Source organism: Euleptes europaea, chromosome 5 (genome assembly GCF_029931775.1).
Source record: "Euleptes europaea isolate rEulEur1 chromosome 5, rEulEur1.hap1, whole genome shotgun sequence".
In the NCBI taxonomy this organism is placed as follows: domain Eukaryota; kingdom Metazoa; phylum Chordata; class Lepidosauria; order Squamata; family Sphaerodactylidae; genus Euleptes; species Euleptes europaea.
The window spans coordinates 67,863,127-68,151,484 of NC_079316.1; the positions used below are offsets into that span (position 1 = coordinate 67,863,127).

At 41.9% G+C, this 288,358-nt stretch overlaps 1 protein-coding gene across 5 annotated transcripts; it reads right to left on the minus strand.

Moving 5' to 3' along the window:
- Positions 1–48,981: 48,981 nt before the first annotated feature.
- Positions 48,982–214,047, minus strand: FGFR2 (fibroblast growth factor receptor 2). Of its 5 annotated transcripts, none has more exons than XM_056850348.1 (18): positions 214,001–214,047; positions 169,262–169,522; positions 146,286–146,552; positions 144,772–144,846; positions 135,222–135,391; positions 119,694–119,817; positions 91,714–91,904; positions 89,088–89,232; positions 85,534–85,730; positions 77,472–77,623; positions 70,618–70,739; positions 66,899–67,009; positions 65,336–65,526; positions 57,345–57,467; positions 55,919–55,989; positions 54,065–54,202; positions 51,959–52,064; positions 48,982–49,698 (listed from the first exon to the last, which is right to left on the minus strand). In XM_056850348.1, the coding sequence occupies exons 2-18, from the start codon at positions 169,434–169,436 to the stop codon at positions 49,534–49,536; spliced, it is 2,523 nt and encodes an 840-aa protein (XP_056706326.1). In that variant the 5' UTR covers positions 169,437–169,522; positions 214,001–214,047; the 3' UTR covers positions 48,982–49,533. The 5 variants fall into 5 exon arrangements, with proteins under 5 accessions (XP_056706326.1, XP_056706324.1, XP_056706325.1 ...); XM_056850346.1 differs by lacking the exon at positions 214,001–214,047 and adding an exon at positions 177,662–177,758; XM_056850347.1 differs by lacking the exons at positions 89,088–89,232; positions 214,001–214,047 and adding exons at positions 90,721–90,865; positions 177,662–177,758.
- Positions 214,048–288,358: the final 74,311 nt, after the last annotated feature.

Genomic DNA, 288,358 nt, shown 5'->3' on the forward strand with positions numbered 1-288,358 from the left:
AGCTGGTTTGTGTTCCCCTGCACAATAGTTAACACCAACAAAGCCACAATGTAATTACTACCTCTGCATATTTATAAAATCTGCATCTTCATTATGCTCCATTTTGAATCCCTAATACAAGAAAATGGATTAAACATTACTTAAATAATGAAATGCCACCAGATAACTTCCCAAAGTCTTAGTGGCTTAATATTTCACTGAACATTTGACTGTGATGTCCATATGTGATATCCATAAGATTAGGTACTCACCAGTGGATCAGGAAAATCCTTTAACTGGGTACCCCTCAATAGGATTTAGGACCAAGTATGAAATGTAAAAGGAGGTGGTACTGACAGGCAAAATGCAGACCAAATTCAGTTGGTGAACATACAACCAGAAAAGTTTGCATGACACTCTTATGTAACAAAAGTGTTTATTACATAAGAGCATTATATCTGCACTGTCTGATTCATCAGACATTTACTAGACATAGGATAGATGAAGCCATGGTCTGGCCCTCCATAGGACTTTGTAAGTAACAGAAGCCAGAATTCTCCAGAACAAACAAATTAGATTTGTTTTTCATATAAATAATCTAAAACAAGTGCTTTTGAGATTTTTGGGAATGCCAGGTCATTATAGCAAATTAGTTTACAAAAGCCCATAAAAACACGCCTTTGCAGTAGATAGGGTAGCATGTGCAGCTATGCTAGGGTTGCCAACTGAACGGCTGCAGGGAGAACACCGTCGGCACTGGGATACATTGCACCAATGCCTATTATGACACACGAGGGAAAGCTTCAACAGCACCTTGTGTAAAATGACCCAAGCCCTGTATTGGGCGACTGAAGAAGATCACATAAACAGGAGTTTACTGGAATCTTTATTTGGCTTATGTGTCTACCAGAACTACCAGTCGTGACGGATTTGCCTGATTTGCCAGTTGGAATTCTGCTAATTGCGAGTACCAATATCTCGCTTTAGTTTGGCATTAGAACTTTGCCTTTTTGTGCTTGCCAGAATTTGGCTAGTCGCGAGAAATTCGCCTCATTGGCCAGTCTGAACTTTGTGAGTTATGAGCACCAACGTCTCGCTTCAGTTTGGTGTCAGGACTTGTTTAAGTGAGAGGAACAACTTCGCCAAGTTTGTATTTTTGTGTGTTTCTATGTAAACATCTTTACTGATGTGGCACATTGTTTTTGTGGCTTTAGGTTGCAGTTAGGTGCACTTAGCTAACTAGGATTTTGAATTGCACTGTATTGGTAGTATAAATAAGAGTAAAATACATATATAAATGCTGCATTATCAATCTTCATTGTACAAACAAAAAATTATCCCAAATATTGATTGGCCATAGCGGCTGTGATTTTCCTTCATCCTCCAGGTGGTGGCTGGAGATCTCCCGCTATTACAACTGATCTTCCCCTGGAGAAAATGGCTGCTTTGGCAATTGGACTCTATGGCACTGAGGTCCCTCCCCTGTCCAAACCCTGCCCTCCTCAGGCTTCACCCTCAAAATCTCCAGGTATTTCTCAACCCGGAGCAGGCAACCCTAAGCTATGCATATGATCACATAGCACACTGTGTCATTACTGGAGACAATGCAATCAGACTGGAGGGAAGATTGTTACCAAAAGTTACCAGAACTTAATTGTCTGTTTAAACTGAATCCAGAATGATTCACTGTAAGAAAAAAGCAGAGACATTTTTCTTCTGCTGCTCAGAACAGTAGGAGCTGAAAGCCTTTCATAATGAAAAGTATACAGAACGACAACAGCAAAGGCCAACTTTCACGCCTATGTATAAACATAATTGCTCGGTTTGAGGTTTGGAACTTTTGCTTTTCCAAACCTTATATTCTTTCTTTTCAAATAGCTGGCCCCCCTGCCAAAAAGTTACATTTTTTCCCCTCTTTAAAATAAGCAGTGAGGGCAATGGCATATGATGAACAAATTTCATTTCTTCTGTTCAGTTTTTTCCATCTTTAATACAGCCTCCAGCAGGCCAGATGGCACCAGCACAATTGCTAGTAAGTCAATACATCTGGCTACATTCCTGAAATGACAAATCTGATGGATAGAACTCCAGCTCCTATACAAAGCCCCTTTTCAGAATGCTCTCCCTGGTACTTGTCTGCTTTAAGCAAAACCTAATGTGTGAAAACAAAATAAAAATCAAACTCTTTCACCAGCTTATACTAGCGTTTCATTTTCAGCAGTCTCTCTCTCTCTCTCTCTCTCTCTCTCTCTCTCTCTCTCTCTCTCTCTCTCTCTCTCTCTCTCTCTCTCTCTCTCTGTCTCAGCATAGCTTTCTCATGCTGCCCAGCTTCTTCACCTCAGACTGAATATGATGAGAGCTCTCAATTTGGCACCAAGGAGACGAGCACCGCTCTGCACACTCCTTGTAACTAAGAGCTGCTAACAGTGCAAAGCTGGTAATTATAATAAGAGCTTCTTAAGAACGGTATGATTGTGTAGGAAATTGACTGAGAAAAAAAGGCAGCAAAGAGGAATGCAGGGAGGCATTTTACCTCTCAGCCTTGATCTTTCACCAGGTAAATTATGAGTTCCACGTCATAGGTGACCTTGTGACCACTATGGTGAGCCATCTTTCAGTATGTCACGATCTTATTAGGTATAAAAAGCATGCCCATAGAGCAGGGGTGGGGAAGCTTTTTTCTGCCAAGGGCCATTTGGATATTTAGAACATCATTCGCGGGCCATACAAAATTATCAACTTAAAAAGTAGCCTGCTATATTTGGTCAAACATTTAGCCAAGAGGCACGACCGGAGACGGCTCCGAGTGTCTGCCACATAGAGCGACTCGCTTTTGAGCTCTGCTGTCCCCAGCTGGGCCCAAGAGATTCAGGTAGGGCAGCATCCGTCTGAGCTAGAGATCTGCCAGGACCTATGAAGGGCCAGACCAAATGATTTCGCGGGCCTTATATGGCCCCCAGGCCTGACGTTCCCCACCCCTGCCATAGAGGTAAGCAACTGAGAAATCCATGGCTTTGCAACAATAATGACAAAATATTCTTCAGGATTCTCTGCTCCCAAACAGGTAAAAGTCCCAGGGGCTGTGCTACAGGATTCAGTTTTCTTGGCTGACAAAGCCAACCACTGAAAACTTACAGTGTCTTGGTAATATTTGTTTCATTTATGAATGTAGAAAAAGAACACACGTGAATAGTTACTTCTTCAATCCGCTGATTAACAAATCTGCTAATCCTCCACCAAACCCCTCAGAGAATGTTCTGCAGTCCCTGTCACAAGACCATGCTTCGTTTCAGCCAACACCAGCTCGACACTCTCAGTTCGTGCTCTCTCTGCCTCATAATCTGTGTCTAATTTCAAACTATAAAGTGACTGAGGGGTTTTCCCCCCGTTTCTTTTCCTCCTTCCTTGGAGGGGTGTGACTCTCTTCAAGCTCTGATGGTTATTAAATTCCAAAAAGCTGAAGAGAACTCTCCGCTATTAGGAGACCACCTCCTAACCATTAGCTCCCATCCTTGTTAGCTAGCATGTGTTAGGAACCAAAGAAGCATAAATACCTGTACTGCATGCAGATGGGAAGAGAAGATGAAGGAAAGAAAAAGGAGGAAAATAAATTCCTAGGAGCCCTTCTGAGTGTTCCTCCTGGAACTCTTAGAGAAGAAATGGAATTGATGCCCATTGAGTCACACATCAATTCCTGTTGGCAATTTTCAGATATTATTTTAAACTGTTTACGGTGGAGACATGAGCAAGTCTGTTAACAATAGGATGTTTTGAAGGACATTAATTCATAGGGTTGCCATAAGTCGGAAGCAACTTGACGGCACTTAACACAACACACACACATTGGAAAATAGACTTCTTGAAAATTTGGGCGGGAAATTGTTTAAGGATAAACCTGTTTAAGGGGAGTGCCCCAGTGTGAAATCAAAATGCAAGTATTTGGAGTAGACTCTCAAAATTTTTGAAATGAGAATTTGGACCATATGTGAAAACATATTAAAGACCTGCCAAGGGAGTTTTATGTTTCCCAGGACATGGAACAAATTAAGTCCTCATTGTTTTCATCCTACTTGCATCATATTGAAGTATCATATGATGTACCATCTCCAACTCTGCCTAAGGCTTTTTTTACTATTACAGTTGCATATGATGCCTTCCTAATTTCTTGAGAGGTGCTATCACAAAATATATTTACAGAGCTTATAAAGTCAAAAACATATCTCATATTATGCTTTCTAGTGCTCTGTATAAAATAACCCCCAGGACAGAATTTACAGCATTGGACTCTATGAACCACTAGCACAATGAGACTGCATGGATATCCCATGTGCCCCTTCAACAGATACATCACAGGCCATCACAGACCCCTGTGATGCCTCCCCCCCCCCCAAAAAAAAACTGGTTGTCAGGATAGGGGACTGAAGTGGACAAAATACCTTGGATCACTGCAGTGAAAAAAACAAATTGAGCGGAATTACCCCCTCCCTCTTGCACTAGATTTACTGATGCCAATGCTATTAATTTTAAAGTTGCAAGAAAAGCAATATATGTTTTATTGTTATACTATTATGGATTTATGTTTTTTTTTATAATCTGAGATATAATTCCTATATTTATGACCTTGTTAGATTTACAATAAAACTGTCATAGTGTTTGAAAACAACTAACTTGATTTTTTTATTTCCAATTATTGTAATGTTTTCCAGGACGATAAATATAATCTCAAATATCTTCTGTAAAAGAAACTGTCCCTTTCAAAGTGGGGGAAATGCCACAAATTTGCAATGTACCCAAACTGTCAATTTTACCAATTTGTGCCAGAGACATCTGATTTTATAATCCAAGCGTTTGTGCCAAGTTATTTATCTCATAAGAACTAGGAGGTTTAACTATTTAAACATCATACAAATAACAGTTCAGTCCTTAACAGAGGTACACCCTTCTGAATCCATGGGCTCAGAAAGATGTAACTCTGTTCAGGATTGCATCGGATGCCCATTAGGTACATTAGTTTTGGCATCTGCAAAATATTATGAGCAGCTGCTGGAGTATTTAAGGAATGGCAGGCCACCTCTCTGGAGCTCACTATTTATCTAATAAAATACATTGATGTAACAAGTGACAATGAGAGAGCCAGAGTGGTGTAGTGGTTAAGGTGCCAGACTAGGACCTGGGAAATCCAGGTTCAAATCCCCACTTGCACCATGGAAGCTTGTTAGGTGACCTTGGGCCAGTCACACGCTTTCAGCCCTGACCCTGGCTAGTATTTGAATGGGAGACCTCCAAGGAATACCAGGGTTATGACATGGAGACAGGCAATGGCAAACCATCTCCTAACATCTCTTGCCTTGAAAACCCTACAGGGTCACCATAAATCAGCTGTGACTTGACAGCAAAAAAAAGTGATAAGTGCTGCAGAATAATGTATTTAATCAAGACAGTCCAGTCTGATTGATTATGTTGGCCTTAAACTGTATCTGACTCCACTAAGCAGGGGTATCAGAGCATATTACATTACGTGGCCAAAATTGGTGCCAGTTTATAAAGACCACTTGCTGGCTCGTTAAATACCCTATCTATCTGTGAGTTTAATCCACAAATTAGATTGCTTAATACTGGAAGTACCATAACAATTTTCATTGTGAAGTTTTTTAAATTGTACGTAGTTGCATTCATATCACATCTACAATAATTTTTGGTATCACTTGTTGGACTCACCAAAAGCTTCAAAGGAATTAGTGACCCTTAGTTCAGGTTAGGTTTAGCTACAAAAGACAGGACAGCAGTAACACTCTGAATGTACCATGCTTGTAAAAATATTAGATGCTAAAGCACCATTTGAATTTATGGTGTAATGCTCCTTGATTAAGAGGGAATAACCTTCTTTGGCCATAGGACACTGGATTCAAAAACAAAGTTTGCCATTCACACAGTGGATGATATTGATAAAAAGATATCTATATTGCCTGTTACAAGAGGTTCACTGCAGCACCATCAGTCTGTTCCAAAGGCACCATAGTTGGGGAAGATTCAGTTTTTGAGCCAGTTTTTGAGCCATTAATTATGCTGGCATCAACATCTGCAGAACATCCTACTGCAGGGTGACTACACTGTCCTGCAGTTCTGAAAATGGGAACCTCATCAGGAATAGGTATGTTTGAAAAGAAACGAAGCATTCCCCATGGCATATTTTGATAGTGGTACATTTACAAGTGTGCCAGAATTTAACAATCCTTCCATATACTTGCAAATTTTTGACATTCTTCAAAGTTTTGAGAGTCATATATCAACAACTTCTGCTTCATCCCTTTAAATTTCTTGTATGTTTTTAAGCAGAATGAAATAATAAAGCATCCTGCCCAGCACTGGGATGCAGATAAAACAGAATTGCTCCCATGGCCTCATCAGGGCCACCACAATGGCTTACAGAATAAACACATGCCCATCTTAAAAAACATTAAAAACAAAACAAAAGCACATCATTAATACCAAGCTAAAATACATATTATAAAACATTAAAACAATGATTAAAACAGAGGGCAGGAAGGAAGGATCACTGGGGAAATGCTAGACAAAACAAAGAAGTCTTTACAGGCTCATGGAAGGTGGCAACAGAAGAGACAGGCAAGTCTCCCTGGGGAGAGAGTTCCAGAGTTTTGGTGCCACTGAGAATGCCCTCTCCTAGGTTGCCACCAACCTAATCTCAGAAGTTCGGAGCACCTGAAGCAGGACCTTGGAAGCAGGGCTGCCAAGAACCACCATGGGTCCCCATACAAAGATTCCACTTTTGCCACATGACCCTGATCCAAATCATGTGTCTAATTTTGTAATTCTATATTTGTACACACATGCGTTTGTGTACCAATACAGGACACTTTTGCATCTGATGAAGTAGGCTGCATTAGAAGTAAAATAAATCGAGATGCTTTCTGATAGTAGCATGATGGTGGCTTTAGGGGTCCTGCAGGGGACCCAAGAATTTTGTCCCCCCCCCCAGCAGCCCTGCTTGGAAGACAAACATAGCAGTTGGATAGGTTCATAAGGAAGTAGGTGGTTCTTCAGGTATACTGGTTCCAAACCATATACGGCTTTAGAGGTTAATGTCAGCACCTTGAACTGTGGCCAGAAATGGATTGGGAGCCATTGTAGATGGGCCAAGACTGGAACGATATGGTCCCTACAGCCAACAGTACCACAGTAGCCACACCTTTTTTCCCAAAGATTCCTTGGCAAAGAACTAAAAGGGGTAGAATTAAAGAAACCTAAGAATTCTGCCCTCAAAGACATAAAGTTGCCTTATACTGAATAAGACTCTTGGTTCGTCATGGTCAGTGTTGTCTGCTCTAACTGACAGCAGTTGTCCAGAGTTTTAGGCAGAGGTCTTTCATATCACCTGATCCTTTTTACTGGAGATGTTGGGGATTGAATCTAGGACCTTCTGCATGCAAAGCAGATACTTTACCATGGCCACAGCCCCACCGCAGTTTGAAGCCTATCAACTTCAGATGGGTAGCTCTATTTAGGATTGCACTGTAAATCTGCCAGATTTGTTCTCAAATGTTTTTGATGTTGTAATCAAGTTGAAAAATTCTGCAGTGTGGTAAATGTAGTTAAGACTGTAGAAAACATATACTGATGAAATTTCTGTTCCTACTTTTACATACGTGTGGAATCAGAATTCTGTCCGCAGTTGTCATCATGGTTAACATTCGGATGGAAAAGAGGGGCTCAGAGGAATGCTTTTGTTTTTGAATATTCATCTATGTTGAGTTATATGGCAGATTAGAAGTGGAACATGCCAATTGGAATTAATCTTCTAGCAGATTAAATCATCTTTCAGGAGGCAGCTGAATATCACTCAGATAAGGATAACACTCCTTGCTGTGGCCTTAAAGGGAGAGAGGAGAGTTGTTGAAAAGACATTTCAGTCTTGACTGCTTTTAAAAATCTAAGCAAACACTCTGAAAACAGTAATAGTAAGAACTAGCAGCAATGAGCGTGACAGCAAACATACGAGAGAGAGACACAAAGGAATGTTTTCAGACTTACAGAATTTCACTGTCGGTAAATGACCACCCATGAACAAGTTGTATACACCGCTATGTATAGCTCTATACTCTTGGGTCCATTTTGCAAGACATTCTAATGACTGATTACCTTGAAGTGACCATTTACCATATTTACTTGAAACAAAGATGACCCGAAATGCATGACCCCCCCTTTAAAACACACACACACAATTATTGGACATAACTGTAACTTGTATGCAAATGTAAGAGAACTCCTATTTCTTTTTTTTAATGGAATATCTGTGGAAAAAACTAGCCTTGCATTTGAGTAAATACTGTATGGCATCTCGGTGAAACTTTGTTTAATTTTTCCATTAGACTGGATGATAGGAATCAGAACCAGCCCATTCCAGGCTTGCTCTGTGGCAGAGCTGCTTCATGCCCCAGAACCCCACATCTCAAAGGTCTTTTATGGATGGCTGTTTCCCTCGCAGTCACCCCTCTGATGACTTCAGGTCTTTGTTTTGATTATGCATGCATTTTCCAACTGTCAAAGGTCGCCTCGCACTCCCCTTGAATTTACCCACATTTTGTCCGTGTTTTCAGAGACCTGTTTTATCTCGAATTTGAAAACGTAGACAAAACACGGGGAAACACAGGGGGAGAGTGAGGCAACCTCTGACAGTCGGAAACAGCATGCATCACTGAAACAAAGATCCAAAGTCGGCAGAGGGGTGACCACGAGGGAAACAGCCAATCATAAAAGGCCAAAGTTTCTTAAAGCTTCTCTTGAAACCAACATACTTGGAGTCCTATTCCAGCTCCAAGTCAGAATTTACTGTGTTCCTAATGAGGGAAAGAAGCTTGAAATTAAAAAAAAAATGGCTCACAAGACAATTTAAATGAAAATACACAAATATGCAATAAATATACAATATATATATAAATCACATCTCCAAAATATTGTCGAAGGCTTTCACGGTCAGAGTTCATTGGTTCTTGTAGGTTATCCGGGCTGTGTAACCGTGGTCTTGGTATTTTCTTTCCTGACGTTTCGCCAGCAGCTGTGGCAGGCATCTTCAGAGGAGTAACACTGAAGGACAGTGTCTCTCAGTGTCAAGTGTGTAGGAAGAGTAATATATAGTCAGAAAGGGGTTGGGTTTGAGCTGAATCATTGTCCTGCAAAAATTAACAAAGGTAATGTGCTAATCATTGTCCTGTAAATATCCAGATAATGTGCTGATGAGGGTGTGGTATGTTAATATGGAACCATTGTATCCTGAAGAGATCTGTTAATGTGTGAAATCCAAAGCTAATCTGCATGGCTATTGTTGACTGTAGTCAACAATTTACAATTTACAATTTTGTAAATTTCAAAATGAAATGTAATCTGTATCAGAGAGTTAACATAGTACTTGTATCCCATATTAGAAATGGATGTAATTTGGTCATCTATCGAACTGTAAAGCCAGAAAACTCTGTACAAGCTGAAAATAATTCCCATTATTATTATGTAGGATTTAGTTTTGAATATACATGAAAGGATCAGGCTGCACTACGAAGCAGTGGGTTAAAGCAAGATGAAAGGGAGTTACTATAGCTCCAAGGATCTTTTACACTATATTAATTACTTTGGGTATGCATAGTGGCAAACCTGTGAGCCAACAAATGCCCACTTCCAATCATACCAGGTGGCCTTAGGCAAGCAATCATTCTCTACTAAAATATCCTGCTGGATCCAATCAAGGTTCCTTCTCATCCTGATTCTTATTTCTCAGAGGGCCAAACTAGGTAAGACATTGGGAGATTTGTGAATAAATCTGCCAAGCATTTTAGGGGAGTGCATGAAGTCTGAAAAATGTTAAGAGAGGGAAACGTTTACTCTCGCCTTCTGTGAGGCTTCTATACAGATGTGGGGGAGGTATATGTGCTACTTGCCAATTAAAAAAGGCTTCGGAGATCCACTCACAGATTTCCCAGCATCTCTTCTAGTTTGGCCTTATGTTGACGGAAAACCATGCCAATATCAGTAGTCTGCCATGACATGCTTCAGGATACCACAAAATCTATGCTTCTAAAGAGAAGTGTGCATTATGAAGCCATTTCCAAAAGTTCTTTAATGTACTCTGGGGAGCGCATGGAAAGAGTTATAGCCATGGTATGATTAAGCAAATGAATGATTTCCAGGGTGCAAGATGAACTATACATACAACAGTCACAAAAGAATTTAGTTTATGGAAAGAAAACACAGCTTGGATGTAGTGCTTCCAGATTTGCACCCCCATTATGACGGCTATCCTATCAAGACAAAACAGAAAACTGAAAGTTGTTATCTATACAACAGCAAACTGTGGCAGGGATAAATAAAAGTGCTTTTTCAAGGTTCATTAAGCACTAATCAATGCCTAGATTAAGACTAAGGAACCACAAGTCTCAGGCTGTTTGAAAGGGTGTGTTTCATGCTGTTAAGAAATTCAAGACCCAGACAAGGCAGCCCTACATTCTATTTAATTTAACAGATAGGCATCTATTGTACATTTCTTAGAGGACTGGGAGCACACTGTATGCCTTTCTCAAAACTTTAGTGCGCACAGTAAAAAGAGTAAGAAAGAAAACAATCTGACTGAAAGGAACATAGTTTTGGAAAAGTACCAGCTTCCTCCTGCTCTTCTCCCGATCTCCCCCCCCCACCCCGCCCCGGCCAAAAAAACCACCACACTAATTAAAGAGACATTACTACAGAACTGTACTGGAAAGCTGAAAGGATGCAGTTTAGATCTACTCGAGACTTCACAGACTGATAGAACAGTACATTTAACAGTTAATTGACCTCATCCACGAACACTGACTTTTGCTAATAAAGAATAAAGCCTATATTCTATTTATTTCATATGCTTACTCAGAGTTCCCAGTGAGGTTGCCAACCTCCAGGTACTAGCTGGAGATCTCCTATTCCAATTGATCTCCAGCCGATAGAGATCAGTTCCCCTGGAGAAAATGGCCACTTTGGCAACTGGACTCTATGGCATTGAAGTCCGTCCCCTCCCCAAACCCCATCCTTCTCAGGCTCTGCCCCAAAAACCTCCCGCCGTTGGCAAAGAGGGACCTAGCAACCCAGATATGCATTACATTTCTAGTCCACTCCTGGAAGAAATGGTCCGTGTGTGCATTTATGTAGCTCCTTCCCAGGACTGCCAAGAGGGGAGGACTGGGGGGACAAAATTCCCTGGGCCCAAGTCAGCTTGAAGGCTTCTGAAGGCTTCATCCAGCAAATGTGTGTGTGTGTGTGTGTTAAGTGCCGTCAAGTCGCTTCCGACTCATGGCGACTCTATGAATGAAAGTCCTCCAAAATGTCCTATCTTTGACAGCCTTGCTCAGATCTTGCAAATTGAAGGCTGTGGCTTCCTTTATTGAGTCTCTTGTTGGGTCTTCCTCTTTTCCTGCTGCCCTCAACTTTTCCTATCATGACGGTCTTTTCCAGTGACTCTTGTGTCTCATGACGTGACCAAAATACGACAGCCTCAGTTTAGTCATTTTAGCTTCTAGGGTCAGTTCAGGCTTGATTTGATCTATAACCCACTGATTTGTTTTTTGGGCAGTCCACGGAATCCGTAGCACTCTCCTCCAACACCACATTTCAAAGGAATCTATTTTCTTCCTATCAGCTTTCTTCACTGTCCAGCTTTCACACCCATACATAGTAATAGGGAATATGATGGCATGAATTAATCTAGTCTTGGTGGCCAGAGTCACATCCTTACACTTCAGAATCTTTTCTAGCTCCTTCATGGCTGCCCTTCCCAGTCTCAGTCTCCTTCTAATTTCTTGGCTGCAGTCTCCCTTTTGGTTGATGGTGGAGCCAAGGAATAGAAAGTCTTGAACAATTTCAATTTCCTCATTGTCAACCGTAAAGTTGTGTAATTCTCCTGTAATCATTACTTTTGTTTTCTTGATGTTCAGCTGTAGTCCTGCTTTGGCACTTTCTCTTTTAACTTTCAGCAATAGTTGTTTCAAATCTTCACTATTTTCTGCCAATAATGTAGGGTCATCAGCATATCTCAAATTATTAATGTTCCTCCCTCCAATTTTCACTCCACCTTCATCTAAATCTAATCCAGCTTTCCTAATTATATGTTCTGCATATAGATTGAAGAGATAGGGAGATAAAATACATCCTTGTCTGACACCTTTGCCAATTGGAAACCATTCCGTTTCTCCATATTCTGTTCTGAGGCCTCTTGTCCAGAGTACAGGTTGCGCATCAAAACGATCAGATGTAGTGGCACACCCATTTCCTTTAAAACCAGCCATAGCTTTTCATGATCCACACAGTCAAAAGCTTTGCTGTAATCTATGAAACACAAGCTGATTTTCTTCTGAAATTCTCTCGTACGCTCCAGTAACCAGCGTATATTTGCAATATGATCTCTAGTGCCTCTTCCTTTTCTGAAACCAGCTTGAACATCAGGCATTTCTCGTTCCATATATGGTAACAGCCTTTGTTGTAAGATTTTGAGCATCACTTTACTTGCATGAGAAATTAATGCAATGGTCCGATAGTTGTTGCAATCTTTGATGTCTCCTTTCTTGGGAATTGGAATGTAAATGGATTGTTTCCAGTCTGTGGGCCATTGTTTTGTTTTCCATATCTGTTGGCATATTCTTGTCAAGATTTTGATGGACTCCGTTTCTGTGGCTTGGAATAGCTCTATTGATATCCCATCTGCTCCTGGTGATTTGTTTCTCCCTATTGCTCTCAATGCAGCTTTCACTTCACTTTCTAAAACTGTAGGTTCTTCTTCAAAAGATTCTTCTTGGAAAGAATCTTTTATCCTTTCATCTCTTCTGTATAGTTCTTCAGTGTATTGTTCCCACCTTTTCTTTATTTTGTCCTGTTCAGTTAATGTATTTCCATGCTGATCTTTCAGCATGCCTAACCGTGCTTTAAATTTCCCTTTGATTTCTTGGATCTTGTGGAACAGATCTCTTGTTCTTCCTTTTTTGTTGTTCTCTTCTATTTCTTTACAATGGTTATTATAATAGGTCTCTTTGTCTCTACGTGCTAGTCGCTGGAACGTTGCACTTAGACTTTTGATTCTATTTCTGTCACCTTCTACTTTTGCTTCTCGTCTATCTCTGGCAATTTTAAGAGTTTCCTCAGACATCCATCGAGGTTTTTCTTTTCTTTTGGCTACAGGAATAGTCTTTGCACATTCTTCCTTGATAATATCTCTAGTTTCCACCCATAGTTCTTCAGGTTTACATTCACTTGAACTTAGTAATGCAAATCTGTTCCTTACATGGTCTTTAAACTCTTCCGAAATATTGCTTAGATTGTATTTTGGTGCTATGAATGTTTTGGTGTTTTTCAGCAAATCCAGCAAATGCATTTCCATTTATTTTTCTTTTACTGTAGTTCTGGCTGCAGCCACTAGGGGTGCAGGCAAATCTGAGCACAGTAAAAGGCAGTAATTCCATTTGCTAGCCTGGCCTTTCTGCATGGCTGAACAGTCTAGCAGATCATGCAAAGCCCATCAACAAAGCCAGCATTGGAGCAAGACAAGTAAACACAGCTGATGACTGCTACAGTAATTTCCAGAAAGCAGCCTGCTAACAAGGTTGTAGTCTCTAGCAGTCTATCCTTTCCCTCTTCCTTTCCTTGTACCCAGCTCTATAGTTTTGTCTGCCCATCCAGTAGTTAGTCTGCCAAAAAGTAGTTAGTGTGTTGCAGCAAGATAAAACATTTCCTTCTCTTTTCCTTGATTTCGCTCCCCCTTTTCCACACTTTCTCCTTTATTTTACTATCTTTCATGAGCTGATTTTATTTCTCTCTCCCTCCACCTAATTTTTATGTGCCCATCTCCCTTATTTTCAAGTCTTGGTCTCAACTTCTTCTCACCCCTATCCTGCTTGGCAACTTGTGTGTGTGTGTAAAGTGTCGTCAAGTCGCAGCCAACTTATGGCGACCCCTTTTGGGGTTTTCATGGCAACTTACAATGTACTTAATAGTAGTATAGTGTAGTAGTATAGTAGCAAACCTTTGTTAATATTGTGAGCAGAAAGGGGGGAATTAATATTTCCTCATGATCTAACAAAGTAGTAAAAGAGTGTTTCCCCCCCTTCTCCACTCATTACATGCATGGTAATAGAATGCTAATTTGTTTTAGTGGTTATACATGTGGAACAGGTTAGAGCTTTCAGTACAGGCCCTATAACACCTAATCTAATCATGCATCAGGTTTTGTGTGTGTTTTGCTGTGTGTATGTGTTAAAAATGTTATTTTTACAATAAAAACCAGTTGTTAAACATAAGAAAGGCCGTGCTGGATCAGACCAAGGTCCATCAAGTCCAGCAGTCTTTTCACACAGTGGCCAAGCGGGTGCCTTTAGGAAGCCCACAAACAAGACAACTGCAGCAGCATTATCCTGCCTGGGTTCCTCAGCACCTAATGTAATAGGCATGCTCCTCTGATCCTTTTCGTTGGGAGTTTTCCACTGGGATTTGACCTCTGTATACAGGGGGTTGAGGGTCCTGGTTGCCTCTGCCTCTTGCAGGGTATAGTCTTCCCAGCTAATTCCCCCAACCAAGGGGGAAGACAATCTAACTTGGGTAACATCAAGAGCTAGCAATGCAGTGCCAAAGCAATGGAAAAAGGTGTGCATGGTTTGAGGCGAGGAGACTGCTGCACTATGGTAGGAATTGGGTATTCCTTGAGGAGTTTGTGTGTACATGTGTTTAATATGATGGCATAGCTATCATCAGAATAAAGGCCTCTACAGAAGTCTTTTCAGATGTGCTTTTACAGAAGCTTACAGCAGTGAGTTAAACCCTGGATATTCTGTCAGGCATTACTGTCTACAAAATAGTTTACATTTCTAGTTTATATACCGTATCTAGTAATGGTTTATATCATTTGGTTGACTTTTTTTCTTTCTCAACAAATTATGGGGAAAAAATATGTTCCTTGGTTATAATTAGGGGTTCTCAAACACGGGCTATCTTGACTCATTTTCTTTTCATTGGTAGTGAGCAGGGAGCTGGTTTTTCTTTCATCGGTTTTGGTATTCTCTTGCTGCTTGAGCCTGTTCATCAGGTTACTTTAAGCATATTCAAACAGTACGGTACAGAACAGTGAGATCCCTTTGTCCCTATTGCTATTCAGCAATCCACTTCCTTTTGAAAATACAGACTAGGTTTGCCTCAACTACACTTTTTAGATTTTGGATAGCTCCCCACTTTTGCTGCAGAGGTTCAGCCCCTATTCAGGGGAACTCAGGTTAGCTCCAACAGGTGTTAAAACAGGATAGAATGCATAAAGGAAGAAGCATACTAAGCAGGTCACAGGGAATAAAGGAACAGTTTGTTCCATTTTGGAATGTGCCTCACATTTTTTATAAGCAAGAAATCAAGGGTGCCAAAATGACCATCATCTAGTAAGGTTCTTCACAGCCATATACATCCAGCTTCTTGACAGCTTCCCCATTCCATCCTGGTCTCATCCCCAATAACTTTTTATACCCACACATTTCAACAAGCAGTAGCTGCACTGGAGGCTGTTCAAATCATTTTGCTGCCCACACCCAACCTTGCCACCGTTCACCCATACCTGAGGAGCCAGAGTAGCAAACGCTTCCCACCATTTCCCCAGTTCTCAGTGCTGGTGAAACTAAACAGATGGTCAAACTCTCATAAGAGGAAGGAATCTCACAAAAAGTTCAGTAAGCTACTAGAAAAAATGGATACTATGAATACGAAAGCCTTTATTGGCATTAAAAGGAAATCGTACAGTGATGTTTACAGTAAGATACTAGTTATGATGCATACCTATTCTCTCCAGGATCATAGGAGCATGCCTATTATATTAGGTGTTTTGGAACACAGGCAGGACAATGCTGCTGCAGTCGTCTAGTTTGTGGCCTTCCTAGAGGCACTTGTTGGCCACTGTGTGAACAGACTGCGGGACTTGATGGACCTTGGTCTGATCCAGCATGGCCTTTATTATGTTCTTAAGACCTATAAGAACAAGTATGGCTTTCTGATACTGATCTATAGAGAAGTTTGGGGAGAATAGATTAGGAGTATCAGACCTACCAGGTCCCACCAGCAAAGAGTCCTGGTAAACTAGGGGAAAGGGTGGGGATAATGGTAAGGGAGGGAGATTGCTCCCTCCACCCCAATCTACTGCCTGAAGTGACCGTCTTGCCCCATCCCATAGACGAGCCAGTCACGGTCTAAGCAACAGTGAGGGGGTCAGAGAAAGCCTGTGTAATCGGCCTGCTTTATGCTTTCCTGAATCTTGGTCACTGGAGTCCCTCATTCACAACTATAGACATAAAGCATGCCATTTCAGAAGTTTTAAAGACTTCCATTTATTTATAATACAAGGTGTAGCCAGCCTTAGAAATACATCCATCAAATAAAGGCAACACATAACTTTCCCATTACCTAGGTGTGGCCTGAGACTAACACTATACAATTTGGAATAACAAAGAGCTATAACTCAGCTTGCAATCTGGCTCCCATGCCCATTAAAGTACAGTCTAAATATAATTCTGACTGCCTCCCCCAACATTTATAATATACAGTTCAGCTTTACATGTAAGCTCATAAATGCTCTACAGCACATGTCGCTGGCTACCAAGAAAAACCTGAAAAGTGTGTGTGTGTGTGTGTGTGTTCCCTTAAGATAGTATTGTGCTTCAAGATAAGCCAAGAGGAAAACAAAGAGCACTTTATAACTGGCTGGCACAACTGCTTTCTGAGACATCAAGCCTTTGAAATAACACTGGATATTTACAACAAATGTCTTCTTTCCTGATTTATATGAGTATTGCCCTGTGCCTTAGCCAGTTGTTCAGAGAATGGAGTAAATAGGCAAGCAATTCTTTGTAACTAATTCAATGCCAGTTATACCAGGCAAAAAACACCTGACTGAAAACAAAGCTAGTGGTATTAAAATACTAAGTATGTAGCTATTGGTAAGACTATGCACAAAAATAGCACAACTATATGAGAAGATGGCAAGATGGCTGTGACAGTCGCCCAGTTTTTAATTATGATCCCCGTGGTCCAGAGTGGTAAACTGCAGTACTGCAGTCAAAGCTCTACTCACAACCTGAGTTCGATCCCAACAGTTTCAGGTTGGTAAAATGAGTACCCAGCTTACTGGGGGTAAAGTGTAGACAACTGGGGAAGGCAATAGCAAACCATCCCGTAAAACATAGTCTGCCTAGTAAATGTTGTGATGTGACGTCACCCCATGGGTGCTTTTACCTTTAATGGTAGCTAGAGAAGGAAGGAACCACAGTACTGGGAGAGGAGTACTAGACCCTACTTCCTTTGCAAACTCCCAGCCTTACCCTCCAACTGATTGCAGTTGCCTCTGATAGTGGCCACACTGAGTCCAACGTTGATAGATTTTCCAAATGGCAACTTAATTTTATTTATTTATTTACTAACTAACTATATTTATAGTCAACTTTTCTCAGTGAGGCTCCTGGCAGATTACACAGAGTAAATCAACGTGATCAATGAATTGTATAGCATCTATAAACTCAATAGCTCACAGGGTTGCAGAAAAACAAGTAAAAGCATTACACATTTCATTTTCTTAGGTATCTAGATGCAAGAATTAATCTTGTTAGCATCAACCCCAACTTTGATTTTGCCTTGAAAAATCTTTGTTTATAGCCAAAGTCTTAAGCTTCACACAGGCCTCTTGCAAATAAAAGAGGAATAACCTCTTTAGTCTTGTTGTCATTAGTTGTCAAGTTACCTAGTTGTGCATTCAAATATTCATCTTGCCTGTGAATAATGTATTTTTAGGATGTTACATGGCTTCAGGTGTTCAGCAAAAAAACAGGTGCAAATGTAAGTCTAGCTTCCACTTTCTGCATGCTGTAACACCCCAGTTCAAACTTGTATATCTCAACTACAGCAAGGCACATAGAGCCCAAATACACATGGAGCTTGCACATCTTCATGCAAAGGAGAAGGCAATGTTATTATTTATTTTTATTTACATTGTTTATAGACTACCTTTCTCACAGGGACTGAAGGCAGATTACAGATAGTGAGTCAGTATGATCAACAAAATGGGACATTCGGTAACCAATGCCTTAAGATTTTAGAAGTCTGGAACCATCAGAAAGAACTGAAGCATAATGTAAGTATTAACATGACTCTTTAAGTGGTACAGAGATTACATAATAGGATCCTACTTACAATGAGCTATACACAGCAATACAGACCACAGTCTGAATCATTTACCCAAGAAAATTTGTGAATCATTTTGTATAATGCAATCCTATTACTTTAAAGCAGCTGTTCCCAAACGTTTTGAGTCATGGAGCACTTTTCAGGAGAGAAATTTGTCACGGAGCACTAATTTTCACCTAGCACCTATATACTAAACTGAATGGCAGCAGTATTTTTCTTTCCAATCTCTTCACAAAGCGCTAGGAGATGTTTTGCAGAGCATCAAGTGGTCCATGAAGCATAGTTTGGGAACCGCTGCTTTAAAGTATGACCTGTACGCAGTGAAAGAGGGAAACATGATAGAGTGACACATTTGTTTTTTCCCTACAAGTTGCACTTGCTCAGAATCATATACAATGTTAAATATATCATATCTACATGGAAGACCAAAGAAAGCTGTGTGGCTTTTCCAAAATGAATCAGATGGTATAGAAAGGAAGTTGTTGCTTTGCCATCTTAGACAACCACTGGGACTGGAGAAGACTACTTGGTTCAAATAACAAGGATTCTAAAGACTTTTCTTTTATCACGTTATTCTACCATATCTCCCCCACCCACACAAAATTTTGTTCTCTATACTACCCAACATTAATTTGCAAGTCCACATTTAGAATGGACACTCCAGAGTATGAGCTTGTTTGTACACTAACATGGAATAGATCCATTAAGCAACTGTTGCCAAATGCCTCTTAGATGGAGACTTTAGATAGAGCATTAATGGGGAAATGGTGCTCTCAGCCACATTTCTGTCCATTTGAAGTTTGGGAAGATCTACAGCCCCCAGGTTTCCACCTGGCAAGGCAATTCCCCTAACCCCTGGGTTACCTACTTCTCCCTGGGTAGTTCTGCTGCCACCTGCTTAGTCTTTAAAGAGTATCTCCTGCCAAAGTATTAGCACTTCAGCATTCTTTACCATGGCGCTCCTTAAAAGCTCTGCCTCTTTTCCCACTTCACACTCACCAACTACTGTGGGGATTTGCATCTAGAAATCCTTCATTACCTTCTTTTGTGGGACTGGGTAATCTTCCCCTTCAGTCAGCAACACATACTCAAGATGGTATCCATACCTTGGCTTAATCCCTCATGTTAACTGGGCAGAGTTTAAGAGCATGACAGAGTAGAATATAAGGGTGTTTCTTCTCCATGTCTAGAGATCTTGAACACACATGAAGCTGCCTTATACTGAATCAGTCCACCAAAGTCAGTATTTTCTACCCAGACCGGCAGCGGCTCTCCCGGGTGTCAGGCAGAAGTCTTTCACATCACCTATTTGCCTGGAGATGCCGGGGATTGAACTTGGGACCTTCAGCATGCCAAGTAGATGCTCTACCACTGAGCCACAGCACCTCCCCTCTTATAAACTCTTATCTGACCTTCACCTTGTAGGTCATTCCATCTCTTCATTCTCAAAAGGGATATAATCTATCTTTGGCCTTCCACGTTTCTCTGTCCTAGCTGAGGTATTAGCTGGTAACTGTCTTCCTCCTGTCATATACATCTACATATTCATGACACTGAATTGCCCTGTGCCTATGATGCTAATTCATTCCCCTGTAGCTTTCTCATTGCTAGCTGTTAACCTGTAGAAAGGCACTTTGAGCATATAAAGAGTCCAGACCTAATTGTAACATTGATGTGAATCCTGGGGTATAGGGTATTTTTTTCACAATTTCAAATTTTATTGTGCAAAAGATGTGGGAGAGAAGGCCTATGGATTCACAGCCTTCAAGCCAACACTTTTTTCTTGAAGGGAAGTAAAGTGTCTCATACATGTTAGGGATACTGAGAATTTTGCCATGAACATGTTCAACAGTCAAACAGCCACAAAGGTATTTGTTAACATGATAGGCGTCAGGATGTATAGTAAAAATGGATTTAAGGGGAGGTGAGGTTTGAAGTTACAAGTGCCCCACACTGAAGCTGGATCTTCCATACTTACCAAAACCACTTAAGGTCAGCTCATATCTTGATGAACAAGTGCCATGCCGCCAGCCATCACTAACACAGACCCAGCTCACAATTAGGGTTGCCAACCTCCAGGTACTAGCTGGAGATCTCTTGCTATTACAACTGATCTCCAGCCAATAGAGATCATTTCCCAGGGAGAAAATGACCCCTTTGGCAATTGGACTCTATGGCATCGAAGACCCTTCCCTCCCCACACCCCACCCTCCTTAGGCTCCACCCCCAAAATCTCCAGGTATTTCCCAACCCGGAGGTGACAACCCTACTCATAACACAGAGTTCACAATGTCATCTCCCAAGGTTTGGATGGGGTGAAAGATAGAAAGAACTGTAAAATGATACAATAAGGCCAGTAGGCTGTAAATTGTTGATAGAGACCATAGAGCACCACTAAAGCACATCAACAACCATCAATCAGAAACAAACCGAACTGTAAAGGGACTCAGGACTCAAAAAACAAAACCACATGAATGTATTTTTCAAATTGGTTCCTTGTATGCCTCAGTAGAAGTTCCAGAAGGCACCGTAAAGTAACAGTGTCTCTGTATGCAGAGACAGAGAAAATCAAAGTCTGACAGTGTGTGGCCACAGGTAGCTGTCAAGCTACCAACCAGAACTGCTGCATCAAGACAATGAAGCCCAGAAGCAGCCATCAAGGGATTTGGGCCTTGTAAGCATTCTGATGAACATTTGGAAAGAATGTCAAAGTTATTTTAGCACAGACTTCCATTTGGCTGCAAGCTGATTCTGTATAGAGAAGGGATACCTGGATACTGGGGAGAGAAGTTCCATTTCAAAAGTGCTGAGAAGGCACACTGGAAAATAGTTAGATTTCCATCAGTTATGGGATAAAAGTCTCCAGAACTATTTTAAGGGATGAAATGAGAGCGCCCACTTAGAAAAGAAAAGCTTGATTAGAGAGAAACGGCAGGATTTGTTAAAAGGAAGTGTCATGCTTCACTAGGCTACTGGAATTCATGGAAGATTTCCAGCTGCTGCGGGAAGGGACAAGGATATTGTACACTACTACAGTATTTGGCTGCACAGTTTTCATATTTATGTTTCATAAATATGTAGGGAAGAAAATGGGCAAATGGCACAGGAACAAATCATTGACCACCCCAAACAAATCAAGTAAGAGTTTTTGGCTTTAACTTTAACACTGAGGTTGGGATTGTGCAAAAGTAATCCTGGCTCACAGGGCTAATTACATACATAGTCATATGGTGCTTCCACTGGCAGTAGAAGTTGAAAAATTGCTTGTGGGAACATAGTGTTGGAAGTATATGGTTAGTGTGGCAATAAAAACGCCATGTTCTGCAACCTGAAAATCCTGTTTCTGCCATCAGTCTAAATTCTTAATAAGATGGTCTGCATTTGCTTCATTGTACATATTTTCTTGTTATTACAATATCTTTAAGATAGGGATGGGAATGGGAAATGGTATGGGAAGATGGAACGCTGTGTAGGACAAAACATGGTAAGCTGGTAGATATGTAGGTTGAAGGGTTTAGTATAGAGAAGAAGCAGTGGTGGTATTCTCAGTCATAAAGTCCACTAGCTTTCAGCACAAAAAGAAATTGGCTATTCATGCTTACTACAACTCTACCCTGAAATATTTACTTACTTTTATGCTTAACCAACACAAAAAAGGGTAATCTGCAGTAAGCAAGGCAATAGGCCTCATTGTCTGTTCTCTCTGCCTGGAGCAAACAATCTTGCATGCTAAAATCCAAAATGCCAACTCAAATTCAGCTATAGTCAGGTTGGAGACTGGTGATGCCCAACTGCTGTCTATATGGAAACAACAATATTTGCACCCCACCATTCTGGAACAAGACCCCCATATTCATGATGATGATGATTATGGGGATGATGGGGATGGTGATAGTGTGCCATCAAGTCACAACCAGTTCCTGGTGATCCCAGGATCATGGGGTGTTCAAGGCAAGAGAAGAAGAAGAGTTGGTTTTTATACGCCAATTTTCTCTACCTTTTAAGGAGAATCAAACTGGTTTATAATCTCCTTCTCTTCCTCTCCCCACAACAAATACCTTGTGAGGTAGGTGAGGCTGAGAGAGCTCTAAGAGAATGGTGACTAACCCAAGGTCACCCAGCTGGCTTCATGTGGAGGAGTAGGAAACCAACCCAGTTCACCAGGAGTGGGGAATCAAACCTGGTTCTCCAGATTGGAGTCCACCGCTCTTAAACTCAGATGAGCCGAGGTGATTTGCCGTTGCCTTCCTCTGCATAACAACCTTCGTTCTCTCTGGTGGTCTCCCATTCAAGTATTAACTGTGGTCAGCCCTGCTTAATTTCCAAACTTGGACAAGATTGGGCTGGCCATGGCTATTCAGGCTGCCATACACCCTAATAAACAGCATCATTCCTTATGCATTGAAATTCAGTTTTTCCTATCCCTATCTCTGTTTTCTGTTAGGCGAGAGCGTATGAAGGCAGCTGTGACCAGGATCCAGCACATCTCTGGTGCGTAATGGGACTATGCCAAGAAAGCTGCAGCTGGTTCCATGGGGCATGCTGACTTGTCAAAATTCCAATAAATATAAACTGGGGAAGAATCATACACAGATGAGCAGCTAATCACATTCAGATAACTGAAAATAATTCACAGTGGGTAGTCGTGTTAGTCTGTCTGCAGTAGTAGAAAAGAGCAAGAATGTAGTAGCACCTTAAAGACTAACAAAAATATTTTCTGGCAGGGTATGAGCTTTCGTGAGCCACAGCTCACTTCTTCAGCTCCTTTCGTGAGCCACAGCTCACTTCTTCTTCTTTATCTGAAGAAGCGAGCTGTGGCTCACGAAAGCTCATACCCTGCCAGAAAACATTTTTGTTAGTCTTTAAGGTGCTACTACACTCTTGCTCTTTTCTACTACTACAGATAACTGAAAGCAAAAGAGTCACCCTTTCTCCCTCCACAGTACATGTGAGCTCCTTCAGCTTCAATATTGACACAATACAGTATACATTCTGGCAGGTGCTGTTTTGTTAGCAATTAAGTATTAGATAACAGAACACATGTACACAGCTGGATACTGAAACCCAGAATTTCTGAACAGCGTCCCAGTTTCAGGAGTAGGCATGGAGTCAAAACGATCTCTCTCTTGCCAGTGCTAACAAATTTAGATTAAACATACAGATACAGAATTCCTTGCATGATTTATCATCTATGCAATGCTAATATTTGCACCCACACAATCTGAACCTATTTTTTTGGGTACTGAATGAAGTAACATGTCAACTATTTCAGCTGGGCTGAAAAACAGAAAGGGAATTTTTGCCTTTAGAATGATCTGTAATTAATGTAACAACTGGAAAGATTGGTGCTCTGTATGCATAGAATTTGGGAGGACAAAGGAACAAACTAGGGGTTGAAACTAGGGTTTTGAAGGTGATACCGTGTATCGGTCCCTCAAATGCTTAAACTGCAGTCTCAAAACCATTTCCCTGGATGTTCTAGTAGCACTATCATTAACTACTACTTAAATAAATGTCTTCAGGATTTGGCTGATAGGTAGGGTTGCCAGGTCCCTCTTCACTACCAGTGGGAGATTTTTTTGGGGATGAGCCTGTGAGAGCGGGGTTTGGGGAGGGGAAGGACTTCAATGCCATAGAGCCCAACTGCCAAAGCGGCCATTTTCTCCAGGTGAACTGATCTCTATCAATTGGAGATCAGTTGTAACAACAGGAGATCTCCAGCTAATACCTGGAGGTTATGCCAATAACTCACTCTACTGTCAATAGTAATGATGCAAATAAAACAGTAGTAGGCAAAATTGAATAAGACAATAAGCAATGGATAGCAGGCAGCAAAACAGCGAAGGCTGTAACTATATTACAAAGAAATAAATGTACAAATGAAGCTAAGCAACAAGGGTTATAAAGCAAGGAAATAACAATGTCAAGAAAAAAATCAGCTGGAGTTGCTGATAATAAGTGCAAAAAAGTTCATGTAAGGCATAGAGTCATATTTTAGTCAATATCAATGTCAATGTGTCTTCAGGCAACGGAGATACAGATGGTAACGCGGCTTCGGACGTATTCCAGCGTTTTCACTACAAAAGTAGCTTCATCAGCCTGATATAAAGATATATACACACAATAATACAAAATTACAAAAATACAAAAGAACTTCTATGATAAACTACAATATGCATAAACGTGCAACTTACCAAAAGGCTTAATATTACTGTTCCTAGGATTAAAGTGGAGCTCCCTGACGGGCTGCTATCTTGATAAATCTTGTGTGGGAATGACTGTGAAAACATCTAGCTCAAGTAGAAACAGGTGCAGAGCAAAGCATGGCTCTTAAAGGTATATTAAAATGAAACAGGACAAATCAAACTCTGTATTTAATCCGTTTGGGGTAAGGGTATTAAATAAAAAAGAAAAATGAAGTGCATTTCATTTTATAAAAGAATCTTATGAACATCGCTGGCATTGTGAGGGTGGTCCCTATAAACCCAGAGGACAAAGAAGCGCAGGTCATTTTCAGAATGTTTTTTTGCAACAAAATGACTAGTAAGGGGAGCCTCAAAATTCCGTGCCCTAATCCGAGACCTGTGTTCACCTATACGAAGGCGAATTTGTATCATTGTGGAGCCAATATAAAGTAGAGAGCACCCACAAGAGACTGCGTACACGACCCAGCTCGTGGAGCAGTTGGAAAAATGCCTGAGTTGAAAGTGAAAATTAGAAGAAGGGGAATGAAATTCTTTGACAGGTAAGGAAAGGGGACAAACAGAACAACCACTGCATTTGTAATGACCATATACTGAAGGGCGAATGCTCATTCTAATAGGATCAGACCGAACTAAAGTGTCTTTTAAAGAGGCAGTGCGGCGCAAGCCAAATGTGGGCGGCTGGCTGCAACCGGGGATAGTACTCAGTAAATGCCAGTGCTTCCTAATGCTTTGCTGAATAGCATAGGAATGTTGACTGTAGGTCAAAGAACAAAAGATCTTTTGACTGGCATTCTGATGTTGTTTCTTAAATAAATCTTGACGGTCTTTACATTCCACACACTGTCTGGCATTTTTGATAACATGGTATGGGTAACCTCTCTTAATTAATGTCTTTTCCAATTGATTAATGGACTGAGCAAAGTCTTGCTCGCGTGTAGAATTGCGTTTTAGCCTGAGCATTTGACTGAATGGAAGGCTGTTTTTTAAGTGCAGGGGATGATTGGATGTGTAGTGTAAGCCAGCATCTTTGACTAAAGGTTTTTTATAAGATTTGACAGCAAGGGTACGATCATTTTGGATTTTGGTCTGCCCATAAAAGATAAATTTTGTATATAGCTGTGGTTCTGTCTGGGGCTGCAGGTGAAGCAAAACCTTCAGTCCTTGATTTGACTAACCAAAATTGGGCTCACTGCAGTGCTTACTATTGTTTTAAAGGATAAAAGATTGGTTTGTAAAGAACAAATTCTTTTTTCTTTTAATACACTAACAACATTGCAGGAAACTCAGTTTTGATAAGGAAACCTGACGGGGATTGATGTCCATGATCTGAATTGTGGCTGTGCGCACACATCCAATTTACTTCTTACAGACTGAGATTTGTGATCTTTTGACACATCTGTTTTGGCCTACCCAACTGGGCAAGGGAGAATCCAGATCTTAACTGAGCCTCAAATCAAATCAGTGCCAGTCACTACACTTATATCTGAATAGATAAACTTAGAGAACTAAAAAAAAAATCTAGCAGTAGACCTTACACAAAATTAGACATCTCTGTTTTAACACCAGGGCCTTTCTAGGCTGCCCACTGCACTCATTTACTCTAAGATGAAAGATGCATGTGGTTCTAAAGCCAGAGTACTGGATCCAACCACCAAAATACAATATTATTAAACTAAGAATTGTGTAGTGTGGGAAACAGAAGCACAGTGAAAAAACTAGAAAATAAACATAAATGTAATTCACTGTCCTTTGCCAAGATGTAGAAAGCTACTAGAGCAGTGCATAAGCCATTTACCAGATGAATGGTTAATTTATTGCAGTAGCTACTCTCTCACAACATTGGCTCACAAGATTCCCCCAAAGCAGCTTACTTTGTCAACGATGAAGTTCATACAAGCCACAAAGTGCTGAAAGGGGAGGGCATTCCTCAGCTGAAGCACCAGCACAGAAAGACTTCTTTGATCATTACCCATCTTACGTTAGAAGGGGAAAGCACTAGGGTTGCCAGGTCCCTCTTCACCACCAGCAGGAGGTTTTGGGGGCGGAGCCTGAGGAGGGAGGGGTTTGGGGAGAGGAGGGACTTCAATGCCATAGAGTCCAATTGCCAAAGCAGCCATTTTCTCCAGGTGAACTGATCTCTGTCGGCTGGAGATCAGTTGAAATAGCAGGAGAAGTCCAGCTACTACCTGGAGGTTGTATAGAAAGACTCACTGTACTTTTACTATTAGATACTAGAAAAAGAACAGTACAACTCAATATATTCAAACAATGTATTACTTACTACTAAGTGCATAAACTATATACAATAACAAGGTGATTACATACAAAAATTACAATATATACAAAAGATAAAGTCAATACCTCAATAAGCCTTAAGCAATGACATTTGTATCCTAAGCATACTAGCTGTCTCCAAAGAACAACGCGACTGTCCAAATATACTGGGATAGAAATCTTCACATCCACATTGGGAAAGGATGCTGCATAAAGGAAGGAAGCAAGAATGAAGACTGGAGAAAGGAAACGCTATTCCGGATACTTGTAGCACTTTTAACAAAGCATAGCTTCATCAGCCTCAAAATCAAGTAGAAAAAACTTGTAGTGACATATTTGGGAGGTTTATAATCCTTTTAAGTCACCCATATCCACGAGTGAGATATGGAATAAAATATATTAGAAAAAGCCTTTTAGTTTTTAGTTATTAGATTTTTCAAGTTTTTCAGTTTTTTAATTTTTGCTTTTAGCTCCCACTAAAATTGGGTTGCTAATATTCTCAAGACGACTTGCCACTGAGTGGCTGGTTAGGAAAGGCATGTGAGAAGACTGGATTGGCTTCTGACTGGCCCTTAGGGCTCCATGAGAGATGGTAGTAGAGCTACGTTGGAAGAGCTGTCCACTTAAATTGTATGCTGTTTGTTTAGACCGCTGCTTGTATTTTGATATTTTGTAAGGTTCTTTGGGAGGGGAGAAAAAAAGAGTAAAAATGGCTAAACAAAACTCAAAGGGCCAAACTGGAAAGATGTAGGAAAAAGTAAGCAGTTCCCCAACATTTTAAAAAACTGAAAGCAGGGTGTGTGACTTTCATTGGAGGAGGAAGGCTTAACCATATTTTTAATTAAAAAAATCACCTGCCCAGCTGCCTTTCCCCTTACAAGGGGAGTTATACTGGACTGTATATTTTTGATGAGTGGCAAGGAGATATAAATGTCATTTTTATCAATTAAACAGACCACGGGGAAAGGATTAAGTACCTCTCTCCCAACCCCTCCATCGTCCTGATCAAATTTCACGATTTCTGTAGCTGAATATCGGATTTCGAAATACGCCGTTGGAAGACTATTGACACATTGTCCAAACTGTGATGGATATAGGGATAAAAATCACCCAGCAACACAGGAGCCAAGAAAAGCCAAGTGCTCGGCAGCAAACAGTTGGGAAATGGCAGTTGAGAAAGGAGTTAGTTGGAGGGCATTAGCCTGAGAGGAGACAGGGATAAGGACCAGTGTAGTGAATCAAGATTTTTCATTAACTCCATTATAACGGCCAGGAACAGAGTATAAAGTTGTTACTGGGTTACAGCAGGGTTTGATATGTATGTTTGTAATGGTGTAACCTATGAAACAAAGTCTATTCAGACTGCCAGGAAGGTTTCTTGGCATGGACAGTTTATAAACTTTAATCCTGTCTCTCAGTGTTAAATGTTATAATTACCTCAGTTAGTTTTGTACAAAATAAACATTGTTCCTCTTTTATTTTAAAAATCTTGCTTATCTCTCTGTCAAGTGTACTTCTCACATTATCTTCAGTTACAGACTTGGGCCATTGTTATACCCAGGACATTGCAGGACAAATTCCTATTGCAGGACAAATTCCTAGTGGTATTTCCAGTGCAGTGTGGACATGGGAAGGTGACAAATCTTGGGTGGTGCCCTGATAAGGCAAAGTTCTAAAGGTGTGTGTGTGTGTGTGTGTGTGTGTAAAGGGCTGTCAAATCACAGCCCACTTATGGCAACCCCGTAGGGTTCTTAAGGGAAGTGATTCAACAGAGGTGGTTTGCTATTGCCTTCCTCTGCAGCCTTCCTCGGTGGTCTCCCATCCAACGCTGCTTAGCTTCCAAGATCTGAAGAGATCAGGCTAAACTATACCTGAGGAACATCACGCAAATTTTATCCAGCTTGGTTCCAATTTAAGGCTTAGTTTTTTGAATAACTACTTTCATTTCGCCGATATGAGTAGGTCAGCCTCATGCACCAAACGTCTACTGAATGACCTGCGACAACAAAAAAGTATACAGAAATATTTTAACAAAAGAGAATTCATTTAATCCAGCCGTCATGTCCTAGTCATAGTAAAACTTATTTGATGGTTCCAGAAGTTTTTTTCCACTCTTGTTACTGCAGGATATTAACTGCCGTCACAACCACAGAGCAGTTATTTCTATATGGCCCTTATTTCTGAACAGAGTAATTCCTTTTAAAATCCTCTGAATGCATATTTGTATGAAAGAAATCACTGATGGATACCATTTATGCAGTGCAGCTGTGAGGTCAGAAGAGTCATGTATTCTTCCTTTATATGACAACCCCAGTTGTATATTACACTTCTCAGAGATCTGCACAAATGGTATGGGTTTACAAACTGACTTTGGCAGGACTGCTGAGCTCTCTAGACTTGAATCAGATTACTTAAACTTAACTTCACACAAGCCAACAGCCCCCAGAAGAAACATGGTATTAGCCATTATAAACCAACTTGGAAAGTGTGTAATATGTTGTTTGGGGTGTGGTGTATTAGTGAATGTACTACCCAAACTCTGTTTATTGTATAAATCCCATTAATTTGGGTTCAGTTCCAATGTAATGTGTTTCAGTGCATCTCTTGTAGGAGCCAGTCTTGTTTGAATGCTGCTCATAGAGTCATACATAGAGAATTCAGCTTGCAATCTCATGTATTCACTGATCCCTTTGCATCTTGCCCTTCCTCCAAGGAGTTCAGGAAATGTATGTGAATCTTCCCTCCCACAATTCTATCATCATGCAATGGTATGAGATAAATTAGACTGATAAAAAGTGACAGGCCCGAAATCACTGAGTGAATGTCATGCTTGAGTGGTGATTTGAAGCCAGATCTTTTCATTCCTAATCTGACACTAAAATTGTATCATACATATATGTTCTCGGGAGAGCCCCACTAAAATAATTAAATCTTATTTCTGACAACACACCTGGGATTGGGCTATTAGTAGGGTTGCCAGGTCCCTCTTTGCCACTGGCAGGAGGTTTTGGGGGCAGAGTCTGAGGAGGGCGGGGTTTGGGGAGGGGAGAGAATTCAATGCCATAGAGTCCAATTGCCAAAGCAGCCATTTTCTCCAGGTGAACTGATCTCTATCGGCTGGAGATCAATTGGAATAGGAGATCTCCAGCTACTACCTGGAGGTTGGCAACCCTAAGATCAGGACATGCGCCTAGTCATGAAGGTTGGAGCCAGTCACCAGAGGAAATGAATTCAAGATATCTTTGAACATGCCTACAGATACACACAGCCTACTTTGGGTCAAGAGCACTGAGTAAGGTTTATCTGCCAACTTTTTACTGGGAACGTGACCCCTAAATTTGCAAACCTAAGCCTACTTACATGGAGATAAGTCTCACTGAAATTGGTGGGACTTATATTTAAGTGAATATGGTTAGGATTAAGTTGCAAATTCAGTTAAAAATAAAATTGCACAGTGCACATATTTAAACTGTGGGGAAGGGAAGAGATTTCAAGTTTGTTTATTACCTTACAACTGTATAACAGTTTGCCTTTGGCTATAATTTGGGACTGATTTATGCCTCTGGCCTTCTTTAAGTCAGAAAATAGAAACATTTTCCCCCAAATGCAGGGCACGCTTTCAGGTTCAAACTTGTAAAAACATCAAGTCCTAATGAAAATAAAAGATGGTGAAATATGTAGACAGTAAAGCAACCCCTTCAAGGGGATTCTGGAGTACAGTAAGCTGGAACTTGCTTAGTATTTAACAGCATTTCCCCCAAAAAATGGATGTTAAATGAACTGCATACTTGAACAATTTAATATAATGCCCTTATTCTGAACTACAAATGGGACAAATAAACTGTTCTAAAATTCTAGCTGGTACTCAGGCGTTCTAAGGGAATCATAGTCATACTGGAGAGCAAAATTGCAAATACATTTGCTTGCAACAATTATATACTTGGTTTAAAAATCTAGAGACACCTCAGCTAGAGACTGCTGCTCGTTTCCAGACTTATAAAACAAAAGGAAAAAATGTATTAGCCTTAAAGGAGCATTGGAAAAAGGGAAAACTTTTTTGTCAAGTTATAAATACGAAACAGTTCTTACTCAGCTTTGGGTCTACATTGATTTATGTGAAGTAGAAAATACACAATTTTGAAAAACTTTGCTCATCATGAAGATAACATTTGTATGACCCTCTGTTTTTTGGAAATATTAGTATCCTCATTCTAAACATATAACGAAGCTTATTATGACCCATGAATGAGCCAAATACATCCAGCAGACACACAAGTAAGTCCTACTTCTATAGAGAGTTTGTGGTGTAGCGGATACAGTGTGGGACTAGAATCTTGGGAAAACCTGGGTTTGAATCCCCACTTCTCCCATGGAAGCTTGTGGAGTGAACTTGGGCCTGTCCCAAACTGTCAGTCTGGCTTACCTCACTGGGTTGCTGTTGTGAGACAATGGAATAGGGGAGAGTGATGTCAACCCTCCAAAGCATCCATTTTCTCCTGGGGAACTGAGCTCTGTAGTCTGGAGATGCTGTAATTCCAGGGAAACCTGGGTCCCACCTGGAGCTGGCACCCTTAGTTCCACAGCAGTGTGGAATTCATGACTCCCAGCAAATTGGACTACTAAACCATGGTTTAATTGCAGTTTAGAACCCCTGTTTGTCTGGAGGAAAGAAAATCCAATTTGTCTGGGTCCTTGCATTGGAACATCAAGATGAACAGAAGTATGACTGAAGACTTTATATACATGTACACACAGTAAACCTCTGAATACTAGTGCTAGGAGATGACCTCTATGCCTTGCTTATAAGGCCTACAGAACAAATGGTTGGCCACAGTATGAAACAGGATGTAAAACTAGATAGTCTGCTAGTTAGAGCCAGCAGAATTCTTGTGGCTGGCAGCTATATCTCTTGAGTCAACAGTTTGCTTTGCAGGTCATTTGACCCATGCTGACTTCTAGTCTTTAGCTCTGGAACTACTGCCTGGAAATATTTCTGTTAGTTCCAAGAAGGTGCCTCAGCATCTTATAGTGGATTGCTCATAAAATCATAAATGGCAAAAAGGGATATGCTGATATCAGCTCTGTCGCTGAAGTCTATGTTTCCAAGTCTTTGTTCCTACCCCTTCTAAAATGACTCACACAATGATGATTTCACCTCTTCCTGTGGGACCCTGTTCACCACCAAGTAGACCTTACACTTAGGAAATGTTTTTATTAGCAGAATGTGAATTTGGTAACCATGAAGACTGCTTTCTGAGCCCACTATGCTCAACAGGGTTCAAAGTCAAACAAAACATGCCTCTCTGTCCATTGTTTTTCTTTAAAACCTTTTTCTGAGAATGAGCAGTTTGAGAAGTAGCAGCTCAAATAAGAAATCAAGATTTTAGCACATTGCTGCATTTAGTTTTGCTGCCTCAAGTAAAATTGCAAGGATTGCCCAATCCCTTTCACAATAATTGAGAGATGAGGGGTACTATTTTTCATACCAAGCAGGGATTAAGCCCGGACAAGCTTGTACCATAAACAGTGGGAATCCATAACTCCATCAAATTTCCTTCCCTAGGTCAGAAGGGCTGTAGAGTTCACCAGAGGTCTATAGCTTAGGATTTGGCTGGCTATTCTAAATCAATGTGACATTCTATAACTCCTAGTTATCCACATCACTCCCTTCTTGTCATTCTCTCTCTCTCTACTTCTCTTGTTCATTTGGACTAAACCAACTCTCAAAAACCAACTATAATGTCCCATGCTTACCTTGGCTTGTTCTAGGGTTGCCAAGTCCCTCTTCGCTACCAGTGGGAGGTTTTGGGGGCGGAGCATGAGGAGGGCAGGGTTTGGGGAGGGGAGGGACTTCAATGCCATAGAGTCCAATTGCCAAAGCGGCCATTTTCTCCGGGTGAACATCTCTGTTGACTGGAGATCAGTTGTAATAGCAGGAGACCTCCAGCTAATACCTGGAGGTTGAAGAAAAGATCCACAACAGCACTCACAACTATAATAATAAAGTAAGAATTTATAAAGTGAAAAGGGTGCAAAAAAGTGAATATATATTCATAAATACAATAGGGTACAATATGCCACCATAATACCTGGAGGTTGGCAACCCTAGCCTCCAAAAATGCTCTCCCCCCGGAGCCACGGAAAGGCACGAATGTGTTTTTAATGGCTTTATTTGGCTGAATTTTTTCCCGAACTCGGAACTTGGTGCCGAATTCCATGGATCCAAATCGGGGGAGTTCAGACTTCGGCATTTCCTGAATCAAAACGGGCTGAATTTTGCCGAATCCTAATTTTACCGAATTTTTTTTTCAACAGCCCTATGACAGACAAATCACTGCAGGTTCGAGGTCACCAATAGCTTGCCAAAACAGTTGGTCTTTGAGCTAATCAAGATGTTACTTTTCACAGACGTATGCCACATACTGCAGCTGCAAGTCCTGGTGGCAATTCCCGTGAAAAAAGCAGAGATAGGCCCAATTCTGATTGAGACCATGGTGTGTGGGTGGGGGGAGGGGCTTCTGCCTCCCCTCCTCACACCATTTTCAGCAGCTGAGATAGGGTGGCCAGGTTCCACTTTGCCACCCACATGAGGTTTTTGGGGCAGAGCCTGAGGAGGGCAGGGTTTGGGGAGGGGAGGGACTTCAATGCCATAGAGCCCAATGGCCAAAGCGGCCATTTCCTCCAGGTGAACTGATCTCTATCGGCTGGAGATCAGTTATAATAGCAGGAAATATCCAGCTAGTGCCTGGAGGTTGGCAACCCTAAGCTGAGACAACCAGGGTGTTGCTGGGGTGAGCATCATTTACCCTGCCAGGAGGGTAAATGTAAGTGCAAGCATTCAGTGCATACGCATCCTCCTGAGGGAATAAATAATGCCCCCATGGCCCCCAGGTTAGTTTGGCAAATTTGTGTAAAAAGTAACATGTAGTTTGGCTCTTAAGCAGCTCATTACCGTGTAGTGACAACTGCTATTTCTACCATAGCAACAATTCAGCTTCCACTGTGAATCAAGCACTGCTTTCCATGCATATTACCCCCACACACACACACACACTTTTCCCTTACTCCCCTGCAAATTTGGGCACTCTTTATCTATGCCTTTCTTAGCTATATAGTATCCACTGATACAATCTGTATTATAATAGTCCGTATTGTTGCTGAAGGTACTTAGAATCTAATAATAACAAAACCAAGAAAATGGCCCTAAGATTCTGTGTTAACCTCAGTTGTTGCTTAAGCCTTGGTGAAAAAGCCAGCCTATAAATAAAGTGAATAAATAAATAATATGGGACATTTCCCTGATATCTCTGAAATGATGTATTTAAATAATGCAAGAATGTACCTTAGTCAACATCTTACATTTGGCATTATCTCATCTGAACATGCACTATCATGACAGATGAAGTCCTTGCATATAGTTTCATCCATTTGCCTAAACCAGGCCAATTCAACTGAATGATAAATGAGACCCATTTGAGGGAAATTATAAACATGGAAAATTATACATAACCAATTAAACCTGCAAGCTAAAGTTAAATCCATGAGATTCCCAAGGGTCACAAGTGCAAATGATGTGATCTGGGCTTCTGCCTGAATGAAAACATTGAACAGAAAATGTTCTATGTGGGGTCTCAGCTTTCTCTCCATCTCATAACAGCTGCTGAGTCTCCAAAATAACATTTTATCTGTAAGTTTACACACATGGTTAGGAATGTTAAAAAGTCTCTTGTTATGTAAGTGAAAACGTTCCCTGTCAGTACTCCAGTTCATGTAGTCAAATTAGCCATATTTCTGGCCCCAGGGACATAAATTAAGAGCCTACCATCTCCTCTAACATCTTTAATATTCGTAATAATTCAATATACTGTTAAGAATCAGGAATTTGTGTGGCCTTTTGCCCAGATTTCTTTATTGATTAGTAAAACTTAGCATTTCCATATTACTTTTTGAGGTCTTTCTCAGTAATTTATACCATAGTCCTGTAAGCCAGTTCAGTTGCAGGTGGGGAGGTTTAGGGTGAGAAAATAGTGGTTTTATATAAGGCCACCTAAGCCCTTTTCAGCCATTCATCTGCGTAGATGTTCAACTGAATGCAAGGACATGATGGTGGAGCCAGTGGGTACAACTCCTGCTCATTTACATGAATCCAGTGAATGCACAAGGAAAGGTCTGAAGAGGGCTTCAGTATTAAAGGCACAGGTGAGGTTTGCTGAGGGTACCTTTTGGCTCACACACTGTTTTCACATAGGAGGCTTAAAGTGGCTATATGTATAAAGTGTCTGTATATAAAGTGTCTATATATAAAGTGGCTGAGGCCAGCGTGGTATAGTGGTTAAGAGCTGTAGACTTTAATCTGGAGAACCGGGTTGGTTTCCCCACTCCAATGCATGAAGCCAGCTGGGTGACCTTGGGCTGCTCACAGTTCTCTTAGAGCTCTCTCAGCCCCACCTACCTCATAAACTCTTCTTTATGCTCTATAATGAGGATTTATGCTCTATAATGAGGATTGGGCTGAAAGTGGAGGCGGTGTGTCCCCACTGCCAGAATAAGTTTCCTCTTATCACGGAATAAGAGACACTTATGCTGGTGGTTCGGGGCAGTTCTGGTGGTGCCTAGGTGCCGCAGAGCTGCACAGTGCTCCTCCGATGCCTCAGCCTCTCCAGGACCTAAATCCCTGAAGAGAAATGCAGCGCCAGTGTGAGGAGTGTTCCCAGGGGCAGAGCTGCTGGTAGGCTGCTTCCTAAGCCCCTCCAGCCCAGGAACACCCACTCTAGCAACAGCGTTGCTGCGCCAAGTTTTTCTTGGCACAGCATCGTTGTTTTCAGTGGGGCTATTTTCCCCATTTTTGCTTTTTTTATTTTTTAAAAGGCCTTTTTGAGCCTTGCAGTGGCAGGGAAACCTCTTTGGAGGCACCGTGGCAACGCTGCCACTACGCCGTCCCCAGCCGCTGCTAGGCTCAGGAATGAGTTGTTGTAACTCACATCTTCTTTCACATGCATTAAAATTGAATAAGATAAAAATAGGGTGGGCCCATTGCTTCCTAGTGCTCCCTTAGTCAGGATTGACCGGAGCTACTATGCAACAACCTAATTTACCAAGAAATAAGAATTGAAGAAAACAAAATAATACACATGGCTTAGGTATGAATGAGGATCAAATGCATCTACTAATACAGTAGTACCTGTCAGCCTAGGCTGCCATGGTCTCTTTACACAAGCAGACATTATACATTCTAAAACAGCATGTCAAAATTAGCATAGAAAGAAGCATATTCACAATACCTGCTTATTTTATTTGGACATGGTTATTTTATTTGGACATGGCTACAACCCCTAAAAAATTTGCTACCCAATAAAAATGTGGGTGGTCTAAAAAGTGATAAGCTGGGAAGGAAATTACAGTACAATTTCACGGGAAGGATGGTTATCAACTGGGAAATACTTCTCAATTCAGGTTAATGGTTCAGTGTTTACATTAGGGTTATCAACCTCCAGGTACTAGCTAGAGATCTCCTGCTACAACAACTGATCTCCAGCCGATAGAGATCTGTTCCCCTGGAGAAAATGGCCACTTTGGCAATTGGACTCTGTGGCATTGAAGTCCCTCCCCTCCCCAAATCACACCCTCCTCAGGCTGTGCCCCCAAAATCTCCCACCAGTGGCGAAGAGGGACCTGGCAACCCTAGTTTACATACACAAGGACTGTTGTTGGAAAACTCATACCTTATTTCCAGGAACCACAGCCTGCTTGTGACATTCCCATAGAAAGAAACAAAGGGTAGCAAGACTTGGTGGCCTGTCCATCTAAACCAGTGGTTCCCAACCTTTTTTTGACCAGGGACCACTAGGACTTTTTTGTTCGGTGCAGGGACCCCAAGGTTCAAAATAAAAATTCCGAGAATTTGAAAATAAACTTTAATCATAACTGTTAGTTAAACATTAAACTTAGAATAATATTTGAATATATTTTTATAATAGAGAACTTTTAATTGAAAATATTAATTTATTATGGGTTTATAACTTTGTTTCGCGGACCTTAATTTAGTTCTTATGGATCCCTGGGGGTCCACGGACCCCCGGTTGGGAACCAGTGATCTAAACCAACTGTTTGACTAACAGTTTGAAAGACTGACAAACAGATTGACAAACCTTGAAAGTCATGGATGGTGATGTCAAATGTCATAGTTTGCTATCCTGCCCAAACTGGACAGCTGCCTGTTTTGTCAACAGAATACTGTTCAAAATGTGTTTTAGGAATGTCTGCAGCATATACAGATACGTTTCACCAGTTTCAAAGCCATGAATCAGTTAACCTCTACATAGCACCACCTATTATAACACAGCCATCACTTTGCACATGACTCATCTAAATCCATTGTGGGAATGTGGGATTTTGTTGGCCCAATAGTATATGTTATTTCCATTGTTTTTGAGCTACCGTAGGAAACACGAAGTTTGGACCACCCATGCCATTCTTCAGCAGAATGTTTTGCCACTGTAATAAACGATAAATTACAGCATTGTGATATAATCTCCCATTGCATATGTAACTAGTTCTGCCATCTTTCATCTTTCTTGTAAGAGAAATAATTAGTGGCTTTCAAAATTAAGTCATCACTTCATTTAAAACAAAAACATGTTAAACTTGATATATACCCAAAAACTTTCCTTTCTGCTTTCACACTCTTGAAGTTCCTATTTTATCTTTGCTCAGTTTCCATGCTATCTTCAGTAGTAGGGGACATACTACTGTGTTTAGATTTATGTTCTAAACCATACTTTCATTGAGGACTTCAAAAATAGAGTAAGAAAGAAAGGAAATACCGTAACATGGAAGGGAGTCAGGCAGAGCAATCAGGCTGGTAAACCGGGCCTTCCATCCAGGCCTTGGAGCTGGGTAAATAGATAAGTGGAGTGCCTTTATGTGACCAAGAGGATCAGTACATCTCAACTCAGTACATTCAACACAGCAAAAGAGCCATGGCGCCCAGGCAAAAGTTATGGCCCTCCCCACAGGTCATGCTATCCAACACAAAACTGACCACCCTTCTCCATACAGGAAAGAGCCCCATTGTGGATCTGATTGTTCTTCCTCAAAACATACAACTCATAGGGTCCAACATGAAGTTCACGGGACTGTCTTACAGCAGAAAGATCATGATGTTCACCATAAAGTATACTGCTCCGGTCATGGATCCAAGCATTGCCTTCCAGTTATTACCAATATCAGAGTTTACCAGAGTATTTCTGGCTTTCATTTTGCTCAGTCACTGTGCCAGGGTTAAGTTTCCTTTTATTTATTTAGCCCATTTTTACCCCACCCATACTCCAAGGAGCTGAGGGCAGCTTACACAGTTCTCTCCCCTCCTCCATTCTACCTTCACAGCACTGTGAGTTAGGTTGTGTGTGTGTAAAGTGCCTTCAAGTCGCAGCCGACTCATGGTGACCCCTTTTTGGGGTTTTCATGGCAAGAGACTAACAGAGGTGGTTTGCCAGTGCCTTCCTCTGCACAGCAACCCTGGTATTCCTTGGTGGTCTCCCATCCAAATACTAACCAGGGCTGACCCTGCTTAGCTTCTGAGATCTGACGAGATCAGGCTAGCCTGGGCCATCCAGGTCAAGGCGTGAGTTAGGTTAGGCTGAGAAAAAGTTACTGGCCCAAAATCACTCACTGAATTTCATGGGGAGAAGAGATTTGAACCTGGGTCTCCTAAGGAGATGGATGGATGGATGGATGGATGGATGGATGGATGGATGGATGGATGGATGGATGGAGAGAGAGAGGAGGCAGCATGGTATAGCCCAATCTCATCAGATCTCAGAAGCTAAGCAGGGTTGGTTCTTGGAAGGGAGTCCTCCAAGGAAGACTCTGCAGAGGAAGGCAATGACAAAACACCTCTGTTTCTCACTTGCTCTTAAAGCCCCTTGCTGGGGTCACCATAAGTTGGCTGTGACTTGACGGCACTTTACACTCACATGGATTTGTTTACCATTTATATATTGCTTTAAACATTTAAATGTTTCCCCAACACTTGGAAAACTGGGGAAGGATTACGGTACCTGTGTATTCCAGGATGATCTGGGCCTTTGAAATATATGTTTTCCAATTCTGGCCTTGCTGGTAATCATCTGCACATATGACTAATACTTGAGCATGATGACATTAATATATTTAAATAAGTGGCAGAGCTGGTAATATGTAAGGATATGTATGTGAGCTAGATAGATTGCAAATTGGCTAATTTTCTTTAATAAAGCAACCATTTAAGCTATAAAAAGTTATCATTTAAACAGCGAGGCTCTAATCCAACACTCTTAAGCACTTTGTCTAGGCTTGCCAGGTCCCTCTTTGCCACTGGCGGGAGGTTTTTGGGGTGGAGCCTGAGGAGGGCGGGGTTTGGGGAGGGGAGGGACTTCAATGCCATAAAGTCCAATTGCCAAAGCAGCCATTTTCTCCAGGTGAACTGAACTCTATCGGCTGGAGATCAGTTGAAATAGCAGGAGATCTCCTGCTACTACCTCGAGGTTGGCAACCCTAACTGTGTCACACAGGCTCTCCAACTGAATCTGTAACCTACTCTATAAGAAAGGTCACCAAACGATGTAACAAAAATCTCAGCTGTTAACAATGTTCTGCCATAAACCACCTCCTACACTTTGATTTCTAGGAAAGGTTGTTTTTAAAAAATAATAATAAGAAGAAGATCAACCTATTTCAGTATAACAAGCCATTCATCCAAGCTTTAGTGTGACCATGACTGTGTAAATTGAAATTCCTAGATCCTGCACAATGAGGATTGAATGCCAAAATTTCAGAACCGATCTGGGCTCTTTTCCTACCAATTACTCACAGTCTTATCCACCCCTTGTTACTTTGCCTCTATGTGCACTCCACGTCAGCAATAACTGGCCCACCTGCTTCACTTCCAGCCCTCAGCCAAGCAGCTGCTAGGGCTCTTTTCATATGGTGGATGACTAATTAAGGAGGTCAATGCACTGCTTTTGTATGAGGTGAAACCACGACACGTTATTATGGCCAAATGGGCGTAGTGCTTGCGGTATGAGCATGTGATGATGCCCCCCACATACACACAGGTTAAAGCTCTCTCATGCAGAATGATACACCAAACCTCCAGAGAACAAGGGGGAGCTCTCCCTTTACACTCCATGTGTAAAATGCTCCGGTTTAAAAATGTGGCGGGTGCGGACTCCTGCATAGAGTAAGCATCAGGTATGATAAAAGGTCCAATGCTTTTTGAATCAATTGGCTACCAAATCGAGGCTTTCAGCTGCTGTTCTTGGATTTTCCACTTTAGGGAATGAAAAATAAAAACCTCTCACCTCAATCCAACTATGGCATATCTCTTGCTGGATACAGAACTGCGCGTCCAAACAGGTGCGGTGTGCATGAGTGCTCAGCTTGAGCGAGCAGCTGGAACTCCACATGTGTAGCCCTGTAAACTTTGCCAAGGAAGTGAAATAAGTGTCTTGTTAGGAAGCAGTAGCAATGTTTACTGACTGGTATGCTTAAATAACTAGGCAAGGGTCAGCAGCTGCTTCGTGGGCAGAGTTCACAGCAACGAGAGTGGAGCTGGCTTGATGCAGAAACAGGTCCTGAAGCAGTATACAAAAGCACCAAGAGATGCAGTATAGAGAGGTTTGGGGTATACACATGATCTGGACGAGTGATGGGTCCGAGAGACAAAGCCACTAACACAGTAAGGAGCTTAAGCTGAGGATCAAAATCAGTAAACCCATCTTTTAGATGGGTGGGCAGTGAACCTGCAGGATCCAGAAAGGATAGGACCCTGAATGGAACAGGGCCAGGTAATGGAAAGCTAAATAAAACACAAGTCTGGGGATGGTGTAAAGGGTAGGGTTGCCAGGTCCCTCTTCACAACTGGTGGGAGGTTTTTGAGGTGGAGCCTGAAGAAGGTGGGGTTTGGGGAGGGGAGGGACTTCAATGCCATAGAGTCAGATAGCCAAAGCGGCCATTTTCTTCAGGTGAACTGATCTCTTATCAGCTGGAGATCAGTTGTAATAGCAGGAGATCCCCAGCTAGCACCTGGAGGTTGGCAACCCTAGTAAAGGGACAGATGAGATATGGGGACAGGAAGCCAGATCCAAGAATGACACTGCTGCTGGAACAAACATTATCTCAGATAGGCAGTTGTGATGACCAAGTGAATGCATAAAACCCCATTTTAAATGTATCTTTATCTTCTGTTTTTTTCAGGAGCTGTGTTTCCAGAATTTTTGATAAGGTCATTTCCTGGCTATAGGACTGGGGTTCTGCTTTGTGCAGGTTACAATTTTTAAATAAGGCACAAGAGCACTACTGGGTCTTGATGAGCCACTTGCTGGATTGTGTGGAACAACCAATTAGAAGGGTGTTTGAGACGCTACTGTGCTCTGCCTTCCTCTCTACAGCAGGCTTTTGCCATGAGTTGGCTTACCCACCCTCTCTACAGATAAGGTGGGAGTATCTGGTCACCTTTTGAGGGGCAAGCAGGGCCTCCTTCCTATTGTCAGGGAAGGGTGCCCTTGTTTGCCTGCTCCACAGTGTCCTGGGTAATAGTGGTATTCTTTAAATGGGTCTGATTTTTTGACAGGTTAGACCAGAACTGGTTTGGGCAAGTTGGTGAAAGTGGGTGCAGTATGTGGTGGTGGAAAGTGCTGTCATATCACAGCTGACTTATGGCTATTGCATAGGGTTTTCAAGGCAAGAGGCATTCAGAGGTGGCTTGCCATTGCCTGCCTCTGTGTTGCAACTCTGGACTTCCTTGGTGGTGTCCCATCCAAATATTAACCAGGGCCAACCCTGCCAAACTTCCAAGATGTGATGAGATCAGGCTAGCCTAGGCCATCCAGGTCAGGATTGCTACAGTATAGGGAGAGATAATTAGTAAGCACCCAGAGCCATCTAAGGATGCGGGGGGCCTGTTCCCAAATAGCCCATCATTGGCTTGAGTGGCTAGGTGAGCTGGGCAGGGAACACCCATGGTGGTTGAGCAGCACTATCTGAGCCCTTAGTTGGTGGAGTAGGACATGGGCAATGAGGCCTAACCCCTCTCAGCGCACGTTTTATGTGCAGGTGAGGATAAATCAAACCAGCAGTATTGTTTCTAAGTTTGGAGAAAGGGTGGGCTTGCCCAAATTGCTGGCAGTGGCAGCTGCAATAGGCTGCTAGTGAGCATCAACGAGCACCAATTCAGAGATGTTTAGTTGATGTATATTAGCCATTAATACACTAGTTAACCTGTGTACTGGTGTCTCTTGTCCTTATTTGGGTGTACTGGTGCAATTGCAAAGACTGAAAACTATTCTGGAAAACAAATAACGTGTACATTTCTTGCAATGTTACCAAAAGTCCCTAGGCCGACATCAGTTCTTTCAGCAGCCAGATGTTACATATCCCTGTGTTCCTTCAGATGTCAGACAACGTAGTTATCTATTCCTTTGCCTAACCCAGACACACATATGTAAACACATACATTTCCATGGAGGGAATAAGGGAAATGCTGTTGCAATCAAAATAACAAAAGATGTGCTTTGAAAAAAATTAAAAGAACAAAATTGTTTACACATATAGCCATGTGGCTGTGCAGAGCTTGCGAAATACCATTCCCTTGGAATGGATTAACAGAAATCTGTCACTTCCTCAACAGAATATTGCTTCATTCAAAACAAAGAGACAGCATCTAATCAACTCGATTTACTGAAATCTTGTAAAGGTTCCTCTTTACCATTCTTTAAGTTCTTGATACCCATGGGGGGGGGGGGCACCTATAAATTAAGTAACTGCATAGTGATCCTGAGCATTATCTTGAAGTGATCATTATTTTTCATCTGGAATGACTGAAGACCGTAATACAGAAAGTTAAAGCACACCCCCTTCTTAGTCTCCGAAGCCCCACTTTGACCAAACCACCCTGAAGTCTGAAATGAATTCAAGAAGATCTGGAAACCATAGCCAGGCTGATTGATGGCATTTAATTGCATTCTGTGTTTCATAAATGCTGTACCATAAATCTATCAATTGTCACGAAGAAGAGGGTGATTAATAGGGGTAACTGCTCTCTGCTGTTGGAGGTACAAAGAATTCTGAGATCTGAAAGTCTTTGAGAACATATGTCTTTGAGATACTGATGCTATTCGCTGGGGCAAGGAGACTGATAGGGTCAGTGGATTTGGGAGGAGAATGGGTCTCAGTATCAGTGCATATAAAGCAGTAAGAGGTAGACACATTCTCCTGCAGCTAGGCATGAGACTTTCTACTGCCTTTTCAGCAACTGAAACTGCACACATTTAAGTAACATGAACACATGAATATGCATGAAGCTGCCTTATACTGAATCTGACCCTTGGTCCATCAAAGTCAGTATTGTCTTCTCAGACTGGCAACGGCCCTCCAGGTTCTCAGGTAGAGGTCTTTCACATCACCTACTTGCCTAGTCCCTTTAACTGGAGATGCTGGGGATTGAATCTGGGACCTTCTGCATGCCAAGCAGATGCTCTACCACTGAATCTCACAAACAGAACCAACAAGCCCAACAGAATGGGCATCAATTAAGAGAATCCCAAATGAACCATAGTCCAGCCCAACACAATCCATGCCAAACCAACTTAAGCAAGGGGACACTGTTGCAAGCCCAACAAAACCTGTGAAGCTGAAGAAAAACAGGCCTGGGAGCCTGAAAATATTCCCAAATATTTCCAGAACTTTGTGGGACCCAATTATTGGTATTCCAAAAAATCCAGTTATCACTCCAGATACCAGAAATATCTGAAAAAAAGGCATTAATGGCATGATGGCTGTGGATCTGTTTGCACTGACCCCTTCTTTTTAAATGAGGCCTGAGGCAGCACTGGTGGAGCTAAGGGTTAGCAGCCAATGGGGAGGCATGGTGAAGGGCTATATATATATCTAAACCTCGCCCCTTTCAGGCAAGCCTTTGCCATATGCTGCTGACCCATCCACACTGCCTAGGGGTATTCTGGGATTAGCTGGTTGCTGATTCCAGGGCCAAGCAGGAATGTTTGGGATTCCCTTGATCAATCAGGAAACCTTTTTTCACATGTGTCATGATGTCAGTAGAGAAGGCATGCTAGATTAAATAGACCTGGCCTTTGACTGGTTAGGCCATAACTATTTTAGCAGGAGTTGGGCCGGTTGCTCATGTTAGGTAGGGATGATCCGCCAGCACCCTGGGGTATAGGGCATGATGGGAGGGTGAGTCCAGAACAGCCCATCGCAGGCCTTACAGTGGGGCAGTTTGGGAAAGAGAGCCCTTCACGCTGAGCAACACCTTGTCAAACCTGGTAGATGCCTTACAGTACAGGGAGGGAGGTGAGGCTTGGCTCCTCTCAGCATATTGTATGTGCAGGCAAGGATAGACAAAGTCGGCAGAATCGGCTGGCCAAGTTTGAAGCCAGGATGGATCTGGCCAATCAAGGCAACCATTTGCAGGCTGGTTAGTGCAGCCCTCCCTTTAAAATATGTAGCTCTGTGTCCTTGTTTTGGGGTGCCAGGGCAAATTCGTTGTATGGTCAGACTGGAAATATCTGAATGCACTTCCCTACTTTCCACCTCCCCTGCCCCCACTAGAAGATATATAAAGTTACGTGTAGTTTTAGCTGGTATCTATTAAGACTATCCTGTGTTTTAACAAGATCATTTGTATATAAATTTTATTCTTGCTGTAATTAATGCTTCCTTTATATACCTGCTGGTCATGGACTGTAATAATAATGACTGACATATAAAGATGTGCTGGCAAAGTGTGCTATCTCTAATTTATGTCATTGTCCAGGTGAGTTTTCTTGGCTCATTTCAGAATGCTGAGGCCTCAAATCTCTCTCTCTCTCTCTCTCTCTCTCTCTCTCTCAAATCAACAAATTTAGGGGAAAGGGTACAAATTTAGAGGAAAGTAGGCTTTTGCATACTTTAAAACAACTGTGCCTCGATATCTGGAATAGAGTGTCTCTCTGTGTGTGTAAACTGTTGACTTTTAAGGAAGTGTCAAAATGAACGATTTCAACAATCTTTGGTGTGTCTCCATGTCTGTGTGACAACCTTTTTATTTATAGCAGACAGCACTCAAGGCAAAATGGAGTATGACATTGGAGGGCAATTTTAGGATTGCAGTTTTATATGTGCTTAAAGTGGAAGTAAAATCCCACCAAACACAATGAAACCTCTGAGCAAACATGAAAAGGAGCAGGCAGTTGGCTTCCAATACCTTTTCTTGATCTTTTAGCCAAAGCTCAAATTAACAAAGTACCGCAGGATGCTGTTAGCACCCCCCCCAAAAAAACCCTGCCAAATGTTGTTCTTATTTTCACTAAATATAAAAAGATTAATTTACAAATGGAACCACTTTGGTTTGTTTTCCTCTTCTTTTACAACCGTTAAAGATACTGCAGTTCTTATGGAATAAAATCTAATGTTCAGCTGTCAAACTATCTTCAGCTCTCTCCGTGGCAATTTGGAGAGTGCACGCTTTAATACATTCTTATGCTCTCCCTCCTAAAGAATTCAGGGTGGGGGACAGAGGGGTTCCCTTTTTTCCTTGCCACAGTTCTGTGTGGTTTAGGTTGAGAGATGGTGAATGACCCAGTCACCTAGTGAATTTTATGGCTGAGTAAATATTTCAGCCCTGCTCAGCCAATAAATTAACTGACATCAGGCCATACCTTATGTATATAAAATAGCAATAAACGAAGCACTGCTAATAATACTTCCTTTTGTCCACTCTGAATTGATTAACTTCATTGGATGCCCAATTTTTAGTACTAGTGGGAAAGGAGGAAAAAATTCTATCCCCTTCCCCCACATGATGACTGATTTCATAAACTTCTATTATGCCCCATTAGTTTTCTTTGTTTCTAAACTGAAATGCCCAAGACTCTTGCCTTTCCTCACAGGAAACGCATTCAAACCCTTGATCATACTGGCTGCTCTCTCCTGCACTTTTCCCAGCTCTGCAGTATATGTTTAGAAGACAGGAACCAGAACTGTACGCAGCATTCCAAAAGATGCCATACCATAGATCTATATACAGGCATTATAATATTTTTATTTTCAATCCCTTTCCTAATAATCCCCAGCATGGTGTTTGCCTTTGTCACTGCTGTAGAACACTGGGTTGATATTTTTTTATAGACTTATTCGCTACAGCCCCAAGATTTCTGTCACTCTTGGCGTTAGCCAGATCAGACCCAATCAGCATATTTTTAAAGTTAGGGTTTTTGTTTCAATGGGTACTACTTTACACTACCAAAACTGAACTTTATTTGCCATGTTGTTGCTGATTCACTCAATTCAGAGATTCTCTTGGAGGTCTTCACAATCCACATTGGTTTTCACCACCCTGAATAATTTGATATCATCTGCAAACTTGGCTACTACAGTGCTCTTCCCCAATTCCAGATCATTTCTCCATAATTTAAATAATGCTGGTTCAAATAAAATTGAAAAGTATCCCATTGCTCTCTTTCCTTCATTGAGAACCAGCATGGTGTTGTGGTTGGGAGTGGTGGACTCTAATCTGGAGAACCAGGTTTGATTCCCCACTCCTCCACATGAGTGGTGGACTCTAATCTGATGAACCGGGTTGGTTTCCCCACTCCTCCACATGAAGCCAGCTGGGTGACCTTGGGCTAGTCACAGTTCTCTTCGAGCTCTCTCAGGCTCACCTACCTCATAAGTTGTCTCTAGTGGGGAGAGGAAGGGAAGGAGATTGTAAACTGGTTTGATTCTCCTTAAAAGGTAGAGAAAATAGGCATATAAAACGAACTCTTCTTCTTCCCTTCATTGCCAGAATTGTCCATTTATTCCTACTCTGTCATTTAACCAATTTTTAACCCATAAGAGGACTTGTCCTCTTATCGGTTAAAAATTGGTAAAATGACTTGTCCTCTTATCCTCTTAAGCTTAATCAGTAGTCTTTGGTGAATGGCACAGCCAGCAGTACTTGGTGATTTTTGTGCACATTTACTGCCTCATATTTGGCGTAGGAGCATCACAGCAACATGACACTGTTCCAGTCATTTACACTCTATTTGCATATACTTACTCCAGAGCAAGTGTAACAAACAATTGGATAGATGTCACATCCCCAAATGTCCACGGTGCGGAATTTACTTTCCAGTTTCTGCATCTCTGGGCCAACAAAGTCTTGGAAAAGGAAGCACTACTCTAGAGCTACAAAGATTAAACTGTGCCAGAGAAAAATGTCTAGACAAAATATTGTACCTTGGCTACTACCTTTTCTGAAGTGAAAGTGTGGCTCTGGATGGTATGGATTTTTCCATGCATTCTCACTTTTTCTTGCTCAAATAGATTATGCTAAGGGCTACTCCAAAAAGCAGAGGCACTTCCAAGTTTATGCTGTTCTTGTTATTCCTCTAGCCCCTTCTTGATCTCGACCCAAGTGTAGAGGTACAAGTTTAAATATATAGCAAGAAAGTACCTTGCCATTTAACATACAGTTAGTGGTGTCTGCTTTGACAACACGTCATCTGTACAGAGGTTGGAGAGTCTGAATCAATATGTACACTTTTGTCCCTATCCAGCCACACCAAGCCATGAATTTGGATGAACAGACACAGCTCTAGGAAGCGCATGCACAGAGCCCCTTCAAATGTCTGGTTCCAGTGCTAGGAATTAATCACTCAGCCCCAAAAGCTGGACGCAGCAGTACAACATCAGGAATTCCACATGAAGCAACCATTGTGTACGCAAGGTTTCCTGTCCAGCACAGATGCCTGCTTCCGCTCAGGTCAGTCTCTCAAGTGCTACTCCCACTCAAGCCTACAGAAATTGCAGGGGGGGGGGAGTGATGGATTATCCCAAATGTAAACAACCGTCATGCCTTATGTAGGGACTCGCTGAGACAAACCAACAGGGCTGTTTCTGTTTTGAGTCTACAGATGACTCTGTCATGGGGGGGGGAGAGAAAAAAACCCTGCAAAGTATTCCGTAAGACACAAATGATTAAGAAAAATATGATGCATGACATTTATTCTGTAATGTTAACATTAATATCTGTAGAAAGATTTTTATTGTCAGTACAAAAATTAACAATTTTAATACTTTTTAGACCCCCTCCCCCATTTTTTAATGTGTAAAGTCAGTATGAATTGCATTCATATTGCATGGCTACACCAGCTTGAAAGGTGCTTTGAATGTGAGAACATCATGCTTTTTTAATCCGAAAGGCAAGTTACAGAAATGCAGTTAATTTTTTGGTCATAAAACCAATGCTTATGCCTGGAAAAAGCTGAATGGTTTGGAAAGTTGTACTGGATCTAGAATAGAATAAACCCTTTAAAAGACAGTAGGATTCCAATGAGAATTTCTGTTAATTGCCACTGTGAAAATCTTGGCTGTCTCATTAATGACAGTAAAACAACAAATGCTAGAGCTAGGTCAAAATATCTGGAAAGCATTACCGGAAGTTCAATGAAGGTAACAGTTGCTAATTTGATGCATGTACAGAAAGAAATAGATATAGACCTAGTGCATTTTATAAAGCTATAGCACAGTCTTAGGCAAGAATTTTTCTTCTCTTCAGGAGTCAATACAATTTTTTGCTATTAGATGTCTCCCGCTGGGCAACCTCATCAAAATGAATAAGGATTGCAGAGGAAGAGTGCTTTGTGCTTTCTATATTACCGTTTTGCCCTTGAAGAGTTGTAATGCATGACCAAACAGCTATAAAACTGGAGATTCAGGGCGAAAACGCATGGTCGCTTTATCCTCCTTTAATACCTGTTTCAGCCAGGATTCAGTCAGGATTGAACGCATGCGTTTCGCCTAATGTGCGTTCGATCCTGGCTAAAACAGGGATTAAAGGAGGATAAAGCGACCATGCGTTTTCGCCCACAGAGAGCAAAATACTTCCTTGTTAAAGGACACTTGAGATTCCTCCAGAACTTTAAACTGCACTTTTAAAAAACCAGAATTAATCAAAACCTTAATCCCCCAAATTAGTTATATACTGTAAATATTTCTCTCTTTGTTTTAAAAAAGACTCTGACAACTAATAAAGTTTGAGCAATATATCCACTAGTTCTCTGCACTGCCTGCATAGAAATGCCATTTAAATTACAAAATAACACAAACCCTATAAAAGATTAATTGTTTTTGTACATTACCAATTAATTAATAAATTAATGATATACCATTTTCCCTGAAAGTAAAGTGTTTCCCACCTTTGGATAGTGGATTTTTTTTCTTTTTCTTTTTAGAAAAATCTATGTATGAACAGCAATTACATGTAGCTGTTGTGTTGTTGTTTTTAAAGGATACAAATTTGCTTGGTGAAGTGGGACATCCATTTTTTAAATCAATACAAAAAATAATTCATTGTAAATATATAATATATATTTATACATATTTGATTATATTTACATACATCCAGCACCTATATACTGCATTTGTGCTCTGTAAGTGTGTGTCAACATATATTTTCTCCAAATATTACAAAATAAACAAGAAAGGCATGACCCAGTGTTTGCCTCAAGTCCAACTGGTCCATCAAATGTAGAAAAGTGTGTTGCAGCTTCCAGGCCCAAGAACCGACCTAGCAACTTGAGTCCATATGTGGCCCATAAAAAATCCCTTCTTCTGAAAATTGTTTGGCGTTCCAACATACAACATTATTTCCATGTGTTCTGAAAATACTTTGGCCAATATTTTGCTTTGTTTTGGTCCCTACTTTTCATATGTACAAACAAAAATCTTATGTGTCAGAAGAAAGGCTCTCTTTTCACATGATAGGTAGATGGATATCCTTGTTCCCTTATTCCATTTGGGATAAAGAAAGGTTCTTTTCATGTTTTCATGTTTTAACACTGCCGTTTATGTGTTGGTATTTAGGAAGACAAGGTTCATAAGGCATTGGATCAGGAGAAAAAACAGAGTCGTCACCTGAAGAACATGAACTCCTAGTGTCTTGATAACTAGGTGAATACTGTTCCAGTGGTCCACTGAGGTCTAGATATTCCTGTAAGACAGGTCAGAAGAGGTACACTGTAAGACATTTGAAGACAATCCCATTTCCTTTAGAACTGAGCTGTGTTTTATGCTACATATATGTTTCATGGACAAAAAAAATCGACAACTGGTTGCAGACTGAGGCCATTTTGTATTAAGATAAGTCACTCCACAAATGAGTGGTCCTTTGACATCCTTACACAGCTCATAAAACCAGAAGAAGGGGAAGAAAACCAAAAGAAAGCATTTCTGAGGCAGACGTGTCAGTTCCAACAAAATCAACGTCAACCACCCCCGTTGAAACATATCCACTAGCCACATCAAAAGCAAACTTTTTGCTTAACGATGATAAAAATGAAATTTTACCCTCAGAGAACTATTTTTGTCTAGCACATGGAAATGATTAACAGAGGGAATGAACATTCCATTCTGATACCCATTTATTTGTTGAATATTTTGCATTTTATGACAATGACTTTCAATTTTAACAAGTAAAAGAACCTTTAGAATGTATATCTTAGATAGTCTAAAGTATTATGCCATCAGAGTGTATGTCCGATAACTGTTTCCTCCTGCCCTAATATCTGTGGATTACAACCAACCGGGCAATTGCCAATGTCCGTAACAATAAATTACAATTACTGTCTTGTGCAAACCTCATTGAAATCAATGGAAGCTCTGCAAAAGCATGGAAGTATGCCCGGGCAGCTCCTATTCACTGCAATGGACTTGCACAGGAGAGCATCCCCAGACATTTCAATGGAGCCATGAAAAAAAAAAAGACAAGCAGTATCAGGTGAAATGAAATCCAGGGTGAAAGGACTTCTTCTGGAAATAACAGCTTTGGCAAGAGAATAAAGTTTCTTTTCTCCTTGAAACCCTCTTTGTCTTTCAACTTCTGCAAAGCAGCTGTATTCATTTAAATACAATCTCTTCATTTGCTAAACCATGAGTTACTATTCTAAGGGGGGGAATCAATTAGATAAAGCTGGTTTGCACAGATTTCCTGATTACTTAAAAAAAAATCATCATTGTACATGTTTTTGTATGAAGACGGTCAACAAAATGAAAAGGAACACCCCGCATAGCAAAAAGTATCTTACTGTGCATTTTTGATCTAATGTTACTTCCATTTGTAAGAATTTTTTCACGTCTAATCTCTGATCTTTGCATCTACCCAGAAACAATATTAGGCTCTCTATGCATACAGGGTAAAATTGTGGTGCCTTCATCATCAATGGCAAATCTCCCATTGACTTCAAAAGAAGTAATCATTTCCTCAATATAAATTAGCGTGACAGCTTTTAGGAGCAAGACAGAGCAGGAGATTTCTGGCATAAATAGAGGGAGGAAGCTATTAGAACACCCGAAGAAAGGTTGTATCCATGTGATTCAAGACGATCCAACAGATTATGTGTTCATCTGGAAGCCATTCACACCATAACTTAGTGTGATAACCTTTATTTGATTTTCTGTGATAAAATGCAACTACTGGTTTATTGTTAGATTTGGGGTCTTCACTATCAGGGGTTTCTGTAGATAAAAATCTTTCCAGATACATCCTAGTGTACCTCTTCGTTGTTATATACTTGAAAGACAATCTGTGATTGCAGGTACACTTTCAGGACCTGAGCTGGTCTCCAAATGTGACAAATTTTCCAAGTAAAGAAAAAAAAAGACAGCTTATGGAGAAACCACAGTTCAGATTAAATGGAGGTCTCAGAGTCTTATCACGTGACCTCCAAAGACCTTTTCCATACCACAACTGTTAACTAAATTTGGTACTGTAGCTGGACTTATTTTGCATCTTTACATATAAAACAGTGCAGGCTGCACTGTTCTGTTCTACTCTACATATAAGCAAGCAACCAAGCCAAAAATGGAGTTATGTAGGCAGGAGTGGGATTGAGTCTCAATGGCTGAGGTCACTAAGTTCAGAAAACAGGCTAGCTCTCTCACTGTCTCGCTCCCTCCATTGTGGTATCATCAAGTGTATCCCTGTGCTACCTCCAAATAAGAACACTTTTCATTCCTATGGGGAAAGCAGAGTCCTTTGCCTGGACTGTCTCAGTAAGAGCAGAACCTACCCTCCAGAGCCCAGTTTGTACACGATGGTCTTGACACTTCAGGATCCCAGCTAGGATTGCAATGTGCCGCTGCAGAACACGGATCTATAATAAAACCTATAGTTGTATGCTAGCAGTGATATTTCAAAATTTCCTGTTTTCATTAATTACATTTATCACATAAGGAGCAGGTGTTTTACTAACCTCATTAGTTGTGAGAGTGAGGATTCGATCTAAGTCTTCTACAAGCTGCTTGAAAGTTGGTCTCTGCGAAGGCACTGCATGCCAACAATCTCTCATCATCATGTAGCTGTGGAAACCAGCATTTCACTGCGTTAATTAACTCAGTATGTCTATGACATGCAGCTTTTCTATTCAATAATACTTGCACTGCTGTTTAGCTTAAAGTCAGGGTGTGTTCACATGTTATAGTTTGGAACGCTGTACTCTTTATTGTGGACAGGGAAATTTAGGAGACAATGTGCTAATTACCTTCTATGTGCATTTGTAACTTTACAGGTATCAATGCACTATCACCATGTGCAACAAATTTATATTCTACCTTTTTCAAATGAAGCCCAGGAAAGAAATGAAGTAGCGGAATATCAATAGGAACATATCCGATGGTAGCAAATATCGCAATGGTCCCTACAGGAAGCCCTTAACTATTTTCGTGAAAAAAAATTAATGTTTCTCATTGTTGTCTAAATGATGGGTGATTCAATTCTTCATTCTTCTGTGCGAAAGCAGTTTTACTGATTTTGATTTTAACAACAGCCCTGGAACATTAAATGTTTAGAGCAGCAAGGTTACTCTGCTTCTCATATATTCTGGGTTCTGCCATTTCAAAAATCCTTCTTGCTGGCTGAGTGTTGTACCAACTGCACACACTCAGTACAGGAGCAGTAACCCAGAACAGTTTTCTCCTTCATATAACTTTTCCTAATCTTTAAATACATTATATGAAAATGAGATGTTCGTTGCTGGCATAAGATAGTACAAATGCAGTGTGAAACACCAGTTCTTTTAATTGCCGGGAAAGGTGCTCAAATGTACCACATCTGCAAGACATGGGCATGTGGGTTCCACTGCTAGTTATAGAATGAATTTGTGCTCCATGTATGTTTAAACAGTACAAGGAAAACACATTTTTGATAGCTGAGACAGCCACCAGGATCAATGTAAATGCTTAAAAAGACTATAGATTTTCAAACTGTGGACAATTATTTTAAGAAAATATATCTTGCACAACTTGAGATAGATATTGAACAAAAGGCCTGCTGTTAATGGTTCTCTGGCTGGAAGAGATTAAAACAATTCCTTAGAGCAGAGGTCCCCAAGGCAGTGCCCTTGGGCCCCATGGCATCCTCTAATGCTTTTCCTGGCACCCAGTAATTGTTTTAGGCAGGCCTTTTGCCCAGCAGAGTTTCCAGTTCGCCACTGCAGATCTGATTGTTCATGCATGTTTTTTAAAAGTTCCTTTTGCAACAGCTGCCACTGCTGCCCAAGGGTCTTTACTGCATGCTTGGAGATAAGCTGTTCATATGCAAAAACATGTCTTTAAACAATGTGTTCATCTTAAACAGGTATTTAAATGTAAGTTGCTGCATGAGCCCAGGGTATGGTTGGCGGGCATACGATCCAGCACTATGGATGTGTATTGTTTGTTTCATACAGCGACCACTTGAACTATCAAAAATTATATTGTTTAACAATTTAAACACTAACAATCTATCCAGGAATGATCCTGGAATGCAAAGGTAACCCTTTGCCAGTTTCCTAAGTTTTGGAATACATCTAAACATTTACAGCAAGATATAAATGGTAAACAAATCTGTATCATGTCCCGCTCTAATCAGTGTGTGGAAACCCTGGGTATCCTAAGTATGCCTTCTTGAGCTCCATGATGGAAGAAATGCAGGGTACAAATATAAATAAATAAATGGGCCTGGGTACACCATGAATCAGTACTAAAACTAGGCAAAATGTAAACTGATGTCCCTGGGGCTATCCAGTCTGTGAGTGAGTGAACAAGCCCCGTCTCTGTATATCTAAAATGAAATATTAGGGGGTTTTTTATGCCTGTGTTTTCAGCAGGCCCACAGCAGACCGGGCAATTAGTACTGTCCTAAATCTAGCACTTACTGTTGTCCAAAGCTCTCCTTTTTGAAATATGCACCACCACATACATTGACAGATACAATAAAACATGCTTTTATATGAATATGTCGTTGAAATGCATGACAGCTGTCCCTTGAAAACCCACAACATCTTCTGTTATTATATGGTCCAGTAAGAAAGAGTGCTTACAGTTCATTGGTGCAATTGGCAGGCTTGTCCATTCTGTGCCCTTCTTTAAGCAACTTGAAAAGTTCTTCCACTGGAATTCCTGGGTATGGCGACCCTCCTAAAGTGAAGATCTCCCACATTAGCACACCAAATGACCATCTGAGGAAGAAATAAATAAAACTGGCATTTAAAAGGTGACAGAACTGGACTGATGCAGAACAGCATCGTGAAATATCCTTGAATCATTCCAACCACAGCTTCTTGTTACCTGAGCAATGCATCTGTGTGTCTTTAAAAGGCAGACTCTACTAGTCTTACTGCACTTTCTATTGTTTCCAGTTGCAGCTTATGGAAATAAATCATCAAGTTCTTCTGCTTGGGGCAAAGCACCCCAGAGAGTGGCCTACAGTTCTTCTTGTAAAGCTAAGCAGATCAGGCTCTGCAGGCTGCCTGGATGGGAGAATGCCTGATAATCTTATCTGTGCTACTGTGGGCATATTGGAGAATGAACATGGTTTAACAATAAAGATATGAGTTATAACTGCAATCAGTAGGGTTGCTAACTTCCAGGTGCTAGCTGGAGATCTCCTGCTATTACAACTGATCTCCAGCCGATAGAGATCAGTTCACCTGGAGAAAATGGCTGCTTTGGCAATTGGACTCTACGGCATTGAAGTTGCTCCCATCCCCAAACCCCGCCCTCCTCAGGCTCCACCCCAAAAACTTCCCACTGGTGGAGAAGAGGGACCTGGCAACCCTAGCAATCAGGGATGCAAACATGATTAGCAGATGGCAAAACAGATATATGCAGATATATGCAAACAAGTGACAATGCTAACCACATGCACTGTAAGACCCCACAATCCATCCAGCTATTAATAATGGCAAAGGCATTAAGATAAAATGGTGGCCTTCTGACTCCACACAGGCCTTAGAAGATGTTGTCCCAATAAATTATACAAGACAGGATAGACCAGAACTGGCTCTGGATAGACTGTGATCACGAAGGAGGAAAATCTGCATATCAGATACTTGCCCAGGGTGCTGAAAGTGAAGATGAATATTAAGCAACGGGAAACAGGTCACTCACAGTTACCACCTTTTTCCATTGTCAAAGATACTCGTGATTCTGGTAATCCTTACCTCTAAAGTAATGAAGTAAACGATACACTTTGCTAACACATAGTAGAATTTTATGCCTCAAAATGTAGGAACCAGAGGCAGCAGTTTTTAAATGTTGTTCTGTGAAGATGCTCCAAGCTAAACTATTTAGAACAACATTTAGAGGGCTCCATCTGTAAAAAGGTTCAAGGGAAGGAAACTTCCACACTGACAAGAGGAAGTCAGTGTTTTCCTTCTTTCATGTGCTTTGAAGCCAGCCAGATTAGTAACAGAGCACTGGTTTTCAGTCTTCCAGAAAATCCTCACTTTCTAAGGCCACTTTCTACTCTCTATCGTCTAACTAGGAAATAAAACAACAGCCGCAATTTTCAGAAAAGGCAACAGGGGTAAAAAAGAAAAAAAAATCAACCATAACAGTAAGCATTCCCGACCCTAGTTTCTGAGACGAGTCCATGATGCACGAATGGTGAAAGAATCCATTGTTTTATTTGGTCCTGAAGTCTAATACAGTAAGATAAAATGCCTTGCACTTTTGTTAAAGGAATGAAATGTAGGGAAACTTGCTTTAGGTTCCAAACCAGCTCAAATAAAGATGCCTGGCTGGTGCTGAATTAATTTCCCATGAGAGATCAAAGGTTGAGAGAAAAGGTTATCTGAAACCTACTTTAATCTGTTGAATATTTTTCTACTGCATGTCATTCAGGTTCCCTAGAAGAAGCTGTAAATTAATTAAGGGAGATTACAGTTACTTACACATCGCTTTGATGTGTGTAAACTCGGTCAAATAGAGCTTCTGGTGCCATCCACTTTACAGGCAGCCGGCCCTGTACAGGAAAAGAAAAATCAAAACACGGTTATCAAAGGGTCATTATTTATTGGTCAATTTCAAAAGTGAATCTGAAGAAAAAATAGTGATTGTAATTGCTGTATCAAAAATATGATGGTAAAGCAAATGAGTTCTGTACAATATGAGGAAATAATGTTTCCCTTTACTATGTCCCTTAGCTCTTTTAATACAGTTCTGACTCCCATTAACTTACAGAGGATCAGAATTTAAAATCATAAAGCCTTCCCCAGTTGGAAGAAGACTCTCATTGAAAAGGTAAAGGTAGTCCCCTGTGCAAGCACTGGGTCATTCCTGACCCTTGGGGTGATGTCACTGAAAAGGAGGAACTAATTGGGTTCGAACTCATGGCATTTGGGATTGGAAGAATCAGAAGTTGATCAAGTTCAGCTGCTTGTCCCATCCCAAGCACAATGCTCTCAACATCAGCCCTCCTCAGAATCCTGATGCCACAAACCGAGAGCGATAAATGGCTATACCCCAGAAAACTCAAGGTTAGGGAAACTGTAATGTGATAAGCAGCCGTCTGTGAACATGGAAGGATGCCTTTGCCTAGCATTTCCTCAGCCATTCAACAATGCAGTGTCAGCCCTGCACGCCTATGCGGGTTTCTAACTCAGCAGGAGGCAGCATGCTCAGAAATGCAACACTTCTAAATGAGCAAGCAGGGGGTTATAAAATGATGCACCAGAAGCCTCATGTAACAGCCCTTTCTCTATGCTCACTGTGTCAGGCTGTGACACACACAATGCATGAATGTAGCATTAATATCTGCCTTCTCTCCCAGATATTCATTTTTGAACAGTATAAACAGCTGTCCATGGTAAAGGCACAGTGTATAAATATGGAGCATTTGTACTTTAACCAGTGGATTGCCACGTATGTCATAAAGTTTCTACTGACTCCAAACGAAGTTTTGGTAATGCAAGTCCTCAACAAATTAAACTAAAACCAAATGTTAGCAATTACAAAATGGAAGCATTCCACAAAATCATCCATTGATTACAAAGAGGCAAATTTATATTTATATTCAGTATCTAGCTAACTGAAAAAGAATGTGCTACACGTTTCATGGAGACTATAAAAACCAACAGCAAAACCTTATCCTTTAGAAAGAATCATGTAACACGTACTCTCCCAAGCTGTGTAAGCAGATAACCTTCTTTTCCTAGTAAAAAGGGGTTAGGAATCCTTACACACTTGCCTATTATTTTCATTTCTTTGATTAAAAGTTAGGCTGCTGTACAAGAAGTCCATTAGGAATACATTTGCCATACTTAAATGCACCACTGAAAAAAGATACAGGCTTCAGCGATAAGGCTGCCATCCACTTACATTAGTAGTCTTTTTATAATAATCTATATTGTTGATATCTCTGGCCAACCCAAAGTCAGCTATTTTCATGACATTATTTTCGGTAACCAAAACATTCCTTGCTGCTAAATCTCGATGGATGCACTGGAAAAGAGAAAGAATACACCAATTTTCATATGTGAATACCACAAGCCCCACCATCACAGTTCACTCAGGTATATACATGCCAGTGTAACTAAATATAAACATAATTTATGTCTGAATATTTCCAATCCCCTCTGCCTTGGTCATGACTGGCTGGCTCCGATATCACCCCCCACCCTGAAAACCTGCTGTCAAACTGAAGGTCGCCCTGAGTAGAGGCTTCATGAACACATGAAGCTGCCTTATACTGAATCAGACCCTTGGTCCATCTAAGTCAGTATTGTCTACTCAGACCGGCAGCAGCTCTCCAGGGTCTCGGGTAGAGGTCTTTCACATCACCTACTTGCTTAGTTCCTTTAACTGGAGATGCTGGGGATTGAACCTGGGGCCTTCTGCATGCCAAGCAGATGCTCTACCACTGAGCCACAGCCCCTCATTTAAGCCTTTTTCCTCAGTTTGGAAGCTAATTTGCATGGACATCATGCTATGTGCCCCAGATACGAAGGGAGCCCCCAGACTTTGAGGTGCCAGCCTGTCAATAGGCTCTTTCCACCTCTTTTCTACACTGAACTTCTAAATGTGAAAATCAATGGACAGCTCAGCTCGCAAATGCCTGGAGGATGGGGGCAACCCCTTTGTGGGCCCATAAAATTGGACCCCCTTTCCCAAAGTTCACGAAACTTTGGTGTCAGTCTAAGGAGAGTCCCTTGCAGCCATGCTGCAAATTTGGTGACTCTATCTCCAAAAATGCCCCCACAGCTTTGAAAAAAATCCCCATAGGCTACAATGGACCCGAATTTTTCGGTAAACCCGGAAATAAAGCCAAAATACCCCTTTACTGATATGGGTATTCGGCTTATTTCGGGTTTTCTGGAAAAAAAAGCGGGCCCAATAAACCCGAACCTGAAATTTACCCAAAAATATTTTGCACAATGCTATTTGAGAGCTTCCACTTGCTACATGTTCAAAAATTTCCTTTGTCACAAAATAGCAGAGGATGTCTCTGTGAGTACAGACATCTGGTCCACAGCCACCATCTGGAAGAGTGAACTGATTCACATAACCACTGAGCATGATACAGCTACAATAAAAGCTAGCTAAATATCCTGCTTTTGCCTGGTCTCAGCTTAATGACAGCTGTTTGTATGGACCCAGAAATTTCAGCTTTCAGCACACATTAGCAAGTGATTGAAAAAGTGATTTTTAAAAAGAATGATTATGAAATAAAAGCTGAATCCTGCACCTGGGAGCAGACAAACAACCTTAGCCAACAGCTATCATCTGCACAGTGATCATGGGAAGTGATTCTTGGGTACAACAGCACATGAATAGATTTCCCTTGATCCAGCTAGAAACAACTGATGGTTATTCCATTGTAGAAATACACAATTATAGAGATATACAACAGGAAGGGAAAGAAGCACAGGATTATTTGTTCTAATCCCTAGAATGAGGCAGGATATACCTAATATATCTAGAGCCATACGTATATCATATCTCCCAGAAGATAATTTTGGCATTTCAAGGCCTTCTAGGAAGATGATTTCTATAAAAGTCCCTAAGTAGCATATGCCAACAGCTCTCAAACTATTGACATTTTTCTTAAGAACCATCCTAAATTTCCCAGCCATTTAAGCCAGTTGATTTTGCCTCCTGGCCCTAAAACACAACCGTATTGTCTACAGCGGGTAGCAAATAATTAGTTTCCCCCTTCTTTATGAAAGCATTTAAAATCTGAAGATTATGATTAAGTCCTTTCCTCCAATGACCACTAGAGAAATCTCCTGGAAAATGTATTTGAACTCAATGTTATGCTACAACACGAGGCCCTCCTTCAGCTGAATCAAAAGTTTTGTTCATTCAGAGTTGGGCACTGCATTGAATCAAAGCCTGGTACTGAAAGAGTTCCCCCCTCCCAAGTATTTCCGCTCTAAACGCCATTAATATATTTTATCAACTTCTGCTTTCATGTGACATTGGCCTGACAGCCAAGCTAGCACTGGGATTTAAGGTGGCTACATTTCATAGAGGTATTTCTTAAAACACACTCACACACAATCACAAAAGTGCTATCAAGAACAGCAACTTAAATTGCACAGACCCTTTGTTAAATTATTGAAACATTCTCTGTGGCCCTCTTAATTTACATGCTAATTTTTAAAACTGAAGCTTCCTAGAGTTTTTCCTTGCTTTTGGAGGATCTTAATAATGAAATTTCAAAGGGGTCTCCTAATTTAACCTTTCTTCCCTTTACATCAGCACCTTTTTGAAACTGTGCAATTGACCTTTTTTGACTCAGAAAGCAAGTCCTGCCTGTTGACGGATACCATAGCTTGGTTTAAGCATTTCTGTCACAAGTAATAAAAGGCAGAAGGAAAAAAGACAAAGATGTTATGAAACATTCTACTTCTTTGTCCATTTTATTCTCTTTTTCTGGAGCACAAAGCACACTGTGATGTCTGTGCTTTAGATTTAAAGTTGTTATTTATAATGGTATCCAGTTAAGTCTGATCCTAGCTACAATGTTCTTGTCTGACTTTAGGTACATTTATAAACAAACCACAAAATAAAAGATCGATAACAACACCCATACCCAATCTTTATATCTAATTCATGCGTCCAAAGTGAGGATCGAAAAACCAGCACTGTGGGGGCATGTACACAGAGAAGGAATTTTTCTACAACTTTGTGAAACCCCAAGGTAAAAAAATAATGTTTAAAAAACCGCAAAATTTGATGGAAAAAGAGGTTCTTTTCTTACTTGTATGTATGGTAATAAAAAATGTTGTACCTCCCTTCTTTTTCCAGGCTGTATGCTGATAACTCATTTAATACAAAAGGTGTAAAAATATTTTATTGCAAGCTTAAATTGCTTGTTAGAATCTGTCCTGTTTGCATTTTTTTCCATGATACTATATTGAATGTCTTGGTAGCCCGTTTGTTGTTCAGAAAACAAGGCAAACTGATCTTCTCACGGTTCCTGGATGGTAGAAACACCCTGACACTATCATCGCTCTTATTATTTCTGCCCAATAAATAATTGCCTGAGGGAAAATAGCTAGTGAAATGCAAACACTGAGTTATTTGAAGAACCAGAATGTGAAGTCCTACCTGCTATAATCTTTTTTTATTTTTGCTTTTGGTTTCTTTCTCTATGATGACTGCTCTTCCATTTGTATAAACGTCTACCTTCTGACAAGTATTCCATTTTTCTGGTTCAGTTCTTTCTGGGCTGGTAAAGACTAATGGATACAACTTCAATAGCCCTTTCTGGGAAGGAGACCTTATGAACTCCTGTACAATGACACTTTTACTTCTGGGGGTGGTAACTATGAAGACTAGCCAATAAAATTCAGAGGGTCACTGTGTTTTCTCAAGACAGATTCTTTCTTACCGCCCTTACACACAACTAGTACCAAACAAATGTTGCTTGCTGCCAACTGAATGTTATCCCTGGAAATTCTCATTAGCCAGGCTAGTAACTACTTGCAAGAGGACCATCTAATGCCACAGCCACAATTATTGCACTAATAATATGAGAAACAAAATGAGTTGACTTTTATTCTTTACCACTATTTTCCATCTGAAGGTTACATGAATTACCATTGATAGCTGCCTATAATCACAAGACAGGAGTATACAAATTCATTCTACTAAAGCCCCCAAATATGCAGGGATGAACCAACCAACCAAAAAAAAAAAAAAAACATTCTAAGATCTGGCCAGACAAAGAATCAAAATCCTCTCACAATACTCCACTTCACGAATATACACTCATTCCCCCCCCCCAATAGAATTATATAAACTGACCTTATGGTGATTCACAGGAACACATGAAGCTGTCTTATACTGAATTAGACCCTTGGTCCATCCAACTTAATATTGTCTACTCAGACCATCTCCAGGGTCTCAGGCAGAGGTCTTTCACATCATCTACTTGCCTAGTCCTTTTAATTGAACCCAGGATTGAACCTGGGACCTTCTGCATGCCAAGCAGATGCTTTACCAGTGAGCCACAGCCCATCCCTTCATGTACAAGCATTTTCTAATAACAGCATGGATGAGAACATCCGTTAGCTCCACACCTGCAAAATGTCATCCCATTTATCTTCTGCATCCACTGATGTCACCCCATTTATCTTCTGCATCCAATGCTAATTGCAAGGTCTTCTCTACCTCTGTTATTTCTCAACTGTGACAGCAACTTCAGCCCCTACCCTCACCATCACTGTTGGATGCACAGGTTCGTTAGATCCAGAAGTATGTACAAATCCTGGGCCTTGGTTCAGAAGAGGTGAATACCAACAGTTGCTTTCTTGACCATACAAAACCTGTTTAAACACACACAGCCCTTTCCCTCAAACTGTTTCCTGAGAACGGTGCCCCCACAAAGCTTCTGTTAACACAGTTTAGAAAAATCCCATCCCTAACTTTTCCTGGAGAAATGGCACTGGGAGATAGTTACTGTCCAAGGCTGCTTTAAAAAATATAATTCAAGGTATCTGTAAATCCACATAAAGATCTTAAAGGTTGTTTTAAATGTTTTAATTGTTGTTTTTATGCCTTTGTATGTTTTAGCTCTGTTTTAATTGCTTAATGATGTGTTGTTATTTTAGTTTGCTTTAATGGCTTTAAAATGTTATTTTATCATGCATGTTTTAATATGTTAGCCACCTTGGTGGCGCTTGTGAGGACAAAAAGGCAGGATATACATTTTGTGAAATAAAAATAAATAAATAAAATCTTTTGCATTTGCTTAGTTACCCCTTACGTCCAGCACCATTGGTGATAGAGCTGCTTGGTAGCAGATTCTCATCTCTTCCACCAATACTGTGACCAGGTTTATCTGAAAGGCAATTTGCTGTATGTCTGAATCTGCATCTCCATCAACATCTTATCCAGCCTATTAAGTAGAACAGGGTGATGTATTTACAGGACTGGTTAAGAATGCCTTCAATTTTCCTGTGTGATTCTGAAGGCAATGCATAGCTGTGGATGATATGGGTCTCCAAGGAATGAATGTCCAAATTTTGCTGCTTCAGCCAGTTTTCTCACCAACATGTACTCTAAGTGTAGACAAGTGACTAATATGCTCATAGAATATTGCCATTTTTTCCCCTCTACCATTTATCAAAAACTGGCAATCGGCAATTCCCTTCAAACCTCTAGAGATCTGAATGACTCTCTTTTTCATATTCAGTCAGCTAGCTGGATGTTACTGTCTTCATTTAATAAGGCAAGTCTCGAGTTTATATATTTGTTGCCTGCTTGGCTAAACAGCTCTCTCAGCTTACCGAAGTGAATATCTGAACCCATGAATCCCTAAATTCATTTTGTGACATTATTTGCTGAAGGCTGATTTTTCCCCCCAACTTAATTGTAACAGAAACTTTAACAAGCACAATTTTATGTTTTGATTACTCATGAATATATTTCTGACCCAAATTAAATGCAGTGCTTTGGTGGGATTTTTATGAACAAGTCGGCTTGTACAAATGCCGACGATTACTTTTTAAAAGTAATGAAAGCTTTTTAAAAGCTGAAACTGCCATTCAGATTGATTAGCTGAAAACATCAGAGTAGGGGGGTGGGCAATTTGTTCAGCACTAATGGCTACTTGCATTTTTTCGCACCCATATCCAACATAATTTGAAAAATCTATCTATGAACAGGGTGGTTGACAGCTGCACCTTCTTGAAGTGTTTTACAATGCCACGTTAGCAAGGACAGGTTGACTCTGCCCCATGCCTGACATTTATACATGAGTGAAAATGTCCTCTCCAGCTTCCACTACCAGCTAGGCCAACCATTCTTCTTGCTACATTTTTTAACCTACCAAGTTTGAAGCTTTCCTCCAACCTAAGGAACCATCCTCCAATGGTTCTTCTGCCAGAGAAAGGCTTCTTTAAGTTGGACGAAAGCTGTAGACTTTGCCAAAGGGAGTGGTAAGATGCAAACAACCAACAGCAAGTAGTCTAACACCTTGAGACAGTTTCCTAAATCTATGAGGTGAAATTAAGTATAATATTTGGAATAATAAAATTTGCATATGACTTGTTTCTTCTGAGCACTTAATTTTTGACACAGCCATTATGAAGACTTACTTTATTACTACTTACTTTATTACTACTGTCATTTTTACCACTGTTAATAATGGGCTGGTTCTCAGATGGTGCCAGTATGTAAATGCTATCTGTGGATGCAAGTGGGATCATTCTTGTTTGCCACTCCTGACAGTAAGGTATAGCTGCCCTAATTCTGGGGGGAAATCAGGTTCTAATCCCTGCCTAACATGAAAAAAGGGGGTAACAATCATTCTCTCTCAGCCTAAAAGTCCTTTCATAAGAACAGGATCAGACCAGTAGTCCATTTAGCTCAGCATCCTGTCTCAGTTGAGGCTGGCAGCTAGGAGAGGAATACAGTTGGAGAGGATCAGGAAGGATCCTGTGTGTTAGGGAAGTGATCTGAATGTCCTCCCCTAAGGGCAATAGCTCCTAAGTGAGGGGGGTGATTCCTAATCAGTTTTAAGAAAGAAAACTGGAAATTTGTATATTTTGTTCCTGACTCTACAAACAGTAGAAATACTGTTTCAAGGACCTTAAGTCTGCTCGACTAAGAAGTGACTGCCAAGGGTTCTCTATCTCGGTCTTTATCAAAAGTATAAACACCTGTCTAAGAAATACATCAGATACATCCTGATTAAAAAATATCTATTGTTTATAAATATCCGAAATCCCTCATTCCTACTGTTATTGTTTAATCTGCCAAGTATATTTTCTGAAACATCCCAGCAAACCTGACTGTATTGTTTCTCCAAAAGAGACAAATAAACCAGTTTGAGTTTTTATTTCATTAAACCTCTCGTGTCATATTCCAACTTATATAAAGAAAGTTTTTTTGGCGGATCCCTCATTCATCAAAAGTGCGGGACAGGGAAACAACAAGAGACAAATTATAAGTCTTGGGAGGGACAGTGGTGGTTGGTGAGGAAAACAGATAAAACAAAAGAGGAGTTCCATCATAGTCCCCTTCTGTTACCATCTTCTGCCAGCATTCCTGCAGTGATCCCTCCTTCCTAACCAATGTTTTAATTGCTTTTTAATGTTCTGTATGTATTTTAACTCTTTAAGTTGTTTTAATGATGTGTGTGTTTTTGGGGGGTTGATTTCAGTGGTTTTAAAACACATTTTAACATGTATGTGCAGAAAGGTGGGGCATATATTTTGTAAATAAAATAAATAAACTGCACAGAAGTTTGTTATGAGAATAAAATGCTGTCCTAGGCTTCTTGGAGTAAGGGTGAGATAAAAACGTATTTAACATATAGAGGAATGTGCACCAGACTTTAGGTGCTCTAGGCCTTTATCCAGCATTATACAGGCCCAGAGTAGGGCAAGTGCAATTCTACCCCTTCCCCTCATACAAGTTCTACACGATTAGGACTTGAGACAACTGGCCCACTTTTCAGCATGCAATGCACTCCATGAGTTTCTGTTCCAATACAGCAATTTTCTATAATGTTACTCTACCTATAATGCTGTACCTGTAATCAGGAGTCTTCCAATCCACTCAAACAGAAGATCCACACAATCATTCCTTTATGAGCATGAATCTCTCCACTGATGTGAATGCAGAAGCTTACATATGCAGGAGCTCATAGTGCGTATCATACAACTGAGATGTCTTTGGAAGAGAATGCTGATTTTCCTCATCTTACCTTAAAACACTGATTCGTAAATGTGACAAAGAAGTCACACAGCAGCACAAGACTGCCTTGGGCATCTTTTTGATAGCCTGCAAACAATCTCTACACTGAAAAGCAAGAATATTTATTATTATTATTATTATTATTTTGTAGAATGGCTTACTTTTTGTGATGCCAAGTATTCCATGCCTCTCGCCAACTGGTATGTACATGAGACTAAATCTTTAAATGTCATCTGCTCTTCAGGTACCCGGTTAATGTCAAATGAATATTCCATTCCTGGTGGTCGCCGCGCTCTCAGGTACTCTCGCAAATTCCCTTTGGAAGCATATTCCACGAGCACATACAAGGGCCCTTTAAGTAGTCAAATACACACAAGAAGAGGATAAAAATTAGAACACATATGTTCGGTGCCATTTTACCCACAAAATGAGTGGAAGAACCTGCATTTCAGACTCAAGGAAGACACACTCAGTAAGCAATTAATATGCAGAATGAGAGTTCAGTGTATCATCTGAACTCCTTTATGCACACATTCCCATGCAAACAGAGCGTCTGTCTTTCTCCATAGATACCTACTGACCCCCACACCCCCTCAGCAACAACACTTAAGAATATGTAAAGCAAGGTAAATGCCTCCAGTCACATTCTGACCATACTTTTACATTCACGTTATAATTCCTCTCCAATAAGCAGCATATCCTTAACCGCATGGTGAATAACCTTAAGCAATATGGTAACAACAAAGGCAATTATATGAACAAATGCCTTGTGCTTCCTATGCCACCTATGACAAATAATTCTTTTGCAACTCCCACAGCAAGGAACCAGGAAGCTGCACAGAAAGGGCAGCTTGTACATATATGCATGTCATAGTTTCACTGAGGGAGCAGATTAATTTTTCATCCAGATTCTGCCTCCCTAGACAATTTTTAATCCTTCTCATGCCCGGTGTTCAATTACACAAAGGCCATTTATGCAGGGTCAATTTTGAAACTCACTCAAAGCTCTTTTTTTAAATGCGACCTTTAAAATGACTGTTCACGGTCCCGATGCAAAAGGAGAAATTCCACACACACACCCCCACTCGCCTTATCCTTGTTTGCATAGCCATTAGCAATCGCCGGGTGCATAGCTAACATGCAGCTGTGATTTTGCATGTTTCCTTGAGGGGATTCTTCACCACGGCAGAGCAAACACAAAAGGTCACGTTAAAGGGGCTCTTAAGTAAAGCGAAGCAGGTACGCGCCAGCTTCGCAGTCACTTCCTGAACGAGTGAAACGCAAAAAAATATGCGGGGCAATTCAGCCTGGAACGCGCTGCTCATTACCAAGCATAAATGGCCAAAGAGAAACGTAGGATGCATAAAATGAAGGAGAACAAAATGGGGAATTATATTAATCCATTTACATTTGAGAGTGGGCGGAAGTACAGTGTAAATTAGGGGGGATGACACAGAAAAGTATACCAATATGTCCAATACTACATAACAATTCCATACAAGACCCACCTATGCAGACAAAGGAATAAAAATCGCTCTGATCCTAGCTTCTGTAAGACTTTTCCAGTGCAAGACGCTACCCCCTGAAACCTTTTTCAGTACAAATAGGAAATCTCTCCTTTCTGATCCCATTAAAAAAAATTTTTAAACTACCTCTTACAATCTCATTTGCATGTCACTTTCATATATACTACATAATGAAGCTCCATTAATCTCATCCCTTACCATCCTGAGTGCATGCCCCAAGGAGGTTGATAATATTTTTGTGCCTCCCTATCATCTTCATCATCTCCATTTCAGACACCAGGTCAGACAGGTCTTTTTCCGTAGCATCATCTGCAAAAGGGGGAAAAAAACACAACAAGATCTGCTCATAAAAGGTATCGAGTCTACCTGCTCAGTTCACTTTTCTTCAGCAAGCACCGCATTATAGCATTTCCAAATGGCAAAATGAAATTAAAAGACTGATAAATCATGGAAATAGAAGCAGGCTTTGATATCCTGAAGGACTGTTTTCCTGTTAACTTTACTCTCAAGGCCTGCTTCAAAGCGGACTGTTGTTCTTTTATCAGAGATCATTTGTCAGGCCTGATCTGCCCCATGGGAAAAAAGTAATAATGGAAAGCATACATACAGTCACAGCCAATGAGACAGCATATATAGGTTTAATATAAGAAAAATTCTGGTTCCAACATGATGCTGGTCAGTTTTGCATTTAGACATCCTTAGATAAAAGAATCTTAGCTACGAATATGTACTTATATCAAGTACTTCAGTATCCAGGGAAAAAGAAATCTGGTAGGCTAGTAAACATCTCATTCTGCCTAATATCCCAACTATCCATGTTTGGGACAGGTCAACAGTGCTTTTTCCTGCCACTTTCACTGTTGCCTATTGTACACACCATCCCTTTTTAAATTTTATTTATTTTATTTGTTCAATTTATAACTTGCCCTCCCCAGCCAAGACCAGGAAACATCATCAAACATTAACAATAAAAATAATTATTCTAAAATTAAACAATAAAACCCAATTAAAACCGTTAAAAACTCCAGAGGGTGCTTGATTTGGCCCATAATGCCCGGAAAAAGCAGTAGGTTGCCCCCCCCAAACAATATTTAGAGTAACAGAGAACAGGGCGGGGGCATTTGTCCAGTCACCTCAATGCATCCCCTAAGTCAGGGTTCCCCAATGTGGCGCCCATGGGCACCATGATGCCCACCAGCACTTCTCTTTGAACCTGCCGAGCTTTTCAGAAAGTGGGTGTGGCTGTTGTAAGGCAGGGCTTGCTATTGGCTGCCTTCATTCAAATGAATGGATTTTCCACTGGAGGATCACAATCACAATCTTTATTAAAAACAGTCATAGACCAGCACAGCTCTTCACCATTTACCACTAAAACCCTTAGTATTAGGCTTTACCCACACGTTTATACAAATAGTAAAAAAATTATTGTCGAAGGCTTTCACGGTCAGAGTTCATTGGTTCTTGTGGGTTATCCGGGCTGTGTAACCGTGGTCTTGGTATTTTCTTTCCTGACGTTTCGCCAGCAGCTGTGGCAGGCATCTTCAGAGGAGTAACACTGAAGGACAGTGTCTCCTGTCCTTCAGTGTTACTCCTCTGAAGATGCCTGCCACAGCTGCTGGCGAAACGTCAGGAAAGAAAATACCAAGACCACGGTTACACAGCCCGGATAACCCACAAGAACCAGTAAAAAAAATTGTTTGGACTCTTTGCAAACTATATATACTACCCTTTAAAATTATAGATTTTAAAATTAAATTAAATTAAATTAAAATTAAAATTATAGACCTACCAATGTTCTCAGCAGCATCTGACGGATTCTACAGGCCGCTGCACAAAACGTAGCCCACTGGAGGATCAAGAGAACTGGTAAGCACATTGACTAAGGCTAAGCACCTTTGTCAATGTGTGGTTCCATTCAGCCTCTCTTCTTCCCAAGAGGTATGAGGAAAGAGGTGTTCCATTTGGAATCAGAAGCTATTTAGGGTTTCACTCCATCTCTTATGGAAGCCATTTTTTAGGGTAATGCTCACCACCCGCTCTCAAAATTCCAAATGTGCCTGCAGGCTCAAATACATTGGGAACCCCTGCCCTACTTTACTGTGAAACAAAACATCTTTTGTATTTCTCTCTTACCACTTAATTGCTTTTTAAGTTTCCCCTCCAGAGAGGCTCAATGGTGCCTTCTATTTTATACTTCTGTGAGGCAATGAATTTAAAAGGCTGTAACTCTGTTTAGGATTGCAATGTAAATCTCTGAAGTACATTCTGCTTGATTAGTTTATCACTAGCCAGGTAGCATATGTGGAGAAAAGGCAGAAATTGCAGACAGGTTTTCTGTTATTCATGCCTCCTATTCTGAATGCAGGAGGATAAGAGGAGTGGTGCTGGAATTTCTGCAGATGCCACAACAAATCACAATGCAGGTACAAATCAAGGTTTAGAATTCCAACCCACATTTGGTTGGGCAGCCTGCATTCAGACATTATAGTAAACAGGATATTATTGTTTAAATGAGATGTTAAACAAGGAATTATTGTTTATCAACTGTGGTTTATAGTGATAGCTGAATGTACTCGTTAGCAAGAAATGTGCTTGATTTTTTTCTACAGTTTTTCTAGTATTTTTTTAATAAAAATTTTTTATTGTTTTTTCATATATTCGATACAATCAATTAACATTACCTTTCAATCTTTTCTAATTCTCAATTAAGACTAACATATATATAACAATTATCTTCCCCTGCTTTGACTTCCCCTCTTCCTTCTTCTATCTCTAACTTATCTTCGTAATCCTCTTAGCAATTATTTTCTAATTCTTTATAAAAAAAAATTGTAAAACCTTCTAGTTATTAAAAAAGAAAGAAAAATAGAAACAAGAAAATTAACCTAGTCTAAGTTGTAACCTTTAACATTTTGCAGGAGGAAAAGAAGAAGAAGAGGAGGAGGAGTTGGTTTTTATATGCCGACTTTCTCTACCTCTTAAGGAAGAATCAAACTGGCTTACAATCACCTTCCCTTCCCCTCCTCACAACATATGCTTTGTAAGATAGGTGGGGCTGAGAGAGTTCAGAGAGAGCTGTGACTAGCCCAAGGTCACCCAGCTGGCTTCATATGGAAGAGTGGGAAAACCACCTGGTTCGCCAGATTAGCATCCGTCGCTCATATGGAGGAGTGGGGAAATCAAACCCGGTTCTCCAGATTAGAGTCCACTGCTCCAAACCACTGCTCTTAACCACTACACCATACTAGCTGGTATGACCATGTTCATACCTAATTATTACTATGCTGCAAAACAGTCATGCTGAATGATCATTCCCCCCCTCTCCCACAAAAAGCAGTTTTTTACCATCTCTCTAGCACTGTGGCTGTTTTCACGTAGGCAAAACACTACTAAAAAAACCCCAGAATTTGTTTCTAATAACTAGCATTAATCAGATCAAGTACAACCATGTTCCATTAAATGAATCTCTGAAGGCAGAAACTCAACAGTATCCTACTTGTAACACTTGGCTTTTACAAACATGTTTGCATTTTCTTCCCCCACATCCTCTTTTTTCAAAATGTGTCAAAGCAAGACTGGGACGGATTCAACTATTTATTTTCTGATGTAATTGATGCTACAGATGCCTTTGAAGAAGAACGTTTGAAAAACTGGAGCACATAAGTCTCCCCTGTGGATCAAATCATGAGACAAGGAATAAACATTCATACCGAGCCTTTGACTTGCTTGTAAATACCTGCTGCTAAGGATAAATAGGCTGTCAAATGCACTGATTTATACCACAAAACTGCTGAAGGCTGAGGTCAGCTTAGTGAACTTTGGCCTTCTACAGTTAGAGAGTGTAGATGCCACAAAAGAAACATTCTTCACAGAACCTGCCACCTTTCTCAGTCTCCCCCTTTTCCCCAATATATTACCTTTCAGCATTTTCACTGCCACAGTAACGGCTTCTTTCGGTCGGTCTTTGTCAATTTCCACTGCTTCCGCCATGACAACTTGACCAAAGCATCCTTCCCCGAGGGGTTTGCCTAGTGTTAACCTACGGGTGTAAACAGGAGATTAGCACACAGCATCTGACCAGAGGATGAAGCTGGTGAAACTCAAGAGCTGAAAATAAAGGATGTTTCAGCAAAGTGTTTTGATTGGAGCATTGTTCATATGGCAATAAAGAGTATTAGTACATTTCCCAGGTTTGTGCAGATTCCAGTCAATCTTCTAAAGGACAGATTCTGTACTACTTACATTGTAAAATGTACCCTTGCAGCAATTATTGGACAGTTGCATTAATTTCTCACGTGAGTAAAGTGGTGCTCAAAATCTTACAACAAAGAATGTTACTATATATGGGACAAGAAATGCCAGATGTTCAAGCTGGATTCAAAAAAGCAAGAGGCACTAGAGATCATATTGCAAATTTACAGTGGTTACTGGAGTATATAAGGGAATATCAGAAGAAAAATAGCTTGTGTTTCATAGATTACAGCAAAAACCTTTGACTGTGTGGATCATGAAAAGCTGTGGTTGGTTTTAAAAGAAGTTGGTGTGCCACAGCATCTGATTGTTTTGATGCACAACCTGTACCCCAGACAAGACGTTAGGGCAGAATATGGAGAAACAGAATGGTTTCCAAGTGACAAAGGTGCCAGACAAGGATGTATTTTATCTCCCTCTCTCTTCAATCTATATGCAGAACACATCATAAGGAAAGCTGGATTAGATTTAGATGAAGGTGGAGTGAAAATTGGGGGAAGGAACATTAAGAATTTCGGATATTCAGATACCACAATATTGGCAGAAAACAGTTAAGACCTGAAACAACTACTGATGAAAGTTAAACTAGAAAGTGCCAAAGCAGGATTGCAGCTGAACATCAAGGAGAGAAAAATAATGACTACTAAAGAATTACACAAATTTAAGGCTGATGACGAAGAAACTAAAATTCCTTGGCTCCATAATCAACCAAAAGGGAGACTGCAACCAAGAAATCAAAAGGAGATTGAGACTGGCAAGGGCAGCCATGAAGGAGCTAGAAAAGATTCTTAAGTGTAAGAATATATCGCTGGCAACCAAGATCAAGTTAATTCATGCCATAGTATTCCCCATTACTATGTATGGGTGTGGAAGTTGGACAGTGAAGAAAGCTGACAGGAAGAAAGTTAGGCATCCAAATTTGCACACTCTCTCAATACTGATGTCCAAAAACTGCCAAACGTTTTTTTGCTGTTTACTTGTTTGAGGTTGACAGTATACCTTTGCTGTTAGTCATCATTTTTGAAGAGGGTTTATGCAGGTCTCCTATTTTATCTCTATAGGAAATGTGTTATTTATCAGTAGTGAGCGAATATACATAGCTTAAGGCATGTGGAATGGTATAGTATAGCCCAATCTCATCAGAAGCTAGGCAGTGTCAGTACTTGTTTGGGAGGCCATCAAGAAAGACTTTGTCAGGAAGGCAATGGCAAACCACCTTTGCTTAATCGCCCTAATTGGTTGTCATAAGTCGGCTGTGACTTGAGGCCACTTTGCTCACACACAACAGCCTTTATTTATTTATTATTAAATTTATACCCCTCCCTCCCCGGCACCACCGCATTCAGGACGGCTTCCAAAAGATAATGCAATAAGCATAAAACACATAAATCCGACAGCATTTAAAACATATAATAAAAACATAAACCCCCAATTTAACAAAGATGGTGCCCTTGTCTCAATGGCCAACTCCTATGATAGGTCCTTGCTGAGAATGTTTGCCAAGATGTTAATTAGTAGGCTGGTCACCTCCAAGGCCCAACCAGCCTAAGCAAGGAAGACCCAACAGTAGGGGTGGAGGAGAAACAGAAGAAGGAAGGAAAAGAGGAAGGGTAGGAAGGGGAAGGAAGATGGGAAAAGGCCAAGGGGGCAGGTAGACCAACCAAATGATGTACTGTCACTGCCCTCGACCATTGTAATGACAACTTTTCCTGACCTCCTCCCTAAATAAATGAACTGATCTGATTGATCTGATTGATTGACCCCCTCCCCAATAAAATTAGTAACTGATTTGATCTATTGGGGGAAATCCTCAACCAACAGTTTTATAACCAACCAAAATAATGCGCACACACTTGAGAGTTCCCCACAACTCCATCTGTCTGATGTTAAGTATAAAAAAATAGAGGGGGAGAAGAAGAGAAATATATCAAGGCATTTAGAAGGGCACCAAGGTCTGCAGTTTTTAGCTTTCTTAACATGGAGACAAGAAGGAATGTACACTTAATCAGATTACATGGTGCTAGGTACAAATCAGATTTCAAGGTACCCCAGAGAGTCCTGGGTAAAGAAGCAAAAATGAAAACATAAAAACCAGTAGTTTTTAGGACCCCCCCCCCCGCCATGCTATCTGAAACACACATGGACATGAAAATAGGAGAAAAACCTCACAATTCTTATACTAAGGAAGCTGAGGAATAATTTTAGATGATGTATCACTTATCAAGTCATCATAAGGCAAACTGGGTAACATTTCCTAGTGGTGTGAAGACCTGTAACCCCCCCTCCCCAATAGAGTCCCATTCGGAGATCCTGAGAACATTCATCTCAAAATGCATCCAGAATAAAGGATATTGACCCTGTCGGTACAGCTGGAGTTTTTGTTTTCTTGCATATGTTTTGCAGCTGTTGGATTACTTTCATCATTTCACTCGTCCACAGAAGAAGGCAGAAAATACTGCTCCAAAATCTCAGATTAGGAATTATGGGCCATACACAAAGTGTACTGACGCATCTGGTTAAAGAAGAGTACACAGTATTCTCTCCCAGAGAAAATTAAGCATCTTTTGGCAAAGTGCCACAATTAGAAAACAATGATGGGATGAGTTTAAATAGGCTTTTCATTGGGGGAAAAAAAGCTTTCAGTTTAATTGCACTAATGTGAATGTATACATTGGGCAGTTACTGTTGGGTAAAGTGCATGCTACTTTGACAATATACAAAGACCCAAAAAGGGTTGTATGGTTTATGTTGAGATCATGCTGCATTTTCTCTGAAACTCAAATCGAATTTAAGAACTTGGCAGAGAGCAAACATTTGCATTGGAAAATGGTTAATTTATGTGCTCTTGTGCTTCTAGTACGAGCATAACAATCCTGTCATTGTGTGCCTGTGCCCCCCCTCCAATCTAATAAACTGCTCTTAAATAGCCTTCTTTCATTACAAACCCACTCCACCCACATTTATGCCGAATGCTGTTTTTAAATGTTTAATGCCCTAAGATTTTCCGCATTAATTTTTCCCCTAAGGGAATGGGGCTGACAGAATTAAGTATACAGACCCCCACTGTTGACTAGAATCTTGCAGGTGGCAAGTGAAATGTATGGCACCACTTGTCAGCCACATAATTAAGAATATTTCCATAAATGTGCATAAAAGGCATTTTTCTTTTTAAGAAATTGCTTTAAGTTTTATTTTAATAGGACATTTTCTAAAATCCATGTAATGATTTTCTGACACTTAAATTCAGAATTAAAAATTAAATTCCATTTTAATGTGTATCCTATCTTACAGCATGTATATGATTTTACCCGAAATAAAAAACACATTAAGTTCTTATTAGTGATCAAACTTCTAACTTGTATGTGAAAGTAAACATGTCCCCCCTTTTTCTTGACAGCACACCTAGAAAAAAAAAACTAGTCTTCCTGTTGGGTAAATACAGAGTTACATGTGTTTCAGTCTTTTCTTAGTAAAAAGAAAGGCTTTTAAGACTTTCTCAGCCTGTTCACCCAATATAAGGGTAAACCACAATACACTTGCAAACGCATCTCAAAGATCCAAAAACTATTCACACAAAAGGTTAATGCAGTTGGTACAGAATGCTGCAGCCAGAATGTTGACTAGAGTGGGGTTAGGGATGTTGACTAGAGTGGGGTTAGGGTTGCCAACCTCCAGGTACTAGCTGGAGATCTCCTGCTACTACAACTGATCTCCAGCTGATAGAGATCAGTTCACCTGAAGAAAATGGCCGCTTTGGCAATTAGACTCTATGGCATTGAAGTCCTTCCCCTCCCCAAACCATGCCCTCCTCAGGCTCCGCCCCAAAAACCTCCTGCCGGTGGCAAAGAGGAACCTGGCAACCCTAAGTGGGGTCATAGGGATCGTATCACTCCAGTCTAGGATTGCAAGGTCCCTCTTCGTCACTGGCAGGAGGTTTTTGGGGTGGAGCCTGAGGAGGGTGGGGTTTGGGGAGGGGAGGGACTTCAATGCCATAGAGTCCAATTGCCAAAGTGGCCATTTTCTCCATGGGAACTGATCTCTGTTGCCAGGAGATCAGTTGTAATAGCAGGAGATCTCCAGCTAGTACCTGTTGGTTGGCAACCCTACTCCAGTCTTATTCCATCCGCACTGGCTCACAATTTGTTTCTGGGCCCAATTCACAGTGCTAGCATTGACCTTCAAAGCCCTATAGGGCTTGGGGCCTGCATAACTTAAGGAGCACCTTCTCCCATACAAACGTACCCATCCACTGTAGTAATCTTTGGAGGCCTTGCTTCGAGTGCCCCCGCCATCTGAGTAGGGTTGCCAGTCTCCAGGTGGTAGCTGGAGCTCTCCCGCTATTACAACTGATCTCCAAGTGTCCGAGATCAGTTCCCATGGAGAAAATGGCCACTTTGGAAGGAGGTCTCTATGGCATTATACCTCATCGAAGTCTGTCCCCTCCCCAAATCCCACCCTGCTCAGACTCCACCCCCAAAATCTCCAGGTATTTTCCAACCTGTAGCTGGCAACCCTACCTCTGAGGATAACTGGGTGACAACCCAAGAAAGGGCCCTCTTGGTTGTGGTGCAAAAACTTGGGAATTGTCTCCCCAGGGAGATTTATCTGTGTTCCCTTAGCAGTATCTTTCTCCAGTAAGTGAAAACTTTTTTGTTCTCTTTGGCATACCCCTACTAATTGTTATTGGCCTTCTTCCTGGGTTTTTGTGTTATGTGTGTTTATATGTTTTTATTGAATTATTGTATATATCCTTTATTTTAAATGTTTTAAATGCTGAAATATTCTATTGTTTTCATGTTCGCCACCTTGTGGACCCTCTTTGGGTCAAATGGCAGTATAAAAATGTTTTAAATAAAGTAAATAAGTTGAACAATAAATTTCAAAATAGCCTTACATATTAAAATATCTTATATAGCGACTATAAAATTACATTTGCCATCTACACATTGCACAAGACAGTTTATTTTTACCATTTTAGCAGTAGGAAAAACCCTGATCATGTCCCAGAGCCCCTTCTGAACTCTACAAGTCCATCCCATGCACAAATCACCATATGAGTTTTTCAATACTTGGTGCGCGTGTTCCAAAAACCGAACGCAGCACACACTTAAACTGATCTTATTTATTTATTTAAAACATTTGTTAGCCACCTTTCTCCCTTGGCAGCACTTGAAACTGCTTACAATGTAAATAAGACATTATGAAAAACACAAAAAAACTTTTGAAATGGATGCAAATATTTGGACAAATGGAAAAAATATCTGAAACAGATTCGAGTCCCAGCTTAGCCCCAAAAAGGAAAACAGACTCAGATGCTTCAATTCTGAAGATGATGATGAAGAGTTTGTTTTTATATGATGATTTTCTCTACCTTTTAAGGAGAATCAAACCAGCTTATTATCTCCTTCCCTTCTTCTCCCCACAACAGACACCTTGTGAGGTAGGGGAGGCTGAGAGAGCTCTGAGAACTGTGACTAGCTCAAGGTTGTGATCCTCCTCAGAGCAGTAGGCTTATTCTCACAGTGTGCTACAGATTTATATGTGGAAATCTTTCTATGTGAAGATTCTTTGTTTGATGAAGCACGCAGTTGTAGAATGGCGTACCAGTACAAACTGTAGGGTACTCACCACCCATAATCTAAAGTTTCTGATAATGCAACATGCTGCTTTATTAGCTGGGACAAAAACATTTTTACCTGAGGTATCCTGATATATAGGAGGAGATCCCAAGAATACCAATTCTCACCATTAAAAAAATAATAAGAATGTAGCCTTCACTAGCTACTGAGAATATCGGTTTAGTACACTGTGTAGTTAATTGAATGGACGGAATATTGTGTCAGCCAGTTTCTGGGAACATAATTTACCTTGTAACCAGCATGGTGTAGTGGTTAAGAGTGGTGGTTTGGAGCGGTGGATTCTGATCTGGAGAACCGGGTTTGATTCCCCTCTCCTCCACACGAGCGGCGGAAGCGAATCTGGTGAAATGGATTTGTTTCCCCACTCCTACCCATGAAGCCAGCTGGCGGATCTTGGGCTAGTCACACTCTCTCAGCCCCACCCACCTCACAGGGTGTCTGTTGTGGGGAGGGGAAGGTGATTTTAAGCCGGTTTGAGTCTCCCTTAAGTGGTAGAGAAAGTCAGCATATAAAAACAAACTCTTCTTCTTCTTCTTCAACCCTATGCAGACTCACTGCAATATAAACCCCTATAACCACACTGTTAATTTATCTATATGATTTCTCAGCTGAATATAATAATAAAAATGGTTATTTTCAATAACTGACAACAAAATTCAACCTTGAATGTTTGGTTAACTAGCCAAATAAGTAAACATGCAGGAATAAAAGAGATCTTTCAAAAAGCAACTCTCTATAAAACAAGATCAGAGGGATTCTGCATTGCTATCTCCATGTGATTTTCCTTGGCCTAAGTGGAGAACACTGCAACTGAAAGTTAACAAGAAGGAACTGAGGTTTCTTTGTTACCAGAGGCATTCAACTATAAGGAATTCACTTACTTATCTCTGGGGAACTCCCATTTTGGATCTTCTGGCAGTTCATACTCAGAAACCCCTGCCAGCATCGGAGCATCAGCATTGGAGGAGAGACGTGTAGTTATCCTCACCAAAGGTGTGTTGGAGTTCATGGACGAACTAGAGTCTGCAGACACCTGTTTATTAGAAATCAAGATGCAAAGAGAAGATGTAATTTTGGCCCAATTATAACCAACTGGCTATACACAGAAACCAAGCCAGTAAAGTACCAAGCTACTGAAAAGCTAAATGATGCACTGCCGACTAAAGATATAAGATTTCTGGAAATGTTGAAGTCATAAACACATTTACAAACTAGCTTCTAAAATTGTACTATTTGGTAAACTTATGGGATTTAAAAGTATAAATTCCTCACATTTTTACAAGCAAAATTGCACCCTATGCTGCTGAGCTTCATAGCTCAAAAGATCACCAATAGAAAGCAAGCAGCAATCCACAAACAAAAAAGACACTCCTGGAATTTCAACTGATCTCCAAAGCACAGAGATCAGTTCCCTCTGAAAAATGGCAACTATAGAGGGTGGACTCTATGGCGTTATACCCTAAGGTCCTTCCCCTCTCAAAACTGCCCCCTTCCCTCCACCTCCAAAATCTCCACGGATGTTCTGACCAGGAGTTGGCAACCCTACCTATACATGCCTCTCAGGAAACTAACAGCATCCTCTAGGTGCAGAAATGTATTGTGGATTTGAATGTTGCATATGCCTAAAGTATCTATAGGGATAATTCTCTAACACTGTAGACTGTCTTACGTAAAAAAATTCACACTACACATTTTGAGCAGTAAAGGCCAGTTAGCATATTATTAATTCAAAATAAGAAAATATTTCATTGCTTGCCCCCCTCCCATGTTCCCCAAAATCCCCATGTTTCCATTTCAACTACAGAAAATCATAAATGCGGAGTTATAATAAATTTCTTCTTGCTTCTAATTTTTTGCTAATTAATTATACATTAAGATGACAAGGAATTCCCAGCATTAACGCTGGGGACTAGTTTCCCTCAGCCCCTGCTGGAAACAAGGAAAGCACGGGGCTTCATTGGGTTGCTTAATTTGAAGAAGCCAATGAGGAGCTGTGATTTTGCCACTTCTATTGTGGCTATGCCTCCTCCGTGCAGGCTTTTATGATGGCTGCTGACCCGCCCACCGTCCCTGCAGTATCACGGGACTAGCCAGCCGCATTCAGGGCTGAGCAGGAATTTAGGGGGGTTTCCTCTGATTGGCTATTGAAGGATGCTTTTTGCCTGCTTCATGACGTCAGGGTAGAGATGGTTAAATAAGCCTGGTCTTTGGACTGGCTAGGCCATATCTAGTTTGACAGGAATAGGGCAGGCTAATGATAGGTAGGGATGATCAGTAAGCACCCTGAGGTATCAGCAGTGATGAAGGGTGTGTCGAGAACAGCACATCACGGCCTGGGAGGTAGGGTGCAACTGGGAAGGAGTGCCCTCTGTGCTGAGCAACATCTTTTCCAAACCTGGTAGCGGCCATGCAGTGCATCAGGGAAGGGGCTAGGCACCTCTCGGAACATTGTGTGCAGGCAATGTTAAGCAAGGCCAGCAGAAAACACAGGCTGAGTTTGGAGTCTGGATGGGTCTGCCTGATAAAGACAGTCGCTGCCAGGCTGCCTAGCACAGCCTGCCTGTTGAAATGCTAGCATATTTAATGATATGGTGTAGATCTGCATAATTAATTTATTAAACTAGTTCAACCCAATGCTGTTGTCTCATGTTTTCATTGGTAAGGGGGGTGCCTGGGGCAATGCTATAGACCAAAACTTTAAAGATATCTATTATGGAAACTGAATTAATTAGTAACTGTGTTTGCATCAGTCTTATACTCTTAGTCCGCAAATAATTTGTTGAAAAGTTTCTCTCTCTTTTTAAATTTAAGGATAGCCATTCTTCTTTAAGATCACCATTAAACTCATTATGTTCATGAGTACTTACAGGATACTTTCTATAAAGCATTTATTTAAAGTGGTTCAACCAAAATGGTGCTGAGAATGTGTCATTACAAAGAACTTTAATAATTTTCTGCACTACAATGTTATTTCTACAGTATTTTTTTCCAGTTAGCTGGTTTTGAATCCTGAAGATCAAAGAAGGCTATAACACTTCTCTAAAACACAGGTTATGTTCAATCATGGCCAAATTAAAACCTTCCAATAACCTAACTAGAATAACATAAATAGAAAGTTCTCATAGAATATTTGAAAAATAAGAATTTGGTAAGTCCTCCAATTTTTGTGGCTGGTTACAAGAGTTCACCACAACGTAACTGATGATGATTCTGAAATTAATAGGATTTTCCCATCTGCTTTTTCCTTACATATATTGAAATTCCTTGTGGCTCACAGCCTATATTACCTTGCTAGCAGCAGATATGGTAGTTCTGATGACACACATTTCCTCTGTCACTTGACAAGAAGTATTTGAATATCACATGATTGCCTCCCAGCCCAAGCCAAGGCCCCAGCATTATTTCTTTGGGTCTGGTACAAACTTGAAACATCAGATCCCTCCCTGACTCCATCTTATAACACAGTCAACATGAGCCATGGAAGAAAAATGTTCTATTTTATTGCTGAAATGTCATAAACGGATCATATAATGAAAATTGGCTTTCCTCACAGATGCTGTTGGAATTCTCCGCTCATTATGATTCAGAGCCTGCTAATCCACCCTCATCTTTATTTTCCAATTAGCTCTAATGACATTCAAAATCAACCAAGATGCAGATTGTTGATTTGAGTCTGCACTAGATTTCAACAACCCTCACAAGTGAAGACAATTGTGTAGGATTTTTGATTATTAATTCTCATTTCTTCAAAGTTCTATCATTTGTTTTGGTTTGCAGTTGTATTGGGTAATGTATGCTTACACTTTCTGTAAAATTATGGACCAGTAATTGCATTGTATTTACATGAAAAATGCTAAAGGAAAAATTGGGAATACGCTTTACCCAATCCTTTGAGGGGGTGACTGCATTATTTGTTCATAGGACAGTTACATCATCAGCCAAATCCTATTTGCAAATATAACACAAAAGACTATATCTATGAATCAACTCTTCATTAAACCAAAAAAAACTGGGCTATTTATTCCCACATCCAAACTCAAAAGCTAAAAGGGACATTTTGTACCTTGTTATTTAATTGAACAGATAAATATACCTTTACTGCCAAAGCATACACACACACACACACACACATAGTACAGAAAGTGAACAGTTACTCTTAGAAATACAAGAAACTAACATGCTACTTTGACCTTTGACAACCAAATTATCTATCACCACTCTTCTTGGTTGGTTTAAAAAAAACTGTAGAACAAACATCTGTAGAAACTATGAAAATAGCATATTTTTAAAGAATGCTTATATAGTCATTTCCACAAATCAACAAACCTTGAGTAATAGTAAAAAAAGCATTGCAAAAGTTGCCAGCCGACGCCAGAAAGTTACAGATTACATTGTTGAGAGTATTCCTTTATAGGTGTCAAAATGTAAGAAAATGGTCAGCAAATCCAGGAAATGGGAAGTTCTGCATCAAGTCTGAATGCAAGTGCTTGCTTTGCACATTATTTTAAATGTCTTTTAAACCCTTCTCTACAGTGAACTCTGCATTATGCAACTGTTCAACAAATGATGAAAGTGAGGCCGGTTGTTGGCAAAGGAAAAGACAACTGATGAAAGAGGTTTTAACAAACCGACAGTCTGGGAGAACTGCCCTTTGGAAAATGCTGGGTTTATGATGATCCACGGTCTGACTACTGACAGATGTATTGTATACCGACAGCATTTTCTCTGTCATCACTGCATGATCAGGTCATCGTGAGGCTTTCATTCCAGCCACAGGCCAATAATCTTTTTATCCAAGTACTGATACACATCTCCCTTTCCAAACGGGCTTGGCTGAAAAAATCTCTTTAGTAGAGAACAAGACATCCAAAGTTCCAGACATACATGTGTATCTGTGTATGTATGTATATATTTTACAAACACACATTCTCTTCAGTACTCTACATATGCGGATTAGATGAGGCCCTGTTGTACAATTGATTAAAGAATACGTAACAATCCAGACCCTTTGGGATCAAATATCAGGAATCATCCTCTACGTTCTGTCAAACTCCCCAGTTTCCTTTCCATTGAGACTTTTTGCTCTTCTTCTCCTGCTGATCCTGCTACTCCTGATGTTTTTGCTATGATGTCACAGAACATTCATCTTAATGCTGCAAATGAGTTAGTCAGTTCCTCCGGTGTCACTATGTGCCTTGCAAGTCTCTGGCCTCAGAACTGACTGCTTAGAGGCAACTGGGCATTGATTCTGAATTCTAAAATCCATAATTTGTACACAGTTGTCTCAGCCCATGCATGGGCTTTCAAGTGAATCCTGGTAAGAACAAAAGTCCTGGAGTTTTCCCAAGGGCAAACAGTTATTTTCTGTTTAAGATTATGCTATATTTTATGCTTGTATGTCATTGTGTGCACATACTAGTAATCACAAAGAACAATCCTAAACAGGCCTACTCAGAACCCTACTCAAATCTACTCAATGAGATTTAATCCCAGGAAAGTAATCTAAGGATGGCACTGACAGTGGTGAAGGAACATCAAGTTCAGCCTCGGTGCAGCTCACTTCCATGAGACACAACCAGTTTCTCTCTCCTCCTTCCTGTCAAATCACACAGCTTAGATAATTATGCGTCACGAGCAAAAAGCGGACAAACTGCCGAAAGGTGCCAACAGTGGAAAGCAGCAGCCAAACTGACTTTGCAGGAAAATTCTTCTCTGATCCCAAAGATGATGAACAGTCAGATCCTTGGCACAAGCAAAACCCAACCCTGCATATTCCCAAAGAAAGTCTTACTGGAGTCAGCATCCTACCTTCAGCTGTAGCAGTCTCTGAAGCTCTAAGGAAAAAATGCAGAGGTGGGGGGGGGGAATCCAAATAATACTTTATCCATAGCACCAGAGAAATTTTGCAGCCTAGCCGCAAAATCAAGTTCACAACACCTGCAAATTAGCAGGTCATTTGAACAAACCTCCTATGTACAAGAGCTTCAATTATAACACCTTCTTGCTGGACAAAACACTAATTTAGGAGTGGCGACTCAAGGAATAAAGAGCCCTGTGGTGCAGAGTGGTAAACTGCAGTACTGCAGTCCAAGTTTGCTCCTGACGGAAGTTGGTGTCAGGTAGCCGGCTCAAGGTTGACTCAGCCTTCCATCCTTCCGAGGTCAGTAAAATGAGCACCCAGCTTGCTGGAGGTAAACCGTAGACGACTGGGGAAGGCAATGGCAAACCACCCCGTTAACACAGTCTGCCTAGTCAACATCGTGATGGGACATCACCTCAAGTGTCAGTAATGACCTGGTGCTTGCACAGGGGACTACCTTTACTCAAAGAATATGATATCTCATCGAGCTAATGTATAATCTATGTATATGAAAATATGAACTGATACTTGATGATCGGAGTTCTCTTTACTCAGCAAAGTTTCTACTGTTCATGAGATAATTATTTTGGGATACTCAGTAAAAACTTTTTCAAAGCAAGATCTTTTGAACTGAATTTAAAAAAATTACAAAATCCAATTAAAAACTGCATAGGCATGAAAAATAGTGCAGTGTTATTAATGGGAAAGAATCTTGACTTGGTCAAGGTTTTCTACTTTGCACTTTCCCCCTCTTATCACTCTGTTCTGTGTTTTCTGTTTTTGGAAACAAAGGATTAAAATACACCACTAATAATTTTAAAATATTTCAAAACCAAAGAAAAGTCCATCATCAAAGCATCAGCATTTTCAGAAATCATGTGCATACTTATTAGATATATAAATAAGGATTTAATTTTCAAATCTTGTTTGCACTTGATAGTCATACTCTTGAAGGGACTGAACAAATAAAAGCAGTTGCAATCATAAAACAGTATCCAAGTATTGTGCGGCAACATCTATGAAATAACAGTTCTAAATTAAGCCCTTCTTTTCCCCATTCATAAATTTTGAAATAGTGAATGTGAAAATTTTGCTGATTTATTTATTTAAAACATTCATATACCACCTTTCCACCCAAATAGGGTTTCTAAGGTGGCAAACAACAAAGCATTAAAACATTAAAAACATTAAAGGCTCAAGTGGTTCTAACCAAGACTATGTACACTAAATAACTTTGCTTTTATTCGTCTTTTTATTAACTATGAGCCCATTCCTGAAGGGAGGGGGTAGATATGCGGCAGCCAGGAGCAGCACAACTGAGCTGCCTCTTCAAAGGCTTCCAAGCTGCTGCGGATGCAAAAAACAAATTAAAAAAGGGGGGGAATGCCCCACTGCACAAAGCAAGGCTGCAAAGAGGTGGTGTGCATCCCAGGATGAACGGCATTAGGAAGCTGCCCAAAGGCAGCTCCGCCCTTGGGAACGCCCCCCCCCCACACCAATGCGGGCTTTCCCTTCCAGGAAAACCCTGCTGGCATAGCTGCACAGGCGGTGGGGGCTGGTGGCTCCCAGACACCAGCATGTTTACCCCCGCACCAACATAGGTGCCACCTTATTCTGTGATAAGGTGGCAACTATGCCGGTGCAGGGTTATGCCAGCTCCTAAGGAGCTTCAGCCCACCCCCCCTTCAGGAATGGGCTGCCCGACATGAAATGGTAAACATGTAAAGAATATGTAAAGAACTTTAAGGACCCAAGCAGGTTTGTAAAGAAATGATCCATAAGAAAATCATCATTATTTAATCAACTAGTTTGCATTGCATGATTACTCCCCAACATCTTTTCAATGACATATTACAGTTCAATGCTACAACACATATTATTTTTAAAAAAAATATCATTTTGGATGAGCTATTTCCTATGCATGTAACAAACTTATCAGAGTTTCCTTAGAAGAACTCTACTACCACACAGCTAATAAACTCATGCATCAGTAAAGTACTTTAAAGTCTGTTTAGTACTTAGCCTCTGTACAAGTGGTAACTCACAAACCATCTCTTTCCAGATTGCCTCTGTACCATTCAACTAAAATACTTCTGCCTACACAGTTGCTATCAAAGACTAAAACAACTTTCACTATCATTTCTCTATTCAAAGTATAATACTAATACTAAACAAAGGCATGCCCTTTTTAAAGGTAAGGGTAATAGGAAAAGTGACTCCTGGCACAGAATATATTCTACAGTCAATTTTTAGCATAGTTCATAGGATACAAGAAGTTGGTATCAAAATTCACAATGCAAAATTCACAATGCAAAATATAATGCAGTCCTTCTTCAGATTCATAGATATGTTGTTAAGATATAGGTCTGCACAAGAAACCCCTGAAAAAAGATCTGCATGAAGTTGCAGAGAAAATACACAAAGGGAAAACTTCCCTTCCTGTAGCACATACTGCTCTCTATAGATGCTTCAGCAAACAAGATTATTCTTATTCAGGGCCCCTCCCTCCACTCCTAATGCCTGTGGCACCAGTTAATCCCTGTACTTTGTAGCTCACAAAAAGTCACCTGCAAATATGCTGTGTTGCCTATTCTCTTAGAATTCCCAAAGACTACTATCAATTCAGATTAGAAGTTAAAATCTCTTCATCACTTGACAGTTTCAATAGTTTCTAACTCTATCATGAAATAATTCATAACAACCAGTGTTTTATTTCAGTTACCGGCTCATTGGTTTCAGAACTCAGCACAGATTTCCAAAATCTATGCTAGGTCCTGTTTCAATGCCACCCAAATCCCCTCAAATGTGCATTAAGCAGGACCCCTTTGTTATACACTTGTGCATGAGATGAAGAACAGGATACCTCTAAGCTAGTCCAGAAAGCCTCCCTTCACCACTGAGACACTACAGAGTTACTCTGGGCCCAAAATGCTGGGTTTGTGAGTAAGAAAAGTGTGTCCTGAGGGCAAATTCGAACCTTCTTTTTTATCAAACATTGGCTTTCTACCACAGGATCTACTGGCTTGTCTTTTTCAAGGGATGGATAATAATTTTTTTTCAACTCTTTATCTACTTTCTGTTACCTGTCTGCGCAGAGGAATACGCTTAGTCAGCTTGTGAACAGCTGGTTGGCTGCTGAAGTCTGGCTTCTTTGTGGTGGTTCTCATTCGGCACAGGATGACTGTCGCCACCATACAGACAATCAGGAAGACCCCTACACAGTAGATGGCTATTTCCAGGTAGTCTGGGGATGTTGGATATGGCTTGTCTTCTATAGGAGCTACAGTGCAAGTTTGAGGGAGGAACAATCATGCCAGAGAATTAGAATATAGCAAAAAGATCATCAGCACAGCATGTAAAACAACATGGTACCACATCAGACTAAAGAAAATTTTAAACAAACCATGGAAGATAAAGTATGCTGAGGACTTCCACAGCATGGAAATGGTTACAATGAGCCCCGAGGAGGTAAATGGACCATTTCCAAGCCACCTCAATTCAACCTTTTTTTATGAGTTGGCTTAAATTGCCTGTTCTCTCATTGTGCCTTTCTCAATTCTCCTGCACAAAAATCAGTGCAATGTTAATAGCAGATTCTATTGAAACTTTAAAATTAAAGGCTACACATTCAGATTATGCTTGTGATCACATTCTTTTCTTGATCTATTTTTCTTTTTAGCCAACTTTCTTGAGACAGGAAAATGGGCAATAATTCACTCCAGATGCATCAATATTTGTCCGAATCTCCCAATCTTTGGCCTGAAGCAAATGACAGGTTTAGTAAAATAATTTTTCAAGAGCATTGTATTTAACTCTGTGAACCACCTGAACACACAATGAAAGGCAAACAAGCACGGAATTAGCTAGTTGAAAAGCAAAGCTTATAGGACACCAAAGCATAACAAAGTTAAGGCATAAACTAGCCTGGCTTAGGCATCCAAATATTTCTTTATACTAAGAGTTAGACTAAAGCAGTCCTATATTACAAGCATTCACATTCACTAATTAGGCCCAGAGACAAAAGTGCTAAAGTATATTAGATGCTAAATTTTCATTAAGGGACAACAGGAATTGCTTACCTATTAATCTCTTAATTCATTTGAAAACTATAGACTGTGGGTAGAGTCCCATGATGCTTTCTGCTTTGCCTCACTATTTTTTCCCTTGGTTAAGAATCACTTGAAGCTTAGGGTTCTCAGAGGGCACAATAAAATTCAGCTCCTGGGTTGAGCATTAAAGCTTCCTTTGGCAAAATGGCTAAGAAATTTTGCTTGTCTTATTAAAACTTTAGTTTCCTTTGAAATTCCAGTGTTATGCTAGACGTTCCAAACTAATCTCAAATTTCAACCTGAGTAAAACTTCACTGAGGAATTTATCTCTTATGGAAATTCCTTTTATCTGATTTTGCCTGATCAGGAGACTCCAAATTTACCTCAAATTTGCCCTAAAGCTTGGTCACGAACTGGTTAGGTCCCTTCTGTCATGAGGCACCATTTCAAAAGTGTCCCATCCAAAGTGCAAAGGTAATTTCACAGTAAGAAAAAAGTGTCTGTGCGAGCAAAGAAAACTGGTACATCCTTTACTATGTCCATAAACATATACTCTGCTCTCTGGATTATTAACCATGGCTCACAAACGCATGTTCGGTTGTTCAAATGGACTCAGAATGTTCTCCTGGAACAGGAGAAGTGAACTTTGGGGTTCGGAGAAAGCCACACCAGTTCTTTGATGTGGGATCACACAGGATCATAAGAAGGAGGTAAGTGGAACATAGTATTGTCACAATACTATGGCTTGTTTCTTCCATCACGGTAAAAACTATGTTAATCCCTTCCATTCTGAGAATATTTAGAAATTAGTGTTGGAACACTAAAGTTCACAGAGATGGATATACAGACTCATAGGTAAGTCTACTGGTCTACTGGTGGAAGACCCTATTTATTTCTGATCTTGAACATCACCGAGATCATAAATGCCACTGGACAATGACAGTACCTCATTAATTAGTGTTAAACAAGTAGATGAAAACTATTATTATTTTTATAACATAACAATGACATATTGGTTTCTGATTTTTTAATTTAAAATATTATAGTGCTATTGTGACACAAATCACTGCCAAAATTTATTATTCTATCCCCAGCAGTCCAATCCCATGCATGACTACTCAGAAGTCCCACAATGTTCAATGGGAGATTACTTCCAAATCAGTATGCATAGGATTGTAGCTGAAGCCTTTTACCTATTCCAAATCACAACAGCAACAATCAGCATTCTACTGCAAGCAGTGTCAATTGCAATCGGTTCTTATTTCTCATCCTGTGTTAATATATGTTTCATTCAGGCAAACAGATTAAGAAGTGATGCTGAAGCACTTGCAAAAATGGAAACAGCCCTGCAAGCGGAAGCAACGGGAACTTCAAATACAGACTCCCTGTTTAGTGAAGAATATTCCATGGAAATAGGGTTGCCAGCTCCAAGTTGGGAAATACCTGGAGATTTTGGGGGCAGAGCCTGAGGAAGACGGGGTTTGGGGAGGGGAGGGACTTCAATGGGGTATAATGCCATACAGTCCACCTTCTAAAGCAGCCATTGTCTCCAGTTGAACTGATCTCTGTTGCCTGGAGATCAGCTGTGATAGTGGGAGATCTCCAGCCACCACCCGGACATTGGCAACCCTATATGGAAACCTTAAGCATTAATACATTAAGGAGTGTGATAATGTGGGATGTCTCAGCCATTGGGAAGAAATGCCCTAGAAAAATTGAGATCCATTCATGTGGCAGCACAGTATTTAATGAGCAATACAGTTTTGCTATACATACATGCAAGCACGAATTATTTAATACTAAGTTATAATGACCAGAAACTTACAAACTGTGAGCATTTATGTGTGCGTGCACACACAAAATAAAACAAAAACAAAACAAGGCAGTGGCACTACACTGAACAGCAAGCAAGTTTCATTAGTACCAACATTTAAAACGATTTTTTCTGACAGACAAGCATTATCAGGCAATGAAGCGCATTAATGTGTGTTTCTGCTAAAACAGAAACATCACTCTGAGCATGACAAGACATGCTTTGCAGAAAAAGCAAATTAGCTAGCCATTTGCTTAGAGCATGCATTATTTAAAAGGTACACCAAGTTGATTCCAAAGATATGTTAAAAAAAAAAAAGAAACACTGCTTCTGTATTCATGTTTCAGCACAGCAAATTCTCACAGAGACTAAAATTAACCTAGGCAATTTGATTAGGATGAGGTTTTTGATGAAGTGTTACTTTAAAATCACCCTTAAAACTTCTAAACTTCCCAGGGGGGTTTTGAATTCCCTCACAAGGGATACGTTTATGGTTTTTGAGCTTAAGTATCTCACAGGAAAAAACCTTTTATTTCAAATTTATAACGAACATCAAGGCAGGTGAAAAAAACAGTTATGTCTGAAAGCCCCTCCGTTCATCATTTTAAAGCTCCGTTCATCATTTTAAATTTAAAGGGCAGCATTTTGCTTTTTAAAAAAAAAATCACTTGAAGAAGATTAAAAGCCCATTTCTGAGACAGAAGCTGTGCTAATTTGGCAGCAATCAACAATGAAGCAGGGAGGGGAAAAACCACTGAAAGATAGCAGTATATACCTGGCAGAACTGTCAACCATGCAGAGTGAAAGGATATCCCAATAGAATTACCCGCCAAGCATGTATACTCCCCAGCATCCTCAAAAGTTACATTCCGTATATAGAGAACCTCAATCTCTTTGTCCGTGGTGTTAACACCGGCAGCCTAGAAAAAAAGGGAAGCAAGAGAAAAACTAGACATTTTAGGAATTCTTGTGGATGGGAAGTGGGACCACGGAGATCTTGGCACTTCAGAAGGAACAGTGGTGCACAGCCGTGGGGAGATCCCATCCACAAAGCCCTCAACCAAAAGATGATTATGAACAGATCCCAGCTCACCTCAGAGAAGAATGAATCAACACCCTTCACCAAACCTACACTCACCACCTAAGGACGCATGCAATCAGATAACATGGAAAAATTCACCCACAAATGTGTTTTAAAAAAAGTGTTACAGACAGAAAAATAAAAAATACAAGAAAGTACAAAGGAAAATCTGTTTTACTTGCCATTCTAATTAAGAAAAGGGAATTTCAGAAATACATAAGAGATGAAGCTAGAGAAACAAAACTTTATAAAAGAGATGTGCTCATTATACTTGGGGTGAACTGAAACCCCCCAGATTTTTGTATCTACTGAACCTCAGATTTTGTTCATTTCATTAGCACTTGAGGTAACTGTGGACTGCTTCTTCTCGGGTGAACTACTACATGGTTATGCCCAACCATGGCATTCCTAATTTGGTCTACAATGGGTTTCAAATCATATGTTTGGCAATCAAAAGTGTGAAAAATTTTGCCCTCTGATTACTTCCAAACTCTTCATATAGTCAAGAAAGACATTTACTGTTCTTGGTGGCCTGATGAACTGTTACACTAGTCTTTTTTGCGACAGGAGGATGCCGGCAGCATGCCCAGCCAGTGTCTGAGGGCCGCGCTGCCGCCGTAGGGGTGCCGGGGTAAGTGCCCCTACGCTGGTGTCCATGCCAGTTTAGATGGAACAAGTGCCAGACACAGTTGTAGGGGTCATGCCACCTCCGAAGCCCATTTTGCCCCCAACCTCAGGAATGGGCTGTAAGTCTCTCACACTGCTCAAAAGATCCCTGTATAGCTTAGGTAAAGTGCTTATGTAAAGCACCATGAATGTTCAAAATTATATCCTCAGGAGGATGGGTCTAAGGAGATTTTTATTGAGCATGCTACTAGATCTGTAAAAAATCTAGAATATGCTGTCACTGAAATTACACTTACGGTCTGGTTCCTGTCCCAACTAGTGGCTGTAATCCCCATAATAATGACAAATACCATACATGAAGGGTGACAGCAATAGTAAAAAAAGAAAAAAAAAGCTGAGGAAGATTTAGACTGATCAGAATTTTTTCATATTGTACTGAGAACAAATATATGTGAACACAAACGGACAGTTCATAGTAAAAGAGATAGTAGAAAAGATTTAAAAACAGGTTACTAAAAACACACCACACAGGATTTGTGGGAATTTTTCCATGGCTACTGGAGTAACACCAGTTGCATCTCCAAGGGAAGATTACAAATACATCAAGGTCATGGAGTTATCCTAAAAGCTGCCTGCAGAGTCCCAAAGCACCAATTTTTTCCAGCTTCTACATCCAGCTTTCTTTAACAGACGTTGTTACCTTTATCTGGCAGAACTGTAAGCCAGGCAGACTGGTTGGCCTCCCCTATATAATTGGAGACCTTACAAATATATTCTCCAGCATCCGCCTCTGTCACATTGTACAGTTTCAGCACTTCAGCATTGGAACTATTTATCCCCGAATGCTAGAACAGACCAATAACATAGGAGAACAATGTAACTGCTGCCCCAAATGTAAACACCAATACGGTCCCGCCACCAAAACATTTGAAGAAGTCTTCCAATTAGCATCAACATTAGTATAAAAACATGTTATTTTATTTAAAAAGAACAAATGAAGGTTACTTTTTAACAAAATGGGGAAGATTCTAAACAGATGAAACCAAGTGTGTAAAGATCCAAATTCAGTGGATACTTAGGAGCAATGTTTCACCTTACAGGACAACACTGCTTTAGAACAAGCTACTTCTATGTAACAAAACTGGTCAAATAGGAAATTTTAAAAAACTGGCTGTTAACCTTAAAAATCATTGCCCCGTATGAAAGTGGTAAAAAAAACCTGACTTCTTGGTATGTTTGATATAGAAAATCCTGCTCTGCCAATGTCCTTTGGCAGAAAACATGGTCATTGCTGAAGGACCTTTAATGTTTTCCCAGACTCTCAATAACAAAGACCAAGTCAATTTTCTTTGGTTTATTTTGGACACTCATTGCCCAAGAATAAATCTCAAGTGATGTCAAGATAGTGGTGTCGCAATTTTCTTAATAAGCGGCCATGATGTTTGAAAAACAAACAAGCAATTGGTGTGCAAGTAAAAAAGACTTTCTGGAATCCAAAAAGTGGAACTAACTTTTGCTTTTGTTTAGACCAACAACTGTGTGTTCCAGCATATTTATGGGTTGGCACTAATAAAAGCTTCTGGGTCGTTAAAAGAAATTCAATCCCAGTTTCAAAACACTTGGCCTCACTCAACAGCCTTTTTTTCACAATCTAAAAAAGAATTACTCATTATCTGGGAGGGGGGAAGCTTACCTTGAGGACTTTCAGATAGGGTATTCCTTCTGCATCATGCTTACTTCCGTTCTTTTCAATGTGCTTTATCCACTGGATATGAGGCTGAGCATCACTGTAGACTTTGCAGACAAACTCCGCATCATCCCCGACAACAGCCGAGGTATTTGCTGGTAGGCCTGCTTGTAGGATAGGCCTGTGTGGTGATCGTTCTGTCAGGAAGCAAAAATGGAGAGGGGGGGAGAGAGGGGGGGGAAAGAGAGAGAAACATATAAAGATGAAGAACTAGGAATACCTGCCAAGAAAACTGTTAGTGAACATGAGCCAAAAAGCCCTGTAAGCCTGTTGGCTGACTTCACTGAAATCATGCTGTAACCAAAATGTAGAACCCAAAAAAAACACAAAAAAACTAGACTTCAAAGGAGGTGCCTCAATACTACAGTAGAGTGTTGTACAATGACTCTTTCTTTTAAAAAAAATATGATGCAGAGCACCAGATCTTATGGACAGAACATTTAAAGCACAATTCCTTATTATTATTATTATTATTATTATGTTAAGTATGGAAACATTCCTTTTATTCATGAGCACAGAGCTCATCGGGTGTCACCCGTCCCCACTTAATAAGGAGAAAAAATAATTTCTATGCTTCTGGTATTCTTTAATTGATTGCAACTAATGCCAGATCAGATAAAATACAAAGATTGACTACTCGCAAATATTCTGTGAGGAAGTCGGTAAACATGTTCCTAAGGCCATCCATTGCCAACCCCTTTGAATACAAGGCACTACTGCAGTCACTGCTGCATCAACAATAGGCACACAAATTGAGTATATAGTGCAATCGTAAATGAAGCTGCACAATTTAGAAATCAGACCAAAAATAAACAAGGAAAACATCTCAAGAATAAACGGTAGTGCTGCCTATACAATTACTTATCTTTTTTTTTTAATCATAAGAATCAGACTATGAATCAGCAATTAATATATGCTACAAACAGTGAGCAGATGGTGCCAGCTAGGGTTAACAGAACCAGTCTTCTAAGAACAAAACAGACAATATGACATGTCACACAGTTAATAGCCAGTGATAGCCTCTTTGGTCTGTGAAACTTGTCGAATTTTCTTCCATGAGGTCTAAAGAGCAAAAGAGTGCTATAGGTACATTAAACACACACATAAACTGATGTCACTACTGAATGGTCAGACTGCACCGCTGATTTCCATGAGAACCCCAGTAGCACTAAGGACATTTTGCAAAGCTCTGGGGAAAAATGTTTCGTTTAGAGAAAGTCTACATATAAAACAATTAATGCACAGTTTTTCCATCCAGGGGTTTCAAGTTTATAAGTGGAAGCTACCAGTTTGTAAGACCCAATCATTGCAGTGAACCTTTCAATTATTCGGTAAGGCTTACTGTCAAAAAAATTCCAAGAACCAAAGTTACTAAATGAGATGGAGTTAGATACATTTGGTTAATGGCGACTTAAGACTATTACACTTCTTGCTTTGCTTAAGTCCCATGATGCTCCTTGTATTTATATATAAGAATAACATTGAAAGCCACTCTGTCTGTGTATTGCCTACAAAATGTAGGGATATTATAATTTTTTTTTAAAAAAAATGCAAATTTATAAAGGTAAAGGTTCCCTGTGCAAGCACCGGTCATTCCTGACCCATGGGGTGACGTCACATCCCAGCATTTACTAGACAGACTTTGTTTACGGGATGGTTTGCCAGTGCCTTTCCCAGTCATCTTCATTTTACCCCCAGCAAGCTGGGTACTCATTTTACCAACCTCAGAAGGATGGAAGGCTGAGTCAACCTTGAGCCGGCTAACCAAAACCGATTTCCGTCGGGATCGAACTCAGGTCGTGAGCAGAGCAATGCAAATTTACATTAAGATATATTTATAGTGCTGGGAAAAAATATCAAGTTTTCCTATTTTACTAAACTTTCCTATCTCTCTTTGGGTACCAAGAAGAAGAAACAAGCACAATTTCCCTTTAAAGTAACATAATTGGTTTTAAATTGAAGAGGCAAATGAAGAAATGAGGATTAGAAAGGTTCTAATAGAGATTAAACCATCTTAGATTTTATCACAATCCTAACACAAACTGAGGATCTGATTAAGATAGCCCCTCCACCCACACCTACTTCAGCTGCAGATGAGTTAGAAGAGAGTCAACATTGTGCTAGCTAACCCACATTCCACATCACAGTGGAAGAGATTAACACCCCCTAGGAGCTATTGTTAAGTATTTGTCAAAGCTTTAGTTTGCCAAAACTCACAGGAACATTTATCTGATTTAGACTTTTGTTATCCAATACAAAAGGAACTGTTTCATCATCATGAAATGATGTCAGCTGTTCTTCTCCCAAGATGGCTACTTTGGAACACACTGATCTACCTTCTTAGCCAATTGTAATCTGCATTTATTTTAGGCTGCCTCCATCTACATCACTTGATATTGTGCTAGCATAGTGCTACAGCAATAATTTTCAACCAGACTGGAAAACCATAGAGGAAAATCTAGGTGCAACTGACAATGGAATTGTATGCATCGATGTAGATACAGCCGTAGTCATTAATCTGAACTGTTTTGTTGCAGCCTTGCAGTATTAAGGTTTACAGGTGCTTTAAGCCATTTGTTAGAAATGCATTAAGAGCTAATGATTTTCCTTATATGTATTGGAGACTGGGTAGTATTTTGAACTTTTAAAATTGAGATGTTTAATTCCTGTTGCATCTCATTACATGTACGGTGGTGGAAAGTGCCGTAAAGTCACAGCTAACTTCTGGCGACCCCGTAGAGTTTCCAAGGCCAGAGACAGGCCATTTATGCATGGGAGGTTTTGCCTTGGATTTGCTGCTCTCCGGATGAACATTTTTTTCCCTCTTAATTCTCAAAACTCTGCGTGGGGGGCTTACTTTTGAGTTTTGAGAATTCAGATGAGAAAAATGTGCATCTAGAGAGCGGCAAATCCAAGGTAAAACCTCCCATGCATAAATGGCCAAACAGAGGTAGTTTGCCATTGGTTGCCTCTGCATAGCAGCCCTGGACTTCTACGGTGGTCTCCAATCCAAGTACTAGCTGGGGCTGACCCCGCTTAGCTTCCAAGAGCTGATAAGATTGGGCTAGCCTGGGTCATCCAGATCAGGGCCATTACACATGTAGCTCATATTTAAGTTTGTTAAATAACATGATTTTACAGTCCTTTGCATTTATATATAAGAATATAATTTCTTATATATACTGTCCATTTCTCTTAGGAAGTCACAATGGGTAGAACCGAGAAAGAGGAAAGGAAGGTATTTTGATGAGAAATACTTATTCAGTAGTGAACACATTCCGTCCCTTTTTTCTGAAAGGCAAAATTGATTCTGTGTGGCAGGGCCGGATTTCGGGGCTTGCCCAGTGTGCAAGGAGGGGGGTGCCAGCAAGGGCTGGGGAGCGTGGGCATGGGGAGAAGGAATGCTGCCTCAGTATGGGCACAGCTGCCTGCCCATGGACTGCTCTCAGGAGTGAGAAGAGGAGGGGGTGCTGGTGAGGGCATCTGGAAAAGAGCACTGCTGCACCCCAGCTGGAGTGCACGCTGCCTGCCTTCAGCTCAGGTGTGTGTGCTGCCCGGTCGGGCCTAGCAACTGCTCTCCCTCTCTTTCTCTCTCTGTGGGGGTGGCCGCCATGCACCCTACCTGGCACGTTTGTCTCTGCCCCAAGGTCACCAGTACCTGGTTCCAGCTCACACATGTACGCATGGCCCATCCCCTCCCTCCCCACCTGCCCCAGGCATTTCTTCCCCCAGCTCCATGCCAGCTTTGTGGAGGACCTCTTACAGGGGAAAAAGTGATATGTCCTAGAGACTAGGCCTACCTGTTTTTATTGACCTGTTTTTATTGGCTTGACTTGTTTTTATTGAGTTCTGGGTATTGTTTTAGTGGTGGGTTGCCTCAAGCAATTCTTAGACAGGCGGCATACTAAATAAACACATTTCCACACAGCTGCCAGATGGCAAGGGTGTAGACTTAGTACTGTTCCATCTCCTTTTCACAAAAGATGAAAGGACCCAAAAAAAGATTAGATTTACAAAAACAAGTAACATGTCAGGAGACCTACATGTCACTCTAATTAAGCATTTAAGCAAACTTAAGCAAATCCCAAATGGAGTGTGGTCTCTCTTAAACATGCTGGCTTCCAATAAATTATCTTAAAAGCAAAGCATTGAGAGCGTAATAGCAAATAATGATGCCTGCCAAACAATGGAATCTTTCATAAATCCCTATGTATTTGGCATGCTACAAATGCCTACTGGGAATTTATTCATGGACACAGTGCTGGCAGGGTCCTATAAAGTAGCAGCCTTATTTTACTTGCGGCTAAGGAACTCTTGCAATGCTGCTGTTAAATCATTCCTTGGCTATGTGCAGGACTATCTGCCTTAGTTCCACACAAGTGCCATGCAAGCATGGGATTTCCTACTGGGCACAGATGACACACAGAGTCACCACTTAGGGGAGGGGCTGTGGCTCAATGGTAGAGAAACTGCTTGGCATGCACAAGGTCCCAGGTTCAATCCCCAGCATCTCCAGTTAAAGGGACTAAGCAAGTAGGTGATGTGAAAGACCTCTGCCTAAGACCCTGGAGAGCCGCTGCCAGTCTAAGTAGAATACTGACTTTGATGGACCCAGGGTCTGATTCAGTATAAGGCAGCTTCATGTGTTCATGTGTTCTCTTCCATTTTAAATATTAAGCAGGCATGTTGTCCCACAACTATAAAGATATCCTTGAAAGTGTGCAGACTGGTGAAAGATGCCAGCTCTGAGGCTGATTAAGAAGATATGGTAGGGCAAAAAGGTGAACATATTCTCGATTATCTCTGCAGGCACAGAACAGATAAACAAAATAAGCAAATGCATTCCACACTGCTTAACTTGTAGCATATAGAGCTTATGTTTGCGAATTCAAAAAGTATAATTCAAGGGTGAGAGGGTTAAAGTATTGGACTAGGATCTGGGAGTTCTGAGTTCAAATCCCCACTCTGCCATGGAAGTTCAATGGGTTACTTTGGGCCAGCCACTCTCTTTCTCAACATAACTTGACTTCACAGGGGAGGAAGGAGAACAATGATGTAAGCTGCTTTGGGTCCCCATTGGAGAGGAAAGCATGGTACACATATTTAAATAAACAAATAAATGTCTCCTTAACCATTCAAAATATGACTTAAGACAGCTTCCCCTTGAGGAAATACATATGCTCCCAAGGTAGGAAATGCTCATGCATCTATCCTTCCAACACTGAAGATATAAGGCCTGGTCCACCAATGCAGCAGAATGAAAGAATGAAAGGTACAACTTCAGACTGCAGGTAACATATCAAGTTTTTAAATGCCACCCTGAGCAGAAAAACCCTGGAAGAGTAGGGTTGCCAGGTCCCTCTTCGCCACTGGCGGGAGGTTTTTGGGGCAGAGCCTGAGGCAGGCGGGGTTTGGGGAGGGGAGGGACTTCAATGCCATGGAGTCCAATTGCCAAGGAGGCCATTTTCTCCAGTTGTAATAGCAGATCTCCAGCTAGTACTTGGAGGTTGGCAGCCCTATGGAAGAGTCAAACTAGTACAATAGAGAGTAAATTGAACTACAACCTTGCTCCCATTTGGTGATTGTTTTCAGTTTGCAGAGAGCTAGGGTCTTGTTACTGTTTTATTGTTATGTGGAGAACCATCACACACAATCTGAAGTGATACAGTCCACAGAATAACTCATTTTATTGCATACTTGAATTTATTGCATACTGAGGCTTGAAAATGTACTGAATGAACAACCACACCATTTTCTGTGTATTTGCATGTAATAGTAACATCTAAAGCCACTCCATATGTTTTGCCACAATATGCAGGAATGGTATAACTTAAAAATAAAAGAAATTCAAACTGTAACTTAATGTTAATATACATGTTGCCATCTTATAATCCGTACAAAGTTTCCTTGCTTTTACCAAATAAACTCTAATGCCACCTCCCCAATCCCTCTTTGGGCTTAAAAAATAGCAAGCATGATCTCCTTTTAATAAAAACCGTACACCATCTTCCAAAACATATTACAATTACCTTCAGTATAAAATGAAACCATAGAGAATATTATTCTAATTTTTTTTTTTTAGAATAAGTCAGTAGGTCTTATGTTTCATTTATCCACATCAGGGTTTGATTTCCTTCATGACCTTATTCCTTGCCCTTAAACAAGCCAAAAAAGAGAGGTCTGAAAAAGTACGGGGGGTGGGGGAAATCACCACTATGCTCACGCACATAATGTGTTCTGTTTTTTTCATAGAATAGGACTTAACTTTTATCCATGTATGCCAATGATTATTCACATAAAACAAGAGATGTAGAAGGTAAACAGAGGCTAGACTTCTGGTTCTACAATTTTGAAGAAATACAGTCAGTAAAATTTTTATTCTTTTTATAATTTTAAATATTTTTAAAAATACATGTCAGAGAAGCAGTTGGACTTGTTGAGGTACTTCATCTAACAGGAAATCTATTTCAGGAAATATTATTAAAAACAAGATTAATAAAAATGAGATTTCTGCTCACAGTTACATACAGCTACTGTTGTATAGATAGGGTTGCCATCCTCCAGGTACTAGCTGGAGATCTCCTGCTATTACAACTGATCTCCAGCCGATAGAGATCAGTTCCCCTGGAGAAAATGGCCGCTTTGGCAATTGGACTCTATGGCATTGAAGTCCCTCCCTAAACCCCGCCCTCCTCAGTCTCTACCCCAAAAACCTCCCGCCGGTGGTGAAGAGGGACCTGGAAACCCTATGTATAGAGAATCACACTTTCTGCACCACCCCACCTTATAGTGACAGCAGCACATGACAAAGAAGGCCATGGAGTGAAACCAATTTAGCTCACTGGCACATACAGCTGGCACAGCTGCTCTACTTCAAACAGGCTTGAGGGCCTAAGTGTGGTGTACTGGTTGGAGTGTTAAAGTAGAATTGAAGAGACTGTGCAAATCCCCACTCGGCACTGAAGGTTGTGGAGTAACCTCAAAACAGTCCCTTTCAACCAGCCTAACCTATCTCACTCCGTTGTTGTGAGGATAAAATGAGAAAACCAAGTATGGTGCCCTGAGATCCTCTGAAGATGAAAAGGATAAGAGATGCACCAAGTTGCCATCCCACATGCTGTTAATGCATAATGTGGCTTGTCCCATGTTTCTGTCGGGTCCATTAGACATGTTGTATGTTAACATTAGAGTGCGGAAAGGATGCTGTTTTAAGGCAACCAATGAAACATGTAATTTGTCATGAGTGATGATAATCTGGGAGAGGCATGTACAAGCCTGAAAAAATTCTGAACACCTATGTCCTGCTTGCCTTAGAAGCTGATAACTGCAGGGACCTATGAATTGTGTGTGTGTGTGTGTGTATGTACACCCTCCACACACACACACACACACACATAAACACACATATATTCCTTATGTGAATTGCTGTAGGCTAAAATTTGGGTGCTGCCTCCTAGTTATAAGGAATCATGGACTCCTCTGTAGAAGTATGATAATGCTTGAAATGAACCACAAGCGAGGGAAATCTCATATCCTCTCCCAGTGTATCTGTTTTTGCTGCAAATTCACCTCAATTGCTGTCTTTCATTTTGCTCACCATGCAAATTCACCCAGATCTAGTGAGTCCAGAGAGGGAAGACACTGTAGTACTGGAAAATGTTGTCCTATTTCTTCTTTTATTTTTGATGGCAGCTGTTTTTGAAAACAGACTCTTTTCTATTCCTGCTTCTCTACTGCATGGCCCACAGCACAATCCTACGCACAGCTGTACCCTTCTAAGCCCACTGACTTCAATGGACTTCAAATGGTGTGACTCTACTTACGAGCGCACTGCCAGTGTATTAAAATGTGAGATCGGCTGGGTTTTATGGGCCTTCAAATACTCAGATCTCGCCAGTACATTCTGACTAAATATGGTCATTGAGAACATTAAACATTGCATTGTTATGCAGTTATTGCTATATGGGCAAGCAGCGGCAATGATAAAAGGCTCTGATGCATTCCTGAAGAGGAATAAAAGCTCTATTTAAAAAATCCCAAAGAATAAAGCTAAGTCTGAAATACAGAGTACCGCTAATGTACACTAAATATATATATTGGCTTTCTGGAAACCAATTATACCTAGGTTCTGCATCTGAAAACAGTTAAAGTGAATCTTTATTAATTTTTTATTCAAAACTATAAACATTAAAATAAATAAAAAAGCTTCAGAGCTTTCAGTTTCCTAGTGTTATAAATCCATCAGCTTTCAGTAAATTTATTCTCTTATTTACTCCTGCACAATAAGGTCAAACAGGCACTTGGGAAATAAATCTTTACTAATTGAACACTGAAACTTTATAGCTTTCTATTTTAACCATTTACATGGCTTTTTTGCATAAAACATGCCAACATCAGCTCCTGTAATAAGGAGAGTAGCTTTTGTATTCAAAGAGATACTGGGAAATGTAATAAGCAAACTGCTGACATGACTAAAACTACAAAATATTTATAATAATCAAGACTCTATGGCATTTGATTACCTATTGAATCCAATTCCAGATTCAATGGATAAACCAGGAGTCGGGATTTATTATAAAATAAGGCACAACTGTAAATACAGCTGTCAGTGGTATAATCCTGAAGTCTCCGATTAGTGGGGGAAGAAGTTTTATACAAAGGAGGAAGGTATATCAATTCACCTGTGAAATGGTTGTATCATGTCTGTGGATGAGTCTTGCAGTATCCATGATTTATCATCCATTCCTGGGCTAGTGGCTATATAAAACTATATAAAACCATGGGTTGTGTCCTATCATTCTGCTCCAGTCTTCCTTCCAAACAAGGACCCTTGCTCTGGCAAACAGAAGGGGCATGTTCCACAGGAGCAAAGATCCTTGAACCCAAGGAAGTTTCCCTCATGGAATGGAATCAGAGGATACAACCCCATGCATCTAAGCATAGTTTCCACTCATCAATTTTGACTGGGGAATTTCTGTACTTTCTGATAATCTAAGTGCACTGAGGCTGTCTGCTTCCTCACACCATATGAGCGCAGAAAGACTAGACAACTTACGAGAATGAAGCCTTGGATACTCACCGTAGAGGCTCATTCTCTTCTGAGGCGAAGGGCATCCTGATAGATGGGTTGTTTTCCTCTACATCCGGGTAGGCAGGACCTAAACTTAAAACTTCCTGTCTCCCTTGGCGGGAAAACAGCCCACAGGAAGCCAGTTATCATTGTACTAGCTAATTGACAGGAACAAGAACTCCTAGTAGAGAAACTTCGTTAACTTGTAGTAAAACAATCTAATACGCGGAACAAATAACGGTTAACACACAGTAAATATAATGACCAAAGACTGTTTTGGGTCAGCTTACTAGAATATACTGGGTGGGCAGGATGCCCTTCGCCTCAGAAGAGAATGAGCCTCTATGGTGAGTATCCAAGGCTTCATTCTCCACTGAGGCAAGGGCATCCTGATAGATGGGACTTTACCGAGCTCCCTCATGGGTGGGTATTATCCTAATCTACTACGCTTTGAAGAACCCTGCGGCCGAATGCCGCTTGTGCTGAAGACCAGGTATTAATCCTATAGTGCTTCACAAATGTTGATACTGATGACCATGTAGCTGCTCTACATATTTCATCGACTGGGGCTTGTTTATCAAAGGCTGCTGTGGTGGCCGCACTGCGGAGAGAGTGGGCCGTAATTCCCCCTGGAACTGGAGAACCGCAGCTCTGGTAGGACTCTTTGATACACTGTCGTAAGGTGTATCCTATGGCTGCTGCTGACATTCTTTTCCCTTTATTAGGGTTAGAAATCCCTATGAACATGAAATCCGACTGTCTAAAATCAGCTGTTCTGTCTATGAAGATGCGTATCGCCCTTCTTAAATCAAGAGAGTGCCATAGTTTTTCTTTGGCTCCCTTCGGTTTGGGACAAAATGACGGAAGATTGATCTCCTGTGACCTATGAAATCGGGAATTGACCTTAGGCTTAAAGGTTGGGTCAGGCGTCAGCACAACTTTGTCCTTATGGAATACGCACAATCCCTTTCTAATTGACAAGGCTCTAAGTTCAGAAACTCTCCTGGCAGAGGTAATGGCTGTAAGGAAAAGAACCTTCATGCGAAGGAATCGCAGGGATACTGTGCGAAGGGGTTCAAAGAGTGGTAAAGTCAGGGCTTTTAGAACTAGGTTGAGGTTCCACGAGGGGAACCTGTGCTCTATGGGCGGTTGGATTTGGGTCACCCCTTTTAGAAATGCCGAGACGTGTTTGTGCTGGATTATAGTACCTCCATCGCAACGAGGTAACACGGTGGACAAGGCTGCCACCTGCCTCCTTAAGGTAGAGGCTGAGAGACCTAAACGAGTTCCTTCCTGTAAAAATTCCAACACTTTTGGTATACCTGGCTGGAGAGGGTCTACCTTCTTTCTTTTTGCCCACCTAACAAAGGCCTTCCATGAAACATTATACATCCGCCTTGTGGATGGGCGTCTAGCCTCCAAGATTGTATCCACTACTTCCTTGGAGTATCCCTGGCCCAGAAGAGTTAACCTCTCAAGTGCCACGCGGTCAAACAAAACCATTGTGGGTCTGGGTGCACTAGAGGTCCCTGGATTAGCATGTTCGGTGATGTTGGGATCTGCCAAGGTTCCTGACACGACAGGTGTTTCAGACTCACGAACCATGGTCTGCGCGGCCAATATGGAGCTAACAGGATGACCTCGGCTCTCTGCTGAGAAATCTTTCGTAGAACTTTGGGTAGAATGGGAATCGGAGGGAATGTATAAAGCAGTCCCTGTGGCCAAGGACTCAGTAGGGCATCTATTCTTTCCGCCTTTGGATGATAGTACCTTGAATAGAATCTTGGAAGGGGTACCAAATTTGGCGGTAATAAGATGAAATATTTCCTGCTTTAACTCCCATTCTCCTTCGTCGATGCACTGGCGGCTTAGCCAATCCGCCTGCACATTGAGGCTGCCCTTGATGTGTTCTGCGCGTTATCGAAGGAACGTTCGCCTGGGCCCAAACAAATATCGCTGAGGCTTCGCGGTGTAGAACTGGAGATCTGGACCCGCCCTGTTTGTTTATGTATGCCTTTGTCGATGTATTGTCCGTTCTGATCATAATGTGGTGACCTCTGAGTTTGGTGGCAAAACTCAGTAGAGCTAGCTTCACTGCCCTCAATTCCAGGAGATTTATGTGAAAGGAGGCCTCTTGCTGAGACCAGCGCCCCTGAGTCATCAAGCCGTCCAGGGTGGCTCCCCATCCTGTCAGACTCGCGTCTGTGAATATCTGCAGAGGTTCGGCTTGAATGTACTGAGTTGCCTTGCTTAGTGTGGACGGCTTCGACCACCAAAGGAGACTGTGTCTGACCTGAGTGGGAATTGACACTAATTTTGTCTTCTTTTTGGTAATGTCTGATTGATACGGAAGAAGGAATGTCTGCAAAGGACGGGAGTGGAATCTTGCCCATGGCAACACCCCGATGCATGATACCATCAATCCCATAAGTCTCGCTAGAGACATAAGTAAAGTTCTCTTTAGTTTGGCAGTAGAGATGGCCAATGTTACTATCTTGTGTAATCTGTCTTTCGGAAGGGCAATGGTGTCGAGTTTGGAATTGATTCGCACTCCTAGGTGAGTGATAATTTGGGATGGAACTAGGGAACTTTTCTTGAAATTTATCAGGAACCCGTGTTCTTGAAGTACCTGAAGCACCAGATTCGTGTGCATTCTGGACTGTGTTAAATTCGGAGCGCAGATGAGTATATCGTCCAGGTACGGGTGTACCTGGACTCCCCGTTGCCTGAGGACTGCAATCACCGTGATCATGGTCTTCGTAAAGACCCTTGGTGCTGATGTAAGTCCGAACGGGAGCGCTCTGAATTGATAATGATTGCTCCCGTATGCAAATCTGAGGTAACGTCTGTGGTCTGGGTGTATAGGGATATGGAGGTATGCCTCCGTGAGATCCACTGCCGTCATAAAGGTGCCAGGGAGGAGGGACTCCACGATAGACTTCACTGTTTCCATTCGGAAATGTCTGTGGACCATCCTCTTGTTGATGTACTTTAAGTTGAGGATTGCCCTCCAGTCTCCGTTCTTTTTGGGGACGGTAAAGAAAATGGAGTACACTCCCTGACACCTTTGTTGGGCAGGAACCGGTTCTATTGCTCTGATGTGTAACAGGTGATGGATAGCTGTGAGGGTTCTGAGATGTTTCCCCTGTTTTAAGGAGATTGGAGACCGTAAGAAATGGTTGGAAGGATGGGTAGTTAGTTCTAGCTGATATCCCTGATGTAAGATTTTCAAAACCCATTTGTCTGGGTTGGAAAGCGACCATCGATGAACAAACTGCTGTAACCTCCCGCCTACCTGTAGAGGGTTGGTGTCACTGTGGGTTAGATTTTGGAAATCTATCCCCTTTGTCGGCTCTAGCTTGGGGACCCTGGAATCTTTGAAATCTCCCTCCTCTACGAAAGGAGCGAGAGTTGCCCCACGCTCCTCTGGATGGGCCCCATGATCCCCTGCGGTTGTCAGCACGAAATCTAGGTGACACTTTGGAGGAACGAAAGGACGGGTATGAAGCAGGTCGATGATCCTTTCTGACCTGCATTGGCAGTGCTTGTTTTTTGTCCTTAGTTTCAATTAGCATGCTATCCAGCTTTTCGCCGAACAGCCTGCCTTCTTTTATGGGATAGGCCATTAGATTGGTTTTCGCCTTGAAGTCAGCGGGCCAGGCTCTGAGCCATAAAGCCCTCCTGATGGATGTAACAGATGACATTGATCTTGACACAAAGGACATCGTGTCAAGGGATGAGTCCGCCATTATTGAAACCGCACTTAGAACTCTTTCCAAACCACCTATAACCCTCAGGTTATCCTGTGGAACCAATTGCAAAAGCTTCTTAATCCATAAGTATGACGCCCTAGCGAAAATGGACGTAGTGGCACTAGCTTGAATGGCCATTGCTGATGCCTCGTGTGATTTCCTCGCGAGGTAATCAGACTTTCTGTCTAGTTGATCCCTTAGGGATCCTACCCCGTCCTCTGGGACAAGCCCTGGCGACTGTAGGTCCAGTACCGGGGCATCTACTAAGGGAACCTTTAACATAGACATTGCATGTGGGGCAAGTGCATACAACTTTTTTATAGTAGGTGGAACTTGCCTATTGGAAGTGGGGTTGTCCCATTCCTCCCTAACTGCTCTTATAAAGAACTCAGGGAAAGGCACTAAATTAGATTGAGGGCGAGGTCTGGGAAAGCACTCTTTGACTCCCTGTTTTAACTTTGATTTGGGTTCCTCAGGGAGGTTGGTTTCCTCATTTAAATCAAGGGCTAGGATAGCCTTAGCCAAGAGGCCTTGGTAATCCTCCCCTGAAAACAGCCTAGAGTGTTGCTCCACAGGCTGAGATGTCTCCTCCTCGTCTGTATCAAATTCCCCTTCCTCTTTTTCTTCTTCATAGTCCTCAACTGATGAAGTTGTGGACTTGGAAAGGTCTGTCTGAGATTCCCCCTGCTCCACTACGGTAGCTTTCATGGCCGCCTTTGTGGGCCATGAAGGATTTCTTGTGACCCCTGAAGTGCTGGGTCCACAGGTTCCGGCAGAAACATGAGGCTGAGTAGGAGGGGTAGGCAGGTGGCTATCAGGGTGTACCCAAATAGGAGGGGGAAATCTGGCCTGGAATGCTTGAAAGTCCTGCCATTGACGTTGTAGAGCGCAGTTGATTAACTCATCCGCGCTTTCCCAAGAGATAAAATGGCCTCCCGCCGCCGCTTGATTCAAAGGGGGGGGGTTGCCAACTCCCGCCTGGATTGGAACCGTTGCCGCAAAATTACCCGGTCCCGAAGGGAGGGAAGCCGCCGCTGCCGCAACTGGAGAAGACGTCTGAGGTCTGGGAACCGTCCCCGTCTCTCTAGGGGTCGGATCGGGGGTGCTCCGACCGACTTTAAGGCTGGCGTTCGTCTTGGCGCTCCGTTTCCTTCTTTTGCCGCTCGGCTGCAGCGCCGCGGCTTTTCGCGCCTTTTTTGGCTTGGGCTGCGAAGGAGTGGGCTCGCTGGCCTTAGTCTCCTCTGGCCGCTTAATACTCCCTAATGGTCCGCAATCGCGGCCGTTGGGAGAGGCGGGGTTTTTTTGGACCGATTGGACTAATCCCCTTTCATAATCCTTCTCTGAAAGGAGATCGTCCTCCCTCTGTAAAATGACGTCGGCCATTTTGGATTCCCCTGTGCCCTAGATCTCAAGGAACCATGGAGGGAGATACACGAGGAGGGAAAGGGAAGGGGGGGGTTGAGATGAAATATGAGGGAAATTAAAGGACACACTCACGTAGACAAGACCGACTGGACAAACAGCAATATACTCCTAACTACTCCTTATCCTAGGTAAAAGGCACGGAGCTCCGCGATGGTGCCTGCTCTACCCGGCTAGGCAGGACAGAAACTGGCTTCCTGTGGGCTGTTTTCCCGCCAAGGGAGACAGGAAGTTTTAAGTTTAGGTCCTGCCAACCCGGATGTAGAGGAAAACAACCCATCTATCAGGATGCCCTTGCCTCAGTGGAGAATATGTGCTATGTAGAATGGTAAAGTTTTCCAGTTCCATTGCATTTGGTCAATGACAGATGAAACTTGAGGACTAAAGACCTACAAGTCATATGTCAACACTAAACGAATGTCACGTAGTATATGGTAGAGCAAGAGAAGAAGAAACCTCTTCTGAAAGTGTGCCATTGGTAAGAATGGTTTGTACTTTACTGAATACAAGGGACTGCATATGGAGTTCAGAAATAACTAATAACTTCTCTTCTTTCACTCTCTTTTTAAACCATTCACACAAGAAGCATGGCCTTCCACATAATCAGAAGCCCTGAATCTTTGCTCTTCTCCAAATTGCCAGAGAAATAATAAAAATGCTTATCCACACTTCTGTAGTGAAATTCAGGTGTTCAAAATACTTCACATACTTTATGTTAATAATCTTTATAACATCACTGCTGTACAGATCAATGTGATTTATCCTCAAAAAGTAGAGGGAGATAGGATAGAAAACCAGCCTGCCTAAAGCTGTATTGCAAGTTTGTAACTGAGTTGAACTTCAAGTTTGCGGCTGAGGCACTCCTTGTGGCCAGGGAGTTAAATGGCTGAACAGAAGAAACCATGCCAGCTCCAAAATAAATTTATGTTTTGTTTTAAATGTACAAAATCTTGACAGCCATAATTGGGCAAAGGAACTGAAGGCGCACCTGTATCACTAGTGTTGCAAATTTTAAATGTTTCCTCAAAATATCTGTAAAAATTTCAGATACATTAATTTTTCTTTTTTCTTTTTTGATAAAATCGTTGTGATGTAGTCATGCGGATAGCTGGTGTAACTGTATACCAGGAGACTCAGTTGACCCACAGGAGCATCAAATTACTACCATCTATCATCTGATCAACAGCTTGATCAAAAAAGTCGGCTTTAGGTGTGATCGTGGGACAAGGCTGGATTAAAAAAAAAGTTAATTTCCTCTTTGAAAGTTACCTTGGGCCACAGAGGAATTCCAACTCTAGCTGAGCCCTTTGCTTGACTAGGAGGAAGAGGGAAGTGCTGCATGTGGGTTTTCAATTCTGAGACTTTCTAAGGCACAGCTGGTTACAGGACAGGTGTAAACAAAGACATTTCTGGGTCAAAATTTCTTAGAGGAAGGAAAGTTCACACATTTAACTTACCACAAACATATTCATTTAAAGGCAACCAGCGGAAAGGATTAAATAAATTATGTGTTGGCTACAATACCCAGGGGGTGCCAGGGTGGAGTAGTAGTTAAGAGTGGTGGGACTCTAATCTGGTGAACTAGGTTCGATTCCCCACTCCTCCACATGAAGCCTGCTGGTTGACCTTGGGCCAGTCACAATTCTCTCAGAACTCTCTCAGCCCATGCAAAGGAAGGTAATGGCAAACCACCTCCGAACATCTCTTGCCTTGAAAATCCTACGGGGTTGCCATGAGTCAGTTGCGGCTTGATGGCACTTTACACACACAATAGCCACAATTGCAGTCTGTGCTTTCCTGAGGACTTGAACACGCATGAAGCTACCTTATACTGAATCAGACCATCGGTCCATCAACGTCAGTACTGTCTACTCAAGGTCTCAGGTTGAGGTATTTCACATCACCTTCTACCTCATCCTTTTAACTTGAGATGCTGGGGATTGAACCTGGGACCTTCTGCATGCAAAGCAGAGGCTCTTCCTCTGACCACAGCCCCTTCCCATGTTCTTCTATCTCTAACCTCAGCACATGACTGTGCCCCTGGATTGTTATAAGGCTTTTTGTGGCTGTTAGACAACTGATTGTGGGGTATTGGAGAGGTTTATTACTAGCAGTTGGGAGAAATCATTACCTGGAAAAGGATATTTGATGAATACGCTATTCCAGTGCAAATGGGAGCTGGTAGGTATGGGAGTGGGATTTATCATAGATGGCCAGTCTTTAGCGAGGATGCCCGCAGCCTGCCTAACCTCCATAGCATCCCGAGAGTTGATGAAAGAAGGGCCTCTATTTCCTCCACATCTACCCTAATATTGTGCAATATTAGATCAGTAAAGCACAAACAGCACACCTCTATGAGATGTTGCAGGAAGAAGAAACTGACTTGGCTTGCATAACAGAAACATGGTTGGAAGAAAATTACATGGTGTGTCTGCCCCAACTAATACCACCTGGTTACACAGTCCTCTACCAACCCCACACAACTGGCTGAGGAGGAGGCATGGCTATTATCCTCCATGAGACCTGTAACTTCTGCAAACTTCCAGTGCAAACTATCACTGGCATTGATTGTATGCTCCTTACATTAGGGACTAAGGATAGATAAAGCATTTTTCTTGTCTGCTGGCCACCTAGTTCCCCAGTGGACACCCTATATGCGTTGGCAGAGGTACTGTCAGATGCCATGTTGGAGGCTCCTAGACTGATCATTCTGAGGGACTTCAAAATTCACTTTGATGACACTTCATGACGACCAGCCTAGGCTTTTATAGCTTTTTTGGCTGCCTTGAGTCTCTCCCAAATTGTGACTGGCCTAACACATGGAAGAGGTCACACCCTGGACTTAATCCTTGGGGGAAGGTTTGGTTTCAGGGCTGGAGATTCATCCTGAACCATGGTTTGAACACAACTTACTTAAAAGCCAAGGTGAATGTGGTTCCAACACCCCACATGAGAGGGGGCCCAGTTAAAATGGTCTGTCTATGGAGGCTCATGAATCCTACTGGATTCCAGAATGCTCTGGGGATTTTAGGATTCCAAAAATGTGTTCTGTTGAAACATAGCAGCGGAAACACAGAACCTGAAGCTTCTTGAAGCTATTAACAAGGTTGCCCCTCATCGACCTCTCCTGCCTCTGGTTTACCACAGAGCTAGGTGATCTCAAAAGAGTTGGGAGATGTCTAGAATGGCACTGGCAGAGAAATCATACTGAATCTGGCATCTAAAAACAGACTCTTCTTCTTCATCATCTGATGAGATCGGGCTATACCATGCTGCCTTCCCTCCCCAGGTAATAGAGTTGCACTGTACAAAATGGTTCACAAACTTGCTGGGATAAATTATATGGGATTGTGGTCTATACTGCTGTGTACAGCTTACTATAAATAGGATCTTATTTTGTCATTTTTGAACCATTTAATGTGTCATATTAATACTTATGCTATACTTCAGTTCTTTCTGGTGATTCCCCTTCTAAAATCCGGATGCATTGGTTACTGAACATTCTATTTTGTTCGCTGCACCAACTCACTATGTATAATCTGCCTTCAGTCCCTTTGAGAAAGGTAGACTATAAATAATGCAAATAACGAAATAAATAAATAATACAAGAAAACACATATATATTTGTCATTAACACTGTAAACTAATAGTTTTCTAAAATAAGGCACTTCACCTAGGATATGGGGTCCTAAATGCTTCCCCCATAATAAAGTCTGAAAAACTCTTGACTGCACATGTAAAATTTGTAGAAATTCACATGAGGATTGTGGCCTTCAACAGCACTGCAGTACATATTTAAGAATCTTTCAACACCAACTATCTCAATGGGATTTAAAGTATGTGAAACTGGTCTGGACTTCAGTCATTGTCTTCAACAGATGTTGCAGTTCACTTCCTGAAGATTTCTTGAGTTTGAAGCATATGTGAGGACAATGACTATGGACAGGGTAGCAATTCTTTGACTAAATAATTATCAAGCGATGTCTTCGCTATTCAAACTCTATATATTAGCAATCCTATTTATTTACTAGAAATACTGAACGTACAGAATGCCAGTTATTAGGTAAACAATGCCCTGTTAAGATATTGCAGAATAAGATCACTGGGTACTAAACCCACTTGTAAAACATGTGCATTTTAAGATCATTAAGCAATGCTTGGTAAATTCAGCTTCGCAATTATAAGAACAACCGAAGACTTTAGAAACAGTTGAAACATTATACGCACTCATGCAATAAAACATTTACAGCTTCTATCCCTTCTGTTAATCTAAAGCTTTACTCCTCAACATCAAAGTATTCTTATCTAGGACAGTCTCAAAAATGGCAACTTTGTTTAATCTTTCTTTAATCTTTAAAGAAATTGGCCCGGCAAGTTCAACTTGTACCTCTATTTTCATCACTGATTTAATCCTTAGCAGAGTTCAGAAAGCTACATCTTGACTGAACTCTCAAGTATGTTGTATATGGCCGTGAGCCAGCCAGTTCTGCATGGCTGTGGCCCATGCACAATCCTTATGTCTATCAATTAAAAAAAAATCTACTCGGCATCCTCCACCACCACTGAACCCTCGAAACTGATATCCAAGCTATAGAGATAAAAAAGACACAACTCCAAGCCTCACTAGTCATGGCAGATCTAGTTGTTAGTTACAGAGAAAGGGAAATACCCAACATCAAGAAAGGGCAAAAATTTTAACCGTGGGAGAGGCACTTTATTCTGCAGATATCATCATAGACGATTAGCCTATGTCACAAAATTAGCATAAACGAATGGTAAAGGTTTGGTAGGTACTAAGCATGTACACCCAGGCGGTATTAACAATTGCTCAGGGCACTGGGGAACTGATCATCAAATGTCCTTCTTGAAAAGCTCCACTCAGGAGGTAGATAGGCATGTTTTTCAAGAATGGCCACAAGACTACAACACAGTCAAATTTACGTGAGATACACACATGCGAGTTAAATGAAGAAAAGAGGAGAGGTCCCTAGGAGCAAACAAAGTTACTTCATTAGATCACCTCTGGTTAAGATATCAATGTGTAGGGTGAGGGGGGGGAATGAATGCAGATTCCTGCAGTAGCTGGTTCTGGATTTTTGTACAGGTTGAGCATCCCTTGTCTGAAAATCCAATGTCCAAAATCAAAAACTTTTTGAACGCCCACAAAGGGTAATAAAATGGCAGGCTGGTCGCACCAACAGCAGGTTCCCCACGATGCCTCACATGCACAAAATTATTAAAAAATATTGTATAAAATTACCTTTAGGCAATGTGTATAAGGTGTATATAAAACATAAATGAATTTCATGTTTAGACTTGGGTCCCGTCCCCAAGATATCTCATTATGTATATGCAAATATTCCAAAATCTGAAATGATCCAAAATCCAAAACACTTCCGGTCCCAAGCATTTCAGATAAGGGATACTCAACCTGTATCCTCTTTTCTTGTTCTCAACCTTTGTATTCTCCACAAAAAATCTTAAACAAAAATCTTATTCTCCACTGCCTGTGGAACAGGCCATCAAATATATTAACCTGGATATAAGCTAAAAGCAGTGCCTATGCAGCCATTTTGTCCACGACCATATAATGATAATTTAACAAGTGCCTCTTCTGATCATCATAGCTCTAGCTACACCTACATAGCTTTAGCTGCATAGCTCTAGCACAACATCTGCAGTTCCAAGTTCAGCATTTAAATATCAAACCAGTATTACAGCAGTAGTTCTTTAAAAAAAAAGTGTGTCATGGAGTAATCCATGAATATCTCATATATTAGTCATGTGGACAGTGGGTCCCTGCACACCTGATGTTCAGATGGACACAGGGGCATGCAGACTCCACCAAAGTTGCAATCCTAAGCAAACTTTTCTGTGAGTGAGTCCCATTGAATAAAGTGGAACTTACTTCTGAGCAGATTCCTTAAAAGTGTCCTAAGCTGCAGGGATCTGATGTACTGAACAAACCCTTTGCAAATATATTCTCAGTTTGTTGCTTGGTGACATCTGTTTAGTGTGTTACCAAGCCAAGGTCCAGCAAAAACATAATTTAAATTCATTCAATGCAACATAATCAGTAAGCACTGTGAAGTGAGTAATAGTAGGTAAAATCATTAAAATAATATTCCCAAAAAAATTCAGAGCAATAAGTAAATTACAGTTAATTTTACAGCAATCCTCACATTAATCTCCATTCCTTTTTGGGAAGTCTGTATTGGTGCATACAGAACAAGGCATTTCCCAATAAACTCTGTGTACCCAATTTCACCAAACCAGCCTCAAAATACATTCTTTAAAACTGTATGTTTTGCAGCAGTGCAGGAGAGAAACAATGGAATGCCAGAAAGTCAAAAAACTGCAGCAGGCGACATGAATGTTCTTGTTTTAAAACACCCAGTTGTCATCACTGGCTAATGGCCTTAATACCAGTCTGCCCTTTGTGCAAAAAAAAAAAGCAAAAAGCAACCCTTATGCTGCCATCGTGTGTTTTTCATCAGCTTCCCCAGAGCAAGATGCGTCTCTGCTGAAAAGAGCCTGTAATGTCTACCTTGCTAATCTTGGAGTTAACTGATGTGATCCCTTATATGGCAGTTGCAAAAGCCAAAGCTTTAGAACATCTGAGCAAACAAGAAAAAGCTTTGCTTGGGCGAGGGAGATGACAAGAAACATAACAATGAAGAAGTAAGTGAAGCTCACCCTTGGATTTACCTTTTGGATTTAACCCCTTATGGGATTAAAAATGAATAAAAAACAGAGAAGTTCTGGAATGTGAAACGCAAGGCCCAATTTCTCCCAGATGAGGTCGGAAAGTGGAAGCAGAACACTCCAGGCACTGGAAAAGAAAGCAGTGCCGCCAAACCCATCCGAATCGATTGCCTTGCCATGGAACTGCCGCATGAGCTTGCCAACTGCAGTGGAATTAGAATACTGAAATGCCAGATCTGATACCATCGAGGGAATGCAGATGGATTTTGTCAACACCATTGGGGCAGGCAAGTCCCACTGCAGGTAGAAACCATCCTAGGTTTCAGTATACCTCTAATTGTCTGTAACATCCATTCCAGGCTTTACTTACAGTAATTCCTTTTTACCCTGGTACTCTTACAACTTGAAATATGCTGGCTAACAGCAGTACTTTAGAAGCACGGTAATTATGCATCCCCCCCCTTTAAGAATTTAGCTATTAAGAGATCCATGAAGTACAGTAAAGCGTTGTTTCACTGCTACAGGATAAGAACCCTGCAGCATAACACATCAACAGGTTCTAATTAGTAATGGTGGCTGCAAAATAGCTGACCTTCAAATAAAACACAAGATTGTTGCTTACCCCAGAACCCCAAGGTTTCCAGTACCTAAAGAAAGGTCATAAAATTAAAATATACTTTACAGTGTAAAACATTCCCCTCTTCTGGCTTCTAGTCACAGTGTTCACAGAGGCTTTTGCCACACCTGGAAGGTACAGAATTTGGCCCTGGCGTTCCCACAGACTTGCTCAACTAACTGAGTGTATTTGTCCAGCAACCCAAAGGTTGCTGGATTTGAGCACAGTGTGCACGTGTCAAAACTTGGACAGTGACACAGAAGGCCAAGCAAACAGATTAGAGAACAAATGGGCAGGTGAGTGGGGCTACGTGATCCGGAAAGGTGCCCTGTAAATATGACAAGCCAGCATTCAGCCAAGAAGTAACAGCACCAGGATTATTTTTTAAAAGCCTTTGATGAACTATGATACTCAGTTTCCAACAGTAAAGCACACAGCCTCCAGCACTACACGTTTTTTCCCTCAGCTAGTTGTACATGTGGTGACAAAACTCAATGCCAGGTGTAAAGTCCGGAGCCAGGTTTTTCACTGCTTTGAAAGAGATTTCTTCCTTCTCAATTTATCTAAATATCTAAAGGCAAGCACCACGGTGGATTCCTGCCCGCCTCTGCCCCTGTCTCAGCATGCCCTAGCCCTGAAGTGTTCAAGTAAGTATGTCAGGTTTATCCTGGCTCCCGTGAAGAGTTAGTCAACAGCAGCAAAAGTCGTTGCCAGAATGCAAGTTTTGACTTGGCTGTGCTTACATGAATTTAACTCTTTCTAGAAATTAATTGAAGCTCCACTTGAAATATTAATTTGTCCCAGTTGTTGCTATACCTGAATGCAACACTGCAATGGATATTACTTTTCAAAGCTAGAGATGCACTGAGACAAAAAGGCGTAAACATTTATTTGGAAATATAAAATCAATAATTTAATGAATGTATACAACCAAGGTAATGTAAACCAAGTAAGTGAATGGAAGGATGGGAATGTAGGGAAGAATTTAGGATGGGTTCTACTTTTTAATTTAAAAAAAAACACCTCGTTTTGTATGAGCAACTGCTAATTGTTTATCTTTCAAAAATGGAGCACCATGTGGCTAAAAGTGGAGATCAGATTATCCTAAAGTCAATGCAGTATACTGTCTCAATTAAAACATCACAACAAATCATGATTTGAATTTTAGCATGTGGGTGCACAAATGAACAGTGTTTTAGGCTGCAATCCTAACAACACTTTCCTGGGAGTAAGCCCCATTAACTAAAATGGGACTTCCTTCCAAATAGATCTGCTTAGGACTGCTCTCTTCGCCCGAATTATATATATGGAGTGACTAGTAACTCCTGTAAGGCCACTCTGATAATGACACAACAAAAATGTTTTGATCATGCAAAATCTGAACAGCAAGTTTTATGATATAATTTTTGTAGGGACAAGATTCTTTTCCCAGGCAGCAACACTGCTTTTCTCAAGATTCAGATTTGTATTGCCATAATCAACAAAATACAAGCACAGATTACTCAGGACATAAAGGTAGTGCCTGTTAACTTTTAGATTCTCACCTATGTAATGCCCATCATTGCACTGTTTCAAGAAAACATACTGGGGGGAAATAAACTTCAAATTGTATTTGATATTGTAATGTTGAGCTTTGCAATATTTTCTTAACAGTCTGGTGAAAAGAAGAGAAGCTTATATGAGTAAAAGCAATTGATTATCCATGAAATTTCTAATTTACACTAGGAATAAAAAAGGGAAACACAGACAGCAACACTGAAATAACAAGTAAATGAAATGTTTTTTTTAATCTATCCTCAACTGTCATTTTAATGCAGTCTCTGTAAACTGAGCTGTATACCTTGGCAAGGTATACAAAGCAAAACAATACATAAAATATGCAATGAACCGGCAAAAGTAAATAGGAAACAATTGTTTGTCCTTTCTCATAGCATAAAATATATTTATCTGGTTTATTACAAATGATATATATATTTGGTATATAAAATAAACTATATTTATCTGGTATATTACAAATGAGCAAAACCTTAAACAGAAGGGTTTGGGGAGGGGACTGCCTAACATTAAGTTGTTGAACTGGAAACTGTGTCAGACAGCAAAATAACCAAGCTGAAAGAATGGCCAGGCATGTTCATGGAGGCTAGAATATGTGATTCTTTACTCTGACTGGTAGATGCTCTCCAGGCTCCCAGGCAGAGAGTGGTCCTCCTTCCACAACACCTGCCACCAGAAATCCTTTCAACAGGAGACACCAGGGTTTTAAGATGGAACCATCTGCATGCAATGCTTGTACTCTACCACTGAGCCACACTTCTCCCCAGTTTTCTTCAGGCAGCTAGGACTATGTATCATGGAAGCCAGGATACTGGTCTAGATGGATCTCAAGTTTCCATGTTCTACAAATTGGTAACAAATGCCATTACCTGGGATGGCTAATGCTACTTCTGCACTTCCACAGTCATAATGCCACACTGCCACATGACTGACTAGCGGCCCAAGTCCCACTGTGATCAGTATTTAAAGACTACAGTAATGATCTCTTTGCATGAGCATGCCAACAAAGTGGCAAAAACAAGATGCAGTGATCAGGATCCAAAATTGATTTCTAACATTTTAGTTCAAATAAACCAAGACTATCTTTCCTAGAAGTAAGACCCCCTGAAAAACGTTGGTCTTACTTCTGAGTAGACCTGCAAACCACAACAAACAACCAGATGCCATAACTTCAGCACGACCAACAAGACACCGGAGCGTATGAAGAGTAACCAAACTGTATACCTAAGACCATTAATATTTTACTTCAGGTCCACCAGTTTGTGTAGCTCATAGCCAGCTATTCTTGAGTACCACTAAGAGGTTTCTGCTTTTATTCAACCCCCCCGTACACACAAATTTGCAGCAAGCTATTTGATAGTGATGTATTTGCTACATTCACAATTCTAAGCTAACAGCTGAGAATATTTAGAATATGCACTTCAACTGAAACCTCTCACATTCTGCTAGCTATTAGTGTACACATGATGAAAGATTCAGGTTTTGGAAAGTTATTACAGGCAAGTTAATAATGGCTATTCCCAACAAGTATTGTGTCACTATTTGGCAAGTGATTTTCTGGGAAAATTCCAAGATCAGTGACCTCATAAAAGATTTCACTACAGTATACCACATAGTCACATTAGTATAATGCAGTGCCACATTTTAACACCATTCATTACTATTAATATCAAGCAAGTCTGCTCTGATATAAGCTAAATTGTTTTTAAAAGAAAGTACCCCTCTCAGAGACAAGATGGGGAATATTTCAGAGACAAGATGGGGAATATTTTCAACAAATGGTTTAGCCAATAAAATAACAAGAACACCCCCCCCCAAAAAAAAACCCTGAGTGGCTCCCTTCCCCATATCAGTCTATGCCTGTGTATTACTAGCTACTTAACAGCCATCAGTTATGAATAATATCTCTCTTCCCACCACAGGAGAAGATGAAAACCAATAGAAGAGAAGATGAAAACCAATATGCATACTTTTAAAAAAATTTCCCTTAAGTTTGAACTGTAGGAAATGTCAAAACATAGATGCATCCTTCTATCATATGTGGTGGTCATGCAAGAAAGCAAGAAAATATTGGATATACATGATGAAATGCAAAATAAATAAATAAATAAAGTTCACAATGGATCCCAAAAGTATGTTATTATGGGTCACTTGCCCATGCTTCTAGTTGCCCACTGGTTCACTGAGGGCAAATGCTTATAAAAATGGTGTCAAGCTGGCAGCAAGATTTCACTTCCAGCAAATACATGGAAGGAATGTCACATGACCTCGATGTCATGCCAGCAATGTAATATCACTTCCAGTATTCAATGGAAGTGACATCAACTGCCAGCAAAGTACCATTTCTCCCTGTTCCTGCGCCCCCACTGGCTGCCACCCATTACTTAGTATGATAAAGACATTGGTAAGCATCAGGAAGATTTTTACTTGCTCTATTTGATAGGTGTTTATTTTCAGAAGGAAGAGACCCATAAACTAGGTAAATTCTAGGGAAAGCTGCAATTGCAATCAGAGTCAAAATATACATATAAGCCTATACTAATGAAATCTTCTAACTAAGAAGGCTTGAACCCTCTCAGTGTACTTTTTGCAGCACCCACTGATTACTGATTTCTGAATACCCAAACCAGCACCTCCGCAGGAGAACTTAAAAGTAAAGCTATTTTAAGATTCCAGGCTCCCGCCAGGGGTGAGGAATTCCTTCCCCCCACCACCCCCAGGCCCAGCTCCTTGCTGCCAATCAGTTGGCCAGCAGGGGGACTTACCGGCAGTGTAGAGAGGCCTAGGCCATCATAAAAATGGCTTCTACCACAGAATTTTTGCCCAAATACTAAAGTGTTATCATATCACTGGCAACGCGAGGATGTCAATTGTGGTGTGTTCTGGAAGTGACGTCACCGCATCGCTGATGTTGTCACTGCAGTGCCAGCCTATGCCTTTCCCTGTTGCTCTCAAGTTGCAGGAGGGACCTGGCAACCCTGCTATAAAGTGGGAACAGCCCTTCTTGGAATGTAGTTCTTGAGAATGCTCTACATGCTTGCAGCACTCTGTCACATAAAAAGATGAATTAGCTGGCCACCTCTGAAAATCTCTTGCCTTGAAAACTGTATAAGGGATGCCATAAGTCATCTGTGACTTGACGGCAAAAAAAAAAAAAAAAGCTGGCCAGAAAGAGGACTAGCATCTCTTTCATCAACATACTATCTTTCCCTGGATCAAAGATGGCAGTTTTCGACAGAAGGCAACATTCTGATACGCAGTCCTCCAACTGTACTCTAGAAGTGGTTGCAGTCTAAGAAAGCTATACCACATGACAATTATGAATTTGTAGTTCAGCTCTGACTGGTCCTCCCACCTATGTTAATTAGAATGTGAAAACTAGGGAGGATCTCCTTTTGATCTTTACCTTATAATTAAGGCCATTTTAAGTTTCTTCCAACTTTCTACTTCACATTTCAAACCGCAGGTCATTTCTAATTGTCTTGTGGTTCTCAAGAACCCAGAGAACATGACCCATCAGTCTTCCAACTGGGACTGACAAATGTTTAGAATAAAACCACGAAGAAGAGTACTTGGTGCTTTCAAAAGCAAATAAGTCAAATACTAATATACGTCTGCCACCAAAGACATAGTAAAAAGGACCATTTCATGAATAAACCAACACCACCTCCTGAAAAAAACATAACAAATATTACTTCTTTTTAGGGAAGAGACTTGATCCTTTTAAAAGTGCATTTCTGGACCCTCAAGGGTAAAAAAAAAAAAAAAAACCATAGGCCCCATGATGGCAATTTAGCACTCACAAACTACTAATCATGATGGAAAATCTTGGCTTTACTGTTTACTTTTATGATTCTCTCTATGAAAGTAGCAGACAAAGCAATAAATGACATAACTCTCATTACCATTCCATTCATTCATGCAAGTCACTAATATTTTCTGCCAGGAAAAATAAACTGTGTGCAGAATATTCCTGAATGTAAGGCATTGAAAAAGGTTTGAAGAGGAGATTAGGGGTCTTCTGGTAAATATTTGCTCAGGTTACCAAAAAACAGGTAAAAATCTTCACAGTTAAAGTAGAACTGGACATTCTGTGGGGATTTTTTTTAAAAACCCACAAATCTATTCAGATGGTTCAATTCCTGACCTAATTCTTCTTTTCCACAAGCCACTCAAGACCAGAACCATGACCAGCACAAGAGACTAGGAAATGTTCTTTGGAGAAAACGGAATATATTCCCTCTGCTTCCTTCTTTGCTTGATACTGTGGACACACCTACTCCCTGGTGAGTGAACATAATTCAGCTGCGCCCTTTCAGCAGCTGGTCTGTGCAGGATGGAATCATGTGGAACGTAATTTACTACAATTCCTGGCAGCCGTTGGAGCTGCACCTTCAATAAACATTGTTTAAACAAGTGTTCAAACAAAAAATGGTTTAGTCTCCAGGTTGGTTCACCTCAGCTGAATAGAGAGCATGTGAAATAGATCTATCCACAACTCTACAACAAGGTATGCTACCTTAGATCTTATGGCAGCAGTCTCCCCACTGCAATTTATGCCTGCCCAAAGTGTTTGAAAATGGCTAGAAATGATCAAAAGCACTTTTTATTTTGCCAAGGAACTATACTTGAATAAACCATTTTCACTCGGGCAGCCCATTCCTGAAGGAGGGGGCAGTTAGGCAGAGGCCATGAGCGGCAAAGCCGCGCTTTCTCCTCAGAGACTTCCCGGCCGCATAATAACAATATTAAAGGGGAGAAATTGAAAATAATAAATAAAATAAATAGACATTCAGAATTTACTCACCAACGACATCAAGATGGTATGTGTGATTGATCGACCCATGTATATTCTCCACTATACAGGTATAATTTCCCTTGTCTGATGGTACCACGCTCTCCATTATAAGACTCCAGTGCTGATTCCGTACCTATTTGAATTTTAAAAAAAGATTTTGAACAGGTGACATCACAATCTTTATCTGCTGCTCATACATAAAATGGATTTTAGCTCATCAAAGTATATGTGCTATAGTGATTGTGTTAGACTGTGATCTGGGAGACCAGGGTAAAAATCTTAACTCAGCCATGAAACTCACTGGATTACTTTGTACAAGTCATTATCTCTCAATCTAACCTATTTTATAGGGTTGCTATGAGATGAGAACTAGCTATGCCTTTCTGAGTTCCTCAATATATGGAATTTGTAATACTAACTTCCCTCCCATAGGCTAAAAGGCATCCCAGGTACTCAGAAAACCAGGGGTGTGGATAGGGTTTCCATCTGCCTGCCCCCAGTCAGCATTTGCTCACTAGACTTGCCCACTGATGAAGAAGAAGAAGTAGTAGTAGTAGAAGAAGAGTTGGTTTTTATATGCCAACTTTCTCTACCACTTAAGGCAGAATCAAACCAGCTTACAATCACCTTCCCTTCCTCTCCCCACAACAGACACCCTGTGAGGTAGGTGAAGCTCAGAGACTGTGACTGGCCCAAGGTCACCCAGCTGGCTTCATGTGGAGGAGTGGGGAAACAAATCCAGTTCACCAGATTAGCCTTCGCCGCTCATGTGGAGGAGTGGGGAATCAAACCCGGTTCTCCAGGTCAGAGTCCACCGTTCCAAACCACCGCTCTTAACAACTACACCATGCTGACAGTCATGGCAGGAGAAAGTGGGGGGGGGCTGCATCCAAATTCAGAAGTGATGGGCAATGTTCTAGGAATCCTCTGAAATCTCTGTGGTCTCTAAGGTAGAGATTTGCGGGGGTTCCTAGAGAGTTGCCCATAAGTGATATTGCTTCCTGGTTCAGACACAATTCCCTCCTCCCCATTTTCTCCTGCCACAATGATCAGCAGGCCAGGCAGCCTAGGTCTTAACAACTCAGCAAAGTTCCAGTTGCAAAGTGCACACCAGCCAATTATGCAAACTCATGTTCCTTATTAGGGTACTAGCCATAATAACCATTATCATTCTCTAGTTGGATTTCCCTCCTGTTTATCATAACAGCCTCATTAGGCAGAAAGGCACCTGGTCTGTTGAAACTGGGCTGTAATGTTCTGTGTTTGGGCTTTGAACTTTAAAGCATATGAAAGGAGATTTTGTTTTTTCCCCTTTTCATCTCATTTTTTTGGGGGGGGTTACATTTAGGAGGGCAATGATGGCCTCCAGGTCAACTATTTGATATAAGATAATGATCAGCTCCATCAAGAAACCTCAAGTTTGCTTTGTAAGTTCAGTTCGTTATTATGCTCCAGGAAACAGTCACTGAGAAAATCAAAGGTCCACTTGTAACAAGTACTGTTACAGTAGATTCCATTCTTTTCACAGTGGTTCAGGTAAGATTAGTCCAAACTGAGCATGGGATTTAATACAGTAATTTATTAGTCAGCTAGAGAGGTATAGATATACAGAGAGGTGGAAAGGACAAAAGATGCAGTGCAGTCTTGGGGTACACAATATTTATACTTAAACCTTCTATGAAATGTATGCCTTTACAGCCCTCATATTATTTACAGTAATGCTTATCCAAACTCTCTCGATTGAACAGTGGACCGCCAAACCAATGTGGACAATCAACCCAATCAGTATTCATGAAAGGATGAAGTAATTAGGCAGTGGATATTGTGCCACCTGTCAATGGACTTTCAGCCCCTCTGGCAAACTGATAGGTACATTCTACATCTTTACCAAAGCTATTTTTCTACGTTACTGTTACCCATATAATGAAAACTGTGAGCTGTCCAATAGTGGTTTCACGATGCACATGTATACATACAATTTCGTTTTAGTTTCATAGAATAAACCGCTCATGATTATTATTATTTTTAAATGTTTGTTTCAGTAACCAATAGTAACAATTAGTATGATTTATTTAGCATTTACATATTAATGGTAATGTAATTTATCTTGCATTTCTTCACAATCCCTCTGACGCAAGCCCTGTTACCATTTCTGACAAGGAAGTAAAATGGAAGATTACTTCACATATTAGAGAAAGTAAGACTGGTTAATTCATGCTTCCTGCTTTCACTGGAATATATGAGAGATGTACCTATGTGTACCAGTTCCACAGTCATTCCAACTAAAGGAAAAAAGACCAACATATTTAAACGTCCCTTTCTGCTACATACGTATCATTTGAAAAAGTTCTAAAATATAATAATTTTCTCTATAGTAGCCAGAAATTTTCCCCAGGCCCGAGGGAGTAGGGACTTGGATGCAGTTCCAAATACACTGGCTTAAAAAAAAAAAAAGAGTTGGTTTTTATATGCTGACTTTCTTTACCTTTTTAAGGAGAATCAAACTGGTTTATAATCTGCTTCCCTTCCTCTCCCCACAACAGACACCTGGTGAGGCAGGCGGGAGTTTAGAGCGAACAATGACTAGCCCAAGGTCACCCAGCTGGCTTCATGTGGAGGAGTGGGGAAACCAACCTGGTTCACCAGATTAGAGTCCGCCACTCATATGGAGGAGTGGGGAATCAAACTTGGTTCTCCAGATTAGAATCCACCACTCTTAACCACTACATCATGCTGGCTCTCCAATAGTACTATCCTGAATCTCAGCTTTTACAAACCTACTTTCTTATCATTTATCCAGGACAGGGGGAAAGTGCTTTATACGTTCTGTCTTTGTAAGATACTTTTTTTTATAGCTACCCAAATTAAACCAAGTCTTTTTACCCTATCTGGTCTGAAAGAAGAAAAACAGACAGCCGTCTGAGAAGGCAGCCATTCCATTGACTAATGTGGGAAGATAACACTCTCAGTTACATTACACATAGCATGAACATGTGGCTGTTGCCAGTTTGGAAAAAAGAAAACTGCTACACTGACTATTTTCATCCACTGTTCTAAGTGAGATGGATTCTGTAACTACATTTTAGGCCACAATCTAAACCTACTTACATCATCCTAGACAATCACTTTAGGTGTGCAAACCATTTATGACACCATGTCAAAAAAATACATTAATAACGGTTCAAGTTATTCATCTTGTTGACAAAGCAAAGACCTAACAAGATCTATTTTTCTTCTTCCCTGACATGAACACAAGCTGCTGGGAGATTGCTGAATCAAGATGCTAACCAGCTAATCAATCTTGAATTGAGCAAACTCTTTGTAAGTTTGCCTACCAAGGCTTTGATTACCAAGTTTGATTACCAAGGCTGGACAGCTTGTCACTCAGAGCTGACAGCTAGTAATTGCTTAAGAACACAACCCTTCTTTGTTTTTATTAAACTAGTTCCAGGGAGCTCTGCATTACTCAAAACAGAATCCAAATGGTACACAGTCATGCAAGATGCCATCAACATTAGCATGCACTGTTTAGAGGCACCATATTTACTTCAGAAAAAGGACTCTTTATACCAGGTCAACTGATTATGCACTAAAAGGTTTGTGTGTGGGGGGGAGGAAGGACTCTGAAGACAGAAGTTGCAATCCTGCAACCACAGACAGCACAGAATGGCTGAAGACGATATAAAACTTCTCCACCATGCTGCTTCTATGCCTGGCATGCTACAGATCTCAAGAGCCCCTGCAGGGAGAATGGGGGGCAGCTGTTCAAAGATACGGAAAGGCCTTGGCTGAAAGTGAAAGATCTGTTCAAGCCACAGCATAATCAAAATGGAAACAGTGCAACTGGTGCAAAAGCAGTGGGCTCCTAGTTGAGCCGTACATGCATTACTCCATGTCGTTCTACCACTCCTAACAGCTACACCACACTGACCTTTAAAGTATCCCATAGACAATCAAGTGTCTAGCTTATTTTAGATGCATGCAATCTACTTTAGCCAATTCAGGCTGCAATCCTAAGAACATTTTCCTGGAAGCAAGCCCCTCTGAATAAAATGGGGCATACATCTGAGAAGACCTGTTTAGGATTGCTCCCTTGGTCTATCAAAATTTCATAGAATGCTGCATCAAATATGCACTGGTATACCCACTAGGACACTCAAGCTGTTTTAACAAGATTCTTCTTAGGCATTTATGAGAATCCCTTTGCCAAGGATACACTAGAAATAACCCTTGATAGTCATGCATTACAGGATAAACAAGAACAGAAAACACGTACTGGGCTCCAAAACAACAAAAACTACATTTTCAGGTTTAGTCCATGTAGGGGACCTAAATCGACTGCTGGATTCCTATGAACAATGAAAGCACACAAGTAACCTATTTACAAAGCCAATCCTCATATTAGTTCTACAGCATGACTTTTGCCCTGTGCCTGCCAAAGTGGGTTAACAGACAAATGTTGTTTTAATTCAAAGGAAAGCCAAAAAAAAATACTGCTTGGCTTCCTAAGCAGGTTTTGACAAGTTCTGATTACAAACCATCTCAGGACTAGAAATGACAGACAACTGAAAAGGACCGTTTTATAAAAATGGGGACTTCATGAATAGAACTTTTTCTGCTTGTAGACAATATTTACTTTGCCAAATGTTATGACAAATGCCCAGACTGCAAAGGCTTAGATTGATGGTATCATACTTGTCTTTCTCTCTAGGACATCTCCAGACCCAACCATTAGATGACATAAAACCACTCAGAATAATCCAGAAGGGTACTGTTCATGCTATTGTTTGGTCATTGTTTCTTTTAGTACAGTAAGTGCTCAGAAGAACTTTGTTCGCAAGAGAAGCAGAGCGAGAGTTTATGAGAAGCCTTGCCATCTGCCATTTATTAATTCTACTGAACAAATTTACTTCAGCTCTAATTGAAAGTGCTTATCATTTCTCTAGTATCAAACGCCTGATAAGCTATGTAAACATACTGTGCATCTTTCTGATCACTTCATGCAATTAGGATTCAAATAAGGATCCAATAAGCACAGTTCAACATGATCATTAAAAACATGTGAATGATTTACAAGGATTCAATGCGTATCATAAACCACTCAGTTTCTATATAAATATCCTAACGATCATTAGAAGAATCAACTTCAAGTGTAAGCAACAGCATTCATATGCAAAACCAGATCAGTAAAATGAAGAGAAGGGAGCCACATGGGCTTACATTTTCCATAGCGCCCCTTTCTCCTGTTCCCTCCTGCACAAATCCTCTTTTTCCCCCAGTATCCATCATGATGCATTATGTCTTCAATGTGGTTAATACTGTGAACACATGAAGGTGCCTTACACTGAATCAGACCCTTGGTCCATCAAAGTCAGTATTGTCTACTCAGACTGGCAGCGGCTCTCCAGGGTCTCAGGCAGAGGTCTTTCACATCCCCTACTTGCCTGGTCCCTTTAACTGGAGATGCCGGGGATTGAACCTGGGACCTTCTGTATGCCAAGCAGATGCTCTATCACTGAGATACGGCCCTTCCCCAGGGTTTGAAAACGGGCTTTGTTCATGTTACAGAGAAGGCTCATACAATTTGTGCCCAGTATACACTTGGCTTTTCTTTGAACATGCACAGAGTAATTCTTACCATATATTCGATGCATGTACAGCATATTTTACTGCCTTGCCTTCGCATAATCCAGTTATTGTAATCCAGTTTTGGCATTGTTAATGGCATGTCTTACACTTTTTTATTGCATTATTTTCTAATTTGGCAATTGTAAAATTAAAAATAAATTAAAAAAATAAATGGCACAACTGAGCACAATTAGCACACAATCTAAAGCCAACATTTATCCAGGTACTAGTCCCCAGTTTTATTTTTAAAGTGCATTGTGTTGACTCTTTCTTAGAAACAGATGTATGCATGCATACTCAAGTTGTGCATTCATCCACTGTAACATGGGAACAGGGCTACTGTTTTCAAACTCTGGTTTAAAGCTAATCAATCTCAGCCTTTATCTTGCTCAAATATAATACTAAGAACTGGAAGGAAATTTCATGTAATATCCTATATATCCAATCTGACACTAAGGGTTGTAGTTCTTAGTAGAATCTCTATAATTTCCTTTCCACATGGTGGGCAAAGTAAAGACCTGGCCATTGACCCTTTGCCATGTGGCAAGTAAGTACTCTCTTTTAAGTTGTGGGGAACTTTAAAGGAGGACAATAGAAACAGGACCTACTCTCCACACAGAGAGTACAGATGGCCTCATACACATAAAGCTGCCTTATACTGACTGAGACCCTCGGTCCATCAAAGTCAGAACTGTCTACTCTGACTAGCAGTGGATCTCCAGGGTCTCAGGCAGAGGTCTTTCACATTACCTACTACCCGGTCCTTTTAACTGGCAATGCTGGGAATTGAACCTGGGATTTTCTGCATGCCAAGCAGTTGCTCTACCATTGACTCATGGCTGTAGCAGGGCATATCATTCTTCTAAGAATTTAGTCCCATACTTGGCATGCATTTAATATTTCTTTGCACCAAAAAAAAACAAAACACCACAATTTCTTGTCGAAGGCTTTCACGGTCAGAGTTCATTGGTTCTTGTAGGTTATCCGGGCTGTGTAACCGTGGTCTTGGAAGACCACGGTTACACAGCCCGGATAACCTACAAGAACCACAATTTCTGTCCCAGAAACCAATGTGACAGATTGTCGGAAACTGAAATCATGAAGCAAGCCACACAGAAAAGGGGTGGGGGAGTGCTGCTCTTACAGTCTCACTGCTGGCAGATATTTGCTGCCACAGGGCAAGATGAATGGGTACGTGGCCCCTATAGACTTACATCTATAGAATGAAAACTATCACATGTTTACCCAAGCTAAACTTTAGTGTGTAAAAAGGGCTGTGGTAATGTAGCTTATCAAAACACAGCTGTGGAAACAAACACCCTTTAATACTTAAAATAGCAAAAAACCGATAGGACTCAATTTACTTTCTGGGAGGTGAGAAGGAAAGTAAAGAGTCTTGTTCGCTCTTAGTGGCATGCATTATCTTGCAAAAGCCCACACTGAAAAATGACAGAAATTCTTCAAAAGACCCATGGCCATGTGCATGAGGAGGGGGAGTGGGCAGAACTACCAACGAGTCAGCTTGGAAAAGAAAGAAGGGGGCAATGGCCCTTTGAAATATGACCTCTGTGCATATCTTAGAGAACCTAAGAGTTTCCAAATGTTTAAGAAACAGAGTCAGTCACTGCAGAAGAATCAACTCCTGGATTATACTTCCCTATAGCACAGGTATTATTTGTACTTTTTCATCCGGCATACAAACTGAACAGACTGAACACACAAAGGACAAACGTCTAACCGCACAGCTAACTGACTGCAGTAACAAAGACACTGAAGATGGTAAGAGAGACCACAGATGAATCAAGGAATCATCAAGAGTTTTTGCCTTCCTCTAGCTACTATTTCATCAGAAGAAGCCGCCCGCATTTCCAACGACCGAAAGCACAAGGCTGCCTGCATTTGCAAATATCAATATTCCCGTGTAACTCGAGAGGATTTGTATCTTTTAGTGGGCATCTGGATTAGGAATACGTCTGCTAGAAATATTATACCTATAAAAACAGAAGTTCCCTAAAATCAGATTTCCAAATAGGGTTGCCAGGTTCCTCTTCACCACTGGTGGGAAGTTTTTTGGGGTGGAGCCTCAGGAGGGTGGGGTTTGGGGAGGGACCTCAATGACATAGAGTCTAATTGCCAAAGTGGCCATTTTCTCCAGGTGAACTGATCTCTATCAGCTGGAAATCAGTTGTAATAGCAGGAGATCACCAGCTACTACCTGGAGGTTGGCAACCCTATTTCCAAAGCCCACCATATTGGTATACATATTGGTGAACATGATGGAACAGATTAATTCTCCATATAGAATGCTGAATATATCAGCCACCACAAAAGTTTTTTTCCCCCCTGATTTCAAGCATTCTACTAAAGCAAAACCATAATGACAGCGGTAATCCCCCTAAATGTCTAACTGATAAACAAGGCCCATTCAAACTCTTCTGAATAAAAACTGGGCTTGCTGATTATTCTTTATTGCAGGCATCTGCATAGGCCTGATCAGTTCCTGTTGAAGAACAGGAAGAAATCTCACATACAGAAGAATGCCAACAAACATCTGTGTGAATATTTTAACTCTTCCTTCCATTCCATCAAAGACCTTCCCTCTAAGTGGCTGCCCTCAAAGAAATTGATTCAGATGAATTGAAGAGCCATGAGGTGGCAGAACAAGGAATGATACCAATGAACCAAGGGCTCTGAATTCCTCTTGTATTAGAAAGAATATGAAAGAATGATCTCGTGGACTTGCTGTTATTTAGTCCATTTCAGCATCTAACAAAACAGACTGGAAAAAGCTCACACTCTTAAGAGAATGATAATACGAAGACCCTTTATTAATAAGCAGTTACAGAATAATGCTATTCTGAACTTCCCTTTTATGTTCCTGGATTACCTCTGATTTGATCCATGATCTGATTGAATTCATGGATCTGACCTACAAATTGTGGTAGATGAAAACTCAGCTTTGGAGAACCACACAGAGGAAACCTCAGGTGCATACACTGAGGTTACTCTGCAAATGTGTCTCCAGATTACTCATATAGACATACTCCAATGGAAAGAGAACACTATCTTGTGTATGTGTGTGGGTTTTTTTAATAGGTAAATTCCACCATCCCCTTTATTGTATGCTGCTTTTGCAGCTTTGGAAGTGACAGCCTTTAAAAGCAGTTTGTAATATACCATGTTAGGCTTCTATTTTGTTTTTACTTTAAGCTAAAAGCCCTGTTTATCTTTCTGCGGTCTATCTGCTGCTCCTAAAGGAAACAGCACACAGAACTTTCAGAAATATAATCAAAGATACCTTTTCCACACTTTCTTCTTTCTTTGCACAAAATCCTATATTTGTTCTTTGTTTGTTGCCCGCCCTTCACACATCGGTTCTCAAGAGTGAGCTTCTGCTGAGTGGATAAAAAAAATTCTGAACGCACAAACTGCAGTATTTTGTTGCTGGAAAACTGTGGTCCCTTCACACATGTGTGACATCAGTTTTAATGTGATTGCTGCACGGAATATAGTTGTGTAAACATCACACCGCTGTCCCACCCCCCAAATTGCACTGCCTGCTCTATGGCTAGTTTTTTCAAGTGACGCAGCTCCATCAACACTTCCATGCCTGGGTATGTTATGACTCTTCATTTTATTTAACTTTATAAATTTTGCAGTTTGGATGATGTGCTCACTTGTTAAAAAAAAAAATCTCAAGGGAACATCTACATAAAACACCGGTCTATTTCACCTTGGCAGGGGTTGTAAGCTTTGCCTACAGAATTTACTTGTAACCAAGGTGAAAATGGCAGAGTCTAAAGAAGCCCCTTGTCAGTTTCACACATGTAGCCAAAAGGTAAAGGCTGGAACTTTATGTTTAAGATTTCAGCTTTCTGGAGGCTAAGTGTTTCCTTACTGTGTTGCACCATCACAGGTGTACTTTTCTGATCATCATTTTTAAGGAGAGTGACCATCAGTACTTCCCAACCCAGCACCCAGAGAGCCTTGCGCTCAGGGAACAACAACTTGCTGGTGGTCCCCGGCCCACAGAGCGTGCGGCTGTCCTCTACAAGGGCCAGGGCCTTTTCCGCCCTGGCCCCAGCCTGGTGGAACGGTTTATCAAGTAGCATCAGGGCCCTGCGGGACCCAAATGAGTTCAGCAGGGCCTGCAAAACAGAACTGTTCCGCCAGGCCTACATTTGAGGGCAGCCGCAAGGCTTGCCACTGTTACAAACGGCTGGCCTCCCCATCCTCCCCCAACTGGTTTTGGGGTTCACTGGCTGGTCGGGACTGCCCAACAGCTGAAATCACGCCATCTTGTTTTATAATATGTTTTATAATATGAGGTATGAATTTTAAGGTATGTTTTAATATAGATGTTTTAATACAGATTTCAATTGATGTTTTTATATTGTGTTGTGAGCCGCCCTGAGCCGGGGTTCCGGAAATGAGAGTGGGATATAAATAAATAAATAAATAAATAAATAAATAAATAAATAAAGCCTATTAATGTGCTTTTTCAGTTTCTTCTTCCCTCTCTCAGCAATTGGGCCTACAATTTAATTTAAGGAACAGGGAGTGAGCAAACAGACTGTGCCTTCCACCCATTAGTAATCCAAACCCTACTAAGTTTTCTCCTTCCTCCCATTATCATATGTAGAGAGATATATGGTGCTACTTGCAGGACAGTGGAAATGCTCAGTAATACTTGATTATCTTGTTGGAACGAGAACTTGTGATTACAGTACTGAACATTACAGATAACATTCTCAGATAAGGATGGGAGAATAGCTATAATGAGCACAAAGGTGTGTTCATTTTTCCCAGTCACTAAATTAAAATAGTAGTCTATGGACATGACTCCAGCCCCTTCTCACACAGTCAACACCAGTAAGTCACACCTCCTGGTAGCTCTGAAGAACACACAGCCAACATTTTCACCTCTCAGAATTTTACTGATGGTCAAAACACTTTCCAGTTCAAATTTCTTCAGGGAGTTGAAGAGGTCTTCTGGAATATTTTAAGCTCTTTTGGAACCATGACACTTCAGACTTGGGCCCAGTAATGCTGCAGTGGGATGCCTGAAGCATGAGAATTACTTTAGTCTTCTAACTCACTTTACATGGGCTTGGTCAGACCTAGGTAAAGGGTGATGTCAAGTCCCAACGTTTACTAGGCAGACTTTGTTTACGGGGTGGTTTGCCATTGCCTTCCCCAGTCGTCTACACTTTGCCCTCAGCAAAGTTTGTATATGTATGTATGTATGTATGTATGTATGTATGTATTTATTTATTTATTTAAATGTGTGCAGGCTTAACATGTGTTGTAATTAACCACTGATGAAGGCCCAATAGGCCAAAACATGTTTGGTATGTGGTTACAGTTATCAACCCTAGGAAATGCCATTGTGCTATTTTAATGTTTTTAAATATTTTAAACCTTTACATAGCGCTTTTAATAAATATTTTATTTACATAACGGGATTGAACTCAGGTCATGAGCAGAGCTTTGACTGCAGTACTGCAGCCTACCACTCTGAGCCACTTTTTCCCCCTTGAACAGAAGACTCCCATCCTGTCACACAGCCTAATTTTGAAAATATCACCCACTTAAAAAGTGATTAGCAATTGAAACTCAAGTCCAGGGTCTTTCTGTGAATGCAGAACTAGTTGTGTGGTTCTTGGGATTTAACGATTACAGTGTAAATAAATCCACGATGTATAAAGGATTAGAGGAAAATAATCTGGAACCAATATTCTCACAACATAGCTGAAAATGTGTTGCTTTCACTTGTTACCAGATAAATAATTGTGTGTGTGTGTGTGTGTGTGTGTGTGTGTGTAGATAACTTTCTTCTAAAATGTACATGATCCAATAATGGGAGCCTAGGATGCAGTAGAGTGTTTACATGGGTGGAAGGATTTCTACCCAAAAAGCATGACTTCCTTGCCTCTTACTGCAGATTAAAGTACCTCTCAGGATGCTCCCATTACAAGAGGCATTTTACCCTGGAGTTGGGGGAGGGGGTAGAGAGAGAGAGAAAGTTGTGCTCCAAGGGCAAAAATCCTTCCACTATGTTAACATTACATTGGATCCAAGTCAACACCTTTCACGCTCAACATTGCTTTTATTATGTGCCAATACATCGCTACTATTCTCATTCAGCTTTATTTTACCATCTCTCAGACATGAGTACATTGAATGGTAGCCAATTGGTTTATGCTTTTTGGTATTATGAAAGGCGGAAGGTGTTGCCAGGTGCGCCTTCATATTTTATGAGGTAAGCAAATGTAGTTGGAAATGAATACTTTATTAATTAACGTTCATCTGGAACATTTATACACATTTCTCTGGAAAAAGTGACACTTTCTATAGAAAATGTGTCTAGGGAGGAAGAAATAAAAGATTTTAAAGCCGTTCTTCTTTCGCGTTTGCAGCAGGCATAATCTGAGGATTTATTCACATGCTGTGGTACAGACGTATAGCACACACTAGCAAGAAAACCATGGAGGGCAGTAAACAGCTGAAACAAATTGGCCATTGCAGATTTGCAAACTGGTAAGGTATTTGTGCACTTGAACAAATATATGAATTCATATTTTCAGAATTTATATAATGAGGAATAACTTAACAAGGCTTTAGAAAGTCCTTACAGGCAGCTCAGCGGTATTAATGTTACAGCCCTCATGAACACCCCTTGAGGCCAGCTGACTTCTCAAGGGATCTATCAAATAGTCATGGTTAAGTCTTGGTACCAGTGCACACCTGGCTACATCAAATTAGTCAAGGATGACCTGGTTGGTCACGCCACCTATTTCTTTTACAGAACAGGCTTTGTAGCTTTTCCTGCATGAGTACTTCCATACTTTTTAGGTCTTGAGCTACACAGCTTGCTTATAATCTACCTCTCCAGGTCCAAGGAGTCATTTTTGTGATGGGGAATGTGCATGTACCTTGTATTTCTGCCTGCATATATTAAGACAGGGGAAAACTATACACTCTGGAGCCCCGTGGCACAGAGTGGTAAGCTGCAGTACGGAGGTCAAAAGCTCTGCTCACAACCTGAGTTTGATCCTGACGGAAGTCGGTTTCAGCTAGCCACCTCAAGATTGACTCAGCCTTCCATCCTTCCGAGATCGGTAAGATTAGTACCCAGCTTACTGGGGGTGAAGGGAAGCTGACTGGGGAAGGCAATGACAAACCACCCCATAAACAAAGTCTGCCTAGTAAATGTCGGGATGTGACATCACCCCATAGGTCAGTATTGACCCGGTGCTTACAGAGGGGACTACCTTTACCTTTTACCTGGTGAGGGTATAGTACATGAAAAGCCTCCAGAAACCTGATCTGCATGCACTCCTTAACAATGATAACAAATATTTCCTTTGAGTATGCCCTTTCAATACATGGAGATAATATTCACAGGATTACATCTAGTTGTGATTAAAGGCAGCTCCTGTACAGTGATTCAGAAGGAAAAGGTAAGCAAAGAATGATAGTCCACCAAACACAGAAAATTGGGTATAAATAAGAAAAGAACAGGTTAGGAATGGCAAACACATGGTTGGATCCAGACCAACATTTTCTGTGGATGTAGAATTCTACCATGCGGTGTGGTTTTCCCGCCTTCTCCCTTCCACAGCAGTCCAAAATGCCTCCTCAAAAGTACTTGTACCCATGGGGGAAAAAACCTTCTGGATCCAAGCCACAGTAATTCAAAATAAAGCAATCCTCGGGTTCAACTGAGCAAGCCTGACAAGCAAAGCAAGAAAGTGACAATGCAAGTTCTTAGTTTCCCCCTGTTCTTAGACCGAGGGGGAATCTTGAACAATAAAACCATAAAACTTAAAAAAGACCCATCTCTAAAAACACCTTCCTTCGACTCTTCTCTGCAGCCTCCAAAAAACGAGCACAAAATCAGTACACTGAGGGTCAGAGTCCTTTAAGAGGAACTGAATCTTTTGCTCCAAAGTTGCTTGAGAAAATGCAGACCATTTGTTAAAACATGGTATAATCCATTTTAGCCTAAGTTGGTACACGTAAGGACAATGCAAAAGGATATGTACCAAGGAGTCCACTGACTGAAAAGGGCAGGGGCAGACAATGCAAGTTGAAGGAAAAGTCATATTGTGGTAGACAGATGTTGCTCTATATACAGAAAGTCCTCTCTCCTCATCAACAGCGCTACACAACAGAGAACTGTGCTCACCGGACATCTCTTTCTTCCTTATGGTGGGCATAAATATCTGACCTTCCCATGGCTTTGTACATAATTTATTCTCAGCAACAAAAAGAGGTCATTGGCACAGATCCTTTTCATGTGGGAGAGATTTGTAACTGAGAAGTTCTTGTAGGAGAAGTTTCATTTTTGCTTACTGCATTCAGCGCCTTATGTTTTAGCTTAAACAGCTTAAATACCTGAACAAAAACAGAATTAGCAAATTCTGGCTCCTTGTTTGACTTTCTATCTAAGCTTTAATGTTGACTTCATCTTGGCACATAGTTCGCCTCTCTAGATGTCATTTCTAATCAGTAACTCACAATTTAAACTGAAACCACTAATCTGATACTACTTGAAATTCAAGCAAACCATTTTAAGTAATTGCAGTTACTTTCCCTCAAACTTTCCTTCCCGTATCTATTTCACAGACCATAAAATCCATAAAAAATAGTCTTCCTGCTCCTTTAAGTGTACTGCAAAATCACCAGCCATAAGATTTTGTTTTGCTTTGCTCTACCCCACTTCTGAAAATTGGAATATTCCATACTGTCATAGCTCAAAAGACCCGACGGTTAAGTGCACATCTATAAAGAATGTTAATGTAAAGTGCAGTGTTTTGTTTTGCCATAATGTCCTTAAACTCAGCAAGAGCTCTGTTCGCTGAGCTGACCTGCAGTTAAAGCCACCTTACAAACTCAGTAACCAAAAACAAAGTACAGGTAAAAAGCTCCAAAGAAAATGACGATAAACAAAGTCAGTTTAAGCCATTAGGTGTTTCTATCCTTCCTCAAAATTCACGAAGTCAGATACAACTCACAGAGCCAGTATTGTCCGGTAGAGAAGGGGAAATAAGGTAGAAATATTGGTTGTTTAAGGGGGGGGGGAGAGGGTACCATTACTAGGAGATTGAAAAAAAATTCACAGCAATTGCAAAAATGCAAGTCAGTGACATTTTAATAGTTCCATCACTGTTGTGATGAGGGGAAGGACTGTAAAGCATTCTGCGAGGGGGGACAGAGCCCCACTCCCCTGTCAGCCCAATCCCTAGTCTCCCTGTGGTGTCCAAAATAGCAGTCAGAATCAAGAGGAGAGGGAATTCCCAATAGGGTTGCCAACCTCCAGGTACGAGCTGGAGATCTCCTGTATTACAACTGATCTCCAGCCGATAGAGATCAGTTCATCTGGAGAAAATGGCCACTTGGCCAATGGGCCTCTATGGCACTGGAGTCCCTCCCCTTCCCAAACTCCACCCTTCTCAGGCTCTGCCCAAAAAACCTCCTGCCAGTGGTGAAGAGGGACCTGGCAACCCTAATTCCCAAGCACCTTCCTCCTCCTCTCCCTTACAAAGCCTGTAGAGTGGGTTAGCCAGCTGCTCCACATGAGCCCTCTTCTCAGGACAATGGAATAAAAAGCTTTCTGTCTATAATTCCCTAAGCCCAGCAATTCCATTTGACAAACACTACAGCAAGTCAGTGCAGCAAGCCGCTTATGCACACCAGCTGCTTCTGACCTCTTGCAAGGGCTTCTCCCTCTCCTTCAAAAGGGAGCTCCAGTGTGGTGGTGAACTTTCACCCCCGGTGAAGCCAGGGATTTCCCCATTCCCATCGGCATACACAAATAGATAAAACGCTATCTGTCTATAATTCCCTAAGACCAGCAATTCCATTTGACAAATGCTACAGCCAACAACATACGGCGCTTCTTACCTTGTATCCACCAATACGATGTTCTTGCTTAAATTCTTTTCCATTTTTTAGCCACCTCATGGTTGGTGGTGGGTTTCCCGTAGCTGGACAACGGAATTTTACTGTGTTTGCTGCTGGGACTGCATGTAATCGCTTCTCCATTTTTTCAGTTTGTGTCCATTTAGGTGCCCCTGTTTCCAAAAATGAACACAGAGCAACAAAATCATCAATAAACTGAAATAAACTCGGAGTCCAAACCCATCACTTGACATTTACATGAACTGCTTATGAACCAACATGTTTTAGGAGCCCTGATGTTCTACACAATTGATTTATGTTGTCTTTGGCACGTCATATAAGACACCAGAGAACCTTCCAAATATCAGTATGTACTGTGAAACAAAAATCTAGCCTGCTTCAACTGGAATTACTGCTTGTGATCCATGTCTTAAGGCAATTAAGGAAATGTTAACTTATGCAAGAAGGTTTTTTTTAAATTGCTATCTTGCTCTAGCCCTTAGGGTTGGGGTGGGTAGCAATTCATTTAATACAAAAAAAAAACTTATCTCAAAAATAGAGAACATTAGAGCTTATCTGAAACTTATCCCTGCTCTCCTTGTGAACAGGGCTACTGACTCAGATCAGTTTTTATCTTACATTGTAAGCTGACTGAAACTTTGGATGAGGAGGAATAGAAAAATAATAATAAATCAAAATCTCATTTGGATAATAAAAGAGAGTTGCTTGGAGATAGAATGACTGCAAGTGATTTGTGTATTCAACAACTAAGAAAACATTGGGTTGGATTTCCATTAATGGAAGAGGAGACAATTTTCAGTGATTACTCCCTCCCAACGCATACCCCCAGTTTGCCCTTTATGCTGTTACTTAAGGAACCCTGTCTTCCAGGAGCAGCATTTTGGGGTATGGCAGGAAGGGGAAGACAAGAAAGTTCCCTTACACTGATAGAAAACGTTTCCATCACTGGAAATTTTCTCTCAGTCCAACATACCGACTTTGTATATATACAATGACAATTGGAGATATTATCATAAATGGCGACTTGATTCTCCTTTTGCTCCATAACAAAGAAAAATACCGGTCTTCCAACATATAGAGTCTTCTGTGCAGAGGAAGGCACTGGCAAACCACCTCTGTTAGTTTCTTGCCATGAAAACCCCAAAAAAGGTCACCATAAGTCGCCTGTGACTTGACGGCTCTTCACACACACACAATAGATATTATTATTTTCCCCACTGCAGTTTTTTTTAAAAAAAAATTAAAATGGCAACCACAGATCTTCAAAGATGCCATACCAAGAAAAAGTTCTCCAATGGTGCTAAGTACAATCACTTAATTTATTTTAATAGGGGTATCTGTACATTTTCCAGCCCACTCCAACTCAACATCTAAGCTAGTATCACAATCTCTCCTGTGCTGAGATACCACTTCTCGACTATGTGACTCAACAACTGACAGAGATAGCACCAGATCAAAATAAATTCTTTGTCACTGTGGATAGGAGCATTGCAGAGGAACAGTTCCCATTAGGATGCTTAATAAAACACCTTGACACAATCTTGGGGGAAATGGGGTTACCCTGAGACACAACTCTAGAGCCATTTCAGAGCTTACAATTTTCCACTTCCTCATCCACTATTTGTCATTAAAGAAGTGGCAAAATTTCTTTCTAGCCAGCTTATAAACCTTCATTAAATGGATTGTGGGTGGGGAACCAAGGAGAAAAATAATTGACAATAAGCAATAGGATAGAGAGGACAACTGTGAAGGATTAGGTAAGGCAGAAATTGGTGAAAACTTTTGCTTCCATTTATATACAGGATTCCCTCCCACATACACACAGGAATGGATAACTTAGTGTCCCTGTCTTTACACAATAGTTTCCAATAATTCAGATAAATAAAAGGTTTATCCACTGTAACAAAGGGTATACTCATAGTAAGAGAGGCATTATTTTGGCCAGGAAGTGGATAATCCCACAGAAAGTAGTTCTTCCTATCATGTCCTGACCCAAAACCTCTAAGGAAGTTATGTTTGAATCTGGTAAATACAGTAAATTACAACAAACTTTTTAAATATTTAATTTCAATCTTCACACCTTTTTTGTACAGTAGCTTCCATATCCGTGTGTGTGTGTGAAGTACCATCAAATCACAGCTGATTTATGGCAAACCCATAGGGTTTTCAAGGCAAGAGACATACAGAGGTAGTTTGCCATTGCCTGCCTCTGCATGGGCTGAGAGAGTTCTGAGAGAACTGTGACTCTCTTTTTTAAGAGGTCACCCAGCAGGTGTCAGGTAGCCCAGGGGGGAACTGAACCTGGTTCTCCAGATTAGACTCTGCCGCTCTTAACCACTAAACCACGCTGACTAAACCATATATTCATAGCTTGAAAATATCTGTAAACAATATGATATGAGCCTATATAGCTAATGTCGTATGAAACAGAAAATGGTCACTGCATAACCACTTATGACATCATAACATTACTGTGCTTCAAGAAATCAAATCTATAAGTCAACCTATAGAGTCCAGGCTAGCCTGATCTCATCAGACCTCAGAAGCTAAGCAGGGTCAGCCCTGGTTAGTATTTGGATGGGAGACCACCAAGGAATACCAGGGTTGCTATGCAGAGGAAGGCACTGGCAAACCACCTGTTAGTCTCTTGCCTTGAAAACCCCATAAGGGGTTGCCATAAGTCGGCTGCGACTTGATGGCACTTTACACACACACACACAGTGCCCAGAATAATATTAATGAATGTCGACACCAGCCGTTGCAAAATTCACTCTTTACAAAGAATATATGAATATTTCAGGTGTACCAAATATAAGTAGGGTTGCCAATCTCCAGGTACAAGATCAGCTATTACAACTGATCTCCAGCCGATAGAGATCAGTTCACCAGGCGAAAATGGCGGCTTTGGCAATTGGACTCTATGTCATTGAAGTCCCTCCCCCCCCTAAACCCCGCCCTCCTCAGGCTCCACCCCAAAAACCTCCCGCCAGTGGTGAAGAGGGACCTGGCAATAAGCCATAGGAAATAGGGTGCTTTGTAGGGGAAAGTGAAAACAAATTGAAAATGAAAAAATAGTGTGGGCCCAGTCTACTAATCACTAACAGATAATTCAACAGAGATTTCCATGTCTATTCAACATTACGCAACTACTTCTAGACACAAGCCCTTTACTGGAGGTAACAGACTTTTGATTAACTGCACAGTAATAACATGTCCATGTTTAATTCAGTTTGTTCACTTGCCTGTTTAAAATTTAAGGACTAAAATCTGTTTTGCAAAGGCCACATTTAATTATTTTGCAATAGGTTCTTCCTGAAATAAATCACATTTACTATGGACATTTTTAGGGCCAAAGAGGTCCAGAAACATAACCGTTTCTCTCTCAGCTCTGCTTCATTTCCTTTATTACAGCTCCATAATAAACAAGCCCTTCCGTTGGCCAAATTCATGGCAACTCATGAAATAAGTATATGCTCAAGATTCCTAAATCCCACTTCCCCCCTGCATCTCAAAACAAAAATACAGCTGGAGAAGACAAAACAGGCAACTTTAACAAACCTCCCTGCCCAAAGAAAACTGCAAAAAATATGCATTAAAAGAATTCTAAAAATGATACGTGACTATTTTTGTTTCAGCTAGAAGCCTTTATAAACTAACAAGCTAGGAAAATTAATGGATACTTGAGCATGTTGTTGCAAGCAAGATACCTGGCAAGTTATAAATATTTAAAATTAAACTTGTGCAACCAAGATATGGCTTAATTGTCCCAGAAGAACAGGTTTATATTAGAAAGCACTTTAAAAATTATTTGCTAGGAACAGAATTGCAACACTCCATAAAAATCTAGCAAACCAAAACAAAAGCAGTTCAGTCAATGACAACAGCGATTACATTTGCACTCGACCACTAAGCAAAGTAGTTGTATTCTGATCTAACCATGAATTCTCGGCCACAAGAACTTGACTTGCATTGGAACAAGACTAGTGTAAGAGTACATTGATTTACACATGCTCTTGTGTGTACAAGGGACTCAATAATTATGATGTTGTAATATCATTTGAATGTATGAAGCTGCCTTCTGCCAAGTCAGATCATCTAGCTCTGTATTATCTATACCAGACACCAGCTGCTCAGATACTTAAGCAGAGAAAGGTCTTGCCCAGCATCTGCTTAGTGGAGGAGACGGAGATTGAACCTGGAGACTTCTGCATGCAAAGCAAGTACTCTGTCACAGAACCATTGCCTGTCCCCATAAGAGCATGCATGCTTACAGTTATCTGATTACCAACTGCTGGCCTTTCCAATAAATATAGATTGATTGAAATATTTATATCCTACCTTTCTTTCCAAAAGAAAGCTTAAACAACTGACAGAAAATAGGTTTCAACACATCTGGACACAACCATTATGCTTCCTAAGTAGGGTTGCCAGGTCCCTCTTCACTATCGGCGGGAGATTTTTGGGGCGGAGCCTGAGGAGGGCGGGGTTTGGGAGGGGAGGGACTAAAATGCCATAGACTCCAATGGCCAAAGTGGCCATTTTCTCCAGGTGAACTGATCTCTATCGACTGGAGATCAGTTGTAATTGAAGGAGATCTTCTGCTATTACCTGGAGGTTGGCAACCCTATTCCTAAGTCTTCTTCCACAACTGTCAGGATTATGAAGACTGGTATGTTGTAACTTGCTAAAAGTGATTAGCTAGCTCTCACTTCAAATTTCACCTCAGCTGTGGGAGGCCTTATGTAGAACACAACCTCCCAACCTTAGCCTCCATTTACAATATGTGCGCTTACTTAGTCGTTAGACAGATTTCTAAGATAATATGGAACTCCTTCAAAATTCCAAAGTATCGTATACATTCCAGGTACATACAGTGAGGGGGGAAAGTATTTGATCCCCTGCTAAATTTGCCCGTTTGCCCTCTGACGAAGAAATGACCAGTCCATAATTTTAATGGTAGGTTTATTGTAGCTGTGAGAGACAGAATAACAACAGGAAAACCCCCAGAAACCCAGAAGACAAAAGTCAGAGATTGATGTGCATTATAATGAGTGAAATAAGTATTTGATCCCTTTGCAAAAGATGACTTAGTACTTGGTGGCAAAACCCTTGTTGGCAATTACAGAGGTCAGACGTTTCTTGTAGGTGGCCACCAGGTTTGCACACAACTCAGGAGGTATTTTGTCCCACTCCTCTTTGCAGATCCTCTCCAAGTCAGTAAGATTTCGAGGCTGATGTGTAGCTACTCGATCCTTCAGCTCCCTCCACAGATTTTCGATGGGGTTAAGGTCTGGAGACTGGCTAGGCCACTCGAGGACCTTAATGTGCTTCTTCTTGAGCCACTCCTTTGTTGCCTTGGCCATTGTGTTTTGGGGCATGGTCATGCTGGAATACCCATCCTTGACCCATTTTCAATGCCCTGGCTGAGGGAAGGAGGTGCTCACCCAAGATTTGACGATACATGGTCCTGTCCATCGTCCCTTCGATGCAGTGAAGGTGTCCTGTCCCCTTAGCAGAAAAACACCCCCAGAGCATAATATATCCCCCTCCATGTTTGACGGTGGGGATGGTGTTCTTGGGGTTGTAGGCAGCATTCCTCCTCCTCCAAACACGGCAAGTTGAGTTGATGCCAAAGAGCTCAATTTTGGTCTCATCTGACCACAACACTTTCACCCAGTTGTCCTCTGGGTCATTCAGATGTGCCTTGGCAAACTGCAGACAGGTCTGTACATGTGCTGTCTTGAGCAAGGGGACCTTGCGGGCTCTGCAAGATCTCAGTCCTTCACGGCGTAGTGTGTTACCAACTGTTTTCATGGTGACTATGGTCCCAGCTGCCCTGAGATCATTGACAAGTTCCTTCCGTGTAGTTCTGGGCTGCTTCATCACCGTTCTCATGATCATTGCAACTCCACGAGATGAGATCTTGCATGGAGCCCCAGACCGAGGGAGGTTGACAGTTAGGGTTAGGGTTAGGGTTGTCACCTTCTCACCAAGCTGCTTGGCAATAGTCTTGTAGCCCAGTCCAGCCTTGTGCAGGTCTACAGTTTTGCCCCTGACATCCTTGGACAGCTCTTTGGTCTTGGTCATGGTGGCTAGTTTGGAATCTGATGGATTGATTGCTTCTGTCGACAGCAGAACCCTAACCCTAACCCTAACCCTAATCTGGCTGGTTGATAGGGGATCAAATACTTATTTCAGTCATTATAATGCACATCAATCTCTGACTTTTGTCTTCTGGGTTTCTGGGGGTTTTCCTGTTGTTATTCTGTCTCTCACAGCTACAATAAACCTACCATTAAAATTGTGGACTGGTCATTTCTTCGTCAGAGGGCAAATGGGCAAATTTAGCAGGGGATCAAATACTTTTTTCCCTCACTGTAATTATTACCATCGTCAACAATCCAGGAGCTATAAAAGGTGCCTTTTGGCCAGGTGTCACCTGTTATCTCTCTTATATTCTGTGAAAGTTTGAGGCCAGTTAGAGTTGGTGGTTACAAGATGAAGGACTTTTCCAGCTGTGGGGTCAGGGGTCACAATTTGTGGTGTTCTTCAAAATGTTTGTGAAAACCTTCCACTTCTGGAAGATTTAATATGAATGGATGTCTACTTTTAAAACTGTGTTGCTTTTAATAACATTAAAGGCAAGTAGAAATTGAGAGACTGGCTTAATGATGTATCTGTGAAATTTGTCTTTTGTACCTTGGAAGCCACTTTGGGTTCGTGTATGGAGAAAAGTGGGTTAAACATGCCATAAACAAAATAATAAAATACATCAATTTTATTACTGCTTTATTGGTGTTGGTTTTATTTTATTAATTTTGAATCCACCTTTGGTCTATGGTGGATAACAGATGCAAAAATCACAATAGCCTACAACAATAGTACCCAGTCCAGGAAGGAAGATGTTTCAGCGGTCTCAGATTAAAAACTTTCTGACCTGATCTGTTAATGCCTGTTGGACCATATTAAACAAATATTAAGACCTTGTATTTATCTCATTTATATCCGAGTCCGAGGCAACTTTTTACACCTATTTTGCAAATATTTACACAGTTTAATCTGTTTAATCAATGCATCACAGAACAAAAATATGATTATGCCATTCTTGCAAACGGCATTGATATCATATTCACTGAAAACATGACCAAGCCTCCTGGATTAAAGAAGAAGGCAGTGTTATAAGTTATTCAGTACCCATTTTTGTAAATATTGTTATGGTTGAGCATGAAGCACCCATGATAAATTTTCTAGCTGACAGACTGAGGGTACTCAAGACCTGGCCGTGGGCAAACAGTTAAACATGTGTTCCCACTAAATCCATTTTATTGTCAAAGATCTTTATTTTCTGATCTAGTCACCTTTGCACCTCAAAGTAAAAATAAGCACTTCAACAATAGGTGGAAGCAATAAAAAGGCCATACAGGACAGTAATCTAACCTATTGTTTTCTCACAGTTAAGACTCCTCTGTCTGCAGATAAATACTCTCAGGAACTATTATATATGTGGTGTGCTTTAAAAGTATGCTTATTTAATGCATGTATTTTATATACCCACATATATTTGAGATATGTGTCACCCTAAGGTTGAAGTCAATAAAATTTTTGAAAAATGATGTAAAATGAAAATATTCATACATATGCATAAAGATCTTCTTGCATGTGCACATTTGTATACAAATGTATAAACATATAAAACTGCCTCATTTCTGAGGTAATAGGACAAATATTGTCAAGCTCTCTTCTAGGTTTTCATATTATAATTGCAACATTAAGGTCCAGGCAAACATGAAAAGAGTTATCAAAACATGTTTTAAAAAAAACCTAGCACATATAGATGACCATATTATTTCAGCTATGAGGATCCCTACTTCCCATGAATATAAAAATAGATCTAATTTGTAAGTAAAATGAGCCCACCCACAGATCAAAGAAGTCCAAGCTTTGCATCGTTAGGGGCAGAATGGAATAAATAACCATCACAAGATCAAACTTCTGACAACCACCTTTGCAAACAGGTTAACATTATCAGAAAACATCTTCATCCCTCAGAGTATTTATTATTCTTCATCCCTCAGAGTATTTATTATTATTCAATGTGGGAACATGAAAGATTGTAAGCACTTAGGCCAGAGGGTACTTAGTATAATTGAATACTGTAGCTAACTGAAGAGTTTTACACACACACACACACACACACACACACACACAGAGAGAGAGAGAGAGAGAGAGAGAGAGAGAGAGAGAGAGAGAGAGAGAGAGAGAGAGAGAGAGAGAGAGAGAGAGAGAGAGAGAGAGAGAGAGAATTTGCTTTGCTGCTCATCCTCTCTGATCCTGTCAAACATCTCTTTACATGGTGCTCTCATATCTTAAAAGAACCTGCAGAGGCAGCAATGTAGAAGTATTCCTATTCATACAGTCTTAGCTGTTTAACATGGTTCAGATGCTCGACAGCTACCACACAATCCGGGCAACTGCTGAGCACTGAACCAGATCTCTATCTGTTGAACTGTTGTCGGCCCAGAACCAACGGGTTGAAATTAAATCAAGAGTTTTGTCTAGCCATTAGGAAGAATTTTCTAACGGTTAGAGGGGTTCCTCAGTGGAACAGGCTTCCTCGGGAGGTGGTGGGCTCTCTTTCCCTGGAGGTTTTGAAGCAGAGGCTCGATGGACATCTGTCAGCAATGCTGATTCTGTGATCTTAGGCAGATGATGAGAGGGAGGGCATCTTGGCCATCCTCTGATCACTGGAGGTGTGGGGGGGGCATGTAGTTGTGAATTTCCTGCATTGTGCCAGGGGTTGGACTTGATGACCCTGTTGGTCCCTTCCAACTCTACGATCCTATGATTCTATGAACTTGGAGCCAGAGCCTAACACTATATTGGGAGGACAAACAGTAGAAGAATACTACAACAGCATTAATGTAATGGCCCAACTACAGACTTTTGGACATTCCTGAAACACATTTTTTCTTCCTAGGCCCTTTTATTATTATTTTTATCTAAACATCTAGCCTGAAGAATTCCAGGGCATTTTAAAATATCTCTTGCTCCTTTACAATGATAAGGAAATATAGAAACTGAGAACACAAATCACAGAAACTGTAAGCAGCAGTGAAGAGTTCATAATACTGTAGAAGTAGTTTAGTTTTGCTCAATTTCATAATTATCTCTTATATGTTGTCATTATAAGAGGGTGTAAATCAGATCCAGAAATGAAGGAAGAGAAAGTGTCAGTACTGTATTAAGCTTCTAATTTTTTTAAAAAAGGAGAAATACTGAAAAGTTAATTTCAACTAAGATAGAAAGAATAAGCAAGCAGGCAAGGATATAATAGTTTATTTTCATGTTTCAAAGTCATGAAATACACAAAAAAACAGACTGAAGAAAAAAATCTAGTGAAAAGCCACTGCCAGCAGACAGCTCATGCACTGAAACAGCCAAGAAATAAAGTACTTGAGAGCGCAAAAGGTTAGGGGGTGAAATATTTCCGTAAAGATCTTGCCAGGCACCTTCAGCAGTTGTAGTTACTTACTGATTTGGTTGTTGTCATTCACAAAATCCTCAGAGCCATCGGTGTCATCTTCATCATCTCCAGATGAAAGAACATCTGAAGTTTAAAAATTTAACATTGTTCACCTGCTACGTATTGTAAGCAAACAAGACCTATTTTCTTTGCCCTGGATTTTGAAAAAGTGCATCTGGAACAGATTTTCTTTTAAGAGCACAAGCACCGCACACTTTATAGCCGAGTGTTCTCTTAGTGTATCTTATAAAATACACAAGCTGCGATCCAATGAAGCTATGCGCTTGTACAGAGAAGAACCTCACAGGCAGCGGGGAGCTCCTTTGTAGTTTCGGCTTCAACGGAACCCCCAGCTGTGCTCATGATGCTCTCCCGCGCACATATACAGCACGGTTGCATCATGGCCACAGACGTTTCAGAATCAAGTTTTTAATACTGTTTTTAAAAGTTTGCCCTATTTCCCCCCTCAAAAGTAAAGAGAAAAGATTATTTACTAACTTGCGGGGAAAGCATAGGGGAACTGGAGAGCTGGATACAAGATGAAAAATAAACTTTTGGTACAAATATATACTTGGATCAGTCAAAAGTCATGGATAACTGAGGTTCAAATGATGGTTGTTCTATTATTAAGGACATGCGTGCATGTCCAAAGAAACTTGATATTATTGTCGAAGGCTTTCACGGTCAGAGTTCATTGGTTCTTGTAGGTTATCTGGGCTGTGTGACCGTGGTCTTGGTATTTTCTTTCCTGACGTTTCGCCAGCAGCTGTGGCAGGCATCTTCAGAGGAGTAACACTGAAGAGAGACAATGTCCTTCAGTGTTACTCCTCTGAAGATGCCTGCCACAGCTGCTGGCGAAACGTCAGGAAAGAAAATACCAAGACCACGGTTACACAGCCCGGATAACCTACAAGAACCAATGAACTCTGACCGTGAAAGCCTTCGACAAAACTTGATATTGTTTGAACCATCTAATTGTCCATATTCATCCTGTCTGGCTTGCCAACATACAGACATCTAAATACAGCAACACAATTTTCTGTATATTCTCCATAAACACAGGCAGCAAACCTCTGAATACCAATGCTAGGAAGCAAAATCGAGGGGTGACGTTGGCCTCTATGCCTTTGTTGTTGGCCCTCCAGGACAACTGGTTGGCCACTAAGTGAAACAGGCTACTGGACTAGACGGACCACTGGTCTGATCCAGCAGGGCTTTCCTTATGTTCATTTGAAATTCACATTACTGAAATGTTGGAATGTTTTTTGAGCTGTATTTGTGACTGCTGTTTGTAAGTGAACAGATTTCCACTGTATTTGGTACATACAGAAGAGAAGGGCGTGAATGTTACAGACGGTTTCAAAATTCCCACCATGAGCTAGCGTAAATAAATGTTTTAAAATATTTTATATGACAAGAATGCTGTTTTACATATTTGTATACCTAAATAAGAGATAGCATTATGTTTGGAGAAAGATCACAACTATTTGCACACAGTAAAATCTGCATTTTGGCAAACTCACCTGTAACATTTATAATGAAGTAGATGGTATCACTGTCTAAAGTCCTAACAGCAGTGCAAGCATAAAGGCCTGAATCTTTGGGTATGGCATCTTTAATCCGCAAGTATTCCCCAGTCATAAATGTTCGATTGTTGGGCACCAAATGGACCCCATCTTTAGTCCAACTGATCTTGATAGCATCTTTCAGTGGACAATTCAAGTTCAGAAGATCTCCCGGAAGTACAGAATATACATCAGGCTGAGAGATCTGATATTTGGTTGGTGGCTCTGCAGAAGTGGAAAAAAGTGGACACAGAAGAAAGAAGAAGGGGAGAGAAAAAAAATGTCCAACATATGTCAATGAAGACTGTTTGATCCATCGTTATTGTGCAAATTTTACAAAAGATATTTTCAGATCCTCCTGACTAGCTGCCACTTTATCAAATGGAAATGCAAGCAACTGTGATAAAGCAAATTTTAGACTTGGGGTATTTCTGCTCTTGCCAGCTTAAAAGACAAGGGTGAACGTAGACCATAAGGCAAGGCAAAAGCACAAGATATATCAGGCAGCTTTGAATAACAAATCCACAGGTACCAGGAAGGCGAGCTAAGCCACACAGGGGAAGCATGTAGCATGACAGGTTGCTACACGCAAGAGTTCTGGATAACTTTGTAAATGCACTGAATAAAGTAAACTCTTTGGCTTACAAAAATTCAAAAAACAATAAATTAGTTCTTAAGATTGTACTCTTTGCTGGTGATTTAAAGAGTTTGATGCTGAGTGGATGCAAGGAAAGCATGAAAACAGAGCGCAATCAGATTGCCAGTTCTAAAGCATGTATGTAGACCACATAAAAATAATTAAGAACACATTCGATTAAAAGACATACATTTCTTAGATCAGTGTTTGTAATGCATATTTGTTGGGGGAAGGGGAAGCAAGTGTGGGCAAATTACAAAACCACAGGCAAAATAGCACATAATCTTGTAACCCAGCGGTCTCCAACACCAGCCGCCGCCATGTGGCTGGCTCCTCCTCCTGCGCACAACACACTGTATCAGATTTGCAAAGTTGCCTGCAGGCTCAAAAAGGTTGCGTACCCCTGTTCTAACCTTTGTTTCAGGCTGTTGGAAGACTGCAAAAACTAAAAGAGTATACAGACCTTACTAAAATCACAGGCACGGCACGTGCTATTTTGCCCACTTTGGGCAGGAGGCTCCACTTCTAAATCTATATGATAACTTCACATAAAAGACCAGGCTAGTCTGATTGAAACAGATGTCAAAAGCTAAGCAGGGTCAGCCCTGGTTAGTACTTGGATGGGAGACCACCAAGGAATACCAGGGTTCTTATGCAGAGGAAGGCAATGGCAAACCACCTCTGTTAGTCTCTTGCCTACTGGGTTGCCATAAGTTGGCTGCAACTTGACTGCACTTTACATACACAATGAAAGCAATGGAGCTTAAAGAGTCTGAAGCTGTACAGATGAGCATGAATGCAGAAAAGAAGTCACATCCAACCTCACAATCAGGGGCCTATCCTCCATATCTGAACAGCAAAAACAAAATGCTTATTTTTTCACAATAAAAATGTTCCTCTCTCATAGGAACATTCTCATTCAGAAGAAGAAGAGTTGGTTTTATACCCCACTTTTCTCTACCAAAAGTAGTCTCAAAGCGGCTTATAATTACCTTCCGCCCCTCTGCAACAGGCACCTTGTGAGACTGAGAGAGTTCTGAGAGAACTGTAACTGGCCCAAGGTCACCCAGCAGGCTTCGTGTGGAGGAGTAGGGAATCTAATCAGGTTCTTTACAATAGAGTCCGCCACTCATGTGGAGGAGTGGGGAATCAAACCAGGTTTTCCAGATTAGAGTTCACCACTCCTAACCACTACACCACTCTGGCTCTCAGTTGTATTATCCAGGAAAATTCTTCATTTTCACATTAAAAAATGGTAGTTGCCATTTGTAAGTACTCAGATTAACGTCTAAACAAGTTTTATAAAAATAATAACACTTTCCATGTTTAGATTTTAGAACTAGGCTTCAGAACTTTTGAAAGCTGGAAATTCTTTGGTAAGCAAATCTGCTCTGAACTCTAAAAACTTTTTAAAAAAATAAACTTGTTGGGGTAATTATGGATTCCATCAATCTGTTATACAGGTGTTACATGTTGCACCAACAGAAGGTTATTAAGAGGGAAATAAAGCATTCTCCAGATGGAGGAGCTGTTTTCTGCATATATATTTTATATCAATAAATGGTTAAAACTAAGAAATGTAGCGAAAATGCCCAAGATGGTGATTCGTTTTAGCTTTGCTGACACTTTAGAACAGGGGTGGGGAACCTCAGGCCCGGGGGCCGTATGCGGCCCCCGAGGACATTTTTTGTGGCCATCGGGAGCTCCGGGAACCCTGCCGCGGGAACCCTGCTGCGGAGCTCTGTGGGGGGGAGTGCACGGAGACTGGGGCCCGGTTGCTTGGTGCTCCGTGTACCGCCGGGTGGGTGTGTGTGGGCGGGGGAGGTGGGGTGGCTGGGGCCTGGTCGCGCAGGCTGGCATGCGCGGGTGTGTGTGTGGGGGGGGGAGGCTTTCCTCTCTTCCTCTTTTTCTGTCACTCTTTCTCCTTTCTCTCCCTCTCTTCCTCCCTCTTTTTCTGTCTCTTTCTTTGTCTCCCTCCGTCCTTTTTTTTCTTTCCCTCCGTCCTTTTCTTTCTTTCTCCCCCTCTCTCCATTTCTTTCTCCCTTTCTCTCTCTTTCTCCCTCCCTCCCTTTTCCTCTTTCACTGTTTTCCTTCCTCCCTTGCCAATCGACTGTGGGCTGCGCCTTGTTTTCTGGGGCCCACCGCTGGCTGCCCTCCCACCTGGGACTGGGGAATGGGGGCGCCCTGCAGGCCTTCTCTGGGTGGCCTCCCTTGGAGTTGCCAACCTCCAGGTGGTGGCTGGAGACCTGGCAACCCTAGCCTCTCCCCCCCCATGGGAGATCTACACCTGGTATGGCCCCCGAAATATGTTATAAATGTGCAAATGGCCCTTGGCAGGAAAAAGGTTCCCCACCCCTGCTTTAGAACAAGCAAGACTGGTTTACTTTATACTACTATTGACACTATTTTCCATAAGCACTGCAGTTCACCCTATCTAGTGTAGTAAATTTGTTTTATGGAATTTAGTTGGGGCCAGAAATTTATGGGAGTCTTTAAAATACACTTTGATTATTCTTGCGAGGCTAAATTTATGTAGATCACTTTATATAGATAAACTCCATATGGTGTTTAAAAACCCCATCAAAGTTTCTACCAACTATCTGAAGACAGGGTAGAAATATAAGTACAATGCCTCCACTTGTTATTCCAGAAGCACTTGTATGTGAAGGTATGGTTACATTCAGGATACTTCTAAATAAACTCCCCGCCCCCAATGTCCATTGATACAAGAGAAGACAAAAGTCAACTTTAGCCACAGTTGGAAAAGAAATGGTTAATGATCAGGGCATAAACAAAGGATTAAAGTTTCTCATGAATTGTTTTGTGCAAATTAATCTCCTGTCATGGATGATGTCATGATAAAGTCATAAAATATCATGAATTCTTACAACATAATTTTTTGGAAATCAAGAGCTATTTCAGGTAAGCCTTTGTTGAGCCAAACTCAAATCTAGAAGCACTTAAAGACCATCACTTTTTATAATGTTTGCCTATAAACTCTCTCCCAGTGTGGTTTTTGATGGAATGCCCAAAAGCAAACAGAGAGCAGGTGGGATACTGCAGTATTATTCTGTCCAACACTTTTATGTGAAAAGGCCTACAGGTTTAAGCTCTTAGGAATCCCAGCCAACATGAAAACTACACAACTCAACAGAATTAACCCCTTTCCCACTGTGGTACTCTGGGCCAAGCTATTAAAGACCTTTTTACACTGGCACGGGATTTAACACAAAATTATGACTAGTCTCTTTTCCTGGCAGATGTGCATTGAAGAAAAGATAGTCAGTACGTCAGAACACACCCAAAGTTCACAGAAAGACTGGTCAACCATCAAGATAGTCTGAAACCTATTTGCATATGAATGAGAAAAGGACTATGCTTTTCCAAGGGCAATGGCCATGATCCAAGTTGTGCATTACAGCAAGTAAGCCATCTTGGTTACTGGTGCTGGCCAAGGTACTAGACACCTTTCCTTCAGAAAAAAGAGAAACTTGACTTTCAAGTTAAACCTGCCACTAATTACTTAAGAGTGGGCTAGAACATTACAAAGAGGCAGGAAAGCAGTAGAAGGAGTAGTCCCTTCCTCTTATTTCCTCAGTCGATCTAAAACATTCCAAGACAGGCCTATCAAAATGTGATCAAAAGCATTTGATAAGATGTATGTCTATAATGGCTTGCCAAGCTATGAGGAGACTAAATTCTCCTTCTTTCCTAGATTTCTGATTAAGTATTTTAAAATTTATTTTACAAAATTTATACTCCACCTTTCTGTTCTCAAAAGGACAACCATAGTGGCTAACAAATTTAAAACATATATAATCAAATTACATCTTAAAAACCATTAAAACCAACAAAAACGCATCATTAAAAGTTTTAAAACACTTATAACCAGAGCTAAATTATATACAGAAATATAAAAACACCAATTACAATATGGACAGGAACAAGAGATCATGGGAAACTTCAAACAAAACAAAAAAGTCTTCACTTGGTGGTGGGAGATAGCAACAGAAGGAGACAGATGAGTATCCCTGGGGAGAGAGTTCCAGAGCTTTGGTGCCACAACTGAGAAGTCTCCTGGGTTCCCTCCCTCCTAATCTCAGAAGGCTTTGGAAGATGGCCAAGGTACATTCATGATGGAGTCCTTCAGATACTTTGGTCCCAAACCATATATGGCTTTAAAGGTTAACACCAGCACCTTGAATTGTGTATGGAAACAGATTGGGTGCCACTGTAGATGGGCTGGATGAATATGATTCCTTCGACCTACATACATGCCTTGACAGGAAATTGGAGACAACCTACTTACTAAGTAGTTGGATATACACTGTAGTAAGTTGATGCTTCTAAAATGGCCATCTGGATTCACTAACAGTTCACACAATCCAGTATAAAAAGGAAAAGAAGAATCACAATACAATTCAGTTCTACTATCTCAATTCATTGCATTCCCTATCAATAGGAGGAGTTCAAAGTCCTTTCCCACAACAAACACCATTAAAAATCGGACATTTGGAGATGGGGGTATATAGTAATGAGAAGCTGATTCCACTGCCAACAGTATGCAGTGTTATCCCTATGTGAAAACTTAAACAACATGAATAAAAAGTAGCACCACAGACACAAGCCTACTTTCTGGATCAAAAACCTATTTAAGCCATTTGTTTCAGAAATAAAGTTAATCTTATGGCCAAAAAGTATTTATTTCTGTCAGAAAAGTAGCTACTGTTGGCCAAAGAAAGGTTTATCAAGATGTGGTGGGACTTTCCAATGAATGTCAATAACGCTGGAAAGGTTAGCAGAAGTTTAAAAAAATGAGGCCATCTCTTGGTTTCAGTATTATGCAAATTTAAACATTCTGAGTAACAAGTCTTGGGAATTAGGACTGCCAACTGGATTAGGAAATTCTTGGAGATTTGGTGGTGGAACCTGTGGAGAGTGGGGTTTGAGGAGCGTAGGGACCTCAACGGAGTATAATGCCATAGAGCCCACCCTCCAGAATAGCCATTTCCCCCGGGGAAACTGATTTTTGATGTCCGGAGATCAGTTGTAATTCCAGGAGCTGTCCAAGTCCCACCCAGAGGCTGACAACTCTAATCACAACTGACAAAACTGATGTTGTGAACGAGCAAGACAGATCTTTCTACAAACTTCAAAGGGCCCTATGTTAGCAGGAAAATGTGAAATAAAAAAAATTGGGGGGTCTGAAAAACCAAAAATTATAAAAGGAGAGCCTGTAGCTATAAACTAATGATTATCTTAGTGGCTGTTTCTAGGCAACCACAGTATTCCAGGCTGGGTTTCTGTGAGTAAAAAGAGATGAAAATGAAGTTTTTGGTTTTTTGTAACACTTTCACTACTACTGAATATCAGCACCTTTTGGGGGGCTGTCCCAAGTCCTAAGGGGAGAACTGGTGGAAATCAGTGAAAACGTATATATGAGTACTGGCTCACTGCTTTTTGTTTTGTTTTTCCAAAAACACTGCTGGCAGACATGGGATACTTAAAAAAGATCAGGAAAGAGAGGGCAGCCCTGGGGTTAGGTATAGGTTTATATACACCCATGCTAACTCCAAGTTTACAGACAAATATGATAATTTAAAGAAATGGAAATAGTGTAAAGCTGCTAAAATTCGTACAACTGCCTTGTGATATCTTGGATGACCATTTGGTTTTCCACAGCAATCTCAAAGAGATTTGCCCCTTGTATGCTAGAAATCATGAAGAGGCACCCACTATAATATGCCAAAGAAACCACTAGTCTAGACCATATAGGAACATTTTACCACCATCAATTTTTAGATGTTACTTGATAATGAGGTCACTGTTCACAACTATATCATCTGCCAACTGAATTGAACAAAAAAACATACTGTGGCCGGCTTTAACTGTATGTATGCATGTGCATACACGCACATACCCCAAGTGTCTTCATTAAGCTCTAGCATAACCCAGAAAGAGAAGCCACTCCAGCTAACACATGTCTGTGCACAGACATGCACTGCCCAGAGCAGTCATATGCACTGAAGTTGCTCAGGAGTTCTTTAATGTGCTATCGGTGGCTTTTCTCAACCCCATTCCCCAATGTGGTACCCCATGTTTCAGGAAAGTGAGCAAGGCCATTAGGCAGTGGGGCCTGTGGTTGGCAGATGGTTCCCACCTTGAAAGCTGGAGAGACAGGTGAGCTGCAAGACTCCCTGAACTCTGGGCCCCTTGCTAGGGATGGAAGTAACAAACCCATCTTCTATAACAACTCCCTCCCCTTCTCTGCAATGCTTAGGTTTCAATACTATGCACACTTAGCTGAGAGTAATTCCCAATGAACAAAGTGGAACTGACTTTTGAATAAGCATGCATAGGATGACTTTTTTGTCTTCATGAGTCTTGGGTTAAGGGTCTTAAAACATGTTGGGTTCTCAAGCAATCCAGCTCTATCCCAGGTGACGAACAGAAAAGGGAAAGGTGCTTTAGAAATTGGTATGATTGCATTCATAATAAGGGCCCAAAACAAAGTTGACAAAGGTTGAACAGGAGTGAGGAAAGAGAATCCTATGTGTTCCATTGTACTCTGGTAATTCAAAAGTTTACAGTTACATATTTAATGTTAATAGGTATATTTTTAATATTGTTTGTGAGTTTGCTGGTGTGCAGGATTCACCACTCTTTTGGTTGATGCTAGTTTCAAATAGAGAGCCAACATGGTGCAATGGTTAAAGTGTTGGACTTGGGAAACCCAGATTCGAATCCCCACTCTGCCATGGAAACTTGCTGGGTGACCTTGGGCCAGTCACACACTCTCAGCCTCGACCTTGGCTAGTATTTGGATGGGAGACCTTCAAGGAATACCAGGGGCATGACGTGGAGGCAGGCAATGGCAAACCACCTCTGAATGTCTGCTGCTTTGAAAACTCTATGGGGTCGCCATAAATCAACTGTGACTTTGCAATAAAAAAAGTTTCAAATATGGCCCTCCATAAGCCACCGACCAAATACCACTGGCCCAGAGAATCCCTGTTTGTGGTGCCACTGCAGGATGAGTAATGGAGAGAAGTACTACTCTCCCCATGAGCCATCAGTGGTAGTGGCAGCATCATTATGGTTAGGCTTGCCAAGCTTGCTTCCTGGCATACCTTGCCTTTGCCCAACAGTACCTTTGACCATAGCACTTAATGCAGTGGCCATTTGGGGAAGCACACCAACATTGGACCGATGCACTGTATTACTTCCAAAACCAGAAGTGATGCCATTGGATGCTCTAGGACAGAGGTGTCAAAGATACGGCCCACGGGTCCGATATGGCCCGCCAAGGGCTTTTCTCTGGCCTGCGGAGCTGAGGCAGCCGGCCCCCGCTCCCCCTCCCTTTCTGGACTTCCCAGGACCGCAGTGGCCTCAGGAGCCCAGCCATCCACACTCCCCTTTCTCTAGGATTTCCAGAAAGCTCTATGGCTTTACCATAGAGGCTTTGCAAACCCTAGAGCATCCCATGACATCACTTCTGTTTTTTGTTGGAAGTGATGCCAGAACACCAGGGTAAGGCTGGAGCACCAGACCTCTCCCCCAAAATGTTCCTGGCAATCCTAATTATGATCCAAGCAATCCATCTTTCATTAACGCCATCACCACAGCCATCACTACAGTTCCCAGTAGCCATGGCACTGCCGGTGGTGAACTGTGGCAGCCATACTAGAGTACCTACTTTTATTTAATGTCTGAGAGGCAGCAAGGGAAGTGCCAGAGAAGCAGGCACATCAGATGCTAATCTGGCAAATCCCTTGCTGCTGCTATGCAGAGATCTCTCCGAACAGAAAGAAGACAAACATGGGGGCGGGAAGAAGCGACATCATGGCAAGAAAAGAAAAAGGCACACACGCACACACATTCATATGGTGTATCCGTGAACGCTTTGCTAGTTAAAATAATAACAACCAGGGATAATTTTTGTTCTGTATGTGGCATATGATTCAGCAAAAAGGTTTCACTACATAAAAATGCAAACCTAAAAACCATTTTGTGGAGACTTTCTGTATAACTATCAACTTTTCCAGCTGTGCTGATGAATATTCAGTAAGCGCATCGTAAACATCCTTTTGGATGATATGAGTCCGCTCCTGCCAAGGACAGCCCCACAAAACACAGCAAATGTTTTCAAATTTGGGGGGGGGGACTTCAACAGAAGAACAATAAAAAGGAAAGGAATTTGGTACTTTTTGAATGCTTGACAAAATACCAAAATCATATGCTGGAAATGTTAATTATACTCAAGCAGGAAAGTGTGACAAATTCAAGAGTGTTGTTTGAGCAGAGGGGAAAAGAGCCTGGGAACAAAACTATTTCACTACTTGTATTTTAAGGCTGGCATCTAAGCTGAGAGTGAATTTTACACCATTTTATAGTTAGGTCTCTTCAATCTGAAAGCACAAACATAAAATTGTAAATGCTGCTCTGTTATTAATCATATTTTTAAAAGCACATTGAGATTCTGCATGAGGGCAGCTTCACTCTGACTGGCAAACTTTGGAGATTCAATTCTATTTGCATTTTCAGAAGGGAAAGATAATGTGGATCAGCAAGCATATAAAACAGGTTGAAGTTACACTACATCCCCTCACCACACTACACCAGTGAAAATTGGCCCCTTTGTGTCGGAGGGCATCCCTTTCCTGGTCAGACATGGTGTTCTGGTATGGGTGAGTGGTAGGGTTGGCAGGTCCCCGATAAGCAAAGGAAAAGTCATCTCCCACACCATACTGGTTGGCTTTTAAGTTATTCATCATGAGCACACCATACTGGTTGGCTTTTAAGTTATTCATCATGAGCAGCTGGATCTAGTTTGTCTTTAGTTGGTTGAAAGGCTGGTTACCGGTAATTTGAAGTGGGAAATGTAGCTGAAGCAGTCTACAAACCATGAAGTATCTTAAGTTAATGTGGTATTAATTAGTGGCCTATTATTTTAATAGTAAGGAATCAAAGCTTCTTTCAGACAAGAGAGTAGGTGAATCAGCTACCCAGTTAAGAAAATAAGTTTAATAATTAATTAATTTTGGTCCATGGTCACAGAATCATAGAGTTGGAAGGGGCCATATAGACCATCTAGTCCATTTTGGTCACAAAAGCAGTCTTCCAGAACAAAACAGAAATCAGGAGACAATCTTTAGCATTTTCATAAACAGCAATTTCTCATCAGATATCTATAGATCTAATAGCAATGTATCTCATCTGTGGATACCAAAATTCACGGACTGGGACCACACCAAGGCTAAACAGATTCTTCTAGGGTACTCCCCAAGTATGCAGAAAAATCTGAAAATTAAAAAAACAACAAGGGGTTTAAATTCCCCCGAATTAAAAAAAAAAAACCCTGGTGGTCCCTTCCAACTCTATGATTCTATGAAAAAAGCATTGTTGGTGCAAGAGCAGACAACACACTTCCTTTTGAACTGTTGTCGGCCACCACCACTGGGATCCATTCCAGGTCCAGCCGTGGTGGTGGCGGATGCCCGGAATAACTCCAGGCCCAGCCGCAGCAGACGCCTAAAGCAGCTTCGGGACTGGCCATGGTGGTGGCAGATGCCTTGTGCACCTCCAAGCCCCGTCGCCATGGTGGAGATGGGGGGAAGCTGGGGCTGCTATGGGGGGGATGAGATTTCCCGAGTCTTGTGGGCCTCCTACTTGTTTTATTCTATTAAAAATACATAAATTACGCACATATTTTCTTTATAAACCTATTTCCAAATAAAACATTTGTTTTAAGCAAATATTATTATATCTTTGAAATTTAATGAAGTAGTAAAAAGGAAGGAGGTGGAAATATTTCTTATGAAGCTGGAAAACTGGGTCTAGAAAATATTAAGACTGAAGCAATTTAACCGTTTGTTGCCTCATCTGTTACATAACCATAATGTTATTTAGAGTTGTGGTGGTGTTAGCATTTTCATGCTAAATTCAACTTTCCGGGAACTGTAATTTCACCTAAACCAGTCTACTACAAACAAGCAATTATGGGTTTAGAATTGAAACAAAGCTTCATCCAGAATTGACAAAGGCACCTAACTTCTTGAATTCAACATAACATTTGAATCCAAGATTTAAACTGTCCAAAATTTAAAAATCTGGGCTTAGATGCAGAAGTTTCCAGTGACCACCTACTTCCTTATGAACCTAGCTGACCACTGTTGTCATCTTTGGAGGCCCTGATTCAGGCACCCTCTCCTTCTGAGATAAGCGGGTGATGAGCCAGGAGATGACCTTCTCAGTCGTAGCACCAAAACTCTGGAACTATCTCCCCAGGGAGTCATCTGTCCCCTTCTGTTGCCATCTTCTGCCAGCAGGTAATAATTTTTTTGTTTCATTTACAGAGCAATCCTGAAGGGAGGGGATGAACCAGGTCAGGAACCAGTGTGACCCCTGACTTGCAGGGGCTAAACCGGCACAGACACCAGTGCAGGGCCCTTACACCAGAGCCTGAGAGTGGAACAGCAATGCCATGCTTGGGTACCAGCGCTGCCCCCATGGCAGCATTTCCCCAGCGCAAAGGCTCACACCAACATCAAACAGGACAATCCTGGGGGCAGAACTGACTTGAGTCAGTTACTAAAATCCCTTTTGCTCTGGGAACGCCACCTTTAGCCAGAGTAAACTTGCACCAGCAAAATGGCAGGCATAGCCCCGTGAAACTCTACGGAGGAGTTGCATAAGGTTTTTTAAAAATTACATTTTAAATTTGTATTTTCGGGACGGCAAGCCACTCAGGAAGCGGCACGACTGCGCCGTCCCTGGGACCAACCCAAATAACCCCTGCTCAGGATTGCGCTATAAGTGTTCCTTCAATCCTATCTCCTTCCTGACCTTTGTATTAATTTCCTTAAATTTTGTAATTTTTGTTTTTATGTCTTTGCATGTTTTTAGCTCTGGCTTTAATTGCTTTAATGATGTTTTGCTGTTGTAGAGGTTGGTTTTAATGGTTCTAAAATGTGGCTTTATTATGCATGTTTTAATTTGTTAGCCACTTGGGTGGCCCTTGAGAGGCCAGAAAAGAGGGATATAAGTTTTGTAAAATAAAAAATAAAATAAATATACACATCATTCTACCAAATCATGAAAATGAGCCTAAAAGTGTCAGTATTTGCAGAAAATGTATAATTTTAAGTTCTGAAATTTCAAATCTACCTTATTATTACTGGTCTCCCCAACCCTTTCTCCTTCTCTTGTCATTTGTGGGGGCGGGGGGTTCCTGCTATCCAGTTCACAGCAATTACTACTTTCTTAATGCCATCTTGTTTTAAATTGCCATGTTTGTTGTGTTTTAATATTGATATTTTAATGTTTATGATCCTGTTGGTTTTAAAGGTTGTAACCCGCTCTGAGCCCAGTTTGACTGGGAACGAGGGTGGGCTATAAATGCAAATATTAATATAAATAAATAAACTAATTTTGAATAATACTCTACAATGCCAATTACTAGCAATTCCACACAGGACACTTCATAATTTGCCTTTATATATATCTGTTGAATATCATAAGAACATAAGAAAGGCCCTGCTGGATATCCACCAGTTTACTATCGCCAGAGAAAGATCACTTTCAGTCACAGTCCATGAACATTTGATTGTTTCAGTTTAGTTTACTGTGAAAACAACCATTCCTCTAATTATGATTAATTTTAACCCAGACCTGAGCTTGAATTGTCCCTTGGAAAGCTTGTAGGTAAAGGCTTTGAAAGGGGTAATCCATAATTGCACTATTCAGAAACCTAGAACCAGACTGTAAGAATATCAGTAGAAAAAGGGAGAAGTTTAACACCAAGGAGAGGCAAATTAACCATCCCAGTAGGTTTCTCATCAGACATTGTGGGTGAGAGAAGGTCAAGAATGAGCTTGCTATTTATCAAATGTATGTCTAAACTAATTATTCAGTTCAACAATGTTGCCTTTCAACCTGAGTGTGCGGTCAAACCTCCCATCATTAAGGGTTAACTTCATCGGGATTCACTCTATGGCCGGAATGTGGTTTGAGTTGAAAAGCATTTCTTGATACACAACACATATTACAAATGAGGGCTTTCAAAAGCGTGGAACATTAACCATAGATGGTCCAGTTGTCACCGTTACATGGAAGAGTCACCACATCATAATTTCCATGCCTAGGCTAAAGATTTCTTAGAATACAGCCTCATGTACTCTGATCAGTATTTCTCACATCCTAGAAAATTTGTCATTTTCTAAAATGCATGTATAGAAGAAATCTTTCACAGGATAAAGTGACAGGATGCTGAATAATGAACTTTCAATCCACTTCCAATGCATTTTAGCAATTGTTTGCAAGCAGATTGCGTTGGTTCACACAATAAAATTCCGTTGCAAAGTGCACAGAAAGTGGATTGAAAAATACATGATTCGGTGTGTGTGAAAGTGCCCCGTGTAACTCCATGGTATCTAGTACATGTTAAAAAATGAATGACAAAACGTAGGTTCAGTTTACACTGTACAACTTTTCTGGACACAAGGCATGTGTACCAATAAGTACCACGTAAGTGCGATACACTTCACAAATGCACTGTGTTCTCTTTATGTACAATATTTGGCTATATTGCAAACAGAGGGGATTGGGAAAATCCCGCAAATCTAGATAAAGCAACTAAAAACGATGGTACCTATGAACCTCAAACAGTTTCCAGTGCTACAAATATTTTCATGTTTTCAATTATACCAGATCGGTCAATTTTTTACTATGAAGGAAATGATTTTAAGAACTCCCAAAACTCAGGTTTTAGTAAATAAAAGCTGCAGGAGGCACTAAAACATTATAAATCAGAAATTACATAAATGGAATCTGTTGTTCATTTTATGTAATCTCATGCTTTTTGCAATGGGGCATTTCCCCCCTTTTCCGTGTGTGCGTGTGTAAAATGCTTTTATTTTCTCCACGGCAGCTGGGAAGCCTCTGAGGAAAGCCTGCGCTGCTCTCAGCCACCATGGATCTACTCCCTTCTCAGGAATGAGCTGTTAGTCTTTGTGAACACTGTAAACCACCTCTATCCATGGCTCTGGTTTAGAAACTTGGTTTAAAACAGTTAACAAAGACAGCTGCCTTCTGTAAATTCGAAGAAACTTTTATTCAAATCCTGTACAATGTATCTATTTGAGCAATGCGCCAGATTTTGCACCATGTACTACACTTCCTTCTCAGTAGGGGGTAAAAATCTGGATAGAAAAAACGTATACAGTTCCTTCATATTAGCTGATTCTCTGGAACAACCTGGACTACCTGGTCAAACTAATGAGATGACCACAGAAAACAAGAATATGCAATAAGAAATAACGTAATACCTAACACTGCACTAAGGAAGGGAGCTACTTTTGCACCCTGATAATATCGCATCACTTATCTGAACTGTTTCCTAAGGGCAAGATACATATTTCAGCTTTGCAAATCAGTCCCCATCAATTACTAGCCAACAACTTTTACTGGCCTAGGCATACGTCTTTAAGTAACTTGGAAAAAGACGGAAACTGAACTACCGATCAGAAGGCTCCAGTTCAAATTTTATATCTGTTATGAACTAAACTCACTAGATGGCCTTAGGTGAGAGGGGTGCATTTATTTCCAAATAAATTTTAAAAACTAAAAGAAAAAAAAAAAGCCCAGTTGAGTTCATTTGTTTGAACAATGAAAACAGAGTAAAAATTATCAATGGACAACAGCCATTTAATTGTTCACTATTATTCTTCCCTTTTTTCCCTCATTTTTGCCATAAGAACGGTTCGTTTTTATTATATCCATTATTATTCATGCTAGCTTTTGAAACTGTTGAAAACACTGCCTCTCCCTCCCTCCCTTTTCTCCCCGTCTCTTAACAGCAATTTCTGCGCTACTGCTGTAGGACAGCTCCAGCCACCAGCAGTGGTGGCTGGTCAGTGGGTGGAAGTTTCTTCTCTACTCCACCTTTTTTCCCTGTACTTTGGACCCCGTTTTTGCAGTCTCAGAGGAGTGATGCTGCAACGCACTCTACGACTACATTTCTCCAGGTGCTCCAAAAGCACAATAAGGAGGCGGAAAGAAGGGAGGGAGGAGAAAGATCCTCCACGGACTTGTCAGCTAGATGGTGATCAACTTCTGCAGCCAGCCTGGAGTCTTCCTGGCAACAGAAGGAGCAGCCATCTGACACAGTCCAGCAAGTATTATCGGAGGGTGGAGGGTGGAGGAGAAGTGGGCATCCTTCCCGATGGGAGTGGAAACGAATGTAATAATGAAAACCAACACAAACTCAACAAGCTTGCTCTTGTTTAGCCAATCTGCAATAAAGGTTAAAACAATACTCACCTACAAGAGTTGATGGCAGCACTGCAATACAAGTGAAGGGCTTTGAACATTCTGAAATGTGGAATCGGTTATTATTGAAAGAGCAACCTTTTTGTTACGACTCCAAGCGAGGTCCTCCAGGAGATTCTGACCAGCTCTTCCAATCAACCAGGCAAGGGACCGTTAAAAGGGCTGATTAGCTCAAACCTAAGAAATTAGGTTTCTAGTATTCTAATAGTCTGAAGGGCCCACAAAAGCGGTTTGTGAGCTACATGAAGCCTTTTCACAACAGGTCATCAAGATCTGTAAATGATGTATGTAGTGCTTTAAAACAGATTGCACTTACTTAATCTGCACTGCAGCATGCGCCTGGCAACCAAGCTGATATTCCAAGATGCCATTGTGCAAACAAGTTTTTAGTATTGATATAACAAAATAACAGAAGCTGTCCTCATGACTGGGGTCTTATAATTAAAAGACAATCTTTGGACAACTCAAAATTGCTCCCATTAATATTGTCGAAGGCTTTCACGGTCAGAGTTCGTTGGTTCTTGTAAGTTATCCGGGCTGTGTAACCGTGGTCTTGGTATTTTCTTTCCTGACGTTTCGCCAGCAGCTGTGGCAGGCATCTTCAGAGGAGTAACACTGAAGGACAGTATCTCTCAGTGTCAAGTGTGTAGGAAGAGTGATATATAGTCAGAAAGGGGTTGGGTTGAGCTGAATCATTGTCCTGCAAAAAAGTATAAAAGGTAATGTGCTAATCATTGTCCTGTAAGTATCAAGAGAATGTGCTAATGAGGGTGTGGTATGTTAATATGGAACCACTGTATCCTGAAGTGATCTGTTAATGTGTGAAATCCAAAGCTAATCTGCATGACTAACAAAGACTACAGTCAACAACAGCCATGCAGATTAGCTTTGGATTTCACACATTAACAGATCACTTCAGGATACAATGGTTCCATATTAACATACCACACCCTCATTAGCACATTCTCTTGATACTTACAGGACAATGATTAGCACATTACCTTTGATACTTTTTTGCAGAACAATGATTCAGCTCAACCCAACCCCTTTCTGACTATATATTACTCTTCCTACACACTTGACACTGAGAGACACCATCCTTCAGTGTTACTCCTCTGAAGATGCCTGCTGGCGCAACGTCAGGAAAGAAAATACCAAGACCACGGTTACACAGCCCGGATAACATACAAGAACCAATGCTCCCATTAAAATTAAAGCTACACTATAATTAGGCATAGTGGATTTGGAAATATATTTGTTGGACCAACTGACAAGTAATATCTGCACAAAGTACATATTCAGTCACATATTCTATGTGCTAAGCTTTCTGAAGTTTAGGAAGAGGTGCTTCAGAGGAGAGAGAGAACCTTAAATGTCTCCTTCACAGTTCTTCTACCCGTTCCCATGTTTACACTCTAAAACAAATGGATTTCCTTCCAAGTTGAAACCCATGGATGAAATCCTGGTCCCACTTAACTTTACAGGATTTCTGCTTTTGATTTAGCAGAGTGCCACTCTATAACCTCTGCTACACTGCAATGTTTGGTGATTGATTGTTGTGATATGTTTTGGACCTCATAAACATTCTGTGAAGTAAAGTGGGCACCCTCCTACATGCAATAAAATCATAAATGTGAAAAAGTACTTCATTATTATAAGTGGTAGCTGACTAATTATTTTAATTTATTAATCATCTGAAAGCAAAGGGTAATTAAACTGTATTAAGATTCTTCAATACCCAAGTAAAGTTCAACTAAATAATGTACATAAATTATTTGCATGAAAGTGGAACCTGTGTGTGTGTGTGTGTGTGTGTGTGTGTGTGTGTAAAGTGCCATCAAGTCGCAGCCGACTTATGGCGACCCCTTATGGGGTTTTCAAGGCAAGAGACTAACAGAGGTGGTTTGCCAGTGCCTTCCTCTAAGTGGAACCTACAAAGACTCATTTTCCCTTCCCTCACTATTTCCTCTTTCCCTTCCCTGAAAGCCCCCACTGCCTCTCTCCTTTTCTTGCTGCCTTCTCTCCTTCCCACCAAACCTCAAACCTACCTTCATCTGACCCTTTGTCTTCAACTCCCCCTTCCTCCCCCCAGCAGCTTAGGAAAACTATGGCACACTTGTGTGGTGCCAGCCAGTGGGCCAGGCCCACTTGTATGGTAGGGAAACATCAAGAATGCCACTTTCCCTCTCCCCACATTATTTCCCCTTTCCCTCCTTCTGGCAACCCCAATATCCTCTCCTCTTTCCATGCCTCATTCTCACCTCAGTCATTCAACAACCTGTCTTTTATCTGCTTCCCATCTTCACCTTCATTTATTTACCTCATTTATACGCTGCCTTTTCCACAGTAGGGATGAAAGCAGCTTACATTATTCTCCTCTCCTCCTTTTTATCCTTACAACCACCCTGTGTGGTAGGTTAGGCTGAAAGTATGTGACTGGTCCCAAATCATCCAGTGAGCTTCCACAGCGAGATGGGGATTCGAACATGGGTCTCCCAGACCCTACTCTGAAGCTCTAACTGCTACACCACACTGGCTTTCATAGGGTGGCTGCTGTTGAACAGCAGCAAGCTGCCAGGCCTATTTGAGTCATGCAACTTGGGTGGTATCAAGTCACCCAGAGGTTGCTTCCAGGCTTAGTCTTGCCAACTTCCAGGTGGGACCTACAGATTTTCCAGGATTACAACTGAACTCCAGACGACAGAGATCTGCCCCTCTAGAGAAAATGGATGCTTTGGAGGGTGGGCTCTATGGCATTATATTCAACTGACGCCTCTCCCCCCCACCAAATCCTGCCCTTCTCAGTCTCTACCCCAAAATCTCCAGGAATTTCCCAAACTGGAGCTGGCAATCCTAGTCAGGCCTGGTCCCAATAAAACCTCCCTCAAAGGCCAAATTAGGCTTGGGAGGCCCTGTCCCCTCCCCTGCCTTTTACTAAGAGAACCAAGCTTGGAATATTGTGGTAGCCTAGCAACAGCAACTGTGGGAATCTGTTGCTTAAAGCTACAGTCGCCCCTTTTATCATTTTCTGGTTTTTTAAACCCACAATGTGTTTGTTTGTTGTTTAGATTTCACATTTTTCTGCAAATCTGGGGCCCTTTTCTGGTTTGTGGAATGATCTGTTTTGCCCAGAACTCCAATCACTGGATTTAAGTGTCCAAAGATTTGCCAACTTCACTATTAGAATATAAGATAACTCTGCTTAGGACTGCATTGCTATTGTATGAACTGTCATTTTACCTTTCATTTTTGCTGAAATACAAATGCAACAAGATGCTGCTATATACCTTTCCCCCACCTTACTAATGTCACATGAAATCCATCTGTCTTTTCTCCCTCCTGTCCTTTTTTCATCCTTGGATGCTGCTGTGAAATGTACAGAGTTGCCATTTTCAGAAATAGACCCATATTTCTTCTAGCATTCACTTGTGCTCTGGGACCTTTTAGATAATAGAATCTGAGTTGTTAGTGCAGACTTTTACACTCCCAAGCTTTAACCTATGAAGAATCCCTGTTGTTAATACATAAGGTAAGAACAGCACTCTGGAATCCGACACATTCCAAACTAACAAACAAGCAGCATATAAATGCCCCCTCCCTTTATTTTTACAAACTAAAGCAAGTATTTTCTCTGATTGAGTCAACTGAAGATGGACAATAGTATCATTATGTTTCGTGTGTGTATACAATTTAACCCAATGTAAAGGACTCTAAAGATTGATTCTAAGCCTTTGGAAAAGCTCAATTTTTGTATATAAATGAGGAAGCCAAAAATATCAATTATACATTCCAATAACCCGAGGAGAGGCTGGGGGAAAACAAGCCATATTATACTATGATACGCAGAGGCCAAATCCCTAAACAAAGCATCTGGGAGAGGACACGTTTCACGAACATTAAATTGACAAGATTGTTTTGACAGTTCCATTAATATAAATATGTTAGCTCATTGTGTTACAAAATAACAGCAACTATAGGAAGAATGCACCAACCCCCTTACTGCGAGGCGCAGAGGCTGACAGGAGAAAGCAGGGGGCCCAGCATTCTATACGGCATAATAAAATAATTCTTACATCCAATAAATACACTGTAATCAAAAATATCTTCCTAAAATTCCATAAATACTGCAATTGGAGGAAAGTGGGAACTGTGACATCCCTAAATCAATAAGGTTAAGTCAGCATATAAGCTCAAAATTATTATGGCTCTTAGAAACCCTTGTTTGTACAAAGCACATTAGCAACAAAAAGCATTGTCATTTTATATTTTCTTTGGAAGGACAAGCATACAGATTTTCTTTGGATTTCTGCACCACCCCCAATAGTAAACACGCCATGGGATTTTTCTGTCACTTTTAAACAAGGGAAGCTTGCTAAAAAGCAGGAACCAAAAAGAAAAAGGAAGAACATTTTCTGCAAAAGCCCTATTCAACGCCAAGATGGTGGACTCATGTGTCTGACTGAACAGCCCCACTGAAGGTTGCCCTCACCTCCGTCATGTGGGGTCAGCTAGTTAAGTGGAACCCAAGAGAAGCCTCTCTCTGCGTACTCAAGGGATATGAGCAAAAGTTCCCAAATTCTTGGATGCACCTCTCAGTAGTACCAGCAAATCCTTGCATCCCTTGTGCTTTCTCCACAGGAGCCATAGTAGCAATTCTATTTGAGGTTTGCAGGCTTGGCATTCCAGTACAATTTCATGATTTCATAAGCATGAATTTTGGAAGGAGAAGAAGCAGATGTTTTTGGAGGAATGCGATCTAATCTCCAGAAGCAGAAGGAGAGGTAAGGAAATTCCTATTACATTGCTATCTATGAGTCCTTTATATTTCTACCCTACTCTTCCTCCAGGGCAGCATGTACGGTTGTCTCCCTTTATCCTTAAAACAACGCTGTAAGCTAGGCTGTGTTGAGAAACAGTGACTGGCCAAAGGTCATCCATTGAGCTTCATGACAAAGAGGAGATTTGAATACAGGTCTTCCTGGTCCTAGTACAACGCTTTGAGCCCTCAACCAGGCTGGTCAAAACACTGCTTCATCACTAAACAACACAGAAGTCATATTATTTTGTCAAATTAACATACATCAAAATTAAATATATAGCCATTTTGACTTGTGCACTCTTGTTCAACCAATTACAGCCAAAATTAACACACACGTGTGACTAATGAGGATTTTTATTTCAAACAAAAGAAACCATTACAATTTTTAAAAAAACACAATTGATTGTGGAAAAGACCAAGAGTCCAGCAGCACCTTAAAGACTAACAAAATTTCTGGCACGGTATGAGCTTTCATGAGTTACAGCTCACAGCTCTTTTCTACGGCTACTAAGATGGCAACCCATCATGATCTATCGCAATTGATTGTACTCTTGATGCAAAACAGATCCGTTAGTAAAGCCTATTTGTGAAATTCAGGACTTTGGGCAGTAGATTGATAGTTTGGGCATAATTCAATAGATGGTTATTAAAAGCTATGTTTTAGAATTCTTTGCGCCTCAAGAATAGGAGTAACCTCTAGCTTGAGAAACAGATGCCCCAATAGTCTTTATCAGCATTACTGATATTTTATTTAATCATAAGCAAACAAGCAAGAAATAGCTCCCTGGTTCAAAGCATAAATCAAATAAAATATTTGTGGGCTTAAGTTGTCAAACAACTAATTAAGCCGTCCATCTTGCAAAGGTATACACGCCTCTTTAACCAAGCATGTGAGTAAGCTTAATTCGAATTGGAATTGTGTAATCGTGGTTCTGAAAGCGATTACACTCAGAAATCTTTGTAAATATCAATCTTTGGTATTGTATCCACAACCAGTGTTCCTTAGTGACAAAGAATTGTGACTGTGTGGCATTCTAAAGACTAACACAATTATTACAGCATATGCTTTTGTGAGTCACAGCCCACTTGAGCTCCAGCCATAATAAATATTCTAGCATTTAAGGCAGGGATGGGGAACATCAAGCCCGTGGGCCGTTTACAGCCCCCTAGGCCATTTTCGGTGGCCCTCGGGAGCTCCAGGGCCCTGCCACAGAAACAGAGTGCAGCACGGCCCTCCCTCTTGCCGACTGTCAGCTGTTAATCGGCAAGAGTAGGGGGGAGGGAGAAAGACACTTCCCCCAAGGGAAGGCGAAGCGTTCCTGCATGCCAGGGCACAACAGTTTAAACCTCTCTCGCCACTGAGGGAGGGGGGACGAAGAGGAAAAAGACAGCCACTCCTGGCGGTGGAGCATGCGCATGGGAGCCGATCAGGTGGACGACTTTTGTGGACTGGGGGGTGGGGGGGTGGGAAGGCTGAAGCCCGGTCACATGGAGCCGGCTGTGTGTGAAGACTTTTCTCTCTTTTCTTCCTTTTTCTGTCACTCTCTCTCCTATTCTTTCTCTCCTTTTTTTCTGTTTCTTTCTTTCTCCCCCCCTTTCTCTATTTTTCTTTTTTTCCTCCTTTCCTTTTCTTTCTTTCCTTCTTTCTTTCCTTCTTTCCCTGCTTCCTTCCTTCCTTCTGTCTTTCTTTCCTTCATTCTTTCTGTCTTTCCTTCCCTGCAGATCAACCGCAGGCTGCAAGCTGCACCCCCCTGGCACCTTGGTTGCCTGGGCCCACCACTGGCTGCCCTCCCACCTGGGAGGAGGGGGAAGACCTGGGGGAGAAGAGGCACCCTCCAAGCCTTCTCTGCATAGCCTCACCTAGGGTTGCCAACCTCCAGGTGATGGCTGGAAATCTCCTGCTATTACAACTGACCTCCAGCCAATAGAGATCAGTTCCCCTGGAGAAAATGGCCACTTTGGCCATTGGGCTCTATGGCTATGCAGTCTTCCTCCCCAAACCCCACCCTCCTCAGGCTCCACCCCCAAAGCCTCCTGCCAGTGGTGAAGAGGACCTGGCAACCCCAGCTTCTCCCCCCACACACCCACCAGGAGATCTATGCCCAGTATGGCCCCCGAACAATGTTATAAATATGCAAATAGCCCTTGGCAGAAAAAAGGTTCCCCACCCCTGATTTAAGGCACCACAAGGCTCTGTTATTTTGGCTACAGAAAATTAGCATTGCTACCCCCTCTGAAACTGTCCTTGGTAGTTATTACATAGAGTCCATAACCATGTTTGGTAATAACATAAGAAGAGTTCTTCTGGATCAGACCATCTAATCCAGCAACCTGTTTCATACAGCAGCCAACTGGTTGGCCCTAAACAAACACCACAGAAGCCAAGGCCTTTGCCTGATGTTGCTTCCTAGCCCTGGGTATCAGAGGTTTATTGCCTCTGGACATAGAGGTTCCCTTTACTCACTGTGACCATCTATGCTTATGACCTCCACTTGCAGTGAATTCCACAATTTAATTACTTATTGAGTAAAGAAGTATTTCCTCTTATCTGTTCTGTACTTATTGCCTAGCAACTTCATTGGAGCCCCCAAGTTATGGGAGGGGGGAACACCCTATATCCCATTTCTCCAATCCATGCATAATTTTATAAATCTCTATCATTCTCTTTATGAACTACAAGACTCTTCAGCCTTTCCTCATAGGAAAGGTACTCCAACACATTGATGATCTTGGTTGCCTTCTTCTAGACTTTTGCCAGCAATATCATAGCAATTCAGTCAAAATACCATATTTACTTGAAAGGAAGAAGCCCCTGAATGTAAAATGACCCCCTTAATTTTTGTTGTGTTTAACATTTTACTGGCTATAACTGTAACTTGTATGCTAATATAAGATGACCCTCTCCATTTTTTCATAGCATACCTTGGGGGGGGGGACCTAATCTTGCATTTGAGTAAATGCCGTAACTGTATTTTGATGTGTCAACAGCTGTCAACCCTCTACTACCACTGTTAAAACAAAACCACTGGTAATAATGCACATTTCAACAAAAACATTTCCACTCATGGAACGCTGCTGACCACAAAACGCAGGCATCAAACGTTACCTTAAATGATCAAACCCATTTAAAACAGCAAAACCATGACTCACCTTCAGGTTCCGAAGTGGTGTCTTCACCGACTAAGTTGTAAGATGGTCGAGCCAATGAAAATCCAGCCATGGTGATCATCACCAGGCAAAAAAGGCAACATGAATCCCAGTTTACCATCTTCTTAGTGCAAGTCCTTGCTCCTTTTCCATGCCTCCATGTGGACTTTAATCCCATCTGAGCTCCTCTACACAAGCATGGACTGAAAGCAGAGCCTTAAGCCTTAACAAGTACTTGCTTATTCCCAGTAGCTGATGCTTCTCCTGAGGAGACAAGGAATAAAGGTTTTGTGAGTTAGGTGAATAGTTTTACTGCCGGTATTAAATTATTCTCAAACACAGTCCCCAAGTATTCTTAAGAACATAAGAAAAACCATGCTGGATCAGACCAAGGCCCATCAAGTCCTGCAGTCTGTTCATACAGTGGCCAACCAGGTGCCTCTGGGAAGTCCATAAACAAGACGACTACAGCAGCATCCTGCCAGGGTTCCACAGCACCTAATATAATGGGCATGCTTCTCTGATACTAGAGAGAATAGGTACGCATTTTGACTAGTAGCCATGGATAGCCCTATCCTCCAAGAACAAGTCCACTCCCCTCTTAAAGTCTTCCAAGTCGGCAGCCATTGCTATATCCTGGGGCAGGGAGTTCCACAATTTAGCTATTCTTCACTTTCCATCAGCATTCGCAGCTTAGGCAAGCCAAACTCTGTTTCACTTTTTATAGGGCCCAAGACAGGGTAGGTTCCCTGCAGTCATGAACTGAAATAGAGGTGATAGAAACAGTGTACTAGCCAAGAACTGGGATGTTTGCCAGCAAAAAAAAAAAGTTAAGAGAAGCACAAGACAGACCAGGAGGAAATTCATGTAGAAATGGCATTGTGTTTATCTTCTTTTTTTTTTTAAACAAGTGCTTTATTTTATCCACCATGATGGTAGATTGCACACAACTCCAATTTAGTGCACTTTCAAATCATTACCATGACTGAACAAATATCATTAAAGTAAATTTTATCATTGATTCCAATATGCAAGCCAATGTAGTCCTATCTACAGAAGGTGGAATCTTGGAGAGGAGAATTTCCTTGGATTCACTGAAGCAATTAGAAGTGCAGAAATGGCAAACCCGAAAACAGCCGTCCCTCAACTTTACTAATTATTTTATTTATTTATTTAGATGTGTATACCCTGCTTTTCTCCTTAATAGACACTGAAAGTAGTTTACAACATTGCTCTGCAGAGAGCAGAACACCCACTCTGTGACCAAAGTTAGGTCGAGACAGAATAACTGGCTCAAGGTCACCCATTGAATCTTCATGGTAGAGAGGGGATTTGAACCTGAGTCTCCACATCCCACAATGGCTTTCCAGATCTTAGAACTCAAACTTCAAGAAAGGCCATGCTATTTTGCATGTTTGAATCAGTCTACCATATGGCTCTCGGCAGGTCAGTTGGTTCCACTGAGGCTCAATCCACATTTGCAAAACAGAAACCATAATGACCAACTTCCCAGAACTGATGAGAAAAACAATAGCCAGATCTAAAACTGTAAAAGTACTTAGTGTTTTTACTTGAAATGTAAGTGACTGAAGTAACAGTGATAATTAACTACCTACTCAACATTCAAATGCCCACAAACAAGCATTTTTGGCTTCTTACTGAACTTTTTTTTCAAGGAAGTTATACAAGATATTCCAGTTTTTTTCTGAAAGCAAAAGTCAAACATTAGATTCTACCAAACAACTATCAACAATGCAGAACTCTAATCCTGAAACATTAATCAAGCATGAAATGATTCAGACTCCCCACCTCAGGTCCAAATAACCAGTCGAAATGTTAATAGAACACCAATTTTAACAAATAGAGAGATACAGCCGCTCTCAGTTTTAAAAAAGTGAGAATCTAAAGGCGATGAGAGATCACAGCGAGGTTAAATCATTGACAGTTCCTCTCCCCCAGACATCCACAAACATCTCCCGATAGGGTCGCCAACTTCCAGGCAATAGCTGGAGATCTCCTGCTATTACAACTGATCTCTAGCCGATAAACATCAGTTCACCTGGAGAAAAAGGCCACTTTGGTCATTGGACTCTATGGCATTGAAGTACCTCCTCTCCCCAAACCCCACCCTCCTCAGGCTCCGCCCCCAAAACCTCCCGCAAGTGGCGAAGAGGGACCTGGCAACCCTACCTCCAGGATACTATAATGGACATGAACAAGCCAATTTTCCCCTTCTCTTCTCAGTTTGCCTATTTTTTTTAATCTCTTGTAGATGCTTAACTGCCCTCAACATTCTGTGACTCCAGCCAGGCAATGAGTATACTCTGTCATCACTGGCAATTTTGGGTTTTTCCCCTTCATCTTCTAAATTTACAAAGTAATGTTTTTGTCTGCATACATGGAGAGCCACCCAAATATACAAAAATGCCTCCCCGCCTGACTTGCAAGCCGCCTTGTTTCATTGCCCTGCTAAGAAGCATTGGCTGTGAAAAGGAATGACAGACACAATTTGAAGATTTCCATTCTATGCATTCAGCTAGGACATACATCTATTTATACTATATGGTTTCATGCTTTTGGTTTTATGCATTTATTCCATGTTTTTTTCAGTTTTTTTAAAAAAAGACTGTATTTTTCCAAAAACGGGTTTTCTGACGAAACTGTCAACGCTAGCCATAGACGGTGAAAGGAAAATGCAGTGGTGCTAGCCTCGTGGCTAATAAGACAGAAGCAGCAACTACTAAGCACAAAGCAGTATTAATGGGAGTTGTCATGGCTTAGAAACAGACAGATATGTTTTTTCCCAGGCATCTCTTAGGCTTAAGAACTTGTGGATGCCAAACCACACGCTTAAGAGAGCCCTTTTAATCAGAGAAATCTATAGCACGTTTTAAGAAAATAACATACATGTATACATGTGCAAGCCCATCATGTCTCATTAGACAACCTAAAATATGCAAGACCCGGTTGGAGAAGTCAGGCATTGCCAACCATACTACAGGTGGAGTGACCAACAGTCAGACGAGAAGAAGGTAAAATTAGTCCCTGTACTTCCATTTATTTTCACATGCAGCCACAGACTCCATGCATGGCCATTTTCTCAGCTGTGGTCCTCTATTCATAATACATGGTCAATGATATTGGACTATGTCACAGGGTAAGGATTATTTAAATAATAACGTGAATTGTTTGAATAATCCAGATGACCCAGTGCAGTAACACTGCATAAAGTGCTTGACCTCAACCAACGTCTGTCCAGCCCAGCTCAACCAGTAAAGTCATTGTATGATGTTGGGGAAGCCAACATAATATACCTCGCAGAGTTGTGGTGAGGATAAGGGGTGAGACACAAATTTAATAAATAAATGCTGAGACCTGTATTATTATTTACGCCCATATTTTCTCCAACACACCGCTACGAAAATGAATAAAACAGGAGTCTTGTGGCATCTTAAAAACTAACAGGTTTTTATTCTAGCATAAACTTTCCTGAATATGACTGTAGTTCACAACAACGCCACAAGACCTCTGTTTATTTTTGCCACTACAGACTAATATAGACACCACTCTAGTAAAATAAAGGTTCCTTTTTCTCTCTCTGCAGACATCTGACACCCCCAGTAGAAGTTCAGCGCAGTCCCTTCCACACAACCACATTCAATGGAAGAACAGTACTGCTGCTACTCCTTCTTCTTTTAAAAAGAACAACAGTGTTCTGGTAAAACACAGGTCTAAAGAAATGTGTTTTCTAATCCTACTAATGCCTGTTGGCCTGGAGGGGAAGGGACGGACAGGGGACTGCACAAACCAACTCAATAACGATCAATCAGAAAGCTTCTCTGTGCTGTTAAAGAAAGTCCAAATCGAGTCTAAGGTATCGGAGGACAAATAAATCAAATAGCCATCACGTTATAGTCCGCGATAGATCTTAACTCCACTTTGAAGGAGCCAAAACTTCAACGGTCACTATTGGAGGTGAACAAAACCAAAACTCAGCCATTGTCCTTTTGTTTCTTCTGTTCCCCCTGCTGATCCACTGCCTTTTCTTTGTTTAAGAACAGCAATACTCCAATAATATTTCTCTATGTGCCAGTTTAGATGTTAGAGACTATGAGGAAACACATCTGCCTTCTTACAGAGAACTATCCAGTTCCTATCCAGACATTCTCTGCTCAGTCCTGGATGTCAACACACTCAACGTAAACTCCTTCATGGCAGCTGCCACAAGGATACTCCTGAAAAGCACATTGCTCATAGGAAAAGTGGTCTAGAAGTGATACATCATAATTACACACATATTCACTTTACCACAAGCCAATATTCAACTAACAAGATGTTTCATATTCAAAATTTGACGAAAACTGCACAAATGCTGCAATTAGTAAAGTCTAGTTCACTGTGTCCCATCTAGGAGGAGAAAAAAAAATACCTTACTACTTAATCTTTGATTCTATGTATATAAACTTTCATAGCTCATAAGCAACCTAAAACTTTCATGTAAAATCTTTAGCGGTAAGATTTCAGTTCGTTAAAGGTTTCCAATCCCAGCTCTACTTGCACTACCTCCTCTTAATTCAATAATAAATGCAGGAAAATGGCATAATACCTTTAAGAAAGGAACAGTTGAACTATATTACCATAAAAGGACCTAGTAGGTGTAAATCCATGAGGTCTCTTTAAATCAGTTTAGTCTTTGCAACCATATACTGGGCACAGCCAATAACAGAGAATCCACTTGTCTTTAGATAAGTGCTTTTATAACTCTGTGCGCTCTACCAGTGTTAACTATTATATGGACTTCTACAGACTCCATATTCTCCCAAAGATTATACAAGTTATTCATAAACCAGTCTCAGTTGAGGTAAGACCACCAGAATGTGTACGGCTCTCGTGTGGTACAGTGGTTAGAGCACCAGGCTGTGGAAGAGACACAAGTTTAAACCCCCACCCCGCTGTGACGTTCATAGCACACCTCATAGCCAGGGAGGGTAAAATGGAAGACAGGAGAACCGTGCCATTAGCCCTGAGCTCCTTGGAGAAGTGCGAGAAAAAGGCAAAAAGTTTGTGACATCCCTTATTTTAAAAAGGGGTTTCCCTCTGAAGTCAGAGGAAAAGACCTATAGAGTTCCTTCTATAGAAATCGAGGCAGGCAGGACATGCCACCTCTCACGGCACCTGAGCTCAATAAACCACTAAGCCAGCCACTTAAGCTAGCACGAACCACTCTCCTTCTGTGGGTTTTTTTTTTTTGCAGCAGCAGCAGCAGCCAAATTAGAAGCCTTTGAATCAAATGAACGCCCACTACCCCATCCCTAAAAAGAAACATGAGCACTCCCCACTGACCACGAGAGCTTCCCAGCCCTCATCTCAAAGCAGATGGGTCCCTCCAGGAGGGATAAAAAACAACAGCCCCAAATTCCTTAACCTTCTGACTTGTCATAGTCACCGCCCAATGATCTTATAGAGGGACCTCCTACCCGGGGTAATTATGTACCTCTATCTCAATGTTTGGAACACAGCCCCAGCATGCTTTTTGGCCTCGACAATTCTGGCTTCCTGACTACAATAGCATAATCCCTCCCGAAGTCTCCGGCTCCGCGAAAGCCACACATACTGTTTATTTTTCCCCCTTGAAAGAGAACTCTTGTCTCTCTTCTCAGCCCTTACACTGGGGCGGAGTTGTCAGCCGCCCGCGATTGATGGCTCTGCCTTGCCACCCGCTCATCAAGTCAATTTTCACCTCGTCACATACCTGCCCAAATTTTCTCCGCCAAACTGACAAGCCTGGGAAGAGGCGCCCAGGATTGGAAGCCAGACCGAATTCCTTCAAGCTGCAGCTCGACATTTTTTCTTTCTTTTTAAGACATGGGAAAACAAGTAGGACTTGTTCTAGAGGTAATTAAGCTCAATCCTAAATGTTCATTTTAATCTATCTCCATTGTTATTTGGGTGATGTTTATCGCTCCACAGAGAGCTGGCAACGATCCGTATGTCACCCAAATCGATACCCTGACCTGGGTCTCCTGCTAGGCGTTTAGAACACAGCAAAACCCAGGCAAGTATGGATCAATGTCCTCTCCCAGCTTATAGAAAATTAGCTGTATAGCAATTAAGTGACAGTACACTGGATCTGCCCATCAGAAGAGAGCAAAGCCCTCCCCCACACACACCGCCTTTTCACACTGCAATCTTCAAAGGGATCAGCAATTAAACATTAATTCTGGAAGGTTATTCGGGAAAACAGCCTGGCAGCATCAGTAGTTTTGCATTGTTTGAACTTCTTTCATTCATTTTCCCCCCTCAGGTCTAGCCTGTTTTTCCTCCAAGTCTTCTGTGGATCAGAGAGAGAGAAAAAATCTGCATTTTAATTGACATTCCAGAGAGGTACAGGGGCCGCTTATTGCAGTCTATTCAAACCAAACAGGCTTTTCAGATGAAAATGAGTAAAGGCAAGTAGAAGATTTACAGGGATTTGGTACAAAGGAGACAATGAGGTTTGAAATGTTGATGGCGCTTCACACCAACCACATAATGGGCCACTGTTTGAAAGGGCAGTTTTTCTCACTGAAATATATATATATATTTTTTCATGGGGCTTTCTCCTTCTGTGAGGAAGGAAAATTATGAATCACTTCTCCCCCCAAAAGAGGCAGCTTCTAAACAATGCCTCCCCAGATGGAGAACGGCTTGTACTTTTGGTCTGCATTACTTCAACATCACGTTTCCACTAAGCTCCATGTAAATCATTTCTCTCCATATACACAGATTGTTGCAACATTCACTAAAGAATCCCATGTGTTGTTGCTTTTTTTCCTTACTAGGTCCCTTCTGCAGCGCTATAGGTGAAAGAATTTCCACATGCACAGGTTCTGACGTGTTCCACGTTCATAAAGCCTGATCCTCACGCTTCCTGCAACTGAATAAACTAGATCCCCTTCTCCACCCCAAATTTTCCCCCTCTTCAAACAAAAGCCCTTTAATTCCACGCCAATTAAATTGCAGCTCTACAATTTGGGTCCTGTTACAACCATAAAATTCCACAAGGACTTCTCTTTTTTATGGAATACAGCGTGCATCTGATCGTAACTGGAAACATAATCGGGACGGCGGTCACAAGCAGTACTTAGCAACTAAGAAGGAAAAGTTTTGGGGCTCGAAACATGCCCAGAATCACATGCTGTACCCTTCAGGTTGCCCAGTGGTGTGGGGATACTCTGCACATGCTCGAAGGTATAGTGCTTTTCTACTTCCAGTTCCAGAGACTAGCAAAGGAAACACATTTAGGGGAGGCTAAATCTTTCCCTCAAATTAAGCCTTGGTTATAGAGGTTAAGAATGGTTTCACTATACTTGACAGAAGAGTATGGAATGTATATGTGACATTCTAAAGACGCAGAACTTAACATACGTTGTCATAGGGGAGGGGGAGGTTGCAAATCCAAGAACTGCAAAGAAAGAGTGGTAAGACAGTACCATGAACTTTGCCACCTAATTAGGAGGCAAAAACTGGGGGGGGAGGGGGTAACGTTGCTATCCTAAGCACACTCATTCACCTGGAAACCAATGGGACATGGTTCCAAGTAAACGTATTAAGGAGCAGGGTGTTACGTTTTCAGCAATATCAGTTTCCATGAGAAATACCTGACATCATTGCAATCAGAGATCTTGCTCAGAAGGGATGAAATGTGGTTTGCTAGGAGGGTGGCGTGAGAATCTATGGAAGCCTGGAGGAAGGAGAGGAAAAAACTGTTCCAGCGATCCTTCGGAGAGGTACACCTAGGCACTTTCTCACACATGCCAAATAATGCACTTTCAGTCCACTTTCAATGCACTTTAACGATCGTTTGCAAGTGGATGTTGCCAGTTCACACAGTAGAATCCAGCTTCAACGTGCATTGAAAGTGCATTATTCAGCATGTGTGAAAGTGCCCCTAGACTCCATCACTGCAGGCTGATCCAAGACCACGGGTGCCCACTAAATCCATGTGCCACCACATCTGAGCGCCAGCACATCCCAGCTTATCTGACCCATCCATGCCAATGGGGGGGGGGGGAGTAAGTATGAGCTTATTAGGTACTTGTGGCCACATGTCACTTTGAAAAGGCAAGTACCTGACCGCAGAGGGCTGGGCAGAGAACACGGGACGCTCCCCACCCCCCAAATACCTAGGAGGGAAAGCAAAGCAAAGCAAAGGGAAAGTAGCTGGGGGCAGATTTTGATCCTGCAAAGGAGAAGCACAAAGCAATTGCCGGGGCGGGGGGAAGAATCCAGGCAGAGATGGCCGGGAAACTTCCTTCTTGGAGATCTCCGAGCTCCTTTTCAAAAAGTGGGGATTAATCTCTCTTTCCCCCGTCCCCCCCTCCCGCGCGCCTCCCAACGGCAAGCCAAGCCTGGTCCAATTACCTCGTATGAAAAGGCTCCGGGTAAGCGATCTGCCGTCCCCTTGTCGCAGGCGTGTGGACGGGATGAAGCAGAGCGGCCAGAGCAGACTCCCCGACCCCGAAGGACGGCGAGGGGGCAAAAACGTCGGTCTCCTGCTTTATTCCGCATTCGGGCGCTTCGAGAAGTCGGCTGGGACCCCCGGAGCCGGGGGGGAGAAGTCGGCGGCCGCGATCCCCATCTCCGCCATCGCAACGCTTTCTACCCCGCAAAAAAATGGAAAGGCTCTACTGATCAGCCAGCAGGACGGAGACGGGTTTGTTGGAAAGGAGTTTGCAAAAAAAAGGGAACACACGCACAACAAAAAAAAATAAAAATAGACGGAAACCAGCGTGTTACCAGAAACTTTTTCCTGCCCACTTCGCTACGGCAGCTAAGGATCCAGGCTTGGGAGAAGAAAGGGAAGGGGGGAAAAAAACCGCTTCCAAAAACAATGTTTTTTGGGGGAGGGGGGAAAAACAAAAACCGTCGAGCACGAACCAATGCTTGCAGTTAAGTCCCGATCCGGTCCATCCAGAACCCCCGTGGCAAGCGAACTCTAAAGCTTTATCAACTCCACGGACCCTTTCCCTCCCTCTCTCCCCCTCTCCCCCCCCCCGGTCCCTGGTCACGCCCCCGAAGTGGAAACCCGAGCCATTTCCTGGACAGCGCCTCTGCCAATCACAGCCGCGCAGTTCAGCAATAGTTGAACTCCCCGGCGTAGGCGCTTCCCCTCGCGCCCCGCGCAGAGATGCAAGCCGCAGCCTCTCTCCCCTGCAGCCTCGCCAAAGCGCGTTTGGAGGGGGGAAACGCCTCCAAGCGGCACCACAGAACCGGGATGATGGGGGGGGGGATCCACCTTGACCAACAACGGGGAAGGAGCGGGGGGGGGGGAACCCAGCAAGGGAAAGATCCAGCGTTGTGTTATATTGCTGACCGTCACAGCTAGGGTTGCCAACCTCCAGGTACTGGGGGAAGAAAAAGGCACCGCTGTACTAATAATATCAAGGAATTCAGTACAGAGGCAACGTATGCAAAAGTGAAAACAGTATTTATATAGTGATAACTTATACAATTGAAATACAAAATGACTGTACAAAGAGGATGGTATTCCAATAGTTACAAAATTCATAAAATAGTTGAAAATCTCATAAGAGTAAAGCCAGTCTTCGGGGAAGGGGGGGGGGACCCAGCAAGGGAAAGATCCAGCGTTGTGTTATATTGCTGACCGTCACAGCTAGGCCAACCTCCAGGTACTAGCTGGAGATCTCCTGCTATTACAACTGATCTCCAGCCGATAGAGATGAGTTCACCTGGAGAAAATGAACTCTTTGGCCATTGGACTCTATGGCATTGAAGTCCCTCCCCTCCTAGGGTTGCCAACCTCCAGCTAGTAGCAGGAGATCTCCTGGTAATACAACTGATCTCCAGCCGACAGAGATCAGATCACCTGGAGAAAAATGGTCGCTTTGTCAATTGAACTCTATGGCACTGAAGACCCTCCCCAAACCCCGCCCTCCTCAGACTCCGGCCCCAAAATCTCCGGCTGGTGGCGAAGAGGGACCTGGCAACCCTAGTCACAGCCAGGGGCGGTGCCAGTCTTTTTTGCGCCCTAGGCAAGGCTAACTACTTGTACCCCCCATAGCTAATCCATTTTCAAAAACAGATGTCTTGTAGAAAAAATAAAAAACTGAATCCTGATGCATTCGTACAAAACTTTTTATAAGACTTTATAATTAGTTATTTTCCATAGCACTTGTTGTGGTAGGTAAAGGTAAAGGTCCCCTGTGCAAGCACCGGGTCATTCCTGACCCATGGGGTGACATCACATCCCGATGTTTTCTAGGCAGACTGTTTGCGGTGTGGTTTGCCAGTGCCTTCCCCAGTCATCGTCCCTTTACCCCCAACAAGCTGGGTACTCATTTCACCGACCTCAGAAGGATGGAAGGCTGAGTCAACCTTGAGCCGGCTACCTGAAACCAACTTCCGTTGGGATCGAATTCAGGTCGTGAGCAGAGCTTTTGACTGCAGTACTGCAGCTTAACCCTCTGCGCCATGGGGCTCCTCACTTGTTGTGGTACTTATCTTAAAATAAAATTTGCATTTTTTCCAAGAAACTAATCTGTTTAAAACTGTGCCCCTCAGGCCAGTTCTGCGCCCCTCTGAGGTCTGTGCCCTAGGCGACCGCCTCTTTTGCCTTAATGGTTGCACCGGCTCTAGTCACAGCCTTGACTGAGGTTTGGGAACAAGATTGAAACCAAAATCCCAATGGGGAGGGTGCGTCAATTCTCTTGGTTTCAACCGTCAGGAAAGAATTCCGCCTAATCTTTGGCAGCAGAATGAAAGAGGAGCCTGGTGGCACCTTCAAGGCGGACTGCATTTATTCCAGCATACCACCTCTCCCCACCAAAAAAAAAAAAGTTTACATTTGGTGTACAGATTGCTAAGTCTTTTAAGAACTCTTTTTCAGGAAAGTCTTCCCTTCCCACCTACTGGAACTGCTGTCCGCCATCAGATGGCCCACTCATAGTCACATGAACACATGAAGCTGCCTTATATTGAATCAGACCTTTGGTCCATCCAAGTCAGTATTGTCTACTCAGACCGGCAGCGCCTCTCCAGGGTCTCAGGCAGAGGTCTTTCACATCACCTACTTGCCTAGTCCCTTTAACTGGAGATGCCGGGGATTGAACCTGGGACCTTCTGCATGCCAAGCAGAGGCTCTACCACTGACCCACTGCCCCTCCCCTAGTTACTCACTCAAAGGTATTTTCCCCAAGAGTAAATGAACCTATTCTGTGGGTTGCTCTGTACAGTCCCTGAGAGAGGTAACTGTGTTTTGGTAGAGTAATGATCCCTTTGAATAGGATTAGGAATCCCTGCCAGCAACCCTGTGTGTAAATGGTCATTGAAGTGAAGTGTCTCTGAATCTCATAAGGATATATTGTCAAGTATCATTCTTCAAACAGGGAGGTCACAGAGTTAGAGAGAAAGAGATAGACCCAAAACACAGTCTTTTTGATGGCTTATTACCCTGCTCTTTTTTCTTCTTTCCTGTTATGGGAAAGTCTTTCTCAGTTTTGTTAAAATGCTGAGACAGAGTACAAAGGGCAAAATCCAGTGAGAAGTTCTCGTATGAGTTTCCATTCATGGATTGTGCCAAAAACAGAAAAAATATAGGCATCATGCTTCCTAACATGGAGTGGTAATGAATACATATAGAAATGCAAGTTATTGTATTCAAGTCACAGCCCCAAATGATTATATCATACTAAATCATACTAAATTTCACCATCAATGAAATTAAACATAAGGCAATCCATCCAAAAGATGCGTGTGTGTAAAGTGCCGTCAAGTCGCAGCCGATTTATGGCGACCCCTTTTGGGGTTTTCATGGCAAGAGACTAACAGAGGTGGTTTGCCAGTGCCTTCCTCTGCACAGCAACCTTGGTATTACCTTGGTGGTCTCCCATCCAAATACTAACCAGGGCTGACCCTGCTTAGCTTCTGAGATCTGACGAGATCAGGCTAGCCTGGGCCATCCAGGCATGTGTAAACACCCTGAAACCAATGAACTTAAGCAAGCACACCTAAGTCTTACATAGGATTGTGGCCAAGATGTTTCAAAGTGCTACTGGAACCTAGTGCGATACTCCAGATTAAGTCAGTAATTTGAGCATTACCCCACAAAAACTTACACGATCGTTTAAGTTTTCTTTGCATGCATCGATATGGTATGAATTACCTCACATTATTATACCCAAATAATGTATGCATATAGAGCTGGAAAATGTTATGTTTTCTTATTTATCAACACATAATAAGAAATACCTAGGGGAAAGAGCATCTAGTATTTCTGGAGGGGGATTTCATTTTGTGCCATGAACAGAATTTTCATTTTCTGCCCTTTTCAGATTAGCTTGGAGTAGCAATATTTTCTTTTAATGCTTTAAAGTTATTTTACAAATCAATGTTCTATGTTTCACTTTTTAACAGTTGTTATTTTGAATGCAGTCTACATCTTAGAAAAATATTTGCAAAAACAAAGAAAAATCAAAATTTCAATGTAATTAGTATGAAATTGTTATTTTACTGTCGATAATATTTAAATAAAAATAATCTCACTCTTTAAATTATCACTCCTGCCATTTCATTACCTTCACTTATTTTAAACAATGAAAACCAGGTGACATAAATCTCTGCATTTAAGCGTTAATGAACCTTTAGATCTTTACATGAATTTCTGATGAATGGCACTGCAAATATTTCAGGGTTTTAAAAATTTCAATACCTTTATTGGCATACCATCAAGCAGTAGATCAAATAAAACCAACCCTCTTAACATCATTTAACCTCCACCTCTTAACAATTTCATCAAAAAATTTAGCCACAGATTCAATAGTCTCAGAATCTCAGGAGGATAATAACAATTGGATCTTACTATCATCAGCTTGATATACATGATTTGAGAGAAAGGGATCTAAAAGGACAGTACGAATTTCACAATAAAATGGACAATACAAGAGCATATGGTCAATACTTTCTATTTACACATTTACACACCCTGGCAGAGTGTGGGATTTTCTTATATCTCCCATACAGAACAGCAGAAGGGTTTTAAAAATTTCTAATCTTTATGACTCTAGAGAGACGTTTACTGTGCAATCCTATGCAGAGTTACTTTAACCTCAGTCCATTGATTTAGACTGGAGTAATTTTGCATAGGATTGCTCTGTTAAGAGTAGAAAACTACAACCTTAGCAATGGTTGTTAAGGTAAAGATTGGCAGGTAGATTTTAGTATATCTTCATTTAATTAAAGTGCCTCACCTTTTTTGGAATGTTTAATGTGGGCAATTCTGGACTTGTTAATTTAATTTTCTTTGGCATTTTCACACAATGCACTGTGCTAACTGCAAACAAGCAGAGGACATATTTGGCTGGGTTTACTGATGACAATCCATGTGCAGGAACAGGCTTCCACATGTCAATGTAGTGCACAGGACAGGGAAGGTAAAAGGCTACGTCACAGGAAGAGAAGTATGCGCCCTGTGTGTGTGTGTAACATACGCCAAACATCTTCCATTATCTTTTTTAAAATCTCCATTAATCAGCCCTGTTTTGGGTAGCCACAGGCCAGTCAGGAAAAAAAAATTATCTGCATATATGCTTGTAGTACACATAGCAACATTCATTTTGAATAACACATTCACTTTAAAAATGAACAAATGTACATATCACAGACAATATTTATGACAGGTGACGCTGACCCAGCTGATGAGCCCGCAGCAGGCTCACGAGCCCAGATCAGGAGCAGGGGGGTGACTGCCTCGTTTGGCTTGTGAGCCGGACAAGAGCTCTCAAGGGGCCATATGTTTGACACCCCTGAACGGAGACCGAAACAGGTTTAAGTAGTCTTTAATCCAGGCATAAGTTGTTGTGACTCCCGAACTGGGACACTTTGAAAAACAGCAGTATGTTTGCTTACCCAGGATTCTACCAGAGAGCATGAGTCCAAGACAGGGATGCCAGCCTCCAGGTGCAACCTGGGGATCCCCTGAATTACAGCTCATCTGCAGGCTACAGAGATTGGTTCCCCTGGAGACAATGGATGATGTGGAGTTTCGACTCTATGGCATTGTACCCCACTGAGGCCCCTGTCCTTCCGAGGCTCCGTTCCCAAATCTCCAGGAGTTTCCCAACTTGGCATCCCTCCCTCCCATCCCCTGCCAGTGGCTAGGTTTGTCACAAACTGGGACTTGTTTGTGATGGTCAGATGCTATATTTGTGTGTCCCTTTCATATTTATCTTAGGTGGTTTCAGAATTCACTATCTACCCCCTAAAGAACACTATTCAGGTAACATCGTAAGAATCAAGTTGAGGCCTACATGGATACATGCCAGACGTTGTGTGGATACATACCAGACATTCTAAATAACCAAGACATTATGCTGTTTTCAGAGACCTGTTTTATCTTGAATTTGAAAACATGGCAAAACGCAGGGGGAGAGCAAGGCGATCTCTGATGGTCAGCAACAAACATCATGCATAATCAAAACAAATACCCGAAGTCGCCGGCGGAGTGATGGCGAGGGAAACAGCCTTGCATACAAGGCCATAATATGCTGCCTGAATGGAGAAAATGTATTCAAGAAACACATAACCTCTGACAAGACAAAATCTGCAATGTCAGCAATATACTTAGTGTAGTCCAAAATAAAATTATGTATTCATGAGCACATGAAGTTGTATTATACTGAACCAAACCACTGATCTATCATGATCATAACTGTCTAGTCTGACTGGAAGCAGCCTCCAGGGTCTTACACAGAGGTCTTTTTACATCACCTACTATCTGATCCAGCCAGCATGGTGTAGTGGTTAAGAGCGGTGGTTTGGAGCGGTGGAGTCTGATCTGGAGAACCAGGTTTGATTCCCCACTCCTCCACAGGAGCAGCGGAAGCTAATCTGGTGAACTGGATTTGTTTCCCCACTCCGACACATGAAGCCAGCTGGGTTACCGTGGGCAACTTACAGTTCTATTAAGAGCTCTCTCAGCCCCACCTACCTCACAGGGTGTCTGTTGTGGGGAAGGGAAGGGAAGGTGATTGTAAGCCGGTTAGAGTCTCCCTTAAGTGGTAGAGAAAGTCGACATATAAAAACCAACTCTTCTTCTCCTTCTTTTAACTGGAGATGCAATTGAACCTGGAACTTTCTGCATGTAAAGTAGATGCTCTACCACAGAGCCAGAGCCCCTTCCCAAATAAAGAGGTAGCCGCAGATACCATCCGTTTGAAAGCAAAGTAAGCTTCTAATGATGAAAAGGGGGCATTCCCAGGGGCGGGATTGACATTCATCAGCTCTGTGAGCCCTTTTGCCCTGAGAATACCCCCCTTTTGCCGGAGAAAACACCAGCAAAAATGGTAGTGCAGCCCATGGAATTGCATACAGCAATTTAACAGGCTCCATCAAATTTTCCTGTGCACCTTTGTCGTTTCGTCATGCAATGCTTCAGTAATACTTAGTTGAAGGAACCATGTGAGCAGAATGAAGGTTGTGATTCCTCCCCACAAAGACATCACCATCCTAGATGGAAGATGTTTCAGTTGAGAAGAACCACATTACCTGTTCTGCTCACATGGCTCCTACATCCTAATATCTATAGAGCAGAGTACTATGAAGTCACAGGGAAGAAGCTTCCTCACTGCTGTGGTAAATCTAATTGTTTTTATTGAAAGGCGATATCTGTCAACCAAATAGTCAAATAGCTCAGGAATCTATGGTAGACTCATAGAAAAAGAAAAGACAGACCTGCCTGATGTATTGAAAGCTTTGTCTTTGTCTTTAGAAGGAATTAAAAAAAGAGTGTTGTACTTTGGCCAAGAGAAACACAAAAAATAAATATACAGAGCAGGATATATCATAACTTTACCACTAATGTAAATTCGAAGCCTCTTTTTTAAAGGCCCTTTCATAAATATTTTGTAGTCCCTCAAGCGAATCATGAACCTTATGAAATCGGAAGATAAATTTCTAGACAGAATAAAACCATAGGAAATCGTCTTAATATAATTTGAATTGCCACTTGAAAAAAAGCGACTCCTGGAAATAAAGAAAACTGATTAATAAACCAGTATTCTGTACAATCAGTTGATATAAAGGGAATAAAAAATCTTAAACTGCACTGGACGGCCAAACTATTGGGGTGTGTGTGTGTGTTAAGTGCCGTCAAGTCGGTTCCAACTCATAACGACCCTATGAATCAATGTCCTCCAAAATGTCCTATCTTTGACAGCCTTGCTCAGGTCTATTAACTATTGTTAATGCTATTTAAGTACAAATATACATTTTCTATCATGTCTTCATTGTTGATGAATAGAATTTTCAAGAGCAACAAACCCTGCAGTATGGTTGGTTATAGTGCTACCATTATAAAGCAAGCTGAAATGCCTTCTAAATTTACCATACCATCCTAAGCAGAGTTACATCCTTCTAACCCCATTGATTTCAGTGGATTTAGAGGGGTATAACACTGTATAGGATTGCACTGTTAGCGAGGCCTAGAATGTATCTTCTGTCTCTCTATATTTATATTCTCACTGATACCACAATTCTCTTTTCAAATCAGTGCAATTCCATTACTTTTATCCCTTGCAGTCTTCTTCACACAAACTATGGAACAAGTGCTTTTGCCGATTTGCAGCTACTTCTAATTCAGAAATTGACATGTCACCAGCGAGATACAGATTTCACAGCTTCAAGTGTGTCTCTTGTCCATTGAAAACATTGTTAACACATTCTCACATAAATTACTGGTAAGCAGCACAGGAAGCAGCAATACCTTTCTCCCATTCATCAACAACACTGCATACTCCAACAGGGGGGGGGGGAACCAGTCCACTAAAGATGACAAAATAAAGACACCTATTTCTTGTGTCTGGAAGCAGTTTCAGAATTTATTCTTTGGGGCGATGAAAAGACAACAACTTATCAAAAGCTTATTCACTTAAACGTATTCATCTAAAGGAGCCAATTTCCAAGCTTGGCCACAACAACCCTCTCGCTTGGAGAAAAGCAGAAACATGTTTGGCATTTAAAAAACAACAACCAATGCTGTCATCATATTTAGGCTTTAAGTGATCTCAGGGAACCCAGGAAGCTTTTCACACTAGTTAGGATGCAGAATGAAAGAATAATCTCTTTACAGGCTTTTTAAAATTATTATTATTCCCCCTCTTCTTCTGAAAGTGGCTCGAATCTTTTTTGTCAATTCTGCTGCACGTGAATGGTGTGGCTAATAAGCCTATTAATGAGGTTCCACAGTGGAGTGTGAATAGGTAAATAAGCCCCAATCTGTTGAGGTTCAGCAGCAAGGGCAGTAAAGCCATCAAGAGCTAAAGGTGACAGTTTGAACTGAAATAGGAACAACAGCTCCAGGTTTCAAGCAAAAGAAAAGGCAGACAAGGCCTGCATTCAGAAACTTTCTACCCCCAACTGAGCTCCATTATCGTCCTGTTTCTTCCCCCTTTATAAAATGCCTCGAGTAGTCAAAAAAAGCTCTTGAGACGTCCTTTTTCATTCTGGTAATGATACATCAATAGGGAAGAGGGAAAATTAGGACTCCCAATACCCCCCCCTTCGCACCACAGATTTCAAAAGAACAAATAGCACTGCCTCTCAGCATATGAACTAAATGGGGAAAGGATGGGGAGTTGTGGGGGACAGAAAATACAACTTTTTTCCCCGTGTATTCCATCTGTCTTTCTTGCCACTCTGAAATGTGGTTCTGCTACATCAGGACCAGATATTCACTGCCAAATACAGATACTCAAACACATGTAAAACAAAATGCCCAGATCAAGACGCTTTCTGCTTGTGAAGGCTTTACATGCAAAGATGTTGCTTGTTTATGCCATGTGTGAAATACACAGCAACGCATATTCTGATGGGTGCTATTATTTGATCACACAATAATCATTTACCTACATGATTCCATGATATATTGTTTGAATGTGCCTTACCACAGTGAAATCACCATTTATCACATCCTGGAAAACTTTCCAAAAGAAATGGCAAAAGGCAGTTATCACAGCACTGGTGACTTTTCCACATCAAAAATATCTGAATCCTTCATAGCACAGTGGCAAGGTAGGGAACCTTAAATCTAGGAAGCTTTGTTTTGCAGAGATTCATTGAAATCCATTGAGATCCATGGTTTGGGGGTGGGAAGCAGCTGTGAATTTCCTGCACTGGACTAGATGACACTGGTGGTCCCTTCCAACTCTGTGATTCTATGGTGACATGAACAGAGTGATTGGACAGAAAGATAATTTTTGCAGAAAATAAGTCATAGGAGGAAAAAATATCAAGGTAGAGTTTACAGTAATCAGATGACATGTGAACAGGATTTTAATAGCACACAGAACAGGCAACAAAACCATTCCTCAGAGAACTAGCATTACTTGGGGGTGGGGAAGAAGACATTTCAGAAGCAAATAGTTATATAAAAGTTAGCCTAAAGAATGCCATGCTAGGAGACAGGGGAAAACGTAGTCTGTTATGGTGGCAGAGAAATATGCAATGGGAATAGCTGGAACAGAAGCATTAATCCCTATTTCAAGACTCAGTGTGAGACATCCATGAAGCATCCCAAACGAAATGAGGAAAGCTAAGAGAGAGAGGAGAGGATGGAACAATCACACCAGATCCAACCAAGACTGAATGCTCTTCTGCAATGGAGTGGCATAAGCTTCAGAAGTATACCAAAAGTCTGGTATAGTAAGGTACATAGGAACAGAACTACATAAGAAAAGTCATCAGCAGCCATAGGGGTGATCACAATTCAATTTACATTGGCAGTCCTGAACAAGATAAATCAAAAGTGTCAGCACATAGTGGCCTCTTCACTTTGGACTGAAACAAAAGTTTCATCTGTCTTGGTTAATAACAAAGTCCCCTTCTTCAAAATGGGAGTGGTTCACAGCAACAAGACTACTTTCTGAAATGATAACTGGTGGAAATAAATAGGAAGAAAAAGTTTTATTACTGGCATTGATGCTTAGCTCTCCCATATAATTCAGAAAAAGCAACATAGAGTCACATCGGCATACAAGAATGCTAATCTAGCATGATTAAACGCATGAAAGGAATCACGGTAAAGAACCTAACTCCTTGCATTTGATGCTCCTCCGGCTTTGAACAACAAAGGCACATGAAGCAGGCTATGGTTTGTTGGATGTAAATGGCATAGAGACTCTTCCAGGGAGAGAAAGAGTTTATATGATAGGTAGTTCCCAGTCCATGAATGGCTTCAAAGCACTTCAGTTGCACCAAGGAGCTCACAGAACTGGTTGGATAAGTTCATGTCTCCCTATATCAGTATTTACCAATGCCCTCTAGTGGAATGGATACGTCATATTTACTGACATGCTAAAATGCATGAGGTTTATCAGTCTGTGTATAGATAAGCATGACGGACTAAGTGTTAATGTCTATCAGTGACTTTATGTGAGAGGGACATACAGGGAGTGGACGGAGCTTAAGAGAGGAGACTCTGGGCGAAAACGCATGGTCGCTTTATCTTCCTTTAATCCCTGTTTCAGCCAGGATTAAGCCTGGATCAAACGCATGCGTTTCGCCTAATGTGCATTCGATCCTGGCTAAAACAGGGATTAAAGGAGGATAAAGCGACCAGGCGTTTTCGCCCTCTGAGATGCTGGGGAAAAGGGGAGGTTACTCTGGGTTCCAGTGTGATGGGTTGTGCCTAGTGTGACTGAGGGGAAAACAGAAGGGTGACAAAACAGAGAGTTTTGGGAGTAAGGCCCTACTCTAGTCACAGGGGGGGATGAGTAGTCTCTGAGGAAGGAGGTATTCCTGGCCCAAGTATTGTGAGAGAATTACTTTAAGCACTCTGAAGTGCTTAAAGAGAGAAAGGAAGGGAGAAGGGAGAATCTCCATACTTCCTAGTTTTAGGCACCGGAGTGTACACATGAACCTCTGTGCAGGTTCTGGGACTAAACTACCTTAAAGAGTTGGAAACCTGGGTTAAGTAAAATAACATCTGTGCTATACTTGTTGAGCAACTCATAATTTATATAGAAAATGTGTACTTTTCCTTAATACAAGTTTTTCCTCCAATGCCTTTCCCTGGGAAGTATAATAAAATTCTGTTATTTTATTGCTGAACTGAATAAAGCCTCTGGCGTCTCAATTATCTGAGGTAAAACAAAGTAGGAGACATGGGAGAGATTCCCCCCCTCATCACAGTAAGCTTATACAACTACTTCTGAAGCCACCAGGTCTACATTAGAGAACCACAGAACTCATGACAACTGTATGAATTGTTGTCATGAGCTCTGTGGTTCTGTGATGTATATCCGATGGCTACAGAAACTGTCGTGTAAATGTACCCATACGTAGATCGATAAATCGGATAAACTTTGTGAACTGTCAGAAGATAATATTACATTAAACATTTGGAAACTGTAACACATCAGGCTGGAAACAGCAAGAGCCAGAGGGAACTGGACTAAACTCCAGCCACCTCGATACATTTTCAAAGCTTCAACAGTCCTGAGAAATTCTCAGAACGAAGCCAATATAACACCCTGGCAAGTCATAAGATGAGTTCTGATTGTACAATAGATTTCTGGGGCATGCAAAACGCTTGCATCAATTTACATGAATTGTTCTCTTTCCCACTGACTGTTAATGGCAAAATGCCCAGCCCTGAATCCAGGAACAGTATGATAAGATTCATGGGACCAAGAAGGCAACAGTGCATGGTTGGATCTATACCACAGATCCTTATTTTTAAATGCATTAAAAGGTCAAAAAGGATTTTTTGAAAGCAGTTTTGCAATAATTGGGGTGGAATTGAAAGAAAATGGGAAGTTTCTATTAGGCTTTAAATCTCAGCCCTAGTTTTTTGATGACATCTAATATGATCAAGAGCCTATCCAAGCAGTTCATTCATGAAGTCATTCTGAAAAAGAAACTATTTGACTTCTCATTGTCCTCTGTAACACAGTGTTGCCAGATATTCCCTTTATGAAGAAGCATACTTTAGTTAGCTATTTTCCCCATAGATTTTCCTTGCTGAGATTTTCTTAAACTTTTTTTTTACTTCAGCAGGTGCAAGCATAGAACCTTCGTGATGTTTGCAGGTGTGATTTCCAATCAATGACTCTCTTGATTGATAGACTCTTCTCCTTTCTCCATACATCACAGATGCAAATTGCACACATCAGAGTTTTGTTTCATTTGCAGAATATAAATACAACTACCGACATTTCTAGATGCAACCATAAGCATGCCTGTTATGTATAATGATCTCTAGGCATTGTTTTTTTAAGGGAAACACTTTCGACAAAAAAAAAGTATTATGGGAAGTTGCTCTAAGTTATGCATTACAAGCAGAGTCCCGCAAGGAATTGGGGGGCATCTGATTTCCCCTCCCTTGCTATTTCCTCTTTCCCTTCCCTGAAAGCCCCAATAGCATTTCCCCTTTCCCTTCTTCCTTCTCTCCTTCCCAGCCACCGGCCAACCTACCTTTAACCAACCCTCTGTGAAAATTCTGGCCAAGCTGTGAGGTGCCAGTTACAAGGCCAAGTTGTGCAGTGGGGAACCCACAAGGATTTGTGGGGGGGCCTGTATTTCTCTCCCTACATGATTTCTTCTTTCAATCATCCTGGTAGCCCCCATATACTCCCCTTTCCATTTTTCCTTCTCTCCTTCCCACCCACCGAGTAATGTGCCTTTTATTTGTCCCCCATCTTCAGCAATGGTTATCATTTATTTACTTCATTTATACCTGCCTTTTCCCTCCATGGGGACCCAAAGTAGCTCACATAGTTCTCCTCTCCTCCATTTTTTCTTCACAACATCCCAGTAAGGTAGATCAGGCTGAGAATGTGTGACTGGCCCAAGGTTACCCAGGATGCTCCCATGACAGAGTCACCCAGATCCTAGCCTGAAACTCTAACCACTACCCATACTGTCTTTCGTATGGTGGCTGCTGTTGAAAAGTAACAAGCAATAAGGCCTGGGTAAGACACGCAAGTTGGGTGGTAGCAAGTCTCCCAGTGGTTGCTCCCCAGTAAGTCCTCCCTCAAAGGCCAAAACAGCCCTGGAAAGAGCTGTGCCCTTCCCCTGCCTTTCACTGATAGCAACCAAGGCTTGAAGGCTGGCAATATGGTTTTGGTTGCCTAGCAACAGCCACAATGGCCTCTGAGAGGGCACTTGTTTCTTAAACCTACATGTGCTGCTTCTGGAGTTAGAGATTTTTTCTGATACCCAACTAGTTAACTAAGCCAGCCTAGTGACCTCAAGCAACATGAAATATTTTGCTCAGTAAAAACAGGCTTCCTCTTTTTTGCCCCAATCAAAACCAATGTTTTTACAAAACTAAAATACATGTCTAAATATCTTCCTGTTTGTAAATAATATGCAATATTTTAAAATACTGTGTAATTTAAACTCAGTTTTCTCTACAAGAAATGCCAAAGGGATTTAAAAAAAAAAAACACTTGATATGCCTTTATTAGCATTCAAATAAATTAATGTCGCTAAACAAAATTTACTTAAAATATGGAGAAGCAACAAAAAATACTAAACAGCAAACTAGGTCATATGTATTCACCAATGATTTATCTAGGTGTGTGTAGAATAAGAAAAGTCACACTAACAATTTATGCAGAATAAGAAGCTGCAGCAAAGAAAAGAACAATTTCTCACTTGTGAATTATATTCCCTGAAGCCTTACATTCAGCAATCAATTTTCCCACCTACTCAGCATGTAGAAACAAGCTGCCAATTGCATTGTGGAAAACAGAGAAGCTGACGCATCTTAAACAGAAATGGTTGCGATAGGGGGAGGGACAAATTCCCTAAATGACAAATAGCAGAGGAAAAATAAAGATAAAAGCAAAATGGTTGTTTAAGAGTCAAAGACAGCTGGTAGTGAAGGTTTACTGGTTTAAACAACTGCAGCCCATTCTTGTTTATATCTGGAATATAAGCCAGCATGGAGAAGGGCAAGCAGAACCAAACAATGAGGAACTGACTTGTATTTTCAGATAGGCTTACGAGATGTTTACAACTGTGTCTCACAATTAGGAAAAGACCACCCTTTTTTTAGTTCTGTGGGGTGATCCTGTGAGGTCCTGGAGTTAATTATTCTATCAGAGTGGTGAGAGGAAGTGGTTTGCAGCTGTTTCTGATAACTACCCATAGGGATTAACACCCTTAACATATTCTGCTCTCACCCATCCTAAGACACCTGATAAAGGTGGCAGTGAAGAATGGGACACAAAACATAGGCCTTTTTTCTGAACAAAGGAACACTGTTGAATTTAAGGCATGTCTGTATCATCAGCGTAAGATTAGCCCATTTACTTATTTTGAAAGATGCTAAATTTAAAGCTACAACTTCTAAAAGTGGAGCACAGATCTAGACAGGTCAAGGTAATGCTGCTGGCGAGAAGCTACAGAAACTACTAAAAAGATGTCCCTGAAACCAATCGCCCAAAAGTAAATCAATCCATCTTTTTCTAATTCTGTTCTTAATTCACTTTTTTCATCTCATGTCTCTCAGCACTTTCTCTTGTCCAGAATTACTTCCCGAAACTCATTTCAAGCCTTTTAAGGCAGATACTGTGAATCAGTAAAAATGATGGAGATCAAGCGATACAGCAGCCAGCTGATATGACTTCACAATCTAACCAACACAAACAGACCTTGGACTATCAGACATTTTAACAATTCGCATCTTAACATATGCTGATTTGTTTTCACATCTAAAAATGGTTATTAGCATCATCTCATTATGTACCCATATACTATTAAATGCCTGCAGTTATAGAAAGTGGCCAGTAGGAGAAGCTTTGCTATTCTGCTAGGTTTGGTGTCTGACTAGGGGGCAGGCAGCTCTCATTGCTAACAAGTGGCCCCATGATGTAATAGGAAAGGAAAACTGCCCTCTCCACAGAGGCATTCTTAGCCTCATGGAATAGTTGGCCATAGCTAAGTAACAGGCCATCAACGGACCGAACAGCAATAATTGACCAGTCAATTGATCAGCATGTTAACTCTGTAAAATAAAATAAATAAAAGTAAATCGTGCCTCCGGAATTACATAAATATGCAGCCTATGGGAAAGAATTCCTGTACAGTTATACAGATGTCTTGTTATATTGATATTTGCTGCTTTAAAAAAAATTAAATACCAGAACAACAAATCAAAGGTAGAAATCCCCAGAAATTACAGCTACATTGTAGCTTGACAGTTTCAGAGTCATAAGTGGTTCCATGTTCTTCTTTTACAGGCTGTGTGTGTATGTGTGAGGAGTCCTGTGGTGCAGAACCATTTGGAGATCTCCCTCTATTTATTTGTTTATCTAGTTTACAAAATTTATATCCCGTCCTTCTGCCTTCACTAAGGCCACCAGGTAGACTCTACCCCACCCCAGTATATTTAGAGAGCAAGCCTAAACAGGCTTATTCAGTGAGTAAGATTGCCAGCTCCAGGTTGGGAAATACCTGGATATTTTGGGGGGGAGTCTAAGGAGGGTGGAGTTTGGTGAGGGACTTCAATGCCATAGAGTCCAATTTCCAAACTGGCCATTTTCTCCAAGGGAACTGATTTCTATCGCCTGGAGATTACTTGTAATAGCAGGAGACAGGGTTGCCAACTTCCAGGTACTAGCTGGAGATCTCCTGCTATTACAACTGATCTCCAGCTGACAGAGATCAGTTTACCTGAAGAAAATGGTTGCTTTGGCAATTGGACTCTATGGCATTGAAATCCCTCCCCTCCCCAAACCCCGCTCTCCTCAGGCTCCACCCCAAAAACCTCCCGCCAGTGGCGAAGAGGGACCTGGCAACCCTAGCGGGAGATCTCCAGCCACCACCTGGAGGTTAGCAATGCCTATCAGGGGGGCTTACTCTCAGGAAAGTGTGCTGTATTGTTGGTGTTGTTATGTATTGTATGGCTAATTATGAAATTTGAAAATAAAAAGCATACAGTAAAAAAAGAAAGGAAAATATGCTTACGACTGCACTGCTAGTCCTCAACAGCCCATTTGGTTCATTTACAAAAGCCACACTTCCCACAGCCAAGGAAGTCTGGAGAGCCCCCTTTTTTCCTTTTTTTAAGTTTTATTGAAATATGGAGAACACTACAGAATATGTCAAAGTACACAAAGCATACAAAAACACTATATACAAAAAGAAAAAAGTGAAGAGGAAAAAAAGAAAAAGTGAGACACAAAACATTACAGAAACCGACCTCCAACTCTCCTCACACAGAACAGACCACCATGTACCTTATTTCTCTTGCGAATAATTTTGATTTAATCTATTTTTACTTTAATAATTATTTAGCTATTTTCATCTTAGTCTACCATTTAATAAGTTTAGGTTCTAAAACCTAAGGTCATTTTTGATCCCTAAAATATTGATGTATATATACTGACCATACCTTCCAGTCTATATCAAAGTCGGAAACCCAACTGTCTTCAATATATTTACTTAACTTGGCTATCTTGGCCAACTCCATAACTTTCTGATGCCATTCATGCAATGTGGGTACTTCTTTTATTCTCTATGCCCTAGCCTTGTCAGCTCAGCTGCATGGGGGCCAGCTATTTTTTGATAGATATGGTGGTTATTTCTATGCAGGTCTGTTACTCTGTATACCATTTTAAGGCCATCAGGCTATTTGGATTACTGAGGAAACATTGTTTATAAAATGCAGAAGGGGAAAAAAGAGCAACATTTTGGTATGTCCAGAGGATGTGGGAGAGGTTTCTGTGGTTAACCTGTGGGTGATCTGTTTGTTTCCTCTAAATTATTGGTTCTCAGACTGTGATCAGTAGACCACAGGTGGTTTGCCAAGAACTTCCTGATGGTATTGACTCTTCCTCACTCTCTCCCTCTCCACTTCCAAAAGACGAATGGCATTTTCAGATGCTTTTGAGCACTTTGTCAATATTTCTCACTGGCCCATTGGATATGAGGGGAAATGCAAGAATGCACCCAAACCCAGTTTCACAACACTCTGTATATTGTGAATAAAGACCCAATCCACAATACCACTCTTTGTTTGGCTACGTGCCTTCTATTTTACATCTGAATCATTTGTCAAAAGTATGACTACTACAACATTCTTGATATGTGTAGTTTTTTTTAAAAAAAAAATTATTGCTCTGAACAAATTATTCAGGTGACTTACTGTATATGTAATGCAAACAACAGGGAGGGAGTTGGCAAGTACAGATTAGTCATGGATACTTGCCCTTAGTGTTAACCTACACACCCAAGAAAATGATATGGTAGAGTCCATCTTCAACTGTTGCTCCAAGACTATAGTTTTGTCTGCTACAACAGGCTTCCTAAATGTGGAAGTACAGCACATCAGAGTTAAAGACCTAACCTGATATTTTAATTTTTTTGATGAACAATATTGTTCAAATGTAACCCTACCTCCTATATTCTGAACTCCTACAGTTTCAGGAGGGGATTCTACCACATGACAGCCCTAAACTACATTGAACTACGTTACTTTAAGGCATGTCTTATCCCAATGGTCTTCAACCCATGGATTACAGAGTCCCTGCTGCTGTGTCATAAGCCCCTATATAGCTGCCTTTGGCTGCTGTATAGAATACAAGTGTGTCGTGCATCCTGCATCTCTTTCCATGCATGTTGAGGACAGCGGCAGAATAGTGAGGTGAGGTCACTCAGTAGTGGAAAGGATTTCTCCATGGCTCTGATCCTTGCCTTGTTTCTTACTGTGGTATACCTGGTAGTGCCTCTCCTGTCACATAATGCCACAGCAAGAGTCCTTACGGGGACCCCGCTGAGGGCCCATATTCAGCCAGTGCTCCGTCAACTGTACTGGCTCCAGCTGGAAACCAAATCAGGTTCAGATTGCTGGTTTTAACCGTTAAAGCTTTACACAGTCTGGGACCTTCATATCTGCAGGACCACCTCTCCTGGTATGACCCCAGAGAGCACTACGTTCTGCCAGTAACAGCCTCCTGGTGGTCCCCGGCCCAAAGAGTGTCCAGCTGTCCTCAACTAGGGCCAGGGCTTTTTCAGCCATTTCTCTGGCCTGGTGGAACTCCCTTCCCAATGAGATCAGGGCCCTGCGGGATCGTAATAAATTCCACAGCGCCTGTAACGTGAAGTTATTCCACCAGGCTTACAGTTGAGGGCAGCTGTGGTTTTAAATCAGTGCTGGCCTCCCTATTTCCCCCCTCCTTTTTTTACTGTTACCAACTATTATATGGGGCCCTAACTGCCCTTCCAGGCTCTACAGCGGCTTCCATGCTGTAATAATTGAGCGCCGCTTGTCCGTTTTATCTTATCTTGATGTTTTTATGGGGCTGTTAAACTGCACTTTACTTCCATAGTATGATTTTATTGTATTTTATGGTATTTTATCGTATCTAATATTGTGTTGTTAGCCAGGGATTGAGGATGGGAGAAATCACGAAACAAACAAACAAACAAACAAACAAATAAACATGACTGATGTCATATCACTTCCTGTCACATGCTTGCTGTTCTATAGGTCCTGAGTCTGGAAAGATTGAAGACTACTGCCTTAACCCATGTGGTCTTCTTCACAGTGTCCTCAGATCATCTTAGGAAACCCTGCTCCAAGTACCACAGTTAGCAGAAGCAAGAGTAACCCAGCTTGATGGAGTAGGGTTTACTCAGCGGTAGCATCAGTTCTCCTAGAATTCTCTTCCTATGAAGGTCTGTCAGATCCCTTTTCTCCTGGCATTCAGAAACATATGTGCTTATTTGGTAAAAATGTATAGATTTTTTAATGCTAACGCTGCTGAACAGGACTCAGTGAGGACTAATGACATGTGCCCTGTGTAGCTGTTCCTTTTCTGTCCTAATGAAGGCTGTCAATGGATTAAATGTTTGTTTTTTACTGGTGCCTGGGTTTTATTATTAAACAAGAAAATTAATTAACCTAACACATACACATATTGAAAAGCCTCATTGAAGGAGGCTTTATAAGGTTCTTGTGGGGAAAGGACAGCTTTTCTTCAGTGAGAAATAACTTACAATGTTAAGCTGCCTGCTAACTTTGCATTCAGACAGGAAAACTAACCCAGCTTCAAGTTTTCCCAGTTCCCCAATCAATAGGGTTGCCAACCACCAGGTACTAGCTGGAGATCTCCTGCTATTACAACTGATCTCCAGCCGATAGAGATCAGTTCTCCTGGAGAAAATGGCCGCTTTGGCAATTGGACTCTATGGCATTGAAGTCCCTCCCCTTCCAAACCCCACCCTCTTCAGGCTCCGCTCCAAAAACGTCCTGTCAGTGGCAAAGAGGGATCTGGAAACCCTACCAATCAATCGTGGCATGTAGAGAAATGAGTGGCGCATATGTGTAGACTGCACACTTGCGGCAGTTTCCCCAACCCAGATATTTTGCTTGTTGTGTCCTCCCCAATTAATCAGAAGCAGATTTCAATATGTAAGGTTCATAAACCCAGGCAAATTCGAAAACAGTGTTCCAGGTACAGTCTAGTCGTAGTAAAACAGCTCTAGTAAAAATAGCACTATATTGAGTGAGGTCTACCAGAATCTTTCACGAGTATTTTACCGAGTTCAGATTGTGGAGCTAAAGAGAGAACTTGAGCCATAACTAACTGGTCCAGCTTCTGGCCATACTAGAACAACAAGCAAACAAAGGAATAGACTTCTGAACGCTGCACAATATGGATCAAAGCTCTGATTAACTGCATCAATTAACTGATTACAGTTGGTAGCCCTAGTCCCAAATCATTTACTGTATAGCAAGTAGCATGAAGGCATTCAATCTCTTAATTACATTCCAGCAGCTGTATAACAAAGGTCTGTAGTGAGTGGCAGCTTTATCCCGTATCTAGGAAAAGCATTACTGAAACAGTAAGCCAAAAAACACAATCCATGTAATACTTTTATTGAGAGCAACCTAATGACCCATAAGAGAAAGTTTTCAGGTTCCTCAGAACTCTGCATCAGGCCAGATCTTTTAAGCAGTTTGTGTATGGATTGCGTTTTTGGCTTTTTTCCCCTTTTGGACCATCATGGCTATAAACAACTTGACTGATCCAGTATCCATTGATATGGGAGGTTTGAAAATGCTCATAATTGCTTTTAAAAGATACTCTTCAACACTCAGTAGTACACATAAATGCATATGTCAAAGGATTGGCAATCCATTTCACAGAAAGCTATACTTTACACATACATTAGAGAGGTGTCTGCAGCATGGAAAGCCATCACATGGATGGACTTACTTTCCAAGAGACTGGGTATTTTGCTTCAGAGCCAGCTAAATAAGTACAATCCTGTGCATGTTTACACAGAAGAAAAACTCACTGAGTTCAATGAGACTTATTCCCAGGTAAGTGTGTATAATATTGCAGCTTTAGTGTGCAGAGCAAAGGAATTAACTGCAGGCTGGACCATTCTGATTGCTGCCGGTGCCATAAAAATATTCTTGCTTGGCACCAATGAACCACAGCTGGGAAGGATGAATGAGCTGTACATTACAGAGGTTCTGGGTTTGGGGTGCAATACAAAAGCACTAAGGGTAGCCCCACACCAAATTGGAACCGTTATGCCCTGCCTTCCCTGTTTATTCACCCTAGCATAAAGACTCAGGATAGAGTTGTGCTTTAACCTTATCTGAGCTGTCAAAGCCTTTTGTTTGTTTAGCTAACGATGGATGGATGAGGTAACAGGTCAACCCGAATGCCCAAAGAACAGACACTGACCTGCAAGATAAACTCACTCTTTCTTTCTTTGTGGAACAACTGAGCATCCCTGTTTGTAACACAACAATATGAGTAAAGGAAGTTTGTTGAGTTGTGTACTTTGTCTGCAGGATTTTGCAATTATATTCTGGATCCTTAATCAGACCAAACATAGAAGCAACTGTAGCCTCTAGGAAAAATTCCTGCATAACTCAGCTCTGCTGTCACATGCACCTTCGCATGGACACACCTTGTCTTGGCTGGAAGAACACCGATTATCTCTCCAAAGCTTCAAAGATATTGCCAAATCAGACTGAAACCAATATACATCAAGTGTGTAAGTGTGGGAGGGGGAGGATCTGTTAGTGGAGGTTTAGGTACTGATTAGATAAATGTCCTGTCTTTATGAAGCCCAAGGCTGCCCGACTGAAGAATGTGCAATCAAACATCTTGACAAGTGTGATATTTGATTCCATCTGATCCACTGAGGAAAGGGGCCACTTGGGTGGTAAATGATATCAGCCTTCCCAATATCAGGATATAATATCCGCAAGGGAAACCTGCATCTTGCCTGCTAATAAAGCCGAGTGGAAAATAGCAGAATTTGAAAAAGATCTGAACATATGTTACATGCACAGCCCAAGATGCACACTGTATATGGGTCTGTTGCAAATCATATAAATTTGTTAATTGGTGCAGGGAATCTCCAGAACCTAGTAAAAAGGTACCTGCTACTACAGAATAGGTTGCCCATACATTTCTATTACAGATTTGAAGTGCTGAGCAGAGACAGTGGGACTATGCTGTGTAACCAATGTGGTGTAGTGGTTAAGAGTGGTAGACTCTAATCTGGAGAACCGGGTTTGATTCCCCGCTCCTCCACATGAGCGGCGGACTCTATTCTGGTGAACTGGGTTGGTTTCCCCACTCCACGTAAAGCCAGCTGGGTGACCTTGGGCTAGTCACAGTTCTCTCTGAACTCTCTCAGCCCCACCTACGTCACAAGGTGTCTCTTGTGGGAAGAGGAAGGGAAGGAGATTGTATGAGTCTCCTTAAAAGGTAGAGAAAGTCGGCATATAAAGACCAACTACTACTATTACTACTCCTTCTTCTGACATCTTACTTAGGCAACCTATCTGTTAACTGGAATATCAAAGCTACTCAGCAATGATGTTACCTAACTCAGCAATTACCTGTGTCTGTGTGGCAGTTCACACATAACATGTTCATCATCACTTCTTGATTACTCAACACTTGTCTAGCAGTTAGATGTAGGAACTGACTCCACTAAAAACATTGAGCTAGAAGGTATAAGAAAGTTCTGTCTGTGACATCTGATCTTGTGCACACTACCACTTGCAGTCATCCAATGAGCCTATTTTTGTGCATGTCACCCTAAAAGAACATTGCGACCAATTTCTTCTCTATTCCAGCACCTGTTTAGCTGGGACCAGGTCCCAGATGCTCTTTTTTCTTCCTTTGGGGATCTAACCATTCCAGTCATGGAAGGCTGTTACCTAAATTGGTTCATGTCAGGGCATGCACATGTGAGCACATGAATAGAACTAGACATAACTTCTGGGGAATCTTCAGTGTACACACAGTTTCAGGACTGGTTTAATAATAAGTCTCCCAGAGATAAAAGAGGAAGAACAGAACAGATACTTAAGAAGAAAGTTACTTTATTGATTTACCCAAGATGCAGAATAGCAAAGGGAAGTAAAACAATAGCAGTGAGAATGAACTATTCAGTGGCAACAATACAGCAGCAATTATCTTGTGGCAATCCAATGAAATGTTCACTTTTTAAATACTCCTTGTGTTTAAATTTATTACTTTTGTTTTTGATCCAAATTATGTTCCTTCCACCTGGCTAATCCAAGGAAGCCAACCCAGAGAGAAGAGATAAGTTGCCCGTAAAAGGTCCAGGATATGTGAAAGAATAAGCAGAAAAGGGTTTTAAGGATAGGATGGGAAAGAGTCCTGAAACAGGTTAGGGACCAGTGTTGAGAGAGTCAACACTAAGAGCCAGTGCTGGTGTAGTGGTTAAGAGTATCAGACTAGTAGCTGAAAGATGCAGGTTCGAATCCTGACTCTGCCATGGAAGCTCACTGGGCAACCTTGAGCCAGTCACACACTCTCAGCCTAACCTATCACACAGGGTTATTGTGAGGATAAAAATGGAGGAGAGGAGAATGATGTCACCTCCTTTGTGTCCCCATTAAACAAACAGGTTGGGATGCTATGGGAGAAGACCAGCTGGCTCCAGGGCTAAGTGTCCAAGACCAAGGAGGGGTGAAACTAAGAAATGGGAGTATATAGAACAGGGGTGGGGAACCTTTTTCCTGCCAAAGGCCATTTGCACATTTATGACATCATTCAGGGGCCATACCAGGTGTAGATCTCCCGGTGGGGGGGGGAAGAGGCTAGGGTTGCCAGGTCTCCAGCCACCACCTGGAGGTTGGCAACCCCAGGGGAGGCCACACAGAGAATGCCTGCAGGGTGCCCCCACTCCCCCCTCCCAGGCGGAAGGGCAGCCAGCAGTGGGCCCAAGCAACCGAGGTGCCAGGGGGGCGCAGCCCACAGTCAATCGGCAAGGGAGGAAGGAAAACAGAGAAAGAGGAAAAGGGTGGGAGGGAGAAAGGGAGAGAAAGGGAGAAAGAAATGGAGAGAGAGGGAGAAAGAAAGAAAAGGACGGAGGGAGACAAAGAAAAAGACAGAAAAAGAGGGAGAAAGAGAGGGAGAGAAAGGAGAAAGAGTGACAGAAAAAGAGGAAGAAAAGAGAGAAAAGCCTTCCCACAAACACACACACACACACACACACACACACTGGCCCCGCGCGACCGGGCCCCAGCCTCCCCTGCCCACACACACACACCCGGCAGCTCACAGAGCCCCACGCAACCAGGCCCCAGTCTCCATGCCCTCTCCTCCCCAGAGTCCACAAAAGCCCCCCCCCCGAAGACCAATCAGCTCCTGCATACATGCTCTGCCGCCGGGAGCCGCCAGCCTCTTTCCCCCTCCCTCTCGCTGCTCAACAGCCGACAGTCGGCGAGAGGAGGTCCAAAGGGCGCCGCAGCACCACTGTAAGCTGTGGCACCAGGAACACCCTCTGGGAGGGCCACCCTGCGCCCCGCCTCTGCAGCAGGGCCCCGGAGCTCCCAAGGGCCACAAAAAATGTCCTCGGGGGCCGCATATGGCCCCCGGGCCTGAGGTTCCCCACCCCTGATATAGAAAAACATGGTCAGTTTCAGGAAAGGGAGAAGAATTAGAGAAAGGGGAAAAAAACCTACTCTGCCTGCCATGATGAGGAAGTTAAAAGATTTTGGCCAACAGTGATGGAAGAAGATTCAGGAGCAGAACCAACTACAAGCATAGAGGCCTTAAAAAACCCCTTTTTGAATTCCTAAATTTACCAGGCCTCAGATAAAGAAAGCAGTGTCATTGGCTGAAATTGGTGCAGAATAAAGATCCTTGATGGTACTAGAACCAACTTCAGGATACAGCTACTCTTTGGTGCTCTTTGGTGAAATTGGGGTTGAACTGAAATTGGTGGATCTAAGATCCCATCAGTGAAAAGATCAGAAACTGAGCTATCATAGGATAATTCAAACCTATTATGAAAGGTACTTGTGAGGGATCCTCCTAAGTGATGTAATGAGAAGGGGAGTTATGTCCAGTTTGCAAATGATTAACAGTGCTCAGGAGACGGGTAGATGGCCCTTCCTGGGTATTTCATTAGATTTCCAGAGAACCAGATTGTGCAGAAGATTCCAAGAGGGCAGATTATTGTCCTGAAAACATGGGTCATTCCTCATTGCCAGGGTATAAAAAACATAAAAGAACACACAAAATGCCTGAATTAAATTGCCCCTGAACCCTCATGGCAGACAAGCTACTTCCTCTTGAAAGCACCCAGGGAAATACTTGTGTTGATCAAGAGACTCTGACTTGATATCAGAAAGATGGGTTCATTCCAAGGCCAGAGGATCATTGGGTGCAAAAAGACACCTCTCTCTATGACAAAGCTATGGGGACAGCAGCATTGGCAAGGGTCATATGCTTCTGCAATCCACCCTCTTAGCCAGCCACTGGACCAGTGTAGGATTTTACCTGGAACATGTGTACCAATTTCAGTTCAATTTCCTTGTATGCTACCAAGTTATGATGTTACCAACTGGGAAAAACAAAATTTACAACTGGACTTTTGAATAAACAAGTTAATTCAGACTGCTCTCTTCACTCACTTACTAAATATTTACCACCAATGCCCTTTTCACAGCTGCCAGAGCTACTGCCAGCTCTTCCTCTTGTACATGAGGTGAGTCCATGCACTATAGTTTCCTTTGTAGCCATTGCCAAAACATTATAAGTCAAATGAAAATTCTGTTCAATCATCCATGGAGGACATCTATAATGAGTAGCCCCAAATACAATCCAAGTAAGGGAGATTCCCCCATCACTAAGGGAAATGTACTCAGCACAAAACATTTTAATAGACTTACAGGACTGACAGTGCTTCAGTGTTAGTAACTGTTTATGACTGGTTTTCAGAAGAAGAGTTGGGTTTTATACTCTGCTTTTCTCTCCCTGAAGGAGTCTCAAAGTGGCTTACAATCACCTTCTCTGCTACTAATCAAAATGAATACTAGTCATAATGCATACCTATTCTCTACAGCAGTGGTCGGCAAACTCATTAGTCAAAAGAGCCAAATATCAACAGTACAACGATTGAGATTTCTTTTGAGAGCCAAATTTCTTAAACTTAAACTATATAGGTAGGTACACTGTTTATTAACTTAATAAACTTTAATTAAAGTTTTAAGTCTTAAACTATAGGTACACTGAATAAAACTTGATATCTTTTGTGGGGAGAGGAAGGGAAGGTGATTGTAAGCTGGTTTGGTTTTCCTTAAAAGGTAGAGAAAGTCAGCATATAAAAACCAACTCTTCTTCTTGTGTTCACCTGAAATTTATACTCCCCAGTCCTTACTTCCTGATATGAGTGGACTGCTTGTGCTTACTAAGCAGGGTGGAAAAGGCAATTTGTGCATGATCAAAGGCATCTTTTTCTTATTTTCTCATTTAATATTCCTGGACATTTTCTGGGCCTAAGTCCTTGTGAGCCTTATTTGCGATTGTAAGCCGGTTTGATTCTTCCTTAAGTGGCAGAGAATAAAAACCAATTCTTCCCTTCCATTCACCTCCTTTATGCACTCTTTAAAGTGGGGCCCAATCCACACACACCCCCAACCTTTGTGCCCAAGCGAACAGGAGCTACGCTCACACGTGCTAATCCTGCCAGAGGAAGCCCGGCCGCGTCGAGTTCCCCCCCCCCCGCTCCCTGGGCAGAGACGGGCAGCAACCCTCCTCCCCTCTGCCCCTCTCCCATCGCCCCTGAGACTATTTCGCATGCATAACGGTGCTTCCAGGCGGTCAATGCGGGGGGGGGGAGACGGAGACCTCCTCACAAAAGGCAGCCCAGCATGGCCTTTCCTGGCGGCCCGGAGCCCTACGCGCCCCCCTGCCCACGACTCCCACACGCCGCCACCGTCGCTTCTGGCATCGGAGCCAAGAGGGAAGGAGCAGCCAGGAGCAGCCCCCCCCCTCCCCAAGCAGCGCGGCCGTGAGAGCAGCAGCCGGCCCCGGCTTGGTGGGGCTGGACATGTCGCCGGTGCGCCGGCTCTGCTTTGCCACCTGCCCCCGACGACCCCAGCCCGGCCCCTGCTAGGCACAGCGCCCAGGCGCAGCAGAGAGGCGCTGGGCCGGCCCCACTCGCCCTCGCCCAGACCTCCCTCTGCCCCATTTCCTGGCCAGACGCTGCGGCGTGGCCCGGGCTTGAGGAGCAGACTCCCTGGAGCAAGGGGGGCTGCTCCGCACCGGCACACCCTGGGCACATAGGCGAGGGGTAGCGGCCGCCTGCGCCTTTGGCGGGCACGGAAGGCGCCGCCTCGCTACCGCCAGGGAGGGAAGGCCGGGGCCGGCCGGCGAGCGCCTCAGAGCGCCGCCACTGCTGCAGCAAGGGTGTGTCCTTGAGCCCCCACCCCCTCGGTGCTGGTGGGGGGGGAGGTGGAGACCGGCAGGAGGAGGAGGAAGTGGAGGCGGCAGAGAATAGAGGGCCAATGGAGCCCTGAAAGGCTGCAGGAGCTGCAGCGGAGGGGGCTCCGTCCTTTCTCCCCCCCTCCACCGCACCCCACCCCAACCCCGGGCCGGTACCTTGCGGAGTAGACACCCAGCTTCTCGAGCTTCTTGGCGCGGGGCACGGAGTGGAGCTGCGCCTTCTTGCCCGAGATGCGAGCCGAGCCGGGGACCTCCTCCTCCGCTGCACGAGCCGCACTCAAGGGGCCAAAGAGCCGCATGCGGCTCACGAGCCGCGGTTTTGCGACCCCTGCTCTACAGGATCAGATGAGCATGACTATTATATTAGGTGCTGTGGAACACAGGCAGGGCAATGCTGCTGCAGTCGTCTTGTTTGTGGGCTTCCTAGAGGCACCTGGTTGGCCACTTCGTGAACAGATTGCTGGACTTGATGGACCTTGGTCTGATCCAGCAGGGCTTTCCTTATGTTCTTATGGTTTCATGAAGAATTTCTTCCCCAGCTTATATGAAAAGGATTTGAATTTCAAGTGCTCAAAATCAGTTTTAATAAATTTTGAAAACCAAGGTGAAATATTATAGTTAGGCATGAGGTAGTATTAATGTGTTCCATGGAACTTAAGCGAAAGCATTACAATATTACAGTCCCAGTAAGTGATCACCCTGAGGAGTTCTGAACCCCCCTTTTACCCTTTAGAGTTAGACTTGGTCGAAAACATTGTACCTGCAAATGACACAGAAAATTTGAATCCTACATCTCGATACAGAAATGATAGCATTAAACAAAATTCAAAACAGTTGAGCTGTTTTTAAACAGCAGAATATGAACTGAAAGACTTAACAAGGGCCATGCCTTCTTGTCACTGGAACAAAGCCAGTGCTAAAATACAATTAAAAAAAGCTAATCTATCCCATATTTGCCATGGGTAAAATAAATACCTCTGAGATTCCTCTTGGTAGGGAAGCCAGAAGGATCTGTTCACCAGCACATTTCTAAGAAAACTTCCCTGCCTCTCACTCTGATAAAGGCAAATCAAATATTTCTCCCAAATTGGCAGAGCTTTTATGACTATTTATTTTGCATATGTTATAATATACCTATACTTATGCTGAAATAAAAAACGGTAGGACTGAACCAAAATTAGATTTAAATATTTGAGCACTGAATGAAGAACTTGGAATCACTAACTTTAATTGTAAAACCTGTACTGCCATTCAGAACTAAAGTTTGGCGGCTAAAATTCACATTTTGTGACATTAGAATTGTTTGTAAAATTCGAATTTGAGTTTCCTTTCTCATTAAAAAAAAGTCATTTAAGATTTCTGAGAATTTCATTTCAGCATTAACTAACAGTGCCATTCTGAAGCAAAGTTACATCCTACTAAACCAGTTAACTTAGAACCGTGTAACTCATGGTTAAAGTACTCTGCTAAGAATTTCTGCAGATGATTTAAATAATTGACTAAAATTACTTTAATTTCCTCTATTTACATTCCTAAAACCACACACCTCTTTTTCATAAAAAAATTCATGTATTCTCTAAATCCTGATTTTTTCAAAATGCTCCTGTTTAAAAAAAACAACGTGAGGGATATTGTCATAGCCCAGAGCAAACGCAATGACTTGTTTTCACATGCTGAAGTGGCACCCATTAACAGTAAGCTGGGTATGTCCATTATATTGTACTTCTATTCAGTTATTATCTCGTTACAGAATGTTATAATCCATATTAGGAGGGATCACATCAAGGAGGCTGGTTCCGTTGGAGAATAAAACACTTTAAGGATGTCGCAGAGGCGACTGGTCCCTCCTTTATATCAGAAGACAAAATATTAATTTTCATACATATACCCTTTTACAGATCAACGGACATGTCTGTCATGTATTTAGAATTTGATTTTAATCAAAGACATGTTGAGTACCAATTGGGCATACTTGGGAGCAACTGTTTTCATTAGTCAGATGAACAAACTGTGAAAACAAACCAGCCAAGAATCACAAACTACACCTAGTATGCAGAAAGCAATTAATTTGCTCCTTATGTGTAAGGTACTTTAACAAAATTCTTTCACGCATACATACACACACACAAGATATATATAGTCCAATTAAATGTGACAATTTATGGCTCAAGTAGGCATGAAGTCATCACTATCATTCATAATCCCACAGCAACTAACTCACCCATTCCAAATCAACTGTCTTCTTATATTCCTTCTATAGGTATAAATAAGAATGCTAAAAGTATTTGTGTACATAATAGAAAAGAGAACGAAATACATACCATGCTTCATCAAGGCAGTTGCTAGTAAAAGAGATAATCTACCAAAAACATAAGCCAGCAGCTATTACTATGAAAAATTAGAAGGATACGCCAGTTTTAAAAAATCAAGCCAAAAATGTACTGGTTAGTTCATGGAAGTGCAGTGCATATTTTTAATTATTTGCTAGTACTTTGAGCACAGTTCACTTCATGCACAGTGATGTAGCAACAGTGCGCACATAGCAATCCTGTTTGTTTTATGGGGTTATCTGACCTCATAAGCAAATACTAGCAAAACAGCTTAGACAATATCGTTGCTAAAACACACGATTTCCATTTAATTGTACATCAAGCTGCTAGGAAAGAACAGGATCTACCTGGTGCATATCACATGACAGAAGCATCAATTTGGTAAGATCTCTTGGCTGCTTCCAGCAGAGATGGCTGGTGACGCCCATGACTGGGGAAAGCAGCAGTTTACATTTCCTTCATTTTTGCCTTTTGCTCCCTTCAGAACTGCCCTCTCTGTGGCCCCACTAACTCCTCTGTCCCAAGACTATTCCTTACTATTACTTTAGCCGCTTCCAGAAAACAACATTTTTTATTATTATTTTTAAATGGCAACGCTTCCAACCATATTTAAGAGATTTCCTTTCTTGGGGGAGGGAGGTTTCTGTGGAGGTAGTCACCATGAGCACTAACATTTGCACAATAAGAAGCTTACAATGGTTATACATATATATAAAATACAAGCTGAATTAAATTATTGTAGTAAATACCATTAAGTACTATAGCATTCATCAAATGCTTAAACATATGGACAATTTTCAGTAGGAAAATATGTTCACAATAAAATAAATCCCTCTGCCTTTCGGGGCTGCAAATTCCATTTTAAAGGAGCAATAAAGGCTCAGGGAGTCTCAGAGGAAACAATGCATTACGAGTCCTCACTAAAGGTTGCCTCGCTCATCTGACCTTGCTGTTCTTTGCACAGTAATGTGAGCTCTCCAGTCATCAGTGGGCCAAGATGTCTTTTCTGCAAATGAACTTTTCAGAGAGAAGCTTTCTTCTAACACATTTAAGCCAGAACAGTATTTGGCAGGCCTACACAGCCATAACCCACCAAGAAAATGTATGCCTGCCCCTAGCGATAGCATGTCAACCCACCAAGCGTTCAACAAACTTCCCATTTTTTGATGTCTGCAAAAGCCTGGAGGTTGTCCATCACTTGGCAGGCCACAATATATGACTGAAGGACTGTGTTTAATTTAGTGCATCACAAACTGTGAAGACCTTGCCTACAGCAACACTTTTAAAGCTTTGGACCACAGGGCTAGGGAAACCCAAAAAGAATGTTCTTTGCTGCTAATTTCCTGGCTGTACCTCAAAGTTTGGAAGTTCCTCCACTTGTAATCCTGTGACAACAGGTTTGAAAACTGGACATTTATATACCTCTTGCCCAAATAGCTCAGCATGAATATCTTAGAACAGTAGATGGTACTCTAGAAGAATGCAAGTAAAACCACACCTCTAACAGAATACAGTAGGGGGGGTTGCTTTTCCCTTTAACCAATCAAATAGCCCTGGATGAGTAGAAGGGGAATTTACAGTGATAGCCAGGAACATGAGCTCGAAAATGGGGCAAGCCACATGTACAATGGATGGGAAGATCTGAAATTTCCAATTTCACACATTTCCATTGAGACTGGAAGGGTTGGATCTGTAGTGACGGCCACGAACATATAAACTGTTCCAGAAAAACGCAAGCTGTATCTAGTAGTAACATATTAGAGTTGTACTCACAATGATTCAACACACTAACCAGCTGTGATCAATGTTGGCTGGGCAATGGGTCTACAAGATCTTAGACAAAGGTATTTCCAAATTCAGATACCCCCAGCCCTTTTACTGGAGATGCTGATTATGGAACATCTGTTATATGTCACAGAACTCATCCAAATTTTAAAAAGCTAGCTGACAATAAAGCCCAGATGAGGCATTACACTATAATGCACGAGTCCCCAACTTTGTTGAGTCTGCGGACATTTTGTAATTTTGAGATAGGGTAGTGGGTACCACTGCAAAAAGGCTGCTATGTGGGTGGAACCAATCACAAAATAGATACAATGGGTGTGTTGCCATATCAAAATAATTACACACTGCAGCAAACAACAATGCTTCCTTCTCCCAAACTAATTTTTTTTCTCCTCAGCTGGGGCCAAACACAACACCACACCATCTTCCAGAGAATGAGACCTATTTCAATCCTCTACATTCTGTGTATTTCTGATAACCAGGTAGTTGTCCAAAATTATCCCCTCCTAACATACACACACCAAAAATGAAATACACCCAAACAAAACAACTACAACAAGAAACAGCAACACAGTTATTCTTACATTTCACTCAGACCTTTCCAGAGTTGGGTGGGGAAGAGAGAAGGAGAATCCCAAGAGGACCCAAGAGAAGTTTGGGGAACAGGGTAGGCAGGGATATCCACCCCCTGGAAACAAGCAAGAACTGGATTCTAAAACTCTGTTTTTCTTTCCATGAGACAAGAAGGGTTAAGCAATTGGGGGAGGGGGGCTGACACAGGGGCAAGCAAACCACCCAACGGTCTCTTGTCTTGAAAACTCTATGGGGTCTCCATAAGTCAGCTGTGACTTGATGGCACACAGACACACTAAATCAATTTTTAAAACAGTACATATATGTAAAACCAGCAATTAAATACAAACACAGAGGAGGGTAAACAAAAAAGTCTTCATCCACTGCTGGAAGACAATGATTGAGGGGGATAGAAGAATCTCCATGGGGAGCAAATTCCATACTTTTGCACTGGTATTCTCCTAAGAGGGATGTGGAATGGTATAGTATAGCCTGATCTCGTCCGATCTTGGAAGCTAAGCTGGGTTGGTACATGGAAGAGAGACCTACAAGGATGACTCTGCAGACCAAGGCAATGGCAAACCACCTCTGCTTACTCACTTGCCTTGAAAACCCCACCAAGGGGTTGCTATAAATTGGCTGTGACTTGACAGCACTTTACACCCACACACGTTCTCATAAGAGCTGCATAGTTTATTTTCACCATAAAATAATATGATTTCTCAGTGGCCCTAAATGGAGTTAAAAGGTCGGGTCAATTCTATGACTGAAAGGGTCAAGCAACCTAATCAAGTGTGTATGGGGGGTGTCAAGAAGTTGAGACCTCTCAATTTCTTGGATTGTATTATTTCTTTTGGTTCAGGCCTGGGAGGCCTATGAATTCTGTGTTATTGGGATTTTAGACCAGAAAAATAAGTTTCCTTTTGAAAACTGCTTCTGTGGAGGGAGTAAGCCCCAGCTGGTGCTAGTTAACCTTTCCCCTTTTTGGAATGCAAGGCCGTGCATTGCCATGGTAATTAAATGGTCGGCCATCATGACAATGTCCAGGTGCAGGTAGTTCTGCAGCTTCCTCACCTGAACACACCTCTGAATGAGTCAGCAATTCTGACCAAGCGATTAATTAACAGCTAAGTGCTTGCGTTTTCTCAATTGGCCTCTATGAGCTCATGCCACTGAGAAAACGAATATAAGGACAAACCAACCCTTGAGAAAACTATGCATGCTTTGGGGTACAGCAGAAGGCTGTGCTGGCTGCATCACAACCCATTTGATTTTGGCCCTACGGGGAAACTCTGGTCAACTTGACCTGCTTGGAGAAACCTTTTGGACAACCTTTTGAAACTCTTGAATGCTGGAAGCATCTTTGGGAAGTTGGTAACTATAAACCTGATGCAAGAAACCTTTGCCAATCCTTTTGAACCAAAAAGGTTTTTGAATGTATTAGCTAGTTATGCTAAATAGTTTATTGTTTTCTTGCTTAACACTTCATGACTTTTCTTTCCTGTAAACCAGCTTGAATCTTATAAATAAACTGTTAGCCTTTAAATGGCTTGTGTCTGTGATTTTGGGATTCCAAGCCTAAATTCTAAGTGCCTTTGTGTGAGTGTAAAAACCACCTACCAAAAACCTAAGACATTTTGGGAGTGTAATCTTTCCCTGGCAGGCTTCTACCTTGCAGGGTAAGCGTTGCACTCAATTTTGGAGTGAGTTGGGAGAGGATTGCCCTTATCTTCCCCCTGGAGCTCAATCTTTTGAAAGGGCTGGTGGCAGCTACTCCTTGGACTTGGGGCGAAAGCCTGGAGTTCAAGGTTTTGTCTTTTGGAAAACTTTTGACCAAACCAAAGCAGCCTCCAACTGGTGGAGACAGGTTGGGGAGCTCTTTGACAGGGGGGTCTTTTTGTTTTGAGACAAATTTGAGATTAGGTATAACCAAAAACCGGCAGATTTGGATTGTGTCCCAATTGCAAATTGCAATTATGCCACCAATTTACTGATAATTGGATTGGACCATTTGCCAGAGTTCACCAGGTGGCTACACAACAGCATGCACAATCAACTTGTTTTCTCTACCACATAAGCGTACTCTGCAACCAAATTTAGACCTCTTAGGAATGCCTTAGAAAATGAATATCATTTGAAGTTGTTCCTGCTTTCAACTGTTCCCATTAATGCTTGCCAATCACAACAGCCAAAATGTACAGTTCATCAGGGTTTTGGTGAACATGTGATTTTGCAAAAGACCATGGGAGTTGTAGTTTCCCACCATGTTGATAGTTTGCATCTTTAACCGCCACCACCACATTATTCACAAATGCCTCGAGTCCAATGGCAACACTGGGCACTTTTAATAAAACTAATGCATGTGTGTTTGGTGACATAATTGAAGATCCTTTCATGTGCACTCATTCATTCACCTGTAGTAGTGAGTGACACCATGTCTGGCAAGGATATATTTCCCCACTCCCTTTTAGATATACTACCCCTCCCTTAGGATTGCCAACTTCCAGGTGGTGGCTGGAAATCTCCTACTAATACAACTGATCTCCAGGCAAAAGAGATCAGTTCCCCTGGAGAAAAAAAATGGCAGCTTTGGCAATTGGACAGTATGGCATTGAAGTCCCTCCCTCCCAAAACCCCTCCCTCTTCAGGCTCCACCCCAACAATCTCCAGGTATTTCCCAACCCGGAGTGGCAACCCAACCCTCCCTCCACAAGTACTGTAGTTTGGATCAGCAGGTTTTTTTAATTATTTGTTTTGAGTTTTTTACATATGTGTGGGCAGGAAGGCAGATACCCCAGGACCCATGCAATCAGCTGGGAAAATGCTATGCAAGGCAAGACCACCAGGTTGGGTTGGAATGACCCACTGTACTTTAGCTAAAGGAAGTGAAAGAAGGAAACAGCCTTTGCTATTAACACCCGAGTTGCCAGGGCTTCCCAATGTAACACCCCGGTCAGCATGACCCTTTCATCCTTTTGGCAAAGAATGACTAGAAAGCACTGGCACAAAAACAGTCCACTGCTGCCTTGACAGTGGATGCAGCCAAAACCCACTTCAGGCTCAGCACACACACCTTATTTATATTCATGCTGCTCCAGGGCTCCACTCCACAGACTCCCACCCCCGGATCCAGAACAACCTCATTTAGCAGGACAAAATCTGTTAATAAGACCCCAAGATCGAGCAACTAGTGCAACGAATAAACACAAAAGCTACCGTGTAGCCACCAACCAGTTTAGAAGGAGTTTGGGACATCTGCCACACCAATGAATTAACCCCAAGATCGGCTCACCAGAACTGCTTCCATCAATTACAGTAAGTTCATCTGCCAAACTAATTTGTGGCAAGGATCATGCTACTCCCCACCCCTTTTTTCCCATCAATTCACAGCTCACTTATGGCAACCCCGTAGGATTTTCAAGGCAAGTGATGTTCAGAGGTGGATGGCCATTGCTTGCCTCCGTGTCACATCCTTGGTATTCCTTGGAGGTCTCCCATCTAAATACTTGCCAGGTTTGATGATGAGGGTGTGTGACTGGTCCAAGGTCACCAAGCAAGTTTCCATGGCAGAGTGGGGATTCGAACCTGGGTTTCCCAGATTCTAGTCCAACACCTTACCCACTACACCACACTGGCTCTCATGCTATCCCTACTTGAGTTAAATTTTCTCAAGTAGTTTCCCAATCTGCATGTGTGTGTGCACGATGGGTTGCCAAGTGGTATGTTGCTGTATATTAACAGAGAACAGTGGGATGGAGGTAATCCAAAGCAGCTTGGAATACGATGGTTAGACCCAGACTCTACTATTGCCTTATAAAGCCTTTCTAGATTAAGTCTCCTCCTTCCCTTTTGACATCCCATCAGAGGTCCTTCACATTACAGGATATAAAGAAGCAGGCCACAGAGGAAGAGCATATACTGAGAAATAAGCACAAATCCAACCAGGATGAAAACTGCACATTGTCTGGCTCCCAGCCCTATGTCCAAACCACCATAATAAACACAAGACCTTTCCCTCTGCATTGTACCTTGCCAGCCCATAAGAAATATCACATGGTTGTTGTGCTACCCCACTCCCCAAATAAGCAAAACCTAGCACGCAGAAGTAAAAGCAACTCTACAGAATGCTGTTGAAATACAAAGGCACCAAGCAGCAAATGGATGTAAGCAGCATGCATGGCTTTTATTATGAATTACATTCAGGAAATGCATAGGAATGAGTGACAAAGACTGACAAAGTCAGTAGTACTATACATAGTGTCACAGAATCCAACTAACTACACACAATTTGACAATAAACCATACATTACCTGGTCTCTTTTTCTCCCTATTCAATATGCAGAGGCTTCAGGAACACACGACTCTACTAGGGTAGGCAAAGCCATTCTCAAATAGGTGTGCCTAAGCACCTTCTGCATGTTGCAGCTTGACAGCTCTCCCCTCCCGCGTGGGTGGCATTCTTACAAAAAGGCAGAGACTTGTAACTCATAAAATGGTATCACAATGCAAGGTTAACTCACTGAGTGCCTTAAGAGGGGCAGAGCTAAAGCATATCACAGAGGGAGAGACAAGGTTTTCTCTCACACAGTAAAGGTACAAGAGGGTTATTCATGAAGTGTGTGGGAGCCAGGAATCTTCTTCAAGATAGTGCTTTTAATGCAGACAGTATCACATTCTCTGAGCTGACAACATGAAGCAGCTTATTTTATGGAGGATACAATCCTTCTGTCAAATAGCGCCATTTGCTAGTGTCAGCTGAGCGGATTGCGATGGCAAAGATGCCATAGGCACCTACTGAACGTAGCCTGCGATGCTGACGGTAGATAATAACACCGCCTCTCACTTCCTTCCTCCATTGCTGGGTCATTATTTCTCTTTTTTCAGATTATTTGTTTTAAAATGTGTTAGAGGCCCATTTCTCCCTCTTTCTGAACCCCAATTGTACTGGAATCATTTCAAGCCTTGTTCAGGCTGGTCAATAAAACCAAGTCCACACCTTTCTTTCTGCAGTAAAAACAAGTTATTGTTTTTCTTTCATTCATCTGCCTGATCTTCTGACTGTGGACTGCAAAAATATTATGAGTCACTCTACACATTCATAAGAACATAAGAAAAGCCATGCTGGATCAGAACGAGGCCCATCAAGTCCAACAGTCTGTTCACACAGTGGCCAACCAGGTGCCTCTAGGAAGCCCACAAACAAAACGACTGAAGCACCATCCTGCCTGTGTTCCACCGCACCCAAGATAATAGGCATGCTCCTCTGATCCTGGAGAGAGCAGGTATGCATCATAACTAGTATTAATTTCGACTCATAGCCATGGGTAGCCCTGACCTCTATGAACATGTCCACTCCCTTCTTAAAGCCTTCCAAATTGGCAGCTATCACCATATCCTGGGGCAGGAAGTTCCACATTTTAAATATGCATTGTGTGAAGAAATACTTTCTTTTATCTGTTTTGAATCTCTCACCCTCCAGCTTCAGATGACCCTGCATTCTAGTATTATGAGAAAGGGAGAAAAGCTTCTCCCTATCCATTCTCTCCACACAGTGCATAATTTCATAGACCTCTATCATGTCTCCCCTTAACCACCTTCTTTCCAAGGTAAACAGCCCTAAGCCTTTTAACCCCTCCTCATAGGGCAGTTGCTCTAGCCCCCTGATCATTTTGGTTGCTCTTTTCTGCACCTTCTCAAGCTCTGCAATATCCTTTTTGATGAGAACTGTACACAGTATTTCAAATGTGGTTTCATCATAGATTTGTACAACGGTAGTATAATAGCAGCAATTTTATTCTCTATTCCTTGTCTAATCATGGCCAGCATGGAATTTGCCTTTTTCACAGCAGTCGCACACTGGGTTGACATCTTCATTGAGCTATCCACTACCCCAAGATCCCTTTCTTGGTCTGTCACTGCTAGCCAGATCCCATTAGTGTATATGTGATGGGATTTTTTGCCCCAATATTCATCACTTTATATTTGCTCACATTGAATCTCATTTGCCATTTTAATGCCCATTCCTCCAGTTTGAAGAGATCCTTTTGGAGCTCTTCACAGTCCAACTTTGTTATAACCACCCTAAACAATTTGGTGTCATCTGCAAACTTGGCCACCTTGCTGTTCACCCCCAATTCCAGGTCATTGATGAACAGGTTGAAAAGCACCGGTCCCAACACAGATCCCTGAGGGATCCCACAGCTCACATCCCTCCATTGTGAGAACTGACCATTGATTCCTACCCTCTGCTTCCTATTTTTCAACCAGCTCTCAATCCATAAGAGGACTTGTCTCATTGGCATTACAAAATGGTAGGCATGGTGTTTTAAAAAATAAGATACATTCATATTTGAACAAATTTAATGTGGGTTGATAACTCTTCCCCCTTCCCATGACTACCAAAAGTGGAATAAATTATGCAAACCAGAAAATTTGCATATCAGTTGCTTATTTTACATAATTTATTCTGCTTCTGCTATTCATAGGAAGAAACTATGCAGGCCACAAAGCTTTGCCCCATGACCTTGAGATCCCATTCAGCCCACAACCAATTTGAGTGAATGATCTTTGTGAGGTAAGCCGAAACAAGAGGAAGTGATGAAGGTTAGTTCAAGAATTAAAAAGAATTAATGTCATAGTACAGGAGAACTTCAGAGACTCCAAAACTGTAAATAACTCATGAATGAGTACTACTTAAAATCCAAACAGTCCATAACTCTGAATGTCCACCAAGTCTGAAATTCTGCCAGCTCACTACAGCTTCTCCAGCAATGGCAGGGCCTATCACATACTTCCCCTATCTGTCCAGCCCATTCTGCCAGTTCCTCCTTAAAGACTTGTGTCATAGGCCTAACCCCTACACAGAGGCAAAGTCCATCAGGATATTAGAGCTGTTACCTGAGTACGCAATGTCAAACAAAAACATCATTCCAGAGAACAGAAATGTTAAAAATTCTCTCAAAGCAGCGAGATAACGATATGTAAAAAGAAACACCAATCAATACCTTAGTCCCTCTCCATATTTGGTAAAATGCTTCCAGTAAAACTGAAATTAGAGACAAAGATACTTTTTATCCCTTAAAAAAAAAAACCTGTTATTTTCACCTGCGGTGATGTGTCTGTTTCGAGAGCCGCAAAACATTAAAAATGCTGCCAGAAAACTAAACGAAAACAGCATACTGCTGATCCTCACATTTGCAGCATGACCAGACTTTTTGGTCTTTATATGGCCCGAGTTTCATTTCACAAGGCAAAAGCTGGAACTCTCACATGCAACATTATTTCTCCTCCTCAGGTCCTACTGACTGAAGGTTAAGTCTCTCTACCCCGTCCAAGTGAGGCAGCCAAGAAAAAGAAGAAACAACTGCTGCCGCTACCACTACCGAGCACAGAGGCCTCCTTTACTCAAGACGTGATTTATGGAACGAAGCTCTTGGCATGTCTGCCGCAGGCTGTCACAACATGTGTCAGAGCTCCAAGACTGAAATATTATCCCATTGCCTTCCAAAATGCATTGTGGCTTCAAGCAAGTTCTTTTCGCAAAAATTGCAGGCAGTCATTTTCTGAGGAGTCTCTCTTCCTGTAGCCACATGAAAAGAATATTAATCCGACATTTTCTTCTGACAGCAACTTGGGATGTTCCTTAGTGTTCTTTGCATAGAAATTTGGAAGATTGCAGTGTACTGGAGAACTGCTTCACTAAGTAGCTGCTCTCCATTTCACCCTCTTCCCTCCCTATCTCTATTACTCAGAGCACTAATAAAACACAGGGAGCACTTTTCTCAACTGGTCTCAAGACAGTGGCACCTCATTACTGGACTGTAGGTAGTAGCAAGCCAGAGAAACTGTGAGATGTAGATGGAAGAAGAAATTGAGTCAGAAAGGCCACCTCTAAAATGTTTTGAAAATACATGTAGAGAAATTTGCAGCTGACGCATGTTCCAGTAAAAGCTTCAGAGGTGAGAATGGTCCAATAGGATTCTGGCATATACCTAGCAAGATCCCCAGGACCTTCTCCGCTATTCATGATCACAGGGTCATGTCTCACATTCCCACATTACAAAGATAAAAACCTGCAGCCATTTTCTGGCCTCTTCATTGCACATTTTCAAATGTCATAGAAAGTGAAATTAAAAATCCTAGAAATCCTAGTTTGTTTCCCAAACGTTTCATTGCACTATGGACCCTGTTAGAGTTGCCAGCTCTGGGTTGGGAAATACCTGGAGATTTGGGGGGTGGAGCCTGAGAAGGGTGGGTTTTGGAGAGGGGAGGGACTTCAGTGCCATAGAGTCCAATTGCCAAGGTGGCCATTTTCTCCAGGTGAACTGATCTCTGTCACCTGGAGATCAGTTGTAATAGCAGGAGATCTCCAGTCACCCCCTGGAGGTTGGCAACCCTAGGCCATGTCCAAATTGACACCACCACTCATTGCTTTGAAGCATTTGGTACATGTAGAAGATTCAGTCCAGCTATGCTTTTTGAAAGAAACAGTGCAATCCTAAGAACACATTCCTGAATAGAGCTGGGTAGACATGCTTAGGATTGCTCCCTTAAACACTCGCTCATTCTCTTATCAGTTCTCCCCCAAACTGTTATAATGCTACTCATGATGAGCTTCCTTTATCTCATCATCATCTTCATGATTCTGTTATGAATTATTCTGCATCTCTTATTTTTCCGCTCTCACTCCTTTGTCTTCTGCACGTCTATGACTTCTGTGCATTTTCTGGATTGAATTTGAAATTCTCTCTTATCTTTAAAGTCGCTCCATTCTTTTCAGATGTATGTAGGCCTGGATTAAGGGTATGAGGCTCTCCAGCTAATAGGAGGAAAGGGCCTATGTATGTACTACATATTGCCCCCAAAAAGTGAATGGAAAACTTTGCTAATGTTTTTTACTAAAATCTACTGGCAGATCATCTGGGTGTTCCTGACAGAGGCAGTTTGATACCTGCATTGGCTTGAGATACTGAAATATTAGACAAGAAATTTGCAAAGACACTAAAAGTGTTATGAATATCAGTGAGGCCTTGATCTGCTATTCTAACATAGTATTCCATTAGTCCATTATTGTGATGAAAGTATTAACTCTAGTGAAGGCCTCTCTGGCATTGAATGTTTGGGCAGTTACATAGTTGCACGTCTTCTGTCTTTTGTGATGGTTAGCTCTTGGTTAGCAGTCCTTTCCGTCCCCTCATCAGGTCCCTCTTTGCCACCAGCGAGAGGTTTTAAGTGCAGATCCTGAGGAGGGCGAAGTTTGGTGAGGGGAGGGACTTCAATGCCATAGTGTAAGCATACGGGTTGCCAATCTCCCGGACTGGTTATGGCACCCGCAAACAGGCTACATGTGCGCTCCTGTTCCAGCCACGCGCCTGCCCTAAACGCTACAGGAAAGGCTAGCGCGCACGCCAGTGAAACTGACACGACCACTCCTGTGTGTACCGAGCAGCCGGCAGCTGAGAGACTGAGGCCAGAGCAACCTCCAGAGAGCCTGAGAGACGCCATGTTCCTGGTCATCTTCGTCCCAGCAGAAGCCATGTCAGCAAAAGCTTACAAGCACGTAGCCTGCATCTGCATTTCCCCTCCATTGCAACATCAAACGACTTAAGCTAAGCCATTCAGAGACATTAAGATAACGATGACTCGTTCTGCCAGCTATGCGAGATCGCGATCTCTGGACATTATCATGATCGCACATTTTGTTTTAGGATCTTTAAGCCCATCAGCAAGGATCTCCCGGTTCCTCCCGGGTTGCACAGGCCACTGGAATAAGAATAGATTTCCAAATTCCAACGTACACACCCCGGCAGCCGACCATTAGGGTCTTTTGTCACCTTTTTGTCACCTGGGAACCTGAAAGGGGTAATCCTATCACCCTGCCCCCAGAGAAACAGTATATCTGGGGTAGCCCACTGCCATTATGTTACCTTAGGTCTTTCCTGGCATCTTTTCCGTTACTCTGTTGGTTAAGGCTTTGCGCAGCCTGACCACGCTCCCTCCTGCCTCGCTGGCCGAGCTCATGGGAACCCCTTGCCCTCGCCTTTGCTCTTATTTTCTATCTTAGTCTATGGGAACTTGGACAACTCCTCTACAAGATAAAGGTGTAGTATTACCCCACCAACGATCTCCTGCCACGTTGGCATCCGTTCTTACTCTATTACCTTTTATTTCTTAGATTCTCTGTATGGTTTGTGTTGCACCACTGAATGCTTGAAACGACATAAACTCTATTAATTTGGATTCCATCTGTCTCTGTCGTCATTTCAAAGATCACAGAATACCGGTTCTGGTATACAAAGGTTGCTCCCGCTTTATAAATATTGTAGTTTCCGATTGCTCAAACTAATTTTCCCATTTAAAGAGCAATTCGGCTAACAATAGTCCAATTGCCAAAACAGCCATTTTCTTCAGGTGAACTGATCTCTATCGCTGGAGATCAGTTGTAATAGCGGGAGATCTCCAGATACTACCTGGAGGTTGGCAACCCTACTCAAATTTGAATACCTTTATTGGCATACCATCAAGCAGTCGATAGGCAACCCTAGTCATCAGAACCACTCCACATTTAGTGGAGAACAGTTCCAAGACTCCTCAGCAGGTTTATAGCAGTGGAAAGGTCAGTTTGAGAACTTTGCAAGCTTATACTGCATTGGATGAATAGATCAAGTGTATCATTCCAGACCTCACACAAAATACAGTCTCCAAAGTATGCATTACATCATTGAGAATGAGGGTTCCCAACCTCCAGATGGGGCCTGGAGATCTCTTGGTATTACAATTGATCTCCAAACTACAGAGATCAGTTCCCCTAAAGAAAACGGTTACTTTGGGGATGGACTTTATGACATTATGCTCCACTGAAGGTCCTCCCCTCTCCAACCCCACCCTCCACAGGCTTCACCCCCAAATCTCCAGGTATTTCCCAACCTGGAGTTGAGAACACTAAGGAAAATCCAACTTTACCACTCTGTGCCCCCTGGAAAAATGTAATAAATAAAACACTTTTTAAAAATAGGTAATAGACATCAATTTTTGTTGTGGCTAAAGCTATAGTGCCCCGACCTGGGTAGCCCAGGCTAGCCTGATCTCATCAGATCTTGAAAGCTAAGCAGGGCCGGCCCTGGTTAGTATTTGGATGGGAGACCACCAAGGAAGTCCAGGGCCACGATGCAGAGCCAGGCAATGGAAAATCACCTCTGAACCTCTCTTGCCTTGAAACCCCTATGGCAGGGGTGGGGAACCTTTTTCCTGCCAAGGGCCATTTGCACATTTATGACATCATTCAGGGGCCATACCAGGTGTAGATCTCCCGGGGGGAAGGGAAGAGGCTAGGGTTGCCAGGTCTCCAGCCACCACCTGGAGGTTGGCAACCCCAGGGGAAGCCACACAGAGAAGGCCTGCAGGGTGCCCCCACTCCCCCCTCCCAGGCGGAAGGGCAGCCAGCAGTGCGCCCGAGCAAATGAGGTGCCAGGGGGGCACAGCCCACAGTTGATCGGCAAGGGAGGAAGGAAAACAGAGAAAGAGGAAAAGGGAGGAAGGGAGAGAAAGGGAGAAAGAAATGGAGTGAGAGGGAGAAAGAAAGAAAAGGATGAAGGGAGACAAAGAAAAGGACGGAGGGAGAAAAAGAGACAGAAAAAGAGGGAGAGAAAGGAGAAAGAGTGACAGAAAAAGGAAGAAAAGAGAGAAAAGCCTTCCCCCACACACACACACCCGCTGGCCCCGCGTGACCGGGCCCCAGCCTCCCCTGCCCACACACACACCCGGCGGCGCACAGAGCCCCACGCAACCAGGCCCCAGTCTCCATGCCCTTTCCTCCCCAGAGTCCACAAAAGGCCCCCCCGAAGCCCAATTGGCTCCTGCATGCATGCTCTGCCGCTGGAAGCCGCCAGCCTCTTTCCCCCTCCCTCTCGCTGCTCAACAGCCGACAGTCGGCGAGAGGAGGTCCAAAGGGCGCCGCAGCACCACTGTAAGCCGTGGAGCCAGGAACACCCTCTGGGAGGGCCGCCCTGCGCCCCGCCTCTGCAGCTGGGTCCCGGAGCTCCTGAGGGCCGCAAAAAATGTCCTCGGGGGCCGCATACGGCCCCCGGGCCTGAGGTTCCCCACCCCTGCCCTATGGGGTCACCATATGTTGGCTGCAATTTGATGGCCAAAAAAAGCAATGCAGAAAAACGAGAGGTATGTATTCACAGATGCAGGCAAAGATAAAATAGAGCAATGTTTTGATTATAGTCGTTTGTGTAAAAACAATTCCACAGCTCTTACTTTGTCAGGCAACTACGTAACCTTGGCTGACTCGACTACAACATAAGCAAGTACCCTGGTAGGGTTGCCAGGCAGGGGCAGGGCCATGGGAGGGGGCAAGGTGGTTGCAGCTTCATGTCACTGCTGGTAAAAAAGCTCTAGGAATCAGTGGAAAGCCTATGGTGAAGCCATGAGTTTCTGGCAATTCCTAGAGTTACTCCAGAAGTGACAATGTATTGCTCTAGGAATCACTAGAAACTCTATGGTGATCCTCTCTGTGTTTATCAGCTCTATGGAAGACATTCAGACATTTCTATTCCTGATTGTCAGAATGTGGTTATTCTTTGAACCAAAGTATATCCATGCAGGGGCCTTACGAAGCATGCCATTTTTGACAGATGCTATAACTAAAGGTTGTTGCGGATCTTCTGTACAGGACATGCCTTAGATCTCAGATCCCTAAAAACAAATTATCCAAAAACAATATGGGAAATGTTATTCATCATTCCTCTTTATGTTGAGGTCTAAGCCAGAACTAGGCTCCCCATTAAGTTAAATGCTATACAATCAATAGGAACAGACTGCCTCAAAAAGCTCAGGGTCCATCCTATAGTAACAGGCAAGCATAGTAAATCATTTTTTGAAAGCCAAGGCAGAGAAACTGAGCAAACTAGTGACTTTCTTGAGACAAACAGCACTGTGCCCATCTTGATTGTTTCATACCTCCTACTTGTTGATTGTGTGCTGGAGACTTCGTGGGGAAAGGATGAGACAGCTGCCTTATTAATTAGTGCTGAAAGGAAACACAGAGCCATTTGTGGCACATGAATGGAATGATCTCTTAAGGGCACAACATCAGTACCAGAGTAATGAACAGCAGGGCCTGAGGGAAATATGCTAAAAAGCAGCATCAAAAACACATCCTTGCTAATTATTAAATCCAATGCAATAGATGTGGAAGAAAACCATTCAGCCACTTTCCAGAAAGGGGAAAAATAGTAGGAATTTGGAAATGAATGAAAGCCCAACTGTAGGAACCTGACATCAATATCATTTAAGGAAATTTTGGAAGGTGTCTCTAAAACCTTTTTGTTTTTTGAATCTCAGCTTGTATTTTACCGGACACATGAAGCCGCCTTATCCTGTGTAAGACCCTTGGTTTATCAAGCCACTACTCTCTGCTCTATCTGGCACTACTTCTCCAGAGTCTCAGGAAGAGGTCTTTCATAGCACCTACTACCAAACGAAATCTTTTTGACTGGAAATGCCAGGGAATGAACCTCCTACATGCAAAGAAGATGCTCTACCACTGAGCTATAATTCCCTCCTTTAATTGCATGGCATCAGAATAACACAGCATTTCATTTTAATGAGGAGGGGTTGTGGCTCATTGGTAGAGCCTCTGCTTGGCATGCAGAAGGTCCCAGGTTCAATCCCCAACATCGCCAGTTAAAGGGTCTAGGCAAGTAGGTGATGTGAAGGACCTCTGCCTGAGACCCTGGAGAGCAGCTGCCGGTCAGAGCAGACAATACTGACTTTGGAAGAGCAGTGGGAATGGAGCTAGGGTTGCCAGGTCCCTCTTCACCACCAGTGGGAGGTTTTTGGGGTGGAGCCTGAGGAGGGCAGGGTTTGGGGAGGGGAGGGACTTCAATGCCATAGAATCCAATGGCTAAAGCAGCCATTTTCTCCAGGTGAACTGATCTCTGTCAGCTGTTGTAATATCAGTTGTAATAGCAGGAGAACTCCAGCTAGAACCTGGAAGTTGGCAACCCTAAATGAAGCCATTGGACTTTCTCAAGTTGGGAAAAACATTTATGACTTCTTTTGCCAAGCCTGACCAAAAAAAAACAAGATGGCATTCTGCCATTTGGAAGGAGCCAAGGTAAATTTCACTTTGCCTCAATAACTTTGCTTGCCGTTACACCAATGAAGAATGGCTATGGATAAATTTGGAGAGAAGAAGAAAAAAATCAGTCACTCTGCTTTTCATCTAATGTTTGTTAACGTTTAGAAGCATCTTTTCCCCCTCTTTTTCCAATTGAGGATATGAATCTATGTTCTTTTATTAAACGTTACTACTGTTGATCATGACCATACCGAATTGATTTTACTAGCTCCCACAATTGCATCTGAGCTGGCATTGCTTTAGACATTTTACTGTAGAAGAAATGTCAAGTATGCATTCATCTCCCTGACCGCAGCACAATTCAAACAAACCAGACTAGACATCTAATAATAAGTGTTATTCATTCTAAAATGGCTTCTCAGCGAAAAAAAACACATTACTTGTCACTAATATTTCATGCTACATCCCAAAAGATACTGTGGAAAGAGGGGAGAAAAATCCTCTTTCCTTCTCTCACAGTGCAGCTAGGCTTTTAATCTTGTAAAACCACAGAAGACCTTCAAGAGAAGTACGTCTCCAGTTCTCCATATTGCGTTTCTTTTTTCTTCCTACAGCCAGAATTTCCTTATTATTGGAAGCAGGGGAGCTACATAAGATCCAATGTTACAAAGACTGAAAGTCAATTAGAACTAATTGTTTTGGGTTAGTCAATGAAAACAGTATGGTAGGCTCTATTTATACGACGCTGCCAAAGAAAAGAACAAAAGGTAGCTTGCAGAGTTTGTTGCTCATAGGAAAATTTGTATTTTTGAAGCTTAATTCCTAGCAGACTTGCTTAAGAGATGGCCTCAAAGCACAATGTGAGGTCTGAAGCTATAGACGCTTTGTGGTGGTCAATTTTCTCTCTTTGCTGCAAGCTGGGGGCCTCTTTTGTCTCTGGCATCTGGCCACTTTAGCCCCCCCAAGCAAAGAGCTATGGCCGAGGCACAATTTGTTTCCAGTTCAAATGCAGGGCTCCACCCACCAGACCCCCCTCCTTGATTTCACCCAGTATGAGAGCCCTTTGTACTTCAAGCTGCTTCTTTTCTGTGACATATTGAAGAAGACACTTCAACCACACACACCCAAAGCCACACTTACAATGAGCGAGAGACCTGTAGATGGGCTGAAGAAACAGCCAAGAAGTATGAAAGTGGAAGCATTAGGGTTGCCAACCTTCAGGTAGAGCTGGAGATCTCCTGGAAATACAACTGACCTCCAGATGACAGAGATCAGTTCCCCTGGACGAAGCAGCTGTTTTGGAGGGTGGTCTCTATGGCATTTTACCTTGCTGAGCTCCCTCCCTCCTAGGGTTGCCAGGTCCCTTTTTACTACCGGCGGGAGGTTTTTGGGGTGGAGCCTGAGGAGGGCTGAGTTTGGGGGAGAAGCTTCAATGGCATAGAGTCCAATTGCCAAAGCGGATATTTTCTCCAGGGGAACTGATCTCTATAGGTTGGAGATTGGTTGTAATAGTAGGAAATCTCCAACTACTACCTGGAGGTTGTAGAAAAAATGGACACCACTGTACTGATACTACAAAGTTAGGAAATTAGTACAGGAGTAAGAATGTATAATGTGGTAGCTAAAAATATATTTTTGCACTTTGTTATACTACCTGGAGGTTGGCAACCCCATCCCTCCACTTCCCAAATCTTACTCTCCCTAGGCTCCACCCCAAATCTCCAGGAATCTCCAAAGATGGAGTTGTCAATGTTCTAACTGCAAATTTTAATTTACTGGTGTCCTTTGACAGAGAAATGAATGTGAATTTGTTTTGTTTTGTCTGGGAATTTTGAGGAATTTTTTTAAAAAAAATTAAGCCTCTTAATTCTGTATTCTGTAGCACTGAAAATCTCCCATGCCAATTGTTCCCAAACTTCTGATACTTTTTAAAAGGGATACTTTTAGAATAATACTTGCCCAAATTGTAAGGAGCACACCCTCTGTCACTATCATAAGCAGTCTGGGTATTTCTTGATTGGAAGAAGGCCACACCACAGCAATGAGTGACTCATGCTGAGATGCAACAGGCATCCTCTTCTGAAAATGAGCAGTTCTGTGTGTATGCATGCTATCACACATGACACAAAGATACAAAAGAATTATTGCCCCTAGCAAGGCTGATTAGAAGGAAACAAAGACAAACAGTGATTTTTGCTGAAATGTAGTGGACAGAATATGCAGGGGTGGTGGTGAGTCCACATGAACTACCATGCATTTTTGAGTTTATTTTTGAGGCACGCTAGTTAAAATCAATAATTTAAATTAGCCAGTAGGAGGAAGAACTAATCAACTAATCAAATGGTATAATGAATACAACTGTCTTCAGCTGCTTCCTAAATGGGGCCAGGCGCACGTCCCTGGAGTGGTTGTTCCATAATCATGGGGCTGCCACTGAAAAGGTCCTCTCCCATGTACCCACCAGATAAGCTTCTTTGTTTTATGGGACAGTCAAGGGGCCTCTCCCTGTGATCTTAGATCTCCAGCAGGAAGGTATGGGAGGAGACAGTCCTTCAGACACCCCAGTTCCAAGACATGAAGGGCTTTAAAGGTCAAAAACAACATCTTAAATTGAGCTCAGGAACGGATCTTCTTCTAAATCAACTCTTCTTCTCATTTAAATGACAATGAGCAAATAAGACTTCACAGGGCTCTGCCCAATTCAGTAACAGAAATCAGTAACCACACCTCTTTCTTTCTGTAAAAGCAGCATCAGTCAGCCCCTGCCAAATCCTGGTGGAATGTTGTATAAAGTGTATTCATCTGGCAACCCAGTCTCAGACTTGGTGCCTGACCAAGTTTTCTATCCAGAAGAGACCACAGGACTCTAACTTGAGCCTGTTCCAGCATTCTTACAATCTTTCTATTCCCAGATTGACACTTACTTGTATTATCTGATGCCTTTTCCCCAGCTCTGTCAAGTGCCCCAGTGGTGTCATCAATAGGGTTGCCAGCTCCGGCTTAAAAAATACCTGGAGATTTCTGGGGGGCAGAGCCTGAAGAAGGTGGGGTTTGGGGAGGGGAGGGACTTCAATGTCATAGAGTCCAATTACCAAACTGGCCGTTTTCTCCAGGTGAAGATCAATTGTAATAGCAGGAGATCTCCAGCTAGTACCTGGAGGTTGGCAATCCTAGTCATCAGGGCCTGACTTGGGCAGAAGCCCAGTCCCTTGGTTCATGGGTTCAACAGCAGCCCCTAAATATTGACTATAGTTTTGCATCTGAAATATACATTTGTGGGGGGCAAGACCACTTGTGCTGCCACCAGCCCAGCTGAGTTTGAAAGTGGCCGGGGCAGAGGCAGGGTGAGGCTACAGTAGGCGGGGCAGCTTCCCTTCCTCCAGGCTGGAACCTGATAAAAAGGCAAGCCCAGCTAGGAGAGAGGAGGAAGGAAGGGCTACAAGGAAAGGAGGCTACCAAGGGCAGACCAAGAGAAGACTTTACTTTCACGTAGCTCGCTTGAGACAGTTCTCAAAGAAGGAAAAGGACAAAGAGGACCAGGCAACAGAGAACGGCTCCAGGCAGAGATGCTCCCTCAGTGAGGTGGGATCAGCAGGAAGGCTTCAAACAGGGTTGCCAGGTCCCTCTTCACTACCAGCGGGAGGTTTATTGGGTGGAGCCTGAGGAGGGCGGGGTTTGGGGAGGGGAGGGACTTCAATGCCATAGAGTCCAATTGCCAAAGCGGCTATTTTCTCCAGGTGAGCTGATCTCTATCGGCTGGAGGTCAGTTCTAATAGCAGGAGAACTCCAGCTAGTACCTGGAGGTTGGCAACCCTAGCTTCAAACCAGGGAAGGGACTGCAGACTCAAATCAAAGGGGAAGCATCATTTTTGGGGGGCTGGGTACAAAAGAGAGTAGATAAAGGGCTGATGATGAGGGCGAGCAGGAACACTGTGACAGGTGCCCCTGCCTCTTGAGATGCTGTTGAGCACAAGAAAGCCAATGTTATTTTCTAAAGGGGTGGGCATAAGTCTATTAAACTAAGAGTTTAAAATTACCTAGATGTACTGCTGCTAGAAACTTGCTCACAGCTTTGGCCACCATTCAATCAAGACTTATAGTGAGCTCAGAGATCTGGCATCTAATAAGCTTCTCTTGATTGCACTGAGTTATAGAAAGTGGAAAGAAGGAGCTGCAAGCCACACCTCACCAGCAAAGTCTGCCATACAATGAGTTTACTAACGTGGCTCCAAGAAAGTAGCGCTGGCCCTTGGTTTTTCAAAAATCTTGCATCGTTCCTAATTTTACCAGCCCAAAAAATGTTATAGAACTTAAAGCACAGATTTATTTCATATATTATCAAATGGATTAGATGGCACGCTAGTTTGACTTTTGGAAGGGAGGGTATGCACAGTGAGGAGGCATTTTTAGCACACAGTAGGCTAAACAAGGGCATTAGTTCTTCCATTCCACCTCAGACTTCCACATGAGAACCCATGGTGCTCTGCCTTTTTACTGCAGAAAGCCTATAAGCCATTCAATATAGGAAAGCTTCTGCTTCTGATTCTTTTAAGTCTCCAAGGTTATCAGCCGAACAAGGAGAAGAATTTCCTCCAGGCTGCAACTCTGACATAGTGTTAGATTCTGAACCTTACCTATTAAGCAACCCTGAAGGCACTTCCAGCTGGAAGAATTCTTGGGTGTCAGGTGCATTGATTGAATGCGCCCACCAGTCTCACACATTCGATGCTTAATCCTGCTAGCCCAAGTGTTAGCCTGGGGGAGGGATGGGCAGCATAGTCAGCACAAGCTGTACACCCCTAATGAGGAGGTTGCATGTTGCAATTGGCTATAAGGCCTAAAGGAGAAGCCAAAAAAAAATATTCTTACGTTTTAAGAAGGAAAAGATACTTCATTTGCAAGATTGTCTTAAGACAGAGCACATATATAGGTACTAAAGTTCAAAATTGTGATTATGGTGATTGTATCATAGACTGTCAGGAAAAATGAAGGTGTGGATATTGCTTACTGAAAGCTTTGTTTCAGGGCCTGTGTTCTCAGAACATGTATTGTGGCCACGACTCTTTGCCGTCTCTTCCATCTATGAATCATAGAGTTGGAAGGGACCCCAGGGTCATCAAGTCCAACCCCCTGCACAATGCAGGAAATTCACAACTACCTCCCCCACACACCTAGTGACCAGAAGATGGCCAAGATGCCCTCCCTCTCATTATCTCCCTCTCATCTATGATTTCTTTACAAGTGCAAAGTGATATTATTCATAAAAGAAGCCATGAGTTTTGGGAAGTAATGGATGTAGTCTCAATCTGGAAGATTCAAACTGCCAAGCACTATGGAGCATTATATCTGAATAGGAGCTCTGGAAGCATTGGCAAAAGCCACTACCAATCCAGAGGAGGCTGGTGTGGTGCCAGTTACCACCTTCCTTTGAAACAGCTTCATGTCACATTAACTTGGTATGCTGAAGGTCATACTAACAGTTTGCAGTGTTTCAAAGTGTACGGGTAAATTGCAAACAAAGCTGTTATGAGCTTCCAAAATAAACTCTTGCGGTTGATCGGCATAAGGTTGGCAGTGGCCACATGCGGACCCCAAAATGCTGCTGTCCTGCATGAAATTGGAGCAACTGCTACATATCCAAAGCAAATGAGCTCACTCAGTTTGACCACAGAATGGCTGTCATGGTGAAATATTACACTGTTATTAGATGTGCATATGGTAAGCCTCAGGTTGTTATAGCAGCCATTTTTCTCAGCCAGTTTGTATCCATATGCCTCTTTTTCTTTTTGTATTGCTAACAGGACTCATAGGGTTGGATCCCACAGAACATTTCTGCTTTTGCAAGAGTCTCGCAGAAGAGGAAATACAAGAAAGTCATCATAAGTTGCCTTGTGCTAAGTCAACTCGACTGTATCCTGTCTCACATTTATGGTTGTGCAAGAGATAGCACAAGGTGTATGTCAGAACACACTCCCAACTGGATAAACGCCTTTGACCAAATTAACCCACTTCCAAACTGGACTGTAATGACTGTATCAAATAACGTTGGTTTTTGCACCCAGAAAAACAGAAAAGGGGGGGAGAACAGCACTTGGTCTTACAGTTGCTTTTACATACTATCCTAGCACAAGCAGAACTGCATTAGGCTTCATTATCATATGGTGGGATCCAACCCAAAGCTTCATTCCATAGTTCTTTAAACACATCCCTTAAGTTACACAGGTTGACATTCCCCAGCTGGATTGTGGGTATGAAGCAGGTCTGAACATGAAAACTTGTTAATACAGCTACACATGTGCTAGAAGAATCACCCTGATGTAACTTTTCCTGCTTAATAATCACAAACCAAACCTTTCCTGCTTAATAATCACAAACTAAAAATGAGCTGGTTAGTATTTGGATGGGAGATCACCAAGGAATACCAGGGTTGCTGTGCAGAGGAAGGCACTGGCAAACCACCTCTGTTAGTCTCTTGCCATGAAAACCCCAAAAGGGGTCGTCATAAGTCGGCTGCGACTTGAAGGCACTTTACACACACACACACACACACAAATGAGCTAGTGGAAAAGCTGCCGCACAGTAAAGATAAAAAGAAGTGCTAGCAACTAGGCATTTTTCAGGATTGCAGTCTTACCACACATGGTGCCCTCACAGTATATCACCTTGTCAATGCAGAAAAGATAATGTAGTGTACTCCTTTCCCTTGAATGCACAATTTAAAAGAAATAGAGCTTTGCAGATCCCATCTAAATTACTAGTGATCCTGCTATGCTGAACGTTGAGGCTGAAATCAGTTCTGGAAAAGGCAGAGGCTTGTTTGAAAATGCATGTCTGCTCTTCTCCTGTATAAAAGAGAGACCATTTCAAGAGCTAAACAGTGCATGGTTGATGGACACTTAACCTAAACCCTCTAGTCTTCAGGTGTTCAAGGAAAAGCACCTGGAGAGGACAGATTTCAGAAAAGCAAACCACAGGCAATTGAAGAGTTCATGCCCCCCCCACCTGTGTGTCCCTTTGCCTCTCAAAAGTTTCCCCTACACTACTTTCCATATGATTGGCATGTTTAAGGATCCATATCATCTGCTGTCTCGTCAGGCTGGATTAGCAGATAACCTAGACAACCACTATATAAACTCCCTGTTTTTCTCCTTCTCTTTGTCCAGTGTGAAATGACCATCCAATCGTGGAACTCCTATTAAGCCAAACCTCGCTAGGGGTTTTTTTTTTTCTTGCCTCAGCCTTTTCCAGCTATGCTCCAGTATGTCATCCAAATGAGCTCAATTGGTTCTTTGTTTCTGCAGGTACAGCTAGCCCTGGTACAAAGGCACTCCGTCTTCCAACTGCCATTGTTTCGGTTTGTTTATTGTGATCGCAATTGGAGACCAGCAGCTTCTAGTGACAACAGTGCTAAGCTTCATTATAATCCTTCCCACCCGCAGTAAGGGAATGAAACAAAATGACCCCTCAGAGCTGCATTGCACAGGCACAAACTGAAACAAAAATGTTAGAACGGGTAATATAAACGAGGTTTCTTGGCCAATTGTCTCATCGCTATCATTTTCCTTTCTGTCTCATGATTCTGGTTGAGAGGTCATAAATAGTCTCCATGTCAAAGGGCCCAGCTGACTGAATATATCACCAAACTATGATGAGTGTCATCTGGCATCCATAGGCTTATCTATCTATAGGGTCTAACTTCATACCATCTCAGATGATCAGGAAGGTGTAAAAGACCCATGTTTGGGACATCAGAAATACTGCAAATTCCTCTGTCCTGGCTGTTGCTCAAATGACTTCCCTCCCCTTCTGTCCACTAAGAATATTCTGGCTTTAAAAAAAGACAACACAACAAAAACCCTTTCTTTTCTGCTCTATTGGACTGTCTCAATTTTCGCAAACCCAGTACTATTAATCATAACTATGCAACAGGGCTATATTCTTCCAGATAACTAGATTTTGTTTTCTCCCTCATCACTACCACAGAAAAATACCCTGAAATCTGACAAAAGTTGCAACATTGGAAGGGAATTCAAATCCAAAGAAGTAACAGGCCCTCCAGCTGCTGCTGCTGCTAGTCTTCAGTAGTGGCAATGAACAAATCAACAAATTCTCACCATCAAGTGAGAATCAGATGAGGACTAATGCAGCTGAGAGCAATGGAGATGTTGATCAGGAAAGCCAGAAGGAGAGTTTGTGTTAAGACATACATGAAGGTAATGTCTATCTACCATTTTCACAAAAATGGACAGGAAAAAGAAAGCCCATGGCCTAAATTCTATGTTACACATTGAAGGAAAGGCCATAAGAGACAGCCATAAGGAAAGGAAGGAAACAGCCACATGGTAATGAGATCATCTTGTTACTCAGCAAGGGAGGTACATGTAGAACTGGGTGATTCTACTATGATGGTGACTGTTTCGTAATCATTTCCGTTGCTTCAGTCACAAGGTTGAAGACAAGATTTACAGTAGATGGCTGGTTTACAACAGGTGATTCACCAAGAGGGTATACTTGGTAGGAAACTGAGGGTTTTTAGGCACAATACCTAGTGTTTATATGACTGCCTGCAACAGTGCACACAACCTAGAACACAAATGTCCTTATGGGAACATTGTTCTTGAGTGGACATTTCTTTACAACTGATGCTATGTATCTTTTGCAGGCACGTCCCTGTTTGCCTCAGTCCTGTTGTCTACCCATTCTTCTTCCCACCCCATCAAGTCAATGCATGAGAGAGACAGTAACCAAGTCCCATTCACTGCATTGTCAATGTTCTGCCACTTCCACAATGATACAATAAGTTGTAAGACAGAGAAACTGAAAATAATCTTTGAAACACACACAAATATGGTGAGATGTGAACAGCTGGTACTTATCGCCTGTAGTCAAGTATCTCCATCTATGTCCAAAAAGGACAAAAAAGTATGTTGAGGCACATAGAAAAGGGCTAGGAGGGAGGGATGCAGATGGAGTTATAGCTTAAAACTGAGTAATAGGAACCTTGAGAGGAAAGACCACAATGTAATGGGTTTCTTTTAAAACAAATACTTGTGGTAGGCCCTAGGGCAGAGAGCACAAACTATTGCCAGCATCAGGTCAACTGACTCTGTACAACTCTGCTCATAAAACACGGATAAGCAGTTATTTGTGGTCAGTGGTTCCTAGTGATCATATTCTCAAATATCTTGAATATTTACATCCCTTTCTCCTCTTATTGCAATGGGATTCCCAAAAAATTCCTACTAAAATGCAGTACAGTTGAGGTGGCAAAGAAATCAGTAATTCCTTCTTGCATTAACAGGCTGAGAGAGAAATCATTATATCATGAAAATATAAAACCTTCTGTTTTGTTTGGGGCTGTCAAATAAGAATAATGTTGCACTGGATACTGCAAACTACATATATCTGTTATCATATCCTTCATCCATTGAAACACCATCACCTTTCAAAACTGTTTAATGACCAGCTAAGTTAGTCAATAAGAGCCCTGTGGTGCAGAGTGATAAACTGCAGTATTGCAGTCCAAGCTCGGCTCACAAAATGAGTTCAATCCCAACAGAAGTCGGTTGCAGGTAGTGGGCTCAAGGTTGACTCAGACTTCCATCCTTCCAAAGTCAGTAAAATGAGTACCCAGCTTGCTGGGGATAAAGTGTAGATGACTGGGGAAGGCAATGTCAAACCACTCCGTAAACATAGTCTGCCTAGTAAATGTCGTGATGTGATGTCACCCCATGGGTCAGTAATGACCCGGTGCTTGCACAGGGGACTTTGGGAGCCAACTTAAAACAGTGCTTTGGGATTGCCTACAGAAGAGCAATGGTTGTATAAGTGCTCAAAACAGGGTCTCTGTAAGGACCCTCGCCGCCGCATTCTGGACCACCTGGAACTTCCAGAGCAGTCTCAAGGGAAACCCGGCATAGAGTCAGTTACAGTAGAGTAGCCTGGAGGTGACCGTTGAATGGATCATGGTGGCCAGGTTGGTACGGGACAGATACAGCACCAGCTGCCTAGCCTGGAGGAGATGGAAAAACACCACCTTGGCTACAGCTGTGACCTGAGCCTCCATTGACAAGGAGGTATCAAGGTTCACACCCAGAGGCAGGAGGAGGCACAATGCCTCTGCCGCTCCCCAGCCCAGCCACAAGACCTCCATCTTCGATGGATTCAGCTTCAACCATTTCATTATGGCATCCAAACACCTGGCCAGTGTGTCCAGGGCGGTATTCGGCTGGGCATCCATCATCAGGTATAGCTGGGTGTTATTAGTGTACTGATGGCAGCCCAGCCCAAAACTCTGGACCAGCTGGGTGAGGGGGTACATATAGATGTCAAATAACATGAGGGAAAGGGTCACATCAAAGGAGGTGGGTGTCATGGTGATACCTTCTCCCCAAGTGCTACCCTCTGTCCCCAACCACAGAGAAAGGAGTGCAGCCACTGAAGGGCTGTCCCGCAAATTCTGATGTCAGCAAGGCAGTGGTCTAATAGGTCATAGTCAACCATGTCGAACGCTGCTGTAAGGTCTAATAAAATCAGCAGCGCTGACCCACCCCAATCCAGCTGCCAACAGGATTGTCTATGAGGGTGACCAAGACCATCTCCATCCCATGCCCAAGGCAGAAACCGGACTGAAATGGGTCCAGCACTAATGTGTCCTCCAAGAAAGGCTGAAGTTGTTCCGTCATCCCTCTCTCAACTACGCTACCCAGGAAAGATAGGTTGGACACTGGGCAGTAGTTGGCCAGATCACTAGGATCTGAAGATGGTCTCTTAAAGAGTAGATAAACCACTGCCTCTTTCAAATTCTTTGGGAAGACCCCTGTAGTTAGAGACAGATTGATGATGTCCCCCAGGAGAGCCTGCACCATATTCCTGCCAGGAGGGGCATGGGTTGAGGAGGCATGCTGTGAGCTTCACAGCCATCAGGATCCTGTCTACCTCTGCCAGGAAAGAGTCTACTGAATTGGCCCAATATTGGACCAGAAGATGGCCAAAGGCCTTCCATTTCGCTCACTGTTTAATTATTGGCGGGGAGGTCATGGTGGAGTGACAAGATTTTATCTGCAAAATGGCTCAAAAACATTTCACAGCTAATGGTCAGATTAGAATGTAAATATCCCCCAGGAAGGAATGTCAGGGACTGAATTATTTTAAACAAGTGAGCTGGGTGAGAGCTAGCGGAGCAATGGAGGCTGCATAGTAACTTTTCTTTGTGAGCTTCATTGCCATCTCAGGCTTTTATAAGCATCCTATAAGATGATCTTGTAGGTTCATTGTGAGCTTGCCACCAAACTCGCTCTAGCTGTCTCAGCTCCTGCTTTTTATCCTGTAGCTCCATGGTATACCGTGGACCTCGGTTAATGTGGGGGCAAAGAGGGCATCAGAGAGGCAGCCCTGCCAGTCCACCACCAACTCATCTAAGGAACCACCAGGGGGTGGGATCGGATCCCACAAAGCATTATGGAAACCAAAAGGATCCTTGAGTCTCCGCAGGTGAGCATTGGTGTGTGGGACCCGATACAATCTGGGAGAACCCCAGTGCCACCAAGGAGGACACTAGGTCTGTGGCCACTGAAGATAAGGCGACATCAGCATGGATGTTGAAGTCCTCCAGAACTATTATTTTGTGGCCACTGAAGATGAGGCGACGTTGAAGCATGGACGTTGAAGTCTTCCAGAACTATTATCCTGGGGGAACTCCAAGGCCCACTCCGCCACCACCTCTAGCACTAGGGATTGGGCAAAACTCTTAAGTGGGAAGTCCTCCTTTGTTTCTCTAACAGGAAAAACAGTGATGACCTTGTACTGGATCTTAAGTTCAAGGGCCTTAAAGGATTCAGAAAAAGGTGTTCCTTGCCAGGAAGTAGAAACAAAGCTTTGACATGCAAATGGGTTTTAAAGTTCCAATATATATACCCAGAAACAGGAAAAGGTATTGTGTTCCACATGCAAGTTTCAGATTTGAAAAAAATACACTTGAGTAGCTGTTCTCAGATGATAACACACAAGAATCTTCATACACAACTATTGACCTCCCTGGATAAAATGTGAACATGAAAAATTACTGTTTAGGCTACTGTTTATTAAATACATGTTACAACCTGTATCTTAAGATATATGCAAATATCTCTTGAGAGAGGTTATTTAAGGCCCCAGCTAGACCATTACAGGAAGCCCATATTTCTGCCAAACCACACTTCCACCCTGGTAGTGTCTGGTACAAGATGCAACTTCATCACTTTCCATCTCCACTCCACAAGCTGCCACTTGTACAAAATGAGAAATGTGATAGTATCCTATCATGCATCTTCTTTCCCAAATGTTACCAGAAGAGACAGGAGCCTTTTCCTTACATGGGGACATTTAATGAGCATGCAAGGGTGGGAATGGGATGCTCAAACATATACAGACTACACACATACAAATGTACACTTGTCTCTGCACAATCAGGAGCCCTAGAAAAAATCGAGAAGCCATATGTGCATAGGTGCACATGCTATCCGTGCATTCTGATGTACATCAAGGTTGAAACTTGCTGCCATCGTCCGGTATGCATGTTTGCTTTCCAGCCGTGACAACCATGCATTCCCCCAGTATCTTCTTTGGGCTTTATTTAGCAACGTTCATGTCAACATCAGACTGAGAACTTGTTTTGAGTGTGTTGCTTTCAGACAGTTTCCTTGGGAGTCCCTGCAGTAGGGTCATGCAAAGCTCATTCAATGACTTTGTACCCTTGTCCACTTTTTAAAAAGTCCTAATTCTACTGCATTTTGAGAAAGCAATTTACAAGTACTTCAAGGAAATCAGAATGTTCTCCAGCGAGTTCTCAGATATTTATACATCTTTTTTTTTTAGCGTGTAAACAATAAAGATGCAAACTATACTGGAATGGCATTTGTTTCTAGGAATCCAGAAACATAATTTATATAGCATTGTTTATAGCCATTCCGGAAGCAAACCATCAAGGATTCATTTTCATATTTCAGTTTCATATTTCAGCTACATATATCTCAAAGGAATCTTTTAAACTAAAAAGGGAATGGTTGCTGGGAGCACATAATTAATAGTTAACCAAAGATGAATAATGCATTATTTGGCTTACTTTAGGTAAAGGTTTAAAACCAGGCTTCCATTTTTCTTGCTTGTAATTAATTGTGGACACAAATGATAGCACTTAGACACTTAATTAACTGGTTGTTCCTTTAGGTGGAGTGAATAGACAGCTATGCTCTATTTCTGGACTTATGATGAATGACACGTACAATTTTAGTTGTTCTTGCAAAGCCAAGTTACAACCTATTTGATATTTTGGTTTTTCAAAAGGAGTGAATACAGTACAGGATCTAGTCCTAACAGCTGCATAGTTTGACTGCCGTTGAGATACAGTATTTTTAATGGATAAAGAAGCTATTTCGTTGGCTTGTGAGAATGTGGAGCTGAGCTCCCCCGCCCCATGAAGTACATTTTGGAAAGCGGTTTGCATGGTGTCTGATTGCTTTTCAGGCACAGAACATCCAAGAGAAGCAACGCTACTGCATTCCGCTAGCAATATGGAAGAGCCACTATTAGTCACAAGCGAACAGTAAAGTCAAACAATTAAACAGCAGGGTTACATTCCACATTCGTTGAAAAGGAGGGTGGAGAACGATACAGCAAATAGCAACAGGCACAAACATGAGACCCAAAAACCAAACTATCTTGAAAACTCCTTTCATTTTAAAAAACCCATCTGTGCTTGGAAGACACTTACAAAGGCCTTATTCCTAGGGTTGTCAACCTCCAGGTAGTAGCTGGAGATCTAATGCTATTACAGTTGATCTCCAGCCGATAGAGATTAGTTCACCTGGAAAAAAAGGCCGCTTTGGCAATTGGACTCTATGGCATCGAAGTCCCTCCAGTGAACTGATCTCTGTCGCCTGGTGATCAGTTGTAATAGCGGGAGATCTCCAGCCATCACCTAGAGGTTGGCAACCCTACCTGCAAGGCAAAAAGAGAATTAATCAACAGCACTGGAAGCCTTTTCTTTTGACTCCCTATAGCAAGGGAGTGAAAAGAGCCCCGTGGCGCAGAGTACTGCAGTCCAAGCTCTGCTCACCACCTGAGTTCGATCCCAACGGAAGGTGGTTTCAGGTAGCCGGCTCAAGGTTGATTCAGCCTTCCATCCTTCCGAGGTCGGTAAAATGAGTACCCAGCTTGCTGGGGGTAAAGGGAAGATGACTGGGGAAGGCACTGGCAAACCACCCCGTAAAACAAAGTCTTCCTAGAAAACGTGGGGATGTGACGTCACTCCATGGGTCAGGAATGACCCGGTGCTTGCACAGGGGACCTTTACCTTTTACCTTTAACTAGAATCTCCAGGCCCCACCCCGCCACTCCCTCCCCAGGTAGGGGGCTCTGACCGGGTGGGGTGGGGTGGGGGTAGAAGAAGTGGGGGCAGCACCCCCACCTCTCCCTTATTGCTTGTCTGCTGGGGAGGGGGTGGGGGTGGAGAGGGGATGCTTGGTCGCTTTCTAAGGGGAGGGGGGTTGGGACGGCCTCCATTGAAAGCCCCTCCCCCCATCCCGTGGGTCTGTGTTTCTGTGGAGGGGGAAGGAGGTGGGGGCAGCACCCCCCTATGGCTTGTCTGCTGGGGAGGGGGAGGGGGAGCCTTTCCAAGGGGAGGGGATTGGGTGCCCCCATTGAAAGCCCCCCCATGTGCCTGTGGGCCAGTGTCTCTGTGTTGGGGGGAGGCTGACATTGGGGCTGCAGGAGGGGCAAGGGGCCCTGGTCAGGGGGAAGGCCGATGGGAAGGGGGGTGCTGTGGGGTGTCTTTTGGGGGGGAGGTTATTGAGGGAGGAGCGCCTGGAAGGGTGTTGGGGGGGGGGTCTTGCATCTCAGTGTGGGGCTGGGTTGCACGTGGGGAAGGGGAGCGGGTGTTGCTGGGTGGGCGGGTGTGCCATCAAGGGAGAAGATGCATCCCTGCCTGTCCTTGAGGAAGAGGAGGAGGGCTTGCCCCCCCCCCCGGGAGGGAGGACCCCTGGGGCTCGGTTTGACAGCTACGGGGTGTGTGTCTTGAGGGGGGGTCAGGAGGTCACCGTGTGGGCACAAGGAACATGCACATGTGAGTCTCCGGAGCGGGGGACCGAGTCTTGCTTTGTGGGGGCGGTGCTGTGGGGTCAGGGAAAGGTTTCTTTGGGGCAGGGTGGTGCGTGGGGGGGGGAGAACGTGTTTTGGCAGTGCTGTAGCGGTGGGTGCACTGATCCCTCTGGGGCAAGGGAAGCCCAGATGAGAATTGCGTGTTTGAAAAGGGACCCTGTGGAGGGGACGCCTCCCGCCCACCGCTCTTGGGGTTCCCCTTCCAGCACCCGTGAAGAGGTGTTTTCAGGGTCCCAGTTCCTACAGGTGAGAGGGGTTGACCTGATCCATAGTGCAGTGGTTTGAAGTCATCTGGGGGTAGGTGACTACTTAGGGGAGGGGCCGTGGCTCAGTGGTAGAGCCTCTGCTTGGCATGCAGAAGGTCCCAGGTTCAATCCCCAGTGGCATCTTCAGCTAAAGGCACTAGGCAAGTAGGTGATGTGAAAGACCCTGGAGAGCAGCTGCCGGTCTGAGCAGACAATACTGACTTGGATGGACCGAGGAGAGTCTGATTCAGTAAAAGGCAGCTTCATGCGTTCATGTGAGTAAGGGCTAATTAGCACGTGAGCATCGAAGGACCTATTGCTACAATGTTTGGCCATTCTTTCAGCCCTATGTCCTTACTTATAAAGAATTATAAAGGATTCAGTTATTAGACTAAGCAGAATATAATTAGTGTCAAGTGTCTGGCACGATCACAGCTGCTTATGTACTGCATAGGGTTGCCAACCTCCAGGTGGCACCTGGAGATCTCCCACTATTACAATTGATCTCCAGATGACCAATATCAGCTCCCCTGGAGACAATGGCTGATTTGGGGGGTAGACTTATTGACATTATATCCTGCTGAAGTCCCTCCCCAAATCCAACTCTCCCTAGGCTCCACCCCCAAAAATCTCCAGATATTTACCAGGTATTTACTAGTGCTACAATGAGAGGTGCTTTAACACAGATCTGCCCGGCTCTCTCACATATTAGCCCTCTTCATATGACCCAGACATTCTTTGAATCAATGTACATAAAAGGGGAATAGGCAGGAGCATGCTGGCCCCACCCTCTGCCTATATGTGAGCTAGGGTTGCCAACCTCCAAGTACTACCTGGAGATCTCCTGCTATTACAACTGATCTCCAGCTGATATAGATCAGTTCGCCTGGAGAAAATGGCTGCTTTTGCAACTGGACTCTATGGCATTGAAGTCCCCCCCCTCTCCAAACTCTGCCCTCCTCAGGCTCCACCCCATAAATATCCAGGTATTTCCCAACGTGGAGCTGGTGACCCTAGTGTAAGCCCATGCTTGTGAGCACAGCAAGTACACATGTACCCATCACCCCCATACTTGGGAATGCTTTTTCTAATGTGATTGGCAGCATTAGGGACCAGCTAGTCACTTAGGTACTCATAGGGATGTCAACCTCCAGGTGGCTGGAGATCTCCCACTATTACAACTAATCTCCAGCTGATAGAGATGAGTTCACCTGGAGAAAATGGCCTCTTTGGCAACTGGACTCATTGAAGTCCCTCCCCTCTCCAAACCCCTCCCTCCTCAGGCTCCACCCCAAAAATCTCCAGGTATTTCCCAACCCAGAGCTGGCAACCCTAGGTACTAACCTGACTGCTCCTTTCTCATTCACAGAGTGCCTACCACCCTTCACAACCTCTCTCAACTCTCAGGCTCAGGGTGACAATTAGGTCAGGCCATTACAGGTTGCTACCCTTCTTGGCTCTTTTCAATACACAGAAGGCCATGACCATTTTACCTGCCAGGTCCTTTCCCTCACTCACAGGGACATCAACAGATCAGGTAGCCCAGCCCCCATTAATAATTTCCCCTCACTCAAACACTACACAACGTTATTGGGGTTAGGGACTCAAACACTGTTCCATTCACACATTTCCGCCATTTATTCACATCCTAAAATATATTTAGACTGAAACCTTAGCCTGTGTGTGTGGGTTTCTTTCCCTGAGACAACCAGCCCATAGGGTTAAACAAACAATAAGTTCACTTTTATTTCTGGTTGGAACATACCACTGAAGAAAGGGAGATGTTACAAAGTTACGAAGTTTCATTTCCATTGTATGCTTGAATAGTTTCCTTGTTCTGGCATTTGCGATCTTTTGTTACAAACTGACTTTTCTTTCCAGTTAGTTTTACGTTGCTCTTCACCACAACTTCACTCAGCCAGGCCCCCCCTCAACTCTCCAACTCCCTAACTGCTGGCCGCTGCCGGCCTCAGATTTCTTAACTGTTTTCCCACTGTCTCTCACTAACATTCTGGCCATTTATGCATGGGAGGGTTTGCCTTGGATTTGCCGCTCTCTAGATGCTCATTTTTCCCATCCAAATGCTCATAACTCATCAGCGTACCAGTGGACATCAGCCAACTCGCCGCTCCTGCACCCCAGTCATCTGCTGCTCCTGCGGCTCAGCCACTCAAGTCACCTGTTGTTCCTGCACCCCAACCATCTGCTGGGCCCGCAGCTCAGCCACTCCAGTCACCTGCCTTTCCTGCAGCTTGGCTCACTGCTCAGTATCCCACACAGCTCATTCATGCCGTTCCACTCCCAGACCCTACCCGCCTCGCCCAGTACAGTGGCAGCTACCTGGGATCACGCAATCTCAGGAAGAATTTGTCCGAGCAGGGTGTGCAGAAGTTCACGGATCGCGTGGAGGACTACTTCTTGTGGAAGGTCATCTACCAGAGGGTCACAGGGGAGATGGGATTGCGAGCAGATGAGGAGTTAACGCTCTTGATCGCATGGCTGGGGCCAGCTTCTTCGGATGCAGCCAAGCGACTCTATGCAGCGCACGTCGAGAACCCTGAAATGGCACTCAGGACAGTGTGGCAAAGGCTTGACGAACGCTATGGCAGACCTACAGACATCGAAAACGTTTTCATGCGGAACTGAAGGACTTCCCTAAACTGACTTTGAAAGACACTCCCAAACTATGGGACCTACTGGATGTCCTGCTGGAGGTGGAGGCGGCCAAGAAGAATCCACAGCTGTCCGGTCTCGTGTGTTTGGATCAATTCAGCGGACAGGACAGGATTATTGACAAGCTGCCTCTCTTGCTGCGAGAGAAGTGGGGCACAGAAGTGGCTACCTTCAAGGTGAACAACAATAATGCCTACCCCCCCTTTTCATTTCTCATTGACTTCATTAGGAGGACAGCGAGAGACAGGACTGACCCTCACACTGGTTTGGATAAACTCTACGGCGGAGCTTATGAAGAGAAGTTGGCGTCCAGAGACACGAAAGTCAAGACCACCATCTCTGTGCAGAAGACGGAAGTCTCAGCTGCCACGCTGCAACCTAAGACGGAGAGGCCTGTGGGAGCTTTCTGCCCACTGCACAAGAAGCCACACTCGCTCAATAAGTGCAGAGAGTTCGGGCAGAAAGGGCTGCACGAGCGGAAGGCTCTAGTGAAGGAATACAGATTGTGTTACAAGTGCTGCGAGTCTAAGGACCACTTGGCTAGGGATTGTCCAATCACCATTCTGTGTTCGGCCTGTGGCAGCGACAAGCATCCCACAGCTCTTCATGCTGACCTCATCTTGTCACAACACCCTATGATGGGCACCACCACACAGGCATCACTGGAGTCTGCAACGAGTCTCCCTGCAATGGCGACGGCAGTGACTACTGCCCCTACTCAGGACAATGCTGTTAGCACCCAGTGTACTCGTATCTGTGGTGCTCCAACGAAGCAGAGAACCTGTCATCAAGTGTGCCTTGCTAGAGTTTTCCCCACGGAACGCCCTGACGAGGCTGTGAAGATGTATGTGGTGCTCGATAGGCAAAGTAATCGTTCGCTAGCCAGTCCTGCATTCTTCCAGCTCTTCCACCTGGATGGTGACGAGATACAGTACACCCTCAAAACGTGTGCTGGTGTCCAGCTCACGGCGGGGAGGACAGCCAGTGGATTCCAGATTGAAGCACTGGAAAGTGGTGCTCAGTTCCATCTCCCAACGCTATTAGAATGTGATGCGCTACCCAATGACCGCGGACAGATTCCCACACCAGATGTCGCACTCTGCCACCCTCATCTGCGGCCTATTGCTGACCACATACCTGACCTGGACCCTGAAGCGCAAATCCTGCTGCTGCTGGGAATGGATTGTTCTGACCTGTTCTTATGTCACGAACAAGTCAGAGGTCCTCCTGGCTCTCCGCATGCTCAGAAGTTGGAACTGGGATGGGTTATCATGGGGAACGTGTGTGTGGACCGCCTCCAAACCCCAGCCACCGTCAGCATCTTTGCCACGAGCATCCTGGACAATGGCCGTGCTTCTCATGGGAAGCCATGCCCGGATCATTTCACAATCACTGAGAAAGGTCTCTATACCTTAGGCTCCACAGTATTCCAGGTGACCAAGGACGACAATGAGCCAGCCTTGTCCATTGAAGACAAACAGTTCCTGAAGCTGATGGAGTCAGACCTCGAAAAGAATAAGGAAGGAAGTTGGGTCGCACCACTCCCCTTTCGAACACCCAGACAGCGACTACCCAACAACCGCGAGCAGGCACGAACACGACTCCTCACACTGCGCAGGACTTTAGCACGCAAGCCAGACATGAAGGCTCACTTCATGGATTTCATGGACAAGATGCTAACAAATGCCCATGCTGAACTTGCACCACCACTGAAAGAGGGAGAAGAATGCTGGTATCTTCCCTTCTTTGGAGTGTACCACCCACAGAAACCTGGCCAGATCAGAGTAGTGTTCGACGCCTCCTTCCTTGTTAGAGAGGACCACCGCAATTATCTGCGCTTCTTGTGGTTCAGTGATGAACAGCACAACCAACAGATTTCAGAGTATCGCATGAGAGTGCATGTCTTTGGAAATGGGTCATCTCCAGCTATTGCCAACTATGGTTTACAGCAGACGGCAAAGCTGGGGGAGATGGAGTTTGGCTCCGAAGCTAGACGATTCGTGGAACGGGACTTCTACGTGGATGATGGATTGAAGTCTGTATCTACTGCAGCTGAGGCCATCGACCTGTTAAAGAGGACGCAAAAAATGTTGGCGGTGGCTAACCTTAGATTGCACAAGATCGCATCCAACTGTATGCAGGTGCTAAAGGCCTTCGACCCAGAGGATCAGGCAAAAGGTATGAAGGACCTGGAATTAGGTACCAACATGTCACTCATCCAGCGCAGCTTGGGGTTGAGTTGGGACATCATAAAGGACACCTTCACCTTTCACGTGCCGGGACACGAGAAGCAGTTCACTCGGCGAGGCGTCCTCTCAACAGTGAACAGCCTGTTTGATCCCCTGGGGTTCGCAGCCCCAGTGACCATCCAAGGGAGGCTTTTCCTTCGTGTGCTTTCCCTGAGAACAAAGGACTGGGATGAGCCGCTTTCCCCGGATCAGATCCAGGAGTGGCAAGCTTGGCGAAACTCCCTTCAGAGCCTGCAGGACGTGAACATATGCCGCCCCTATGTGCCGACTTCACCTGCCAGCGCCACCCGTAGAGAGCTGCACATCTTCTCAGATGCATCTACTAAAGCCATAGCGGCCGTTGCATACCTGAGAGTCACCGACAAAAAAAGTCATATCCATGTGGGCTTCGTCATGGGAAAGGCAAAACTGGCGCCACGTCAAGGACACACCATTCCCAGATTAGAATTGTGTGGGGCCGTGCTGGCCGTAGAGCTGGCAGAGCTCCTAACTAAAGAGATAGGACTCGAGCTCACAGTCACCACCTTCTACACAGACAGCAAAGTGGTGCTGGGCTACATTCATAACCAAAGCCGGAGGTTTTACGTGTATGTGGCCAACCGAGTGGAGCGAATCAGGAAGTCCACGGAACCAAGCCAATGGCGCTATGTGTCCACGGACCTGAACCCAGCAGATCACGCGACCCGGTCAATCCCGGCATAATCGCTGGCAAAGTCTATGTGGCTGACAGGCCCACAGTTCCTTTGGGATCCAGACAGCCCCGACCGGCCCAAGACGAGGTATGACCTCCTAGCCCCAGATCAGGATACTGACGTGAGGCCCGAAGTTTCCTGCATGCAGACTGAAGCGAGGACAGGACTCCAGTTAGGGACACAACGTTTCCACCGCTACTCCACCTGGGCAGCGCTCGTTCGGGGAGTAGCCCGCCTGATCCACTTTGTCCGCCACAGAAACTCTGAGACAGTGTCACCAGATGAACGACATCGCGCAGAATGGCTGATTCTGTCAAGCATGCAGCGGCAGGCCTACTCAGAGGAAATCAGGTGCCTTGAGAGCGGGAGAGCAATCCCGAAGACCAGCACCCTCGTTAAGTTAAATGTTTACCTCGACGACGAGCTGTTGAAAGTGGGTGGGCGTTTGAACAGAGCGGATCTAGCCTCAACAGTAAAGAACCCCATCGTCCTTCCAGCACGGCAGCATATCACCATCCTTTTGGTGAAGTATTATCATGAATCAGTCCACCACCAGGGACGGCATTTCACAGAAGGCGCCGTCAGAGCGGCTGGACTATGGATTGTGGGCGCAAAACGATGCATAGCAGCCATCATTAACCAGTGCGTAAAGTGTCGCAAGCTCAGAGGGAAGCATCAGCACCAGCTGATGGCAGACTTGCCAGCGGATCGACTCAGCATGGACCCTCCCTTCACCAACGTAGGGCTCGACGTCTTCGGACCCTGGAACATAGTTGCACGCAGGACGAGAGGAGGACAAGCTTGTAACAAGCGATGGGCAGTGCTTTTCACGTGCCTGAGCATACGAGCTGTTCATATTGAAGTGATCGAGTCCTTGGATGGTTCCGGCTTCATTAACGCCCTCAGACGATTCCTCGCTGTGCGCGGACCTATCAAGATGCTCCGTTCCGACCGTGGCACAAACTTTGTGGGAGCCTGCAGAGAGCTGGGGATACGAGGGACTGCAGACTTTGATCCAGCCCTCAGCTCCTACTTGATCTCCCAGGACTGTACATGGACATTCAACCCACCCCATGCATCCCACATGGGAGGTGTATGGGAACGCATGATAGGAGTAGCACGTCGCATCCTAGATTCCATGCTGATGGGAACTCAGTCACTCTCCCACGAAGTCCTAACTACCCTTCTGGCGGAAGTTGCTGCTATCATCAACGCCAGACCCTTGGTTCCGGTTTCCTCAGATCCTGACCACCCGATGGTACTGACACCAGCCACCTTGCTGACGCAGAAGACTGGAGACTGGCCAGCACCCCCAGGGGACTTTGTCGCTAAAGACTTGCACAAGCAGCAATGGCGACAGGTTCAGGTGCTAGCTGACACCTTCTGGAAGCGATGGCGACAAGAATACCTCCCACTTCTGCAAGGCCGCCACAAGTGGAAAACCTCTACACCTGATCTACATGAGGGAGATGTGGTCCTGTTGAAAGACAAGGAAGCTCCTAGGAATGCATGGCCTATGGGACTTGTGGAGAAGGCCATGCCAAGTGCAGACGGGTGAGTTCGCAAGGTCGAAGTACGCGTCATCAAACCAGATGGCGCCAAGACTCTTCCCAGACCGATCACTGAAATGGTGCTTTTGTGCGCCAAAGAATAATTCCGGTGAATCCTGTTAGACCGTGTGCATGTTCTTTGGTTATGCAACCTAGTTGTGTGTAGTATTGTATAATCCCAGTTAGACTTGTTATATTAACCATAGTATGCATGCAGTTAGTGGAATTCATAAGAATTCCAGGCGGGGAGTGTGCTGCCCCAGCAGAAAGCGAAATGTTACATAGAAAATGTTTGTAGTAGTTAGCCCTTTAAGACTTAGAATCGTGGGAAATGTAGTCCAGACCAACACTAGGTCAGATGTTTCTGAACTGCACGCTAATTGGCTATCAGAGCTTCTTCTTCCACAATTCCCTCCGGCCCGGGTAAATTGAAATCCTTTGTTCTACCGTGACCACAGAAGAGAAAGGAGGCTCCCAATTCATCTGTTTTTTCACAGACTCTAGATATGTTCTGCATCTACTTCCTGTTCAGCGATGTGTGAGTTGAGAGATTAATCCTTATGCATTTATGTGAAGAAATAATAAAGATGTAATATTTTGGACATTAAGAGTTCTGTTGTCACTACTCAAAAGGGGCCTGGGGGCCGAGCTCCAGGCGCTGGACGAGACACCTTCCAAGCCATGGTTGCACCCTTCTAAACCATGGCTGCACTGAGTCCCTTGAGGTTTTGGCACCTCGCCTGTCTTCTAAGCATTTTGATTTATTATTGGCAGTGATGTTTGTGTAAGCACCTGCGCACAGCCTGCCTCTAGAAGCACTGGGCTGTATCCAACTGACAGGCTTTGTCAGAACCAGGATGGAGTCCAGGGCCATAGCATCTTCCAGTGTTTCCTTTTTTATACGTCTTGCCACAGGAACAGTCTCAGAATAGGTTGTGGGGGGTTGCCTCCACCATGATCTCTTCGCCCTCTCTACTACGAGTCATAGTAGAGCCTGTGGCTTATTGGGATTGGTCTGGACCCACCTCCCTAAGTTTCCCTGGCCTGGGGGTGGGCTGACCCCAAACTCTTCCAATGTCCTCTCTTCAGGGGTGGGCCCCGATGAGTGAAGGAAATCTGGGCCAATGTTCTTCCTGACTTGATCCTCTCTTCTCCTGCCCCTGAGGATTCAAAAGGCTGCTCTGCCAGCCTGCAGAGGCCCAGCTGCTGCTGGCCTCCTTCTCTGGCCTGTTCTCAGGTACAGCTTGTTGCTAGGTCCTGATGCTGCTGGGGCACTTACAGGCATGGCCTCACCCTTGTTCCCTTTCCAACAGCCTCTGGCTAGACTACCTACTTCAGCAGTGCCTGGGCATCTCTTCTGGAGCAGGTAAGTGAGGGGTGGGGCTTCCACCCCAGGACACCAACCAAATGCCAGTATCAAATAACCCCTTCCAATGAGGCTTCAAAAGCAGAAGAGGGAAGAGGTGGACAATTTTGCGCAATGTAGCCCTAAGCTTTATAAGCAGAAGAGGGAAGAGGCGGACAATTTTGCGCAATGTAGCCCTAAGCTTTATAAGCAGAAGAGGGAAGAGGCGGACAATTTGGACAATGCAGCCCTGAGGCTTTATAAGCAGAAGAGGGAAGAGGCGGACAATTTTGCACAATGTAACCCTAAGCTTTATAAGCAGAAGAGGGAAGAGGCGGACAATTTTGCGCAATGTAGCCCTAAGCTTTATAAGCAGAAAAGGGAAGAGGTGGACAATTTTGCACAATGTAGCCCTAAGCTTTATAAGCAGAAGAGGGAACAGGCGGACAATTGTGCACAATGCAGTCCTGTATGGCTTTTTGTCCATGTGGGTCCCATCAGACAAAAATTCATGTTTCTTAAGTTGGTGATTGGATGGATACAACCCGTTGTCCTGAAACGATATATTTTTCCTACCTGATTTTAAGTGTATATTTGATTACATTTTGAAGTCTTTAATGTATATTTGGTGTAGCTAAATCTGCTATGACTTTTTAAAAAATATTTTCATTGTAAGGTCCATCAAAAACTAAATATTGTTGACAATGTGGGATATAAAGAACAAAAACAATAAAAATGCAAATCGGTTGTTTGCCCAGCCTGTTAATTTTTGCAGGAACCAATAGATATACCAAGTAAAAGGAGAAGAGCAGTTTGGTTTTAGATGCTGAGTTTCTCTACCTTTTAAGGAGAATCAAACTAGCTTACAATATCCTTCCCTTCCTCTTCCCACAACAGACACCTTGTGAGGTAGCTGAGGCTGAGAGAGCTCTAAGAGAACTGTGACTAGCCCAAGATCACCCAGCTGGCTTCATGTGCAGGAGTGGGGAAACCAACCTGGTTCACCAGATTAGAGTCCACCGCTCATGTGGAGAAGTGGGGATTCAAACCTGGTTCTCCAGATTAGAGTCCACTGCTCTTAACCACTAAACTACACTGGGGCATCACTCTCTCACTATATAGGCAGGAGCCAGAGCCTTGAAACAGGGAAAGGAGATGAATACTTGGGTGTCCATTGCCCCACCATTGATACCCTCAAGGTGAACATATCCATGGAGGTTTCACAGAATTTCAGAGGGAAAGTTTTTAGAGAAACTTTCCCAATCTATGAAAGTGACCATTAGCAATCTGCAGTACATCTTACCTACTATAAAATCAGATCTATCTGTCAGCTGCCTCAGGATTGGATCAGAATCTCTCTAATGGCTAAATAAGCACACAGTTTTCCGGCTATTTGTTTGATATGCTCAGCAGGGTGCTCAACAGCAGAATTTTTGTTCTTGAAGGCTAAAATTGTCTTGGCATCTCTTTCTGAATGCTGGTCTCTGTGCTGCTATCTGAATAAAGATTGTATGTTAACCTGGATGCTGAACAACTCTAAGTGAATTATTAACCCTGTTCTTGCTCAATTGTCAGTTTACTAATTAAAGATATCTCTTCTGTGTAAAGCAGATGGAATTCCAATAGGAGACAGCCTCAGAACTAGAGGCGTTAGTATAAAGAATGAAGGAAAACCACAGCCGCTGGGGTGTGCGTGTGGATTTGGATACAATATTCTCCCTATGTGACGATTTTGGTTTGGTTAACCTTTTAATACTCGATGGCAGGCTTAGCAACTGGCTGGCTACTGGTGGTTAATCATCTGTACAGGTCAGTCCAAACCAGCAGATCTATAATGTGTCATGACATTCCTACCTGATTAAAATAAATACCAAGGTACAATACAAATACTTCAGGCTGCACACAGCCCTAATGGCTACACTTAGAGAAGAACAGACTGAAAAGGACTTTTAGTTTGTATTTCTTTTGTTTGGCCAAGGAGAACACAGGAGAAGTGAAAGCTGACTTTGGCTGTTGTTTTGTTTTACTAGGCTGGTGAGGCCCACCTGGGTGGGTGGGGGGAGGCAGAGAGGTAGCCAGAAAGGATGACTGGGTCTGGAAAGGACTCATACCTACAGAGTTTAGTTTACATTAAGGTTCAATAGCAACCTTCTGTGTCTCCAAATTTGGCATGGTGTTTCAGAAAGCAGCACAGGGACCTCAAGGTGCTGCATCCATTGTTTTTGTGAATTAGAGGAGTCAGTCCAACATTTGACAGCACACATGAATCAGCCAATCATATTTCTAATGTGCCAAGTTTTATGCTTGATGTGCTGGTGTTTCAGGTTCCTTAATGAAGATGAAGACAAGAGAACTGTAATAACGTACAGCGCAGCCTTGCAAACTTCCAGGTGAGACATAGTGAACTAAGGGAGGGGCCTAAGTGTTGTCCTGATTCGATTCACTTCATGATGGCATTTGTAGATGCATCGGTTCTGGAAAGAAACCACACACCAAAAAGGCCATCCGGTCTAAACAACGTGGGAAGTCAGAATGATCCACACAGAGATCAACCTTGCAAAACACAAACAGTAAGAACAATACTGGGGGAGGGGGGGAATGATACTTGCAGGTTAGATTCCTCCAGAGGATTGAGAACAAGTAAGTCAAGCCATATGTTAGCAGGGAATGCAAAGGGGGGAAAAAACTTAAGCAACTCAAAACTTCCACTAGGTTCAGCAGAACAAGAATTTCCATTAGAAACTACTAATATATCCTCCCCTAATAAATCTGTCCATCTGTACTATGTATTCTTAGACCTTTAAGTCTACCAGAAGAAAGGCACCACAAATAAAGCCCATTCTTAATAACTTTCTGATTCACTGGGGAAGTACCATATTAATATTTCCACTATGGGCTTCCTCCCTCCAACATCAGGTTTCAGTAACCCAAGCCATGCTCACGCAGTGTGAAATTTGATTCATATAACCATTTAAAAGTATTTTTTCCTCTTTGCCACCCTGAGCCTGGCTATAGTCAGGAAAGGGCAGGATAAAAATTGAATAAAATAAAAATAAAATAAATAGGTGAACCACCGTGGTGTAGTGGTAAAAGCTGTTGGAAACCCAGGATCAAACCCTCACTCTGCCACGGAAGTTTGCTGGGTGACCTTGGGCCAGTCATACACGCTCAGTCTAACTTACCTCACAAGGTTGTTGTGAGGATAAAATGGAGGAGAGGAGAACAATGTAAGCTGCTTTGGGTCCCCATTGGGGAGAGAGGCGAGATATAAAGTAAACAAGGCAAGTAAATTATGTGCTAAAACCTGTCTGGGGCCTGATGTAGTAAGGTAGCATCAAGAATACCCCTAATTTTCTTGCCACCTAACCCCCAGTGATGTTTGTATCATACCTAGTTCTGCCTCAGAAAGCAGGAGAAAGCAGTGCCGGCAATGTCAAGGGGGGAAGAGAATAGATAACAGTTGTAGTTCTGATGGAAAGCTTAAGTAACAGAATCAGCTGCTTTAAAAAAGCTGTGAAGCAACTCAAATCGGAGACCTGTCAAGATCATATTTGACACCCATTTATTAAGAATGGGTCATGAATGAAAAATCGGAGGCTGTCACAGGAAGTAGATGGCATGACCCAGTTGATTCACTTCAAGCTCAAAATCAACCTAGTCGTTGTTGTTTTTTAGTTCTCTGCGTCTCTCCTCCTTTTGAGACATCTTGGAAATATTAAGCTTTAAGCTTTGAAAACTACAGTCTGTCATTTTCAATAAAACAAAGATGGTGTTCCAAGGTTTGTATATGTTCCCTGTATTTTTATGGGCATGATTCAAAGTTCTGTTTTGAAGGTACTCCCAAAAGTACACATACTTAAATACCAGCTAGTTTCAGTTATTTTATTCTGAGTGAAAGAAGCCATTGATGGCATCCTTTACACAGTACATATGCAAGTGAGAATTTTTAGCCCTGTAACAAAGCCCCTCCCCACTTTAGTAGCCTTGTCCACATGTGGTTGCTTTAGAGCAAGGTGATGTGTAGGGTTGCCAACCTCCAGGTACTGACTAGAGAAAATATGCACCAATGATGTAAGGTAAGTAGTCGTAGAAAAAAACAGCAAGCAGCTCAAAGTATGAGTGCAAGAATTGTATTAAGTTAAGAAAAATGACAAAACATTAATCACAGTGTGTAAGTGAAAAACACCACCAAAGTGCACAAACACAATACATACAACGATAAAGACTCATACAATCTAACACAATAATTATATACAAAGGTTCTGTGTAAATCATTCTTCTTTCATGCACTTGGCATTGCTAAAGCTCATGCGCGATACAAACGACGTGGATAGTTGTTGCCTAATAGGCTAATGATAGAAGCAATGGCTTGTGAGGAAATCTTCAACGCCAGAAAGGGAATTGGAACGCCTTCCGGATTGTTTTAGCACATTTTCGCACGTAGGGGGCTTCTTCAGCCTGACAGAAGATATAATAAGCAAAGTTGCTTCTACTAAACACAATTATAAATTGTATTAATATAGCAGTATTGGGAACCAAAAGAAGTTAAAACATACATACATCTCTATAGCACAGTCTGCTTTAGTCTGCCCCGCAGGGCTTTGTGTCTTAACCTCGCCTTTCAGGACTGGTTATGGTCGTAGTTCAAAGCTCGTAGTGGCGAAAAACGTCACTGAGTAGATTTAAAGTCTCACATGTGCGCCAAATGCCAATGGCTAAAGGGATGTAAATGTAGAATAATGGTCATTCTTAAAGGAAAATTGTGGTTGATTTATATAAAATAAGATAAATCCAGTTCTGTGTTCAGTCCGTCGGGACTGAGGGAATTGAATAATTGTATGAAGGATGCTTCTTTCTGTAATAGAATGTTCTGCACATTATTGATGTTGTATTGTTGACCACAGTACACCCATAGAACAAAAAATCTAAGATCTTTAGCATTATGTTTTTTCTCCACAAAATGGCTCACCAATGGGGCATCTAAAGTGCGGGATCGAATGTGGGAGCGGTGTTCTCCGATTCTCAATTTCACTTGGCGAATCGTACTCTCTATATAAAGTTTAGAACAACTGCAAGTAATTGCATAAATGACTCGGCTAGTAGAGCAGTTGGAGAAATGTTGTAATTTGAAACAAAAATTTGACGTGGTTGATTTGAATTCTTTGACAGGTAAGCTCAATGGACATACACTGCAAGAACCACATTTAAAGTGGCCGAAAACAGAGGGAGATGGAGGGGGTGGCAGAAAATCAGTGTGGACCAAACGATCTCTCAAAGAAGTGGATCTTCTCAAACCAAAAATGGGTCCAGTTTCAGAGAAGGAAATCGATGTCTATCTGAAACAATTTGATTGGGAAAAATTATCACAAGAAAATAGGGAGCTATTAGACTCCATGATAACTGTGGAGGAACTAAATGATGTTATAGGTAAAAGTAAATTAAATAAATCTCCAGGTGCAGATGGATTTACAGCATGTTATTATAAAACTTTTAAGGAACAATTATCTCCACACTTATTAAAAGTAATGAACTCTTGCTTGCAGAATGGAGCCATTCCTCAAACCTGGAAACAGGCAAATATAGTATTAATACCAAAAGCAAACTCGGATCTGTTAGAAGTAAAGAATTATAGACCCATTTCATTATTGAATAATGATTACAAACTTTTTGTGGCCATTTTAGCATCTAGATCAAAAACGGTCTTAAACCAGGTTATACATGAAGATCAAGCTGGTTTTTTACCAGGTAGACTGATTAGCCAAAATGTTAGAACAGTGATAGATCTTTTGGAATATGCAGAAACAGTTAAAACCCCTGTAGCGATGATATTTTTAGACGCAGAAAAAGCTTTTGATAATGTGAACTGGAATTTTATGAAGAAAATATTTGAGTATATGGGCTTCGGAGTAAATTTTAAGACAGCTATTGAAAAAATATATACATATCAATCAGCTAGTTTGCTGACTAATGGTACACTATCATCACACTTTGAAATTCAAAAGGGCACTAGACAAGGTTGCCCTATTTCACCTTTGTTATTATCTTAGTCTTAGAAGTTTTATTGAAAAAGATTAGACAAACTCATGATATAATCGGATTTCAATTTGGGAGAAATCACTTTAAGACTAAAGCTTATGCAGATAATCTCGTATGCTTTTTGACTAACCCTACTTGTCAAATTGATAACTGGAATAAAATTGTGGAGGTTTATGGAAAGCTCACAGGTTTTAAGATAAACAAAAATAAAACCAAGGTATTGGTTAAAAATATGACTCTATCACAACAACAAGAATCATCCAAAAAGACAGGTTTTAATATTGAACACAAAATAAAATATTTGGGTATATGGTTAACCTCAAATAATCTTAATTTGTTTCAAAATAACTATAGTAAGCTTTGGCAACAAATTGTTTGTTGGGAAAAATTACTCTTATCATTATGGGGTAGAATTTTTGTAGATAAAATGATGGTACTACCTAAGATGCTTTTTTTTGTTTCAAAATTTACCAATTCTAAAAGGAGTACAAATATTTAAAAGTTGGAAGAAAGATATTTTAAATTTTCTATGGGGTAAAGAAAGACATAGAATAGCATATAATAATTTAATTGAATTAAAAGAGACTGGAGGGTTGGGGTTACCGGATTTAAGAATGTATTATGAAGCATCCTGTTTTGCATGGTTAAAAAACTGGATCTTTTTAGAGAATCCCAAAATATTGGAAATGGAAGGATTTAATTTACGTTTTGGACGGCATGCATATCTATGGTATGAAAAAGATAAAGTGAACAGAGAATTTTATTCTCATATTATTAGATTTGGTTTATTCCAAATTTGGAAAAAATATAAAAGGTTCATTGAAAATAAAACCCCAGGATGGGTTAATCCAGTAGAAGCTTTTATGAAGAGAGGTATACAATTAAATTTAGATATGGATATCTATAGAGAAATTATGGATTGTAAGGAAGGGGAATGGTTTTTAAAGAGTAGAGAAGAACTTAAAATTAAAGATTGGTTTATGTATTATAAACTAAAAGATATATTTAATAAAGATAAGTTGATGGAATTTAGTAAAAATAAATCTAAATTAGAAATTATATTAAGTAAGGGAAATAAAGGATAGGAAAAATATATAAATCATTAATTGAACTAAACTTGGAACAAGAAAGAATTAAACCAGTGATGGTAAAGTGGATGCAGGAATTAGGATATAATATTGATTTGGAAACTTGGGAAAATCTCTGGAAAAAAGAGTATAGATTTACAGTTACTAATGAAATTAGAGAGAATCTATATAAAATGTTTTATAGATGGTATATAACCCCTGTGATGATAAGCAAAATGAAAAATGGAGGCTCGGACCTATGTTGGAAATGTGGAACTGAAAAGGGAACCTTTATGCATGCCTGGTGGTTGTGTAAAAAAATTAAAAGTTTCTGGAGAAAGGTTTTGAAAGAAACCAATAATTTGATTAATATTAAAGTAAAAAAGGATCCGGCTTTTTGTTTATTGGGAATTCCTCAAGATAAAATGGAGAAATGTGATAGAGTCATATGCCAATATAGTTTTGCAGCAGCAAGAATCATAATAGCTAAAACCTGGAAGCAAACAAATAAACCTTCAATTATTGACTGGAGAGAGAAACTATGGATGTATATGCGGATAGCCAAGTTAACAGATTTCCTACACGGAAAAGATATGGAAGAATTTAAAACAACATGGGCAAAGGCTGTCACATATTGGGAAAAACTGGCAAAAATGAATTTCACCTTTTTAGTTAATGAGTTATAGAGATAAATGATAATATCTTTATATTATAGTTATGATTAATTTTATAAACTGTTAAGACACTTCTCTGGAAGTCTGGTGATGGGTCACTGTCTCAAGGTGGGTGGTGGGTTTTAAGGGTACTTTAAATTGTGTAATCTTTTATTATACTATGTAGTTAAAATATTTTGTATGTACTCTTTTGGGTTTTTTATTATTTTATTTTTTGTTTGTTTTGTTTTATATTATATAAAAAAATTAAAAACAATAAAACATCAATAATGTGCAGAACATTCTATTACAGAAAGAAGCATCCTTCATACAATTATTCAATTCCCTCAGTCCCAACAGACTGAACACAGAACTGGATTTATCTTGTTTTATAGAAATCAACCACAATTTTCCTTTAAGAATGACCTTTACTCTACATTTACATCCTTTTGGCCATTGGCATTTGGCGCACACGTGAAACTTTAAATCTACTCAGTGACGTTTTTCGTCACTATGAGCTTTGAACTACGACCATAACCAGTCCTGAGAGGCGAGGTTAAGACACAAAGCCCTTTGGGGCCGACTAAAGCAGACTGTGCTATAGAGATATATGTATGTTTTAACTTCTTTTGGTTCCCAATACTGTGATATTAATACAGTTTATAATTGTGTTTAGTAGAAGCAACTTTGCTTATTATAATTATATCTTCTGTCAGACTGAAGAAGCTTTTCTTGAGCACTGTAAACTCCCATAATAGACTCTTACCTTTTAAGAAAACCAGTGCTGGGGCCTCCTTTTTGACTTTACTGAAGAAATTCAAGAAGCGTTTCTATGAAGACATCCATAGACAGATGGAATCTGTGATGTGTAATTTGTCAGGAAGAGAGAAGGGAGGCAGGCTTTGAGGGGAGTGTAGCAGGCAGGAAAAGGAGAAAGTGATAGTGATCCATGGAGCCAGCCAAACTGAATATGATATAGGTCTGCCAGCTCTGGCCTGGGAAATTCCTAGAGATTTTGGGTGTGGAGCCTGGGGAGAGCTGGGTTTGGGGATGGAAGGGAACTCATTGGGGTATATTGACATCCAAAGCACCTATTTTCTCCAGGGGAACTGATCTCTGTAACCTGGAGACCAGTTGTAATTCCAGGAAATGTCACGCCACCACCTGGAGAATTACAACCCTAATGTATAGTTTTAACCAGCATTTGGATCACTGGCATTTTCATCTGCTGTTCACTTTTGAAGGCAGGCAGGCAGGCAAAACACACCGACAGTCTCCTTCAGTCTGAGTTTGCTTTAGTGGGTGATTGCAGTGGCACTTTCTGATCTCTCTCTCTCTCTCTCTCTCTCTCTGAGCTAAAACTACCTTGTCAGCCAAGGAAAGCAGGTGTTTAAGGTTTTTTGTTGTTGTTTGCAAACCAGTATTAAAGTTCTTGCTTAAGCCATCTACCCATTATATCACACAGAACAAATTTGCCAATGGGTATGAAAGGACTATTGTACTGTTCAACTGACAATGCCGCTTTTTGACAAGCAGAATAGTAACCAACAGGTTCCTGTCACCCAGAGGGCCTAGATGGCACTAGTAATAGTAACCCATCCACTTCAGTGTCAGAAAATATATACACACCACTGAAGAATAGAACATCTTGCAAAGCGATTCATAACATTCTGTTTCAGAATTAAAATATAGTATTTGTTCTATGTTCTCATTTTCTGTTTGCTTTTCACAAATACTCTGGTTATTTGCATTACTCCAGGAAATTTTAAGCAAATAGAGGATTTTAAGTAAATAGTAGAAGGTATTTTAAAAGGGGAAATACGTCAGAAGAGTCTCTCCCCGTAATGTCTTCAGACTTCAAATCAAGGACACAGGGAATAATTGCAGTGGCAATTTTGTTCAACCAATCAAGAAAAACACCATCACCAAAATTTAGAATTTTTGTTTCTTTCAAAGGCTGCATAGCAGGAGCAACTCCCCATTTGAGGAAGCAGAGGGGTGGTTGAGATCATTTTGGGGGACAAGGTTTTTGTTGACAGCCACGCAGAGTATTTTTGTTCTGATACTTCTTCATCGTCATTTAAGATATGTTCTAGAACACTCATCCATTTTTCCAAAATACAACTGTTTTCATGGAAGTGGAACCATCTGCTGGCACTACTGTGGACTTATGTCACAATCCAAATGCCACTGGATGATAAAAATGATTTTATCATTTTATAGGGCTGTTTTAATTAATTGGTTTTATAGTCATGATTTTTTAATTGTATGGTATGTCTATCATTATGTGAGCCGCCCTTAGCCCGGCTTCGGGTGGAGAGGGTGGGCTATAAATCTAATAAAATAAATAAATTAAATAAATAAACTCTTGTTGATTTTCTAAGTAGTTGGTTTTCTTTAAGACTTTTTTCCCCCAATAAAGGTCTGGAATTGTTAGTGATAGCTTTTTTTTTTTTTAATAGATTGCATCCCATGACCTTTCTGCTACAGCAGGCAAATCAGCCCTCATCTTTCCTTTCTTCACAGCACTCTATGATGACCAAAAAGATGATGCTGTGGGGTACCAACACATACAATAATAAAGAAGCGCCAATACTCATATATAAGACTGTGCTGATTTCTACCATCTCCCCCCTCAGGACTTGAGAGAGCCCTGAAAAAAGGCTCTGGCACTCAGTACTAGTGAGTACCATCACAAAAAATGTCTTGGGTACCACCATGGGCAAAAAGTCATGGGAATCAGAGTCCTGCAGTGAGAAAGGGGAATCAGACAAGATAACCTCTTTCCCCCTCCCCTTCCATCCGGAGATCATTGAGTGGCTACAACTTTAAATACCTTTGTTTCTCATGAACACAACTGGGTCAACCTCTCCTTTCACACTACTATGTTCCTGGATGAGGCCTAACCCTCTGTCTGGGCCTTCCAGGCTAGGGTTGCTTCCACACACAGTCCCCTCCCCACTTCAAAGCACTTTTTTTGGAGCTTCCAAATAATGTTGTGCTGCCATTGACCATTCGGCAGGTTTTCTTCCAAGCTCAATATGCTGTTTTCCAAACCTGCTTGACTCTAATCTCTTTGGGAATAACATGGTCCAGTCAGGTCATCTAGAAAGAACGGGCACATTTTCCTGTCCTGAAAAGATCCCATCCCACATCAGTGCCATTTTCTTGCTGTAAGTCTCTTGCTAGCACCACTTTTCCAACATTTTTCCTGCCATGCTACCAGAGGGTTTTGAGGATTTTTTAATCAGTAAATGTTATAGGAGCCCCGTGGCGCAGAGTGGTAAGCTGTAGTCCAGGCTCTGCTCACAACCTGAGTTCGATCCTGACAGAAGTTGGTTTCAGGTAGCCGGCTCAAGGTTGACTCAGCCTTCCATCCTTCCAAGATCGGTAAAATGAGTACCCAGATTGCTGGGGGTAAAGGGAGGATGACTGGGGAAGCCAATGGCAAACCATACTGCAAACAAAGTCTGCCTAGTAAACGTCGGGATGTGATGTCACCCCATGGGTCAGGAATGACCCGCTGCTTGCACAGGGGACCTTTACCTTTTTAATTGTTATAGTGATGTAATGATCTCTTGCCATTGATCTGTTTCAATTTTTAATTGAATTATTATAGTGAAATAGAGCATACATGACAAAAACAACAGCAAAAGAGGAGGTGGGTTGCCATGGTAGTTGCTGTTATTACCACATACCCCAAGAGCCAATGCCGACTAACTGTATAGCACACTGGAAGGGGAAAGTCAGAAAACTCCCCGTATGGAGAGTTTGCCACAGTGGCAATGAAAGCAGTGCAGAGAATCGTTGTCTCATGGAAATAAGCCTGGGTTTCTTCTCCTTTTCAAGTCCTGCTTCCTGGCCAGGAAGAAGTTGGGGTTAGCCTAGCCCAACCTAGTCTAGCCTGACCAGAACAACCATGCTTGCTGCCAGAGAGCTGGATGGGAGTGAATGGATAAGACTTCTTGAGCCACCTGCAAGCCTTCTAAAAATAATTCATACTATAGGACCCTAATATACTGTGAGTGAATGATGGAAGAAATGAAAGGAGGAATAAGAAATATTTGGGGAGAGCATCTGCTATTTCTTGCTACCCCAGCGCTGCCAACCTCCAGGTACTTGCAGAAACAAACAGCACACAGCTCAATATTGCAATAAATAGAAACTATTTAGTAATGTATAAGACAATAAACAAAGGCAAAAACTTGTGGTTTAGGTCTGAATACCATGTATAAACTGTAAGAATTCACGACTGAAGAAGCTATCGCGAAACGATCACGAGATCCGGAAGTATCGTTTTGGTTTCTGTATTACTTTGGAGCTACGGTGGAATTACCGTTTGCGGCTTAATTGTTTTCTGTACTCTTGAAACAGCGGTGGAGTAACCGTATGTGGAACACTTTCTTTTTCATTTAGCATTTTGGAATGATAGTGGAATTCCGCTGGTTCTAGACGGAAACACTGCTACTTGAAACTTACTTGAACTGGACTATCTTGGTTTTGGAATTTATGTTTGAACGTGACAACAGAATCTGAATCCTGCCTTCATATTTGTGTTATGTAATCAAGGCTGATGGAATAAGTTTTTGCCTTTGTTTATTGTCTTATACATTACTAAATAGTTTCTATTTATTGCAATATTGAGCTGTGTGCTGTTTGTTTCTGCAACTAACGTTATCCAGCATAGGTAACCTCCAGGTACTAGCTGGGGATCTCCTGCTATTGCAACTGATCTCCAGCCGATAGAGATCAGTTCACCTGGAGAAAATGACTGCTTTGGAAGGTGGACTCTATGCCATTGAAGCCCCTCCCCAAACCCTGCCCTCTTCAGGCTCCGCCCCAAAAACCTCCCGCCGGTGTCAAAGAGGGACCTGGCAACCCTCTGCTACCCCCTCAAGTCATCCATGAAACACTGGGTTGCCAGGCTGAGTCCACAAGACAAACCCACATTGTACTGTCCAGACAATTCAAGGGCCTTTCCCCCCTCTTGGGTAAAGTAAAACCTATAGAACCCCTAAAACTCAGTGCCAAGGGAAAGGTTCACCTAATTTCCTTGTTTTCCCAGAGGTATTTCTTTCACACAGCTGCTATCATGAAGCACTCAGAACTGAATATGTTAGAGGGACCATCACACGTTTAGCAAACCTGCTCTTTGTGGCATTATGAGATATGCTGCTGTTAGCATAGGCTGACATTAATCCTGAAATGAAGTCAACCATAGATTTTACTGTGAATAAAATTTAGCTTAAACTGCCTGTGTGTGAGTTACATAGTGCCATTGTGAAAGACACTAGTAATATTCAGAAGCTGGCAGCAGAGACTTAACTTTGTTCAAGGTCAAAGACAGGTAAGAAAATCACATCCTCAGCCGGAGAAGAATGTTTCCTTTCTCAGGAAAAAGGAAAAGTCAAAACAGTCTACCACATTCTTCACCCCATTAGTTAGCTTGAGGGAGGAGTCAGCTAATAGAGGCCTCAAGTGTGTATCTGAGTATTAAAAGGCCAAAGCAATAAGAAAGGAGAATCATTTGAACAATCAAATGTAGTAAAATATTACTAAAAGTCTCTACACATTGCTTCTCTGAAGAGCTGTTTGTGTTTCTAGCTTTGAACAGATCTATAACAAGGAGTAACTATAACTCCTCGTTTAACTGTTTCTGCACAAAATTAAGTTTCTTGCTTTGAACAATCATGCAACAAACAGAATAGAAAAGTATCTGGCATGTTAATGTTTTATCAGAATAAAATGTTTTTTTTTTAATTGCCATATTTCTTACAGCTATTGTCAGTGTGGATTTTACCTAAATAGAAGGAATATGGGCTGTATTTCACATGACTCATAAAACTGAATTCAAAATACAGGAATATGGCAGCACACTTCCAATATTTTCCAGAAGTATTCTTTGGCAATTGGCTGTATCTGTCACAAAAACCTGTTGGATAAATTATTTGAGAAGTCTTAAAAGCATCACAACTGTTTATTTGGCTGATACTCAAAGGGTCCACAATGATATGGCCTAGCCCAGTGGTGGCGAACCTATGGCATGTGTGCCGGAGTGGGCACTCAGAGCCCTCTCTGTGGGCACGTGCGCCGTCGCCCCAGCACCAAGTTCGCCTGAATTCATTACTAGAAAGCCAGAGGGATGTGGGGCTGGGCTGCTCCCCTCCCCCTCTCCACACGCGCCTGAGGGCATTTCTCACATCACCCGCCCCTCTGCCCAGCAGCCCAATGGGAACGCTTCCTCCCTCCCCTGTCTGGGGTAAGGCCTGTCAAGGAAATGCCCCCCCCCAATTCCTTGTTGCTGAAAAATCTTTGGTCCAGTCCTTCGGCCTGGCTGGGGAAATCAAACTGCAAGACATTCCAGGATGCGGCTCAATTAACATTGGTAAAAAATGCAATTTTGGTAAAAAATGCAATTGCTGTCATAGTAACAAATGGTCCTGCAATTAACTCTTATCCTGCCTCAGGGAACCCCAGGTGATCTGCTCTGTAAGCATTTGTCACTTTGGTGTTTTCTGTTGCAAGCCGGATGTCATCAGTGTTTGGTCAGTTGGCATCTCCGGAATCTCAGTGAGGTTTGAACTCCCCCCACCCCCAGATCCCATGGTGGGGTTGGAGAGGAGCTAGGTTGGAGGAGAGCATAGCTCACAGCGTGGCATAGCTGGAGGGGAGCAGAGCGCTCGGGCCACAGCGCGGGCTTTGGGCACCAGCCCTGCACGTGCCGCTGGCCCTGCTTTGTTGCCCGCTGGAGGCTTATCTGTAAGAACGTCACACAAAACTAATTTTTATATGATCTTAAAGGTAAACCACAGAATTGCTTCTCCAATCCTATTGGAAAAGAAGTGCATGCAAAATTTCACATAGCTGTGAGTGTTCATGAAATGATGCAGCCATCCAACTAGGATACTGCTGGCTTAATTTTAAAAAAATGCAATCTTGCACAGTATTACTATTATTGACAGTATTTATATTTAACTTTTCTAACTGCTCCCTGTCCCTAAGGGGCTCACAATGTAAAAAGAAGCAAAAGAATACCAGCAGACAGCCACCAGAAAAGACACTGCTGGGGTGCGGAGGACCAGTTACTCTTCCTCTGCTCAATAAAAGAGAAACACCCACTTACCCAACATGTAATTAACCTGTGGAACACCTTGCCACAGGATGTGGTGATGGCATCTAGCCTAGATGCCTTTAAGAGGCGATTGGATTAATTTCTGGAGGAAAAGTCCATCACAGGTTACTAGCCCTGATGGGTATGTGCTACCTCCTTATTATAGATGTGGGCCACTGCGAGATACAGGAGCTGGACTAGATTGTTCAAAAGCATGCCAAATGCAAACTTTTACCTTTCCATAAAAAGTTGTTTTTATCATTGAAAGCTCTGTTATTGCATTTTTCTTTTAAGACAAAAGATGTTAATGTATGAGTTGTTTTTTCTAAACTAAAACCTCAGTATTCAGGTTAAATTGCCGTGTTGGCACTTGGTGATAAATAAGTGGGTTTTGGGTTGCAGTTTGGGCACTCAGTCTCTAAAAGGTTTGCCATCACTGGCCTAGCCCCTTCTTCTTCATTCAGGAGATGACCAGGAAGAGGAAGCCGGGAGGAAAAGGAATACAGCCAAGTTATCAAAATAAGAGTGTTAGATGATAGTCAGAAGATCATTGGTAAAATGCCCATTGATTATTCCCATCTAACATGACTTTTAGACCAGAGCATCACTAAAGATGTCAGGAAAATTCCCATTTATTCTGCAAACCATTTGGAGCTATTCAGAAGGGACTTTTATACCAACTCCTACATGTGAAATGCAGTTTTCTTACTTGTTAGTAACAGAATTTATATGGATGTAACTGTAAAAAAATAATAATTAAAAATAACACAGTTACAGACAATTAGGGGCAAAATACTGCTTAAAAACAACCAGTATTTGACAAAAGAACATAGGTATATAGGTTTTATGTTATGTGAACAAGACATTTATTGCATAATACTGAAGAAGCCTCTTGAACAAATCAGATCCTGGAACATGCTGCTATGTCCCCAATAATTTTGTTTTAAAAATTAACCTCGAAAATATAGAAGAAAGAGGATTATTTATAATGGGTATTTCTAATTGCCTTTCTTGGGGCCATGAACAAAAAGGAAGTCTTCACATTATTTTTTTAGTTATTTTATTATATTTCTACCCAGACTTTTCCCAGCATAAGCCAGACTCATAGAGTTGCCAGGTCCCTCATTGCCACCAGTGGGAGGTTTTGGGGCAGAGCCTGAGGAGGGTGAGGTTTGGGGAGGGGAGGGACTTAAATGCCAAAGAGTTCAATTGCCAAAGTGGCCATTTTCTCCGGGTGAACTGATCTCTATCGGCTGGAGATCAGTTGTAATAGCAGGAGATCTTCAGCTAGTACCTGGAGGTTGGCAACCCTGTGGACTCAGGACAGCCAACAAATATTATGGCTATTTCTTTCTCATACCCATATATCACATCACTGATTGGTCTATGAAAAGAAAGAGTGGCTGGGATTCAAAGAACTATTCCAGGTGAACCTAAGGCCTTAACCAGACTCCTAGACTGTTATTTCTCTGAATAGCAGACCTGATTGTGTTAGAAACTATCTTTAGTTTCAAAAGTAGTTTGCTGTACGGCATGAGTGGCTATTTCTCAAAACTCGTTGAACATGTGGAATCGGTTGCATAGATTTTTAATCCTGACCAATGCTTTCCATTGATTGAGCCATTCGTTTACATTGCATAACTGAACATTGGTTTCATCTGTACTCCTTAAAATGAGTTTCATGTACACAGAAATGGTTCAAATATGTTTAAGCACACCATGACTCCTAAATGTAATGGTTTGCTGCTCTAATGCAGCTACTACAGAATTACAAAAGTTACAATCAAAATAGACCTATGCAGACTTGGGAAAGGAAAATGGATGAAGTGCTTACCAAAAAAAACCCCTCTCTAGAAGAATTGTATTTCAAAGTCTCTCATAACAGAAGCATGTAAAGTGTTATTAATGGAGCCTGATAATATTTGCCCAGCCTGAGTATTTCTTTCTCAAAGACACTTGGGGGGAAAACTGAAGAACTCTTGAACAGCCCATCTCCACAAAGGAGCCATTACTTTATTGAAGCTCATACAGGCACAAGAGCATGAGATCATTCCATATCAGGAAGCACCTCTCTTAATTGTTTTTTTTTTTAATAATTTGCATCTTTTTAAAGTTCTGCAACAAGAGAGGCAAGGTGAAGAAAACCACACTTATGTAGTTGCTGTCCCAAGTAAGGTATAAAGACCACACACTGTTACAGCCTATTTCAAACTAGTTTTACTCCATATCTTCCCATCGCAGCTCTCAAATATGAACCTACAGTTTCATCACAAGGGATCAGACCAGATTTACAAGACCAGAACTTTGCATGAAAGCATCTCCTTTGATCTTCCATGGTTGCCTTTTGTGTAATCTCATTATATAAGAAGAAAACCTGCATATAAAATGCGTGAGGTCCAAATAATCAGCTGATGAATATTAATAAAGTTCTACTGATGATGCAACTTAGAAAAAAAACCATACATTTCTCAGTGGTAGATGAAAATAATTTTACATAGGACTACACTCTTATTTATGTCCTCACTCAAAAACAAAAAACCCAAATGTGGTGTTGCCAACCATGCCAACAACTGCTAGACTGGGTTATTTTATTTAGGTATTGTTCAGGTGTTCCTATAGCTATTGTTTGTCCAAACTTGGTTTGTTGTGAATTCTGTATCCAACTGTGTTTAACATTGTTTAAGTGAGATGAACAGATGTGAGCCAATCGCTCACTTTGATTAATTTACAGTGAATTACTCAATTGCCAACTGATCAGGTTTGCAGTGATTTCCCCCCAAAAAACTGTGCATATGCAAAGCATTGCTGATCTACACAGATTTGTAGCCATTAACTGAGGCCTACTTAGATGAAAACTGAAAGAGTTTTTTTTCTTTCAAAAACAGCATTTGTTTATTAGAGTTTTAACTATCTATGGTGGCATCTATATAATGAGGCACTATTTCCCCTACTTTTTGCCTGGTGGGTCACCAGAAGGCTTTTTGGGGGGGGATTTTTAAAATCATAATTGCTATTGCAATCCAACACTGTAACATTGTATTGCATCAACTGTTGAAATCCTAGCTTATATTATTAAAAATTAAATCTCTAACCCTTCTGTTTTAGAGTTATAAGAGGAAAAGTGCTGCCTGCACCTTTCTCCTTATAGCTTTGTAATGGAAGAGGCCAGAGGCTTAACTTTTAAGAAAATGAAAGCTGAGACTTCAGTAGTCATGGCAATACACTGTTAGACCATTAGATAGCAATAGCAATACCAATTTTTTCAAAAACCCAAAAAGCCTTCCAGTGGCCTGGTAAGCAAAATGGGAGCAATAGCTGCAGGAAAGAAGAAGAGTTTTTTTTTATTATACCCCGCTTTTCTCTACCGAAAGGAGTCTCAGAGTGGCTTACAATGACCTTCCCTTCCCCTCCCCACAACAGATACCTTGTGAGGTAGGTGGCGCTGAGAGAGTTCTGAGAGAACTGTGAGTGGCCCAAGATCACCCAGATCCTAGTGTGACACGCCAACTACTATACCATGCTGGCTTTCAGCTTGGGCCTAGATTGGATTGTAGATGTACAATTAAGCCACATGTGAATGTGAACATTCTCCAAATACTAGTCATCCCAACCATGATGAACTATATGAGTTTCTGATTATATGAATATATGATTATATGGGGCATTCCCATAATTTGGATCCTATTTTATAGGATCCAAAGTAAATGTTACTGTGTTTTATAATTTTCTATGTTTTATAATTTTCCTTGGAGCAATAAACACGCTCCCATCAAATAATTAATAAGATATACAATTTTTAAAATAATGACATTTATAATATAAAGTACATCTGGACCAAAATGCAACCTGTAGATGTATTTGCATAATGGAGGTGTTCTGGAAAAGAAGAGCTGTTGAAAGAGGTGCCACTATTCTGTGTGTTTGTATTAAATGATGCAACTTTTGTCAATTAAATCAGAATGCAAAAATAATCACGCTTATCGGTTCTTGTAGGTTATCCGGGCTGTGTAACCGTGGTCTTGGAATCACGCTTATCATTCCCCACCCTCAAAAAAACCCACTGTAAAATTATCTACATTGTCTCTGGGATGAGCAATGAGAAAAGTTGGTCTTGAAGGGGGAAAATACTAATTGTCAAAGAGCCCAGCCAACAGACCTGAAAGGATCTGGCTAACTGCTGTTTCCAGTTGTGCTGTTGCATACAACAACTGTCTTGATTTCTGCTAGGATTGTTTTGAAGCTAAAGAGCACACCTGCTGAGCTCAGCATTATAAACAAAAAATAACTAATCAGGTATTAATTGGCTTAACAAGAATTCAGACTGTGCTGGTCTATATCAGGGTAAAGAAGCTGTGGGGCAATTCCGAAGTGTTGCTTTTACAAATGGTGTTATTATCTCTACCAAGAGCCAGCGTAGTGTAGTGGTTTGGAGCGGTGGACTCTAATTTGGAGAACTGGCTTTGATTCCCCACTCCTCCACATGAGCAGCAGACTCTAATCTGGTGAACCGGGTTGGTTTCCCCAGTCCTCCATATGAAGCCAGCTAGGTGACCTTGGGCTAGTCACAGTTCTCTTTGAAATCTCTCAGCCTCACTTACCTTACAAGGTGTCTGTTGTGGGGAGAGGAAGGGAAGGAGATTGTAAACCGGTTTGATTCTCCTTGAAAAGCAGAAAAAATCAGCATATAAAATCCAATTCTTCTTCTGCTTCTGCTTCTGCTTCTTCTCATTTCATGATGACAACAAGAGTAAAGGAGAGAAAGCTAATTAAAGTCTGAATTTGAATTGAGATATGTATCTCTTCTCTCCCTTTCATTCTCATAGCATCTTACAAAGTGGGCTGTAGTCCACAAATGCTTGAATAAAACCTTCTAAGCCTTTCAGAGGCCACTAGACTTGTTTATTTTATTTTTCTGCAGCAGACCAACACAATCTGGAATTACTATCATTCGTTCAGTACTTTACCATCTCCTGCCTGAGATTCTTTAACTTAGATTTGTTGTTGTTTTTTTAATCCAAAGAAATCGACATTGTGACTTCATTAAGTATTTGCACATTCAATGAGGCAAGACCAAATTGATTTAAATCCGCACCTCATTTCCCCCCCTAAAGAAATGAAAGCTTGTTTTGTTCCAACATATCAAAGATTTTAAACACCGTTTTGGAAACACCTAAAAAAAAAATGTTTTTTAAAAAAATAAAAGTAGCATAGCTGGAAAGCAGCTAAGCAAAAATTGGCAATGGCAATATTTCTAATGCCAACAAGGAAGGAGACAATACTAGTTATGAGCAATGTTGTGGCTTTTTAAATGTTTGTATGGGTATTTATGTGCATATTCTAGTACCGGTATTTGGTTAATAAGTACATGGTGTTCTCCTGTTGGCCCTTGATATGTTGGCTAAGACAAGAACTGGAGTGTTGGTTTGAAGGGGATTCTGCTTTCTCTTGCCATGTACTCAGATTTCTCTTTTTTTCTCTTTTTTATGGATTTTCAGGAGTCTACAGAATTACTGCTACATTTTTTTAAAAAATGTAAAGGAAGCACAGAAAGAGAGAAAATCAACCTAAAAAGATTGGTCAAGGGAAAGGGAGAGAAAAGAAAAAAATATTTTAAATGATGGCTGAGATCATTCAGTTTTTTGTGTGCAAGTAGAATATTCCCAGGTGGGGAAATTCCTAATTTTTGCCCAAAAAACAACCCTCCATCTGTATCCTTCTGATGCCTCATGCCATGCTATTTGGGAGTCTGCCAATCTATCAGAGCTATAGATGATTGCAGAGGGAAGGAAGAGGCTGGAAAGCCAATGAACAGAAGGCAGATCACAGTTCCTGGGGTCCCCCATCCACCCCCATCCACCCTGAGATTTCCAATTGATTTTTGCATGTCAAAGACCATCCTGTGAGTTAATGCCAGGCCTTGCAGGATCTGGTGCCATTCCTCAGGGCCTGTGAGACAGAGATGTTCTGCCAGGCCTATGGTTAAGGCTGCAGTGGTTTCCATCATGACTATCCTCCCTTTCCCTTCCCTATTTCTGGGTTTGTCTTGACTTGGGGATCCTAACTGTTCTCCTCCGGGCTGGCTGCCAACCTGCATGTTAAGAAATTGGGCGCCAGTTTTTGGATTTTAGCTTTTATGAATCGTGGTTTTAATTTTAGAATTATATTTTGTATTTTAAAGTAAAATAGACTATGTGAACAATGTAATGTAATATAGACTATGTGAATGATGTTTGATGTAAGCCACTCTGAGCCCGGCCTTAGCTGGGACAGAGCAGGGTAGAAATTCAATAAATAAATAAATAAATACACCAAGGTGGGTTAAATGATATTTCAGTTTAACATAATCTGGGGAGGAAATTTGCAAGCAAATTTGAATTTGCTGGGGGGAAATACTGAACTCTCCTATGATATTCACAATTATGAATGGGGACGGATAGAACATTGTTGTTATTATTATCACTTAAAACTTTATCAAAAATAGTTTTGTTTATCAACTGTATCCCTCAAAATCAAATTCAATACAAAAAAAGGATGAGAATACCTAACACACGCATGACCATTTGTAATATCTGAAGAATCCATCATTAGTCCAAGATATATATTTCACAGATAGCATATAAGACACAGAGAAGCAGCATGCTTTGACCACTCAGCCTACTTTCTGTACATTTTCGCTTCCATGTGAGGGCTTAATATTAAGGACTGTACCTCCTCCTCACCGCAGGAACTTTCCTGCCTTCCAAATTTTAGACAGTCAAGTGTGTCCTATTTTACAGGCTTTTTTTTTTTGCAAATGCATGGAGGTGACAACAGCAGCACACAACTGAGGGGGTTACTGCACTTGTATTCCCAGCGATGTATTAAGAGTTTGAAAACGTTATAAAAAATACTGTTCGCACTTTCTGTGTATTCCCACCAACGTATTAAGAGTTTGAAAACGTTATAAAAAATACTGTTCGCACTTTGTTTGGCCCCTTTAGCTGTAAAGACGTCTTCCAACCATTTATAAGCCATGGTATCCAAAAACCCTTTTAAAGCGACGTTTTTTATAACATTTTCAAACTCTTAATACATCGCTGGGAATACAAAGTGCGGTAACCCCCTGAGTTTTTCTTCCTTTCACTGGCATCTTTTAAGCAAAGGTAGGGCCTACATTTAAACAACAACGAATCATGTACATGAGTGAGAGTAACTATACCTCCCCCTCCACACATATATTTCTGCACTTGGCTAATTTTAACACTCCCCCAGCCTCCAGTCTAGTTGATTTCTGGTCCAAAGAAAAATGCTGAACTTAGTCAACCCAGCACAGTGAGGTAACTTTTAGGAGAGGATTCAGTTCTCTTTGCCCATTTTTTAAAAGCCCTCTCCACTTTCTCTACACTTGAAAATGCAGAATAGTGCCTAAATGCATAAGGATTTCGCTACTTAGGCCTGAACATTAAAGGACTGTCTCTTTTCCATGTCTCTGCAACTCAGCCATAATCAAAACCATACCCTTTTAAAATAAAATATCGCCTTTTGTTAAGGGAGATACTTTCTCTGTCCTCTCCCTGTTCCCAGCCTGCCTGTCATCCATAGGATACAAGCAAAATGTTTGCTTCTCCCCGCTATGGAAATATCCTGCCTATGGGCGAAAATGCATGGTCGCTTTAGCCTCCTTTATTCCCTGTTTCAGCCAGGATTCATCCAGGATCGAACGCACATTCGGCGAAACGCATGCGTTGGATCCTGGCTGAATCCTGGCTGAAAAAGGGAAAAAAGAAGGCTAAAGTGACCATGCGTTTTCACCCCGGGACAGATATAGTTACTTCCCTACACCACCAATATGCATTACTGAGAGAACAATCAAAATCTTTGCCCCTGTGCCAGCCAAGAGCTGTGGTAGCAGAACAGACAGTGGAATAGCAATAAAAAAGAACCACAGAGAATCAAGGAAGTCATCTGCAAGCCGCTGAACTAATGGAATGACTGGCTGAGAATGGAAACATTGTGCAAAGGAATGGCAGGAAAATCTTCTGCAGCAGGAACATCTGCCAACTCTGTTTGTTGGAGGTAGTTCTATTACTGAGTCAGACTTTGTCCTTGGTTCCCTAACCTCATGCTACCATGAAAAACAGAAGCTGATGTGCCAGAGTAACTCCAGATATTACCAACAGGCATCATTTTTAGTGATCAGATTCCAGATTCAGTATTTAAAATATACTCAAGAATAACAGTAGTTTGATTTGGATGTAGGGTTGTAATGTTTCATAGGAAGACTTTGCTTTCATTCTGCAAATAGATTTTAATTTCCTGACCCAAACTCTTCTATCCAATTCCTTAAACTGACCACAACTTTATATAAATTCTGTGTAACACAAGTAATTTTTAAAATCTTTTTTCCCCTCTATAGCAACATAATGTATACTTTTACATGGTTCCGGCCTAACTGCTGATTGCTCATTTGGGTCTATATACGCTTGAAATGTAGCCTAATAAATAGCTACCACTCCTTTGCCATTTGATATGCCTTAGGGAAAAGCCAAGTACACTTCTCTGAAGTTACTCATTACTACCATTTTAAAAGTGAAGAAGCAGAAGAAACCCTCTCAGAGTTCTCCATACCTGCCTTTAAGACAAAGTGCAACTTGGTTAATCACTCCAATAGTAATTATTAATTGCACGACATTGGGAAAAAATGAGGTTTGATTCAGCCATCACATCCTGGCTTTGCACTATTCTCATACCCTTTACTAATCCATCACAAAGAATCAGACAATGAAGACACTAGGAGTCCTTAAGAAGTCTTTTGAAAGAGATTAAACAGACTCCACATTGGATTAGATGCCTGACACTTTTAGTTTCCGTTACATTTTGTATAACCCCCCTAGGCACAGAAATCTGTTCCAAACAATGTATTCTAATGCAGATTTCCTTGACTCGCTCTAGGATTTCAGAGTATGTAAGCCCCTCGCTGCAGGAAATTCTATTATTAAGCTATCTTCACATCTCAGGGGCAGTGTGATATGCCAAACAGCCATCTAGAGGATACGAGGTTATAACAGGGGTGAAGTGGGCAGAGCTTTAGCTTAATGAAAAGGCCAACTTTCATCTCAGGATCCCAGTAAGAGGGCCCCTTGTGAAGTGTTTGAACATTCCAAAGCATTCCCCAATTACACATAAGCACACTTGTATAAGAAAAAGGAGAAACAGAAGAATTTCACACTGGAGCACAAACTCTGATTAAATGGGAAAAGAACGCTTCAAGATAAAGTTTAGCTAAGACAAAGAATATAACACAGAGTTATATAAACCTTTAAATTATTCTACTATCTCTCAGAAGTCCCCCCCCTGCCAAATGCAGAGAAAGGAGAATTAGCAATATTTCCTACAAAAATAAGTTGTTTCCAGTCCTCTTTGCATCTCACGGGGTGGGGGGGGGGGGACACTAATAGGAAAACATTCAAAACCATGAAGCCCTATTCAAAATGCTACCCAGGAAAGGTTGTAATCACGAGAAACACTGTATCTCCTGCTTACTAAAAAGGAGAATGAAGGATTTTGTGCTTTCACCTCAACAACCACAAGAGTCATTTTGAGGGAAGTCTGTCGCTGGAGCTGTTTAACCTTATTTCCACTTATTTTTACTGGCAATGAAGATGCAAGAGGCTTAAGAAGGGAAGGGAAGCGGAAAGGGGAAGATTTTTCCTAGGCTTATACCAGGGGTGGGGAACGTCAGGCCCGGGGGCCGTATAAGGCCCTCGAAATCATTTGGTCTGGCCCTTTGTGGGTCCTGGCAGATCTCTAGCTCAGAAGGGTCTAAGACTGGCAATCCACCCCCTCCCACAGACAGGAATAGTCTCTATTCAAGGCAGATGTGAGTTTGTTTTGCTGAGAAAAGGAACCTTCTTTCCCCCTTGAAGAAGAGTCGTTAGCTATGGAGCTGCTAGGACCGCCCAAGAAACTGTGTCAACCCTTTCCCACCCGGGTCGTGGAGAAACGTATTCCCTCTGTACTACAAGAGGGCTGGGGGCTGAAGTGGCAACAATGGAGGGGTTAAAGGGGGCAGGGCCAGAATGTGCGGCCCGCGAATGATGTTATAAATATCCAAATGGTCCTAGGCAGAAAAAAGGTTCCCCACCCCTGGCTTATACTGTTAGCATTCCTGTGAAGGCCATTTACAGAAATGGAAAGGATGCACTTATCATGGACTTCCACTGTGTTAGTATCCAGCCATGTTTTTTTTTAATATACAAAAAAGAAAACTTTGATGTACCTAGCACTGAGGAACATACACCTGGCTTCATCCATATGCAACTGAAAGCAATGGTGTCAATCCAAGTTGCTTCTGCCACAGAAAGAAGTGATCAAGCAGTTGTCCAACGTTTCTCCAAACCACAGCCTTGGTCAATTTTTGGAAGATTTGCAAAGGCTAGGCTAAGCTGCAAAGTAAAGATTAATTGACATGATCACACGACCAAGTACAGTTTTATCAATTCCAACTGATTTCAAGTTCATCAAAATGAACCAAAATTGATCATGCAATGTAGCCCTAATTTGCAAAAACACAGCCTAACCTTCTTCTGAAACCACTCACGCAAATTGCAGCATTCACTACAAGGAGACCTAGGGGGTTACCGCACTTTGTATTCCCAGCAATGTATTAAGAGTTTGAAAATGTTATAAAAAACATCGCTTTAAAAGGGTTTTTGGATACCACGGCTTATAAATGGTTGGAAGACAGCTAAAGGGGCCAAACAAAGTGCGAACAGTATTTTTTATAACGTTTTCAAACTCTTAATACATCAGTGGGAATACACAGAAAGTGCGAACAGTATTTTTTATAACATTTTCATACTCTTAATACATCGCTGGGAATACAAGTGCGGTAACCCCCCTAGTCGATCACCACCTAGCAGATCTTCCTGTCAGCTCCTTATATGCTCCTTTCCTCACTGACAGCTATCCATATTGGTCTAATAATGTATTACTCAGCAAAGTAGCTAGACTTTTCCAAGCTCAAGATGGGGGGCTTGGCTCAGCTGAGGCACAGATCTATTCCCTACTCTGGCTATGTTTGCACCACACAGGGTCCTTCCAAAAAATCAAATAGATTTTTTCCTACATGACTGTGCCATACTCTCATTCCTGGGATCCATAAACATTCTTCTGGTAACACTTAAAACATTGTATTTTAGAGAAACAGCAGAGCTAAGGGAATATATTCATCTGACCAGTGGTTTTGTATTCCTAAAGTCCTATTTTATTCCTATTTCCACTTTGCCTACCTAAAATAAAGGTCCTTGCAAATCAACCTGATTTATACAAAACAGCGCATCACAACAAACGTCTTTCAAAAAGTGGAACTGTACAAATTTGTTTTCTTTTCAAAATCTTCATTTTAATTTTTTTATTTGTTTTCATGACCTTTCATTGGGAAAAACTCCCTTTTCCTCCTCTTGCTTCAACTATACCCTAGATACTTATTGCTGAACTGCGGACAGCTGCTGCTGCAACTGTGCCAGTCGAGTGGAAGTGGTTAGCTAGACAAGTAACATGCTGCCCAGCCACACAACCAACAGGAATGTGAGGAGAGAATCTCCTCCCTCTTCCAGTGCCCCTTGGATTGTCTACAGAAATGTAGCTTTCATGTACATTGAGAACTACATTTCTTAGGATTCACCAAGGAGTGATGCCTCAGAAACAGCAATATGTAAGGTCTTCAAAAGATTCCCTTTCCACACACACACCTTACTCACCCAACAATCTGCCTGCCTGGCCACCAGTTACTAGCGCTACCCCAGAAGCAACTGCCACCTGTAAGAGCAAAGAGTGGGAGGAAGGAAAGCAAAGGAGAGGAAGCAAAATGCCCCCCCCCCAATCTATTTAACTTCTGCAAACCAAACCTGCAGGGTCTAGGACAACGAATGGCATTCATTCATACATTGTTTTACCATTCATTTTTGTAAACCAAATGTATTAAATGAATGTGTGGTTTTTGTTGCGGTGGTTGTCGTTGGCATTGTTTCATGTTTTAATTCATTTTGCAATGAATTCGACTCCCTAGAAAAGAGCAGAGATACAATATCCAGCAATTCCTTACTCATGCACTATAAAAACATCAGTGTTAAGTAGGGTTGCCAGCTCCGGGTTGGGAAATATCTGGAGATTTTGGAAGTGGAGTCTGAGGGTTTGGGGTCCAATTGCCATAGAGTCCAATTGCCAAAGCAGCCTAATTCTATCACCTGGAGATCAATTGTAATAGCGGGAGATCTCCAGACTAGAGGTTGGTGACCCTAGTGTTATGGCATGTCCTCCTTTCTGGTATGAGCCAGTAAAAACAAGGTGAGGGGAAATTGCTAACATCACCGTCAAAGATCATTTATTTAGAAAGGATCCTAACTGGCAGACTAGACATTATTGGGGGAGGCAGACCTTCAAGTACCCTGGTCCTTAGCCATTTAAAGCTAAGAGCAAATATTTTAATTTCTGTCTTGAAACAAATGATAGCCAGTTCAGATCTTTCAGCACAGGGGTGATTTCATCCCTGCATCAGTCCCTAACAATAGCATTGGTGCTGTATTTTGGACCAACTGAAGTTTCTGGACAGTTTTCAAAGATGGCCCCATTTGAAGTGCATTACATTAATCCAACCTGAATGTGAGCAGATCATTAATCACCATGGCCAGAGGACATTTTTCAAGGAACAGCCATAGCTGGCAATCAGCCAAGCTGATAAAAGGTTACATGCCACCTGAAGAGACCTGAGATTTTACTGTTACCTTGGCAGAGATCACTACGTACACAAAAAAGGAGGAAATGTTTTTAGATTCGAGCAGTATGGTTTTCCTGCTCTTTATTACCTGGATTGGGCAGAGAATAAAATATGTGTCAAAGATACTTCATTTTTGCAACTTGTACAAGCAAGCTAGTCATACTTATTTTGCATAATTTGTTCTGCCTCTATTCAATCACAAAGAGGAGCCCGGCTTCCCTTCCTTTAGCCCACACACTTTGAAACAGACCATGTAAGCATCTGATTTATTTTTAAGCCCTACAGAGGTCCTGCAGTTGGGGCCTGAGGGAGATATCAGTCAGCGAGTAACTCTTTGCTTGACTGGTGAACACTGGCCAAAGGAAAGAATGTAGGAGGACTGGCCAACTTGGCAAGAAACTTCCAGAGCAGGCAAGGGCAGGTCATACAACAAGTCCTGGCCAGGCAAAGCTTCTAGATGAAGCCTACAAAGCAAACCATGAGCAGGAAGGATTTTGAAATGCTGTAAGAGATCTGGTTGAGACTTTTCCACTGGTGAAAATCTTCAAATAGTGAAGGAGTAGATAAAGCTCCTTTTTTTGGACCAAGTAAATTATATGGGTGCTCACTGCAAATTAGGGAGCTGCATGACTTCTTCCTCACAAACAGTGAGTTTTCATGAATAGGCATTTGCCAGTTGGCCTCAGCATGGAGTAGGTAGGTACAGATTTATTGTATAGCCAAAGGCCATTACAATCAGGTAGACACAATAAAATCAGATTCAACAAGAAAACAGTTAAAATCAAGTACAAAAATAAATTTAAATCAAATACAAGTGTTGTCCAGTTTAACTGCAATGCTGGCTCGAATTTTCCTAGCCGCTAGGGCAAAAAGAGACATACCCACCTACCTACCAGTTGACCTCAGCATGGAGTATATGTGATGTTAGAGGATTATGGCGGGAAAGTGAAAGATATATTCATCATGTGCAGACTCTCGGCAGCTCGGTAAATGTCTGGACCAAACATCTCATTCTTTATCCATTTTTCTTTGTGAGAAATAAGGTGGAATGGACAAGACCACTTTGTAATTAACATAGAATACCTCAAGGAATTAACTGCATTCCTACCCATCACAACCAAGTTCTGTGGACCTGCATAAAGAAACTTTCTTTCCATTTGTCTCATCGCGTTTTATCTTGTGATATCTCAGTTTTCAACATCTTTATTTATGGCTCAAGCTCCAGAGGTTTTTTTTAAATGCAAATGTTATATTTTGGAAAAGAAACATTTGCATCCTGTAAAATCTCTTCGAGTGAGAGCTCTGTTGAATGCCTGGTTTATTTGTGTAGTGCTTGCCAAGGCCAAGGCTCCTGGAACAATCAGCCAAGTTCTGCTCTGGTGCAGCCTTCACTGCTTAAAATAGGACTTGTACGGGAGGTTTAATGAAAAGCCTATTGAAATTAATGCCGATTGTGCAGCAGCACTACTTGATGGATTGTGCCCTTTGGCTTCCGGTGGGAATTAAAGGCACCAGCACACTGAAATCACTATTCGGCTTCTTCTAAAAGCAGACCGATCACCTTGCAAACACAAGCACTTAGTTGCTTTTTCCCTTCTCTTTTTCTTCTCCAAAGGATGAGTCTTACATACTTCAGTGCTTTGTAAAATTATCTTGAAAGTGTTAGAAACGAGGTGATATATGAAGCAGGATATGAAGCAGTTGAATCTACAGGCAATAAAACTGCCCCCAAACTCTCTTACTAGTTCTGTCAGCAGTCCAGCTCAGACTGTAATTCCTTTGCTTCAAGCCCCAAAAGCAAAACGATATACCCCAGGCAACTTCCCGCCCAAACAAGTTGAAAACGTTACACATTCCATGTGTCAGAAAGGGAAGCCGGCTCACTGCCACACTTCTGCTTGAGGGCACTGGGTACTAAATGAGCACAAAGAGAGCTTTAGTTGAAACGGAGATCCTGACTCGCGCAGATTTACAGTGTATGCCATATGCACACTTTCTATTTTAGATTTTAAAAATAAATAGCCCCCTGGGTAAAGTTGGCAGTAGGTCAATTTTAATTTTAACTCACCTCACTACAGCTCTTAACAAGGCCCCCTTTCTCAGAGGAGGCCTACCATTCCCAGCCGTTTTGCTCGGATATGAACACGTTCACTCTTATAATACTTGGACAAAACTGTATTTTAAAAAGCACAAAATGAAGGGTCGAAACAGGCTTGGTTTTAAATCGACAAAAAAAACCTTTAAAGGCCTGATGAAGACAGACCATGAAACCAGTAATGCTAAATGTTTTCAGTAATATTCCAAATTATATGACAATTTCTAATTTACAGAGCATAGTCTTTAAGACTGGAACGTTTCACACAGCTAGCCAACGATATACACATTTATATTTTATATGTTTGTGTCAAGTTTGAATGTGACAACTATGTTTGGAAATGGAAACACTTGTATTTTAACCAGAATGCTTATCGGGGAGTCAGTTTTGCCTACAATTTTATGTTGAGTGTACCCTGGGTAGCAAAATTTAAGTTTTCTGGCATATAACATGTAAAGCAGTTCATTTTCCCCCTCCATGTAATGATTTACATGGCAGTACAGAGAAAACCCGAGCATGAACTGGCTAGTTAAGGAGAGAGAGAACCACGGTGACTTCCATTATCACAGCTGCTGTTTTTTAAGCTTCCTCAGTTATGGATATAGGTGTGCTTCCTTCATGTAGCAACAGTTCTGCACTACAGATTCTCCATGTGATCACATTCCTGAATACATATTACATGCAGAAAATACATGCTACTTATTTATGACTAACAGCCCTAAAAGGTATCTTTGGGCCAATTCACACAGTGATGTTTGTTTGTTTGTTTGTTCTCTCTCTCTGTGTGTGTGTGTGTGTGTGAATTTTCATGCACAGTTTATTTGAACATGGAATGATGGTAAAAATGTAGTCTGAGTATCCACCATGGCTCCAGCTTACTGTTTTACGCCCTGCAGCAAACATTCTTTGCAAGGGATAGAAGTTGTTACATTTGCCTGTGCGTACAGCACAAACGTGCTTCATACAATCCAATCCTCATAATTGCTTTTCTTCTGAAAGTGGCGACACTGTTGATTCCAGCTTCCAAGCCCTCAAACCAGACCATAGAAAACGCATGCATCCCCCCTTTCAGAAGATTTCACGCAGTGTGTATTCTTTCCGTAGGAGTAGTCATTTTGTGAGAAACGTAACATCTGAAAAGGGCTTTTGTGATGTGCTTCATCAGGATGTGGCTCATGGAATGCTCAGATGCCTCTTTGCTTTGCTACTCCTACATTAAACCTGGGCTGATAAATGGAAGTCACAAAATGAAAATAGATTTAAAAAAATGTGGTCATAAGTCTTGGCTAACACTGTACATGATTCAGAAACTGAAGACAGATGCTCCAAATTAGAATGCTGTGTAGGCTTTACAAAGGAAACTTAGCCTGATCAAGACCTAATGAAAAAGAAATGGAATTTAGCCATACTACTCTGAGTTACAGAGGCCATCACCAACCCAGACCTAACTAAAAACTAACTGAAAACATAAAGTCAGACTTTAATGTTAGTTCAGTCCATCAAATGGTGTTTAGCAGTGAGAGCTTCATTTTGAACTGAATATATTGCATTAATGATACCAGGGGAATTGGTGTTATGACACAATAGTGAATCAAGCTTTTACAACAGGAAACGCTAACCCTCTGAAACATTCTGCTAACACATCAAGGAAATCAAGCCAACCTACAGGGAATTTAACATTGTAGAACCACTCTGAATATTAATAAATTACAAGCACATATGCCCCATAGACTGCTCCCAGATGCTAGAAGTGCAAAGCTTCATAATGAAAACTGGGACTCGTCAAGAAAGTTCTAAGGCTAAGCACATCAGGAAGGGTAATCACTGGTTTGAGTAGTCCCACTAAAGGATGTTCATTGTATCTCAATAGCTTGTAAGCACAATTTTACATGGCATACCACTTCAATCAATCAGCCACAATGTCTAACTAGAGATAATTAAGACTAATTGAATGGTGTCTATTACAGCTGTATGGCAAAAGGGGGATGCTGCTTGGTCTCTGAAACTGTACAGACCAAATCCTATACACTATACTGCATGCTACAAAGTCCACATGTCCCCCATGTTCTGGGAGTTCCCCTCTGGCAACTTAATTCCCACAGGCATGTAGTCCCAATTCAGATCAGGACTGTGATGTAAAAAGAGATTGGGCTTAAGCCCCCCCCCCCCCGCCATATAGACCCACCATTTTCCTGATCTGAAAATGCCCCTGGAAGTTGCTATTTACCTGTTAGGAAAACTCAGATATTCTGAAAACTACACATAAGTTTCCCCAATGTGGGCAAATAATGGCTCTTCAGGGATATTTCAGGACAGGAAAATGGTGGTTTAAAGCCCTTCTGCTCACAAGTCTTTGGCCCAATCTAAACAGGGCCCACACAAACCTGGGAATTGTTCCTAGAGGGGAACTAAGGCAAACAACTGATCTAAAGTCCTCATGACAGTCACATGTCCACCATGTCAACTTTGTAATGTGTGAATGAGCCTAAAAGATAGCATAAAATACTTCGTTTTACCCAGGTAATATGTTTCTCACATTTTAATCCCATCCTTCCTCCAAGAAACTCAGAGTGGTATTCATGGTCTCTCCACACAACAATCTTAAAAGTAGATTTAGACAGAGAAATAGTAACTGGCCCAAAGTCACCCAGAGTTGGAATAGAAACGCAGGTGACCTAGTCTGATATTCTGACTACTACATGGTACTGTCTCAGACAGTTAATCAGGTACATTAATAGATCTTACTACAGGTAATTAGTTAAAGAATGTATATACTGTACTCTCTCCTTTACAGGACTCCCACTAACATTCTAAGGGTGTTTATTAAAGGCAATGGTTACTACTAGATAGACCAGTAATTTATGCACAGATATCTTAAATCCATTTCTATAACCAGGAGATGCAAAGAAATTGTTTAGAATGGCATCAACAAAAATAAGCCCATTATCACAAAAGACATCTCCAACTAAAATGTTATTATCTACATTATCAGCAACTATTAGCCAATTAGGATTTTCAGATTGACCTAATGTAAACTTTATATTGTCAAAACCTTCTTTTAATACTGAAATGCACCTGAGATAAGTGTTCATTCCAGAGGCGGACTGGGGAGTTAAAGTGGCCCTGGATGAAGCCAAGCTGAGTTGTCCTGGCTGAACTGCAAAACCGGTGCTGCAATGCCACTCAAATCAGCAGGATCAAACATTGGCATTGACTCACCTGTTGCCCCCTCCCACAATTGGTGGCAATGGGTTAACTGACACCTGTTATCACTGCTGCTGAGGGATCCAAGCCAAGTGGTCCTTGAGGCACCAGCAGAGTTGCTGTGGCTTGGCTCTGGTGGTCACCAGCAGCTTTCTAGGGCCCATCAGGAAATTTGCCTGTAAGTGCAATGGCCAGTCCACCCTGGGTTCATTCATTGGCTTCTTCCAGAGTCACAGGTGTGATAAAGGATTGGCAAACTGTTCTGTGGCATGCCAGTAGTGCTGAAATTTCACTGAAAATAATGTGTTGTCAGTGACATCTTCCTTATAGGATAGACAATATTATAGAGATTCAAGTGTGGCAGAAACAAGAACAGCTATGCGTGTCTTGCTGTAGAAGGAAACAGTGAATATCTTCCCCATTGTCAAACTGTGGCTATCCTTTACAGCCATGCTGACTTCATGATGGTTGACAACCCTACATGATAGATGTAATACCTTAAAGCTCTCGTAGAGACTCTTCCATTGACCCTGTCAGGGAGAATGATTTCATATTATTCAAGTATGAAAAAAATAAGCCCAAAAGGTAATTTAACTGACTTTGATGGTCCTATTTATGGAGATGATCCCTCTGCTCAGCCTGCCTGTTCATGCAGAGCCTAATGAGGTGATGTCTCTGCTTACCACCTGCTTGTCTCTGATCCAAGTCTGAACTACTGTTCATTTTTTCCCTGTTAAGTACTGCAGAAACAGAATGACTTCAAATTAGTATGAAATTAAGACGTGAGCTTCAATCATTAGTTACGTTATCATTTTGAAGCCTATATTTTTTTCTTTATCCAGAAGCAGAAAACAAGTGGAAATACCTACACAAGTCTACAGAATATTTCCAAGTTAATAAATGCTAGAAATTGGAAAGTTGTTTTTTAGGTGCTGGTTTTGTCTAGACTAGATTATCGTAATTCTCTGACAGATGACATTTCTTCCAGCTGCTGAAGCAGACCTCACTAAAGAGCGGTCTACTGAAATTTTTCTGCACTGTAGACCACTTGAAAACAGCATTTATAATTCATACCTTTACTCTTCTAAAGTGCTGTAATTCAAAGAAAACCAATTTTAATGAACTTTTATTTATCATTGATCATTCAACACTAACTCAATATAGATTTTAATCATATGATCCCATCAAGTTTCATATTAGATATACACAAGGACCCTAAACTACTAGTACCCCTGGTTCTAAGTCAACTTTCTTCAGTTCCAAACTCTATGCATCTCATTTAAGGTACCCCATTCAACTCCGAAGATCACTGTCACATCATTAGATGGCCTGCCTCTTGAATACTCTACAGCAGGGGTAGGGAACCTTTTCCTGCCAAGGGCCATTTGCACATTTATAACATCATTCAGGGGCCACCAGGTGTAAATCTCCTGGTGGGGGTGGGGGGGGAGGCTAGGGTTGCCAGGTCTCCAGCCACCACCTGGAGGTTGGCAACCCCAGGGGAGGCCACACAGAGAAGGCCTGCAGGGTGCCCCTGCTCCCCCCTCCAGGCGGGAGGGCAGCCAGCGGTGGGCCCGAGCAAACGAGGCACCAGGGGGGCGCAGACCACAGTCGATCGGCAAGGGAGGAAGGAAAACAGAAAAAGAGGAAAAGGGAGGGAGGGAGAAAGAGAGAGAAAGGGAGAAAGAAATGGAGGAGGAGAAAGAAAGAAAGAAAAGGATGGAGGGAAAGAAAGAAAAGGATGGAGGGAGACAAAGAAAGAGACAGAAAAAGAGGGAGCAAGAGAGGGAGAGAAAGGAGAAAGAGTGACAGAAAAAGAGGAAGAAAAGAGAGAAAAGCCTTCCCCCCACACACACACACGCCGGCCTCGCGCCACTGGGCCCCAGTCTCCCCAACTCCCCTGCCCACATACACACACACACACACACACACACGGCGGCGCACAGAGCCCCACGCGACCAGACCCCAGTCTCCATGCTCTCCCCCCCACAGAGTCCACAAAAGCCCCCCTCTCAAAGCCCGATCGGCTCCCACATGCATGCTCTGCCGCCGGGAGCTGCTGGCCTCTTTCCCTGCCTTCCTCTCGCTGCTCAACAGCCGACAGGCAGGAAGAGGGGCTTACAATGTGCTGCGGCATTCCTGCACGCAGCGTCTGTAGGGGGCAGCCTTGGGGGAAGCATCCCTCCCCTCTCCTCTCGCCAACAGCCGACAGTTGGTGAGAGGAGGTCCAAAGGGTGCCGCAGCGCCCCTGTAAGCCGCAGCCCCAGGAACACCCTCAGGGAGGGCCGCCCTGTGCCCCACCTCTGCAGCAGGGCCCCAGAGCTCCCGAGGGCCACAAAAAATGTCCTCGGGGCCGCATACGGTCCCCGGGCCTGAGGTTCCCCATCCCTGCTCTAGAGCAAAGGGAAAGCAGAGATAACAATGCTGAAGTTATAAAGTAACACAGAATGAACTGTAGATGCACGCATTTACAGAGGCATAACGTCCTATTAGGGTTGCCAGGTCCCACCTGACCACTGACAGGGGATGTAGGTATGGTTACCAGATCCAAGATGGGAAACTCCTGAAGATTTGGGGATGGAGCCAGAGGAGGACAGGGACCTCAGTAGATACAATGCTTTAGAGTCCACCCTTTAAAACATCAGTTTTATCCAGGAGAATTAATCTCTGTGGTCTGGTCATGAGCTGTAATTTCGGGGAACCCCCAAGTCCCACCTGGAGGCTGGCATCCCTATGTCCAGAACTTTCATATCTTCTGCTTTTGGTTGAAACTTCTACCCTCAGGGGCTTATCCCTTTGTGGCCCTGACTAATAGCCCAGGACAGTCCTGAATCTCAGTTGGCACTGTGTGTGAGAAAGAGAGACAGTTCCTTCTCTGCGGTTAGAGAAAATCCAAGCAATGGAGAAGGGGATAATCTGGTAAGCTATTGGGTCCCCCATTGCAGGGAAAAGTGAAGAAGAAATGAAGTGCATAGATAAACCACCTTTCCCTCGTCAACCCCTCCTATATGAAGTAGTGTGAACCGAGAAGCTGGCTCCTGAGGTAAGAATGCTAAAGAAGGTTAGAATCTAATCTTTAAACATTTATGCTCAGTATACCTAGACATAGGTAAAAAGGGCAATTACAGAAGGGCAACACAAAAATTGGAAAACAAAATAAAAGTACATGTTAATTCAAACAACTTATGAGAATTCTCTGGTCTTCATACCTCCTTCGTGAGGTGGCAACATGTGCAAAGTGTTATAGCTGAAAATGAGACAAAGGCCTTCCTCTTACTAGTTCTTATTTTAGAGGTCTCAAGGGAAGGAGGGGGTTTGCCTACGAAATTGGAGGAGTTACGCAAATATTCTCTCCCAAAAGATCCAAACCAATGAACTGCTTCACTGGGATCATGTGTGTTTTGCACTCAGCACTTTTGGAATTGTGTGAAGAGCTTAAAGTAGGATAAAGAAGCCGTGGGTAGGTTGCAAATGTTCTTAGGCAGTGTTCATTAGTGGTGTCCTATGGGGGGGATAATTTTTCTGAAGTGGGCCATCAAGTGTGGACGGATTCTCCATTGTTCTCCACTAAAGGTGTAGTTTATACAATACTTCCACCGTTTCATGAAGCAGAGTTTTGGTCAGCTACGAGCCTCACAAAATTGACCTCTTTAATTTTAACACAAATATATGTCAAGTTGCACAACTTATTGCTTCAGAGCAAAAGCCCATTATTAAAGGTACTTTTACTTATCTAACGCAGGAAACACAATTGTACACCCTGATGAAATAAAGATGTGAGGAGGAGATCCACCCTTTTGGAGCAAGTATCTTTACAGGGCAATAAAGACATTCCGATCCTTGCAGGACAATGCCTGCTCAAGGCCCATTCACTTCAATGAGGATTACCTAGGCAAAGAAATCAATAGCTTGGAGCAGGCATGTACAAATCAAGCATCCGCGAGGGCCATTTTACACATCACAAATGAAGGCCACACTTCCATTTGAAACACAGGTTGAACATTTAGACTTCAGAAGCCCGGGAGACATGAAAAGGCTCTCGCTCACCATGAACTGACCAGGGGAAGAAGACAGCTTTCTACACTCTGTGCCACAAGCAGCTGGTGGTGCTAATTTATAAACCACAGCAGAAAATGTGTATGCTGGCTCCTGAGTTTTGTGTAGTTTGATTATTAGGCTTTATATATTTTTTATTTATTTATATCTTCGACTTCTGACTCGCCCTCCCTGGTAGAACCGGGCTCAGTGCGAGTTACAACATTAAAACAGTACACAATCATAACAAATCTAAAAATGGTTAAAACTATAATCTTCAGCCTAAAAACACAACCTAACATTGTGTGTGTGCGTGTAAAGTGCCATCAAGTCACAGCCAACTTATGGTGACCCCTTTTTTTGGGGGGGGGGGTTGTGGCAAGAGACTAACAGAGGTGGTATGCCAGTGCCTTCCTCTGCACAGCAACCCTGGTATTCCTTGGTGGTCTCCCATCCAAATACTAACCAGGGCTGACCCTGATTAGCTTCTGAGATCTGATGAGATCAGGCTAGCCTGGGCCATCCAGGTCAGGGCAACCTAACATTAGATGACTCTAAAATAAAGCTCATCGAAAAGGCAGGTGCAGACCAGCCCCTCCTAATTCAACAAAGCAGAGAAATGGAGGGGGAAAGTGGGGAGGTCATTACTGACGACATCTGCAGGTGACCTCAATGTAACTATACTTTATTGTACCATCTTTGGTGTTTAAGAAAGCAAGCCATCAAGATATGTAGAAAGGTAGTGTCTCAGCTATATATGAAGAAAGCTTCTTGCATTACCGTAATGCAGGCTGATCCAATGTGGCGATCATTATTTAAACAAAAGAAAAGATAGGGATAGTACTCAAATTGGGTCTAATCATTCAACCTGGAAATAAAGGCTCACATTGGGACAGAGTATGTGCACCTTGCAGATGACACAATGCTCTCAACCATATTGTTCATTCAATAAGAACCTGAGCAAGATAAATCCTTGATGGATTATCCTCATCTGAAGTAGTAGTTCCACAACAGTGCACTGGTGGAGGAGGAAGGGAAGGTGGGGAGGCACAACTGCAGTGGTGGGTAAATGCCAGTGCTTAGTTGTATTTATAAGTCACCATGGCCAAGGATTGAAAAAGAAAGCAGGCAGCATTAAGTCTTGACAGATTACATGAAGGGCTGGACTGCTGTTGCCACAAGTGAAGACGAATGCTGCACATCTTAATGAGCACAAGCAGGGCAACCAGAAGTCAGTGCTAAATAAACAAAGCAATGAATGAACACTCAGCAAGGATATGTGATTGTGGCGGGCATGTGCACATCTCCTTCGTTACATCTTAACACCCGCAAAGGAAAGCAGAATTGGTGAATTGCAACAGAATTGCAGCCACCTTCAGAGAATAAACCAACAGGCTTGTCACTTGGAGTTTAAGTGATGAGGTCATTATAAATTTTTACTCTGCAGATTTTTAAAGATGGGTAAAATATTATAGGGAACACTTGTTAGCTGGGGACAAATAGCATTGTATACCCTGGCCACTGATTCTTCTCATATTATCTGTTGCCACACCACTATACATTTTCTATCATGATAATAATGTACTTTCTAAAAAGCATATGGTTTTCTTTTACCATACGGTGAAACATGAGGGACATATACCTGATTCATTTACTTGAATTTTTATTTGTTTGTTCCCCCCCCATAAATAATCCCAACAGTATTATTTCACAACAGCAATATGCAAAATGCCTCTAATAACTTCTGCCTTCTTCAAACACCTGAAGGGACATGTAAAATGTGGGGACAGAAAACGAAAACAAGCCCATTTGCCCTGTCCATCCTGTGAAATTGATTTCCAAAAGAATTGCCACACAATGTGAAAATTCAGCAGCACATACAGTTTCTCACGAATGGCTAAAACGGTCTGTTTACAGCACGGTCTTCAATGAATGTACAATTTCAAGTCACTTTTTCCTTGACAATATGAACACACTTAAGCAATTATTCTATTTTTTAAAAAATTATTCTATTAAAAAAATAGAAGCCTGTTTTTGACTTTGCCCTAAATTTCATTAGCATCAATCTATGAAGTCCTTAAGAGCTGTTCACTTCAATGGGACTTAGCCAGCGTCTTTCATGGTCTGATTACACACACACATATAATATAAACCTAGGAACAATATTAATGATGAAAAATAGTATAATGGCAAATATTCTCATCTTCAGAGCAGCACCATAAACTAGGAGTACATAAATAAGAGACAGAGTTATATATAAAATATTGGTCTTAGCCCTTTTGATTTCTATTTCTTTTTGTTAACAAAATTATATAATGCACAATGGATGGAACAGTCAAGAAAACAACTAACAATATGTTAGCAATGCACTTCCATCTTTCAATAAAACAAGCATAACTCTGTTCTTTCTGGCATTGGCACACAGAAATCATGCTTTGAATGTCTAATATTGCCAAGTTTTTACAATATACTGTTTTTTTGTAAGCCACCTTGGGAACTTTTGGCCTGACAGTACAGCCTAGATCACATTTTATAGGGTTTGTTTAGGCAGCTATAAGAGCAACTAATGAATTAAAAATACACTAGCAGTCTTCAAACTCTAAAGAAAATGATGCTTTCAGCTGTAACAGTACTGCTCCAATTTGATGAGGGGCCAAAATCCAGGTTCCTCCACTACCCAAACAGGTGATCAGTGGAATGTTACACACAGGGGTCTCTACATAAGGGCCAATGGCTTGGATCTTATGAAGGGTGTGCTTAAGGACATAGGTCTTTCTAAGAATTCTTCAAATTTCACTATGAACACATTTGACTGTCTAATTTACAATGTTCAAAGATGGCAATCAGATGTGAGCTGATCACTTAGTCTCTTTGGTTTCTACTGAGTAGCCCCAATGCCCGCCAAACTGGTTTGCAATGGGTTGTCCCAAAACTACACATGTACAAAGATGCTGCTGATTCAAATTGAGTGATGCCATCTGAGGCTGGACAGGTAGGCAGGTACCTGAGAAAGGGCTTTCCTGGTCATGGCACCAATACTTCGGAACTCCCTCCACACTGTCCCCAGGGAGATTTGTCAATCTCCTTCTATCGATGTCTTTCATCAGATGGTGGTGACTTTTTTGTTTTGTTGGACATAGCCCCAATAATGTTTATTGGCCATTCTTCCTGGGTCTGGTGTTGTTTGACTATGTATTTTCATTGAATTATTTTATAACTTTAGATGTTCTTTTTAACAGTTCAAGTGTTTTTATGATCACTGCCTTGGGGACACTGATGGAAAGGCAGCCGAAAATGTTTTGAATAAATACTTAATAATATTAGTGTCATTAAGGACTACTTAGGGGAACACCAGAGTGAGTTCTTCTTTATTAGTGACTTATTTATTGATTATATGATTTGTGAGTGACCAAATTGTCTGTTTAAACAATTCCCCGCTGAGTGAAACAGGTACAGGGCAAGGATGGGGAGGTAGAACTCAGTTGGGCTGTGTGAGAACGCACATGTGTGAAACACTAATTGCACTGTACTGCATGGTTACTAACAAATACAGAGAAGCAACCTGCTGAGCACCCATAAACCCATCAAGGAACTATTGAACCAGTTGTTGAAAAAAAAATCAGCTTTCGGTTCAGAATTGGTGAACAGGATGCAAGCCCAATCAGCAAGTATTTGATCATCCCTAGTTCTTTCCTGTCACCAACATTTCCCTAGGTAAAGGTAGTCCCCTGTGCA

What these genes read in the sequence shown, in the direction of transcription:
- FGFR2 (XM_056850348.1), bottom strand. Translation starts at nt 169,436, where the DNA reads ATGGGATTAAAGTCCACATGGAGGCATGGAAAAGGAGCAAGGACTTGC. An exon ending in TGGGAGTTCCCCAGAGATAA is followed by an intron (nt 70,740 to 77,471) that starts GTAAGTGAATTC and finishes TTACACCCGTAG; the next exon opens with GTTAACACTAGGCAAACCCC. An exon ending in GGCAGTGAAAATGCTGAAAG is followed by an intron (nt 67,010 to 70,617) that starts GTAATATATTGG and finishes CCCCTTTTGCAG; the next exon opens with ATGATGCTACGGAAAAAGAC.